The sequence below is a fragment of the Pogoniulus pusillus genome, chromosome 4 (assembly GCF_015220805.1).
Source record: "Pogoniulus pusillus isolate bPogPus1 chromosome 4, bPogPus1.pri, whole genome shotgun sequence".
In the NCBI taxonomy this organism is placed as follows: domain Eukaryota; kingdom Metazoa; phylum Chordata; class Aves; order Piciformes; family Lybiidae; genus Pogoniulus; species Pogoniulus pusillus.
In genome coordinates this window covers 1,571,611-1,815,403 of record NC_087267.1, presented here as the reverse complement: position 1 = coordinate 1,815,403, position 243,793 = coordinate 1,571,611, and the positions used below count along the sequence as shown (strand labels likewise).

The following is a 243,793-nucleotide window of genomic DNA, read 5'->3' as shown; positions in this document are numbered from 1 at the left end:
GGGCTCTGGCCACCCTCCCCTCACATTCGACTTACTGTGCCCGTTTTGGTTTAAAGGCTTTTTTGCACTGCCCTGCTCTTTTACATTCTGACCACTCTTTTGTCCCTTTCTACTTCCCCTGCACCCCATAGCTACTGCTCTCTGTTGTGCTAAAGAAGCAAAAACCAGTATCAGTACACAGGAGGACTTCTTAAATAATAGTATTTACCACAGGTTCAGCCCAGCCTAGCTACTATTCCCATGCCAACATATCAAGCAAACAGCATTGTCTTTTTCCCTCCCAAGTCAAATATCATCCCATACAAATATACTCCTTGCAGGTGTACTTATCAGTGCTTCAGTCCCTAGCTGCTATCCAGCCTGACCTTTGCTCCTGCTCCTGTCTCTCACTGACACACCTCAAATTCTCACTGTGACACACAAACAAAAAATGCCGCAGCAGACCTGGCTCAGGAGCAGTGTGGGCAGCAGGACAAGGGAGGTTATTCTGCCCCTGTGCTCAGCACTACCCAGGCCACACCTTGAGTGCTGTGTCCAGTTCTGGGCCACTCGATTCCAGAGAGATGTTGAGGTGCTGGAGCATGTCCAAAGAAGGGCAATGAAGCTGGTGAGGGGCCTGGAGGTGTTTAAGAGGAGGCTGGATGAGGCACTTAGTGCTGAGGTTTAATTAATTAGAAGGGTTAGGTAATAGGTTGGACTCAATGATCATAGAATCACAGAATCATAGAATCAACCAGATTGGAAGAGACCTCCAAGATCATCCAGCCCAACCTAGCACCCAGCCCTACCCAGTCAACCAGACCATGGCACTAAGTGCCTCAGCCAGGCTTTGCTTGAACACCTCCAGGTATGGTGACTCCACCACCTCCCTGGGCAGCCCATTCCAATGCCAATCACTCTCTCTGCCAGCAACTTCCTCCTAACATCCAGCCTAGACTTCCCCTGGCACAGCTTGAGACTGTGTCCCCTTGTTCTGTTGCTGGTTGCCTGGCAGAAGAGCCCAACCCCACCTGGCTACAGCCTCCCTTCAGGTGGTTGTAGACAGCAATGAGCTCTGCCCTGAGCCTCCTCTGCTGCAGGCTAAATCTAGATCCTAGTGCTCTTTTCCAATCTGCTTAAGTCTGTGATTCTGTGAAAAATCTCCTCAGTGCCAACTCCTAGCAAACTGCATCCTGTGGCTCGGTGCTGACCAAGGCAGCTGACAAATTAACAGGTGACCTGCATTAAAACTTCCCTGAGTCTCAGGACACACTTCTATTTGCAAAAAAAGGACTGAAAACTTCCTAGGAGGAACGTGCCAAGCTGCCCACTTGCAAATGACTGGAAGCTGATTCATCCTGCCCAGAGGGTTCTCCTATCAGCACTCTGCTACTGCTGCTGAAATACGTCGGTTCAGCTGTCTGGCCGCAGCAGCTTAGTGGCCAGCACAGCTATCTAATGCGTGCTTGAGAGAGGAAAAAGCCAGCCAGCTAGTGCTAACCTACAGCTCCTGCCCCCCACCCAGCTACTCCACTTGTTTACGTGCTGCAGTCGCTTGGCTCCGACTGCAGCACAAGGCCAGAGACGGCTGCAAGGAGACTGGCGTACTGAGTATCGCAGAGCTGACACAGGCACTTCCTGAACCCTTCCCTTGAGTGTTTTGATGGTTATTTTTTTTGTTTGTTTTTCCACCATGGCATTAAAAAAATGAGTAAAATACACAGAACACTCCAATGGCAAAGGTAAACAGCAACCCGCAGAGATAACCTTCTTTAGATTCAGAATGTAAACTGAACAACATTTCAGCTCAAGCACTCAAACTCTCAAGAGGTACCAACAAAGAAAAAGATAACAGAACGAAAGGAAACCAAACAAAGGATGATTGCATTCATCTACTGTCGAATCTTCAAGTAGCCAAATGAGATTGGCCTTCAAAACACCATAAAAGCTAATTCAATGCTCTTGAAGAACAAAATGATGGCAAAGTGAGACCTGAAAAGCTTAAGTATTGATAGATCAGACAGAAGGGACAAAGCCAAACACCTGATGAGACCACATCTTCACTTACCTATGGAATAGAAAAGCTTAAGTATTGATAGATCAGACAGAAGGGACAAAGCCAAACACCTGATGAGACCACATCTTCACTTACCTATGGAATAGAAAAGCTTATGTATTGATAGATTAGACAGAAGGGACAAAGCCAAACACCTGATGAGACCACATCTTCACTTACCTATGGAATAGAAAAGCTTAAGTATTGATAGATCGGACAGAAAGGCCAAAGCCAAACACCTGATGAGACCACATCTTCACTTACCTATGGAATAGAAAAGCTTATGTATTGATAGATTAGATAGAAGGGACAAAGCCAAACACCTGATGAGTCCACATCTTCACTTACCCACAGGATAGAAAGGCTTGAGTATTGATACAGATCATCAGAAGAAGCCAGGAGACAAGGTCAGAGATTGTCTGCATCCTTTCCCCAGAAGCTGGGAAGATTCAAGCCTCAACGTCCAACAAGACAGAGTCCCCTGAAAGCATTTGGGCACTGTCTGGACTGTGGCTAGTCCCTGTGAGAGTAATACTAATAATCTGTGAGTAAATGCTTCAATGCCTCTTTGTAAATCTCTATTCCCTTCTGCCATAGAGCAGAAAGAGCTTGGGCCCAGCTACTGAGCAAACAGCATATTTGCTGCCAGCAGCATTTGAGCACAGGAATAGTCTCTTCCAGTTCAATTAATGTTTATCTATTTTGCTGGTTATAGTAGATGTAGATATTATCCATAGAACATTTCCATGACTGTGTAAGAACCAAAATACTATTAAAATTAGTGGTTGGGGGTGGGGAGAGTTCTGAGTAACAACATTAATAAACAATAGTAACTGTGGAAAATATCATCTAGCATCAATTAATTTCCCCTCCCCAACAAAAAGCCATCCAAATCTTCCAAGCTGCCAGCAGAAGTGTTAGGCTTCAAGATACAGCTGATGGGCATTTTCAAGTCCACAAAGAGCTTTATGTTCACAATAATAATGCTCCTCAGGTACTTTTACCTGCCAGTTCCAAAAAGCTGCTTTGCTCAGTTTCTGCCAAAAGCATTATTGGTTTCAAATCTTTGGAAACTTCCCTTGCCAGTACCTCTTCAAGGCAGGGTTATCAGAAGTACTTCAGACAAACATTGCTGGCAGTTGGGTGTCCAAGGCATATACAAAAATATAACAACGTTTCTAATTTGGGTGTGGCTGCTGCTAAGCTTTAGTCGATACATACATGCCAACGAGGTAACTGTGCTAGTGTGAGCCTAGCTGGGATATTTTGGTGAGAAGAATTAGATGCTAGGCTGTGAAAAGGAAACAGTGGTGATGGCTGCTGCACTCAGAGGCTTGCTGAGATGCAGAAGAACAAGAACACAAACAGAGATAACAGAGTCTGTCTCTGAGCTTTTTGGGCTGCACTTCTCTCTCTCTAACCTGCCTGACTAATCCATCTGCTTCCTAACTCCCCTGGCTGACCCTCCAAACTATCTTGAGCATAGGGCAAAATCTGGGGCAAGGTAGAGGGGTAGGGAGAAGGTGGAAGGGTGGTTGGGAGCCCCTCCTGAGTACTCAGGTTTCTGAGAGGGCTGTTGAGTTTCTGTACTACTTTTAAACTTGTCTGTTTCTGTCTGTATTGTAAATACCTGCTTGTCTATTGGGCTAAGCTGTAAATATAAAGCTTCATTCAATTTCCAGATCAACTGAGCTTAGCCTGGGCCATTTTGATAAGTGTGGGGAGGTGGCTAACACCCAGACCAGCACAGTAACATGAAGACACATAGTTCTGGTTTATGTTCTTTGGTTTCATATGTATGTGAAAAGTTTATGAAGTGTCTCACTTACAACTCAGTATTAGCAGCTGTGTGCTCTGCATTAACTCTCAAACAATGCTGACTGCCGTCCCGCGCGGTAAATCACTGCGTGTATATGTCTCACCTAGCACACAGAGAAGGAAATCAAGATGTTCTTCCAGACAGTTTCATATTTATTCAGAAGGCATACATCTCAAGTGGTATTTTTATTAAACTGTTAATGAAACTGATAAAATAAGGGACTTCTTACTGCTTGAACAGTATTAAAAGCAACGTTGGTGATTGGTGTATATTGCAGTCCAGAGGGGCCCCCCTACCATTTAAATCCCATGGTGAAAGTTTCAAATGGTGTCCCCTAAGATCTCATCCACTGTGAAGGAAAACATTGAGGCATCCTGGAGTGTGTCTTGAAAAATACTTTAAAACTTTGAAAAGTTCCTCCTCATTAGAATACACAAATGCAAACCAACCTATCCTACACCCAAAACAATCCAAGGTGTAACAAGCAACACCTGGATGTGAAACTCAGGAAACTCTCAGAGTCATCCAATACACATGATGAAAACCACTGGCAAATCTCAATAGGTGACCATTACTGTAGATTTAGGTTGTCTTTAAGTCTTAAGGTAACAAGAACTACATGCATGCAAATCTTCTTATACCAAACTTCAAAACTGTCAAGAAAAAAAGCCTGGACTCTTTGAACTGTTTTGATTTCTGGTGTCCTGGCTCAAATGACACACCCTTTTCTTCTGATCAGGAATGAAAAAGGTACAGATGAAATGACACACATCAAATGTCATCCAAACAACAACTATGAGAGAATTGTTAACTGAGCTCTGGGGTTAATGTCAAAGGAAGATTCTGTCTACCATCATGTTGAAGAAGACCCAGCAGGAAGACTTCAGTGGATTTTAACACCCAAAGAGCCATTGTTTGAGCCATTGTTTAGACACATTGCTAGTTTAAAACAAAGGATAAAAGGTTCTTTTATTAAACCATTTGATGTTTCAAAAGGGCAGGAATTGCTTTTCTCTGCTTTATGTACAAACATTTCCATCCAACTTCATAAAATGACACATCAAAAAACTTCTATTGGTTATGATCACTACAAATTAAAAGAACAGCATTAAGAAGAGCATTGCAAAAGTGTCTTTGCTAAAAAGAAAGTTTCAGGCTTCGTTTGAATTCTCAACACAGCAAACAAACTTACTGGTAGCAAAGGTGGATAATTTCCTTGCCAGAGCAGAAGCTTTAAAGCAAAACTGCAGTGTGCAACTTCGGTATGATTCTAGAGACTCATTACTGCTGATGCCGCAGGTGGTTTACTGGGGTTTTGGTGGGTTGCTTGTTGGGGTTTTTGTAACAAAACCTCCCCTTTCTGTCAGAATGCTGTTATATGCTTGAATTCTCAACACAGCAAATGAACTTACTGGTAGCAAACGTGGATAATTTCCTTGCCAGAGCAGAAGCTTTAAAGCAAAACTGCAGTGTGCAACTTCAGTACGATTCTAGCGACTCATTAATGCTGATGCTGCAGGTGATTTACTGGGTTTTGGTGGGTTGGTTTGTTGGGATTTTTGTAACAAAACCTCCCCTTTCTGCCAGAACACTGTTGTATGTTTGAATTCTCAACAAGCAAACAAACTTACTGGTAGCAAACGTGGATAATTTCCTTGCCAGAGCAGAAGCTTTACAGCAAAACTGCAGTGTGCAACTTCAGTACGATTCTAGCGACTCACTACTGCCGATGCCGCAGGTGGTTTACTGGGGTTTTGGTGGGTTGGTTTGTTGGGGGTTTTGTAATAAAACCTCTCCTATCTGCCAAAACCCTGTTAGACAGAAGAAAACAGTTGCTACTCTATACTATTGCAAATCTTTCAAGTATAGTAAAAAGCCTCAAGATACAAAAGTTTCAGATCCAATCTGTAAATTGCCGTAAGTAAGTAATAAGGCATCCACTTTACAGCTGTTTAAACAAAAAGAAGGCAACGTTTTCCAAAATACCTATTTTGGATCAGTGTAAACAAAGCTTGCATGTATTGCTCCCACTCATTTGAAAAATGTACACCCACTCTCTCTCCTGTGGATTTGAAATTACTGCCATTGATCCAGATGGAATCTGAAGGTTATAAAACAAGAAGATCCAAGTAGCTTTGAACTTTGTATTTCAAAATACATTTAAACTTTTTCTTTTTATTATTATCCATAGGTGAAAGCTAAAAATATACTCCAAATTTGATGCCATTTCATCAAATTAAGCAGAAACTACTATGAAAATAAACATTCCTCTGGTTTCCTAACAATAAATATAAAGACAGTTATTATAACATACTGCAACACAGGAAATATTACTATATTGACCTTAACGTTCAATCAGTAGTTTTTAAACTCCTTCCTCATTGAGGCTTCAATCTTCTACCTTGTCAGCTGTCCAACAACTTTTAAGAGGGTTTTGTTTTCTTGCTTCAACTGCTCATTTTCATCTTCTATATCATCTAGGTCCTGTGAAGAAAACAAAACCAAAGAGGAAGAAACTGTCAAGTGTTGCAGCTAACACCAGTGGCTCAGCAGCATTCCCTTCCCTCTGCCTGGAATATTTGTATTTTACCCTGGGATCATCCTTGTGAGTTTGAAAGTGTTTAGTCCTGTCCCCTGGTAGCCTAAAAAGTCCCTTCCCAGCTTTTTTGTGTCCCACTTCAGATCCTGAAAGGCCACAATAAGGTCACTTGGGAGCCTCCCCTTCTCCAGACTGAACAGCCCCAGCTCTTGCAGTCTGTCCTCATAGGAGAATTGCTCCAGCCCTCTGAGCATCCTTGTGGAAAAGAGGAAAATGAAAGGCAGAGAAATAAAGAATCAGGATTCTCATGCCTTTTGGCTCAAGTCTGCAAAACTCTACTGTTGCCATGCTGGGTTAAACATAGCATCATAGAATCAACCAGGTTGGAAGAGACTTCCAAGATCATCCAGTCCAACCTAGCACCCAGCCCTGGCCAGTCAACCAGACCATGGCACTGAGTGCCTCATCCAGACTTTGCTTGAACACCCCCAGGGACAGCACCTCCACCACCTCCCAGGGCAGCCCATTCCAATGGGAAATCACATAAAGCATTAGTAAAGATCTTCTCTTTTGTTTGGTTTTTGTTTCAGTGTAGTGGTGTTTGCTATAAGGAGGCTCTCTTTCTATTTCTTTCCAGTGGGGTCATTCCAGCAGTGCATGCTAGAGATACTGTATTGAATTGGTATCATGATTGAGTGAAGTCCAAGTGCACAGCACAATCCCTTTACAAATTTGGAGTTGCAATGCAGGATCAAGAAATTCCAAGCAGAAATTCTTGTCTCTAGAAGTAGTGCTGCTTGAATGACTTCCAGGAAAAGCATTTCACCACTCTGACATAAGTACTGGTGACTTAACATCTAAACATGAAAAGTCCTGATGGATAGTGACTATAAATACAGCTTTATATGTAACTACAGGAAAAACACTTTGGTTTTCTCTCTTGTGCAGTTTGGGCCAATAACTGGCTGGAAAGGATAACACTTGTTCACAGAATCATACAATTGGCTGGAATGGACCTCAAGGATCATCCAGTTCCAACCCCCCTGCCATGGGCACAGACACCTCACACCAGATCAGGTTGCTCAGAGCCACATCCAGCCTGGCCTTAAAAACCTCCAGGGCTGGTACTTCTACCACCTCCCTGGGCTACCTGTTCCAGTGTCTCACCACCCTCATGCTGAAGAACTTCTTTCTATCATCCAGTCTGACTCTCACCACGTTTAGTTTTGCTCCATTCCCCCCCATCCTATCACTACCTGATACTCTAAAAAGTCCCTCCCCAGCTTTCTTGTAGTCCCCTTCAGATACTGGAAGGCCACAATGAGATCTCCTTAAAGCCTTCTCCTCTCCAGACTGAACAGCCCCAACTCTCTCAGCTTGTCTCCACAGCAGAGGAGCTCCAATGCTCTGATCATCCTTGTGGCCCTTCTCTGGACACACTTCAGCACCTCCAGAGCTTGAAATGTCACAGGGGCTCCAGAACTGAGCACAGCACTCCAGGTGGGGTCTCACCAGAGTTGAACAGAGCAGGAGAATCATCTCCCTTGCCCTGCTGGCCACACTTCTCCTGCTGCAGCCCAGGCTCTGCTTGGCCCTTTGTGCTGCAAGTGCACACTGGTGGCTCGTGCTGAACTTGTCACCAAACAGCACTGCCAAGTACCCCTCGTCAGGGCTGCTCTCCAGCCACTCACTGCCCAGCCTGTATCAGTGCTTGGGATTGCCCCAACCCAGATGCAGGACCTTGGCCTTGTTGAACTTCATGAGGTTGGCTTGGGCCCAGCTCTGCAGCCTGTCCAGGTAACTCTGGATGGATCCTTCCCTCCAGTGGTCAGCTGCACCACACAGCTTAGTGTCAGCAAACTTGCTGAGGGTGCACTCAATGCCACTGTGCCACGGCACCAGCGAAGAATTTGAACAAGACTGGTCCCAGGACTGATCCCTGAGGGAGTCCATTTGGACATGGACCCACTGACAACCACTCTTTGGGTGCAGCTGGCAAGTTACCAGCAAAGAGGTATTTTTTTAGTTCAGTATACAGAACAACAAAGTTTGAACTTGCTAACCTAGCCAGCACAGATGCCTTAAAGCTTACCTAAACACCTTCTCTTTAAAATATTTGCAATTTAACTTGAAATAAAATATCAAATGATCCTTGTGGTCCCTTGTGGTTCCTTGCAACCCCAACTGATTCTATGATTCTATGATCTAAATATTCCAGATAGTCTCAAACTAGCACACCAAAGGAGCCTTGGGCTTCAAGAAAGGTCTAGGCTGGATGATAGAAGGAAGTTTTTGCCAGAGAGAATGATTGGCATTGGAATGGGCTGCCCAGGGAGGTGTTGCCATCCCTGAAGGTGTTCAAGAAAAGCCTGTCTGGGGCACTTAGTGTCTGGTTGATTGGATAAGGCTGGGTGCTAGGTTGGACTGGATGAGCTTGGAGGTCTCTTCCAAGCTGGTTGATTCTATGATTCTATTCTAAATGCTTGTGAGATGCACATGTCACAAAAAGAACATTTCAAAGATTGCTACTAGTACGAATTATTGAACATGAGTGTGGTGGCTTGAGTGTTAGCTGCCCCCACCCCTACTTTGCAAATCACTCAGACTAGACTCAGCCAGCTCTGGAAACTGAATGAAGCTTTGTATTTACAGCTTAGCACAATACACAAGCAGGTATTTACATTATATACAGCTATAGACAGAAATAGACAAGGTAAAAGGTAATACACAAACACAACAGCCCTCCCAGAAACCTGAGTCCCCAGGAGGGGCTCCCAACCTTCTCCCACCTCCTTCCACCTTCTCCCTACCCCTCTACCTTACCCCAGACATTGCCTTGTGCCCCAAGGAAGAATGGAGGTCGGCCAGGGGGGTTAGGAAGGAGGTGGATTAATCAGAGAGACGGAAGGTGAGGCTAGAAAGAAAAATGCAGCCCAGAGCTCAGGCAGTGCCCGAATTCCCTTATCTATGTTTATACTCTTGTTCTTATCCATCTCAGCAAGCCTATGAGTGCAGCAGACATCACCACTGTTTCTCTTTCACAGCCTGTGATCTAATCCTTCTCACCAAAACATTCCAGCTAGCTTCCAACTAGCACAATGAGGCAGGAATATGCTGGCATTTTTTTTGGTACTCTGAAACTTAAAACTCAGTTCAAAATTCAAAATCATAACAGCAGCTCATGCTTTGGTAAAAAGGATGCAAGAGCAGAAAAGCTCAGACTTGGTGTGCCCAAGGATCCAATAAATGCTACCAGAATGGAGGTCCTCACTGACAGCTCTCTCCAAACACCCATTTAACTTCAGTGGAATCTTAGTGTGCTCACAGATGATCAAAATGTGAACCAGTCAATAGCTAAACTTAGCCTACAAATATTTAAATGTCTTGACATGCCTTTGCCTTCAGAGATTTGAGGGGTTTAGGAAGCAATTACCCCTTTCTTACAAAATCTGAGTGTGCTGGTTTGAGCCTAGCTAGAATGTTTTGGTGAGAAGAACTAGATTATAGGCTGTGGAAGGAAAACAAGGCTGATGTCTACCTCACTCATAGGCTTGCTGAGGTGTATAAGAACATGAATCCAAACACAGATAAGGCTCAACTTCTGCTGGGGAACTGGCTGAGCTGCATTCCCTCTCTGTCTAGCCTCTCTGCCATTTCTTTGGCTGATCCACTTTGCTTCCTAACCCCCTGGCCAAACCTCCATTCTTCCTTGGGACTGGGGTAAGGTAGAGGGGTGGGAGAAGGTGGAAGGGCAGTTGGGAGCCCCTCCTGGGGACTCAGGTTTCTGGGAGGGCTGTTGTGTTTCTATATTACCTTTTACCTTGTCTATAACTGTATATACTGTAACTATCTGCTTGTACATTGTGCTAAGCTCTAAATATAAGCTTCATTCAATTTCCAGAGCTGGCTGAATCTAGTCTGGGTGATCTCCAAAGTTTGGGGGGGGGGGGGCAGGGAACACCCAAACCATCAGAGTGACAAGCAGAAGTTACTCAGCAAAAAGAACTTCCTGACCTGCCCCCTGAACAGTTACACAAATACAAAACAAACACACCTCCCTGCTGGTCATGCCTAATGGATGAGAATGCCTGAAACACAGTACAGAGAATGCAGAGACTTTGATCCCCTCTTTATACAGCAACATATAAGAAAGTAACTACTTACTCTGTTCAATAAATCAATTTCTTCCTTCAGCTTTCCAATTAATTCCTCTTTGTCCTCTGCCACCTTCACTAATCTTGCATTTTCCTGTCTCTCCTTTACAAGTTCCTAAAACCAGAACACAAAGTCTGAAACGTAATTTTTGTTTTTAATACACAGTTTTAAGATACTACCACTTAAAAGGAGGAAAAAATAAACACACACACACTTACCAATAATTCCTTTTCTACAAGTCCAATCTGTACCTTCAAGACCTTACATTTCAAGGTGGTAAAGAAGCACATCTAAAAGAGTATTTTTACCTGCAGCAAACCTGTGTAATACCTCTGATCTCAGAGGTAATGTTTTAATAAATAAATCCAAAATTGGATAGGGATCCAAAACAGAAGTAAATAAATGTAAAGCAGCAGCTTCCAAGTTGGTCGTATTGGGAAAGTCATTGCTTTTTCTGTTTGTTTGGTTTTGGAGGAGGGAAGTGTGGGCTGTGACACCAAATTAAGCAGCAGTGTCAATCTGCTGGAGGGTAGGAAGGCTCTGCGGAGGGAATTGGACAGGATGGAGCCATGGGCTGAGGCCAGTGGCACAAGGTTTAACAAGGCCAAGTGCCAGGTTGTGCACTTTGGCCACAATGACCCCCAGCAGCCCTACAGGCTGGGGGAGGAGCAGTTGCAGAGCTGCAAGGAGGAAAAGGACCTGGGGGTGCTGGTGGCCAACTGGCTGAACATGAGCCAGCAGTGTGCCCAGGTGGCCAAGGAGGCCAACAGCATCCTGGCCTGGATCAGCAATGCTGTGAGCAGCAGGAGTAGGGAGGTGACCATGCCCCTGCACTCAGCACTGGTGAGACCACAGCTCCAGTACTGTGCCCAGGTTTGGTCACCACAGTATAGGAAGGACATTGAGGTGCTGGAGCAGGTGCAGAGAAGGGCAACGAGGCTGGGGAGAGGTCTGGCAAACATGACCTGTGAGGAGCAGCTGAGGGAGCTGGGGGTGTTTAGTCTGGAGAAGAGGAGGCTGAGAAGGGACCTTATTGCCCTCTACAGCTACCTAAAAGGAGGTTAGAGTGAGGCTGGAGCTGATCTCTTTTCCCTAATGATAGGACAAGAGGAAATGGCCTCAAGTTGCATCAGGGAAGGTTTAGGTTGGCTGTTGGGAGGAAGTTCTTTCCTGAGCAGGTGGTCAGGCACTGGCACAGGCTGCCCAGGGAGGTGGTGGAGTCACCACCCCTGGAGGTGTTTAAAAGGAGAGTGGATGTGGTGCTTGAGGCTACGGTCTGGTGATGAAGGCTGCTGGGATGAAAGTTGGACTGGATGATCCTGGTGCTCCTTTCCAGCCATATCAATTCATATTGATGAGATGTTGTGCTGAGGGCTTTGGTTTGGTCAAGGACTTGTCAGTGTGAAACTAATGCTTGGACTCCATGAGCTTGAAGGGCTTTTCCAATCTGAGAAATTCTGTGACTGTGATTCTGTGTATTTGCTTTGGGGTGTAGGGGACTTAGTGGGGAAGCTGGGAGGTGTCCAAACTACTATTAACAAAGAATGAAGACAGACTGTTAGAATTGGGGGCTGAATGTGAGGAAAGATGAAAATGCCTATTAGGAATTCAGTAATTCAGGGTTCAGGATATTGAATGAAAGTCCTTTAAGTCTTCCTCTATTTTCTGTGTTAACATCAGTTAAATTACTTCAGAAGGAAGCTAATTTGGAAGAGGGAATTATCATAGAATCACAGAATCAGACAGGGTTGGAAGGGACCACAAGTTGCAGCCAGTTCCAACCCTCCTGCCATGCCCAGGGACACCCTACCCTAGAGCAGGCTGGCCAGAGCCCCAGCCAGCCTGGCCTTAAACACCTGCATTAAGCTCTACTTTGTTCAAATCAGGCTTCCTCACTCCTGGAAACAACAAAGGTAATTTCAGTAAAACAATCTTTACTTTTATCCTCTCCAAAAAAAGATCTGTTGTGTTTATGTAGCAATTTTTTCCACATGAACTCAGGAATACTTGGCAAGTCACTCACAAAAACCTGCTTCAGGGGAAGACAGCAAAGCCACTAACAGATTCTACAGAGGACACTACTTAGCAAGGATTTTAGGTGCTCTAAGTGAATATCTCAGCTTGAACATGAATCTATTTTCCCAAAACTCTTTGGATGAAGGGTACATGAAAGAGAATTCTGTTTCCAATATGTATTTTATATGCTTAAAACCTTAGCAAAAACAACTGGGTAGCAATGAAGCTTTCTCATAGAATCATAGAATCAAGCAGGTTGGAAGAGACTTCCAAGATCATCCAGGCCAACCTAGCACCCAGCCCTAGCCAATCAACCAGACCATGGCACTAAGTGCCCCAGCCAGGCTTTGCTTGAACACCTCCAGGGACAGCAACTCCACCACCTCCCTGGGCAGCCCATTCCAATGCCAATCACTCTCTCTGGCAACAACTTCCTCCCAACATCCAGCCTAGACCTCCCCCAGCACAGCTTGAGACTGTGTCCCCTTTTCTGTTGCTGGTTGCCTGGCAGAAGAGACCAACCCACACCTGCCTACCACCTCCCTTCAGGTAGTTGTAGACAGCAATGAGGTCTGCCCTGAGCCTCCTCTTCTGCAGGCTGCACACCCCCAGCTCCCTCAGCCTCTCCTCATAGGGTTTGTGCTCCAGGCCCCTCACCAGCTTTGTTGCCCTTCTATGACAAGTGCAGTATCCTGCAGCAGAAGAATAACAACAGGTCTAGCCTTGGGCTCTGTGGTAAAGGGTTGGACTTGATGATCTGTGAGGTCTCTTCCAACCTTGGTGATACTGTGTGATAATAGACACCAGTACAGGTTGGGGTTGCCCTGATGGAGAGCAGCTCTGTAGAGAAGACCTTGGAGTGCTGGTGGGCAGCCAGTTCTGCAAGGGCCAGTAATGTGCCCTTGTGGGCAAGAGAGCCAATGGCATCCTAGGGTGCATCAGGAGAAGTGTGTCCAGCAGGGCTAGGGAAGTTCTTCTCCCCCTCTACTCTACCCTGCTGAGCCCACACCTGCAATACTGTGTCCAGTTTTGGGCTCCCCCGTTCAGGAGAGATGGGGACCTGCTGGAGAGAGTCCAGTGGAGAACCACAAGCATGAGTGGGGGATTTGAGCATTTCCCCCCATGGAGAGAGACTGAGAGCCCTGGGGCTGTTCAGTCTGGAGGAGAAGGCTGAGAGGGGATCTGATCAATGTGGACAAATATCTGAGGGGTGGATGTCAAGTGGAGGGGCCCACGCTCTTTTTGGTGGTCCACAGCAATAAGAAGCAACAGCTACAAACTGGAACAGAGAAGGCTTTACCTCAATATGAGGAGAAGGTTCTTTACAGTGAGGGTGACAGATCCCTGGAGCAGGCTGCCCAGAGAGGTTGTGGAGTCTCCTTCTCTGGAGATTTGGAATACCTGCCTGTATGCATTCCTGTGCAGACTACCCTGGGTGATATTACTTTGGCAGGGGGGTTGGACTGGATGGAGGTCTCTTCCAATCTCTGGTATTCTATGATTCCATGACTCCCCATGGAGTTTCAGAGGTACTTTATTTCAGATGTTTGCCATGCAGTTGTTAGCACTTACCCTTTCAAGTTCTTCAATCCTCTTTTCCAAAGTGTTACTTGGTATGGAACTGCCAGAAGAATTTGCATCCCTGCTGTACCTGCTGTAAGCTGGCCTGTCTGTTCTGGAGTATCTGTTTGGAGCATCATCTTCCGGGGCATTAGCTGTGCTACAAAGGCAAAGAACAAAGCAGACACCTATTTACATACTTAACTTTATAGAAGTCACAAGAAGAGCTTTCAAAAGCACTCAAAAGGTCAGACTAATATACCACAGAGAACTCATTTCACAGCTCTGCTGCTGCTGCTGAGAACTCACTAAATTCACTGCCTCAGGGAGCTGAGTACTTGCATCATGCAGCTCTCGTCACAGAGGTAATCAATTTTAAAGACACACTTCCAGTTTGAGAAAGTTCTATGGACTGTGCACATTAAACCCCAAGATAAACAACTCCCTATTAAAAAGCAAAGCTCCACAATGGAGTTCCAATCAAGCATCTTTTTAAGTACATGAAAACATAAGCCAAGAAAAGCAAAGGAGGGCAAAAGTGAGGACTGGGAGAAGGAAGATGTGCCCACTGTAACTGAAGATCATGTTTGGGAGCACCTAAGGAATCTGAACCTGCACAAGTCCCTGGGGCCTGACAAGATCCACCCACAGGTCCTGAGGGAACTGGAAGATGAAGTTGCTAAACCACTGCCCACCGTGTTTGAAAGGTCCTGGCAGACTGGTGAAGTTCCTGCTGACTGGAAAAGGGCAAACATCAATCTCAGCTTCAAGAAGGGACAAAAGGATGACCCCAGGACATACAGAGCACTCAGTCTCACCTCTGTGCTTGGCAGGATCATGGAGCAGATCCCTCCTGAAGGCTCTGCTAAGGCAGGTGGAAAGCAAAGCAGAGGTGATTGGTGGTAACCAGCAAAGGCTTCACCAAGGGCAGACCATGCCTGACAAATTTAGTGGCTTTTTATGATGAAGCCACAGCAACAGTGGACAAGGGAAGAGCAACTGACATCATCTACCTGGACCTGAGTAAGGCATTTGACTCTGTCCCACATGACATCTTGCTCACCAAACTAGAAGAACACAGACTGGATGTGTGGAGCACTGCTGGGTAAGGAATTGGCTGGATGGTGGCACACAGGGAGAGAGGTGATCAAGGGCACAATGTCCACCTGCAGACCAGTGCCAAGCGGCTCCCTCAGGGGTCAGTGCTGGCACAGTGCTGTTGAACATCTTTGTCAGTGACACAGACAGAGGAATCGGTGCACTCCCAGCAAGTCTGCAGATGGCACCAAGCTGTGTGGCACAGTTGACTTGCTAGAGGGCAGGGATCCATCCAGAGGGACCTGGACAGGCTGCAGAGGTGTGCCCAGGCCAACCTCATGACATTCAATAAGGTCAAGTGTAAGGTCCTGCACCTGGATCAGTGCAACCCCAAGCACAACTCCAGGCTGAGTAACGATTGGCTAAGAGAAGCCTAAGAAAAAGGCCCTGGGGGTCTGGGCTGATGAAAAGCACAACAGGAGCCTGCAGTGTGAGTGCAGCCCAGACACAACCCTGTGCTGGGCTACAGCAAGAGCAGTGTGGGCACAGGGCAAGGGAGAGGATTCTGCCCCTTGGCTCTGCTCTCCTCAGACCCCACCTGCAGTCCTGGGGGCAGTTCTGGAGCCCGCAACATAAAAAGGACATGGAACTGTTGGAGACAGCCCAGAGGAGGGCCACGAAGATGCTCAGAGGGCTGCAGCAGCTCTGCTGTGAGGACAGGCTGAGAGAGTTGGGGCTATTCAGCTTGGAGAAGAGAAGGCTTTGAGGTGACCTTATAGTAACCTTCCAGTATCCTAAGGGGCCTACAGGAAGGCTGGGGAGGGACTACTGACAAGGTCATGTAATGACAGGATGAGGAGGAATGGATTTAAACTGGCAGAGGGGAGATTCAAACTAGATGTTAGGAAAGGGCTGTTTGCAGTGAGGGTGGTGAAACACTGGCCCAGGTTGCCCAGGGAGGTTGTGGCTGCTCCCTCACTGGAGGTGTTGAGATGCTCCCTCATTGGAAGTGTTGAAGGCCAGGTTGGATGAGGCTTTGAGTGGCCTGTTCTAGTGGGAGGTGTCCCTGCCTATGACTGGGGGTTGGAACTGGGTGACCTTTGAGGTCCCTTCCCACCTAAGCCATTCCATGATTCTAAGCACAGATCCAAAGCATGAGAAGCTTCCAGCCACCAACCACCTTTTCAGGAGTGGTAGATGAGGCTTGTAAGGAGCTAGAAAGCAAACCGAAGTAAGAAAGTGCTACAGCCTAACTTGCTAATTGTATGCCATTTGCAGACCTTTTACTCCAAAACCTGGGGCACTGCAGTGTGTCCCAGCTCAGTCAGCAGGCACTCACAGCCACTCAGTGGTGGCACAGTTTTAGTTTCAGATGACAAGCCTATTCCTTCCACACCCCTGCCATGGAATTTTCATGTAAGCATTGCAAACACAGATAAGCTACTCAAAACAAACAAGCAAACAACTTGCTGGCTCTCCACTATGATTTCTATGTACCACACCAGTGCCCACGATAAAATAGATCTAAGAAATCAAGCATTTTCTAACTCACAAATTAAGCAGCATGTTTCCTACAGCTATATTCCTTCTAACAGCATTATTATTCCCTTCAATGTAGGGCATAATGAATGAAAGGCTTTACTGTGGCCTTCCAGCATCTGAAGGGAGACGATGAAAGAGCTGGGAAGGGACATTTCAGGAATCAGAGTGACAGGATTAGGGGGAATGGAGCAAAGCTGGAGATGGGTAGGTTCAGAGTGCACATGAGGAGGAAGTTGTTGAGCATGAGAGTGGTGAGAGGCTGGAATGGGTTGCCCAGGGAGGTGGTTGAGGCCCCATGGCTGGAGGTGTTTAAGGCCAGGCTGGATGGGGCTCTGGGCAGCCTGCTCTAGGGTAGGGTGTCCCTGCCCATGGCAGGAGGGATTGGAACTGGCTGCTCCTTGTGGTGCCTTCCAAACCTGATTGACTCTATGACTAAGAGCAGCAGAGCAGAGTGCCCTGGGATGAGGCACACAGATCCAGACAAATCCAGGAATGCTGGATTTTAAAGCCACTTTTTAGGCTTTAAAAACACACAGCTAAATCACAGAAAAGCTTAGGTTGCAAGGGACATTACAGATCATCTACTCCAATATCCCTGCCTTGGGCAGGGACACCTCTTGACCAGACTTATCTGCTGAAGGCCTAGAATCATAGAATCAGCCAGGTTGGAAGCGACCTCCAAGATCACCCAGCCCAACCTAGCACCCAGCCCTACACAATCAACCAGACCATGGCACTAAGTGCCTCATGCAATTTTTTCTTGAACACCTCCAGGGATGGTGCCTCCACCACCTCCCTGGGCAGCCCATTCCAATGCCAATCACTCTCTCTGCCAACAACTTCCTCCTAACATCCAGCCTAGACCTCCCCTGGCCCAACTTGAGACTGTGTCCCCTTGTTCTGTTGCTGGTTGCCTGTCAGAAGAGACCAACCCCACCTGGCTACAGCCTCTCTCATCCAATCTGTCCTTGAACATCCCCTAGGAAGGAGGCATCCACAGCCTTCCCAGGTAGCCTGTTCCAGAGTCTTACCACCCTTGTACCAAAGAACTTCTTCCTAAGATTCAGTCTAAATCTACTCTCCTTCAGCTTAAAACCATTTCCCCTTGTCCTGTTGCTAGACACTCTTATGGAAAGTCCCTTTCCAGACTTCCTGTAGGCTCCCTTTAGGTACAGCGAGGCAGCTATCAGGTCCCTCCAGAATCTTCTCCTCTCTAGGCTGAACAACCCCAGATCCCTTAGTGTATCCTCACAGCAGAGATGTTCCAGCCCTTGGATCATCTTTGCAGCCCTCCTCTGGACTCTCTCCAGCAGCTCTGTGTCCTTCTTATGATGGGGACACCAGAACTGAGGACAGTATTTGATCTGGAGTCTCACAAGAATAAAGTGAAGGGGAACAATCACCTCCAAAGACAAAAAAAAACCCAACACAATCCCAAGCCCTCGTTTAGCCTACATCAGAACTCAAAAGCTATCTAGACATGGTCTTAGGAAACCAGTTTTAGATAACCCTGCTTGAGGAGGGTGGGGAGGGCAAGAAACCTGCCAGAGCTTCTTTCCAACCTCAACCAGTCTATGATAGCACACAACTGAAATATGCATAAATGGTTTTCTAGAGCACTTAGGAAAAGGATGAAAACCACCATGAGCATCCTTACAACATCTCCTTTAAACTGCAGAAGATGAGGTGATGATTAATGGATTCATTTAACAGCTTTGCATTTCATAACTCTACAGAACCCCTGCTGACAACATGCAAAACTAGATGGATGCAGTGCAAATCAAAAGCAGGAGTTCTCTGGCAAAAGGATGCCTTCTTGTGGCTACAAATACTGTTTTGGTCCAGCATGTGTGAAGTTTCCAAGGCACACTGACACAATTGCAAGGAATTTCATGCCTTAATGTTATTACCATATTTAGCACTGTTTATTCTCCATCTAGAAGGGCTTTAAAAAAAAACAAGCCCAAACATTTCTAGGACCAGATATGCCTGTTGCAATACAACTTAAGGGAAATAGTTTCACTTAACTCTATCAATTCTGAATTATTCAGCTTTCTGAAAGAGGTATTGCTTCATGTTAATGTCTGAAGGATAGACCACCCAAAACAGCCTCAGTTTCTCATCACTGAAAAATGAAACCCTTGCTAATAAGCTGGAGTGGCATCAGCAGATGCTCCTGCCAGAAAATGAGAAGGAAAACTGCATTCACAGTATTAAGACACCTTCTGTATTTTCCCTGAAACTCAAACATTTCCTCACCTATTCCAGTGAGAAGCAGATCCTGCTGAACACTTTCCTTTTCAGTATCAGCAAATACAAAGACTCATAGAATGGCTTAGGTTGGAAGGGACCTCAAGGATCATCCAGCTCCAGCCCCCCACCATAGGCAGGGACACCTCCCACTAGAACAGGTTGCTCAAGGCCTCATCCAGCCTGGCCTTAAAGACCTCCAGGGAGGGAGCAGCCACAACCTCCCTGGGCAACCTGTGCCAGTGTCTCACCACCCTCACTGGAAAGAACTTCTTCCTAACATCCAGTCTAAATCTCCCCTCTGCCAGTTTAAACCCATTACCCCTCAGCCTGTCATTACCAGACCTTGTCAACAGTCCCTCCCCAGCCTTCCTGTAAGTCCCCTTCAGACACTGAAAGGTTACTATAAGGTCTCCTCAAAGCCTTCTCTTCTCCAGGCTGCAGTCCCAACTCTTTCAGCCTGTCCTCATAGCAGAGCTGCTGCAGCCCTCTGAGTATCTTTGTGGCTTCCTCTGGACTCACTCCAACAGTTCCATGTCCCTCTTGTGTTGGAGGCTCCAGAATTGTACACAGTATTCCAGCTGGGGTCTCGTGAGAGCAGAGGAAAGGGGAAGAATCCCTTCCCTTAGAGATCATCTACTCCAACTCCCCTGCCATGAGCAATGATGTCTCTCAACAACTTTCCACACACAGCTGTCTCTTTTGCCCTCCAGCAGCATGGGAAAAGGAGAACATTCAGAGAACTTAACAACTGAAAATACAGGCAGCTGGCTGAGAAGCAAGGAGCAAGACAGTAAGACCTACCTCCCCAGTGCAGAGGCTGAGCTCCCCAGACCTCCTGCCTGGGCACAGCACCATGCTGGCAGACGGATGGCAGCATCACACTGCCTGCTCCGTGTGCACCTCATGAAGACTTCTAGAAAATGTGATTTCCAAATAGTATTTAAGATCATCCAGTCCAACCTAGCACCCAGCCCTAGCCAGTCAACCAGACCATGGCACTAAGTGCCCCAGCCAGGCTTGGCTTCAACACCTCCAGGGATGGTGACTCCACCACCTCCCTGGGCAGCCCATTCCAATGCCAATCACTCTCTCTGACAACAACTTCCTCCTATCAGTCAGTATCTTCTCCCTAGTGTCAGGTGATAGAATGAAAGGGAATGGTCTGAAATGGTGCTCAGAAAGTTTGGATTGGAGATCATGAAAAGTTTCTTTCCTGAAAGAGTGGTCAGGGACTGGAACATGTAAAAGTCATGTAGCAAAATCAACCCCCGTCTCAGTTTGACAAAAGGTTTGTCCTGGAATGATGCTGTAGCAATTTCCTCTGACATAAAATCAAATCAGTTATTCACACAGGGACAGGCTTAACAGCAAAATTACAGCAGGGTGGAAGAAATGTTGCTCCTTCTCATTGTTTTTTCCTGCAGCACTGTCCAAACTGCAATTTCATCCAATTAAAACCACCTAGTTGAAACCAGATTTTGTTGATTTCAGCTTCAACACATTTATTCTTACTCCCATGTAATTATACTTGATTTGGAAACTCCCAGTTAGTGATGTCACTGAAATTCTGCCACTTGCCAACAGCTTCTTTGGAAGAGCAAGCAAAAGACAGCATTTCTAAACATGCCACTGATGGGGTTTAGAAGTAGAAATACTTTTGCAGTCGTGTAACTCTACAGATCTGCTTACCTAAAACTAAGGAAGGACAAGCAGTGAAACATCTGCCCACCCGGAGGCAGCGAGATAAGAAACAACGACTCTGACAAAGACAAGAAGATAAGGAAGCAAAGATGCCTAGGGAGTGCCTGAAACTGGCCAGAACCGACCTAGCAGTGTGGGCTCAGGGCTAAGCTGTACGGCTCAGCACATTCTGCAGCCAAGAGGGCAGCACAAGGAAAGCTGTCGCCTCCATCCCTAAGACTCCAGAGAACACCACCAGGGCAGCACCTGCCTGCATCAGAGATAATGACCGTGGGTGGGCAGACGTAAAACACCTCTCAGAAGTACTTTGTAGCTGCATGAACTTACCCTTGTTCTCTCATGAATGTGCAATAAGTAACAGCATATAAACTGCAAGGTTGGGACCCAGGTGCAGGTTCTTTGGTGAAGACATCTCCCATGCACCAGCATGCTTAACAAACATACCTGCCTCAGAACCTTTTGGGTTAGAAGGGTTTTGTCACCCCCTCGAGTTACTGGGACTTTGGGCTGCTTAAGCAGAGTCTGTGGTGCTCAGAGCTAAAGGGAGGCAGCCTTGTCTTCTCTACAGCTGCATCCTCCTAGCCTCCTCCACTCTTCCCAGCTCTGGCCTTCAGGCGATTGAGTAGGAAACCGTTCATGGAGCTGATGGAGCAATACAGCAGCCTGGCACAGGAAGTCATTGACTTTCAGCCACACTGGTGCCCTGGAGAATCAGCCTGTCCAGTGCTGGCACAAGGGACCGGGGGGGAAGTGCAGCTGTCCCCAACTTAGACCATCAAAGACTTCTGCACCAAGTCCCCCACTTCTTACCTCTAACAGCAGCATTGGCTGAAAAGGGGATTCAGAAGACCAGAAGAACATCCTGACTGATCCTTGTCTAGTTTAAGTGTTGGTATTTGCACAGTAGTTGTCCTGATGCTAAGAAGCCATACAGAACAATGCTTGAACCACCAGCTCTCACTACAAGAATCCCAAACACAGGCAAGCAGGTGAGTCCGGGCATAGAGTTAGGAAACAGTACTTTGTAGCTGTATTTTTCTCTTAGTTAGTATGAAGGAATGTAAACTATTATAGTGTAAGCTTTGCAGCAATCAAAGAACAAGAAAAGATTTTCAGCAGTGCTCTACCAGTTCCTTCAGAGCATCTCTAATGAGTGCTCTGAAGCACAACCTGCTCCTTGTGAGCCTTTCTCCTGCACTGATTTTTTGACTGTTCCATGAACACAAAACTCGAGTACAAGGTAAGCTTTTAGGACAAGGGAGGTTATTCTTCTCCTGTACTCAGCACTGGGCAGGCCACACCTTGAGTACTGGGTCCAGTTCTGGGCTCCTCGGAGAGATGTTGAAGTACAGGAATGTGTCCAGAGAAGGATAACAAAGCTGTGAGGGGCCTGGAACACAAACCCTATGAGGACAAGCTGAGGGAGCTGGGGGTGTACAGCCTGCAGAAGAGGAGGCTCAGGGCAGAGCTCATTGCTGGCTACAACTCCCTGAAGGGAGGCTGTAGCCAGGTGGGGTTGGGCTCTTCTGCCATGCAAGCAGCAACAGAAGAAGGGGACACAGTCTCAAGTTGTGTCAGGGGAGGTCTAGGCTGGATGTTGGGAGGAAGTTGTTGTCAGAGAGAGTGACTGGCATTGGAATGGGCTGCCCAGGGAGGTGGTGGAGTCACCATTCCTGGTGGTGTTCAAGAAGAGCCTGGGTGAGGCACTTAGTGCCATGGTCTGGTTGACTGGCCAGGGCTGGGTGCTACGTTGGCCTGGATGATCTTGGAGGTCTCTTCCAATCTGGTTGATTCTATGATTATGATTCTGTGATTAACCAGTGGGCAAGGCTCTCCACCTGGTCCATGTTAGTGAGCTGTTCTGTCCTAAAAGGCAGGGAGGAAAGCTCTAGGACTCCTGTCTGGAAGCCATAAACCCAAACCACATTGTATTCATTTCCACTAATAAACAACTTACAAGGAGAACACACCCCTGAATCACCAAGAGGCTTTATTCTAACTCTTTCTGTAAACTGATCCAGTCTAATCTGTCTGATCCATGAACCTTGCAAAAATCTTCTGAGCAATTTTAAATCCTGATTTGCAAAGTTAGGACATTTCTTAAAAAAAAAACAAAGAAGAAAAAAAAACCAATCTAAATTGACACAAAAGCTGGTAGACAGTCTGAAAAACAAGCTGCTAAAACAAATTCCCCGTGCTTACAAAAACACTCCTATCTCCACAAACATAGCTTGCTTTACTGTTACTTGCAAGTCAACTTTTTCGTTCAGCAACATGAGAGAAAGATAATTCATAGAATCATAGAACAGTCTGGGCTGGAAGGGACCCCCAAAGGTCATCCAGTCCAACCTCCTCTGCAGGGACATCCTCAACTGGAGCAGGTTGCCCAGAGCCCTGTTCAGTCTCACCTTGAATATCCCCAAGGATGGGGCCTCAACCATCTCCCTGGGCAACCTGTTCCAGTGTTCCACCACCCTCATAGTAAAGAGCCTGTTCCCAACATTCAATCTAAACCTGCTCTGCTCTAGTTTGAAGCCACTGCACCCAGCCTGTGTTTGGGCTGAGAAGTTCTTGACAGAGAGAGTGTGTCCAGTTCTGGGCTCCTCAATTCAAGAGCAATACTGAGATGCTGGAAAGTGTCCAGAGAAGGGCAATGAAGCTGGTGTGGGGCCTGGAGCACAGTCCTGTGAGGAGAGGCTGAGGAAGCTGGGGGTGTGCAGCCTGCAGAAGAGGAGGCTCAGGGCAGACCTCATTGCTCTCTGCAACTACCTGGAGGGAGGCTGTAGCCAGGTGGGGGATGGTCTCTTCTGACAGGCAACCAGCAACAGAACAAGGGGACACAGTCTCAACTTGTGTCAGGGGAGGTCTAGGCTGGATGTCAGGAGGAAGTTGTTGGCAGAGAGAGTGATTGGCATTGGAATGGGCTGCCCAGGGAGGTGGTGGAGTCACCATCCCTGGTGGAGGTGCTGAAGCAAAGCCTGGCTGAGGCACTTAGTGCCATGGTCTGGTTGACTGGCCAGGGCTGAGTGCTCAGTTGGAGTGGATGATCTTGGAGGTCTCTTCCAACCTGGTTGATTCTATGATTCCATTCTATGAATTAAATTCCCTGTGAGCTGGGCTTGGTTCTGAGAGGACTATCTGCAAGTCAGAAGGGCTCTATGAATCTCTGGGCTTCCCAGGGAGGTGGTGCAGTTGCTGTCCCTGGAGGTGATCAAAAAAACACTGGATGAAGCACTTAGTGCCATGGTCTAGGGCTGGGTGCTAGGTTGGACTGGATGAGCTTGGAGGTCTCTTCCAACCTGGCTGATTCTGTGCTTCTATGAAACTGAGTTTTGGCCAATGAGTGAGCACACACAGCATGTGAATGGAGAGGAAAGGTCAGGCTTATGAAACACGGCTACAGCTCACACTACTAAGTGTTTGGCAGATATAGACAGCAAGGAAATTCCATGCAAGGACTGAAGCAAAAATGACAACTGAACTAAGATTAATTAATAAGAAAGTAATCAATCATTAAATTATATAGTTATTAAGGTGGTGACAATAAGCCCACCCATTCTGCAATGCCTAAGTCATTAAAACAACGCCACAGGGATAAAAGCATCACTCAAACCGTCAATCATTTACGAAAAGCCAGGAATACAGACACAAAGGACAGCAACATACTAAGAAATCTACAGCACAACAGGATAGGTTATTATTTTTTCACAATGAGGGTTGTGAGACACTGAAAAAGGTTGCCCAGAGAAGCTGTGAACTCCCCATCACTGAAATGTTCAACATCATGTTGGATGGGACTTTGATTAACCTGCTCTAGTGGAAGGTGTCTCTGCCCATGGCAACCCAAAACATTCTATGATTCTATAGGTGAACAAGATTGAGGGGTGGGAAATACACCAGTGAAAACTGGAAGGGACCACCAAAGGACATCTAGACCAACCCTCTCAGCAGTAAGCAGAGGCATCCTCAACTAGATCAGGTTTCCCAGAGCCCTATTGAGCCTCACCTTGGGTATCCCCAGGGATGGAGCCCAAACTACCTCCCTGGGCAACCTGTTGCAGTGTTCCATCACCTTTGCTGGTCAGGTGCATCAAAACCCTCCTAAATATTCCTCTGATTCAAGATCCTGAGTAATGACCAGGGTAATACTTGGCTCAAAGACAAGTAGCAAGCACATGCTGGCAGCATTCTCTGCAACTGAACCAGTAATGTGACAAAAGCACTGAAATTTCTTTTAACACTACTGTGGAGAGCAACAAAATTATCTCCCTGCATTAAGCTTCAGAAGACAGTGGTTTACAAACTAACTGTGAAACTACCAGCACCTAGGCAACATGTAGTCAAGTTAGACATTCACTTAAGAAACTCTTCTGCACTATGAAAACACAGCAAAATACTCAGTTAATTTAAATTCAAATACTAATATAGAGGAGCTTGCTGCATCTCTCAGGGCCTTAATCCAAACCCAGACTTTGTACCTACATTAGCATGACAGCCTCTACTACAAACACCCCTTTAACCAGATTTATCTCTGTCAGAATTATACATGTAAAGAAATGTGCTGTGTACAAAGATCTCATACCTTTTATACCTGCTTGGAACCATCCTTGAGGAGTCCTAAAAGAAATAAAAGGGAAAAGCTAATTAATTTTTTTTCTCGTATAATTTACCACTCCATAGAAATTGAAACCTGCACTTAAGAGCAAGACACTCATGACTCAAATAGTATCATAGAATAACCAGGTTGGAAGAGACCTCCAAGCTCATCCAGTCCAACCTAGCACCCAGCCCCAGCCAGTCAACCAGACCATGGCACTAAGTGCCTCATCCAGGCTTTTCTTGAACACCTCCAGGCACGGCGACTCCACCACCTCCCTGGGCAGCCCATTCCAATGGGGCCTCCACCACCTGCTCTGCCCTGCTCTGCTGAGACCCCACCTGGAGTACTGCATCCAGTTCTGGAGCCCCCATTACAAGAAGGATGTGGAGATGCTGGAGAGTGTCCAGAGCAGGGCCAGGAGGATGCTCAGAGGCTGCAGCAGCTCTGCTGTGAGGACAGACTGAAAGAGTTGGGGCTGTGCAGGCTGCAGAAGAGGAGGCTCCCAGGTGACCTTCTTGTGGCCTTTCAGTATCTGAAGGGAAATACAGAAAAGCTGGGGAGGGACTTTTTAGCCTCTCAGGGAGTGCCAGGACTGGGGGGAATGGAGTAAAGCTGGAGGTGGGGAGGTTCAGACTGGCTGTGAGGTGGAAGTTGTTGAGCATGAGAGTGGTGAGAGGCTGGAATGGGTTGCCCAGGGAGGTGGTTGAGGCTCCATCCCTGGAGGTGTTTAAGGCCAGGCTGGCTGAGGCTGTGGGCAGCCTGCTCTAGGGTAGGGTGTCCCTGCCCATGGCAGGATGTTGGAACTGGCTGATCCTTGTGGTCCCTTCCAGCCCTGACTGATTCTATGATTGTATTACCTTTTAGCACTATCTACTGCTAATAAGTGACATAATAGTCTTGTTCTTTCTCCATCTCAAGCAGGAGCAGAACACTGCAGTCCGACATGTGTCAGCATTGCTCCAAAAGCTGTTCGGGCTCTCTTTTCATCACATCAGCAAAAGTGTTTGTGCAGACATGTCTGAATGCACACGAGGGTGTGATCTAAGTGACAGCAGCTAAGGTGAAGATTTGTCTCACTCCACAGGAGCTCCTTTGTCCGATTCATCACACAGTCTAACACACACACACCTGCTGCACAGGAGGAAGAACGTCTAAGAGCAGAAGAGACAGCCAAAAGCATTTGCATTAATAAAACCATTTACTGTCAATTAGATTTCTGTCAAACTAGGATGCAAGCAACTTTTTGCTACCTCTCACCACTGCTTCTGACTCATCTTGGTATTTCATCTGGCCAGCAGAGGGATTATACAAACAAGCTGGTCATCAGGCTTCAAATAAATAGAATTGTCTGTGTTTATAATTGTCTGACAAAAGATATCCAAATGTTAAACCAAGCCTAGCATTACAAATCTGCTGGCTCTTTGAAAAGCACCAACAAACATTGTTTTCAAACATGGACAAATTCTGGAGCTATGAAAACCATTCACTGGAATCCCTTAAAAGACTACTTATAAGTTTGACAAATGATTAAGGCAAACTGCCTGGATTAAATCAAACTGCTCAAGCACACAGCTCTGTGCACTGGCATACAAGCTGACTACACACTAGTGTAAACTGTGACTATGTGATGGTTTTCCTTAGCATACAAGGTTAAAACCTGACTGGAATTAGGCCAGAGCAATTTATTCTTTCATATGCAATCAAAGTACAGGCTTGCTGCCAAGTTTCCTGTATGTTCTCCATGATGTGTGCCCAGGTAGCCAAGAGAGCCAATGGCATCCTGGCCTGGCTCAGGAGCAGTGTGGGCAGCAGGACAAGGGAGGTTACTCTTCCCCTGTGCTCAGCACTGCTCAGGCCACACTTTGAGTACTGTGTCCAGTTCTGGGCTCCTCAATTCAAGAGAGATGTTGAGGTGCTGGAATGTGCCCAGAGAAGGGCAACAAAGCTGGTGAGGGGCCTGGAGCAGAGCCCTGTGAGGAGAGGCTGAGGGGGCTGGGGGTGTGCAGCCTGCAGAAGAGGAGGCTCAGGGCAGAGCTCATTGCTGTCTGCAGCTGTCTGAAGGGAGGCTGTAGCCAGGTGGGGTTGGGCTCTGCTGCCAGGCAAGCAGCAACAGAAACAAGGGGACACAGTTCCAAGTTGTGCTGGGGGAGGTCTAGGCTGGATGTTAGGAGGAAGTTGTTGTCAGAGAGAGTGATTGGCATTGGAATGGGCTGCCCAGGGAGGTGATGGAGTTGCCATCCCTAGAGGCGTTCAAGCAAAGCCTGGCTGAGGCACTTAGTGCCATGGTCTGGTTGACTGGACAGGGCTGGGTGCTAGGTTTACTGGATGATCTTGGAGGTCTCTTCCAACCTGGTTGATTCTATGATTCTATACATCACATTTGGGTACAAGCTGGAACACTAGAAGCATTCCCTCAACATGAGGAGAAACTTCTTTACAGTGAGGGTGATGGAGCACAGGAATGGCCTGTGCAGAGAGGCTGTGGAGTCTGCTTCTCTGGAAGCTGTTAAAACGTGTCTGGACGTGTTCCTGTGTGGCCTGCCCCAGGCAATCCTGCTTTGGCAGGGCTGTTGGACTGGACAATCACTAGGAATCACTTCCAACCTCTAGCATTCTACGATTTGCCAAGGTCCAGTCAGCTAGAACCTCCCTGATTAACCAGGACTGCTGATAAATGAGGGAGTGGCTTGGTTAGCACTGCCATCAGCTCCCTCAGTAACCCTGGGTGTATGCCATCTGGCCCCATCGATTTGTGTGTGTCTCAGTAGTGCAGCAGGGCACTAACCAACTCATCTTGGAGTATGGGGGCTTCCTGCCGCTCTCCATCCTCATCTTTCAGCTCGGGGCTTGGGTATCCTGTGAACAATCTGTGTCACCACTACAGAAGACTGAGGCAAAGGTGGCATTGAGGACCTCAGTGTTTTCCTCACCCTTCACCGCTGTGTTTCCCGCTCCATCCAAAGGGTAGAGACACTATATTTATATTACATGTAAGTAATCCTCTGCTGTTAGGTTGTAGCACGTTGCTTTCATGCTAACTGACATAAACCAAATTATTAATGATAGATGAACATTTGCTCAGAAAAAGGAGGCACCAACACTAGAGAAAAATGAAAGGGATGGTGAGAATCTCCACCTAGCACTGAGCCTGCGACCTGAGCTAAACTCCACTGCGGTGCAGGCAAAGACTGTACCACACAGACAGGCAAACCTCTTGCTGGGATGTTCATCCTACATGGAAGGACACAGTTCCTGGCACATTGTTCCTTAAACAGCCCCTGAGTATGATACAGGAAAGCACTAGGTGGCATGAACCAGAAGACTGCCAGAAAACCTTGCTGATAACTAAGATAGGCTCTCTCGGCAGCAGCCCAGCTGAGCTCACACCCAGCTGAACTTGCTCATTTCAGCTGTGGAAACTTACTCAGGCTGCCTCTGCAAAGCACTGTGAATTCCAGATTCCCCCTCCCCTGAGCCGCCGTACTAGTTACACTGGAGCCAGAGATGCAGAGAAGCAGGCTTTCCCCCCCGGCCCCACACCACTCTGGAGCTGGAGCATGCAGCTTCTAAACGCACATCAGAGTAACTACCACTATGGCACTCCTCACGTGGTAGGAGTAACGCGAATGGATCATCCACATGACAAAAAAGTCCTACAGCTACTGCTATGTTTCCTTCTGCAGAGCTGTGCACATTCCTGTTCACCTCCCTGAGCAGGCTGTCTCCTCTCTCTGCCTTGCACAAAGACATTCAGCAGGGATCCCCCTGTCTCTGTAGATTACTACAGGAGGAAATCCTACCCACTCTGCACACACCCTACGAGTACTCACAACTGCATTATCCAGGCTTCAGATTTCTTGCTGGCCTGAGAGCAGCATTAATTAACATTATCCATATAGAACAGAAGTGCAGAAAAATGCAGTCATCAAGAGTATTACCATGCCTTACAGAAGCTTTTGATGTCAGGCTGTGTCATGTACTTGGAGGAGCAGATAGGACAGGAAATCCTTTTTCAGTAAGTCAGTATTTATCCAAGGACTGTTCTTCCCACAGAAATTCCATGCAAACTCCTTCCACTCCCAAGAAATTTTAAGAGGAGACTGAGAAAAGATACCCACTGAGGCATCACCATTTTGGACAGCTGAACAGAATTTCCATGTCATCTATTTCCAGAGGTAAAACAATCCCTTAGGAGCAGCAGAGTTAAAAAGTGATGCCAGTTCAAAAGAGAAATGATAAGGGAAAGAAAACTAACTCCTTCACCTGAGCCTCCTGCTAACTGCTCAAAACATTATTAGCTAGAAATCTGAAAATGTGCCTTCTATTCCTTACGGCTGTCTGAAGGCTCCAAATCCACGTAAGACCACCTGACTCACCAGTTCATGCAGCTCTCAAGCATAACCTCATCAACTCGGAGAGGAACAGTGCAAAACGAAGCAAACATCTGCTCGTGCAGGCTGAGCAGTTAGTAGCAACATCTGTAAGAGCAGAAAAGTAAACAAAGCCCCCAAAAGGAAAACCTTCAGTAGAAGGATCACAACTGAACTTGAGAACAATCACAAGGAAGAAATCATAACTTACTTTGCTTCCCATTTGTCCTACACCTGCACTTAGAAAACGCCAGAAGAGCAGGCTGTGTTGAAACCCCTGAGGTTCCTAGGCACAGCCACAGTCAGAAAGCAGGAGTAAGAAGCCTCCCTCCACACCACCTTGCTTTCACACAGGCTGTTCCTAGGCACAGCCACAGTCAGAAAGCAGGAGTAAGAAGCCTCCCTCCACACCACCTTGCTTTCACACAGGCTGTTCCTAGGCACAGGCACAGACAGAAAGCAGGAGTAAGAAGCCTCCCTCCACACCACCTTGCTTTCACACAGGCTGTTCCTAGGCACAGGCACAAACAGAAAGCAGGAGTAAGAAGCCTCCCTCCACACCACCTTGCTTTCACACAGGCTGTTCCTAGGCACAGGCACAAACAGAAAGCAGGAGTAAGAAAGTAAGAAGCCTCTCTCCACACCACCTTGCTTTCACACAGGCTGTTCCTAGGCACAGGCACAAACATAAAGCAGGAGTAAGAAGCCTCTCTCCACACCACCTTGCTTTCACAGACACAGACTGGATTCAGTTTCAGTTCTCATGCAGGTCCTGTGCTTGTACACAAAATTGAGTGTATTCATGAGAGACTTTACTGGTGTATTTATCTACTGAGAGTGAATTGCATTCCTGAGACAAAATTCTAAGCTTAAACCGCTGAACTTCACTGAACACAGATGTTGAAAACGTTCATCATTTTGTATTTCTTCCTCAAAAGAGCACAGTTTGCTTGTCAAAGGCAATGAAATCGACAGTGTCTAATTGCTGCCAGTAAACACAAATGATGCTTTTCACAAACAGGAAGATTTCTCCTTTTGATCATTGTTATGAAGACAAATGTTGATATCTGTGTACTACTCTTTCCCTAGATGAACTGAGGTCAGAGAACTCAAAGTAAGGATGCTCACTTTGCATCCTCAAGGCTACTCATCACCAGCTTCAGCTAGCTCACAGCTAGCTCACAGCCCGTGTACCATCACCCACGTTCCCTTTAGTAACTGCTAGCTCTCAGCTTCCCTATCTCTCAGGTGCAAAGGGGACCAGGGTTTCCCTTGCAAGCACTTTCTGACTGCCCGTGCAGTACAGCTGCATCAGATCTGCTGAGCAAGTGTAGATCTTTTGGGAACGTAAACCCCCTGAACACACATGGATCAGCAGCGCTACACACAGGCACTAAATTTGCTCACATGGGAGGAGGAGGATTTTGGCAGAGAAACCTGTGCTGCTACAACAATGCATATTCCATGGTCCATTCAGCTGAGAAATCCAGACTCTGCTGTTTCAAAACTCCATTTCTACTAAAACACACACACATTTTAACCACAAGCTAGCAACCACACTTTTGCAAAGCAATCCATTCTTACAGCCTCTAGCCCTATCAGACAAGACCACCATGCAACATTACTACTCCTTAAGTCAGTGTCCCAGGTTAGGGTGGGTCCCTCCCCTGACAGAATAAACTCACCACACCAGAGAGATTTTTTTTTTTAAAGTCAGGGAAAAAAATGAAATTGTATTTCTTATAGTTTAAATATAACAGCAGAAGGAGAAATAAACTACTAGAAAAATACAATAACCTTAACGAGGATGGGGAAGGGGTCAAGTGGAGGCAAAGCAGCAAAAGCAGCAGCAGCCAAACCAGCAGCAGGGGAAGATAGCAGCAGGCACAGATGAAGCAGCAGAAGCAGCCAGGGGAAGGTTCAAGCTGTGCTTCTAGACATAGAGCTCCTGATGCTCCAATGAAATAACTTACCCACTGTTGCCATTATATGGCCACACCTTGAGTACTGTGGCCAGTTCTGGGCCCCTCAGTTCAAGAGAGATGTTGAGGCGCTGGAAGGTGTCCAGAGAAGGGCAACGAAGCTGGTGAGGGGCCTGGAACACAGCCCTGTGAGGAGAGGCTGAGGGAGCTGGGGGTGTGCAGCCTGCAGAAGAGTAGGCTCAGGGCAGAGCTCACTGCTGTCTACAACTGCCTGCAGGGAGGCTGTAGCCAGGTGGGGTTGGTCTCTTGTGCCAGGCAACCAACAACAGAACAAGGGGACACAGTCTCAAGTTGTGCCAGGGGAGGTCTAGGCTGGATGTTAGGAGGAAGTTGTTGTCAGAGAGAGTGATTGGCATTGGAATGTGCTGCCCAGGGAGGTGGTGGAGTCACCGTCCCTGGAGGTGTTCAAGCAAAGCCTGGACGAGGCACTTAGTGCCATGGTCTGGTTGATTGGACAGGGTGCTAGGTTTACTGGATGAGCTTGGAGGTCTCTTCCAACCTGGTTGGCTCTATGACTCTGTCAGCTCTGTTTTCTAACAGAGATGTACATAACACCTCAGTCCCTTGCAGTCTCCATGGTTTGCCACACAGCTAACAAGTCACTCAGAGACTTTGACTCCCTAACTTCATTTAACTTGTGCTTTCAGCTTGCAAGATGCCTCTATGGAGCCTTTGTAACACTGAAATATATCACTACTGAAGAAAGTTTCAGAGTGCTGGGTCAGATTTAAAGCAAAGGATGGTATTTAAGCAATTAGAACAACAACAGAACACTTCAGTGGGAGTCACTTTGGACTGTGTTCCTTTCAGAAACGGTCTGCAATGTTCTGCAACGTTAAGCTCTTTTAGAACAAAAGGTTAAAAAAAGATCAGATGTGGTTTTCCTTCCATCTTCATAGGCTCTTGGATGACTTTCAACTAAATGGTCATGCTAATAAATCAGGTTGAGATTACTCCACTGGCCAGTCACCACTGAAATGAACTACCACAAACGCCATCTCCTGTGGCATGACTTTATAACTATACCATCAGGTGAGTGCTGGTTATGTAGATATTGCATCCTACCCTCACTTAAAATTGACAAGAAGGATTCCTTCAAAGCTAGTGGGTAATTTCTACACTAAACAGAATGATTATCCAGCTAACCTCTTGCAGAGAACAAAAACCTGCACTGCTGCTCCAGAGAAGAGTGAGAGTGATGCAAGATACGGCAGTAAGACTGTGTGCCAGTCAGAGTTATGGGTTCAAAAAATGGCAGCAACTTCCTCTGTTGTTGTCTCAGATTAACAGCTCCAAAGGAATTCAGTACTGCAGTCAAGCTTTAGCCCAGTAACACAAATAATTTGGATTTCTTTCAAGGACACAACACAACATCTTGCATAAAGACAAAGTTTGTTGCAACAAATGAAGTGAGGCTTCTTGCCTGGCACATCTCTTTAATGCTGCTGTGACTCAGTGTGGACTTTAAGGAGCAATGGTTTTAAACTATGGAAGGGTAGATTTAGAGCAGGCATTAGGAAGTGCTTTATTGTAAGGGTGGTGGAACACTGGAATAGGTTTCTTAGGCAGGTGGTGGAGACCACAACTGTGGTGACATTCAAAATCAGGCTTGAAGAGGCTCTAAAGAACCTGATCTTACTGTGATGTCCCTGCTTACTGCAGGGTGGTTGGACCTCTAGAGGTCCATTTCAACCCAGCACATTATACAAGTCTATGGATGCTTAACTGTCTCAAATCTTACAAAGCCTTACCTTCCATAAAATAATTAGGCAACATCCAACTTCTTAATATGTTGTTACTGCACATTCCAAGATCAATACAAAGACTCCAAGAAATTATGATTACAACTGCATACTTAAAACAAATTAATGGTTGGAATGAGATGATCAAAACTTCTAACTAGAGTTCAAGGATCTCAAATGAGGTCCTGAGCTTTGTAGCAGTATGTCAAACACATCTAGGTACACCAAAACAGTTGGTGTGGCTTAAAAAGAGTAAGTCAAGTCTTCCACTGGAATCCCTGACTTCAGAATGCACAAGGAGCAAAATCTCCCTTCTAGTTTCGTGCTAGCAATAGCAATTCAAAAGCAGGTTTCTAGCAGATGACTGTAGAGATAACTATCCTCATTACCTTTTGTGTCTGGACAAAGCTATGAGCTGCAGTTTCATAACTTGGAACTAAGAAGTACTGTGACACTAACAAACATCAACATCATCTTTTTACAGCAGGATACTCAAAATAATCCTAATTTTTATAAACTGCTATTTTTCACTTGAAAGATTCTGAGTATTTATTTCACTTCATTGTCTTAGTGACTCAGAGCTTCCCCTTTTTATGCTTACAGGCACAGAAGTCAGCATCTCATACTTCAATTTATCCCTATATCCAAGTTATATTAGAAGCAAAAAGCATTCTGACTTCACTGGTCCAAGCCTGACAGGCAGAGGAAAGGATGCAGCCCGTCCCTGCTTTTACATGCCTACATTTGATCTAGTAAAAGCTCTTTCACCATCACACATCTACAACACAGCGTTCCCTATCAATGTCAAAAGTAACTCTGAAGATCCCAAATACCTCCCTCCTGGATGCTTTTGCCAACAAGTATTTCATGAACTATTCCCACCTCTTACACTTCCATGTCAAGCTGTTTACAGCAGATGAAATATTTCTTGAGGCACCACACAGCACAACAATTGCTGAGCAGGGACCTGCTGAGTCACTCCGATCCTCACAAGTCCATGGGACCGGATGGGATCCATCCTAGGGTGCTGAGAAAGCTGGCAGATAAGTTGGCCAAGCCACTCTCCATCATTTATCAACAGTCCTGGCTCACTGGAGAGGTCCCAAAGAGCAGAAGCTGCCAGTGTGATGGCAGAGGGAGGAACTGGAAAACTACAGAGCTGTCAGCCTGTCCTCAGTGCCAGGTAAGGGCATGGAACAGGTCATCCTGAGTGCCATCACACAGCATCTACAGGATGGCCAAGGGATCAGGCCCAGGCAGCATGGCTTTAGGAAGGGCACATCCTGCCTGACCAACCTGATCTCCTTTTATGAACAGGTTCCTGCCTGGTGAATGTGGGGCAGGCTGTGGATGGAGTCTACCTGGACTGCAGCAAAGCCTTTGACACTGTCTGCCACAAGCAGCTCCTGGCCAAGTTGGCAGCTCGTGGCTTGGACAGATTCAATCTGTGCTGGGTCAAGAACTGGCTGGAGGGCTGGGCCCAGAGGGTGGTGGTGAATGGTGCCACATCCAGTTGGCAGCTGTCACTAGTGCTGTGCCCCAGGGATCAGTGCTGGGTACAGTCCTGTTCAATATCTTTATTGATGTTCTGGACGAGGGAATTGAGTCCTGCATCAGTGAGTTTGCAGATGACACCAAGCTAGAAGCAGGTGTGGAGTTGCTGGAGGGCAGGAGAGCCCTGCAGAGGGACCTAGAGAGGTTGGATGGGTGGGCAGAGGCCAATGGGATGAGATTTAACAAGGCCAAGGGCAGGGTTCTACACTTTGGCCACAAGAGCCCAGGCACAAGAAGGACATGGACCTGTTAAAGAGTATGTTCAGAGAAGGGCCATAAAGATTACCAGAGGGCTGAAGCATCTTGCCAGTGAACACAAACAGGAAGGTTGTTCAGTCTGGAGAAGTGAAGGCTCTGGGGAGAGACTCCAACACTTGAAGGGGGCTAGAGGATAGCTGGAGAGGGATTCTAACAAAGGCATGTAATGACAGGATGAAGGGTAATGGCTTCAAGCTGGAAGGAGCTAGATTTAGATTAGACATCAGGAAAAAATTCTTCACCATGAGGGTGATGAGGCACTGGAACAGGCTGCCCTGACCAGTTGTGGAAGCTGCAACCCTGCAAGTGTTCAAATTCAGGCTGGGCTAGGGCCTGGAGCAACGTGGTCCAGTAGGAGGTGTCGCTGTCCATGGCAGAAGAGTTGAAACTGGATCATCTCTTCCAAACCAGACCATTCTGTGACTTCTGTCCAACTGCAAAATAGACACTGCTATCAAGCAGCTTTGTCCTGTTTTCAACTGTACCATCTCTGTTCAGCAAGAACCAGATTCATGGCATTGCCAGACTCTGCTGATTCCTACTTTAAGTAGTTACTTTAGTAACTTAGAAAATGCTTGTCCTCAGGGTTACACAGTTTTATCTAATTCATAACAGTTTAAACCTTCAGAAAATTGGGAGGGGATCCTGCCACTTTGCCCTGGTGAGACCTCACCTGGAGAGCTGCATCCAGCTCTGGAGCCCTCAATATAGGAAGGACAAGGACCTGATGGATCAGGTCTAGAAGAGGGCCACAAAAACGATCAGGGATTTGGAGCAGCTCTGCTATGAGGACAGGCTGAGGGAGCTGGGGGTGTTCAGCCCAGAGAAGAGGAGGCTCCAGGGAGACCTAAGAACAGCCTGTCAGTACTTGAAGGGGGCTGCAAGAAGGCTGCAGAAAGACTGTTTGCAAAGGCCTGCAGGGACAGAACAAGGGCAATGGCTTTGAAATACAGCAGAGCAGATTTAGACTGGATGTTAGGAACAGGTTCTTTACTATGAGGGTAGTGGAACAGGTTGCCCAGGGAGGTGGTTGTGACCACATCCTTGGACACATTCAAGGTGAGGCTGGACAGGGCTCTGGGCAACCTGCTCTAGTTGAAGATGTTTCTGCTGACTGCAGGGGAGATTGAACTGGATGACCTTTGGAGGTCCCTTCCAACCCAGACCATTCTAAAATTCTATGGTTCCACACATAACTTTCCACTCTCAGCTGGCATCCCAGTACACAGTAATGAGTAGTCCACAGCACTGACTGAAGCTGAGAACTGAATTGCAGCATCAAAATCAGAAGAAAAATCAAGCACAGATGTCAGAGCTTGACCCAACACTTGTTTTTTGGAGGGGATTTAGTGTTCACTCACCTAGTGAGGTGTGGCATTCCACACTAGCTTTTGCTTAAGTAACAAGTCTGACTGCAATTGATAAACAATGTTTGTAATGTTTATATTTAGACAATCATCTTCCTTATTCCCAGTATAAACTGAGAAGCTTATTTCAGCCAAATAGTTCTGCTTCAGGCAAAATACTCTCAGGTCTGGCATAGTTCTGTATCTATTCTTAAGCAAATCTCTTATCTCTGTGCTTTGGATCAAGAACTTCAAATGTGGCCAGTTTTCAAAAACTGTGCATTTTGCCCCTGAGAACAGCAACTCCTAGAACTGGAAAGAAAACATTACTGAATTCTCATAAGTGAAGTCCCTCAGGGTGAGAGCCCTCCAATGGGTTGCCCAGGGAGGTGATTGAGGCCTCATCCCTGAAGCTGTTTAAGGCCAGGCTGGATGGGAGTCTGGCCAGCCTGCTCTAGGGTAGGGTGTCCCAGCCCATGGCAGGGGGTTGGAACTGGCTGATCCTTGTGGTCCCTTCCAACCCTGCCTGATTCTATGATTCTAAATATTAGCCAGTGGCAGCTAGAACTGACTGAATTCTAAAACTCTACTTTTAAGAACAGAATTGGAGTACAATCAAAAGGAAACCAAGTCATCAAAGCTGAAACAAGACTGCTGTTAGATTGTGTACAGATTGGGCCAGCTCTAAGTCTCCTAATAAAAAACAAGTGGACAGAGTCAGTAATAAACTGATTAAGTGCTAACAACTACAACTTTCTAAGGTTCCATCTGTTCTGTACATGTGCCACCCTGGGTCCTTGCCAGATGCACAGCCTGACACTGTTTTCTGCACAGTCAATGAGAGGACATCCCTGCTGTGCTCTGTCAACAAAGAAGTAGTGCTTGTTGGAATACAGAAGTGACAAACTTGGAGCTGAGTTAGGATACAATTAATTCAGAGAGCCTGGTAAAAGGAAACTGAGATTACTGGTCAAGAAGCATAGAAAATATGGATTAAATAAATGGGGCATGGGAATACAGCCAAAGCATTACATAACAACACCAGTAAGTGAAACCAAAACTGACAACTTTGGAATATTTGCTTAAGAAATTAAAATTTGAGTCAACACAATAAGGAAGAGTCTAATAAACAGCTTGGAAAAAAACAAAAACAAAGCAAAAGCATTTCAGAGTAAGGAATTCTGGCAAAGAATCTGTAAAGGCAATAGATCAAGTTCTAAGAGGCATACTCAGAGGAGAGCTTCTCCGCAGAAACATTTTTGTTAGTGATGGAAAAGCACAGTGATAGTCTCACATCACAGAGCTGCATGGAAGAGTGTTTCAAACAGAACCACTGATGGAACTGAAAAGAAAAGAAAACAAAAAGTAGCTAATTACCAGAATTTGAAGGTATTTACTCCCTGAGCTCTGAAGAAACTACTGATGTTACTGAAAAATTCAATAGCTAACCTATGCAGGATCATACATAATCTCTCACTCAAAACTGCCCAAGTACCAGTGCTTAAGGTAATCAGCACCTGCAAGAACATTCTAAAGCAGCCCAGAAAACTACAGGCCAGTAAGCCTGGTATTTATACTGAATAAAGTGGTACTGGGGAGTTGAAAACAATTAGAATCATAGAACAGAATCACACAATCAAGGAGGTTGGAAGAGACCTCCAAGATTATTCAGTCCAACCTAGCACCCTAGCCATATGCAGTCAACCAGACCATGGCACTAAGTGCCTCAGCCAGGCTTTGCTTGAACACCTCCAGGGATGGCAACTCCACCACCTCCCTGGGCAGCCCATTCCAATGCCAATCACTCTCTCTGACAACAACTTCCTCCTAACATCCAGCCTAGATCTCCCCTGGCACAACTTGGAACTGTGTCCCCTTGTTCTGTTGCTGGGTGCCTGGCGGCAGAGCCCAACTCCACCTGGCTACAGCCTCCCTTCAGGTAGCTGCAGACAGCAATGAGCTCTGCCCTGAGCCTCCTCTGCTGCAGGCTGCACACCCCCAGCTCCCTCAGCCTCTCCTCACAGAGCTCTGCTCCAGGCCCCTCACAGCTTTGTCGCCCTCCTGTGGACACCTTCCAGTACTGCAACATCTCTCTTGAGGAGCCCAGAACTGGACACAGCACTCAAGGTGTGGCCTGACCAGTCCTGAGTACAGGGGCAGAATAACCTCCCTTGTCCTGCTGGCCACACTGCTCCTGAGCCAGGCCAGGATGCCACTGGGCATCAGTCAAACTGAAAAAAAAAAACCCAAAACATTACTGACTGCCTCCTGGAAAAAGAACAAATATATAAAACAGAATTCTTCAGCCTAGAGAAGAGGCAGCTGGGAGTGGCTGTGGCCCCTCAGCAGCACTCAAAGAGGAAACCGTTCTTGCTCATCTCTTCTACTTTTGACACCTCAGCAAAATCACATGGTAGTAGAGGGCAAATGATAAATTCAACTTAAAAGGAGATGGTTCTTCATTTTCCAGGTAATTAAGCTACTGACTTCTTTTGCTGCAGGCACTTGCTGCAGGCACTTACTGAATGGTAAACACATCTGGAATGTTAAACACATTCAGAAGCACAAAACTGGGCAAAATTTTAGAAGGAAAGTGCATCCAGACCCAAGAAATTCAGTGATGCTCTCTCTATGCATAGCCTGAAAACCATCACTATTTGCTTGCTGTATTCATACATTCTTTTTCTCTCCTTTACATATGCTACTGCCTTTGTTAAAGTCACCAGGCAGAGCTGGATGGTCTCAGTGTGTACACCTGGGTTTGCACCTGCTGTCATGTAACAGAGGAGGATGGCCAAGAGAACTGGCCAAAGTGATTAAGGACACAAAAGGAAAGGGACAGAACATGGGTCACAGGTAGCACAGCGTGCAGGAGGATTGCACCTGGTAGAACTGGCAACGATCTGATGGAAGGGGGAGACAGTGACAAGGGGATTGGAGAATAGAGAAGAGGTTTTACAGACACAAGAGGTCTTTTCCTCTTTGTTTCTATCCCACAAACAGTAAGCAGAAGTCTGTTAATTGATACTCCACTGAAGTAGAAAATTTGGGCCTGATTTGAAAGATTTACTTCCAATTGTCTGAATACTCTAAAGCTGGGAATATTTTTCACTTGACACTCCACCTTTCCCTTGCTCTCATTAAATACTTAAGTTCCATGGTGAACATCAACGTTGCTAACTTCAAAGGCCCTGCAGACACAAAGGATTCTGTTGTCAGAATTGGGCCTCAGCAGTGCTGAGCTTGTGGAATGGAGCCTCGTGATCTCTTCTGCATAATGCAACAACTTCTGAACTTCAGGTTTCCATAAGGGGATAATCTACTGGTAAGCAGGACTACAAATGAGTTATAAAGCTGAGTCAAACATTGAAGTGTTAAGATCTCACCTGTAACAAGTATGAGCCAGAGGTATCTGCACAAGAACTCTCATTTTGTATTGTATTCTGTTGGGTGATAGCATCCTCCTTCTTCCGCTCCTTCTGCCCTGCTTCATCATCTTCATACTCATCAAGGCTCTAAAATCAGAAGTGCTCTGTTACAAAACAGTCTTTGTACATTGACATAGTTCAAAAAATTCATGCAGCAATGACTGTTTCAAAGATACATTTAATATTTCAGACAAGTTTTAATTGCTTCATTTTTTTCCTTTCCATGGCTATTGATATATCAAACAAGAATAAAGTCTGACAACTACTTTTTCTTAGTCACAAAAGTAAGAAATAATCAAAAATCCAACTTGACAAAGCTTTAGGCAATGTTAGAATCATAGAATCAACCAGGTTGGAAGAGACCTCCAGGATCATCCAGCCCAACCTAGCACCCAGCCCTAGCCAGTCAACCAGACCATGGCACTAAGTGCCTCAGCCAGGCTTTGCTTGAACACCTCTAGCGATGGAAACTCCACCACCTCCCTGGGCAGCCCATTCCAATGCCAATCACTCTCTCTAGCAAGAACTTCCTCCTAATGTTGTCCTTGTTCAGTACTAATCCTGTTGTGCAGAGATGTCCTGGTTAGGGCCGCCACACTAAGAGCTTGGACTGTACCTGTAGTCCATTGCATCTGAATGATTCTACAACTCTATTCATTACAAGCAATGGTTTTACCTCTACAAAAAGCTTCTGAGGAGGCAGAGAAAAGGGAAAAAAAAGAGTTAATTCTACTGTTCACTCAAGAGGTGACCTTTCCTGACACACAGACATCTGCTGAGATTGATATGCCAGTCTCAAACAACTATCTTAATTTTGCTCTCCTTGGTTTCGTCTCAGAAATTTTACCATTGTAAAATAGTAACTTTCAAATTAGTTGGAGAGTTGTTCATTAATTAACACACAGATATTGGTCTGTTTGGGTGCTGGTTGTTTTGTTTGTTTGTTTTTCTGAAAACATGTCTAAACTGTTAAACTATCTCATGGTCAGAAGACCAACTATAAGCAGACATGAACTCAAAAAAAATCTGAAGCTGGTGAGATGCCTGGAACACAAACCCTATGAGGAGAGGCTGGGGGAGCTGGGGGTGTGCAGCCTGCAGCAGAGGAGGCTCAGGGCAGAGCTCACTGCTGTCTGCAGCTGCCTGCAGGGAGGCTGTAGCCAGGTGGGGTTGGGCTCTTTCCCAGGCAACCAGCAACAGATAAAGAGGACACAGTCTCAAGTTGTGCTGGGGGAAGTATAGGTGATAGGAGGAAGTTGTTGGCAGAGAGAGTGATTGGCATTGGAATGGGCTGCCCAGGGAGGTGGTGGAGTCACCGTCCCTGGAGGTGTTGAAGCCAAGCCTGGATGAGGCACTTAGTGCCATGGTCTGGTTGACTGGTCAGGGCTGGGTGCTAGGTTGGACTGGATGATTTTGGAGGTCTCTTCCAACCTGGCTGATTCTATGATTCTTAAGCTGCTCACATGAGAGAGTGGAGATCCCACATAAACCCAAAGGGAAGAGATAGTTTGCTGTGAGCTTGGAAGAACAGCTTAATACAAGTGAAGACAGCAGACACCGGTGACCTTCACAGACCTTAACACAGCTTCTCATTGCAAGGAACAAGGTTCTTTAAAGAGAAGAGGAAAGCTCATAGTAAAACAGTATAGATTCAAACAAACAAACAAAAATCTTTGTAGCAATTAAGCAGTGCTCCCTTCTTCACAAATTCTCCCCTTCAGATGCATGCCTTGCCTAAGCTTCCCAGAGACCATCAGCACTCCACAGAAATGTTTTTCTCTGAGTACAGTTACATCTGTGAGGAAGAATGTTCTTGTAGCTTTCAGCATAAAATCACCTGCTACTAACTATTCTTCTAGAGGTTTTGGACAGGAGCAAAAAACATCAGCATCCAACAGGAAATTTCCAGCCACAACATTTTAACTTAAGCATTTTCCGTCAGGATTTGCCAGTGATGTCACAGAATCACAGAACCAGTCAGGCTTGGAAGGGACCACAGGGATCAGCCTGTTCCAACCTCCCTGCCATGGCCAGGGACACCCTACCCTAGAGCAGGCTGCACACAGCCTCAGCCAGCCTGGCCTGAAACACCTCCAGCCATGGGGCCTCAACCACCTCCCTGGGCAACCCATTCCAGCCTCTCACCACTCTCATGCTCAACAACTTCCTCCTCACATCCAGGCTGACTCTCCCCACCTCCAGCTTTGCTTCATTCCCCCCAGTCCTGGCACTCCCTGACAGCTCAAAAAGTCCCTCCCCAGCTTTTTTGTAGCCCCCTTCCTGAAACGCCACAGGAAGGTCACCTGGGAGCCTCCTCTGCTGCAGACTGAGCAGCCCCAACTCTTTCAGTCCGTGCTCGCAGCAGAGCTACTGCAGCCCTCTCATCAACCCAGTGGCCCTTCTCTGGACACACTCCAGCATATCCACATCCTTCTTGTGATGGGGGCTCCAGAACTGGATGCAGTACTGCAGGTGAGGTCTCAGCAGAGCACAGCAGAGGGGGAGGATCACCTCCCTGGCCCTGCTGGCCACACTTCTCCTGCTGCAGCCCAGGCTCTGCTTGGCCCGATGTCCATTCCAACCCTTTCACTTCTTCTCAGGAAGGTTCAGGACCATGAGAGACTGCTGATCAATACCACCAGAAAGCATTCAAACCCCTCGATTCAGTATCTCCAAGTTAAAGGCTTTCTTCCCAAGCACAGAACACTTAAACAGTTTACGTCAGTCTAACTCGAAGCAGATAACCTCTGCATTATAAGAGGCTACCAGGGCTTGCTGCCACTCCAGTTCCCTTCACTGGGTCAGGACTTTAGCCAGTCAGGGCCAAGACAACTGTGAGTGGTGAAAACAAAGGCAGGCTACTATTGGTTGCTATAGATGAGGTGTAAGATTCACAGATTGGCTGCATATGGTGAGGATGAACCTATGTGGCACATCTGGCTAGGGCTGCCGATGCCCTCCTGTCCTAACGCAGCTTACTAGTCACGGCCAGGGACCTTCCATGGTTTCCCAAACACAAAGGTTACACTCCCCTTCCAAATACACAGACATGCACATACCTCTACACACACTAATTTAAACAATGTCCATGAAGTGCCTGCTGAGCACAAATCCAATAGCTATGGAATCTGAACAGTTCACTGCTTTTTAAAGAAGCTACTCAGTTTTGTTCCAGTCACCACTATCAGCCCTAAGAAGGAAACCCACTTGCTGTGGCTTCTGATGAAGCAGGCTTTCCTATGCAAAATAGCACTTGATGCACACTGCTTACAGCTTCTCCATCAACTTCAGTTAGATTACTGAACTGAATGCTAACCATATTCTAAGCTAACTTTAAGAGTAATAAAATTCCATAAAAGCCAAGTTTCAGCTGATATATTAATGATTGTGAAATTAAACACTTGCTGCTACACACTTTCAAACCCACTCTTTGTTCAAAATGCCCTGCAGCTGGGACTGCCTAGCCCATAGGACTTTTTAATCAGAGGGATTACAGTGCTGCTCACATTGCAGGCTTCTCTCAAATACTACATTTTGCTTTACAAACTAGTTCCACACTGCTGAAAGACATAAATGAAGTAACTACTTTCTCTGTCAGCAAAGCAAACAAACGGATTTGTAACCACCAAGATATAATTCTGACCCATTACATACATTTTCTGTCCTTTCCTCCTGCTCTAGTTTGCTGCAAGGCACATGCCATTTTGGATTCTTACTTTCCATTAAAATCATCTGAGTTTTGTAGAGCAGATATTCAATGTGACATTCCTACATCTGATCTTAATAGAAGGAATCCACAGAAATTCTTTAGGTTTTCTAGCATTTCAGTAGATGTTTGAGGCTGTAATATAAACATTTTTCTGTAAACCTCTGGCATGGAAAACCCAAGCAGAATAAGATGTTTGCAAAAGAATCAGACTGATGAAGGAAACAGCCACAAAGCTATCCCTGCATTCCAGAGCACCACCAGCCTCCAGTTTAAGACAGCGTACAAAGAGTATGTCTAATGAGTCCAAGGTTGGCTTCTTATAAACATGTGTGCATTGCTAAGAACAAACAAAAACTGAGGAGGCAGTGTCTTTCCATGATATGTGGTGTTCCTACATGCAAAACATCAGTCTGAGCAGCTGCAAACTGCTCCTGCCTCGAGAAATGGTCCTGCATTGAAGCTTTGCTGTCCCCATCCCTGCTCCCCCACCAACTTGCTTTGACTTTGCAGTTGAGACCTTCCCAGTTCATTTCGTGAAAGGTCAGTCAGTAGTTTCACAGTTTTAATTAGCCTGATTGATTTTGGCTGAAGCAGCCAGAAGCCCACTTAAAGTCTCAAATGGAACTCCAGGAAGGGTTGCACTGCACCAACCTTTCGTACATTAATGAGCACTTCAGGTAATACATTTGTAACTGGGAGTGCAAGCAGAGAAATGTGAAACCATGTTCAGCTTCACACTGGGCAATGAACAGAGTCTCTACAGCACAAGTAGCATCAACTAGCTTGACTTCTTGTAGTTTCCTCACCAAGGTATCAACACAGGAGAGGGAACAAATGTGGGCTTCTTCCTGTTTCCCCAGATTAATTTTGAACAACTAAAACTTGTTTTTCTACCATGCTTGGTATGCTATGTTCATAGCATACTAGCACAACTTCCTTTCAACTGCAAAGGTCTCTGTTTAGTGTAAACAGTTCCCAAAAGCTTTTGCATGCAGAAATACAAGATAGAGAAAAATGGATTTTGACATTGGAAAAAGAAGATAAAAAGTAACTGTGCAATTAACTACAACAAAATAGAATCACAGAATCAACCAGGTTGGAAGAGATCTCCAAGATCATCCACTCCAACCTAGCACCCAGCCCTAGCCAGTCAACCAGACCATGGCACTAAGTGCCCCAGCCAGGCTTTGCTTGAACACCTCCAGGGACGGTGACTCCACCACCTCCCTGGGCAGCCCATTCCAATGCCAGTCACTCTCTCTAGCAAGAACTTCATCCTAACATCCAGCCTAGACCTCTCCTGCCACAACTTGAGACTGTGTCCTCTTATTCTCTTGCTGGTTGCCTGGGAGAAGAGACCAACCCCCACCTGGCTACAGCCTCCCTTCAGGTAGCTGTAGACAACTCCTATATACAATGTCTACAATGTCTATCATAACAATTCTGACTTTTGAACATTGCATAGTCTTCTGCTCATCATTAAACCAGCAATTCAAAGGGAGTACCTAAGCCCACATTAAACAACTACTCAATTTACCTGACAAGCAGGGGAGATAAAAGAAGCAGCATTAAAACATCCAAGAGACTTTAAAAGCATGTTCTCTTCTTTATCTGGCACTTAATTTGTTGTCACATTAGGAAGGGAGGCTGCAGCCAAACAGAAGCCTAGATTATGAAACTCTGCTATGAGGCAGGACTGTTGAAAGGTTCCTGAAAAAAAACATACTAATCAACATTTTTCCTCTCAGCTAATGATCTTGGAGGTCTCTTCCAAACATTGATTCTATGACTCAACAAAGCCTGGAGAAGTGAACTGCAACTCAAAGATGACTAAAAGACGACTACTTTATACATCATTTCTTTACAGTCATTCTTCTTACTGCAGCAGTGAAACCCAAATACTTCCTCATTTCATCATGCACTGCTCCAAAATCTGTTAAACAGCATCTCCCTACCTCTTTCCACGGTATTAAACCTTTCTATCATCACCTCCCAGCACAGCAAAACCAAGCTAAATTTCCAAACTAAAATGATTTGAAATTACATTAATTCTCCCTTTCAGAAACATGATTTGAAGGCAAACCTTTATTAATATCTAGACAGCACCCAAAATATTAAAGTCAAAAGGGTTTACAATAAGACCTCTTATTAAAACAACACTATAATTAGGAAGTTTACACCTCTTTCTCTACAAGCTTTCGTCAGGTTCAGCTTGCCTGTTTTTCAAGTTGAAAAATATCCTTATGGAGGCAAAAAGAGCTAATTTTTCTCATAGGAACTATTTAAAACCTACTAACAGTTTTATGGATACAGATTACCCTGTAAAAGATTATTTTCTTAAGAATACTTGACCTGAATTATCACTTTAATAGAGCCCAAAAAAGAACTGAACTTGAACATGTTACTGGAATGCTCCTTGTGCACTTCTAAAAGTCTACATACCCAAATGGAGCACTCCAGTATCAACAATCAGTATGATCACAAGCATGGCTTTTTAACCCAGAAAAAGAGTAAAGGCAGGAATCTTTGGTATCTGAGATCAAAAGAGACCCAAATGCAGCAGTGGGTCAGTAAGCAGCAGGTGGGCCAGAGCACAGCTGACTAAAGTCTCATCCTTGACCACACTGCCAACAAAGCAATCAAAAAAGACAAGCATCACTTAGAGACTAGATCTTGCTCCACAAAACTCATAGCATTTGTGATTGCAAGTCATGTTCTGATCCCATCCTTTTCTCACTCATCATGAGAATTTACAAGTGCCTATTTTGCATGCCCAATAGTCTTAAAATCCACTTATTAATGTTTCTGGGGGAAAAAATGCAACATATTTGTCTGTATTAGAGCAAACCAACCAAGTCCTTTCAATTCTTTTAAAGCCTTAAGTAAAGCACCAAAGACATCAACACCAGAATGTCAATTACTGCTCATTAAAATAACAAAAAGCAGCTATTTAAGGAATGTTGTGAAAACAGATCAAACTGGTTCATTAGTGCAGTGAGTCTGTAGCTGTCCCAGCCTCGCAGATATTCAAGCTGTAGAAATTTCTGTTGTCCATATATCAAGTTGCCTTTAAAACGTCTGGAATAACAAATGCAGTGTATTGCTTTCTGAAGTTCCTGCTCTCTTGCTCAATGAGCTCCTTGCCGGTTTTCTCCTTCTGCCCAAGTGACTGCCGGGCAGTGTTTACACACAGCGCCCGTGGGACTGGTCCAGCTAAGCACAAGGCAAGGGGCTGCAGACAACCAAGCAAGCACGGCCCCGGCACGGCAATAGATACGCAACCAAGTCCGAGGGCAAAGCAAAACCCCAGCACTAAGCTGCTTGAGACGTGCACTGCATTTTTTCACTGCATCTTGCCAGTCCATAGAAAAACTGATAAAAACACCTGACACGGGATAGCACAGGGTAAAGACTCCTGAATTTAACTTTGGAGGCAGCGAGCAAGCACTTCTGAAGCCTCCAGTACGGATGTCAGGAACAGACAAAACTGATCTAAGCCACAGAAAGCACAGCTGTAGTACTGAAGCCTGCCAGGACGGCAGGACCCAGATAAGATTCAAACGGTTGGAAGCTGCTGCTGTCAATACTGTAACTATTTCTGGGGAGAAATACCTTATATCTACAATTTAACCCTAGTGACAGCGCTGTGAAGCTGTTTCCCAACGCAGACTGCCGAGATCAGTTTTCAGCTTTGCATTTAGAGCCTTCTTCCTCAGGGGCTCTGCCAACCCATTTTGTAATAAATCTGTGTCCAAGGCTCCTGGTGGAAATTCACTCCAGGTTCTTAGAGAGCAACCCCATGAAAACTTTCTGTCACTAGCATCTGAACCTCTGCTTCTTAGGGAAACGCTACTCAAACCACAGCTCTTTTGTCCCCATGTTTTCGCAGTCATTAGTGCTGGGTGAGGGGATGTAGCAGCGGTGTGCATTCCAGGCAGTCATAAATAAGTTTTAGTAATAGATGGGTATCATTAAGATATGAACGTTGCACAAGTGTATTTGGTTGGGGTTTGGGTTTGGTTTTTTTATTTCAAGTTTGCTAGAAGTAAAAAATGCAGATTAGCTGGCTAAGTGATTCAAGGGGCTAGACAAAGCAGGCAGCTACCCTTCCACCTGAGCGGTCAGTGCTGTATAGAACCCTCAACCAGCTCAGCAGGTGTTTGACTTACCATTCAAAGGCTCTGTGAGGGACTGAGGGAACTATAGTGTTGACTTAAGAGCCAGGAGGAGAAAGCGTGGGAGACAGGAAGAGCTGTGGGAAAGGATCACAGAATGAACATGCAGCTGAAGCCTGGTGAGAAGGAGCTACTCGAGTAAACTGAGATTACAGCAGCAAAAATAAGCAAGCGAAGAGCACATCTCACATCTCTTCCGATCAATCTGAGAAGCAAAAGCATTGTACTGTTTCCTGGTGTTCGTTACTATCAGTGTGCCAAGTTTCCCCTGCAACACTCACTCAGTGTCTTCTCATTGTGATTACAGGTTTAAGACAGAGCTGGACATACTCTGCTCTCAGAAAGGTAAAGGGAAATAGGCCTTCAGGATGGAAGCATGCAGACAGAGCTTTGCCGCACTTCATAGACACACTTTAAGTCCTCAAAACAGTACCAGCAGCTTCAAGTCCCTTAGTACAAAAGCAGCATTTGAATATGATGACCTCAGAACAGACAACATGCACAGACACAAAACCAAATCAACCTAGGCATGAGGATATGTAGTACAGGATCATAATGGGAGGAATGGGTCACACCGCACAGTGGTTGAACAACACTGCACTCACTGGAGCCTTACACTACTGCAATGCCCTGCATAGAATCATAGAATCATAGAATCAACCAGGTTGGAAGAGACCTCCAAGCTCATCCAGTCCAACCTAGCACCCAGCCCTAACCAATCAACCAGACCATGGCACTAAGTGCCTCATCCAGGCTTTTCGTGAAGACCCCCAGGGACGGTGCCTCCACCACCTCCCTGGGCAGCCCATTCCAATGGGAAATCACTCTCTCTGTGAAGAACTTCTTCCTAATATCCAGCCTATACCTACCCTGGCACAACTTGAGACTGTGTCCCCTTGTTCTGTTGCTGGTTACCTGGGAGAAGAGGCCACCCCCCACCTGGCTACAATGCCCTTTCAGGTAGTTGTAGACAGTAATAAGATCACCCCTGAGCCTGCATAAGGCAGCAAGGTGTTTCTACAGCAAATCGAACCAGAGTTAAGGAGGAATAAATAAAGCAGAGAAAAGTGCTGGATAAGTTAAATCTCCTATTTGCAAATGGAGATAAAGATGGTACAAAAAAAGGGCAATTTTCTATTAGTGACTTTTTTCTTTTAAATTATAATGGCACAGTTTCCACAGGTTTTTAGCTGTATAGGTACTGGCATACAATATAGCATAAGTTTTGGGCAGGTCTTCAGCAACCAAAATGTTCTCTGCACATCAACATATCTGTCTTTTCAGGCCAGACAGCTCAAGGAAATAACAAAGATTTCAGCCTCTAACGCATTTGTTATCCTGATTCACAACATCAACCATAACACACATTTCTAAGCTGTAAAACGGGGGGAAAGGGTGGGTAAAGTCATCTTTCCTGAAGGCAGAAGTCTGCTCAGTACAGACACTCGGGAAACTTTGTTACACGCCGATAGATTTGCTCTGTGCTCCAGCCCTCAAGCACTGGCAAGGGTCTCCCTCACTGAGGCACAGAATAAAAGGGCCACGGCACCCCTCCCCCCATTTTCTGTTGAGTGCAGAGATCTCGAGGTTAAGGTTAAGACAGACACATAAATTAACATGCATCGTCTTCTCCATGGCAACTGCTCCCATGCCTGCGTTTCTGTAGACTGAACAGTGACAAACCAGAAGGTAACCCAAACTTTACCATCCCCCAGTGAGAGGAAGATAAACAGCTTCACATATCCTGTAGGTACCACAGGGTGAGCACACTCACACTGTTACCATGGAGCAGCCCGGAGCCATTCATGTGTCCCACCCGACACAGGCAGCCTTTCACTCTAGCCAGAGGACGAGGAGAGGAATTACCATGAGCTGGCAATACTGGAGATGGGAATCAGAGCTCAATTCATCCACAAGCTATCAGGGTCATGTAATACATTAAAAAAGAGCAACACTTGGTTTTAAGAATCTGAATGATGACAACAAAAAAACCCAACAAATGGGAATCAGAGCTCAATTCATCCACAAGCTATCAGGGTCATATAATACATTAAAAAAGAGCAACACTTGGTTTTAAGAATCTGAATGATGACAACAAAAAAACCCAACAAATGGGAATCAGAGCTCAATTCATCCATAAGCTATCAGGGTCATATAATACATTAAAAAAGAGTAACACTTAGTTTTAAGAATCTGAATGATGACAACAAAAAAACCCAACAAATGGGAATCAGAGCTCAATTCATCCACAAGCTATCAGGGTCATATAATACATTAAAAAAGAGCAACACTTGGTTTTAAGAATCTGAATGATGACAACAAAAAAACCCAACAAATGGGAATCAGAGCTCAATTCATCCATAACTTATCAGGGTCATATAATACATTAAAAAAAGAGTAACACTTAGTTTTAAGAATCTTAATGATGACAACAAAAAAACCCAGACAAAAATACCCCAAAAAAACACCCCCTCCACACACACACCACCACCACAACAAACAAACAAAAAACTCATTCCAAAATAAAATGATGCTCCAGTAGATAGCTTCATGTTGTAAACACAGTGGAGGGGAAAAAAATCCACCAAACCAAAGCCTCACTACCACCAGGGAAATAAGTCCCCCAGCAACTGCCACACTTGCACTCCATTCAAGTCAGGGGAATGCAAGTGAGCAAGTACTCCAAGAGGATTCAGGACTGAAGATTCTGCTCTTCATGATACTCAAACACAACTTTAATTTCTCAGACTATAGTCTAAAGCCTGTAATAATGTCACTTGGAAAACAGAAGGCTGAGTGAGCATCTGAGGGTGAAAAGGAATGTTTTCACAGGCGCAGTTAGTAAATACCACTGGCTCCTGCAGACATTCTTCCTTAAATGGAAATTAACATTGCTTTAGGTTAGGGAAAAAATAATCTCTTGCCACAAAAGAAGTGATAGGCTGGCTATTAACCTTTTAGCACCTGCAATACAAGACACACACGCACACAAAAAAGCATCAGAAGGCTTTAGATTTATTATTTTCTGCTCAGCTCTGCTGCCACATGATTCTTGCCTGTATAGGATAAGAAAAGAAGGCTCTCAAACGCTGCTACAGCACTGTGGAAATAATCCCTCTGCAAATCTCTGACTAACTGTATGAGGGCCCTAGACAATTTAAAGAAAGGAAACTGCTCCAGATAGAATCAGAACTGAACCTTCACCCTAATGCTGAGCCAAAGTATTTGGACACTGAAATAACTCTGCATGGCTTTGATTTTATTTTTATTTCCTAGTTTTTATTTTCACATGCCCCCCACCCCTGCAGTGGCTTTCTCCAGCCAAGAAAAGAGGACTTGACCCTCCCCCAAGATTCCTAACAAATTTAACAACATTAGGAACAAGGGCTCAGGCTCTACAACAGCTTCAACTGGCCTGTATCCATTTAGCCATGCTCTGACTCTTCTCCCCACTCCTGCCCACGGGCATCTGCATCTACCAGTCCTTCATCTTACCCGCCCCTGTCCCGACACTGGCAAGCCACATCAGGTAATTTAAGAGCAGAAATCTACCCCTGTAAGAAGCGAATATTGTCTTTTGTATATCATGGTCTAGCTAACTACAGGATCACGTGAGTGCCAGGGTCAGGCAAGCCAGCTAAAAGGAGACTGAAAAGGTTTTTAAAGTCTTATCAATTTAAAGCCTCAGCAAATCAAGCCAGGGAAATAATGAAAGGTTCATCTAGAAGCATGCATTAATGTGAAACACCATTAATTACCTGGGCATCCAATGTCCCCAACAGTAGTAAACAGCATCTGTTTTTTAAGGGGAAATGGGACATTGATTCAAACTTCCAAGCTCTGGCACATGGCCAAAATGACTTCTTTAAGCTGCAGGTTCAATGGGCGATGGAACACTTTTCTCCTCATAACCTGCACAGCTGGCATTGCTCTATGGACCTTCTGTTGGAAGGTAGGAGAGCCCTGCAGAGGGACCTAGACAGGGTGGATGGGTGGGCAGAGGCCAATGGGATGAGAGTGAACAAGGCCAAGTGCAGGGTTCTGCACTTTGGCCACAACAACCCCAAGAAGCACTACAGGCTGGGGACAGAGTGGCTGAGAGCAGCCAGGCAGAGAGGGAGATGGGGGTGATGGTAGAGAGGAGCTGAACATTAGCCAGCAATGTACCCACGTGCCCAAGAGAGTCAGTGGCATCCTGGCCTGGCTCAGGAGCAGTGTGGGCAGCAGGACAATGGAGGTTCTTCTGCCCCTGTACCCAGCACTGCTCAGGCCACCCCTTAAGTGCTGTGTCCAGTTCTGGGCTCCTCAATTCAAGAGAGATGTTGCAGTGCTGGAAGGTGTCCACAGGAGGGCAAAAAAGCTGGTGAGGGGCCTGGAGCAGAGCCCTGTGAGGAGAGGCTGAGGGAGCTGGGGGTGTGCAGCCTGCAGCAGAGGAGGCTCAGGGCAGAGCTCATTGCTGTCTGCAACTACCTGAAGGGAGGCTGTAGCCAGGTGGGGTTGGGCTCTTCTGCCAGGCAACCAGCAGCAGAAGAAGGGGACACAGTCTGAAGTTGTGCTGGGGGAGGTCTAGGCTGGATGTTAGGAGGAAGTTGTTGGCAGAGAGAGTGATTGGCATTGGAATGGGCTGCCCAGGGAGGTGGTGGAGTCACCGTCCCTGGAGGTGTTGAAGCAAAGCCTGGCTGAGGCACTTAGTGCCATGGTCTGGTTGATTGGCTAGGGCTGGGTGCTAGGTTGGATTGGGTGATCTTGGAGGTCTCTTCCAACCTGGTTGATTCTGATTCCCACTCCTCCTGACACTTGTATTGCATTACTCCTGGTCTTCCCACAGGTATTAACAATGTAATTTAAATCTTGTATACTTAGCATTCCTCACCTCAGTAATCTCTCCTGCTAACACATGCACCTAGTTTTAGAAAGAAATACCCACTGAAATCAAGGCCACATAGCTATTACAGCATACCCTATGTACTAGGGGTTTAGTATCCTCTTACTACGGCTTTAAGAGAAAATTTCCACATCTTTCAAATGGAACTCATTTTTCTTGAAACCATTAAAGCTCCACTCATGTTTCCATTAATAACCTCCCTTATCCTCCTGGCCACACTGTTCCTGATCCAGGCCAGGATGCCATTGGCCCTCCTGCCCACCTGGGCACACTGCTGGCTCATCTTCAGCTACTATCTACCAGCACCCCCAGCTCCCTCTCTGCCTGGCTGCTCTCAGCCACTCTGTCCCCAGCCTGTAGTGCTGCTTGGGGTTGTTGTGGCCAAAGTGTAGAACCCTGCACTTGGCCTTGTTCAATCTCATCCCATTGGCCTCTGCCCACCCATCCAGCCTGGCCAGGTCCCTCTGCAGAGCTCTCCTACCCTCCAGCAGCTCCACACCTGCTCCTAGCTTGCTGTTATCTGCAAACTTACTGATGCTGAACTCAATCAATTTTAATCAGTTCAGTGGGTTTCTTTTATTTATTACACACCTCCAGTACTTTAATTTGGGTTTCTTCAAACGTCTCCCTCCTCTGAGCTGAGCTACTGGCAAAGCTAACCATGTGGAGTTTTTACCTCAGTCAACAGCACAGACTAAACATTTACCTCTATTTGCCACAAAGCACAGGACTATTATAGCCTATTCTTAAAGACAAAATTTTAATTGAGGAATTTGTAAAGAATGTCTATTTCGAAACAGAGCTTTCAATTGCTCTGTGGAAGCCTTTGGCAAGGATACTGTGCATTCCTAGGAGGATTTAAATGAGTTTGCTACAGAACAAAACCTGGGGTAGGGATAGTAACTTGGATACAGTCATACCAGCACAGAGAAAAAAGAGAACATTCTCCCTCCTCCTGATCCTTTCCCTTGAAGAAAGACAACCATCAACATGCAAAGTGCATTTTTAATTAAGATAATGAGAAGGTTTGGGGTTTTCTACCCTTAGAGAAAAATATTTATTTCAAATTTGTTTCTAATTTAAACTTCATTGTACTTCGCAAAACTCTTCGAGAGCCTAACTTCATCAAATCCTCTGCTATCTGAATGTCGAAGCTGCTAGTGTTAAAGTAACATATCATAGAATCATAGAATCAACCAGGTTGGAAGAGATCTCTAGGATCAGCCAGTCCAACCTAGCACCCAGCCCTAGCCAGTCAACCAGACCATGGCACTAAGTGCCTCAGCCAGGCTTTGATTGAACACCTCCAGGGATGGTGCCTCCACCACCTCCCTGGGCAGCCCATTCCAATGCCAATCACTCTCTCTGACAACAACTTCCTCCTAACATCCAGCCTAGACCTGCCCCAACACAACTTGAGACTGTGTCTCCTTATTCTGTTGCTGGTTGCCTAGGAGAAAAGACCAACCCCACCTGGCTACAACCTCCCTTCAGGTAGTTGTAGACAGTAATGAGCTCTGCCCTGAGCCTCCTCTGCTGCAGGCTGCACACCCCCAGCTCCCTCAGCCTGTCCTCATAGGCTTTGTGTTCCAGGCCTTTCATAGAATCAGCCAGGTTGGAAGAGACCTCCAAGATCATCCAGGCCAACCTAGCACCCAGCCCGAGCCAATCAACTAGACCACGGCACTAAGTGCCCCTTTCACCAGCTCTGTTGCCCTTCTCTGGACACCTTCCAGCACCTCAACATCTCCCTTCAATTGAGGAGCCCAGAACTGGACACAGCACTCAAGGTGTGGCCTGAGCAGTGCTGAGTACAGTACACGAAGAGATAGCTTTACACGAAGAGACACATCCATTAAAGACTGGATTTGTAGATCCCCATTTCAAATCCAATGTCTGATTTATTTATTTTTGTAATACAATTTGAGGCATACTGATCTTAAAAGATTTTTTGCCCTCAGGGCATCAGAATAAAAACAGGCTTTAACATAAGAAAGAAACTTAAACCAGCCTCCTTCAGATCCAATCCTCCCAGCATTCAGCTCCCATCTTCTTGGAAATCTTCATATACATGATAATTAGTTTCCTAAAAGGCTGAGGCTGAAATGTCATTTCTTTGTGTTGCAAATTCTAATTATTCAGAGTAAATAAATTAGCAAAACTCTTTTGTTGCTTAAAGCAATGCAGAGGCTTGAAGTAATCAGACAACTGGCAAAAATTAGGACTTCCCAAAAAAGGAAGTAAAACTTCATTCTTCACATTCCAGTAGACTTAAAAAGGGCTCCATTAACACTAACGGGGATAGGGCCAGTGACCTAGAACTTTCCTCATGGTCCAATACTATTAATGAAGTCTGCAGAATAAAGAGTGACAGGTATTCAAAACCCAGCAGCAGAATGAATAAACTGTGCTCTAATTTACTCTGACATGCAGCACATCAGGGATGCAAAAGCAGTGTGTTAGAACAAACCATCTTTCAGGAGTCACACTCTTGGGAAATGGCTGATTCCTGGAGATTCTTACACGACTTTTGGTTTAACAGCAGATTAATGTGATGGTTTGGGTGTTCCCTGCCCCCCCCCCACTTTGGAAATCACACAGACTAGACTCAGCCAGCTCTGGAAATTGAATGAAGCTTTGTATTTACAGCTTAGCTCAATGTACAAGCAGATAGTTACATTATATACAGCTATAGACAGAAATAGACAAGGGAAAAGGTAATACAGAAACACAACAGCCCTCCCAGAAACCTGAGTCATAGAATCAACCAGGTTGGAAAAGACCTCAAAGATCATCCAGTCCAACCTATCCCCCAGCCCTAGCCAGTCAACCAGACCATGGCACTAAGTGCCTCAGCCAGGCTTTGATTGAACACCTCCAGGGATGGCGACTCCACCACCTCCCTGGGCCCATTCCAATGGACCCCCCCCAGGAGGGGCTCTCAACCACCCTTCCACCTTCTCCCACTCCTCTACCTTACCCCAGACTTTGCCTTACATTAAAGGTGAGTTTGGAAGGTCGGCCATGGGGTTAGGAAGCAGATGGATTAGTCACACAGACAAGAAGTTAATTTAGAGAGAAGTGCAGCCCCAAAGGCAGAGAGCAAACAACTGCCTTATGTATGTTTATGTTCTTCTTATCCATCTCAGCAAGCCTATGAGTGCAGCAGCCATCACCACAGTCTCCTTTTCACAACCTAGCATCTAATTCTTCTCAACAAAATATCCCAGCTAGGCTCAAACGAGCACACTGAAGAACAGACATATTGTGTGTGCAGCCTATTCAACCAAGATGATGAGCCTTAGATGGCTGCTGCAAGCAGAGGGAGAACTCTTAAAATACTAGAATTATGTAAATACATATCCAGCCAAATAAAGGGTGACTATTTTTGGTGCTAGAAATTCTTTTGGTTCTGTTAGCAATTAAAATGCTTCAGTTTAAGGAATGAGGAACAACCTAAAATTTAAAAAAAAAAACATTTCCTACTTAGAATTAGGGTATTGGACATATCCCTTCTGGATCCATCTTGATTCCATCCTTGAAAGAACAGCTGAATTAACTAAGCTCCCTAGGCCCTTGAAACATCTGGAAAGAAAAGGAGCTGAGAATAATGTACACTTTAACTACTTTTGAGCAAGATTCTCAACACAATTCTCTTTTTTTTCCCTAAAAAACAAAACTGACACACTCCAAACCCACAAAGAACAGGAAAAACAAACAAACAACAAAAAACCCCAACAAAACCAAGCAACACAAAAAAGCTCAAACAAGCAAAATGTAAAAAAACCCAAAACTCTTCCCCCAAAAAAAGAAACCCAAACACTCCACAAACCCTAAACCTCTATGCTCCTGGTAAGCAGTAACTCCAACTAGGAGAAACAAAAAAGAACTGTCCCAGATATGCTTCTGTGCACCACCACCAAGAGCAAGGAATACTAACAAAACCAGTAATGCTTTATGCTTGTCTTAGTGCCATTAAAACATGACTAAAATCACAAAATGGGAGTTCATTTCTGAAATGAGGGAAATAAATAACAGGAAGAAAATATACTAGAGGGACTGTAGCACAAGAGCACATGGAGAAGGGCTTCTTAAGTCATAGAATCATAGAACTGACCAGGTTGGAAGAGACTTCCAAGATCATCCAATCCAACCTAGCACCCAGCCCTAGCCAGTCAACCAGACCATGGCACTAAGTGCCTCAGCCAGGCTTTGCTTCAACACCTCCAGGGACAGCAACTCCACCACCTCCCTGGGCAGCCCATTCCAATGCCAATCACTCTCTCTGCCAACAACTTCCTCCTAACATCCAGCCTAGACTTCCCCTGGCACAACTTGAGACCGCGTCCCCTTGTTCTGTTGCTGCTTGCCTGGGAGAAGAGGCCAACCCCCACCTGGCTACAATGTCCCTTCAGGTAGTTGTAGACAGCAAGTCTACAACCTTATATATTTCTGTCTATATTGGAAATATCTGCTTGTCTATTGTGTTAGCTGTAAGTATAAGCTTCATTCAATTTCCAGAGCCAGCTGAGTCTAGTGTGGGTTATTTCCAAAGTGGGGGGGGGGGAGCAGGGAACACCCAAACCATCACACAGTTCCATCTTCTGAAGAGGACTGGTCTTGAAAGAAAAAAGCACTCATCTATAAACTCACTACAATTACAAGCAGCAAATGCACTTAGGCAGAAAACAAGTGCATTCTTGAGAAGGTTCCCTATTAAAGAAAAACCAAAACCCTCACCAAAACCATGCTAAACATCCATGATTACACTTCCACCTATTTATAATGTGGGCTTTTAAAGGTGTTAAAACATTTCAGCAACAACAATAGCAACAAAACCCTCAGACAACAGCAACTGTTTTGTTCAAAGCCAGAACATTTTGCAAGTAATAAACTGATTCTTAATTGAGAAGTACACACACACTGCTTGGCCTGTTCTGAGCGAAATGTGCTTGAATTCTCCACAATATCCCCCTCCCTCTTACTGCATTCCTTTCTCCCCCTCCTCACGCTTTCAGCTAATACTTTTGACATTGCTGGCCTCACTAAACTCAATCCTGCAAATTCCTGACATTCATGTCCTCTTAATCTGAAACGTAACTTGAGGAGATGGTTAACATTTGACCTCTGCTCTACCTCAGACATACCTGGAGACAAAAAAAAGAAGTCCAAAGCATGCACTATGCATTCACAATCTGAAAGGGTGTTTTATTTCAGAGTTCCCAGTCTTTAAAAAGGAGGAAAAAAAAATAATGCCAACTTTGGAAGGTAATTGAACAAAAATTCCCCTCCAAGCACAGTTTTGCATCAACACTACAAACTTGTACTAAGAAAGAAGATCCAAATAAGAAATAAATCTCTGGAAATACATACCCATGGGTCATGGTGAATTGAAGAATTAAACAGCTGCCAGGCTAATGAAAACACTCTCATTTAATTGAATTGTATGCTATGGCAGAGAATGAACAGCAATAAATCATACAATTCCTGCAGGCTCTTAACAGATTTTAGTCAGAAACAAACTACTGAGATAAATGGAGAATTAGGGAAGCAGAAAAACCCAGAAATTAAAAAAACAAATCACTTCTGCAAAAGCCAAAATTCATCTGCTTGCTTAAGCCAAGCAAAGATTCAAATGCAGTTCCCTTTGCCCCTTTTTCCCTTGTAAGAAATGGTTGAAACAGAATCTTAAAGATTATTCTAGTTGCTTATCCACTCTCCTACCTTCCCTCATCACACACATGCAAAAAGAAAGGCTCCAGGAGCTTGCTGGCTGCACTTCCAATGGGTCACTGTCTTTACTCCCGTTCAGTAGATGGGGTTTTTTATTGAGTTTTGTTGCTTTGATTTTTGAGTTTGTTTCATTGCTTTTTTTTTTTCCCCTCATTTTCTGTTTGTTTTTGGAGGATTATTTTGTTGTGGGTTTTTCGGTTGCTGTGGGGGTTTTTTGGTGGTTTATTTTTGGTCCTTTGTGTTTTGGTTTTGGGTTTTTTTTCCTGCTATTTCAGGAAAAAGATTTACTATGAATTAAAACCTTTCGACATTCAAGGAGAAATGTTGTACTGATATGATAAATTGTTACCTCGAATGAACTTGTTGGGGTACATAGGCTTCACATCTTTTCTTCTCTTAATTACCAGTGCCTACTACTGCCAGCATTTGACAGTGCCAGAATTTTGAGAGAAGAAAGAAATGAAAGGGTTGGAATACCAGGGATGAACACGATTGTTTAATCAGCCAGTGTCTCTTTGCTAGGAGATAGTCCCCAGTTGCTGTTATCTCTATCGGCTCCAGGCATTTAGTTTGTCATACAGTTAAGGCATGACTGAACATGCCAGTGAGATTGTTCCTGTTGAATCAAACCTGCAGCTACAACAGATTTAGGCAAAGGCACCTTACAGCCATGATGCATGACTCCTAAAATTTTAATCAAGTGCTTAAAAGTAAAAAGTGGAAAATAAAGTGAGTCATTTTGTTTTCAAGAACTCTTCAGTGTTACTTGCACTTGAACATATCAAAGCAGCCTCGACTGGCAGCTGCTAACTCCTGAAAACATTGGCTAGAAAATTCAGCATTTTCTCAGACCCAATTATTTTAGGGTACAGATTTCCATAACTGCAAGCCAAGTAAACTGCAAAAACGTTGTTTTCAAACAAGCTTCCTCTATGTGCAAAACAAAGGAGCAGATAGAGCATACTATTTAAAATCTTCTCTGGAGGCTGCCTGTCAGACAGAAAAAATGCCCCTCCTTGCACCCAGAGCTGATTGAAAGCTCAAGACCTCCAAGTCAAATCAACTACACTTGATTCAAGCCAATTTCAGACTCAGGTGGCTATCTCCATGCATGAACATCTGTGACCTACCGCTGAATTCCTCATGCTTCTTTGGACAGCCTGCTGCTTCCCACCTCATCCAGGCTGCTCTTGCACCTCCTCTTCAGCATACTTGGTACCCCACACCAGTACCATTCCCTCTAAGCTAACTTCTTAGACTTCTCTATGAAGCTCATAACAGCATGCTGACTTACAAGTAGTTCATACATGTGAAGGGAGCTAGGAAATTATGGTGCAGGCTAAATTCCAGTCATAAGGCACCATCTGTTACAAAGAGCCTTGACAGCAACATCTTTACAATGGTACACAAGCTCCCAGACGACCAGCAATAGAACAAGGGGACACAGTCTCAAGTTGTGCCAGGGGGAGGTATGAGCTGGATGTTAGGAGAAAGTTGTTGGCAGAGAGAGTGATTGGCATTGGAATGGGCTGCCCAGGGAGGTGGTGGAGTCTCTGTCCCTGGAGGTATTCAAGAAAAGCCTGGCTGAGGCACTCAGTGCCATGGTCTGGTTGACTGGCTAGGGCTGGGTGCTAGGTTGGACAATACAAGAAGCTCAACAGGAGCCAGCAGTGTGCACTTGCAGCCCAGAAAGCCAACCAGAGCAGGAGAAGTGTGGCCAGCAGGGCCAGGGAGGTGATTCTCCCCCTCTACTCCACTCTGATGAGACCCCACCTGCAGTACTGCATCCAGTTCTGGAGCCCCCATTACAAGAAGGATGTGGAGATGCTGGAGTGTGTCCAGAGAAGGGCCACTGGGATGCTCAGAGGGCTGCAGCAGCTCTGCTGTAAGCACAGACTGAAAGAGTTGGGGCTGTGCGGGCTGGAGCAGAGGAGGCTCCGAAGTGACCTCCTTGTGGCCTTTCAGTACCTGAAGGGGACCTACAAAAAACCTGGGGAGGGATTTTTCAGGCTCTTAGGGAGTGACAGGACTGGGGGGAATGGAGCAAAGCTGGAGATGGGTAGGATCAGACTGGACATGAGGAGGAAGTTGTTGAGCAGGAGAGTGGTGAGAGGCTGGAATGGGTTGCTCAGGGAGGTGGTTGAGGCTCCATCCCTGGAGGTGGTTAAGGCCAGGCTGGCTGAGGCTGTGTGCAGCCTGCTCTAGGGTAGGGTGTCCCTGGGCATGGCAGGGGGGTTGGAACTGGCTGATCCCTGTGGTCCCTTCCAACCCTGACTGATTCTATGAATGCAAACACGCAACTACCCTCTACATCTTTCTAACTACACAGAACACAACAAAAGTTATGAAGACCAAAACCAGGAAGCAGAAGAGCATCATAAACACAGTAATACTTTACATTTCTGGATTTGATTCTCCAACATTCTAGCATCTTATAAAAAATGTAACATGCTCTGAGAAGTGGCTTCTAGAGTTAAGCTGCTTAGCAACACCTGCATTCAAACAGCCTCCAGGCAAGTTTGACAAACACTGATCTGACATCCGACCAGTTCAATTATTACTTTTTTTTCAACTTGAAAGGAAGAAGTGAAGCCACAAAATGGGATTATATTGAAACACCCAGTTAAGTTTCAGACTGAAGATGATTGTTCAAATACTAAGATGCTCCTCAGGTTGTGCCTCAGGCTGAAAATAACTAAAAATAAAAGTCGACTGCCTGAGGTGCCCATTTCATACAAGATGGTTACAAGGCAGGTAATCTTCAGCAGGATAGAAATACTTTTATGAGCACTCATGGTACAAGTTTTTCTAATGTTTAGTTTAGTTCCCATTTCACCAAATTTGCCCTTAGGGTTTCTCTTTCTTTCTGGCTAAAGGAGTTCATAGAATCATAGAATCAGTCAAGGTTAGAAGGGACCACAAGGGTCATTTAGTTCCAACTCCCCTGCCACAGGCAGGGACACCCTACCCTAGATCAGGTTGGCCAGAGCCACATCCAGTCTGGCCTTAAACACCTGCAGGGATGGGGTGTTCATGAAGTTCACACAGTCATGGAACAGTGTTCAAGCAAAGCCTGGATGAGGCACTTAGTGCCATGGTCTAGTTGACTGGATAGGGCTGGGTGCTAGGTTGGACTGGATGATCTTGGAGGTCTCTTCCAACCTGGCTGATTCTATGACCTTAAAGATCATCCAGCTCCAACCCCCCACTATAGGCAGGGACACCTCCACTAGAGCAGGTTGCTCAAGGCCTCATCCAACCTGGCCTTAAACACATCCAGGAGGAAGCAGCCACAACCTCCCTGGGCAACTCATTCCAGTGTCTCACCACCCTTGCTGTAAAGAACTTCCTCCTAACATCCAGTCTGAATCTCCCCTATGCCAGTTTAAACCCCTTGCCCCTCATCCTGTCATTACAAGACCTTGCTCACAAAGCATTATTCAGGACTTTACCAATTTGTTCGATTAGTCACAAATAAAAAGCACAGAGACATAGGCTGGACAGGAAATTCTTTCACAGCGGTGTTAGGACCAGCTAAACTCTAGCTATGCCATTTTTCAGAAGCACCCCTATGCAGGCCTCTAAATACCTGATTGTTAAGGGCAGGCCCCTAATTTAATTGAGTATGCTCAAAATGCCCAATTCCAGTGTAGTTGACTGGAATGCTTTATTAGAGTGGTTAGTACACTGCAAGTCGGTCTCTTCTGTCAGGAAACCACCAACAGAAGAAGGGGACACAGTCTCAAGTTGTGTCAGGGGAGGTCTAGGCTGGATGTTAGGAGGAAGTTGTTGGCAGAGAGAGTGATTGGCATTGGAATGGGCTGCCCAGGGAGGTGGTGGAGTCACTGTCCCTGGAGGTGTTGAAGCAAAGCCTGGCTGAGGCACTTAGTGCCATGGTCTGGTTGACTGGATAGGGCTGGGTGCTAGGTTGGACTGGATGAGCTTGGAGGTCTCTTCCAACCTGCCTTGAGCAACCACATTGGACTAGAGAGCTTCTGTGTTCTTTTCTGATCATAAGTGCATTTAAATTCAGTGTCTGCAACAAGCAATGCACCCAGTGCTGCCACAGATTGTGCTTCTGCAGGTCTCTTGCCTCGTCTCAGGCTTCAAGGTTCAAAGTGATTGTTGATAATGTACAATGTACCATACTGTGTGCAGCCTGTGCTTAGTACACATTTCTGTTTGAGGATGGGTGAGAGTTAAGAATTTGCATCTAAATTTGCATCTAACACTTAATTTGTTTCTCTGAGGGTTTTTTGTTTGTTTGGTATGCTTTGGTGTGGTTTGCAAGCTTAGCTCCAACCAGGATGATGTTCTCCTATTAGGCACCATATCTAAGAGGCCACGTCTAAGGTGATGCAATTTGCAGGGGATAGGTTGGACTGGATGATCTTGGAGGTCTCTTCCAACCTGGTTGATTCTATGAATAGCAGACCTAAATGTTGCCATTTTTCCTAGCAGCATGCATGCAGATCAAATATAAACCCAGGTAGCAGTATAGGTTGGGCACTGATCTGTTGAAGGCAGCAAAGGGGAAAAGGATCTGGGAGCTCTAGTTGATGGGAGGTTGACCATGAGCCAGCAGTGTGGTCTCATGGCCAGAAGGGCCAATGCCATTCTGGGGTGGATTAAAAGGGCTGCGGTTAGTAGGTCAAGAGAGGTTCTCCTGCATCTCTACTCTGCCCTGGTGAGGCAGTATCTGGAATACTGTGTCCAGTTCTGGGTTTCCCATTTCAAGAGGGACATAGAACTGCTTGAGAGAGTCCAGCACAGAGACTCAAAGATGATTAAGGCACTGGAACATCTCTGTTACAAGGAGAGCCCGAGGGAGCTGGGGCTGTGCTGTTTGGAAAAAGAGAAGCCTGAGGGCTGATCTCATTCATGTTTATAAATATGTAAAGGCTGAGTGCCAGGAGGCTGGAGCCAGGCTCTGCTGGGTGATGCCCAATGACAGGACAAGGGGTAATGCGTGGGAGTTGAGGCACAGGAAGTTTCATGGAAATGAGGAGGATTTTTTTCCCTGTGAGGGTGACAGAACGCTGGAACAGGCTGCCCTCCCTGGAGATACTCAAGACCTGCCTGGATGTGTTCCTGTGTGATCTGGTATAGGTGATTGGGCTCTGGGGGGAGCTTGGACTGGATGAGCTTTGGAGGTTCCTCTGACATTCTGTGATAGGCAGTAAAATCCAGAAGTAAAACATCAGGGTTGTGGGGTTTATTTTCATTTCTTATGCCCTTGTGAAGCATGGGAAACAAAAGTCATCCACCTATGGTCTTCCAACTGGAAAGTCTTTAAATACACTACTCCAAAAAAGCATAGAACAAAAAGAATGAGAGAAAAATGTATACAAGTTTGCACATATGCAATAAACATAAATCAGATAAAGGCAGGCATAAGAAATCAGTAAAAACTTCTGTGGAGCTGAACACATCACAGCAATCTTTGCAACAGTCCTCTGTATACTTCAAGCTACAAGAGGACTTAGAAAACAACTAAGGATGCAACAAAGTAAGAAGTATGAGACATTTGTGCCAATATATATTGTAAATATCAATTCATATTATCATATCCAAGTTGGGGTGGGATTTGTTTTAATCTTTCCTTGGGAAAAAAAAAGAATCTGTTTCCCACCAGCTCTTGCTGGGATATAGAGAAACTACATTTACACAGGAACCCACTTATTTATTTTACAAGTTGCACAGAAAGGTCTGTCCAAATCCAGTTGCCATCAGAGATGTACAAATACCCAAGCCCATGGAACGGTTTAGGTAGGAAGGGACCTTAAAGATCATCTAGTTCCAACCTCCCCCCATGTCCAGGGGACACCTTCCACTATCCCAGGTTGCTCAAGGCATCATCCAGCCTGGCCTTGAAACACCCCAAAGGAAGGGACATCCACACCTTCCCTGGGTAACCTGTTCCAGGGTCTCACAATGAAGACATTCTTCGACTAGATCTAGTTCCTCAAGGCATAGAATCAACCAGGTTGGAGAGACCTCCAAGATCAGCCAGTACAACCTAGCACCTAGCCCTAGCCAACCAGACCATGGCACTAAGTGCCTCATCCAGGATTTGCCTGAACTCCTCCAGGCACGTTGACTCCACCACCCCCCTGGGCAGCCCATTCCAATGCCAATCACTCTCTCTGACAACAACTTCCTCCTAACATCCAGCCTAACCTCCCCTGGCACAACTTGAGACTCTGTCCCCTTGTTCTGTTGCTAGTTGCCTGGCACAAGAGATCAACCCCACCTGGCTACAGTTGCCCATTTCAACTTCAAGAGAAGTGACAGGACTTCCACACATCTTTTCCACTGGAAAACTACTGCACTGCCCAGTCTTATTCCAAAACACTATTACCTAGAGCACAGAGATCTTGGTTTTGTGAAGTGCACATGCAGTGATTTAGCTGTTAGAAGTCTGGGAAGTTTTCAATTCCAGAATTCTAAGTCAATTCTAAGCCTAAGAGTCCAGTTTTGGTCACCACAGTATAGGAGGGACACTGAGGTGCTGGAGTGGGTGCAGAGAAGGGCAACAAGGCTGGGGAGAGGTCTGGCAAACATGACCTATGAGGAGCGGCTGAGGGAGCTGGGGGTGTATAGTCTGGAGAAGAGGAGGCTGAGAGGGGACCTTATTGCCCTCTACAACTACCTAAAAGGAGGTTGGGGTGAGGCTGGAGCTGGTCTCTTCTCCCCAGTTACTAAAGATAGGACAAGAGGAAATGGCCTCAAGTTGCATCAGGGGAGGTTTAGGTTGGGTGTTGGGAGGAAGTTCTTTCCTGAGCAGGTGGTCAGGCACTGGCACAGGCTGCCCAGGGAGGTGGTGGAGTCACCACCCCTGGAGGTGTTTAAAAGGAGAGTGGATGTGGTGCTTGAGGCTGTGCTCTGGTGATGAAGGCTGCTGGGATGAAGGTTGGACTGGATGATGCTGGTGCTCCTTTCCAACCATAGTGATTCACAGTGATGAGCTGTTGTGCTGAGGGATTTGGTTTGGTCAAGGACTTGTCAGTGTGAATCATAGAATCAACCAGGTTGGAAGAGACCTCCAAGATCATCCACTCCAAGCTATCACCCAGCCCTATCCAGCCAACTAGACCATGGCACTAAGTGCCTGGTGCAGGCTTTTTTTTAAGGATTGGACTCGATGAGCTTGAAGGTCTTTTCCAATCTAAGAAATTCTGTGAAAGGTTTGACCAAAGAGCTTCCCTTACCTAACTGTCAGGATATTAAAGCATATTCTAAAAAAAACAAAACCAAAAAAACCACAAACCCAACCACCACCACCAAAAGTAGGTAAGTTTATCATGTGCTGAAAAAAAAGATGGAAAGAAAATACAAAAAAGCATGGCCTTTGAACAGGTACTGCACTGAGGCTTGGTCAAAATCAGAAGTCACAAAGGCATCAACAGCAAAGCAATCTCAATGCAATTCTTCTTTCAAAATCTGAAAAGACTTTTTCCTTCTTTCCCCATCATGTTTGAAGGAACAGTGATAAATGGAATCCTAAGATGAATGTGCTTACAAAGCCTACCACATCATGAATAGGCATTCACATCAAATATACCTATTTCAGACTTCAGACATAATATCAATACCTCTGCAAGGATGGTGATGATCAGGAGGTAGAAATAGGAGGCTTTATCCAGTACTGTGAAAAGCACTAAGGCCTTTTTTCCCCTAGTATATGCAAAAAGCAGCAACTTATTTTGCAAGAAAATGCTCAGAGATATACAATGCAAGGCACAACCTCATTAATACGAGGAGAGGGACGGAACTGCTTTCATTTAACTTATGTGCTGGTTTGAGCCTAGCTGGGATATTTTGGTGAGAAGAATTAGATGCTAGGCTGTGAAAAGGAAACAGTGGTGATGGCTGCTGCACTCATAGGCTTGCTGAGATGGATAACAACAAGAATACAGATAACAGAGTCACTCTCTCTCTGGGGCTGAACCTCTCTCTCTAACCTAACCTAACCTGCCATCTGTGTGACTAATTCATCTGCTTCCTAACCCCCCTGGCTGACCCTCCAAGCTACCTTGAGCATAAGGCAAAGTCTTGGGTAAGGTAGAGGGTTGGGAGGAAGGTGGAAGGGTAGTTGAGAGCTCTTCCTGGGGACTCAGGTTCTGGGAGGGCTGCTGTGTTTCTGTATTACCTTTTACCTTGCATATTTCTGTATATATATTCTCAATATCTGCTTGTATATTGTGCTAAACTGTCAATGCAAAGCTTCATTCAATTTCCAGAGTGGCTGAGTCTAGTCTGGGTGATTTTCCAAAGTGGGGGGGGGGGGGGGGGGGGGGTGGGTGGTGGTGGCTAATACCCAAACCATCACAACTAAATCCTAGGTGAGCAATCACTAAGAAAGATGAAGTCCAACTTCTGACCCAGAAGCAATACCACAGGATTCCACTCCTCTATATAGTTTCAAGCCATTCTGAGAAGGGTTTCAATTCCTTTGCAATGTACCCACTAACTACTATGCTTGACACATTTGGCTTTTACCTTTTCCTGAAGTTTTTGCAGCTGGAACACAGCTACTTTCTATCACTTTACACAACTCAGCACCCCCTCTTGCCACACAGAAAGAGCTCATTACTCTCCATTTACTTAAACGCTGTTTGAAACCTGCCAAACACCACCTTCTAAAAGAGGCAGGCAGTCTTGGTGGCAAGCCAACAGCACGGTTTCAAGAAGTCATACTCACATTGCCATTCACAAAAAGACCAGAGATTAGCATAAACTGTCTAAATATCCCATACAGATCCCATATTTGCATCACTTCTACCTGTTCCTCTATTAGTATCTTCAGTATTTCCCTCAAGCAGGTCAGGAGACTGCTGTGTCTTGAATTTGGCAGCTTCATGTGCAAAATACACAGATCAAAGCTTTCACACCTTTTAAAATCATTCATCACTTCATCACTCTTATTAACAGAGGAGCACTTCTAAATTTAGATGACTTCCATCTGGTTATGTGAAAATGTAAGCTTTGTATATAACCACACTTTAAATAAAATCCAGCTAACTGTCCTTAGATGGACCAAGGTTTTGATTATATACATACACCTTTCAAAAAAGGTAACCACAAAAATAGCTGTTACTCCAGCTGGGCTTCAGAAGAAAAATGTACCCACAGAGCTACGCCAGCAGAACCCTCCAGTGCAAACAGTTGCAAAAGCAAAGCTGCACTTTCACCAGAGCAGCTTGTTTTGCTTGCAGTAGGACAGAACTGCTGTAATACAAAACATAACTCTCACCCTAGATGTGGATCCTCTCAATGTGCTGTCAGTGTAGTGTAATGGGAACTACAGATGACTTGCACAGCTGTAATGATGCTACAAGTAAACTAAACACCTGCATCAAGTGACCGAGTACAAACTGAGAAATGCATCTCACATTGCTAAAAATGGATACAAAAGCTTCATTTTTAAGAAGGAAGCCTAGGTAGTAAAGATAACTACATACAATTTAGCTACCTTCTGCAAACTGGAAAACTGTTAGGAGGCAGCAAAACCCAAATCCCACAGCACTTAATACTTAGAGTGAAATCAATTTAAGATTCAACAAACTATCAAAAAACTACTTTACAACTGAAAAAATAAACTTGCAGGTACTTCAGAAGTCATTTTCCAAAGCCAATATTACTTAGATGAGCACTGCTGAGAAGATAAAAATCAGCCTTTACTTCTAGCACAACAGTTTCTCTGTATCTATCATCACCACTACCCCCAACCTGTCATCATCTGGTTTCACAGCTTTCCCTACACTCTGGTTTCTGCCCTCCACTGACTTCAATACAAAATACATGCAGGACACAGAACTGTTTGAGCTCTCACTCTTTCACATTCCTATCGAACAGAAATCAATCATTAACAAATAACGATCTGCTAACAGTCATGTCCATTTCAAGATAACTGAGACAACACAAACCTACTTTCCTTATTCCACCACCTTCCATTCCATTAAGTTCTCCAGCTGCACTGCAAGTGAAGTAAGACTCTACTTCTTTGGGGTAAAACCAGGTTTTCTATTCTACTTTGGGTATAGAAGCTTCTAGACACTATGTCTCCTGTAAGTGCATTTTGTTCACAGTTACCCACTCACTTTAGTTTCAGAGTATAAGAATCTCCCTTTAGCATCACTTTCCACCACAGCAGCATGCTGATAACAGAGAGAGGTTCAGCACAAAACAGCAACTCTGGTGTAAAGACTATTTCCTTGAATAAAATACAATAAAGCACAGAATCACAGAAACATCCAGGTTGGAAAAGACCCTCGGGATCACCAAGTCCAACTGATTACCCTACACTACAAGGTTCACTCTAAACCATATCCCCAAGCACCACACCCAAACAATCTTCAAACACATCCAGGGTTGGTGACTCTACCACCTCCCTGGGCTGCCCATTCCAATGCCTGACCACTCATGCTGGGAAAAAAGTATTCCTGATGTCCATTCTAAACCTACCCAGTCACACCTTGAGGCCATTGCCTCTTGTTCTATCACTAATTACCTGTGAGAAGAGACCAGCACCGACCTCTCCACAACCTTTCAGGTAGCTGTAGACAGCAATGAGATCTCCCCTCAGCCACCTCTTTTTTCCAGCTAAACATCCCCAGCTCTTAAGATTTAATCTCTAGGCCATTCACCAGGTTTGATAAAGCTCTAAATGAGCACACCTCCTGAAAAGTAATTTTCAAATACACTCCACACAGAGCTACAAGTACTAAGTGATTAAATTCAGCACATACTACAAGCAAGTCACCACTTACAGCATGATAAAACTACATACACCTAGCATCTAATGAGAAGTTATTAGGCCCCTAGAAATGAACAAAAGGGGCAGAACTTCCTTTTCGGTGCCTTAATATGTTAACCTTCATAAATCAACCACCCTTAAAGCATCAGAAATGAAAGTAGCAAATTCACACATAATTGTGTGAGACATTCTAATGGCTGCTGAGCAAGCAACATGTTCCCCTGGAAGGCAAAGTGTATTTTGAGCAATCTTTAAACAAAACAAACAAAAACCCCAACCACCACCACCAAACCTATGGAACAAGCAAACCCCAAACCACATCACTTAAAAAAAATACCAAAGGAACACTGGGTCAGAAAACTAATTCAAAGAACTAACACACTAGTCTCAAAAAGCAGAAAAAAAACAGCAGAACACCACAAAACCAAAACACCAAAAAGAACCAACCAAACAAAAAGCACCCAAAGATGAGGTACACTGAATCTTCCAACTCCAACTGCCCTGCCATAGGCAGGGACACCTCACACTACATCAGGTTGCTCACAGCCACATGCAAGCCTAGCCTTAAAAACCTCCAGGGATGAGGCTTCCACCACCTCCCTGGGCAACCTGTTCCAGGGTCTCGCCACTCTCATGGTGAAGAACTTCTTCCTAACATCCAGTCTGAACCTATCCACATCTAGTTTTGCTTCATTCCCCCAGTCCTATCACTACCTGATACTGTAAAAAGTCCCTCCCCAGCTTTCATGTAGGTCCCCTTGAGATAGTGAAAGGCGACAATAAGGTCTCCTCAGAGCCTTCTCCTCTCCAGACTGAACAGCCCCAACTCTCTCAGCTTGGAGCTGGGGTTGTTTAGCCTGCAGAAGAGGAGGCTCAGGGCAGAGCTCACTGCTGCCGGCAACTACCTGAAGGGAGGCTGTAGCCAGGTGGGGTTGGGCTCTGCTGCCAGGCAAGCAGCAACAGAAGAAGGGGACACAGTCTCAAGTTGTGCCAGGGGAGGTCTAGGCTGGATGTTAGGAGGAAGTTGTTGTCAGAGAGAGTGATTGGCATTGGAATGGGCTGCCCAGGGAGGTGGTGGAGTTGCTGTCCCTGGAGGTGTTGAAGCAAAGCCTGGATGAGGCACTCAGTGCCATGGTCTAGTTGACTGGCTAGGGCTGGGTGCTAGGTTGGACTGGCTGAGCTTGGAGGTCTCTTCCAATCTGGTTGATTCTATGATTCCATGATTCTGTCCTCATAGCAGAGCCACTCCAGCCCTCTGATCGTCCTTGTGGCCCTTGTCTGGACATGGTCCAGCAACATCAGATCTTTGCAGCAAGGACTGCACAACGATGTACAATTCTTGCTGCAAAGTGCAATCCCATTATTAACTGAGCCAGAGCTGGTGTAGTTCTGACAGCAAAGACATACCATTTTAAGAGTTGCCACAGAAGCACGGAGGGCAGGTGTTTTGAGAGCTTTCTACAAAACGAACAAACCACAGGCCAGGAAGCTTGCATACTCTGAGGCCAGACAATTAAAGAACTCATTTGTATTCCTCATTTTCTAAAGCAAGAACATTAAAGATCTATGCCAAAACACATCTCCTCAAACAAAACATTATGCAAGTAATTATTCTCAAAAAAGACACCGTTGAAATGTTTCCACTTTCCTAAAACTGACTTCTCACCTTCCAACACCTCCTTGTCTGCTATGAAAGCACACAGAATCATAGAATCATGCAGGTTGGAAGAGACCTCCAAGCTCATCCAGTCCAACCTAGCACCCAGCCCTACACAATCAACCAGACCATGGCACTAAGTGCCTCAGCCAGGCTTTGCTTCAACACCTCCAGGGATGGTGACTCCACCACCTCCCTGGGCAGTCTATTCCAATGCCAATCACTCTCCCTAGCAAAAACTTCATCCTAACATCCAGCCTAGACCTCACCTAGCACAACTTGAGACTGTGTCCCCTTGTTCTGTTGCTGGTTGCCTGGCAGAAGAGCCCAACCCCACCTGGCCACAACCTCCCTTCAGATAGTCACAAAAAAAGGTCACGTATGGAGAACACACTTTCATCTGCGGCTGCTGCTGCTGCAGGAACAAAGATCTTACTTTTCTAGCGTTATTTTAGCAATCTATCTATGCTGCTAAAACTACAAGCTCTTCCTGCAGTGATGGTGGCCATCGGTATTGCTGCAAAACTGTAGACAAAACCCCAGCTTTGTTCAAAGTTTCCTGAGCCTTTTTTATTAAGTAAAAAAAAAAAAAGGCTGAAGACTTAGTTATCATTCCTCTAAATCCCTCCAGCAGCATTATAAATCAATGCCAGACGTTTATACTACTAGCAAACCACAAAGGACAGTGGCGTTGGCTGATAAAAACATCTTCTTCTGCCTTTGAAAAAAACGTGGTTTTTTAAACCACTACATTTTTTCCAGTGCATGAAACTCTTGGGTTCTAAACGGAATAATATTTACACCTGAACACGCATTCAGAGGTGATAAATCAGTTTTCTTGCATTACTGTTGTTTTGACCATACTTTTCCCAGGCACGTGTCTGCCGAAAACCCTGGAATTTACCCTTTCCCACCGAGAAGACATGAAACGGAGACACGGGTCAGGGCAGGTCTCATTTACACGAAGGAACGGCACCTTGCCTGTTCGGACACGGCGCAGCAAGCCCCCTGCACTGCCTGCAAGTCTTTGCGCTCCTCCACACACACGGCGCACGGAGAAAGCTTCCCCCACGCCGCCAGCCCCCGCGGAGCGCTCGGCAGCACAGCGCCGGTGCGCACGGCCGCGCCCCCGCGGGCTGAGCCCCCCACCCGCACAGGGCACTCGCCAGCGACTCAGGTGCGGCGGCAGCTGCCACTTCCCCCCTTCTCCCCCCCGCCAGCAGGCTTACCTCGGCAGCCGGGATGTTCACCACACCTGTGGACCTCCTTTTCTCCCTCAGCTTCCTCTTCTCGATCTGCCCTTTCCCCTTCCTGGCACTGGGACCCGAGTTTTTTCCTTTGGCGGTCAGCTTCTCTTCACCCTCGGGCGAACCAGGCGCCGCGGCAGGAGGGGGCTTGGCGGCAGGCTCTGCCCCCCGACCTCCGCCCAGGGCCGACTGTGGCTCCTTGGCGGGGGCGGCCCGGCCCAAGGCGGCGCTGGAGAGGCTGACGCAGTTGACGGCCCCGCCGCCGGGGGGCGCCGCACGGTCGGACGGGGCAGCGGGGCCGCCGGGGGGTAGGTTGTTGTTCAGCTCGGCTGAGGAGGAGCCCCCCGCCGGCCTGGGCTCTCCTGCAGCGGCCACCCCCGCAGGGGCTGCCGGCGCCTGCTTCGCCCGCATCTTCTCCCGCTTGGCTTTCCACTCTTCCAGAAAGTCCGTGGTGCTGCCACCGGCGCTGCGGTAGCCGCCGGTCGCCATGTTCCCGGAGGGCTGAACGGTTAAGAATGTCCCACCAGCACCTCTGCCGCCACCCGCCCCGAGGCAACTGTGCTGCCGCCCGAAGAGGAGAGGTCCTGGCGGGGCGGGCAGGAGACACGGAGGCGGAGAGAGAGAGTCAGAGAAGCACAAACACCCTGCAGAGAAACAAAAGGGGAGATGTGAATCGTCCCGCAGGACTGCCCGTCCTCCTCCCGCCGCAACTCTCCGGCTCCCGGGAACGAGCCTTCATCACCGAGCCACCCTCTCACGCCAGCCTTCCGCGGCTGGGACCATGTGCCCAGCCTCTGTGGTGCACTCCGCGCCCGCCGAGGCTCCCCTCACCGTCGGCGCGGGCCCCCCTGGGCGTGCTCGCCACCCCCGATCGCCAAAGCCTGCCCGCGGTCACGACGCCCATGAAGCGCTGTCCCTCGCCCCCGAGGCTGGAGCGTGTACCATCCCCCAGCCGCCCGCTTGCCTGCCGGGGGACCGCGTTCCCGCTCGGGGCGGGGCGGAGGCGTCAGGAGCTTACCTCCCGCCCGGCGGGGCCGCAGCTCAGGCGCTCCCCAGTGCCAGCGGCACCAGGTGAGCGGCACCGCCTCCCGCCGTCCCGGAAGAAGCGGCGCGGCCCCGAAGCTTCCCGAGATCCCCCTCCCTCCCCTTTCCCCATCGCGGCGCGGCCAGAGCCGAAGCCAGGGCGGAAACTGTCTAGATGGCCTCAACAATGGGGTTGAGGGCGGAGAGGCCCCGCCCGGCCCGGTGCGGTGCGGCGCGGTGCGGTGCGCGCCGAGACTCGCCCGCGCCGGGTGCCGGCCGGGTGCCGGCCTGCTGCGAGCCCCTGTCACCTGCCCTGCCACCTGCCCTGCCACCTGCGCCGCGCGGGAGGGAGCGCGCGCCCCGCGCTCGCGGCCAGTGCAGCGCGGCCGCGGGAGCTCTCCCCTCAGCGGGCGGCGGGCGGGCGCTGCGAGCCCAGCCGCGAGGGGCCGGGGAGGCGGTCTGGTGTCACCCCCCCCCGCTGCGCCAAACCCACCTCGCACCTGCTGGGCAGTCTCCGCCGAAGGGAGCTAAGGAATCTGCCGGCGCGTCCGGCTTGGGGCCACCTAACCGTGGGGCAGGTACCCGGGGGATCGGCCCTCGGGCGGTCCCCGGTACCGTCGGCAGCTGTCACCACAAGGAAGGCAAGAAGCCGCATGTAAAGCCCGCCTTGGCCAAGCATCGGCTGTCATTAGCTGGACGCCGCGTCCGAGGCGCAGCGCCTGCTTGGCCTGAGAACGCGGTGGCTGCAGCTGCCCTCGCTCCGCCGTTTAATGGGGTCGGTGCACAGTGGCAAGAGCCTGAAGTTAAGTTGATCTCGCAGCGTAGTGACTTCGTCTCGTCCGCTCCTCCGCTGCGCAGACTCAAGTTATTTCGTGGAGTTTGCTCCCGCAGGCGGAAGGTGGGGAAAGAGCCTGTGTTTTCATGATGTGAGAAACAAGAATTCAGGGGGCTTCCACCAATCGAGCAAAGGCTCCAAAGATGTCTTGTTTATAAATGACACAGCCTTGAGCGAGGAAACTCAGCTGGGTTACTAGAAAACACCGAACACACAGGCATGATCCATTGTATAGGTTGTGTAGGTGATCAAGTGGCTAAACCTGCTGAGAACACTGCTTTTTTGGTTTGGCTGGATTCACTGTGTCTGGTAGCAGCCTGAATTTTTGGGGTACTTTAGAAAGTTGCTATTTCAGTAGATTTACAGCTTGCTTAATCTTGCTGTATAAGGGGTATGAGGAGGGGAGCAAAGGAGTGTCTCAGTGCTACCTTTCCAGCAGGTTCAGTACAGGATACAAGCTGATGTCAGAGGCAGAGGGAACTCGGAGTCTGGGCTTGCATGGCTGTGAGCACCTTCTCGCCTTTTCATCACTTCTTCCTCATTCAGTTCTGAATTTGTGTGCCTGGTTAATACCATTAATTAGGACTTCAGAATATAAACTTTGCAGGTTTTTGTTTTGTCTTTTCAGAAAGCAATGACATAGATTATTTAAAAGGAAGAAAGTGATAACCTAGATTACATAGATCTACAGATAGATTAAAACTATTAGCAGTGTGGGGCCTCAAGTATCAGGCTCTCTGCACCCTGCAGTACAAATAACAGGCGTAATCCAAGCAAGTTCTCTTCCACAGCAGTGTGCACTATCTCACCCTACCAACCTTCTCTGCTCTTCATTTACTTGGACTTTTCACTTAACTCATATCTGATTTCTGCTCTGGTTTGATCTTAGGGTTTGGGGTTTTTTTTTGGTGCAGCAGTTAGTTTTGAAGGAGTGTTTAAATGCTTGTGTACATGGAAGTTACAGTATCAGGATCCACAGTGCAGATGTAACCTCTTACCTTTTCAAGCTAAGGCAAAATCCCCAACCAGATTAGTTGTTCTCTGTTGTGCTGGAATGGGCAGAAAAGTAGATGGTGGGAAGATATTCCTGTATTAACTACATTCTTTAATATTCAGGAGTACAAAATTAGTAAAGCAGGCACTTGGCAAAAGCTGACCTAACAAAAGTTTTGACTATGCACTCCCCTGAAAAAAAACACACTTACCTGCACTCTTATCTGTAGGTAAAATAGAGAACTACTCTATTACATTTCCTTTTAGAAAACACAATGTTAAAAAAGGGCTCCTTCATGTGAATTCTTGTCTGTCTTTCCTTTTATACAATGAAGAGCCTTCCTTGAGAGAATCATTTCTCTGTGACAGTACCATTATCTTGCCCTTCGCTGTTACATTCCTTGAGCAGCAGAGCTGACTGAAGATGACTAAAGAGAATCAGATTAGAAAGTCATTATTTACAGCACGTTGCTTACAAGGAGATACACTGCACTGTGTTCTAGCTCCTAGGATACCCTCAGTTCTCGGTCAGCCCAGGTGTCCCCAGCTGCTGCCTGGATCCCTGTCTCTGTGACAGCCCTTAGCAGCTAGCAATGCTTCGATGTGCTTACCGCACTTCACATCTTATCTGTCCACCTTTCCTATGTGTAGGGGGTGTTCTTGGCAGGCTTTAGCTGCATCTACTGTTGCTGTTGGATTTTTATCTTGTTTCTCTAACTGTCTATAAAAAATATTGTGTTTTTTTTCCTGTTGTTTGGTTGGTTTTGTTGTTTTGATTTTTTTTTTTGATTGTTGCTTTGGGTTTGTTTGTTTTGTTTTGTTTTTTGAGGGGGTGATGTTTATGGGTTGGTTTTTTTTTTTGGGGGGGGGTTTCAGTGCCAAAAAGTCTGTATTCCCTGCAGCCTGTTATATATTAACAGAAGTTATGTTGTAGTGAGTGAGGTTGGGCTTAAGTGCCCAATAGGAAAATGCTGACTGTCAGATGTTTGCATCTCAATAAGGTTTTCCGATGAAGAGTTTTCAGGGATAAAGTCCCAAACAGTTTAAATACAGTGCTGAATGTTTTCCTCTGTCACAGAAGAGGACAGCTGAACAGCTTGCACACAGATTTAGAACAGCAGTTTTCTCTCATTATGAAAAAAATCTTCAGGATAGTCTTAAGGCTTAGAAATACAATTCATTTTAGTGGTGCCATGGTCTGGTTGATTGGCTAGGGCTGGGTGCTAGGTTGGACTGAATGATCTTGGAGGTCTCTTCCAGCCTGGCTGATTCTATGATGTAGGACCAGATGCATATGTGAACAATTGGAACAAACTCTACGTGCCTGTGCTGTAATGATTTTATATAACAAACATGGACAATGCTTAAAAATTAGTTTTGTACCGCTTCCAGGTGAAAACTGCCAAGGTATCCAGGATGGTAAGCTTTAAATTCATACTGAAAAGATGTTTTAAATCACACATTCAGTTAAAATGCATACTGAAAAGAAGCTGTATACTTCATCGTGCCCACCGGCACATGCACAGCCAATGTTCACTTTACAGTATTCACCTCCAAATTAGGCACTATGTCCCAAGAGGCATCCTCTTACTCATTATTATCTCCCCTTATTATATTTCTTGTTGGACACTCAAAAAGTGATGAAGAAATTGTAGTGCAGACATCTCAAAGGGGCTGAAAATAAGGGCTTTCATGGCTTTCACCTGGAACCATTTAGAGGTGATTGTTTCTGAGGAGCAGCTGGATGAAGTGGGAACAGGTGACCTTAGTTTATGGTAAAACCACCCCCATGGCTTAGAAAGAAGTGAGAGCAGGTGGGAACTAAAATGCCTGGGTAGAGACATTCCTGCCGAGTGAAGATTAGACAAAAAAATATCCAGTGGTCAGGGAAAGATTAATGGGGTCTTTGGAATCATTAAGGATGTGTGCTTCTGAGGAGATCAGGGTAAGGCAGGGTGAGAGCAGCCCCTGAGCAACAGAGATGGAGGGAGAGCATGCTGCATTGAGGCTGTTGGAGCTGTGGAGAGAGCAACTGTGGACAGTAATCAGTGGAAGACACAGCTGTGGAGCAGTTCGTGCAGGAATAAATGACTCGTGGTTAGGGCTGAAAGAGGCACGAAATAGGAATCAACCAGTGAACAGACAATGCAAGATGCAAGCAGAAGGGTGGGAGTTGTTCTAAAGGAGCAGAAAGACTGAATAAGGAGTGCTAGGAACTGAAAACCCAAGGAGGGTCTTGGTGGTCTGGGTGGCACACAGGAGCAAGTGATAAGACTGACAGGTGGGATGAGCAGAGAGCCTGTTTTCTGCAGCAGCTGTGGCCCATCGGCCAGCTTGTAGTGACTTGTTAGTAAAACACCGAGTTCCTGCAGTCGGTGTCTGCGTGTCGCAATTCTGGGGCCACTCCCCCGCACCTGGGGAAACTCGGAGTGCTCGGAGGCCCGGGGGAAGCCGCTCCTGGGGCCTTTTGTTTGTTGTGGCCATCGCCAGGAACAACAGGACATGTAATTAGACCTCAAAGCCCTCTCTTGCACGGAAAATAATTGTATATGGTGGCTTGGAAATAGGGCAGGACCCTATCCATGCACGGCTGAGGAGGCTGGAGAAGGAAAGATGCGAGTGCCCGAGGCGTGCGGTACGAGTTGGCGAGGCAATGCCCAGGGCGCAGGGGCAGAGGAGGGCCAAGGCAAGGCTGCAGGGCGGTGCGCAGTGCTCTGGTTGCAAGGCGAGGCAGCAGGCTTACACAGCGACCGCAGCGGCACGGGGCTGAGCTGGAGCACTTAACCAGCGCCTCGGCATCTCGGCCAGGTGCTGTGCTGCTATGAGCTGCTGGCTTAGCGGCTTTTGATATGGTGACTTTCCTTCTGTCCCTCTCTCTCGGCTGCAGCAGAGCTGTCTGCGGCGCTTGGTGAGTGTCTACCTTAGTCTGCAAGACTCTCCACAGCGTATGGGAAGGGTACTTGCTTGTGCTCACTGCGGGATCCGTTCCCCCAGACCCGGGGCAGTCCTCCTTGGGTTGCAGTTTCTGCCTCATGAGGAGATGGATTTCAGCTCACCAGAGCTCTCTGTGCCGTTCCCAGGGTGTTAAGACGTGCAGATCCTTATTGAAGGCACTGGGTACGAGACGTCTAAAAGCAGTTCCTGCCGTATTGAGACTCACTGAGCGCATCCCTCACGTCCAATATTAATTAGAGGTTGCTCTTCTCAGCCAGGCTGAATTCATCTGCCGCACCGGTGCTGGCTCAGCTTACAGCTGAGCCGCTGTCGCCTGTGCCACTCCTGCCTACTGCTGGAAGAGGATAGGTGACAGGGGGTGGGGGAGGGAAAGCAGCTGTAGAAACCAGGCTGCCCTCCCCGACAAATCCCGGCTGGGTGGCAGGGCCAGGGCCTCGCTGCCCGCCGCGGCGCGGAGAAGCGAAGCTGTCTGGTGCCACCTCCCGGCCCAGCCTCCCGGCCGCGGCTCCTCCGCGCTCTGAAAACCCAGCTCGTCGTCTCTGCGCCTAGGCGGGAAGTGGTAAAGTAATACTAGCACTTCGGTACCGAAGGAGCAGTGCTTCCTTGTCTCTCTACCCTCCCCTTACAATCGGAGATCTATTTACTCCTTTTCTTAAATGCAGGGGAGTAAGCCCGTGTAACGCAAGCAGCACGCAGCAAAAGCTGTTTGCCTACAGCGCCGGCCTTAGGCACAAGGGGAGCCGAGCACGAGTCGCTAGGAAATTGATCTTAAGATAACGCAGCAGCTGTAGCCAGAGAGTAAGTGGGTGGGAAGAACTGAATTTGCTGGTTTTTAGACAGCTGGGGACAGTCAGAGAATCGTGGCCAAGGTGTCAGCTGCAGGTGTAAATGTGGATTTTTATGTGTAAATAAACTCACCTTCTCTCTTTTCTCTTTTCCTTTTTTTTTTTCTCTTCTTTTTCATCTCTTTTCTCTTTTTTTCTGGCCAGTGACCACACTGTGCAGCTGGGTATTCTGTACTGCCCATGCAATGAGGAAGCCATTCTCTTCTCTGTGGGAAGCTTGGGATGCAGGTCTCAGACTTTATTTTAGCTGTAATGTAGCAGCAACTCCCTCGTTTCAGGTCTGTTCTTTTCTGAGGTAGCAGCGTATCATTAAAACAAGGGTTTAGAATGGAGGTGTAAACGAGAGCAACCGAGCTATTTTCTCTTTTCTTTGGGGAAAAAGGGGGCAAGGTTAGAGACACAGCAACCAGCTGTGTCAGGAATCCCCCTGGAGGTGCTGCAGGCAGGCAGGATGCAGACAGGGCAGGATGCAGCAGCTTCTCCCTGCACTCGTTTGCTGAAAGAGGAATTCAGCCCGCTGAATCTCTGCTCAAAGAACGGTAGTGAAATAGGTGGAAGGCAGAAAGACAGTCCCAAGAAAATAACAGGTTCTTCTCATCCCTCAGCTCACCTTTCCCCTCCCCCCTCCTCTTTAACAAATAGAGGGGAAAGACCACACTGGGAGATGAATTGTGCTGTCTTGACTAACTACTTCTGCTAAGCTTTAATGGGTTTGGAAAACAGACATTTAGAACCCAAGTAAGAAGGGTGAAATAATTAGAGTTGGAATGTGGGGCTTTTGTCCTTGCTGTAATTATCCCTAGGCCAGATCAGAAACATTAGACATCCAACAGGTGATGTTTTTAGAGGAAAGGACTGAACAGTTCCTCCTTTCTCTAAAGGCTACATACTTTTCCTATCTAATCAGTAATACAAAATGGGGAGGTGCTGACACAAGCAAGAATAGCTGATGACTTCATCAGTGTGGCAGCAGCTCTCCCTTTAAAGTGTGAGCAGTTCATTGTGGCTTTGGGTGGTTTTTGGTTGTTTGGTTTTTTTAAATGCTGTCTTCTATGCAGTCACCTTCAGGACTGTTCTAGTCTTGTTTCAGTCTATGCCGAGGCAGAGCACAAAGCTGTTATTACTAACTGCTGCTCTTGCAATCAAGACAAATGCAAAGCAAGTTAGCTCCAGTCAGCAGCAGTTTTTACTCTTTTTAGTGGCTCTGAGCTAAGAACTTGAGGAAGATGAGTCACCATGGCTGGATGTGTGGGTTGTGTACATAACCATGAATAGCAAGAACTGGACAACTGAAGCAAGTAATTCCTTCTGTCCCCCCAGTCAGAGTGGCTGTTCCCGCATGGGGAAATCACAGAGATGACCAGCAAAGCTGCAGCAGAACTGCTGCAAGATTTAAAGCAGGTGGGAAAGTAACTCTTGTACGATGGAGTTAAAATTGTTTTGCAACCCTCTTTAAAAACAGGCCTCACCAAAAGAACTGTTAAGCAAACAGATGCACAGACTATGAATTAGAGCTGCTCCTCTTGCCATTTATAAAGGAAGCAGCAAAAGCTGTAGGTAGGAAGAACTAGGGAGCTCCAGGGGGAATTGCTGTCGGTGAGGGAGATGAGATGGGCAAGAAAATGAAGCTGCAGCTCCTGAGTTTTCTCTTCTAGGTAACTGCTACTGTGGAGCCAGTAAGGTCAGATAGTCCTTACACAGCCACACTGCCTCTACGCCCTCCCCGCACTCTGACGTCCAGGCTGCCTTCCCATCTGCGGCAACTCCCCCTCCCCAGGTTATGGCTTCCTAAATGGCTGGGGGTATTCTGGGCATGCTCTTTGCCTCTCAGTTCTCCATCACCAGCTACTTTCCATGCTTCCACTTGTGTATGATGTTAACGCTGGCAGTGGGTTGGTTGCAAAGTTGCCACTGAAGTCATTAATCACTTGAGGAAAGTTGCCAGGGTCAGAAGCAAACAATGAACTTCCCCTCCACTACCTGGATTCTCTGGGGGTGCCTTTGATCCGCAGCACAAGGCTGTCAAGAGAGGTTCAGCACCAGCCCCGTGAGAGTCGGCTAACGTCGCATAAAAAAGGGCTCTCAGGTTCTGCACACAGACAGGTTTATGTAAAATATATAAACATTTGTCCAAGTTGTTACAGATTGCATAAATATGGCATCTTTACAGATCTGCAGGTACAAGGATGTGCAAAGGATCACAGCTGGATTACAACCTCTGAAAAGGGACTTGGACCTTGCAGCCAAGGAACGCCATGAAGGAAAGAAATGCCCACCGAAGGAACTTAAACAAGCAAACGTAAGACATGGTTTGAATTCATAACAAACTCCAATCTCTTCTCAGGAAAGCTTTCACACATTTAAAATAGTTTGTATTTGTTTTATTTGTATATGTCAAAATACAACTTTTTTTTTTTCCTTTTTCCAAAATAGTGGGTTTTGCAACTAGTTTCATGCAGATACAAGGTCTGCTCAGTACTACCAATAAAATCCATATAGCACAGTAGCCATTCATTTTTTTTTTTAAGATATAAAGAATAAATAACCTAAATATAAAACACTAAAGTATTAGAAACATGTATTTAATCATTCACAGGCACCCAAACGTTACCAAATAGAATCCAGAATATGCCTAACTGTCTTGTAACAGAACTCAACACGCTGCAGCCATTCGATTCTTTACGTTGGGGTCAGACAGTGGAAGTCCCTATGGGTCAGACCCACCTCTCATGCAGACCAGTTACAATAAAGAGATCTCCAGCTATCTGTGTACCTTTAGAACAAGAATCCTGAGCTTGGTAGTAAGAGCATAACCTCACATCTTCAAAAAACCAATCAACAGAGAGAGGACATCAGGTCTGCTTTACCAAAACGTATCCCACCCCCGTAAAACTACCCCACCCCCCCCCCACCCCCAGAGTAGGCAGTAGAACACAATGACCTTTTTAAATGAAGGGGTACAAATTCACATTGAATATTGTATACAATAGAATCAATAATACAACAGCTACTACAAGCTTTACAATGTACAATCGGTTTTTAATGGCTGATCCGTTCAGTGGTTTTAGGCAATAAACTCTGTGCCAATAGGATGTTGTGTTTGGAATGGGTCAGTGAAAATATAAAAGCTGTTTCTAACAAAAGCCATCTTCACTTAAGTACTTGGGTTTAGTTTGTTTTTAAAGGCCACTGAAATGTATCAAATGGGCTGACAGGATGGTGGTATCAAATTGGATGCCTTCTCACATGGCAGCAACAGTGCATATAAACATTAACGTGAGTGTCATGGGTTATGGTTTGCAGATGATTTAGTATATTACTTTGGCTAGCACAACAGGTTTGGACAGCACTCAGATAAATACAGGTATGTGAAATGTAGTGAAGCAGTTATAGTTATGCAATTTTTTTTCTTTAATTATGGTGAACACTATCAAATAAAATAAAATAAAAACAACCAGGGGAGGAAAAGATAATAAAAGTATTTGATAGAGTTTAGACCTTTTGTAAAGAGAGAGGGCTCCATACAATGTACAATGCCTAAATTCTTTATACCATAAGAATTAATGAACTTCTGTTAAACACACTATTCTGGAGTAGCCTAATCTGCATTAACAGACATTTGCAAGAGGGAAATATATCCAAGCATGCCACGTGGTGGTCTGAAACAAAATCAAACCAGTACACATTTATATATACAGCATCACTCAGTACCTGCTCAAATGAACGTGACTAGTACAGGATCTAACATCTCTCACTACAAACTTTTTTTTTTGTTGTTTTCTTTCTTTCTTTGTTTTTCAAGTGACCAATAAAGGCAGAAAACAGGACTCTTAAAATAGTTCTAGTTCCAACTGACTTTTTAAAGCATTTTGTATAGGAAATATATGCGTATTGCACAAAGAGTGAAAGCAAAAATGTTCCACCAGACAGCTCTGGTTCCAGGTGGTTGGACAATACAGTTCTAGGTAGCTACACAAAGATGTAAATTTAAAAGGGTGTGGTGGTCTCTGCAAATGGTAAAGCTGTGCAAACACTGTACAACAAAACCTGGTACAGGAATAATTAGAAGGGGGAGAAAAAAAAGAAAAGAAAATCCAAACTTAAGATTTAAAGAAAAACTGAGTACAGAAAAAACAACCTGGGAGTTGTGGCACAACAAAAACGTTATTGAGTAACTGTCTTCTGTGAGAGCTGAAAGCTTTTGTTGATGTCAAAGTGTTTATGTACAACTAAGGCTTACTGGTTAAATATCTGAGGCGTCTCTGGCCTTGAACACTTCCTTATTACGCTGTCGCTGTAAACAAGATTTCTCAGTCATTTCATCTTCTCAGCAGCTGCATTTTAACAGAAACAATGATCTTGATACAAAACAACACACAGGTAAGAGGGTGTTTGGCAGGATATCTGAAAATGACAGCCTCCAAGGGATCTTCCCACGCTGCCAGCGACTGCCATGGGATGCTCCACTGGAGTTCCTCGCGATGTGCAATACCGTTAGTTGCTGCTGCAGTAAACCCTTTATTTGGAAAGTTTGCTGATCACTCTGATCAAGGCCCCGTTCTCATCTTTTAGCCTCTGGTTGTCTGCCTTCAGGTCTGGTAGCATCTATGAAAAGTGAAGCATCATCGTTACTTACTGTTATACCACAAGTAACAGCAGCGAGGCTGGCCATGAAAAAAGTCTCGATTCACTGGGAGCACCTTAGCAGCTCTCCCCCTTCAGACTGCCCATGCAGCACAACCTCACCTTTCGGCAGGGTGTGGCTAGGAGTTACAGATTAGGAGGCTCCCTTTGCTTGGCCTAGATGGACTGAAACTTGGTGCTGCAGACAACAGGCCTCTCAGCAAAAGCATTCACAGCAGCACGAGAAAAGTAATTAAATGCTTCAAATGTCAGTGAAAAAAAGGAGAAGCTAATTGCTGCCAACGTGAAGAGGCTTTTATCTATACCGCACCTGCCCACTTTCACACCAACCTGCTGCGGCCAAGCTTCTCTACCACTGTGCTCTGGGATGACTTCATCCTTATCAGACAGTGTGATTCAGCTCTTAGCTCACAGCATTCTTCCAGCCACTTCCAAACTCGTGTGGAAGCACAGAGCTTCTCATCTGAGATCATAGCCCCAAACAGTGAAGGTCACACAAGGTCAGAGCACTGCAAGAGCAGCTGCACACTCGGGCACACGAGTTAGGAGATGCCGAGTTAAGGTTGCCACACAAGAAGAGTGACACAAGCACAAAAAGCTGGGAGGCAGGAGCCAAGTGAGGTGAGAGTCAGACAGGATTAGACAGGAAAGGAGGACAAGTCAGTGCACAGAGGTTTGTACTGGGGCAGCAGCAGAGAAAGCAGAAGTAATCTCAGCAGTTCTTGACATCTGTATTCACACCCTGAAAATAAACCACCTAGACGACTCGTGGCTACATTACGTGCATGGTTTCTGGCAGCAGGTTTACACAGGAGGTAACAGTCTATTCCTGCACAGCAGTTACTCAGTAACCTCAGGTGCAAGTGCATGCAAGAGGTCTAAGTCCAGCTGCTGACCTATGGAACAACTGCTACAGGAGTTTCCACCCTGAAATCTTGTCACCAAGTTTGGTTTGATTTTCTTCAAGCAAAAGTGTTAACTCCAATATGGTCACAACTTAACCTTGGACAGAAAGAACTGACAATGTTTCAAATGCAGTGCCTTACACTGGAGGCTTCATTTAGGCATCTCCTCTAATGGACTCCTGTCCATGTTCCTCCAGTCATGGACAAGCAGAGCCTCCCACAGGGTGACACACGATGCTGCACTCCAAGCGCTGGCACAGACGCATGGTACCTGTGCCTGTGGTTACAGACCTCCAGTTACTTACCTGCAAATATCTGAGCATGGGAAAGGAAGATGACAGGAGATCATAAGAGGAAAACAAGGTAGTCTGCACAGAGTAAGCCAAAATCGTTCTGCTAAGTGGACTCTAACTCTGCCTCATGGTGGAGCTTAGGGCAAGCCACCTAACCCCAGCTCTTCAGAGTGAGAGATCTGCTCTGAACACGACCTGCTACAAAATGCTAACTGCTTCCAAAAACCACTTCAAGGTGTTTGAAACTGGACACCACAAGGAACTATTCAGCAATTTTCCAGCATTATCTGTGTTCACTTTTCCAAGCTGTAAAGTACAGCTGCTGCCTGAGATACACGTGGCAGGGGCGATACCCAGCTAACAGGCACATGTACTCCATACAAGCACCTGGAGTGCTAGCATCAGCCCAGGGCTGTGCTGCAAACAGTCTTTTTCTAAGCAAAGCAACTAACACTTTTCCTTCCTCCCGTTTGGTTTTTCAAATGGACTTCACACCAAAGATCCTGGATGAAAGCTCAACAGCCTCCATATAGCCATGGACAGGGAAGCAAGAGAGTCCAATTTGACCTTTTCTGTTCTGTATCTCAACAAATATTGTCACATCTGCCTTCCAGTGAGACCCCAAAGGAACTCCAAGAACATCACAGTGCCCTTTCAAGTCACTGACTAGAGAGCTGCAGCCTACAACTCTTAATTCTGTGCAAGCAGCCCCACAGAGTGGTGTATTTTCTGATGAGCTATTCCAACCAAAAAAAGCTGCTGTCTGAATGTAGAGCTTTATCACAACCCAGTCTGCAAATCTCTGAAGAGAAGTTTTAATCCTGATGAATAGGTAGAAGAGGCAGTAAGAGAAGATTTTAGAATCATAAAATCACAGAATTGTCAGGGCTGGAAGGGACCCCAAGGATCATGCAGCTCCAAACCCTCTGCCATGGGCAGGGGCATGTCACACTACATCAGGTTGCTCACAGCCACATCCAAGCCTAGCCTTAAAAACCTCCAGGAATGAGGCTTCCACCACCTCCCCAGGCAACCTGTTCCTTGGTCTCACCACGCTCATGCTGAAGAACTTCTTCCTAACATCCAATCTGAATCTCCCCACTTCGCGGTTTGCTCCATTCCCCCCAGTCCTTCCACTCCCTGACACCCTAAAAAGTCCCTCCCCAGCTTTCTTGTGGCTCCCTTCAGACACTGGAAGGCCACAATAAGGTCTCCTCAGAGCCTCCTCCAGACTGAACAGCCCCAACTCTCTCAGCCTCTCAAATTTATCTTTTTTTTGAGCCTTTTAAAGAACAGGAGGAGGCTGTAGGTGATTAAACCACTTATGAGTAATAGGAGACTGATCAGGAAGGATAAGCAAAATGCTTATGCTGCTCATCCATACTAACCTTAACACACTATCCTAAGAAATGTGCACCATTTTCTTGGAGCACTGCATTCCTATGGCAGTCAAACAATCACAACAACCTCAAGCAGCACTACAGGCTGGGGACAGAGTGGCTGGAGATCAGCCAGGAAAAAAGGGACCTGGGGGTGCCGGTAGAGAGTAGCTGAAGATGAGCCAGCAGTGTGCTCAGGTGGGCAGCAGAGCCAATGGCATCCTGGCCTGCATCAGAAAGAGTGTGGCCAGCAGGACAAGGGAGGTTTTTTCTTCCCCTCTGCTCAGCAGTGGTCAGGCCACACCTTGAGTGCTGTGTCCACTTCTGGGCTCCTCAATTCAAGAGAGATGTTGAGGTACTGGAAGGTGTCCAGAGAAGGGCAGCAAGGCTGGTGAGGGGCCTGGAGCACAGCCCTGTGAGGAGAGGCTGAGGGAGCTGGGGGTGTGCAGCCTGCAGAAGAGGAGGCTCAGGGCAGAGCTCATTGCTGGCTACAACTACCTGCAGGGAGGCTGTAGCCAGGTGGGGTTGGTCTCATACAACCAGCAACAGAACAAGGGGACAGAGCCTGAAGCTGTGCCAGGGGAGGTCTAGGCTGGATGTTAGGAGGAAGTTGTTGCCAGAGAGAGTGATTGGCATTGGAATGGGCTGCCCAGGGAGGTGGTGGAGTCACCATCCCTGGAGGTGTTGAAGCCAAGCCTGGCTGAGGCACTTAGTGCCATGGTCTGGTTGACTGACCAGGGCTGGGTGCTAGGTTGGACTGGATGAGCTTGGAGGTCTCTTCCAACTTGGCTGATTCTATGATTCAAACTTCTCATGAGGTAACACCACACACCTTTAATGTTCAGAGTTAGAAAAAGAGCTTTGCAGTGAAGTCAGTGAAATCACAGTTCTGTGCTGTACTTCAGGCTTTGCATTCCAATTTACCTCTCACAGAGTGAGGAAAGGATCTTCCTTCAATGAGATACTTGAGCAAGACTACTGGTGCAATGTTCTGCTACTTTGTGTTACAGGACCAGCAGCAACTCTGCACTGCTGTCACTCAGCAGGTTAGTCAGTAATCACCTGACACAGGTGGAGTGAAGCCACAGATCTGTAAAGTGATGGTAATGGCTGTGTTTGCTGAGGACTGCAGTTTTGATGTACAAACCACCTTTGCAAAGGAAGACTACCAAAAACTCGCCAGCTATTAAGGTCCTGCTGGGAGTCATCAGGCACACTATGGTTAAGCTATCTCCAGAACTGCAGAGCTCAGCTCTGTTGGTTGCTGGTCTCTTCTCACAGGTAAACAGCGACAGAACAAGAGGGAATGGTCTCAAGCTGCCACTGGGTAGGTTTAGACTGGACATTAGGAAATAATTTTTCATGGAAAAAGTGGTCAGGCATTGGAATGGGCTGCCCAGGGAGGTGGTTAAGTTGCTGCCCCTGGATACGTTTGAAGGGTGTTTGGATGTGGTGCTTGGTGATATGGTTTAGGGTGAACTCTGTTGAGTAGGGGTATTGGTTGGACTTGGTGATCCCAAGGGTCTTTTCCAACTGGAATGTTTCTGTGATAACATCAAATCTCCTCGCTCTGTTTCCATTTCTTTTGCTAGCTTGGCTCCTCAAGCTCCACAATGGTGTGCCACTGAAAACTGCCCCTACAAAACCAACTGAGTAGTTCTCTGTGCTTTAACACCCTGGACTAGCTTACCACAGGTAAAGCAAAAGAAAAAGACAGCATGGAGGTGTGGCTGTGGGTAGCAGCCGTGAGATGAGCTCAGCTGTGCTGAACACCCACACTGTCAGCCTAAGCTGCTGTAAGCTGAGGCTGCCCCAGAGGGACAGCTCTGCCTCTTCACGGAGCAGTGTGCTCCTGCTGCCTTCTGTGTGTTAGCCGTGGGCCACGCAGCAGCGCTGGGGCCAGAGGGATCACTGTAACGCATCAAACAAAGGCATGTGTTTGCTGCCAGGTCAGGATGATGACTGGGCTCAGTCAGCAAGGGTTAACACAAGGAACACTGAGGAATGCAGGGCCTGGACCAGGAACAATCTCTTTATCCACGTCCTATTGTTAAGCAAACTCCAGGAAGACATTGAGCCAAAGGATAAATCCTCTCTCTTTCCTGCCTCTAACTGGGGAAAACCTGAGGTTGGACTCTGAGCAGCATGAAAAAACGGACACTTATCACCTTGCTTGCAAGTGGAAAGGGGAGTAGGAAAGGGGAGTAGGCAATGGGAAGCAGTTTAGTGAGTCTGTTTGTTTTTCACCTACACATCTAGAGAGCTCACTGAAACCTCCATCCTGTACAGCTGTTATAGAAGAGGAGAAAGAAAGGCTCACAGATTGGGCTGTGGAATGAAAACAGAGCTTGTTGCTCATGTAAGTTTTGAAGCCTTCAGAGGGTTCCTGACAGCCCTGCAGCAGCACTAAGGACAAGCAGCTGCCAGTTCTTTTCCAAGATGGAACTGAAGGCACTTTGTACGTTCACAGAACGGGACTAAACCAGATGACCCAGCAAGTATGAACCAATCTCACACAGGAGCCATCTTTTGTGTGTCTGTGCTTGTACAGCCCATGCATCGTAAGGATTCTGCTCCAGGACTAGAATGCTAACATATAGATAGCAACAGAAATCAACCACCTTAACTCAGTGCTAAAACCTGTCTGGATAGAAGTAAAGTTAGCCAGAAGCACGCAGTAAGTTCATCTGTAAAAATATTCATTAACTTGACACACCAATATGTTTCTGAAAGAGAAGACTTTGCTCCCTTCTGAACATTACAATACACAAATGTAAGGAAATTCCTAATACAACTGTTCAAGAAGGCACAGCACTGAAACCATTTCTCAAGCACTCATTAGTTGAGACTAGATCTGTCTCCATTCTTTGCACTTCAGTTAGGCAGTAAGAAGGCTTAATCCTTGATTTCAATTCCTTAGAAAACGAGAGGCAAATCCATCTGAGCATTTACTCAAACAAGGCAGTGATTCCAGTGTATCCCAGTGCAAACTCAAACCCTTTCAGTTGTTGCTAGGGTTTGAACATGTCAGAGGCCTCCTGGATCATTGCCAATTTGTCTTCAAGTAAGCAAAGAGAAGCTTCTGTGCTAATACGGACACCAGAACACCATAGCAACACTCCTGCCCCACCTGGAGTTGGCACACCAGCCAGCATGCTTTAGCCACACTCCCATCGCCGAGCAGCAGCAAGTCAGTTTCTGACACAGCAGTGTTAATAGTAAAATTCTCCCCAAGCACAAACTGAATGTCAACACCTGCCTGGCTACACAAAGGAGAGGCAGAAATTTACAAGTCCAGAGAGCGCAGTTGCCTACAGGACCCTGACAGCTTGGCAATCACCCGGGTCAAGGCCCTATTCTCAGTCACCAGTCGCTCATTTATGTGTCTCAAAGAATGAATCTGCTTTATTTGTTGCAGGTTCTGCAGGAATCAAAGAAATAGAGGAGTGAAAACAAGACAAAAAAAACAACCCCACATGTATACTATGTTTAAAAGAAACAGAGATGAGCAGAACTGAAAGGAAACAGAAGAGAGAGTCCTGTTTGAAGCAGATAAGTCACTGTGAAAGGAAAGTATCAAGCAAGTGGCACATTCTTGAAAAGCAATCTAAGAACCAGCAGTGATTAGTCACAGCTTTCCAAAACAGTTCAGGATACATTAACAATGAGAGCTATTCCTGGAATTCTTTACTGAACATCCTAATGGCACAAACCAAGTCTCCTGTTCAAAAGTCTGTAAGTGATGACTCGTTTCACATATACTTGTAAACAACACTAACAGATGATGGGAAGATCAGTTTATCTTTAAAGCTTTCACATATTGCTTATTGAAAGGAGGCTTTTGATGAAAGGCATTAATTACACTTGCATTCTCTGGGTTTCTTGAGAGCTCAGCCTTCCCTAACAGGCATGTACAGGTTCGTGACAGAAGCTCACATCGTGTCTTCTACTCTCAGACACAACTATTTTCCTCTCCTGTAGGTTGCTTTCTACACGTTTCACTTCTAAAGACCCCTCAAGGCATCACTTGCATTGTGCTTTCTCTTAGAGCCAACTCTCTTGGCCTAAATCCAAGCGAGCTGGAGGCGCCGTGGTAGCCTTCTGCCTACATCTGCCTGTCAGCTTCAATTACTTCAGCAGAACTGCCTGCATGCGTTTTAGCAAGTGTGTGGAAGTCAATGCCATTTGCAAGCAGCAGAGGGAGCTCAGAAATGAGCTTCAAAGGAACCTTTTTATCGAGCAATGACAAATATAAAATGCCAAAAGAGGGGTGGTACTTTAAAATGTTGGAGAGCTGAACTTTTGTTTCACCAGGTTACACTGGTGTTCCAGCCAGGTTCTGTCACTCTGGCTAGCTCTCTTCCGTATTATAACAAAGGACAGAATAAAACAAGTCTGCCACATTTCTCACTCTTCTTAATCCTATCAAAGGACTAAACTTTGATAAACTAGGAAATGAGAAAGTCATACTGTGACTGGTTAAGAAACCCAAAAGAGCCAGGAATGTATCTCAGAAGTATTTTCCCTCGGGGAATCAATTGCTGTGTAGCTGAAGCAAGCAGAAATCAGTGCCTGTGGTAAATGTTACTTACGTGTCAGTGCCTGAAACCTATCGACTGCTTTTTGTTAACTCAAACCTGGTTATTATTCACTCTCTGCAAACAAGTGTTTCTTTTGATACTGGTGACATGCTGTCAAATGTAGAGTTCGAGGAGCAGGAGATAAAGGCTGAAGCAACACCTAAGGCTTAAATATCTATTCAATCACATGCTACCATTCAAGCTAATAAGCTATAATGTATCACATAAATAAATCACAGACTGCAAGTCCACCTTGATCAGACTGAGGTATGTTTCACTCCAACCATCTCTGAAGCATTAAGTTTCATCTCCCTGTTAGAAGTTCTATGTCTGCTGATGCTGGCCTAACAACTTCACTACAAGCTCTATGACAAAAGGGATTTTGAAATGCACTGTAACTTATTTTCTAGTGGACTTACAGAGACAGATAATACTGACAGCCTACACGTTGCACTGATACATTTAAAGGTCTTGTTAACAGCTTCACGTGCAGTAGTTTACTTACTTTCAGTTCCTCTTCCATTTCAGATATCCTTCTTTCTAGAGCTCTTTTTTCCTAAATCAAAAGCTGAGAGTTAACACTGAACAATGCCATGAGAAACACAAAGCATTACTGCTTGTCAATGCTGTGCTAGCAGTGAATACTTCGAGTTTCAAAGATCATACAACCAAAAGCATAGTGTGGACAGGAAACTTGTGATGGCAGTGATATAGAGATGTTGTCAATGTGGGATTTACTATCCGAGGAGGAAGAGCTACAGGAATTTATATCAAGTCCTACAAAAAGCTACCACTTCCTTTACCCAAATTTAAATGGATCGCAACTACCACTTAGTTGGATTAATTTCTTTTTCATGAACTAGGCTTCTGTAATAGCTTAATATACAGGAAATGCAGAAAATTACCAGAAACAAACAAGGCTACTAAAACCCCCAAGCACAAAAGCATAAGCTCTAACAGATAAGTAAGCGTAACTGACACATCAGTCCACACTATGCACTGCAACATAGTGAGGGTGCATCCAAACTTAGGTTACAGGAGTTCATCTGAGCACCAAAGAAATCCAGCTAAGTAATACCACCTGCTTCTTGAGCCAGTGTTTACTGAAGGTTTTCTGCATTTCTAGTATAGCTTTATCCTTTCCATTTTACCTGAGAAGTAGGAGAAATTATCCTTTGTAGAGAACTTCAGGTTGTTTTGTTTGCACTGATTACAATACCTGAGCCAGCTTACTGGAAGTCAGCTTAGGGTTTCTTCTATGCTGTGCTGCAGTCTGCAGTGCAGACACACTACTGTAGCTGTAAATGATGTTACTTTGTTCAAACCCAGCTTTCAACACAGATGAATAAGCTAATGCAGCAGACTTGGAGGGTTTACAGCTTGCTTGCTTGCTTGCTTTCCTGTGTCAGACAATGCAGTGTGTCTCATTTAAAAGCAGCCGCAGCTGTCAGTAGTCTACATTCAGACTTTTCCAAAGTGTGAGAGGCAAAAGCAGCAGATTATTGCAAAGTGGACACAGGCATCTGCATACAACAGTGCTATGCAAACAGCAAGCAGCATTGACTGAAGTGTGGAAAACTTGGGTTAGATCATACCGCCCAGTAGATACTGACTCTTGCCGGTCACCTTTCAGATACAAACCATTTGAATTTAGTTTCATCACAGTGCACTTACACCCCAACATTTTCCCCTTTTAGAAAACAGATTTAAAGCTTTATCAAAGAAATAGATTACTGCAGCTGTAAGTGCTTCATTCCTTCAAATTACTTTCCCATAAGGATACTGACTGGCAGTAATGGGTATACAGTAAGCACCAGAAGTTAACTGCAGTAAGCCAAGTGACTAACCAAACCCCCACACTATCTGACATCAGTTAGGATTGTATCAGTCACCTGCTAGCTTTGTAGAGCAACACATATTATCATTGTCCTTATAACAAACAGTGTTTGTCTCTCCCTGTGGTTACCAAGGGATAAAGGATCAAATACACCTCAAATTTTCACATGGTAAAGGATCAAATACACCTCAAATTTTCACATGGTTAGGTATCACTAATGTCCTTTTCATGCATTTACTTAACTAGGGCATTGAGCTGGTCTGAAAAGAAGTTTAACATTATAAAATGCAAGGAACAGCTCCTAAAAACTGTGTAAATTGTTATAGCCACACAGCATTACCACAGTATTTTTTTTTCCCTGCAAGCTTAGATATTAATGCATTTAGGAAGGGCAACCTCTTTAAAAGACATTTTGCTGTTGGACTGAATGGCTTTAGAACAACAACAACCACTAAAAACAAAGGGCAAACATTTCTGATACATCGAACTGGCTTAATGCAATGGCCTGGCTTGGGAGAAAAACAAAGCAACCATTTAAAAGTGAAATCAAATCCAGCTCTGCAGTACTGAATGCTCTGCAGAACGGAGCCCACACAGTAATGGATATAGCCAAATCTATGCAATAATTAAACATCCACTTGTGTGGCCATGACAACATCCAGGAAACCAATTAAATCTGCTGATGAAACTTTTCTACTGATGAAGTCACTGTCTACAGCAGGATGCCAGAAAAATCAAGGAGAAATAGGTGCTAAAAGGCCTCTACAGTTACTTGGAGAGATTAAGATCGTGGTCTCTGCTCAGATGAAACTCCACCTGAAGTACTGTGGCCAGCTATGGAGCCTCCACCATTAAGAGGGACATTGGAATAAGAGGGGCAATGACTTTAAGCTTGAGGAGGGCAGATTTGGACCACATGTTAGGAAGAAGTTCTTTACAGCAAGGGTTGTGAGACACTGGGACAGGTTACCCAGGGAAGGTGTGGATGTCCCTTCCCTTGGGGTGTTTCAAGGCCAGGCTGGATGAGGCCTTGAGCAACCTGGGCTAGTGGAAGGTGTCCCTGGACATGGCAGGGCTAGAACTAGATGGTCTTTAAAGGTCACTTTCAATCCAAACATTCTGTGAACCTCAGGAAGTACCTGAGAGTATGTCTACAACTGCCTGTACTCCTATGAAACCTACCAAGTTTTTGTTTATACAGCAGACAGGTTTGTAGAACTAAACATTTTTCTAGACTTCAGGAAAGCAAAGACAAAAGGGTAGCAATAAATCTCTCTATATCACATCTCTTTATTACTGTTCAAAGCCATTTAGTTTGCTTCCTGTTTACGTGTCTTGTGTCATTCCAGAATCAGAGGGGGAGAAAGGAACACGTGGCCAGTACCAGAACAAAACCAATGCAGTTTACAGTGCTCTGCAACTAAGCTTCTATAGGGATTGATTTGAAACCAGCATGGAACTACAGCCTAAAGCGATCCTGTGTCCAGCTGCTGCAATTGCTCCTGTCGTCCGTCACAGATGCTGTCGTTACAGGACTTCTTTCCCATTCCATTCAGATTTGTTTCTGGCCCTGAAGCCCCTCTTCTACCACTGCTTGCTCATTATTCCCCTCCACCCCAGTATTGCATCCCCTCTGCACAGATTTACAGTCCAAGGGAAGAGACAGATTAGGATTAATTTTGTATCATCAGCAGGTTTAAGGTCTCCTTCCAGTGAGGCAGGAACAGCTACTTCACTGCCAACACTTACTAGTAAAACAACACACGTGCTGAGGAAATTAAAGCCTTAGCACCTCGGAATTGCTTTAGAAGGTGAAGCACTCTGAGTCTGCCCTCTGGAGTGCCAACATTGATTTGGATGACACAGAACAAGCAGCAGGTTCCTGGAGGACAGTGGGGTTTAGAACCTGCAGGCAACCTGAAGGCAATTCCATTGCCCAGTTCTCACATTCATGGCCACTTTGAAACCTAAAATCCCCAAATGCAAGTTAGAAGAAAGGCTTCTGTTCCCACTAAACCAGAGCCAAGCCAGGAGTTGCAAAACAACATAAATCAGAGGCAGAACTGGAGTGCTTTGGCAGAAACTCACCCTTTTCTCCATTTCCAAGAGCGACCTGTCAGCAAATCTTTCTTGTCTCTGAAACACAGAACGAATAAGGACATTGGTACTTAGTCTTAAACAACATAAAACAGAGGAAAAACAACTCAATTGGGTAATTTAGTATTCTGCCTTAAAATCTGTTCAGGGAAGGAACACTAACTCTAAAGCAAAGAATGAAGAACGAGCTAGATTCATCACGTGTCTCCTCCATGACTACCCTTAAGTGACTGAGTCACTACAGAGCCTTTAGCAAACAGGATGATTGGCAAACACAACATTTCTAGCTAAAAGTAAACAACTTCTTAATGTACTTAACTGATATTCATAGGACATGCAGTGGAGACACTTAAGTAGAGGTAAACCACAGCAATTGTGATCTGAGAATACAAAACACGATTCCTACAGCAATTTAAGACTAATTCAACTTGTGTTTATGCCTTTGGATTCCACATCTGCAGCGCTGTTATCTGCCAGCAGTTACCTGCAGCTGGAGTGCACTACTTGCTCTTTGGTTCTAAGATTAAGCTGTCTAGCCAGCCAGGAGGAACTGTCAAGCTATGCCAACCTGCCAGCAGGTTTCTGAGTCAGTCAATCAATCCCAACTGGCAGTCTGAATGTAAGCATAACTGTTTACAAAGTCTTTATCCCTACCCTGTAAAGAAGCTCCAGATACACAGAATCATAGAATGGCCCAGGCTGGAAGATACCTCCAAAGGTCATCCAGTCCAATCCCCACCCCAGTCAGCAGGAACATCCTCAACTGGATCAGGTTGCCAGAGCCGTGTCCAGCCTCACCTTGAGTATCTCCAGGGACACGGCCCCAGCCACCTCCTTGGGCAACCTGTTCTGGTGTTCCACCACCCTCATAGTAAAGAACTTGTTCTAGCATCCAGTCTAAACCTGCTCTGCTCTAGTTTGAAGCCACTGCCCTCGTCCCATCCCTGCTGACCTCTGCAAACAGCCTTTCTCCACGCTGGCAGGAACCACTACTAAAATGGGCAGGAGGCAGTCTGACACATTTCATCTGCAGATGAAGACCAGAATCCTGTTCTCTTTTGTCTTTGTAAACAGGGAGGTGCCCTGATGCCTATTAAAGAGCTACTCAGAGCCCGAGACACTTCTAGTTTGCCCTCTGCTTTGTCACCTAAGTGCATGCTTTTTTGTTTTACACAAACCTGAGTGGTCTTCTCCAACTGTAGCTTAAGATCTGTAAGTTCCATGTTGGTATCGTGTAACTGTGCTTTCAGCTTTTCATTTTCAGCTAGAATCTGTTCATAAAGCTAAGAGAAAATATTCAGTTTTATAAAATGCTAAACCAAAATTCAGTGAGATCAGCTGAAAAATTAAATGAACATGACTGAGCTGCATGTAAAACCAGCAAAGACATGAACAGTCTAAAAAGTAAAAACCATAGAATCAGTCAGGTTGGAAGGGACCACAAGGATCAGCTTGTTCCAACCTCCCTGCCATGAGCAGGGACACCCTACCCTGGAGCAGGAATCAGTGACAGATTTTAAAAGGTGTTTAGAACTAGGGAGCACTTCAAAAAACCTCTTACCAAATGTTTCTGGAAAAAAGCAACTTTGTACAATGAGCACACAACTTACCCTACTTAAGAGTTAAAAAAACCCTGATTTCCACTTTTCTTTGCTTCAGACTTGACAGATCTGACATCACAGTAAACTTTGCAACCAACTCCTCCTCAATTTTAAAGCAAGATCTAAAGAAATGTTTACACTATAGGCATGTAAGCTAGAAAATGTCTAAAGTAAAAGGCCTTACATGTATGTAAAGCAGTAGTAATGACACAGTGAACTTAAAAAAAGCCAAAACCACCACAACATTATAGTATAGCACAAAAATGGATCTTGGCTCTTCTGGATTTCTCCTTTGCCTGGAAGAGAAATGTGAGTTCTCATTAGCTGGGTTTGGTGATTTGCATTTTCAGCCACTGTAGTGATTGCTCTGCTCCTCCAGTCAGCTCTGCTGCTTTTAGCAGATTCTGTGATGCAATGTGAGACTAACCCCAGACTATTTACGACAAAGAAGTTCTATTTGCACACCAAAACAATTGGCTCAGATACCTTCTTAAAATCAGTGCTATCCTCTTTTTCTAGTCTACTGCAGTGCGACTGCCCCTGGCCTGAATCAGAACGGTCACCTGAAGACATGCTGAGGGATCCTGTGTCGTATCTGCAGAAGAAAAGCTCTTGTTTTAATGTGTCTTTGTGTTCAAACTGACACCACTTATTTTATCCAGCCAGGTGAGTTTGCTGTTACCCATCTGAAAACAGCCAAACACAGTTACATACTTTAGCTAAGCCTCTGCCTTTCTGCCTGATCCGAATTGCATTCTTACATTCCCTCAGCACTTCAAGATTCTCAAATTGCTCAGCCAAGTAAGTATCTGCCTTGTATGCAGAGAAATTTAATACCAAATATTCAGTTAAAGCAAATATTTACAAGTCTTAAAGGACTTCATATTAAAGATGACCTCTTATAAATGTATTGCTTTAAATGAAGGTGTTTAAAAACAGCAGTCTCTAAAATATTGGCCCAGATTAATTCTCCAAGCTTCATGAAGGAAGTCTAGGAGATTTTGGCAACTCTTTGGTGTGAATTCTAGCACAGAAGCACTAATTCTAGACAGAAGCACTGATTAATTCTAAAGGTCTAACCCCAAATTAAAGCTCTTCTTTAAAATGACTCATGTTTCTGTATTCCCTTTTTCATACATCTTAGGGCGATCTGATTTTTAGAGGCTGAAGTCCTTCTCATGACATTCCCTCCAAAATGTTCAGTAGGGCCTCTCTAAAGGAGAGGCAACAAGAATCTGGTTTGCTTTGCATAAGAACTGTGCAGTGAAAGGGGCTGTATCCGCAGTGCTCTACAAAATGCCCAGCCTGCCTTCAGCATATTCCAAACACAAAGCCCAATACATTCCCCGGAATGGAGCATCCCACCCACACGTGGAAGAAAACAGTCAGCAGTGTAACTTTACTGTTTCAGACAAATGTTAAGTATCATCAGCCCCACCTAAAGCTCAACCCTCCTACTACTGGGCTTAAGCTGAATCTCTATCTGACCATAAATAACTTAAACTGAGAAGATATAAGCAAAAAGTGTAACCATTTTAATTGCACATACCTTGAAAGGCTATCACTCTGTGTTGGAGAGGGGTAAAAAGAGAGAAAAAGAACAAATGGGGTCAGTAACTGAACTAGAATCTGTAACAATTATGAATTCAGTTATGAATCAGAAAGCACTCTTAAGAATTCTACCTTTTGCACTTTTTTAACTGTATCCAACAGCAACAGAAACTTGACATGCAAAATGCATCTGTTAGAAAGTCAACAAACTCATGAGTTTTTTAAACTTACCTGAGTCTCCTTTTTATTTGTTCCTTCTTCTGAATCAGACTGATGTTCCTGTTCATTTTCATCACTCTGGTGAAAGAAGGGGCAGAGGGAAAACAATTAAACTGCTGAAAGCTCACTATGATTTTAAGGCATTCTAGACTATGATTATGAAAAGGTAAGACCAGTAAAATTCTACCTAACTGGACATATTGGCTAAGTGATGAAAATCCCCAAACAAGTACACTTGCAGTACCAGCAGAAGAGGAAACACAACTCAGCATTTGGCACATGAAGTGCACACTGAGCCTATGACCATCTGCTGCAACCCCTGGAACCTGAAAGCAGTTTTTTTAGTTGGTAAGCACATGGCTGCTCGTGAAGTGTCACATAGTGACTCTTGTTCTTATACAGCATTGGTTGTGCTAGTTTGAGCCTAGCTGGGATATTCTGGTAAGAAGAATTAGATGCTAGGCTGTGAAAAGGAAACAATGGTGATGGCTGCTGCACTCATAGGCTTGCTGAGATGGGTAAGAACAAGAACATAAACACAGATAAGGCAGTTGTTTGCTCTCTGTCTTTGGGGCTGCACTTCTCTGCTATGAGGACAGGCTGAGAGAGTTTGGGCTCTTCAGCCTGGGGAAGAGGAGGCTTCGAGGAGACCTTATAAGTAATCTTCCAGTATCTGAAGGGGGCCTACAGGAAGGCTGGGGAGGTACTACTGACAAGGACTTGTAATGACAGGATGAGGAAGAATGGTTTAAACTGGAACAGGGAAGATCCAAACTAGATGTTAGGAGGAAATTCATCCCAGTGAGGGTGGTGAGACATTGGCACAGGTTGCCCAGGGAGGCTGTGGCTGCTTCCTCCCTGGAGGTGTTCAAGGCCAGGTTGGATGAGGCATTGAGCGACCTGCTCTAGTGTGAGGTGTCCCTGCCTACGGCAGGGGGCTGGGGCTGGATGATCCTTGAGGTCTCTTCCAGCCCAGAGCATTCTATGATTCTATGATTCATTCTATTGCTAGGAGCTAAGGCTACCAAATCAGCAGCAGCAGTTGTTTACTTACATCTTGAGTCCAAAAAGAAACTCCTGTAGATCGCCGCTTTTCTCTCGGTCTCCGCCTTTCCCTTATAGACTTGGGCTGTGACTTATCCTCTTCCTTTTCTTCCTCTTTTTTGCCCCCTTCTGTGAATAACAACCTTCTTATTAATTTCAATATGACACAATCGAATTTTATGAATAAATAAATAAGTAAAAAATCTCAGTCTTTAACCTCCTTGTAATTAGTTTGGTTTTACCTGCCTGGAATAAATTTGCTGAAGTGCTTATCACAGGCAGTGTTTGCTGTAAAATACATTTCTCTAATACAGCTCTACAATGTTGTTCCAATGCTTCAACATCAACTGCAAAATGCTCATTTCATCTCAGCCAGCTAAACAAAATGTTTCCATGTTTTAGAAGTTGGAGGGAGGGGGTTTAAGTCCTCTTCAGAGTCCTCCTTTTCATCACAGTCCACTCCATTCCTGCTCTAAGGAAGACTACAGTGGGATCTTCTAGGGCAGATTAATACTTAGTACAGACTTCTCTTTTCTCAAAAAGCAAAGCCAGGATATCTCAAGGTTGTTGTTTATTCCTCTCTATGTTTACAGGTAATTTCTACCCCAAAAAAAAGCCAATTTGCCCACACCACAGTTTTTACTATGCAGCCCCACAGTATGGTGTTCTCTGGAACACATCCAGACAGGCCTTGAAAGGCTCCACAGAAGGAGACTCCACAACCTCCCTGGGCAGCCTGTGCCAGTGCTCTGTGACCCTTACAGTCAAGAAGTTCCCCCTTGTGTTGACGCAGCACCTCTTGTGCTGCAATTTACAGCTATTGCTCCTTGTCCTATCCCAGGGAGCAGTGAGCAGAGCCTGTCCCCCACTCCTGGCAGCCCTCAGATACTGATAAACATATATCAAATCTGGAGAAGACTCTTCTCCAGACTAAGCAGCCCCAGGTCCCTCAGCCTCTCCTCATCAGCCATGCCCTCCAGTCCCCTAATCATCCTCACAGCCCTCCGCTGGACCCTCTCCAGCAGATCCCTGTCTCTCTTCAACTGGGGAGCCCAAAACTGAACACAGTATTCAAGATAAGGTCTCAGAAGGGCAGAGTAGAGAGGGAAGAGAACCTCCCTTGATCTGCTGGACACACTCTTCCTAATACACCCCAGGATCCCACTGGCCTTCTTGGCCACAAAGGCACATTGCTGTGTCATGGTTAACTTGTCCATCATCATTGTAATCCTTCAGTGTGGAAGGGCTGAATCAGAACAATTAGCAATTAACAGTCAGCAAGTTAATCAAGTGAAAATCCTCCTCAATACCTACAAGTACTTAAACTCTGACCTGTGGTGTTTTACTTACAGCTATTTCACATTAGTTGTATACTAAATGTCTGCAAAACTCTGTCAAATCCAAAGAAACTCCCCGCCCCCAAATGTTTTGTAACATCTTACAGAAGATAAGAGTAAGACACATCCCCTGTGGCCTCATGCAGTGCATCCCAGTTTGAATGACCTCTGAAACATAAGCTGCCCTTTGTCATCTAAAGCAAGAACGGACAAAGCCTTCCCAAGCAGTGCTCCTACCTCTCTCACTCTCCTTTGTTCCACTCCGAGAATAGGCAGATGTTATACCTATAAGGCTGTTTGGTCTGTTCAGTTGACTTGAAGTTGAAAGAGAACTAGTAGAAGTGGAGAGCGAAGAGGTGGATGATGAAGAAGTTGAAGTTGGTCTGTAGCGATGATATGGCTATTCAGCAGAAAAGGAGCACAATTAATTCACCAAGAGTAAACAAATGTAAAGCCCACTATAAAACTTAAACACAGAAACAATGCTTCTAGTAGTGCCAAAAGTAAAATACTACATTTGGAGTTCAGCCTCATATAATTTCTCTACCTACAGAGACACATCATGAAAATACCTCTTCGACAGTTCGGGAATATCTTTGTCTATAATCATCATCTTTAGTTTCAGACTCTCTCTTTTCTTCTTGTTTTTCTTTGTCTTGCTTTTCTTTCTCTTCTTTTTCTTTCTCTTCATTTTCCTGTTCTCTGGTTCGTGTGGGACGACTTCTTCCCATAGTTTTTTCAGCTTCTTGAAGATCTGTCAGTGTTACCCCCTGCAAAGAGAGCAGTTAGCAGGCAGCTTTTCAGTGCATCACTGGTGTTAGTGCAGCTGACCACCTTACATGAACACAGACTTCTAAAGACTAAACTGAGCTTAAGAATAATTCTGTCTACTTAGGAACCAATTTTACCTATATGCTACCTTGGAATCAAACATCCCTCTTTTGACCAGTGGCAAGCATTTGCTGCAATGTAATCTACCAGAGATTCTCCAGCAGCACAACTGTGACTTGAATGAGCACATAATGATCACAGAGAATTTAGAAGTCATTTAAGGAGCCACTAGATCCTTCCAGTATCATCATAAGGGTACTAAATATTTTGGAAAGAAACAAAAGAAATGTAATAGTTATCAAATTTTCAGAATTGTTGATACTTTACAAATGACTGAGGACAGCTGCATTTTCAGTCAACATTAAAACAACATTGCATCATTTTATCATAGAATCAACCAGGTTGGAAGAGACCTCCAAGCTCATCCAGTCCAACCTAGCACCCAGCCCTGGCCAGTCAACCAGACCATGGCACTAAGTGCCCCATCCAGGCTTTGCTTGAACACCTCCAGGGATGGTGACTCCACCACCTCCCTGGGCAGCCCATTCCAATGGCAATCACTCTCTCTGAGAAGAGATATATGTATTTCCTTGTTATTCTAAGGCTAAAAGGTAGTTATGAAACAAGCTCAGAAAGCAAATAATCTTCTGAAGACTGCAGGTTTGTAGCTTACTGAAGTAGTGCTCCAAGCACCTCATAACCTATTCTTCAAAAGCCAACTTTGTGGCTTATCAATTATTCATTTGGGGCTTTATTTGTACTGAAGCTGTTGCCAGAGAGAGTAATTGGCATTGGAATGGGCTGCCCAGGGAGGTGGTGGAGTTGCTGTCCCTGGAGGTGTTCAAGAAAAGCCTGGATGAGGCACTTAAGTGCCATGGTCTGGTTGACTGGCTAGGGCTGGGTGCTAGGTTGGACTGGATGAGCTTGGAGGTGTCTTCCATCTGGTTGATTCTATGATAAGGTTTTAATGCAACAATTCCTGGTAGCTTCTTTTCTGTACCTACTCCATAGTTGGCCTGTGGTTTGACCATCTCTTAGGGCTCTGCAATATCATCAAGAGAACCCCAGTGAGATAAATGAAGCAGAAATACCTGAGAGACTTGAAACCACTAAGATTTTAAAGTAACATTAATAGACAATAGAGATAAAGACTCTGTCTTAAAGTAGATGAAGATGATTGCTAGAGTACTTGTGCTGTTCTGTCCAGGGACTACTTGGTAATTATTACAGCAGACACAAGACGACATAGACAGACACACTGCAGAGGAGAGTGATTGGTAATTGCTCCACACCCAAAGAGGGTTCAAGTGCTGGTTAGAGCTAATCTGTTTTGCTACCATCACAACCATGCTAGGATTGCCCTGGCTGTGATTCAGCATGAGGTAGCTCTGGGAGAAAATGGGAAAAACCAGCAAACACTTCAGTATCTAAACTGAGAGTAAAGCTGAGACATGCAGCTAGATTCTAGATTAACAGCAAGTAACAAAAGTCTCCTCTTTAGTACTTTTAGTACTCCACAGTGCTCACAGAAAGAGGCTGAATGTACTTCTGTTTCGTGCTGTGGATCTTACCAGCTACCCCTATGTTGGTTAGCTCTATCATGCTATCTTCAGCAGTCCAGCCAGAGAAAGAAGAGACTCAGGTTATGCCTACTCCCCAAATACTCCATTTTCAGCCAGAAAATCAGAGCTATGAGGTCTTGAAGAATTCTAAGTCGCAGATGTAAACATCTACACAACTTCAGATACAACCAAGTAAATCATTTTACCATGATGAAAGTGAACCCTTCCTTTCAGTGGAGGTGTCTGTGCTTTCAAATTTGCATTAAGTCACTTTTTAGTGATTGTAAAAAGCAGCTTTCAGTAGACAATGAAGGATTCTAAGGCTTTTAGGGAAGAAAAGGAAAAGAAAGAAGCTCTGTTGCATCTGGTACAGGTTCTTTTATAACATGACAACCCATTGCTTTGTGAAGAGTTTAGTGGGAAATAAAAACATCACTGTGCTCAGAGAGCTCCATGGGCACGATTCCATAAATGCAAGAGTTAATAAGTGAATAAAACTGTACCTGTGTAGATCTTCTAGACTGTCTTGCTTGCCTAGATCTAGCTTTTCTTTGGGACTCTGACTCTTCATCCCGTACTGGAGTGAGGTATGATCTAAGGAGTTAATTACAAACAAAAATGTCAAGCAGCATTTTGGTACAAATGGATTAAATGGTTAGAAAACCTCCCCACAACATGACATGACTGTAAAACCAAAACAGTCAGAAGAAAAGGTTTAACTATGGAAGATGGATTATTGTTTTGTACTTACTTCATCCCTATCACAGTGATCTGTGTGTCAAGCTTAGCACCCTCACAACTCAAACAAAATACACAGCCTTTTGCTACTTAGAGTTTATGTAACAGTCTTCCCTAGCTGTAACCTCAGGTTGCTTTGGTATTTCACTGGGCTGCTACCAGAGGGCAAGATGATTTCAGAGATTTGGCCAAATGCATATTTATACATACAATAGGTCTGCTTATTAAGTTTTAGCTTGCAGAATGCAGTGAAAGCTAAATGTACTGTGCTAATGCAGGATACCTAATTACACCATCCACTGCACCAAAGACTAAAAACCCTTGAGGAGGTGGTTACCCTGCTTTCACCTTGAGTAACCCAACTCCCTTTGAGAAAGCTCTGCTTAGAAATAGAGACTCATGAAACCTGAGAAAATCCTGCAGAGTATGCAGGTAATTGTAGGCAAGTGGCAATTATTAGATAGACACACAGGGTCTGCACGCTTCAAAGAAATTCTCTGCCCAGACAGACAGAGATGCATCAATGTAGGTGTTTTTATGTATATGACATCTGTGTGTGTATCTATGTATATGTATGTAAGTAAATCTATCATTGAAGAACTTAGGTGGCTGTAATGCTGTGATGGATTGAGCCTAGCTGGGATAGTTTGGTGAGAATTAGATGCTAGGCTGTGAACAGGAAACAATGGTGATGGCTGCTGCACTCATAGGCTTGCTGAGATGGATAAGAACATAAACATAGATAAGGCAGTTGTTTGCTCTCTGTCTTTGGGGCTGTACTTCTCTCTAAATTAACTTCTTGTCTGTGTGACTAATCCATCTGCTTCCTAACCCCTCTGGCCAACCCTCCAAACTCACCTAGAACGGAAGGCAAAGTTTGGGATAAGGTGGAGGTGTGGTTGGGAGCCCCTGCTGGGCACTCAGGTTTCTGGGAGGGCTGCTGTGTTTCTGTATTCCTTTTTCACTTGTCTGTTTCTGTCTATAGCTGCAGATATTGTAACTACCTGCTTGTATCTTGTGCTAAGCTGTAAGCATAAAGCTTAAGTTTCCAAATCAACTGAGTCTAGTCTGGGTGATTTTTTTTAGTGGAGGGGGGTGGGGAACACCCAAACTATCACAAATGCATTTGTTGATTTTCCTATTACAGACTATTCTGGGAATGCTGCAAACATTTACAAAACCCCTTGGATCAGCTAAAACCCAGAACATTTTGAAAAAGCTAAATTAAAAGGTTGTTGAGAGGCTGCTCAAAAGACAAAGTGTCTGTCTGAATGTCTTTGGGTCATAACATGAGCTCCACTGAGAACAGAAGAATCAGATGCTGCAATACTTCCTGACTGTATATTTAAATGTCATTTAAGATCTGCTGACCAGTGATTACATTTCAACAGCCATCATCTATTAACACTTAGATGACTTATCTACAGAAAGAGGAGCTCTTTGGTCAGTTAACTGTGTAGTTGCTAGCCTTGGCACACTGTAAAAACAGTTCTAAACCAATTCTAAGCTTTTAAAACACAAAATCTATGAAGAGAGGCTGAGGGAGCTGGGGGTGTGCAGCCTGCAGAAGAGGAGGCTCAGGGCAGAGCTCGTTGCTGCCTGCAACTACCTGAAGGGAGGCTGTAGCCAGGTGGGGTTGGGCTCTGCTGCCAGGCAACCAGCAACAGAAGAAGGGGACACAGTCTCAAGTTGTGCCAGGGGAGGTCTAGGCTGGATGTTAGGAGGAATTTGTTGGTAGATAGAGTGATTGGCATTGGAATGGGCTGCCCAGGGAGGTGGTGGAGTCACCGTCCCTGGAGGTGTTGAAGCAAAGCCTGGATGAAGCACTTAGTGCCATGGTCTGGTTGATTGGCTAGGGCTGGGCAATATGTTGGACTGGATGAGTCTGGAGGTGTCTTCCAGTCTGGTTGATTCTGTTATTCTATAAAATAAGCTTCACTTACACAGAGCTATGGATTGCTCTGTGTCTTCTAGCTCTGCTAACAAACCACCCATAAACCACAGGAAAATATTTGCAATTAGCTGCTACACTTACAAGTGTAGAAATAGCTCCTATCCCATGGCATCTTCAACAACTTTACACACAGGCTCACAGGATGGTAGGGGTTGGAAGGGACCCAAGGAGATCGTTGAGTCCAACCCCCCCACCAGAGCAGGGCAATCCTATCTAACAGAGATCACACAGGAACACATCCAGACAGGCCTTGAAAGGCTCCACAGAAGGAGACTCCACAGCCTCTCTGGGCAGCCTGTGCCAGTGCTCTGGGACCCTTACAGGAAAGAAGTTCCCCCTTGTGTTGAGGCAGAACCTCCTGTGCTGCAACTTAAACCCATTGCTCCTTGTCCTATCCCAGGGAGCAGTGAGCAGAGCCTGTCCCCCCTTCCTGCTCAGCCCTCAGCTACTTAAAAACATTTCTCAAATCCCCTCTAAGTCTTCTCTTCTCCAGACTAAGCAGCCCCAGGTCTCTCAGCCTCTCTTCATCAGGCAGTGCCCTCCAGTCCCCTAAGCATCCTCATAGCCCTCCACTGGACCCTCTCCAGCAGATCCCACACACAGTATTGAAGATGAGGTCTCACCAAGGCAGAGTAGAGGGGGAAGAGAACTGTCATTTCTTAAGAAAAGATTTCTGGACTACTTCATAGACAGACAAGTTTTTGGTGTGCATATAAACACAGACAGATACACACAGGCACATACATCTCTATCTGTATCTGTATCTATACAGATAGATAACACTTGTGTGGATCTCTAGTTATTACCTTCTCACATGTACGTGGTCATTAACTCAGGTTTGCTAATTTGTTAAGATTTCATAGATATTTTAATATGCAATCAAAACTGCATCTGCCACAGGACATTGTACAGCTGGCCCAGAGTCAGAGAAAACAAGGAACTTCAGGCCAGCTGCAGACTCCTAAACCATGTTGTGTATGCGCATTAGTATACACACACTAGCAAGAGCAAACGAGACAGCAAAAGCCTTAGTTCTAAATTCCTTTGCTTTTCTAGCTCATAGGACACTGAAATGGTATTTGCACTTTAAAACAGGAACTTTTTTTTTAGGAAGAAGATGCATTTGATTTGGTTTGCTTTTGCTTCACTATAGAAGATGCTGGGTCCACTATGGACATGTGTGGGCAGCCTCCCGGCATCATAGTGGGGAAGAAAAGAAATGATCTCCACTTCCTAGAAGTTATTTCCTCTCAGTTTTGGGCATAAAAGAAGAACTTTTGAAAACAGACTATTAGAAGTCAGCCTAGAGCTATGAGGAATCTTTCAATGTTGCTGCTGCCTTAAGAGAACCAAATGAGTGCAGGTTTCTTCTGTAACTATGAGGAGGTTCATTAACTCCGTGAAAATACAGAGATACATCTGGCACTGACAGGTGTTACATCTCAGAACCACTACAGGAACTTGTGTTTCAGTGGAAAGGTTAAAGGATGAATGCTTGTAAATACCCAGAAGAAGAATCATCCAGGGAAAGCTAACAGGAATTGACAACCTTGTGAAATCTCATGTTTGCTTCCATAAGACTCTTTATGGAAATGAAAACATGCCATCAATCTTAACTCAACCTCCATGCAATTTTAACCACCATAAAATAAGATTGACATTGACTGCTTACTCATTTCTCCTACTAAATAGCTCTTAAACCATTGCATTTACAACTATATATGGTGTTTCAAGTAGCAGAGACCTTGCAAGACGCAATGAAATAAACAGAATGTGTTGGGTTCAGTGGTATTTTCTCAGTAGTGACTGGCACACAAAATGACTGGGACAGTGCTACCTTGTAACTTAGTAGTGCACATGGCACAGCAGCTCAACCAGCAATGTACCTGTAATAAATAACGATTGAGTTTCTCATTTTTAATTCAGTGTTTTCACACAGTTCCATGTTTAAGACAACTCATTTGATCTATTAACAGAAAGAGAGATATGAAAATACCACATACCAAATGATAACCTAAGGCCAGTCAGAAAAATACAGAGTATCAAAGTTCAGCAATGGTCTGCACCAGTACTAAGCTCTTAGACAAATTGAGTCGCTATCCAAATTTGTGGTCACCAACACATTCCTTTAAGTAGGAGAAAAAACCCAACCCCAAAAACCTTTTAAAGAAGAGTAATGTTACTCTTAGGACCTTTACACACCTCCGTCTCTCCCTGACCTCTGATGTTGAGGACACAGTGCCAGAAGTAGCTGTAGTCATGGCTGTGGTAGTGGCTGCAGCATTTACAACAGATGGTGCAACAGGAACGGTCACTGCCGTAGAAACACTGTCCTTCTCTTTCTCAGTACTATCCTCAGCCCACAAACGATTTGAGGTACTACAGCATAACAAGCAGCAACACAAAAAAAGAGAAAAGGAAACAGCTAAACAATGAAAGCACTTTACTAAACACCTAATAACAGGTACATTGAGGGATGGATTTTTCATTGTGGGAAATGTCTCTACTGTGAAAGCTCAACTCGAGCTCTTGAGTAGATGAAGAACGGAGCGGTTCGCGATGGAACTTCTCTTCTTCACACTCTTCTGGCATTGCATTTACTGTTTGAAACCAGAATGGCTTTCACCCTGCAGTGGAAAAGCCATTCAACAATTTTTAAGCCAAATTGTCTAAAATCAAAATGAATTCAAGAGGGAAGTGAGAAAATCCAGAGCCCCACATTCTCCTAAACAAGAACGCATGCACGTACATAAGCACACAGGAGACCTGACAAGAAACCAAAGCAAACAAGAAGTGGGCTGAAGCCAGTACCTGCTTTGTACACCTGCTGAAGTAGAACCCGTTGTACTCTTTGTAGTGGTGTTGGTGCTGGCAGGCAGTGTTTTCTGAAGGCCAGCAGAAGAGGTAACTGTTGATGCAGTACTTGGAACATTAGAACTAATCAAATCTTCTTGCCTTCTACCAAAGGAGCCACTAAAGAAGAGACAAGCACAAGGCATGCGTTTGTACTACCTATCTCTGCTCCTTAAAATAGCACAAAAGCTATGAATGATCCTTTAAAGTCCTGTTCTTGGATTCTGTAGCTCTTCTACTCTTAGAAAATTTTGGGTCAAAAGACCTGTGCTAGTTTGAGCACAGTTTTGGTGAGAAGAACTAGCTTACAGGCTGCGAAAGGAAAACAAGGCTGATGTCTGCCTCACTCATAGGCTTGCTGGGATGTTTAAAAGTAAGAATCAAAACATAGATTCACTCAGCACTGCTGCTGGGGAAATGCCTGAGTTGCATCTCTAACCTCACCCCTCTCTGCCGTCTCCTTGACTAATCCACTTTTGCTTCCTCACCCCCTGGCCAAACCTCCGTTCTTCCTTGGGACTGGGCTAAGGTTGAGAGAGGTAGGGGGAAGGTGAAGGGGCAGTTGGAAGCCCCTCCTGGGGACTCAGGTGTCTGGGAGGGCTGTTGTGTTTCTGTATTATCTTTTACCTTGTCTATGTCTGTCTATAGCTGTATATACTGTAACTATCTGCTTGTATATTGAGCTAAGCTGTAAATATAAGCTTCACTCAATTTTCTAGAGCAGGCTGAGTCTAGTCTGGGTGATTTCCAAAGTGTGTGGGGAGGGGTGGGGAACACCCAAACCACCACAAAAACCCCAAAACATTTTCTTCACCATATCCCTCTCTAGAACGTTTAATTTACAGCTCTGAAGGGCAGCAGAAGGGTTCCTTAGTCCTGATCATTTGACACAGTGGGGTTGGTCTCTTCTGTCAGGCAACCAGCAACAGAACAAGGAGACACAGCCTCAAGTTGTGCTGAGGGAGGTCTAGGCTGGATGTTAGAAGGAAGATCTTCACAGAGAGAGTGATTGGCATTGGAGTGGGCTGCCCAGGGAGGTGGTGGAGTCATCGTCCCTGGAGGTGTTGAAGCAAAGCCTGGATGAATGAAGCACTTAGTGCCATGGTCTGGTTGACTTTCTAGGGCTGGGTGCTAGGTTGGGCTGGATGATCTTGGAGGTCTCTTCCAACCTGCTTGATTCTATGATTCTATGAGTCCTAAGAGCAGCCTTCCAGTAGCTGAAGGCAACTTACAAGGCTAGAAAGGGACTGTTTACAAAGGACTACAGGGACAGGATGAGGGCAATGGCTTGAAATTAGAAAAGAGCAGATTGAGACTGCATGTTAGGAAGAAGTTCTTTACTATGAGGGTCCTGGAACACTGGAACAGGATGCCCAGGGAAGTGGCTGAGGCCCCATCCCTGGAAATACACAAGATAAGGCTTGACAGGGCTCTGGGCAACCTGATCCCCTCACTGTAAGGGGGTTGGGCTAGATAATCTGTGGAGGCCCCTTCCAATCCAGACCATTCTATGACTCTCTGTGTAAAGCTGTACGAAGCAGCCTGACTACACACCATTGCTAACACTGCTATCAAGCCTCAAAAGTTAGGTACCCATCACCACATACAACAGCAACACACATTGGTGTGCATCTTAGCTACCTGAATTGGTTTTTCTTTTTGATCTACTAATTTCATATATTTACTGCTCCAGTAACTCCAGTGCAGGACTTTGCTCAAATAGCTATGCTGGAAGGACACAGTGGAGTTAATCACACATATATCTGCAGGGAAGGATTCCTTCTGAGAAAATCCTGCTAGGTAAGAACATAACTTTCAGATGTATGCTTCCTATTAATCATCACTTACTCTTCCTTCCAGTTAGTTTTATATATGCATTCTATGCTGCTGACAATCAAGGCAGGTATGGCTATAATGTACCACTACAGAGAACAGTCCAAGAGCTCTGGACTGCAAAAACTAAAATTCAACAAACAAAACATTTTTTCCCCTCCTCAGACACTAAGCAGAATTACATCCAACATTTTAAAAGATCTTCGACTACTGAACCAATCTGGAAGCAGATAAATGAACCTCAAACTGAAACAATAAGGGGAAAAAGAACCATGATTATATAGCTGTTACTTCAACACAATTAAGCCAGTAAAAAAAGCTGTCATTTTAAAACCACCACAAGTATATGTCACCAACATCATTATTATGAACATATCAGTATGATTCCATTCAATTTTAAACTGTCCTCAGAAAGTGACCCAGTTCACAATTTGTTTCTTGATTTCATAGCTTATTAAAATAAAAGGTAAGAGAAAATCCCACACCTTCTTTGATAACTTGTGTTTAAAGATGTAGGACCCTCATTCAAACTGTTTTTCTTGGCATCATCCTCCCATTTTCTCCTGGTGTAGGAACTGCCACTACGTATTGAGCTAGCAGATAAGTCCCTGCAAAGAAAACATTCTGTTCAGCAAACTCATCTTAAAGGAAGTTGGTTTTGATTAAGCAGCCTGAAATGGAGCTTCCAGTCAAAGATTCAAATCCTGGATAACACATTTAAATACAACTGCATGGCACAAGAATAACACGACCTTTATGGACAATTATTGTCAAGCAACACTACATTCATACTATCACCATCAGATACACAACAGAAAAGCAGCATCAAAAGAAAAAAAACCTGATAAATGGAATTTTATAGTTAATGAAGATTTAATAATCAGCATGAAATGAATCAACAGCTCTCATCTGTGACCATGGTTGGCTTTGTTTTTTCTCCAAGAAAAGAAGAAGAAACTTTTCTGTTTGCTCCTGAGGGTATCTGATGCAATAAAGGGAAAACAACTCAGGTGGTTTAAAAATTGATTTCACAGGCTTTTTATTCTTGGAGAAGTAGTTCCAAAGCTGACCAGCCTTTTGAACTCATGATACTGTAGACTAGCATAAACAGGCCTGCAGTAGCCATTCCTGAATGGCCTGACACATATCACTAGCTGACATTACCCATAAGGAATTTCCAGCTCGCTGTTGCAGTGTAGGGCAGCAAGAAATAACCTTGCAAAAAGATCACTTGGAAAAGCTACTCTGAGAACAGATACTGAGATGCAAAACACTCTGCTCTTCTAAGAGCACTATCAGCTCAAGATCTGAAGTCAAATTCTGATTGGATAGGGCTGGGTTGGATTGGAACGGGCTGGGTGGTAAGTTGGACTGGATGATCTTGGAGGTCTCTTCCAACCTGGTTGATTCTCTTATTCTATGATAGAAGGAAGAAAAAAAAGGTCTTTCATAAAACTATGCCTAAAATGCAAGCAGGTGTGGAAGAGAAAATAAACCAAAGTTTTGTGAAGATGTATTTTATGTTCAAGTACACTTGGCCTTCAGAAGATACCCATTTTTTGCACAAAAACATATGCTGTGGTTGCAAATAACTTTAGGAAAGGATCAACCACAAGCTAGTGCAGTGTTCTTTCTTCCCACCAAAGAGAAACACAAATTCTCAGATACCCACTACAGAGTAGATGGTTACATTCTACATGTAAAGAAGGTCAGATTAAATGTCAAGAGTCTCTCACAGCTTTAAGTAAGCAAGTTGGGCTGTCTGCCACATCATGCACCAGGATCACAGGCTCACAGGATGTTAGGGGTTGGAAGGGACCCAAGGAGATCATCCAGCCCAACCCCCCTGCCAGAGCAGGACAATCCTATCTAACAGAGATCACACAGGAACACATCCAGACAGGCCTTGAAAGGCTGCACAGAAGGAGCCTCCACAACCTCTCTGGGCAGCCTGTGCCAATGCTCTGGGACCCTTACAGTAAAGAAGTTCCCCCTTGTGTTGAGGTGGAACTTCTTTTGCTTCAGGCAAAGTGCTGATGCCTAAACAGGCTGGCCTAAAAGCAGGCTTCAACTCTGGCACACTGAGGAATACAGAAAGTTCTCAGGTCAGTTGTTCAGTCAGCACTGGGACTAACAAAACTGATTACTCCAGTTCACCCAGTGCACATGGAGGAAAAATATGCTATTGCTGAGAGCTGCTTTTTGGAACTGCATCTGTGAACAAGCCATGATGATTAAAGCTGGCACGTGAAGGATATAACCCTCTACACTGAAGCAAAATTGAATCCCTCTCTTACAAGCCATTAAAGAAAAACTGCAATGGAATATCAATTGCCATCTTCAGGTATCACTTAGTTAAGACACTTTTGGAGAATTAAGAGTTTGTAAGAAATCTCTCAAAAAGAATAAAAGCATTGAAATAATCTCACGTAGAAACAAATCAAATCAAGTAAAAATCACATTTAGAAACAAACCAAACCAAGTAAACTTCAGTTCAAAGATTATGGCAGTCCAGAGAATGACAAACAAACTCCAAACTGTCCTGTTATAGAAATATAGATTAAAAAAAACAGGACAAAGAGCATGAGAGAGATACAAACAAGCTAAGGTGAACTTTAGGGGAGCTCCAGAGTTGGAATATGCTTATATCTAGAAAGAAATTGCTACACAGCATTTTGTTATTATCAGAAGTACAAAAGGAACAGCACTCCACGGCTCTAGACAAAGCAGTAAAATGCTTTTAGCAGTTTAAACTTTACGACTTCCCATTCTGCATTTTATTTTCTACCCCAAGAAGACTGCATTCACTGCATAGTCCTGCTCTTGTCATAGAATAGGTAAGGTTGCATAAAGGGTCATTATAAGTCATGAGGTCAAAAATCTTCAGGAACTGGGTTATTATATGGATTAAAATAATCTACAGAGGAAGATAATGCTGTTACAGTTTGAGGCTGGGTGCCTTTAAGAACCACAAAGTTGAGGGCCTGCAGAGGCTAGACAGGTCCAGGAGGTGGACCAGAAGGTTTTATTGTTATTTCATTGCCATAAGTCCTGCATCCCTACCAAACTGGCTGCAGAGGCAGTCTCTTCCTTTTCCCTCCCTCCCTGCTGCTGGGAGGACCACAGGCTGCTATCTCTTTGCCAGGCAGTGAGGCCTGCTTTGGCCTTGGCAATGATGTCAGTTGGGGCTTGGAATGGCCCCGCTGAATTTTAGCTGCATCACACTGGTTTGATGTGGGGGGTAGAGAGGCATAGGTGGCATCTGAGGCCTGAGTTTATGGCCTGGTTTGAGGAAGGTGGTGTGAACCTTCAGCCTAAGTTTGAGAACTGTGCCTGAGGTGGACTATGGATTTAGTGCATTTTCTGTGGTTCTGTACTGTTGCATGTAGTCATGAACAGCACTTCACTAGAATCACACATTCCAATTCTATCCAGTCCTCTGTGTGAGCATTTCCTTTACTCCTCCTGGAAGGCGTAAGGAGCATCTGTCTTGCTCCCTAAACTAAGACATGTGACAAAACATCCCTGCTTTAAAAACTGTCTGTTTCTTAGCCTTCTTAAGGTCAAGTGAGTTCATATTTAACAGAAGCTGTAACTTCAGAGTCACCTGTTTTCTTTTTCATCAATGTCAGAGGTACTGGCCAGTCGTCTCGGTATTGTAGGTGCAACATATGCTAGTCGAGTTCCTTTTCCATCCTTCTCCTGAAAGACAGGCACTCATTATTCACTGTTACTGCTGCTGCCTAGGAAATCACCATTCTGACAGCTTCACCTGCAGTTAGTGTTACCTGATGATATCAACATGATAAAGCTTAAAACTCAAGGGCTAAAATAGGAAAAGGCAACTGTTTGTTTTCATTCTTGCAGTGCAAATTACTTTGCTTCTGTTTGGCTGCTGTACAACTGCTTACTGAAAGCAACTGTATTAGTATTTGTTACAGCATCTTCTCATATAGTGCAGTATTCTCCATCTTATTAACATTTATCATTTCATACAATCATAGAATGATTTAAGTTGGAAGGGATCTCAAGGATCATCCAGCTCCAACCCCCCACTATAGGCAGGGACCCCTCCCACTAGAACAGGTTGCTCAAGGCCTCATCCAACCTGGCCTTCAACACCTCCAGGGAGAGAGCAGCCACAACCTCCCTGGGCAACCTGCTCCAGTGTCTCACCACCCTCACTGGAAAGAACCCTTTCCTATCATCCAGTTTAAATCTCCCCTCTGCCAGTTTAAACCCATTACCTCTTGTCCTGTCATTACAAGGCCTTTTAAATAGTCCCTCCCCAGCCTTCCTGTAGCCCCCTTCAGATACTGCAAGGCTACTCCAAGGTCTCCTCTGAAGCCTTCTCTTCTCCAGGCTGCACAGCCCCAACTCTCTCAGCCTGTCCTCACAGCAGAGCTGCTGCAGCCCTCTCAGCATCTTTGTGGCCCTCTGGGCTGTCTCCAACAGTTCCACGTCCTTCTTATGCTGGGGGCTCCAGAACTGCACACAGGACTGCAGGTGGGGTCTGAGGAGAGCAGAGCCAAGGAGCAGAATCCCCTCCCTTGCCCTGTGCCCACACTGCTCTTGCTGCAGTCCAGCACAGGGTTGTGTCTGGGCTGCACTCACACTGCAGGCTCCTGTTGAGCTTTTCAGCCCAGAGCCTGAAGGGCCTTTTCCTCAGGGCTGCACTTAGCCACCCATCACCCACCTTGGAGTTGTGCTTGGGGTTGCACCAACCCAGCTGCAGGACCTTACACTTGGCCTTGTTGAATGTCATGAGTTGGCCTGGGCACACCTCTGCAGCCTGTCCAGGTCCCTCTGGATGGATCCCTGCCCTCTAGCAAGTCAACTGCCACACACCTTGGTGCAGCCAAGGCTATCCTTCAGCTTCACTTCACTCACCAGCCCCTCCTTGTTGGTAAGGACTAGGTCCAGCATAGCATCTTATCTTGTGGGTTCCTCTGCCACTTGGAGGAGGAAGTTATCATCAGTGCATTCCAGGAACCTCTTAGACTGCTGGTGCTCTGCTGTGTTGTGCTTCCAACAGATGTCAGGGTGGTTGAAGTCCCCCATGAGGACCAGGGCCTGTGAGTGTGAAGCTTCTCCCATTTGTTTGTAGAGGGCCTCATCTGCTTTGCCTTCCTGATCAGGAGGCCTGTAGCAGACTCCTACTACGATGTCACTTTCCCCTGCCTTCCCTTTAACCGTTACCCATAAGCTCTCTGTTTTTCTGTTGCACATCCCCAGGTGGAGCTCCATGGACTCCAGTTTATGATTGATGGAGAGGGCCTGTCCCTCCTGAAGAGTCTATAACCATCTATCCCCAAGGTCCAATTGTGAGCTCCATACCACCATGTCTCAGTGATGCCAATGACATCATAACTCTGTAGACTTGCACAGGTTTGCAACTCTTCCTGTTTGTTCCCCATGCTCCTTGTGTTAGTGCAGAGGCATTTCAGCTGTGCCTTTATTGGAGCTGTCTTGCTGACTGATTCTCCCTTACCCTGATCTTTGGGAACTCCTCTCTCAGTCTGTATTCCAATCCTAGGGTCAGATCCCACCTGTCCATGCTCAGGCACCTCTGTAGCTATCAACCTATCTCTACCCCTCATGTCATCACTACCATGGGATGTTTTCCTGATGGCACCCAAAGGGGATCTGGCTCATCTCTGCAAGGTTGTGACTGCATTATTTTGTCCCCAGCATGCTTCTGGGCAGCAGGCTGAGAGCTCTTACCAGTCCCCCATGACACTGGTGTGTCCTCCCACACCTTGCTACATGGAAGCCTGATGACTTTATCCCCCTCCCGCTTCACATCCCGTTTAGAGCCCTGTCAGCTCCTCCTCAAAGAGCCTCTTCCCCCTTTGAGAGGTGTCTCCTGTTTGGTGGCAACACCCCCAGTGCTGCACAGATCACGCCACGGTCAAACACCCCACATTTATGGTGCTGACACCATCCTCGGAGCCATGTATTAAAAGACTGTAGGTGGCTGCTTAATCCAATGGCTCTGCCACTGGTTGGGATAAAAGAAGAGGATTTGTGCCCCTGAGTCTTGTACCACTCATCCCAGGTCTCAGAAGTCTTTGTTGATTGTTCTGGGACTAACGGTCATAATTTCTTCTCCTCCTACATAGAAGATCAGTAAGGGGTAGTAGTCTGTAGAGTGCACCAGGCTAGGAATTTTCCTAGCAACAACCCTAACCTGGGCTCCAGGTAGGCAGCACTGCTCCCTGTGAGAGAGGCCTGCCTGACATGTCAGTCCCTCTGTTCCTCTCAGAAGTGAATCCCCTACAACTATCACTCTCCTTTTTGTCTTTGTTGCACTACCCTAATTCTTGGGGCTGGATGGCACACACTGGGCAACTGATCAGGTGGACTTCCCCCTCCATCCTCCTCTGCCCGACCCTCACTATCTAGTGCCCCATATCTGTTGTGCAAGGGCAGCTGATAAGGCTGAGAAGACCGGGAGAGGGCTCTCCTGCCTCCATTCCCTCTCATCTCCTGGGTCTCCTCCTTTACCCATTGTGTCTGGGTAGGAAGAGGAAACAGAACTGTCTACTACTTGTGCAGCCCTCACCTGCTGCCCCTCCCTTGGGGACGGTATTTATACTTGAAACAGAGCCAGAAATTCTGTTCAGTTCAGTTACCTGTTCCAAATTTGTCCTTTGATTGCTTCAGTGTATTCAAGTTTCATTACAGAAGGCAACTCTTGTTAAGTGAAACATGACAACAGAATACAAGAAGAGACTTCATTTTTGTTGAGATTCTTTCACCATCACTCTCCAAGTGATGCTGAAACTATCCAATCTCTGGTCTCCCTTAACTGTAAAAACTCCTGCTAGCACTGCAAGTCTCACAGAAGGGAAGAGCCTCAGCCCTATGTACCAGGTCACCAGACAATAAAGGTGCATACTGCACTTTGAGGAGGCCACACATAAACTGTGGAATTTAACCTCTTGAAATTTTGGCACATAATAGATGTTAGCAGAGTCCACAGAGAGTGCCTTACTTCTGTAACACATCACAAACACCTATACTAAGCAAGGTAGATCAGTCCCTCAAAATACTGTTTGACAATGTAAATGATTACCTTTTCTTTGTTGTCCAGCGAAGAAGAAAGTCTAGGACTTGAAGCAGAACGGATCACCCCCGCAGAGTCCTTTTCTTTCTGAGCTTCTTTGGAAGCAGTAATTTCTGCAAGTGCTCCATAGCTACCAGTTTTTCTAAGACCTGACCTCCACGTAGCAGGAGATTCATCTTTCCTCTCTTCTTCTTTGGGAGAAACCTTGGTTGTAGATGTTGGGAACTAGAAAACACAGGTAAATGAATTGACGCTATTAATTATGCATTCTCCCTGGCAATCCACGCTGCTTGTGGAGATCTGAGAACTAAACTGCTTTTAATAACCATGGAAACGTTGAACTTGTAGGGCAGTTGAGGTGAGAGACAACCTACACACTCTTCCCTTCAATTAGTTAATGAGATAAGAAACGTAAGACTGGTCAAGGAATGCTACTCCTCTAAAAGTTAGCTTAGAAAAAAGCCAGGCTTTGTAAAACACACCGTGAGCACGAGACGCAGAGGTAGAAACATGCAAACCCAGTTGTCAATGTCTTGATTAAAGGTGTTATTTTGCAATCTGTACACAAAACTGTGCACACCAGAACCTCACCAGAGCTTTTTCACCTTTACTGGGCACAAGAACAATGCCAGTTTTGCGCAAGCCCTGCCTCCACGACGCAGGATCTACCGAATCCACGACAGGCATGATAGGAGAAATGAAATCATACTAAAGCCAATTAAGACAAGACAAAGATGAAGGTTGAAAGAATAGGAAACAGAAAGAATGAGTTGGTTTTTTTGAACCACACAGTTTGTGCCCACATTTATGTTATGTAGTTCATTACAGTACAAAATACCAAAAAGCAGTAAGAGATTTAAAACTTCAGCAAAAGGTTCTTATTGAAGACAACACAGCACACTTAGCTGCTTCAGAAACAGGATTACAGTTTGCCCTGAGAGGGACAGCAAAGCCTCAATCCTCCTATGTTTGAGAATGCTGAAAGATTTGTATTAACATAAATCTCATTCTTATCATATTTAATGCATATTCCTTAATTGCATCCTGTGCTAGCTTAGCTATCAGACTCAGACCTTTATTCCCTTACTTTGGTACTCTGTGGTCGTTTAGAACTAGCCTAGAGTGTTAAACTACCACACTGACACAAAGCAGCATCACTGAATGCCACATAGGCAGAAGAATACCCAAATTCAAGCCCAGTCCAATGTATGTGAACCACTTGGTTTGGCCATCTGTGGTGTAAAAGCAGAACAGTGGCTGCAGTAGTGCAGATGGTGCAAACCCAAAAAGGCAGGTGCAAGATCACCCACACAGTGTTGTTTTACCACCATTAGTAAAAGCCATTTAAAGCCTCTATGTCCACTGTGACTGCTTCTCTAGAACACAGGCACATGCTGCATTACAAGACAGTCTTCATATAAACACAGGTCTATTTTGTAGCTACAGATAACTGAAGATTACTTTTGACCTGCACCTTTTACCTTTTAGACCAAAAGATAATCCACTAAGAAGTTTTGCCTCCATACATCATCATTTAATCCTGTATACCAAAAAAAAGTATCTCTTGATCATTCAGTTCAGGAGTTTCAAGTGACACTGCAGCTAGTAACAATTTGGTCACACCCTGCTGCTGAAGGTCCTCTAGCCTAGAAGACTTTTGCATCACAGGCTCACAGGATGTTAGGGGTTGGAAGGGACCCGAGGGAATTGAGTCCAACCCCCTGCCAGAGCAGGACTACACAATCTAGCACAGATCACAGAGGAATGCATCCAGACAGGCCTTGAAAGACTCCACAGAAGGAGACCCCACAACCTCTCTGGGCAGCCTGTGCCAGTACTCTGGGACCCTTACAGGAAAGAGGTTCCCCCTTGTATTGAGGCAGAACCTCCTGTGCTGTAACTTACACCCATTGCTCCTTGTCCTATCCGAGGGAGCAGTGAGCAGAGCCTGTCCCCCCACTCCTGGCAGCCCTCAGATACTGATAAACATTTATCAATCCCCTCCGTGTCTTCTCTTCTCCAGACGAAGCAGTCCCAGGTCCCTCAGCCTCTCCTCATCAGCCATGCCCTCCTGTCCCCTCATCATCCTCATAGCCCTCTGCTGGACCCTCTCCAGCAGATCCCTGTCCCTCTTCAATTGGGGAGCCCAAAACTGAACCCAGTATTCAAGATGAGGTCTCAGCAGGGCAGAGTAGAGGGGGAGGAGAACCTCCCTTGATCTGCTGGACACACTCTTCCTAATGCACCCCAGGATCCCATTGGCCTTCTTGGCCACAAGGGCACTTCGCTGTGCCATGGTTAGATTGTTATCCATGTATACTTCAGACAAAGTAAAGTTCAGGAAAATGAAGTGTTTAAAGTGTTAGAGATCTTTGAAATCTCCTGTGTGCAAAAATGATGAAGTACAGGGGAAAAAAAACGAGTGCAGAGCACGTGAGTGAAACTGCCCAAGTATCACAAATGCTTGTGTTACTCAAGTGATTTCAAAACATAAACCAAGCCTACTGCCTTGCATTGACATTCACACCAGATCTGAGTTCACTTCAGTTGGCTACAGGTAGCCAATCAGCAATCACTCACAATGCCTTCCCTCCTTCATGCATTTGCTGTGTTGTGTGTGGAGAATCTGTGGGCCTTGAGTTCTGCATAGCTCCTGAGCTAGGCAAAGACATTTCCCATGACAAAGAACAGTAATTCCTTACTGAGCCAAGAGGAGCTCTTTAGATTAATGTCACAAGATCACCCTGCAATCCAAAAGCCTGCCTCACCACAAAGCTCAGCATGGGAAAACTAGTCAGGGCCACAACTCCTCTTTTGCTCTGATGGGTTGTGGAGAGAAGTCTTGCAGTCATCTGTGGGAATGCAACGTGAGAAGGAATAATAACAAGCAGACTGAGCATTTCGACCTTGGTTCCCACAGCTTCAGGATGCCTCCCGTGGGGAAGAAAAGAGATAGTGGACATCTGGTTAATGAAGAAAAACAAGGCGTGATGTATGTAAAAGACTGGGTGCCCAGTCTTGTAGGTGGAGACTATAGGGTTAAACCTTCTAGGGGGAGACTATAGGGTTAAAAATCTTCTGGGGACTAGAAGACTGTTATTCAATCCCATAATTCTGCTATCTCCTTATAAACTCACAACAAGGTCAGTTCATTCTTTCCTCCTCCTCTTGCCCTGTGTTCATGGCAGGAGCCACTTTATCGGGCTTGTTTAGGCCTCATTGGATGGCAGAGGCATTAGCAGGGGAGGTGGGAAGGATAGGAGCACTGGGGAGTATTAGTTTTTGTGATGGGGAAAAAATTCAACTTCAGAAAAGCAAGAGCTTCACTCTGCAAGAGATCCTTGCCTTTTAGAAAAGAATCTTAATGCCCAGCTATTTTACAGTTCTGCATTTCAGATCTCTGTTTAGAATTTCACAGAATCACAGAACTGTTAGGGCAGGAAGGGACTTCAAGGATGATTCAGCTCCAACCCCCTTGCCATGGGCAAGGACATCTCACACTACATCAGGTTGTTCACGGCCTCATTCAGCCTAGCCTTAAAAACTTCCAGCAATGAGGCTTCCACCACCTCCCTGGGCAACCTGTTCCTTGGTCTCACCACCCTCATGTTGAAGAACTTCTTCCTAACATCCAATTTGAATCTACTCACTTCTACTTTTGCTCCGTTCCCCCCAGCCCTACCACTACCTGACAGCCTAAGAAGTCCCTCCCCAGCTTTCTTGTAGCCCACTTCAGATACTGGAAGGCCACAATAAGGTCTGCTTGGAGCCTTCTCTTCTCCAGACTGAACAACCCCAATCTCAGTGTTTCTCCATAGGAGAAGTGCTCCAGCTCTCTGAGTGTCCTCATGGCCCTTCTCTCACCCTCGTGGCCCAGCTCAGGTTTTAAAGCATTTAAAAGAAATCAACGCAGATTCCACAGAAAATATTTGAGGACTCTCTGCATCTTTTCATCAGTTATGTGGATAATCCAATCTGCTTTTTATAGGCAAATCAAGCAGTGCATGCTTTTACAGAAGAAGAGGAGTTTAAAAGACACAAGAAAGGCATCTTACCTTCTTGACAGGCGATGGAGGTGCTCCTTGCCCAACAGCTACTGAAGGCGCTGTCACCGCTACTGATGCCGACTGTGTGCTTGTGGTGTTTGAGTTATTAGTTACAGCTGCCAAGCCTTTGGTCTTATCTGCAAAAACATTTGCAAGACTTCAATTTCCATTTTTCATTCACAATTTCTCTGCCTTTACAACACTGCTGAATTTCTTTTGGAAAACACCTGACAGTCAATTCTCCCAAGAGCATTTTATTGTTTACTCCTCAGTGTTTTGCTCTTCAACTCCCTCTCTGTACCATAGTTAGGTTCACTATTTGCCCTCAGTGCTCATACATGTAGCTTATGTTTGTGTTTGTTATTCATTGTTAAACACCCTGAGAAGAAGAGAATCATGAGTTTGAAAGTGACCTTGAGAGGTCACCCCATTCAATCTCTCCTATGAAGACAGGCTGAAAGACTGGGGGCTGCTCAGTCTGCAGAAGAGCAGGCTCCCAGGTGACCTTCTCGTGGCCTTTCAGTATCTGAAGGGGGCCTGCAAAAAAGCTGGGGAGGGACTTTTCAGAATACATGGGAGTGACAGGACTAGGGGGAATGGAGCAAAGCTGGAGATGGGTAGGTTCAGGCCGGAGGTCAGGAGGAAGTTGTTGAGCAGGAGAATGGTGAGAAGCTGAAATGGGTTGCTCAGGGAGGCAGTTGAGGCCCCATGGCTGGAGGTGTTTAAGGCCAGGCTGGATGAGGTTCAAGGCCAGCCTGATCAAGGGTAGGGTGTCCCTGCCCATGGCAGGGGGGTTGGAACTAGATGATCCTTGTGGTCCTTTCCAACCCTGACTGAGTGATTCTAAGCTCCTGCTCAAAGAAGGGTTAATACTGCACACAGACCAGGAAGAGACCTCCAAGATCATCCACTCCAACCTAGCACCCAGCCCTAGCCAGTCAACCAGACCATGGCACTAAGTGCCTCATCCAGCCTTTGCTTGAACACCTCCAGGGACGGCAACTCCACCACCTCCCTGGGCAGCCCATTCCAGTGCCAATCACTCTCTCTGCCAACAACTTCCTCCTGACATGCAGCCTAGACCTCCCCTGGCACAACTTGAGACTGTGTCCCCTTCTTCTGTTACTGGTTGCCTGGCAGAAGAGACCAACCCCACCTGGCTACAACCTTCCTTCAGGTAGTTGTAGACAGCAATGAGGTCACCCCTGAGCCTTCTCTTGTCCAGACCTAACACCCCCAGCTCCCTCAGCCTCTCCTCATAGGGTTTGTGTTCCAGGCCCCTCACCAGCCGTGTACCCCTTCACTGGACACATTCCAGTATCTCAACATCTCTCTTGAATTGAGGAGCCCAGAATTGGATACAGGATTCAAGGTGAGGCCTGATCAGTGCTGAGTACAGGGGAAGAATAAACTCTCTTGTCCTGCTGGCCACACTGCTCCTGATCCAGGCCAGGATGCCATTGGCTTTCTCGGCTACCTGGGAACACTGCTGGCTCATCTTCAGCTACTCTCTACCAGCACCCCCACGAATAATGGGGAAAAAAAGAGAAAGAAGAAGCCTGGAATGCAGAGATCCAGCTCTAAGGAAAGGAGCTTAAAGTCTAGCTTGCCAAATAAAGTATGACAAAGCTTTGTTGATATTAATACCCCTAAAGTTTATATAAATTAATTCTTGTGTCACAGTCACATTTTCCTGGCACAAACTATCAGTAATGAAGAGAAGACAGTTACCAGAATGAGAAGGCTCTGGAGATATTATAGCTAGCTCAGTGAATGAGAAATGACTACATGTTATATATGTTTTAGTTCATCAAAGCTCAGTCTGTGTAAATAAGGGATATAAGTACACTAATGTGAAAGACTTAATTACAGAGCTTGATGGATTTCTTTCCAGCTTAACACTGAAATAATAATCTTTAATAAAAATTAAGCCATAATCAGATAGTTTAGTTTTGCAACTTATTTTTACTTCTGCCTTCCTTAAGAATTTATCACATATATATATATAGGTTAGCTCTAAAATCCCTTTCTAATCTTATCTTTTTCCAAGTGAAGAAATTAGAAGGTTTTAAAGTGAGAACTCATCCAAAAGTTGAAAAGTGTACATGGCATTCCGGGGTGCATCACGTATAGAGGTTCTTCTCCACCTCTACTCTGCCCTTGTTAGACCACACTTGGAATACTGTGTCCAGTTTTGGGCTCCCCAGTTCAGGAGGGACATGGACCTGCTGGAGAGAGTCCAGTGGAGAGCCACAAGGATGAGTGGGGGACTTGAACATCTGCCCTATGAAGAGAGACTGAGAGCCCTGAGGCTGTTTAGTCTGGAGAAGACTGAGAGGTGATCTGATCAATGTGCACAAATACCTGAGGAGTGGGTGTCAATCGGCTGGGGCCAATCTCCTTTTGCTGGTCAGCAGCAACAGGATGAAGAGCAACAGCTACAAATTGGAACACAGAAGGTTTCACCTCAGCATGAGAAGAAACCTCTTTACAGTGAGGGTGACAGAGCCCTGGAGCAGGCTGCCCAGAGAGGTTGTGGAGTCTCCTCTGGATGCTTGGATGCATTACTGTGTGAACTACCCTGGGTGATCCTGCCTTCGCAGGGCAGGTTGGACACGATGATCTCTGGAGGTCCCTTCCAACCTTTAAAGTTCTGTGATTATAAATACATATATATTATATAAAATAGCACCAAGATGTTTCTAATGACATCTGTGTGCTGTATTGCTGCATTGCAGTTGTACAAATCTTTATTAAGGTTGAATATATATCTTTAAACACCAGTGCTCTGGCATTAGTTTTCTGATGTGAAAGGCAAAGATGCCCTGCTGTTCTTCCATCACTATTTGCTTTAAGGGCCTGATCAGTGCTCCAGAACAAACCCACACAAACTCCACTGCAGAGTGACGTGGTGTGCTAGTTCAAGCCTAGCTGGAATATTTTGGTGACAAGAATTAGATGACAGGCTGTAAAAAGGAAACAATGGTGATGGCTGCTGCACTCATAGGCTTGCTGAGATGGGTAAGAACAAGAACACAGAGATAACAGAGTCTTTATCTGGGCTCTTTGGGCTGCAAACACTTCTCTAACCTGCCTGACAAATCCTTCTGCTTCCTAATCCCCATGGGTGACCTTCCAAACTCACCTTGAACGTAAGGCAAAGTCTGGGGTAAGGCAGAGGAGTGGGAAGAAGGTAGAAGGGTGGTTGGGAGCCCCTCCTGGGGACTCAGGTTTCTGGAGGGCTGTTGTGTTTCTGTATTACTTTTTGTCTATTTCTGTATCTGTTGTAAATATCTGCTTGTCTATTGTGCTAAAGGGTCAGTATAAAGCTTCATTCAATTTCCACATTGACTGAGCCTAGTCTGGGTGATTTTAATTAAGTGTGGGGGGACATGGAACACCCAAATCAGCACATGTCGTTCTTTGCTTGCACTTTCAAACTCTTCAAAGTTCACTTCTCTTGAAATGAAGCCATATATGAGGTAACTGTTCACATTAAAACAGCATCTTTAGAAGTTTCAGTACACGTTGAAAATAAATAGACCACTGCTTTAGGAACACCTGAGCCAAGACTGCCATATTAATTGGTAACCAGTTCAAGATGGCAAGAACAAATTAGAACAATCCCTGTACCAGTTCCACAAGCAAACACTGGCACGAAGCCTTCATTTCTGATTTGAACTTCCAACTTTTGGAATGTCTTCTGACATGCTATTGAAGGTTTATATTATTCCCACTATTTCATTAAAGTTATTTGTTTGGCTACTCAACAGTTGAGCAGCTTAACAGCTTCAACCTACATAACAACCAGTAAAGATAACCTCTAATGCTTTGACTTCAGACACATATAAACTTGCTTTAAAATGGTGTGAAGATTAGTGACATGCAGAAGAATAAGGAACATTTTAGATACTAAATATCACAGGATACAGATTGAAGTTATTTATGAAGCAAAATCTGAGAGACAATGCTCCACATAACTTACCTGTCTCTGCTTCAGACTCTGAGTCATCATCCTCTTCCTCTTCACTAGAACAACTGGATTCATCCTTCTTTCCCTCTTCCTCCTCATCTGCTTTTTCTTGCTCCAGGGACTCTGTACTAGATGTGATCTTCTCTTGCTCCATAATCAATGTCTCCTTACTGAGTTTGAAAAAAAAAAATACTTACTAAGTCCTGAAAGATTTGCTAATTCCTGTCAAGTACAACTTTGCAACGCTTTGTCAAGTTACCTTTTTTTTTTTCATTAAAACCTTGTAGTTTTTTCCTAGTTTACTTACTTTTTGAACGTCTTCTGTGTCTGATTATTATCCATATTGGCTGTGGATTCAATTAGGGGAGACTTCTTTTCTCGTTTTTCACTGTGAAGCTTCAAAACAGAATAGAATCAAGAAGTTACACTGATAGAATTGTACCAGTGTGGTATAACTGCAGATGGAGGGTGACCTGTAACTACTATAAACCCTAAAAGGAGTACAAGCTTTCAGAGTGTTACAGTCCAAGAACCCAAAATTTTTGAAGCTGTTATTCCCACTAAGTTACTCATTGTTGATTTTTCAGATCCTAAAATGCCCACTGGACAAGGCAAGCAGAAGACCACCTGATTTCCTCTTAGGCTTTTTGGTCAACAGAACCAACCAAGTAAGGGCATAAATAATCTTTTGAGATGACTGTGGCATCATCTCAACTGGAGGCCAAAACCAAACCTTTGTTTCTAACTCCTGCGCTGTATACCATAACCACACAGGCACACAGGGTGTTAGGGGTTGGAAGGGAACCAAAAAGGTCATCCAGTCCAGCCCCCCTGCCAGAGCAGGACAATCCTATCTAACACAGGTCACACAGGAACACATCCAGACAGGCCTTGAAAGGCTCCACAGAAGGAGACTCCACAGCCTCTCTGGGAAGCCTGTTCCAGTGTCCTGAGACCCTTACAGGAAAGAAGTTTCCCCTTGTTTTGAGGCAGAACCTCCTGAGCTGCAGCTTACACCCATTGCTCCTTGTCCTATCCCAGGGAGCAGTGAGCAGAGCCTGTCCCCCACTCCTGGCAGCCCTCAGATACTGATAAACATTTATCAAATCCCCTCTCAGTCTTCTCTTCTCCAGACTAAGCAGCCCCAGGTCCCTCAGCCTCTCCTCATCAGCCGTGCCCTCCAGTCCCCTCATCATCCTCATAGCCCTCTGCTGGACCCTCTCCAGCAGATCCCTGTCCCTCCTCAACTGGGGAGCCCAAAACTGAACACAATATTCAAGATGAGGTCTCAGCAAGGCAGAGCAGAGGGGGAGGAGAACCTCCCTTGATCTGCTGGACACACTCCTCCTAATACACCCCAGGACCCCATTGGCCTTCTTGGCCACAAGGGCACATTGCTGTGCCATGGATGTTCTCCACCAGCACCCCCAGGCCCCTCTCCACAGGGCTGCTCTGCAGCAGATCACCTCCCAGCCTGGTGGAGTTTATTCTTCCTCCCCAGATGCAGGACTCTGCACTAGTCCTTGTTGAACCTCATCTGGTTCCTCTGTGCCCGGCTCTCAGTCTACTTAAAATGTTTCTTTATATACAAGAGGCCTACCAGATTTTGCTTCTTTTGTAATTCTTCTAAATATCCTAGAATATCTTCATCTGCCACATCAAATGCTGTCTGCCCCTGCAGAGGGGGAAAAAGCAGAACACCAGAATCGTACAGCAGAAGTTAAACAGAACAGATTTTGATGCCTTAGCACATGATGATGCGGGTAAGGAGCCCATTCAGAGAGAGAAATTAGGAAGTGTAAGCCAAGCTCTATTACAAACTGTTAGTCTGTCAGCAGTTGAAACCAATTTTTGCACTATTACTTTTTTGGAAACATCTAGACCTGATCAGAAAACAATCATTTTAGGAGATAAAATTATGCAAAATATTTCTGTCCTTTGAAGGAAAAAAATGAAGTAAATTGAAAGAATCTGATAGCTCTCCCAGTTCCAAACAACCATTACAGTGAGTTGGATGTATGGATCACAGGATGTTAGGGGTTGAAAGGGAGCTGAGGAGATCATCCAGTCCAACCCCCCTGCCAGAGCAGGACAATCCTATCTAACACAGATCACAGAGGAACACATCCAGACAGGCCTGGAAAGGCTCCACAGAAGGAGACTCCACAACCTCTCTGGGCAGCCTGTGCCAGTGCTCTGGGACCCTTACAAGAAAGAAGTTCCCCCTTGTGTTGAGGCAGAACCTCTTGTGCTGCAATTTACACCCATTGCTCCTTGCCCTGGCCCAGGCAGCAGTGGGCAGAGCCTGTCCCCTCCCTCCTGGCTCTATTCACCTTGGACTGTTGGATACAGCTCAGCTTGTTTCGAGTTTCAATTACTTAAGCAAGCTATACCAAATTTAATTAGTCATGCTTTCACCTTTTTACAGTGAAACTCTATTTGACATTTTCTATGTTCTTCAGAGGAGATCTGCTACAACCATTTGCTCTTATTCCTCCCTGCTTAGTGTATGATTTCCACGGGACGTGTGCTTGAATGAACATATCATGTAATTGATAAACACCAAGTGATGCTGTCAGCTTGTCAGAACTGCAGTCACTGCAATTCTCAACTAGACCCCACGCCCCCAAGATGGGAGGTTCAAGTTTTGAGGCCTGAACTGGTAACATGTCAAAAAAAAAAATCCCTTTCTTCATCTCTATTTGAAGATGAGGAGGGCTGAAGCTCATCTAGTTTCACAAAAAGAGTCTAACTTATTTGGCTACTTGCAGTGCAACATTCTGTATTTGGAAGTTTGCATTCCAGTACAGGCAGGATGGAATCCAGTCAAAGCCCTACAAATGCAGCTGCATTCACATGCTGGGTGGACACACTAAAATGTTGGGGGGACTGCGACAAGATGAGTCCAGTAAGTGCTTCTGTACAGAAATCATAAGTAAAGGGAGAGCTGCCCTTTAAAAATGGTCACAGCAGCTTATTATAAAGATGATTAAAGGATTCATATTTGTCTGTTTACTTCAGTAGCTGAAATGTTAACTCTGAGGGAAACGCTCCTGATTACACTGTGAAGGCTACCATAGCTGGTTAGAAAGGATGGACCTTCACATGACTGATTTTCACATCCATAAAACTTCTGACCATAAAGCAGAAGCACATGCACCTTTCAACAAGCATTACCCAAAACAGCTTGAGGTCCTCTGACATTTGAAATATTCCATTTAGTATAACACAGCACTAACCTGGAAACTAAACAACAGAATTATCTCATCTTTATATTCGCATTATGACTACAGTTTTTAATCTGGCCTTCTATTTTTAGGTAGTTAAGTGGGTTTAAGAGAAACAAACAACTCTGTTAGACCTACCTTGACCATAAAAAAAGAATAAAATTGCATAAAAGAATCTTTTTTAATTGGAAGGTTATAGCTATGGCCAATTCATAGAAGTTAATACTTGAAGGCAACAGATGCACCCACAACTGAAATCAAACCTGGAGTTTTCAGTCTTCCTATCTCCAAAATTAAAATGCCTACTGGCATTTACAACAGGTAGGACTCTCCCAGCTTGCACAGACCAGCCCACGTATCAAATAGAACAGCTTCTATTTCTCTGTCCCTTTCTCATTCTTATTCTTACACCAGCTGAGATGAACATGCTCTCTTGAACACTACCCTTCACATTTCCACAACTCCAGGTAGAACGTGTAACAGCTAAGCCCATAAACTGGGTTCAATTCCTTACACCAGCTTTTGACTGCCTGATGCAAAATACAAGGCATATAATTGATATTTAAGGTTTCTATATGCACTCTACAGAAACAGAATCAAAGCTCTCTGAAATTTAATTCCAGGTTTCATTTATTTTGTTGTAAGCCACTTCAGATTCTAGGAAAGAAAAAGTCTATGTCTAGGCATTTTAAGCAGCCATAGTTTTGCCCTCAGAGTAAATCCTTGCTAATTCACGAACTCTATTTCCCATTTTTTTCTTTAAAAGTGTATGAAAAACTTCAGTGCAGGATCTGTGGTAGATGTTGGGCAGGTACTTTACATACACAGTATTGACAGAAACTGGAAGCAGATCAGAATCTACTGCAAAACATAAAGCAAAGAGACAAAAGAGCACTTGCAGCGGAATGAAACATTTGGAGTTCTTGTGCTGCCTGTGTGTGAATCATCAACACATCTGTATGAGTCAGGAGCAAGGTCTTGCAAAGCCAACAAGCTACATGTGTCTTTGCTTAAAAGTAAGGAAATATAGCTTAGGAAGCATTCAAGTTGTGTCTAGGGAGCCCAGAGATGCCTACGTTTCCTCCAGCAGGCCCAAACCAGCACACGGTGATATCCCTTTAGTACGGCAACACAAGCTGACTGCAAAAGTTAAAGCACTACCTAAAGGCATTGTCTTCAATGATCATTTCACTGCTCAAATGCAATCCATCCAGTTATTAATTTTGCACCTCTGAAAGGTCACCAAACCCATTCTATTTGAATCTCCATGTCAAGGATGCCATGGATAGTTATAAGTAAGCACAAAGTGGGTCTCAATATTAATTTAGGCAGAGGCTTTAGTTTTGAACACAACCATGCTGGTTTGACATAACATGCATTAAAGAATCCATGTACAGTAAACAGCAGTTTATCATCACTTTTCTTACCCTGGCTTCTAAAGTCACTTTAGAGACCAGAACTTTGTATCTTGACAAGGATTACATAAAAATCCTACCACTTTGTTGACAGCCTCCATATCACAGAGGTTTTCCACTAAAATGCGACATGCTTCTTCTTTACCCCAGTGAGCAGCAGCATGAAGTGGTGTCCAGCCATCATAATCTTTAATATTTACATCGTAGTGAGCCTGAATTAAAAGCCTGAAGAAATGAAAGGGATTAGAACTCGACACTGTCAGCAGGAGAAAGAAGCTGTTGTGAAGTCATCAAATTATTCTACAATAACATTCTTCTCCTTTTTCACCATACGTGGTTTAGTTTGGATACTGAAAACTGATGCACTATTTCCTCATAGAAGTATCTGCCTTTCCAGGACTCAGCAGGGGGAGATGTATGACACACACATACACATGTATATATAGGTGGCTTTTTTTAAAGGAAATACTCAAGAAAACTAGCCTTTCCCATTTTCTTATCTGCACTGTCTTCATTCAAAGTCTGTTTACAGAATCAAAGAATACATCTGGCTGGAAGAGACCTTGAAGATCATCCAGTTCAGTGTTGCTTCTATATAGTTCTAAGGTCCTGAATCTGGGTTGAGGCAATGCCAAGCACAAATCCAGGCTGAGCAGTGAGTGGTTGGAGAGCAGCCCTGAGGAGAAGGACTTGGGGGTGCTGCTGGACGAGAAGCTCAACAGGAGCCAGCAGAGTGCATTTGCAGCACAAAGGGCCAAGCAGAGCCTGGGCTGCAGCAGGAGAAGTGTGGCCAGCAGGGCCAGGGAGGTGATTCTCCTGCTCTGTTCCACTCTGATGAGACCCCACCTGGAGTACTGCATCCAGTTCTGGAGCCCCCATTACAAGAAGGATGTGGATGTGCTGGAGTGTGTCCAGAGAAGGACCACGAGGATGCTCAGAGGGCTGCAGCAGCTCTGCTGTGAGCACAGACCGAAAGAGTTGGAGCTGTGCAGGCTGCAGAAGAGGAGGCTCCCAGGTGACCTTCTTGTGGCCTTCCAGGATCTGAAGGGGGCTTACAAAAAAGCTGGGGAGGGACTTTTCAGGCTCTCAGGGAGTGCCAGGACTGGGGGGAATGGAGCAAAGCTGGAGATGGGTAGGTTCAGGCTGGACATGAGGAGGAAGTTGTTGAGCATGAGAGTGGTGAGAGGCTGGAATGGGTTGCCCAGGGAGGTGGTTGAGGCCCCATGGCTGGAGGTGTTTAAGGCCAGGCTGGCTGGGGCTGTGTGCAGCCTGCTCTAGGGTAGGGTGTCCCTGGGCATGACAGAGGGGTTGTAACTGGCTGATCCTTGTGATGCCTTCCAGCCCTGACTGCTTCTACGATGCTAGTTAGCTACTTACATGTACTATAACAGAGAAAAGCCCTTTCTAAGGAAAGGAGAGCTGTAAAATGCCCAGATTTGTAAGTTAGAGCATTCTTATCCAATAAGTTATTAAAATCTCCTCCTATTCTAATACTGCTTGCATCTTTTACTCTCATTAACACTTGATGACATAACAATCCAGTATTTACACGCCTCAATTGCTCTCTGACAGGGAGCAGAGCTCCTGAGAGGATCTGCTTTTCAGCCTTCATTCAGCATGGCTGTGATGTGACTTGTCAAAGTGACAACTGAGTCTTTTTTGGTGTGTTTTTTTGTGTTTGCAAAGGAATATCAGCTTTATTAAACACTGTTCATAATTATTAAAACTCAATGAACTGAGAAGAAGCATTCCCAAAAAACTCTCTCAGTTTCTTCAGCCAATACCCTCCAATGAGTCAACTTCAACACGTGCTCAGCTGCACAGTCTTACAGTCTTGCATCCTGCGTTGAATGCTCCTTTTTGGTAATTTAAAGGCATTCTAGGAAAATACATGGACTGGACTACAAAAATACACTAGTTATAGCTAGAACTGCTTACACACACATGCTGTTCTGTGCTAGTTTGAGCCTAGTTAGGATATTTTGGTGAGAAGAATTAGATGCTAGGCTGTGAAAAGGAAACAATGGTGATGGCTGCTGCACTCATAGGCTTGCTGAGGTGCAGAAGAACAAGAACACAAACACTGGTAAGGCAGTTAGAGTCCCTCTCTGGGCTTTTTGAGCTGCACTTCTCTCTCTAACCTGCCTGACTAATCCATCTGCTTCCTAACCCCCCTGGCCAACTCTCCAAACTGCCTTGAGCGTAAGGCAAAGGCTTGAGTTAGATAGAGGGGTGGGGAGAAGGTGGAAGGGTGATTGAGGGCTGCTCCTGGGGACTCAGGTTTCTGGGAGGGCTGCTGTGCTTCTGTATTCCTTTTTAACTTGTGCTAAGCTGTAAGCATAAAGCTTCATTCAGTGCCCACCTGGCTGAGTCTAGCCTGGGTGATTTTCCTAAGTGAAAGGGGGCAGGGAACACCCAAACCATCACATCCTTATTTTGGCCTCATGCTGGGGGGCCAAAATTTGCTTTTTCAGCAGGATAACTTCTCTTCATCATGATGAAGCAGAACTGCCAGGGAATTGTATGTAATGATTATAATGATTTAAAAAGCTCTGTCACTCAGCTTCTGCTGACAAAACATTACAAAGCTCTGCAGACTTTAAAGGTAGCAATACTTAGACAGTCAGGGTGTGAGCTCAGTTACATTCACAGTGCAATACATACAATTATTCATAGTATAGCTAAGACAGTCAAATACATTGCTTTACTGTGATTGTAAGTGTATTATTAAGCATGCTTAATTCATTAAGGCAGAGCTCTGACAAAAGCAAATTAAACCTCTGGGGCAGCATATTAATGAAAAGCTGCCTGTGCATTACAGGACACCAAAAGCCTAATGCTTTCCAGGAAACAATATCCAAAAAACCCCAAAATTCAATTCTCTGGTCTTTAGATCTAAGAAAACACTACGTCTGGAGAGAAAATTCTGCTTTATGCATGCAAATAAGCAGAGTGTCTTGAAAATATTCATCGACCCAAATGCTAACAGGCATTTCTAAGAAGGAATTCAGCTTGTTTACACAGTGAACTTTAAAAACAAAGCAACTTTCTTCTTTGAAGTAAGTATTCAGGCACAATATGGACTCTGTTTTCTTATCTTTAATGACTCAACATAGCAAGCTAACAGCATCATGGTCGATGAGTACTTGAAAACATCAAATTAACCTTTGAGGAGAGTACTAGAGTGTTATTTCCCAATGTTAGTTCTTCTCCCCAAGTTCTAAGGGTCCAATTTCATCAGTTCCAAGCAGCATTACAACAGTAAGACAATAAACACGAAAAAATGTCCACTGAAAGCACACTTACTTTAAGACTTCTGTATAGCCCTTAGCAGCAGCTACATGAAGTGCTGTACCACCAGATTTTGCATGCCTGATGTCATTTATATGACCACTGTTGAGCCACTGTCTTGCATCTCTTAGCATTATTCGTTCTTCTTCTTTTCGAGCTGCCTCTATATCAACCCCTAATTCAGGTAATGAGGGGGAGATGGGAAGAGAAGACAAAAAAGTTTAGTTTAAATAATCACAGAATCATAGACTCAAACAGATTAGAAGAGACCTCCAAGCTCATCCAGTCCAACCTAGCACCCAGCCCTGGCCAATCAACCAGACCATGGCACTAAGTGCCCCAGCCAGGCTTTGCTTCAACACCTCCAGGGATGGCAACTCCACCATCTCCCTGGGCAGCCCATTCCAATGCCAATCACTCTCTCTGGCAAGAAATTTCTTCTAACATCCAGCCTAGACCTCCAATGCCACAACTTGAGACTGTGTCCCCTTCTTCTGTTGCTGGTTGCCTGGCAGAAGAGCCCAACCCCACCTGGCTACAGCCTCCCTTCAGGTAGTTGTAGACAGCAATGAGCTCTGCCCTGAGCCTCCTCTGCTGCAGGCTGCACACCCCCAGCTCCCTCAGCCTCTCCTCACAGGGCTCTGCTCCAGGCCCCTCCCCAGCCTTGCTGCCCTTCTCTGGACACCTTCCAACACCTCAACATCTCTCTTGAATTGAGGAGCCCAGAACTGGACACAGCACTCAAGGTGTGACCTGAGCAGTGCTGAGTACAAGGGCAGAATAACCTCCCTTGTCCTACTGGCCACACTCTTCCTGAGCCAGGCCAGGATGCCATTGGCTCTCCTGCCCACCATCTGCATTACAAGGCATTGTTCTACTGTGAAAACTTGATGAAACAGATTACAATAAATCAGACTCAGGAAGCTTTTATCAATCCACTGACAAAACCAGAGCAAGAGACTTGTAAACTGAGAGCAAATGTATTGGCACAGCAGAAATAAATATCCTTAGGCAGTGGATAATAGAGTCATAGATCTATTACACTACATATGAATCAGTATGCCTCACATGCTGCAATTCTGAAATTATAGAGCAAGAAAGCCTGTGAAAATGAACAGCCCAAATCAAAATCTCTTGAACTGCAGAAAGAAGGGAGGCAATTATTGTGTCCAGAGAAGGGCCAGGAGGATGCTCAGAGGGCTGGAGCAGCTCTTCTATGAGGAAAGATTAAAGGAGTTGGGGCTGTTCAGTCTGGAGAAGAAGAGGTTCCCAGGTGACCTTGTGGCCTTTCAGTATCTGAAGTGGGCCTAAAAAAACCTGGGGAGGGACTTTTCAGGATATCAGGAAGTGCCAGGACTAGGGGGAATGGAGCTAAGCTGGAGGTGGGGAAGTTCAGCCTGGAAGTGAAGAGAAAGTTGTTGAGCATGAGAGTGGTGAGAGGCTGGAATGGGTTGCCCAGGGAGGTGGTTGAGGCCCCATGGCTGGAGGTGTTTCAGGCCAGGCTGGCTGAGGCTGTGTGCAGGGGTTGGGTGTCCCTGTCCATGGCAGAAGGGCTGCAACTAGATGATCCTTGTGGTCCCTTCCAACCCTGACTGATTCTATGATTCTAGTACCTTTTAGCACTATTTAATGCTAATAAATGATTCTGTGGCATGCTTTTGGAAAGGTAACATCATTTGTTTGGTTTGCAGTACCATACAACCATTCTGCAACAGACTTTGCTGCTTTTATACTATTCCTTGGGCAATTCACGCCCTAAGAGATATTCCCTCTCTAGAAATATGTTAAGCAAAATAAAAGAGAGAAAAAAATAATTAAAGCAAAAACAAAACACAAAGATGAGCTGGAGGAAAGATTCCATTTGTTGAGTAAATGTGATAAAACCTCATGCTAGGAACAGATGAAAAGATAAAACTTAGTTACTAAATATCAGAAAATAACTGAGGTAGGTTATACATTAAGTGCTATAAGCAGCTGACCAAACACCTACACTCACCCACAGCTACAACAGTTTGGTCTTGGCTGTTTGATAGCAGCTAATACAATGGTGAAAAGGCCTAGTCTGGAGGATAAATCTGCAAGATACAGGAAGATACAAAAGATCACTGAAGCACTAAGGAGAATGAAAAAGTAAAAGGTTCGACTTTGAAAGAAGGTGTGGTAAGAATTAAATATAAGTTTCTAAAGCACTCTGTCTCAAGGCAATCCAGGATTAAATCAGAGAATCACAGAATGGTTTAGGTTGGAAGGGACCTCAAGGATCATCCAGATCCACCACCACGCCATAGGCAGGGACACCTCCCACTACAGCAGGTCACTCCAGGCCTCATCCAACCTGGCCTTCAACACCTCCAGGGAGAGAGCAGCCACAATCTCCCTGGGCAACCTGTGCCAGTGTCTCACCACCCTCACTGCAAACAACTTCCTCCTAACATCCAGTCTAAACCTCCCCTCTGCCAGGTTAAACCCATTCCTCCTCATCTTGTCATTACAAGACCTTGTAAATAGTCCCTTCTCAGCCTTCATGTAGGTCCCCTTCAGATACTGGAAGGCCACTACAAGGTCTCCTTGAATCCTTCTCTTCTTCAGACTGAAGAGCTCCAACTCTCTCAGCCTGTCCTCATAGCAGAGGTGCTCCAGCCCTCTGAGCATCTTCTCAATAGATTAAATTTTACCCAGCTGATGACCTCTGTAAGTCTGACACACATGAAAAACAGGAACTTTGACTCAGTAATGTGCTGATAATCACATATTCCTGTTCCTCTAGAAGGCTTCTGCATACTGATCTATCAGCTGCTGCAAACTGTAACTTCCTTGGGCCCTCACACCTGCTTGCCTTTAAGGATGGCACAGATTATTCTGATCTGCAGAGCAGCAGATCCTGGGGAAGTAATTCTCTCAAGTATAATCATTTACTCCTCAGTTTTGTCTGCAAAACACTCTATTTGTGTGGTAATCTGCTAATCATGTTTATATCCATTCCCTTTTTGCATGCCCAAGGTCTAAGTGTGAAACCTTACCAATACTGAGTAACTTTCTGCACTTGAAGAATCTGGCATAAATTCCTACCAGTGTACAACTGCTGGTGTGTGCAGCTGGTCTTTTTGACACACGTTTGTATAAAGCAAGAACAGAGAGTAAGTTCCTCCCAAAGCCTGCTGCTGAACTTCCAATGGCTGATGTCTAAGCAGACTTCCTAAGTATACCCAAAGACCCAGAAAATGACAACAGCACAGTAATGCTTTTGCAGAAAGCATAACTGAACACAGACTTCTACCATCACCATAACCAACTGTCTTTCTAAAGCCCAAACAAGATAGAACTGCTGCAGAGGACTAATGGCTGCATTGATTTCTGATCATACTTCAACAGAAGGAAGCATGAGAATGTTGCCAATCTAAGTAAAACATCCTGCAGTAACAACTGGCACGAAAATGGGAATTAAACTTTGTGTCATAGGGAAAAAAACAGCTGCTCTGAGATGTCAAATACAATGCCCACTATTAACTGCAGAAGGTGCTGGAACGTGTTCAGAGAAGGGCAACAAAGCTGGTGAAAGGCCTGGAGCACAAAGCCTATGAGGAGAGGCTGAGGGAGCTGGGGGTGTGCAGCCTGCAGAAGAGGAGGCTCAGGGCAGAGCTCATTGCTGTCTACAACTCCCTGAAGGGAGGCTGTAGCCAGGTGGGGTTGGTCTCTTCTGCCAGACAACCAGCAACAGAACAAGGGGACACAGTCTCAAGTTGTGCCAGGGCAGGTCTCTAGGCTGGGTATTAGGAGGAAGTTGTTGGCAGAGAGAGTGATTGGCATTGGAATGGGCTGCCCAGGGAGGTGGTGGAGTCACCGTGCCTGGAGGTGTTCAGGCAAAGCCTGGATGAGGCATTTAGATGACTGGCTAGGGCTGGGTGCTAGGTTGGAGTGGATGATCTTAGAGGTCTCTTCCAACCTGGTTGATTCTGTGAATACAATCAGGTCCCTGTAGGGACCTTTCTCCTCGCTTTTGTTTTCCAGACTCTGTCAAGATAGCAGAGCAAAGGCAAACGCTCCTCACCCGTCTCAAACCCTTCCTCCATCCGGCCCATAGATGGCAATGCGCTGCCTCCCGGCTCAGCTTCAGCGGCAGCCTTTGCTCACGCCACCAGCCGCACACTTAACCTCTCCCTGGCAGAATGACGACTTCTTAACCCATCAGTAATTTATTGCCGAATGCTTTCATTTGTGTCTGATCAACAGGAGTGATCCAAGAGTTCCCGAGCATAGGGCGTGCGCGGAGCCAGTGGCTCCTGCAGCCGCGGGCAGGCGCAGCGCTGAGTCACCGGCCCGGGGCTCCTCGGCCATATAAAGGCATGTTTCATAGGCTGCAGGCACGACCGACCCACTTGCTACTCGCCGCTCTCGGTGTTTATACACAAACCTAACAGCTCACATTCTAGCTGCAGAAACAAGACTGATTTAGGCAATACCTCCGACAGAGTCTCGTTACGTTTACCTACAGTTAAGAAGGAGGAAGATTTGCTTCTCCGTGGAGAAGAAGCCATGTGGCAGGCACTGAAGAGCTGCCACGCTGCAGCAACTCCTGATTCACCTCGCATCACCTATGCCCACTACCTCACCTCCGAAGAATGTTTCCTACACTGCAAAAGAACCGCTTAGGCAGAAAGAAGTCACTTTCAGAGGTCACCTGGTGATAAACAGCTAAAAAAATGGCTTCTAGCCATTATACTCAACCCAACTTGAGACCTGAGGAGACGTTTAAAATGGGCCAGGACTGGCTGAGACCAAAGTTGCACCTTCAAATCTGGCAGTTTTCATCAGTGCAGATGAAAACTCTGCTGCTGGCAAAACACAACTTCCACAAGTAGGATAGGCTGAACCACCGCAGAGCAGAAACAGAGGGGACCATTCTTAGAAATCACTAATACTTTGAATCAAGACTAAGACTGCAGTTGCAGCTATATACATGACACTGGCCCACGATAAAGATACCAGCCATGAGGAAAAAAAACCCAAAACAGGTCCTAAGTGAAAGGTTTTGTGTAACACAAAGCAGTTAAAACACGTGGCAGGCAAAAAGAAGATCTTCAACACCACTCTGAAATTATAGATCACAGAATCATAGAATCAGTCAGGGTTGGAAGGGACCACAAGGATCATCTAGTTCTAACCTCCCTGCTATGCCCAGGGACACCCTACCCTAGAGCAGGCTGCTCACAGCCTCATCCAGCCTGACCTCAAACACCTCCAGCCACGGGGCCTCAACCACCTCCCTGGGCAACCCATTCCAGCCTCTCAGCACTCTCATGCTCAACAACTTCCTCCTCACTTCAATCTATCTGAAAACACAATGAACCTCACCAATCCTGCCACTCAATCTTTTGCCACCCAACAACTTTAACTGTTGATGTCAAAGTAGGAAGCCATACTCACAGTATTAACTATGCAACACAAGGATGAAACTGTAATTAATGGAGAAATAAATACAAATGAAAATGTTGCAAGGCAATACACTACAGAAAATGTCTATTTCCTTTTTATGTTGTATGTTTCACCTACAGAGAGGGAACATTTCTGAGGAACCAGGCTGATCTTCCATGACTCGTAACACTGAGACAGGACAGATCATTCCCCAGATGCTGCAGCTAACCTGAGTTATCTAAACTTGCAGCCCACAGGGCCAAGCAGAGCCTGGGCTGCAGCAGAAGTGCGGCCAGCAGGGCCAGGGAGGTGATTCTCCTCCTCCGTTCCACTCTGGTAAGACCCCACCTGGAGTACTGCATCCAGGTCTGGAGCTCCCATTACAAGAAGAAGGATGTAGAGATGCTGGAGAGTGTCCAGAGCAGGGCCAGGAGGATGCTCAGAGGCTGCAGCAGCTCTGCTGTGAGCACAGACTGAAAGAGTTGGGGCTGTGCAGGCTGCAGAAGAGGAGGCTCCCAGGTGACCTTCTTGTGGCCTTCCAGAATCTGAAGGGGGACTACAAAAAAGCTGGGGAGGGACTTTTTAGGATATCAGGGAGTGCCAGGACTGGGGGGAATGGAGCAAAGATGGAAAGGGGTAGGTTTCAGCTGGAGGTGAGTAGGAAGCTGTTGAGCATGAGAGTGGTGAGAGGCTGGAATGGGTTGCCCAGGGAGGTGTTTAAGGCCAGGCTGGATGAGCCTGCTCTAGTGTAGGGTGTCCCTGCCTATGGCAGGTGGGCTGGAACTGGATGATCCTTGTGGTGCCTTCCAACCCTGACTGATTCTATGATTCTTGAAGTTAAGGAGATGCAGTCCCCTAGCATGCCCCCTCCAAAGGCTCCATTCTCTCTGAATGTCATCTTCCTTCAATATAAAATGTAACTCAAACCACATCACCCCACTTCCTGCACTGGGAGTTGTGGTAGAGCAGTGCATTTCTATTGGATTCAAGATGGTCAGTCAACGATGACTGAACATTCTTTCCTCTGTGGAATGGAAACTTTCAGAGACCTTTCAGTGGAAAACCCATCTGAGGACTGGAACACAGAAAACAGCAGTGTAAGGAAGGGGGAAAAGGCAGGGAAAGTTAAATCAGTGTGCCTTTTTTTTCACATGCTAGTTTCTCTTGTGAATACAGCACTACCAGTAGCACTGGCTTTCTATCAGCACAGTGCAGAAACCCAAGGGAGAGACTTTGAAGCATACTGTCAAAACTTGATGCCTACCCACTAACTGTTACATGAATGCTCATCTACGTAGTGCTCTCAAAAGAGTACACAAAACAAGGAGAAGCTTCAAAGTTCATGTTAAGTTTGCTGGCCTGAAACGAGTGCCAGGGGAAGTATAGGCTGGAGGTTAGGAGGGAGTTCTTCACAGAGAGAGTGATTGGCATTGGAATGGGCTGCCCAGGGAGGTGGTGGAGTCAGCGTGCCTGAAGGTGTTCGAGCAAAGCCTGGATGAGGCACTTAGTGCCATGGTCTAGATGACTGGATAGGGCTGGGTGCTAGGTTGGACTGGATGAGCTTGGAGGTCTCTTCCAACCTGGTTGATTCTATGATTCAGTGTAAGACTCCTTATCCCACACAGTGAATGTCAGAATCCAATCAGCACCTGGGTTGAATGTTTCTGATCTTTGTCTATGAGAGGCTGGGCCAAGTAAAAACACCTATAAGACAGCTTGAGCATCGTAAACTGTATTGACAACTGCCTTTAGAAAACAAGAGGAGCAACAACAAATCTCAATAGAGCATAAACTGGTGTCCAACACACAAACCCACCGTTCCGTGTTCAGAATTACCTTGTCTATTTACTTCATTCTGAAGCAGCTCTTCCATTGCTTCCTCTTCAGCAATGTGTAATGGAGTGTCTCCTTCACTATTTACAGCCCCTACGTGTGCTCCTTGACTAATTAAATACCTGCCCATAGAAAAAGAAGAAAAACAAACCATAAGCAACACAGTAAAGCTAACACCAAACAACCTCAACAACCAGCAGCAACCACTGGGACATTCTATGCAAGGGTTATACACATGCACACATACAATTAATAGAGACAACTCTTTATTAAGGGTAAATAAAGCTCTCCTGACTGTCTGCAATTCCTGAACACACATATGGCTTTGCATCATAATACTCATTAACACAAGCAGCTCTTCACTTTGCCACAAAGGCTCCTGACATTTTAATACGTACTTGCAAGAGCTGAGAAAAGAAAGTGGTCAGATGATGAACAAAAGCACATACAAGGTCACTAGGGGTTGCACCACCAATTCCCATGAGCTCCCTCAGCTACCCTTCCTAGAGCTTCCAAATTCAGTAGCACATTGTGTTTCTATACTTTGCCAGAATTGTGACTCCTGGTCTCTGAGGGCAGCTTCACCAAGCTAAAGGCAGAATCATCTCTGCTCCCAAGAATTCGTCAGATCTGCCTTAACAGGGGAAAGAGGTGAGGGGAAGAAAGTAGTACTTCACACTCTTGTAATCCCACTAAATGTCTTCTTCAAGTACTACTGTTTAAGAAGGCAACAATCCAGACTCAGAGGAATTTGGTCTCCAAGCTGGTGACACATGGGTTTGATGGGTGGACCACGAGATGGATAAAGGAACTGGCTTGATGGCTGCACCCAAAGAGTGGCTGTCAACAGGTCCATGTCCGTGTTGAGGCCAGTGACAAGCAGAGTCCCTCAGAGATTAGTCCTGGGACCAGTCTTGTTCAACATCTTTGTGGGTGCCATGGACAGAGGCACTGAGTGCAGCCTCAGCAAGTTTGCTGCCCACACCAAGCTGTGTGGTGCAGCAGCCAGGCTGGAGGGCAGGATCCATCCAAAGGCACCTAGGCAGGCTGCAGAGGTGGGCACAAGCCAAGCTCAGGAGCTTCAAGAAGACCAGGTGCAAGGTCCTGCATCAGGGTCGGGCAACGCCAAGCAAAAATGCAGTCTGGGCAGTGAGTGGCTGGAGAGCAGCCCTGAGGAGAGGGACTTGGGGGTGCTGCTGGATGAGAAGCTCGACAGGAGCCAGCAGTGTGCACTTGCAGCGCAAAGGGCCAAGCAGAGCCTGGGCTGCAGCAGGAGAAGTGTGGCCAGCAGGGCCAGGGAGGTGATTCTGCTCCTCTGTTCCACTCTGGTAAGACCCCACCTGGAGTACTGCATCCAGCTCTGGAGCCCCCATTACAAGAGGGCTGTGGAGATGCTGGAGTGTGTCCAGAGAAGGGCCAGGAGGATGCTGAGAGGGCTGCAGCAGCTCTGCTGTGAGCACAGACTGAAAGAGTTGGGGCTGTGCAGGCTGCAGCAGAGGAGGCTCCCAGGTGACCTTCTTGTGGCCTTCCAGAATCTGAAGGGGGACTACACAAAAGCTGGGGAGGGACTTTTTAGGCTATCAGGGAGTGACAGGACTGGGGGGAATGGAGCAAAATTGGAGATGGGGAGGTTTCAGCTGGAGGTGAGTAGGAAGTTGTTCATCATGAGAGTGGTGAGAGGCTGGAATGGGTTGCCCAGGGAGGTGGTTGAGGCCCCATGGCTGGAGCTGTTTAAGGCCAGGCTGCCGTAGGGTGTCCCTGGGCATGTCAGGGGGGTTGGAACTGGCTGATCCTTGTGATCCCTTCCAACCCTGACTGATTCTATGATTCTAGGAGGAGAGAAAGAGGGTTGAAGCTGTGCGGGGGAGGTTTAGATTGCAGATCAGGAAAAACTTCTTTATTGAGAGAGTGATGAGGCATTGGAACAGGATGCCCAGGGAGGTGGTGGAGTCACTGCCTCTGGAGGTGTTCAAGAAGCTGTAGATGTGGTACTGAGGATATGGCAGAGTGGTCATGATAGCTGGGTTATGGTTGGACTCCATCTTTTCCAGTCTTAATGATTCTAGTGAGTTCTGGGTTTTAATGTTCAGTTTAAGTAGTGCTTGTTATTAAACCGTTGTAGTTATGTAAGTACAAGAACTGAGAGATCAGAAAATGGGAATGAATTCTCCAGTGTGTAACCATAGCTCCTGGGATATGCATTGTCAGTTACCATCACTAACACTTTGCCGCTGCTGGGGGTTGGGGTTGGTTCTATACTGCTCCTCTAAAAAGCATTCCATTGTGCCTCTCATCTCTCTTGCAGATAAAACATTTAACCTCTGTTGGGAAGAAAAATGAATACAGCATTTCTCAACAATAGCAGCTGTACTGTTTTGACAGTGACCCAGTGTGCCAGATAAGGTAATAGCTATGCTGGGTGTCTGCTGAACAGGCAAAACCAGCAGAGGGCAAATGAACTTTCTCACAAAGTAAAATGTTGATTTACAACCACAGTCAACCACTGATGAAAACATCCACATTTGTCTTCTTTCCACATGCTTTTTTATTGATACAGGAAAAAAAAGTGATACTTAAAAAGCACATTTTTTACCTGTTTTCACAGAGAGAAAACTGAACTTTTGTGAGGAAAAGACATGTACCTAATTCAAGTGGTTGCATTAGGTCAGCTGGAGCAGTAACTTACAGACATGATAAAAAGGGCACTGTGTAAGAAAGCTTTAAGAGGTGCACAAAAGGCTATGGGAGCATTTCAGAAGGGTATTACTGAGGGTTGGGAAGTTGTTCATAGGGTCCTTCAAAACAGACCCCCAGAATGAAGCTACTTACAGACCAAAATCAGATCAGCAGAGTTTCCCTTTGCATGTACTTGCAGGGCCTTGGTTTCCCTAGGTCAGCAAAGGATGGATGGGTGAACCTGCTCTAAGTTCACAGGCTCTAAAGGGATGGAAGTAACAGAAGAAAGGAGAAAGGCAGCACTCTTCTCACGAGGAAAGTGAGAATGATCCTTTCCCAACCTTCCTTCAGCCTCCTCTCTGTTATTCTCACCAAAAAATTAGTAGTGAGTCCCTAAAGCAAACTAATACTGAAAAAGCAATACTCAGTAGAAACCAAAATATTTTCAATCCAACTACTATAAAGATACTTCGAAAGCCCAGTAATAAAACTATGTTTGTTCTGGTTTTCACATGTTTCAGTCAAAAGAAGTCAAAAGATCAAAAGGAGTTTAATATTAGCTCATCTTCATTTGCAGTAAAAATAGTTACATCAAAACAATGACAGGGTTCAGGTGGTGCATGAATCATAGAATCAACGAGGCTGGAAGAGAACTCCAAGCTCATCCAGCCCAACCTAGCACCCAGCCCTAGCCAGTCAAGCAGACCATGGCACTAAGTGCCTCAGCCAGGCTTTGCTTGAACACCTCCACCAGGGATGGGGACTCCAGCACATCCCTGGGCAGCCCATTCCAATGCCAATCACTCTCTCTGGCAAGAAATTTCTTCTGACATCCAGCCTAGACCTGCCCTGACACAACTTGAGACTGTGTCCCCTTGTTCTATTGCTGGTTGCCCAGCACAAGAGCCCAACCCCACCTGGCTACAGCCTCCCTTCAGGTAGTTGTAGACAGCAATGAGCTCTGCCCTGAGCCTCCTCTTCTGCAGGCTGCACACCCCCAGCTCCCTCAGCCTCTTCTCACAGGGCTCTGCTCCAGGCCCCTCACCAGCTTCGTTGCCCTTCTCTGGACACCTTCCAGCACCTCAACATCTCTCTTGAATTGAGGAGCCCAGAACTGGACACAGCACTCAAGATGTGGCCTGAGCAGTGCTGAGTACAGGGGCAGAAGAACCTCCCTTGTCCTGCTGCCCACACTGCTCCTGAGCCAGCCCAGGATGCCATTGGCTCTCTTGGCCACCTGGGCACACTGCTGCCTCAGCTTCAGCTCCTCTCTCCCAGTACCCCCAGCTCCCTTTCTGCCTGGCTGCTCTCAGCCACTCTGTCCCCAGCCTGAGGTGCTGCTTGGGGTTGTTGTGGCCCAAGTGCAGAACCCTGCATAGAATAATCCTAATAAAATAGGATTGGTTGTTTTGTTTCCCCTTGTTAAGTTTGCTTTCCAAACAAAGTGTACTTCAACCTAAGTATTCATTGAAATATAAGGTATGACTTCAATGTAAGGTATGACTTCAAATAGGAGTGTATGAAACACCTCAGTTCTTCTGGTCCCACATGAAACAGCACATTGTATGCAAGTATGGATGGATATTTTTTAAGGTACTCATTTTCTGGGGGAAAAAAATCTGTAAATAATTGCATTTCTTTTATCTTTAATTAGGTAGCTGTGATCTTCATCTTGAAATTTCATCTTTTTACAGTAAATATAATAGAACTTTCTTTTCCTCAGGTGATATTTAATTGATACAACTACCTATACATAGTGAAAAAGAATCTGGAGCCATGTAATAAAGAGTCCAGAAAAATGCTCTTCATTACCATGTCCAGAAAAAGTTGTGGTTTTGCAAAGCTGGATACAGTGGAAAAATGACTCCCATTGGGATGATCTGGGTGTTCCCTGCCCCCCTGTGCTTAGGAAAATCACCCAGACTAGACTCAGAGGTTCTGGAAATTGAATGAAGCTTAGCACAAGATACAAGCAGATAGTTACAACAGATACAGAAACAGGCAAGTTAAAAGTAATACAGAAACACAACATCCCTGCCAGAAACCTGAGTCCCCAGGAGGGGCTCTCAACTGTCCTTCCACCTTCCTTCCACTCCTCTACCTTACCCCAGACTTTGCCTCATGCTCAGAGTAGCCTGGAGGGTTGGCCAGGGAGGGTTAGGAAGCAGGTGGATTAGTCACACAGACAGCAGGTTAGGTTAGAGAAGTTCAGCTTAAAGCCCAGACAATGACTGTGTTATCTATGTTTGTGTTCTTGTTCTTATCCATCTCAGCAAGCCTATGAGTGCAGCAGCCATCACCACAGTTTCCCTTCCACAGCCTGTAATCTAACTCCTCTCACCAAAACATTCCAGCTAGCTTCAAACTACACTGTCACCTACTTAAAGAGTCTTTTGGTATAGCAGCTGCATATTTGATTCCATTGTTGCAAAACAGCCATGTTTAGCAGACTGCTACAGAAAGCTGGCTCAGAAAATCCAATGAGAATTTGCATACTGTTCTGGTAGGTGCTCACTCAAAATGTAAATACGAAGGAAACAGGAGCTTGATTCATCTTATGTTTATTTTTTGAGTTCAGTCTTTCAAGTGTTGATGCTGAAGCTGAAAGTTAAGTTGCTAACATGACAAAACGACTACGAAAGACAGGCACAGGAGAATGAAAGCATCACTCATGACACTTCTGCCCTGGTGTTTCCATGACAAGCATCGCACAGTGTGACCAGTGCTGGGCACAGTCCTGTTCAATATCTTTATTGATGATCTGGACCAGGGGATCGAGTCCAGCATCAGTGAGTTTGCAGATGACACCAAGCTAGGAGCAGCTGTGGAGCTTTTGGAAGGTAGGAGAGCCCTGCAGAGGGACCTGGCCAGGAGGGATGGGTGGGCAGAGGCCAATGGGATGAGATTGAACAAGGCCAAGGGCAGGGTTCTGCACTTTGGCCACAACAACCTCAAGCAGCACTACAGGCTGGGGATAGAGTGGCTGAGAGCAGCCAGAAAGGGACCTGGGGGTGCTGGTGGATAGTAGCTGAAGATGAGGCAGCAGTGTGCTCAGGTGGCCAAGAGAGCCAATGGCATCCTGGGCTGGCTCAGGAGCAGTGTGGCCAGTAGGACAAGGGAGGTTATTCTGCCCCTGTACTCAGCACTGCTCAGGCCACACCTTGAGTGCTGTGCCCAGTTCTGGGCTCCTCAATTCAAGAGAGATGTTGAGGTGCTGGAAGGTGTCCAGAGAAGGGCGACAAAGCTGTGAGGGGCCTGGAGCAGAGCCCTGTGAGGAGAGGCTGAGGGAGCTGGGGGTGTGCAGCCTGCAGAAGAGGAGGCTCAGGGCAGAGCTCATTGCTGTCTACAACTACCTGAAGGGAGGCTGTAGCCAGGTGGGGTTGGGCTCTTCTGCCAGGCACCCAGCAACAGAACAAGGGGACACAGTCTCAGCTTGCACTGGGGGAGGTTCTTGAGGAGGAGGTTCTTGCCAGAGAGAGTGATTGGCATTGGAATGGGCTGCCCAGGGAGGTGGTGGAGTTGCTGTCCCTGGAGGTGTTCAAGCAAAGCCTGGATGAGGCACTTAGTGCCATGGTCTGGTTGACTGGCTAGGGCTGGGTGCTAGGTTGGACTGGATGAGCTTGGAGGTCTCTTCCAACCTGCTTGATTCTATGATTTTATCACCAGCCAGCAGCTACATATCACACTGTTAAATAAGGACAATAAGGTGCATTTGGCAAAATCAGATAATTATTTCTTCTGAAATTTGTAAGTCATGATTTAAAGACAGCTGATATCTATCAGAGATTCAAAGGAAGTTTATGTTTTCCTCTTATGGAGCACAAGAGATGCAAATTTCCAAGAGCCAGAGGTGTTTTTTAATCTCTATTTCAAAAGAAAACAAATGGCCAAATGCTTTTAAGCAAGTGGGAAGGGATATTTCCCTTTTCACCAGGCTCATCCACAGGTTTTGTCTAAGCTATGGACTTTCCCCTATCTCCCAATATGCAAGAGGTCCTCCAGACAGCTGCAAATCCAGCCCAAATCTCCCTTGGCAAACAGCATCTTGACAGACACTTATCTTTGCTTCACAAACTGTCAAATGATCCCTGAACTATCAAAGTAGGATACTACAGAAGAGAAAAGAAACTCCCCAACACAAACACCACTTTCTATGTATTCTAAACACTATCTATATGAGAACTGTGTTTGTTTGTGTTTATCAGGCCAAGACTGCACAAGCTGCCAGCACACCACTGAGCTCTGTACATAGCTGGGTATCCCCAGCCTCACTGCAGCCTGCATGTCCAGGGAAGAACAGTAACAAGAATCACAGCTGTTTTCCTTCTTGGAATCACAGAATGACACAACGTCAGGGGTTGGAAGGGATCTCCAAAGCTCATCCAGTCCAACCCCCCCTACCAGAGCAGGGTCATTTGTACCAGATTACACAGGAATGTGTCCAGGCAGGTCCTGAATATCTATTTCCAGAGGAGGAGACTCCACAACCCCCAGGGCAGCCTGTTCCAGTGCTTCCCTTACAGGGAAAACATTTCTCCTCATGTTTCCATGGAATCTTCTATGCCTCATCTTCCACTCATTGTCCCTTGTTCTGTCCTCAAACATCACCCAGCAGAGCCTGGCTCTCACTGTACATATTCATAACCATTGATGAGGTCACCTCTCAGTCTCCTCCTCTCCCAGCAGCACAGCCCCAGCTCCCTCAGGCTCTCCTTATAACAGAGATGTTCCATTCCCTTCAGCATCTTTGTGGCTCTGCACTGGACACTCTCAAGCAGTTCTATGTCCCTCTTGAACTGGGGAGCCCAGAACTGGACACAGTACTCCAGAGGAGGCCTCACCAGGGGAGAGTAGATGAGCAGGAGAACCTCCCTCGACCTGTTAGCCACAGCCTTTCTAATACACTCCAGAGTGGCACTGGCCCTTGTGGCCACCAGAGCACATTGCTGGCTCATGGTCAACCTCCCATCAACTAGGACTTCCAAATCCTTTTCCCCTTTGCTGCCTTCCAACAGATCAGTTCCCAGCCTATGTTGATCCCTGGGGTTGCTCTTTTGCAGGTGCAAGACTCTCCACTTGTCCTTGTTGAATTTCATTCCTTTTCTCCCTGCCCAAGCCTCAGCCTGTGTAAGCCTGGCTGAATGGCAGCACAGCCTTCTGGTGTGGCAGCCACTCCACCCAGCTTGATGTCATCACCAAACTTGCTGACAGTGCACTCTGTGCCTTCATCCAGTCCCATGCAGAAACACAGAAGAAATACTGTTATCTACACTAACTGGTTAGTCTTAGTTCTCCCTGGGATCCAAGAAACCTCTGAAAAAAGCCAGCAATAAGCTCTAGAAATATTTGTATGTAGACATCCACCTAAACATTAACAGTGCATAGATGGGACAGGAAAAATTCCTAATTGCAGCACAGGAAAAGCAAGAAAGACTTCATATTTTACCATATCCATATAGAGAGAAGGTATCTGAGAGGCTGTAGAGCAATGTTTCGGTGAAAGTGAACAGTGATAGGGCCGAGGAAAAAGGGCAGAGGCCTGATAATAATGGCAAGGTGAATACTACAAGCAAAAACTTCAGCAGGCAAGAAATGAAAGCAAACAAAAAAGCACTTCTGAAGTGCTTATCACATGTTAATCTTGCTATGCAATTTCTGAACAAGTGTTTATCTCAATTACTTTGAAGTCTGCACCCTGTAGTGCAAAAACGAAAGTTCAGTGTGAAAAACATCTTGTTCCAGCTGCAGGAGCACATTCAGTACCTAGCCCCAGCTCATGACACTGTGCTCAGGATGCTTTCCTGTAGCAAATCTTCAAGCATTTGTGCTAAGTTTGAGAAATCATCGAGATAAATGCTTAAGACTGAGTTTCACTAAAAAGAGTAAGTTGCAACAGCATGGAGGCAGAAAAGGAGGAGGAAGAAGGAAAACCAGGCTGCTGCCCACCTCCTTCATCTAATTCTTGATCAACAAGAGGCAATCACACCATTGGCTCCCCACCCCTCCTACCCTGTACCCAGAGCAGCATTGCTGTATTTGGCTACAGCAGCACCACAGATTCTGACTTTTAACTGCTGCTTTCCATTTCAATGGAAGGTTTCATAGAGGAAATATCATAGGATCAACCAAGTTGGAAGAGACCTCCAAGATCATCCAGTCCAACCTAGCACCCAGTCCTAGACAATTAAAGAGACCATGGCACCAAGTGCCTCATCCTGGCTTTGCTTAAACATCTCCAGGGATGGTGACTCCACCACCTCCCTGGGCAGCCCACTCCAATGCCAATCACTCTCTTTGCCAACAACTTCCTCCTAACATTCAGCCTAGACCTGCCCTAGCACAACTTGAGACTGTGCCCTTGCTTTGTTGCTGGCTGCCTGGCAGAAGTTGTATGGACCTAACTTACCAAGCTTATTGTACTTCACTAGCCAAGTTGTTGGCACTTCGAAAGCTTGAAGCAAGATCAATTATTTTGCTGCACTTAAATATATATTAGCATAGATACAATCACAACATCACAGAACTTATCTTGTTTGTAATTACATTACACAATGCTAATGTGACTAAATGTTCCCTTCAAAGTAACACTACTACAACAGTGCAAGTTTTAGCATCACTCAGAAGTACTGAACTCAGTCTGACCCCTTGTTACCAATCAACAATCTGCAATTCATAGTAGTTGTTGACCTGTCCAGCCCACTTTGAGCTGCCTGGAAAACACATTCCCTATGAATAAACTATTTAGGCTTAATTCAGGTTTTCCAAGCAGTACCTCACCTGTAATCCAGATGTTTCAAAGCACTCCTTTTTTACACCTTTCCTTGTCAAGCCTGCTGTTTATAACCCTACTTTTTGTGTGTCTTAGTATTTGAACTGCACCCAGCTCACTCGCTCTCATCAATGCACAGCAGTCTCAAGTCTCTGGAGATACCATGCTATATTTACATGGACTCTAGACAAACTCAAGCAGGTTTTACCCTGCCTCTGTTGGGGATAAGACTGGAGAAATGCACACAGATTAGCATCATTTGCTCAAAATGACGTAGTTTAGGATATCCAACAAAAGACACAGTTGTTAAGAAAGGATAAGTAGGTCATAAGTTGCTTTAGTGTCATTACAAAGCCTACTACGTGTGGCAGAATAGGGTCAAACTCTAGTATAATAGAGAAACACTCAAGTAAAGGCTGAAAGAGAAAGCAAGCTGCTACTTCTGTGCCTCTCAAACTACACCACAAGTTTTCTCCTAGAAAATAACACAAAGCCAACTTCATGGTTATGTTATTTTTATATGATAGCTGAACAGAATATTTCAGTTTAAATATTCAGAACACTTCAGTTTAAAATTTCAATATTTAATGGCACTACTAATTCCATGGAATCCCCAGCCTAAGAATCTATTATCATCTCTCTCTAAAACAGCAATTTTAAACTAGTTGATGAGGCCCTGACAAGTGGCAGTGCATCATACTCACCAAGCACATGTTCAACTCAAAACCTGGCTGCTCATGTACCTAGAGCTCTTTCCCATGTTCCAGGCTGTGATGGTTTGGGTGTTACCTGGCCCCCTACACACGTTGGAAATCACCCAGACTAGACTCAGCAGCTCTGGAAACTGAATGAAGCTTTATACTTACAGCTTAGCACAATAGACAAGCAGGTATTGACAACAGATACAGAAACAGACAAGTTAAAGTAATACAGAAACACAGCAGCCCTCCCAGAAACCTGAGTGCCCAGGAGGGGCTCCCAACCACCCTTCCACCTTCTTCCCACTCCTTTATCTCACCCAAGATCTTTGCCTTATGCCCAAGGTAGATTGCAGAGTTGGCCAGAGGGGTTAGGAATCAGGTGGATTAGTCACACAGACAGCAGGTTAGGTTAGAGAAAGAGTTGCCCAGACAGCAACTGTGCTATCTAAGTTTGTGTTCTTGTTCTTATCCATCCCAGCAAGCCTATGAGTGCAGCAGCCATCACCACTGTTTCCTTTTCACAGCCTAGCATCTAATTCTTCTCACCAAAACATTCCAGCTAGGCTTAAACTAGCACACAGTCATACCTAGAAATCAGGAGCTGGTCAGTGACAGCAGGCATTTATGCTGTCATCCAAGGATGACCTGATATGTCCTGTTTCCTGGGAGTCCATTCAGCTCCCAGGCTCCCATATGTATCACTCATTCAACTTCAGAATTCATAAGTTAATTATTTACTCTGCATGGATCTCAGAGCACCCATAAAAGATCAGTAAACCAGATGTCATTCTAGGACAAGTAAGAAGTATCTCAAAGCAGGGTGGTTTCTTTCAGACACGAGCTGCACTTTCAAAATCTTTTTCAGCCAAAAATGAAAGTGCTCTGATCTTTATGTTACACAACTCCCTTGACTTTTCATTAGATCAAACGAAGTGTTAAAGCAGAGCTACCTTCCACTAAGTCATTTATCCCCAAAGAAGCTATCTCTGAACTTAGACGTCTAGCAGACATACCTCTGGAAGATTTGAAGCACAACATACTCATTAACATAACATTTAAGGCTGTGAGTGGAGAGGCACAGAGCACTTCAGTCCAAAGGCAGCTGCTACAGAGCACACACTGTCTTTGTGCATCCTAGAGTGACCAGAGCTCCTACATTCATCCCCTCAGCTAAATGAAAAGCTACTAAAAGAGATAGGTCTCCTCTAACCCATCAACTGTATCTTACCATCTACTTCTTCCATCTGATCTTTATCCAAACATCAAATCACAGCTACACACTAGGAAGAGATTAAACTCTACCACATAATGGCATTATGGCAAAAAAAGGGAATTTCACTGTCAACCTCAACAACTCCCTTCCTGGCTCATTAGTCTTAAGACATTGTGCTACTTTGAGCCTAGCTAGAATGTTTTGGTGAGAAGGACTAGATTATAGGCTGTGGAAGGAAAACAAGGCTGATGTCTACCTCACTCACAGGCTTGCTGAGATGTATAAAAACATAAATCAAATCATAGATAAGAAAATTCTGCTGCTGGGAAGCTCTGAGCTGCATTCTCTATCTCTCTCTAACCTCACTCTGTTTCTCTGACTAATCCACTCTGCTTCCTAACCTCCTCATCAAACCTCCATTCTTCCTTAGGACTGGGGTAAGGGGAAAGTGAAAGGGTGGTTGGAAGCCCCTCGTGGGGACTCAGGTTTCTGGGAGGGCTGTTGTGTTTCTGTATTGCCTTTTGCCTTGTCTATTTCTGTCTATAACTGTATATACTGTAACTATCTGCTTGTACATTGTGCTAGCTGTAAATATAAGCTTCATTCAATTTCCAGAGCTGGCTGAGTCTAGTCTGGGTGATTTCTAAAGTGTGGGGGGGCAGGGAACACCCAAACCATCACAGACATGCAGCCAAACTATGTTGAGAACAGTGCACCGTAACAGCAGATCTTCAGAAAGGAAAATGCCAACTGACAGAATCATAGAATAGAATCAATCATAGAATCAACCAGGTTGGAAGAGACCTCCAAGATCATCCAGTCCAACCTAGCACCCAGCCCTGGCCAGTCAACCAGACCATGGCACTAAGTGCCTCATCCAGGCTTTGCTTCAACACCTCCAGGGACAGCAACTCCACCACCTCCCTGGGCAGCCCATTCCAATGCCAATCACTCTCTCTGACAACAACTTCCTCCTAACATCCAGCCTAGACCTCTCCTGGCACAGCTTGAGACTGTGTCCCCTTGTTCTGGTGCTGGCTGCCTGGCAGCAGAGCCCAACCCCACCTGGCTACAGCCTCCCTGCAGGCAGCTGCAGACAGCAATGAGCTCTGCCCTGAGCCTCCTCTGCTGCAGGCTGCACACCCCCAGCTCCCTCAGCCTCTCCTCACAGGGCTCTGCTCCAGGCCCCTCACAGCTTTGTCGCCCTCCTGTGGACACCGTCCAGCATCTCAACCTCTCTCTTGAATTGAGGGGCCCAGAACTGGACATGGTACTGCAGGTGTGGCCTGACATACCTTGATACTACCTCACTGACCTCCTCCAAGTTTCTCCATTATTTTCTCTAATGGAATTTTGCTTTACTCTTCCAGGTAACTAATAAGAGTTTGGAGGAGGACGAACTTTTATGTTACTAATGGAGAACGAGCATGACCCTCTGACTGGGAAGTGGAAGAGACTACCATACCAGCCTGTTTCCACTTCCATCAATGTTTTCCCCCAGTCTTTTCTTCCAGGAAGAAACAAGGCAGGAAATGAACTAATTAACTGCAGGGAGCTTTTGCAAGAGCTCAGGGAAAAAAGAAGTGCCAACTTTGGAAAAAGGGGCAGGTGAGCCAGGAAGCATTTAAGGACATTTTAAGGTCATGCAGAATGAGAATTAGAGATGCAAAAGCTCAACTTGAATTGAATCTGACAGCCCGCTGGGTATGAGCTAGCAGTGTGCTCAACTGGCACAGAAGGCCAAAGGCATCTTGGCACGTATCAGGAACAGTGTGGCCACCAGCACCAGGGTTGTCATTCTGCCCTGCACTGGGAAGGCCTCACCTCGAGCACTCTGTGCAGCTCTGGCTCCTCTCTGCAAGAGAGATATTGAGGGGCTGCAGAGGATCCAAAGGAGAGTGATGAGACTGGGGAAGGGACTGGATGGAAAGGCTGATGGGGAGAGGCTGAGAGAGCTGAGAGTGTTCAGACTGGAGAAGAGGAGGCTTAGAGAGGACCTTATCACTCTCTATAACTACCTAAAAGGAAGTTGTACTCAGGGGGAGTCAGACTTTTCTCCCAGGCAACTTGTGACAGGACAAGAGGGCATGGCCTGAAGCTGTGCCAGGGGAGGGTTAGGTTGGATGTTAGGAAGCATTTCCTCATGGAAAGGTGATTAGGCACTGGAGTGGCCTGCCCAGGGAGGTGGTGGAGGCACCATTCTTGGAGGTCTCTAAGAAAAGATTAGATGTGGCACTTGGTGGCTTGGTTTAGCTGATGTTGGGTCATAGGCTGAACTTGATGACCTCAGGTCTTTTCCAGCCTCAGTGATTCTGTGATTCTATGACAAAAGCATTCATTACCTTGTAAGCACTTCCCATAAGACCAAATCCTAAACCAGTTTGCATGAGACCACCAAGTTCATCTTGTCATTCACAAATCCAAACTTCTGGTTATCCTCCAACAATCCATTCTGGAATGTAACACTAACAACATCACTTCATACTGTTACATAAAACAAGAACTGAGAAGAAAGCTAAAGCAGATGGGAGCCACCCCTGACATTTTTATCCATCTGGTTATCCTGTGTCTTGGATTACATTATATGGGTTACAGCAAAGGATTTCAGATGAAATACACTAAGTGATGGCTCCAGATGATCAAGATACTAAAACCAAGAGAGAAATGGATTAGAAATGGCTACTTTGAAATGTATTTTGGACACCACCACCACCATCAGATATCATGGAAGAATATTCAACAGCACCAGCTGGTCCAGACTCATGAAATGGGAGATGGAGAGGACTCCATCTCAGCACAAGCAGCTCTCTACAGTCAGGCTTCTGAAAAAGCATACCAGACCTTTTTTTCCTCATAGCCATGTATTTATGCCATCTGCTGCCAGTAATTTAGATCAGCTCACTGATCCAAAAGAGAATAAACTCTCTGAAGCCCCTGAAGGCCACAGCTCACTAACAGTTCCCACACTGTTGTGTGATCATTAGAAAATGCAAGAGAAAGGGAAAATGCCCACAGAGGATGGAAGGCCAAGGAGAAGGGAACAACTGTTTCTGGAGTAGTCCCACGTTGGAGCACATTAAGTATATTGTGAAATGGCACTGAACTCCCTTTACTGGCTGCTGCCAAATGAGCACTGGTCTCACCCTTGTGCCACAGGCAGGAATCATTACCACCCAGTACCTGCAGCAGTCCCCACAAGGTAATTAGAGCAGCAAGTAAGCCACTCATCACTGCACATCTATGTACCTGACTACAGGTTTGCAGGACTGCCTCTGTCAGATACCAGACTATAATCACTCATTTAATCATAATGGACTGTTACTGAACTAGAGAGCTCCTGAGACAATGGCTTGCTGAGGGTTCAAGCAAACTAGTTTAACTGGGTTCACTTTCAAGTGTCTGGAGTCTGGAAAAGCAGACAGGCATCAGTAGCAAGACAGTGGTTATACACCTGCCTTTTATAGTCTCCCTTAAACATCAGGGGAAGGAAGGGATACAACAAAGGAAACTTTGGGCAGGAAGGGAAGCATGTGAGCTAAGTTTTAGAGCAGCAGGTTCTCTTCCTAAGTGATCCAAGTGAGGTGGCTCTGACCTCAAAAACTTATTTTTTAACTATTCCATGCTTCAGCCTTCAAAACCTGTAAAATAAGGTGTATGCTGAAGTGATGCCAAGTCCTAGAGCCTGTGCAACTGCATGTGTCAAATGTGCCTCCCAAACAAAAGCAACCATTTGCAGGCATCCATTTACCATCTAACCTGTCTCTGAAAATGAGCACATTTTCAAGAAGAATTGAACCACAAAATCATAGAATCAGTCAGGGTTGGAAGGGACCACAAGGATCAGCCAGTTCCAACCCCCTGCCTTGAGCAGGGACACCCTACCCTAGAGCAGGCTGCACACAGCCTCAGCCAGCCTGACCTTAAAACACCTCCAAAGAAGGGGCTTCAACCACCTCTCTGGGCAGCCCATTTCAGGCTCTCAGCGCTCTCATGATGAAGAATTTCCTCCTCACCTCCAGTCTGGATCTCCCCACCTCCAGCTTTGCTCCATTCCCCCCAGTCCTGTCACTCCCTGAGAGCCTAGGGCACCCTATCCTAGATCAGGTGCAACTACATACTACTTTTCCTGTAATACCTTTGTAGCCTCCAACTACTTGAATGGCTTTTCTGAACCAGATCCCATTTGCATGCTGCATGTGTATTTTCTTGTTCATGTGGATTACTCATCCCTGGAGCCCACACAAAACGTTAGTATCTACAGCAGCATTGGGCAAACTGTTACACACTCTCAGTATCCACTGCATAGAATCAAGCAGGTTGGAAGAGACCTCCAAGCTCATCCAGTCCAACCTAGCACCCAGCCCTAGCCAGTCAACCAGACCATGGCACTAAGTGCCTCAGCCAGGCTTGGCTTCAACACCTCCAGAGATGGTGACTCCACCACCTCCCTGGGCAGCCCATTCCAATGCCAATCACTCTCTCTGACAACAGCTTCCTCCTAACATACAGCCTAGACCTCCCCTGGCACAACTTGAGACTCTGTCCCCTTGTTCATGGGTGCACTCACTCAGAAGTACCTGAGCAGCAGCAGCTGCTACTAAAACATGGGTAAAGTGTGCACTACAGAGTGAGAGAATCAGGTGTTCAGCAAGAGCACAAGATGGGAAGTTTCCTTAATGAATCAAATAAGCAGGCAGCACTCTGCATGAACCTAGAGTGAGACCTGGTCATTGCCATTTACTATCCATAACAGGAAAACAAACAGAACACACAGAAAGAAAACCTGCAGTGTGAGGCTGTTGGGGCACTGACTCCCCTATAAAAGCAATCTGCAGAGAATACAAACCCTTCTCACTCTGTAAGAAAGTACACTACCCACCTTCAAGTTCTACACAAGTCAGATGAGCAACAAGAGGATAAAAACAATGACAGAAGATAAGTACCCTAGCAGTCTGTAATGATTAAACTGCTTTGCTTTTCTCCCCTTTGTTTTCCAAGCAGATCCAAGGTATCATATGCCATCAACAGGTCTGTGAGCTTGAATGCACTCCAACCCAGCACCATGCCATGGACTGTAATCCTGGTGGTGAATCATGCAAGACTTAGCATGCAACCTTAACAGAACTTCCACATCCCCACTGAAGCAGATGCCGGATGCAGTATGCACTACACCTCAAACAGAAGTCAAATGTCAAAGCTCTGATAATTTATTGTATGGTCCTCTCACCTTCCTCCACTTCTGCCTGTGCTAGTTTGAAGCTAGCTAACATGTTTTGGTGAGAAGAATTAGATTACAAACTGTGAGATGGAAACAGTGGTGATGTCTACTGCACTCACAGGCTTGCTGAGATGCATGAGAACACGAACAGAAATATAGGTAGCAGAGTTGCTCTCTGGGCTTTGTGGGCTGCACTTCTCTAACCTAACCTGCTGTCTGTGTGACTAATCCATCTGCTTCCTAACCCCCCTGGCTGACCCTCCGATCTTCCTTGGGCGTAAAGCAACATCTTGGGTAAGGTAGAGGGGTGGGAGAAGGTGGAAGGGTGGTTGGGAGCCCCTCCTGGGAATTCAGGTTTCTGGGAGGACTGTTGTGTTTCTGTATTACCTTTTGACTTCTATATTTCTGTATGCAGCTGTATAGACTGTAAATATCTGCTTGTCTACTGTGCTAAGCTGTAAATACAAAGCTTCATTCAGTTTCCAGAGCTGCTGAGCCTAGTCTGGGTGATTTCTGAAGTGGGGGAGGGCAGGGAACACCCAAACCATCACAGACTGCCTCACCTGCAAATTCTGCTAACAGTTTTGTACATTATTTGCTCCTGGACAAGCAGTTTGAAGAAGATCTAAACTCTGTGGGCCTCATCAGATATAAATATTGCTCCACTCGGCTCAGACGATGCTTCTCAGCTCCACGTGGAAGTTTGTTCTAACAGCTTATTTTCCAAACACCTTAAAACATTGTTCTTCCAATAGCTTGATGTCCCATATCCCACAGGACTATACTCCAATAATCTGCTTTATTTATAAGCTATCTGTTGAGAATGTGCAGACAAAAAGAACAGGGACAAGTCATCAGTATCAAAAAAGTAGAATATCGCTAAGTCGACAGTGAAAAACTGTCTGGTGGACAGGGGATCTCAATCTTCCTTCTCTGAACACCTACCTACATTAGGCTGCAAAATCAAACCAAAAACATTTACGTCACTTTTTCCTATTGTGGAAAAAAAAAATCATAGAATGGGTTAGGTTTGAAGGGAACTCAGGGATCACCCAGCTCCAATCCCCTGCCATAGGCAGGGACACCTCCCATAAAAACAGGTTGCTCAAGGCCTCATCCAACCTGGACTTAAACACCTCCAGGGAGGGAGCATCCACAACCTCCCTGGGTAACCTGCTCCAGTGTCTCATCACCATCCCTGGGAACAACCCTTCCCTACATATTTTCCCAAAGCAATCATTATTTCAGATCAGAACAGACAACCTCTGGAAAAAATGGATTTGAACATATCTTCAGTGGCCCTCAACAGGCTTCAAGAATAACAAAAGCACTACTGGAATTTAGTACTGGGTAACCTTGAACTACTGCCATAAGAGGCAGCTACACTCAACTCTTAAGATTTCAGAGAAGGGCAACAAAGCTGGTGTAAGGCCTGGAACACAAACTCTATGAGGAGAGGCTGAGGGAGCTGCGGGTGTGCAGCCTGCAGAAGAGGAGGCTCAGGGCAGAGCTCATTGCTGTCTACAACTACCTGAAGGGAGGTTGTAGCCAGGTAGGGGTTGGTCTCTTCTGCCAGACAAGCAGCAACAGAACAAGAGGACACAGTCTCAAGTTGTGCCAGGGGAAGTATAGGCTGGATGTTAGGAGGAAGTTGTTGGCAGAGAGAGTGATTGGCATTGGAATGGGCTGCCCAGGGAGGTGGTGGAGGCACCATCCCTGGAGGTGTTCAAGAAAAGCCTGGCTGAGGCACTTAGTGCCATGTTCTGGTTGACTGGCTAGAGCTGGGTGCTAGGTTGGACTGGCTGATCTTGGAGATCTCTTTCAACCTGCTTGATTCTATGATTTTGCTCCACAGTGAAAGTCACTGCTTTTTACCACACCTGAAAACCAGAAGTTGCAAGACTACAAATAAAATTGCAAAACTTAATTTCCTACACACAAACTTACCCCATTGTTTCAGTGTTAAAAAAATGCAAATTTCATTTCTCTGTGCACCACTCCCTACAGAAGAAGATGATCTTTAAAAAAAAAAATCATTTGACAGTCATGAACAATCTTAAATGTTTCCATTACAGCTACCTAAGGTACAATGTAAAAAAAACAGGAAGAGAAAATGCAATGCAGCAACAGTTACGCACACAGCACTTTCCGCAACCACTACACAACAAAGCATTCTCTCTTACAGCATGCTCAGAGGCAACTAAAAATCACAACTTAGCAATGTCCTCTGATTCTGAAGCCCCTCTACCAACGTATTAGCAAAAGACATGTGTTCTGAAAATAGAGGAAAAAGTCTTACTCTGCTATATCAAGATATCCACAGGAAGCAGCTGCATGTAGAGGTATCCAGCCTTCATTATCTGGTTGATTAATATTTGCTCCATTTTCCACCAGAAATTTCACCATATCTACGTTATCATCTATACAAGCCTATAAAGAAAGAGAGATTTAAGAAATAAGTTCACATTAAAGCTTACTACAATACTTCAGGTAACACCTAAAGGTCTGATGAGGGCAAAGGTTTTGTTGGAGTTTGACCGCAGGACATGAAAAAAATTGAGAGAAAAGTAGCAGCTGTAACAGATCAGCAAAAAGTGCTTAAAAAACCAGATCCAAACAGAGTTTAGCAAAATCAACAAGTATGATTTCCTCAGGTAAATTGGTTCAAGCCTTTAACAGCCCCCACCACAACCCTGTTCTCCAGTATCCAGTGGTTCCCTTTATAAAGCCCCCAGGCCCTCAGCTCCATCCCAGGACAACGACCACTGGATATCACAATTAAATGAACAGCCACACCACCAAGTAGAACTGCCATGACCAAGAGATAGAGAGCAGTCTGGAAAAGAATACTATAATATGATTTTATTTAGCATGTGAGGGAGACTGAGGAATATGGAAGGGGGTGCTACATCACATTTCAACACCCTCCTGCTGCTTTCTGCTTCAGCATACTCCGTATCACCACGCACCTTTTAAGAGTCTATTCATCACTGCTGATTATAAACTGAGTTATCAGTTTGACACATGGCAAAAATACCACAATCTGTGCACATCTCTTAACTAGCAACCAAACAGCAGTGCCCAGATTTAGAACTCCTGCAGATCTCCAGCTCTCCATCTTGTCTGGCTCCTATTTTGCTTTTCTTCCCTGCGTTTGAGTATTTTTCTCACAGGGTGCTCAGCGAGGTTTCTTGCCAACTTCCATACTGCTGCCCTTAAAAGGACAGAGCAACAGAGAGAAAAGTCCCTCTGCCTTTCAGGACAGCAAGGACTCCAAACAGCTAGATCCCATAAGACTAGTATTAAGTTTTTGGCTTAATAAATCAACAATGCTGCAGAACCTGAAGGCTGAAATAAAAACTTTTACTGCTTGGGTCCTAAATCCTTCCAGAACATTATGCCTGCAACTAAGGTATGCATTTTCCTTTTCAGAATACATCTACAGCAATAAAGAGTGAAAATTATATACTGCTTTATTATGGAAAAAGAAAAACCTCTAAGATTCCCTGGTTTAAGCAACTGTGCCTTCAAAAAGGCATTCCAAAACTTTCCTCTACTGAGGCAATAGCTACATTGTTGAGGGAGCTGTGTCCCTGCTCCCTTTAACCAGCCAAACAAAAATAGCAACAAATTATCACTCCCTGACCCCATCTGCTTTACTTAGGTACAAACTTAAGGCTTTGTTTAGCATGCAACAGGGAACTCTTTTAACGACGACTCTCATCTGGATTTGTTCATCTCCAAACTTGCAGCAGGGCTGCAGTGCGACTGCAGCACACTGTTAGCATTGGTTTTCAGTGGTTTAGTTCTTAAGGCTTCCTACCTTACCAGAGTCTCTTCATAATTATATTCCCTACAGATTTCTTTTTTAATTACCTATCTAGAATCACAAAATCAACCAGATTGAAAGAGACCTCCAAGATCATCCAGCCCAACCCATCTCCCAGCCGCACACAATCAACCTCATTTAATCACATCCTTCCCTAAAATCAGCAATTCTTTGAACAGTTTATGACCCTCCTCTAACAATAAAGACTAGAGATTCCTCCAGCGTATTGTCTTCAATTTGTTTCACTTAGCAGTGTGCAATGCTTATATGGTGGCAACAAGCTGTGAAAGAAAAGAATGGCCTCCCGTTGCAAGGCATTCTCTTAAATAAAAAGGAACTACACCTTTTAGCACCTACAGTCCTGCTCAATATCAAGAGAGATGTTGAGATATTGGAATGTGTCCAGAGTAGGGCAATGGAGCTGGCATCCTGGCCTGGCTCAGTGTGGCCAGCAAGACAAGGGAGGTTATTCTGCCCCTGTGCTCAGCACTGCTCAGGCCACACCTTGAGTGCTGTGTCCAGTTCTGGGCTTCTCAATTCAAGAGAGATGTTCAGATGCTAGAACATCTCCAGAGCAGGGCGACAAAGCTGGTAAGGGGCCTAGAGCACAGCCCTGTGAGGAGAGGCTGAGGGAGCTGGGAGTGTGCAGCCTGCAGAAGAGGAGGCTCAGGGCAGAGCTCATGGCTGTCTACAACTACCTGAAGGGAGGCTGTAGCCAGGTGGGGTTGGTCTCTTCTCCCAGGCAACCAGCAACAGAACAAGGGGACACAATCTCAAGTTGTGCCAGGGGAGGTCTAGGCTGGATGTTAGGAGGAAGTTGTTGTCAGAGAGAGTGATTGGCATTGGAATGGGCTGCCCAGGGAGGTGGTGGAGTCACCATCCCTGGAGGTGTTCAAGCAAGGACTGGATGAGGCACTTAGTGCCACGGTCTGGTTGATTGGATAGGGCTGGGTGCTCGGTTGGAGTGGATGATGTTGGAGGTCTCTTCCAACCTGCTTGATTCTATGATGCATACAAAACATCACAACTCACTTCAGAATGAAAACAAATCCAAGAAACACAGATGTTGACATTTTGCAGTAGCATTAACCTAGCCTTGCTTTGCACATGGCATGAGGCCAGGCTTTCAGGAAGTTCAGTTTGCCTGAACTGATATCCTGTGTGTATCATAAGACACACCAGGGTCATTATAAAAGAAAATTAATTTATTATCAGTAAACTTTGAAACTGCCTAAGCATTTTTAAGTACACACCTTTCCATATTTCATTTCAATATGTGGCAGATGTGAGTATCTTAAAATCATCTATAAATTCATAATAGGTGAAATAAAGTTACCTTCAGGTTGATCAGCACTAGTAAAATAAAAAGAGCAGACCATTTGGTTGTGACAGCTTCATACAGAACAATTCTTGCCCATTTTTCATGTATACATAAGAAAAACTAGCAAGACATACTCATAAAAACACTGTTGCTAAGTGAATCAAAGGCTTACATATGCAGCACATTAAAAGACATATAACTAAGTGCCTAAAAATATTTGACCAAACTTGGGCAGCTTATTGTGCCATACATGGCAAGGACCAGGAGAGCTCAAATGCACTTTTCAAGTATTATCAGAGACTGCATATTCATGGCAAAAAAAGATAAACAATCTGTGGGTCTATTTATATCTATTAGGAGGACAGAAGAATTAAGATAATAAAAAGAATTTATTTGCATATGCACACAGTGGAGTTCTGGCATTAATGGTGATTACATTTGAATCATAGAATCAGTCAGAGTTGGAAGGGATCACAAGGATCAGCTAGTACCAACCCCCCTGCCACAGGTACGGACATCCTACCCTAGAGCAGGCTACCCACAGCCTCAGCCAGCCTCGCCTGAAACACCTCCAGCCATGGGGCCTCAACCACCTCCCTGGGCAACCCATTCCAGCCTCTCCCCACTCTCATGCTCAACAACTTCCTCCTCACCTCCAGCCTGAACCTACCCACCTCCAGCTTTGCTCCATTCCCCCCAGTCCTGGCACTCCCTGACAGACTTAAAAAGTCCCTCCCCAGGTTTTTTGTAGCCCCCTTCAGATACTGAAAGGCCACAAGAAGGTCACCTGGGAGCCTCCTCTTCTCCAGACTCAACAGCCCCAACTCTTTCAGTCTGTGCTCACAGCAGAGCTGCTGCAGCCCTCTGAGCATCCTCCTGGCCCTGCTCTGGACACACTCCAGCATCTCCGCATCTTGTAATGGGAGCTCCAGAGCTGGATGCAGTACTGCAGGTGGGGTCTCAGCAGAGTGCAGCAGAGGAGGAGAATCACCTCCCTGGCCCTGCTGGCCACACTTCTGCTGCTGCAGCCCAGGCTCTGGTTGGCTTTCTGGGCCGCAAGTGCTCACTGCTGGCTCCTGTTGAGCTTCTTGGCCAGCAGCACCCCCAAGATCCTCTCCTCAGGGCTGCTTGTGAGATTTAAATAATGCTCCTCACAAGTGATTCTGCACAGGGGCTCTACCAAGTGTGTTATGGAACAACAGAAGCCACAGAAGTTGATAAAACAGGAGACAGCTGTATCATTTAAAAAACATCACATTTGAGCTTCTTTGCACAGCAATTACTTTAAAATGAGCCTTGTACCCAAAATGTTTTATAGTAAATTCACTGTGTCTTCCAAGGTTATTAACTGTCTTAAGGTGAAGAACAGTAAATACAATTGACCCTGCTGCTAAAGAACATGTATAAAAGACATCCTATGACTTCTTGACTCTTCCTTCCCCTCAACAGCCCTGAAGAAAGATTTCAGACATCCCCTATCACTCTCAGCACTTTCCACATGAAAGACACCTCAGACAATCAGCAGGTACCTTAAGTCAGAAAGCCAAGATGAAAATGCTACAAAAGAAACTTTATCTGAATGTTTTTTCCATGTCTACTCTGCTTGGCATTGTGCTATCTTCGTAGTCACTTCTAAAAGCAATATTTATCAAGTGCCAGAAGTGCTTCTGTTGTTAAAGGCTGACATCTCAACCCCAAAAGGAAAGCCTGTCAGGACAGCATGATAAGCTTAAAGCAACAGCCTTTTAAAAGTCTGCCCTTCTAGACCTTAGCCTGAAAGTCATTAGCAAGGAAAAAGCAACATATGAGCATGCTGTGAGCAACAAGAGGTCCACTGATTTCACAGTGACTCGACCCCAAAGACTCCCAGCACAGCTTCTGTCCCAGTCTCTGCACAGAGAGCAGACAGCCACAGGCCTTCCTCTTCTGCGCCTGCTGCAGCACTTCTATGATTCAGCTTGGTGCTTGGCATTTATCTTCTCATCCTTGTTCTCTGCCTTCACAGTTCCAAGTCTCAGCTAGAGCTCCACTTACTATTCAGCCACACAATAGGCCACCTACAGCTCTAAGTGTTTACTAACCATCACACCTGACAGCACACACACCAGCCAGCTAGTGGGGCAAGCAGAAGAGCATGGCATCTCACAGCCAAGATTCCCTTCATCCCATGCACTGCTTCTGTCCCCCAGTCCCATTCCCAGCCTCTCCAGCTTGGTAGAAAGGCAGAAGTTCTGCATGAAGCATTTGTTACCCTGCCAAATTTGATAGGTTGTAGACAGGTAGGGGTTGGTCTGTTCTGCCAGGCAGCCAGCAATAGAACAAGGGGACACAGTCTCAAGTTTTCCCGAGGGAAGTATAGGCTAGATGATAGGAGGAAGTTCTTCACAGAGAGAGTGACTGGCATTGGAATGGGCTGCCCAGAGAGGTGGAGGAGTTGCTTTCTCTGGGGGTGTTCAAGCAAAGCCTGGATGAGGCACTTGGCGCCATGGTCTGGTTGACTGGATAGGGCTGGGTGCTAGCTTGGACTGGCCGAGCTTGGAGGTCTCTTCCAACCTGGTTGATTCTATGATTCAACAGGCCCCAAACAGAACAACAGCAGGAAACAATGCAAAATAAGGTTGATACTATAAGTCTGAATACCTTTCCCAAGAAGAACAAAGATGATACCTCAAAAGTGTAAGAAAAGCAAGCCACTGCAAAGACCAGTGAAGATCAACAGCACTCTGCTCCCATACAGACCAACACCAGGTAGGCCAAACTTGTTCTGGTAACAGCATGAACGTCACAAAGCGAAATGATATTGTGATGGTTTGGGTGTTCCCCAACCCCCACCCCCCCCCACTTTGGAAAATCACCCAGACTAGACTCAGCCAAATCTGGAATTTGAATGAAGCTTTGTATTTACAGCTTAGCAGGTATTCACAATATAGACAGAAATAGACAAGTTAAAAAGTAATGCAGAAACACAGCAGCCCTCCCAGAAACCTGAGTCCCCAGGAGGGGCTCCCAACCGCCCCTCCACCATCTTCCCACTCCTCTATCTTACCCCAGACTTTGCCTTATGTTCAAGGTGAGTTTTGGAGGGTCAGCCAGGGGGGTTAGGAAGCAGATGGATTAGTCACACAGACAGCAGGTTAGGTTAGAGAGAAGTGCAGCCCCAAAGACAGAGCAAACAACTGCCTTATCTATGTTCATATTCTTGTTCTTATCCATCTCAGTAAGGCTATGAGTGCAGCAGCCATCACCATTGTTTCCTTTTCACAGCCTAGCATCTAATTCTTCTCACCAAAATATCCCAGCTATGCTTAAACTAGCACAGACATTTTCATGCTTCTCCCAGGAAGGCCTTCTGATGACTTGGAAGGGGCTAAGGAGCTGCCTGCAGAACACGCTAGATTTTAAGTGCAGTCACTGTGACTTTGGATCTCCGTGCAAGTAGCATGTGGGCTGGCTGGCTTAGCTTACTGTCAGGTGTCATGTACAAAGTTAGCAAGCAACCTCAAAAATAGATCTCTTTAAAAGAGATTTGTAGAGTCTTTCAGTGAGTAACCACCCAAAGAATTCAGCAGACAGTACTCCTCCCCAGAGACAAGAAAAACAAGTCTCTGTTTATTTACCTGTTGGAAGAGTCAGAAATGCTGTCAGAAAAGAGGCCAACTACATAAAGCAAGGCTCTGCAGTATGCACCTTTACACCAGAATACATCTTTTACTGGTTTTCATCAAGGATGAGAACAAATGAGGTAATACCATCCATGCAGGTTTAGAAGTTCCACCTTGTATCTGTGTGTTCTAGAGAGATGAAAACTTACCTTCTACTGTTAACCAATATGCTGATCTAGTCCTTCAAGTAAGCTCTTTTGCCTCTAACAGCAGAAAATAAACACTGTATGTATTTAATATGCTACCAGATTTCATTTTTCCTTATTTACTCTTAGTGCAGGAAGGAGTCAAATATATGAACACAGACTAAAGCAAGATTTAATGGGACAAACCAAGTCAAACAACTGGTTTTAACTCCTGTGGGAAAGCTGGAACAGGAGAAAGACTTCATGCAGTAGCCTAGAATAGTTTTATCTCCCCCTTCCATTTATCTTGTGAACCAAATCCAGTGAGTCCAATGGAACTAAGCAGGACACTGGAAATTCTGGAATGCTGGAAACAGAAGAAAGATCTTATGCAGTAGCCTAGAATAGTTTATCTCTCCCTTTCATTTATCTTGTGAACCAAATCCAGTCAGTCCAATGGAACTAAGCAGGACACCTCCTTTAATGTAGAGAATTAAATTAAGAGAGGGCATCCACACCCAGCAGAGAGCAAGTTAAAAGTGATTCCTGTTTTATTCACCCTGGATTGCTTGGACTGCTTGCTCTCTCTGCATTCAAAAACCCCACCCTTTGCATCTACACTGACATACTTTGCTGAACTGGAGCTGAAGGGGCTGAAGCAGTTGGAATTTAAAATGAAATAACTTTTTATCAAGTTAAAGCAAAATGATTCACTTTCACAAATCAGATTATTAGGGACTGGAAGGAACACTCAGAGATTGAGTCCAACCCCCCTTGCCAAAGCAGGATCACCCAGGGCAGGCCACACAGGAACACATTCAGGCAGCTTTTGAAAGTCTCTGAAGAAGGAGACTCCACAATCTCTCCGGGCAGCCTGCTCCAGAGCTCCAGCCCCTTCACTGTAAAGAGGTGGAAGCTCCTGTGTTCCAGCTTGTACCTGTTGTTTGTTATCCTATCACTGGGCACCACCAAGGAGAGACTAGACCTTCATCTTGACACCTACCACATAGATATTTAAAGACATTAATCCTCTCTCAGCCTTCTCAAGACTAAACAGCCCCAGTTCTCTCAGTCTTTCTTCATGAAAGAGATGTTAAGTCCCCACATCATCCCCATGGCTCTCCACTGGAGTCTCTTGTGCTGGTCTGAAGCTAGTTGGAATATTTCACTGACAGAAATGAAACCCTTAGCTGTGAGATGAAATTAAAAAACCCAACAGTAGCCTGTACCACCCATTCTTCTGCTGAGAAATGCAACTAGTCAAAATATAGCTAAGACACTCACTGCTCACACACTGCTCAGCTCTTAGTTCAGCTCCTTCTGTTCCTTCTCTCTGGCAGTCTCCGTGGTTGCCTCTGCCTTAACTCTTTAATCCAACCTAATCCTCTAACCTCCTTGTCATCTTCTTGACATCTCACCCCAGATCTCTCCAGATTTATCATGTGAGATATAGGTGGATTGATCTGGTTATTTCTGAAGGGAAGGAAAAAGGGGGAAAAGGGGAGGGGGTGTGGGTTGGGAGCCTCCTGGCAATCTGTTTTGGGAAGGATACTGTGTTTCTGTATTATTTTGACTTGTAAATAACTGTAAATATTTGTGTAGATTGTGTATATATCTCCTTGTATATTGTGCTAAGCTGTAAATAAAACTTCACTCCTTAACTTCCAGCTGGCTGAGTCTAGTCAGCCAGGACTCGATGAGCTTGAAGGTCTTGTCCAATCTAAGAAATTCTGTGATTCTGAAATAGAGGGCAGTAAATGACCAACAAATCAGGTATGAAATGTCAGTGATTGACCTTCTTTGCTATTTGAAGAATCATTATAAAAGCAGGTCTTTTACATTCACTTTTTAACACTGTACACAGAGGGCAGAAAGGCTGCTGCTGCTGCTGTTCACATTCATGGTAAGAAACAGGACAGCTTTGGTGTTGTAACAACCTGAGGCAGCAATCCAGTATTACAGATGACATGTTGCTCAGTTATGAAATGAAGTTTCATCTGTCCAGTGTTCACTTGATCAACTCACAAGTCACAGCCTCTGTGCTTCAGCCACCTGGGCTAACACTGGGTATCTCTGCAGGCTGACAAAACTTAGGTTTAGGATTAGTGTCGTAGGTTTAATGAGCAGACAGACTGCTCTATGGATCCAAAAAGGGAGCCATAGATTTAATCAAAGTTTATAAATATCTGAGGGCTAGGGGTCAGCAAGACGGGGACAGGCTCTGCTCACTGCTCCCTGGGATAGCACAAGCAGCAATGGGTCTAAGTTGCAGCACAAGAGATTCCACCTCAACAAAAGGAGGAACTTCTTTCCTATAAGGGTCCCAGAGCCCTGGCACAGGCTGCCCAGAGAGGCTGTGGAGTCTCCTTCTGTGGAGTCTTTCAAGGCCTGTCTGGATGAATGCATCTAGCATATCTGAGACCTGAGCTAGATTGTGTGGTCCTGCTCTGGCAGGGCGGTTGGACTCAATGATCTCTTTGGGTCCCTTCCAACCCCTAACATCCTGTAAGCCTGTAATTAACAAATCATTTCAAGAGTATTTCATTGCTTTTGCAGGTTTCATCAGTTTCAAGTTTATTGTTTGTGTCTGTCTCACCCCAGAATAAGAGTCAACCTTGGCATAAATCTCCATGCCAAACCCTTAAATCCACTGCAGGGCAGCAGATTTTTTTCTCTGAAGAAATTTATTCTCTGGAAAATGAGACTCCTTTTAGACTCTTGCAAAAGCAGGTGGGCAAGACACTTTCTCCTAAGGAGAAAACACTACTGGAGGCTGACGCAATGTTTCATGTCCATTCTAGTATCATGGGGAAGGCATGCAGAGACTATTGAAACCAAGCACCCATTAATCATCATTACTTAGTTTGCATGCTGCAGAGCTGTCAAACATGGGCAAAAAAGGACAAATCATTCCAGAACTCAAACTTCTTTAGCTATTAATTCAATTTCACATTAACACCTTGTCATATGCACAAGTAGATCTCAACATCTTAGATCTTATTTCAGATCCAGTAGGTGGATAAAGCCAGGAGCTACATGAAATCAATAATTAGTTGTTTAGCTTAAGCATTCAGTAAGAGCATAATGCAATTTCTAGACTACAATTTTGCCTTATTTTTGCTATTGCAACAGTTTGTAATTTGTGGTTGGACCTGGAAACTTAAGGGCACAAATCAGGAAAACTAATAAAATCTCTTGCTGTTGAAACTGATAGAATTTGTGTGTTAAATAACTGATTTCATAAGGACTTCCCTACTGAAACACAAATAATTGATTGCAGTTCTTAAGAATGCAACAGAATATACATATTGGAATGGTTCTATCATGTTTCAAGTAGAGATTGAATTATTCTTGCCCTCTAACCTCCTGCCAGGATAAATTATAGAGTGGTTTGGGTTGGAAGGGACCTCCAAAGGTCATCCAGTCCAACTCCCCCTGCAGGGACATACTCAACTAGAGCTGGTTGTCCACAGCCCTGTCCAGCCTCACCTTGAATATCTCCAGGAATGGGCCTCCAACCAGCTCCCTGGGCAACCTGCTCCAGTGTTCCACCAACCTCATAGTAAAGTGCCTGTTCCTAACATCCAATCTAAATCTACTCTGCTGTAGTTTGAAGCCACTGCCCTCATCCTGTCCCTGCAGGCCCTTGCAAACAGTCTCTCTCCAGCCTTTTTGTAGTCCAATTCAGGTGCTGGGAAGCTGCCATTAGGTCTCCCTGGAGCCTCCTCTTCTCCAGGCTGAACACCCCCAGCTCCCTCAGCCTGTCTTCAGAGCAAAACTGCTCCAATCCCCGATAGTCTTCACGGCTCTCCCCTGGACCTGCTCCATCAGGTCTACATCCTTCCTACACTGAGGCCTCCAGAGCCAAATGCAGTATTCCAAGTGAGGTCTCATCAGAGCAAAGGGGCAGAATCCCCTCTCTGCATCTGCTGGCAATGCATCTTTTGATGCAGTCCAGGATGAGATCTGTCTTAAGTGCTGCAGGCTCACACTGTCTGCTCATGTCCAGCTGCTTGTCCATCAGCGCCCCTAAGCCTTGTTCAGAGAGAACTATTGAGCTGCCTTGGAAGAAAGCAAACCTGACCACATCTGTCAGTGCAGGAAACTCTTACAGACTATGCTGGTGATCTTGTCACAAACTGACAAAAGGGGCATTTTTTACCACAGTTGAACTTAATACTCCATTTCACAGAATCATGAAAACATGCAGGTTGGAACAGCCCCTCAGGATCACCAAGTCAAACCTACAACTCTACTCTACAAGATTCACCTCAAACCATACCCCCAAGAACCACACCCAAACCACCCTTAAAGACACCCAGGGTGGGTGACTCAACCACCTCCCTGGGCAGCTCATTCCAGTCCCTGACCACTCTCCATGGGAAATTTTTCCTCATGTCCAGTCTAAACCTGAGCCCCAGGTGTTCTTCAATCTTGACTCCCCCATGAGTTCTTCTCTGTTCACAAAAAGCAGATCCAGGAGGGCACCTTCCCTGGTTGGCTTTCTCACCAACTGTGTCAGGAAGTCATTGTCCACACACTCCTGATTGATGGGAGTATGCTATAGACCACCCACATTATTGCCCTGGCTGTCCTTACTCCTGATTCTCACCCAGAATGACTCAACCCTATCATCACTGTCATTAGTGTGTGGTTTCATAGGCTTCCCTAACATAGAGAGCCACTCCACCACCTCTTCCACCTTGCCTATCTCTTATGAAGAGTTGGTACCCTTTAACTGCAGCATGCCAGTTGTGGGAGTCATCCCAGCAGGCTTCTGTGATGCCATAGCTACCCTGCAGTACAATGGCCTCCAGCTCCTCCTGTTTATTGCCCACGCTGCATGCACTGGTGTATTAACATTTCAGGGATGGAGTTGAGGACATCATTTTAAACCTTGAGGGGAGAAGTCCTTCTGGTTGTCTAAGATACCAACAAACTCATCCTTGAGTGAGGGACTGCTACCCCCATGGTTCTCAGCAAGGCCAGATACATCCCCATATCCCTTTGAAACTAGTTTCCAACAGGTGAATCACATCATCAACTTGCTGTGCAAACTTTGACTGTCTGGAACAAAGAGAAAATCTGCACTCACCAAATGTGCTCACTCTGCCTCAGCAGCAATCTCAGTCCTACTTCCAACAACTGTTTTTTGACTGTATACAGACTCTTCACCAGCACAAAAAAGCAGTCATGAGTACTTCTTGCCAGATTTGTCTAACAATTTACTCCAGCCACAAATGTAAAAACATCCACTCTGTGAACTTTCTTTCTTCCAGAAGAAGATCCCAGAAGTATGTGTTTCAACATCAGATTCTCTTGCCTCTATCTAAACAGGAAATACTTTGGTACAGCTGTCCCATTAGAAACTCATAATGGTACATTAACGAAGAAATTGCAAATGATCACAAGGTCCTAGGAAACCACTAACATCCCACTAACACTGAATGGACAGAAAGACAACAGCCAACAACAGTCTAAGTTGATACAGACTCATAGGCTGGATGTTAGGAGGAAGTTGTTGGCAGAGAGAGTGATTGGCATTGGAATGGGCTGCCCAGGGAGGTGGTGGAGTCACCATCCCTGGAGGTGTTGAAGAAAAGCCTGGATGAGGCACTTAGTGCCATGGTTTGTTGACTGGCCAGGGCTGGGTGCTAGGTTGGACTGGATAATGTTGGAGGTCTCTTCTAACCTGCTTGATTCTATGACTCTATTATATACTTCCTAGTCTCCTAGTCATAAAGATGCAACTCCCCCACACATCACTGCTTAACTCAGCAGATTTAAGTAACACCAATCCCAAGTGTGCTTAGGCAGTTCTCTAGCCACTAATCAAGCACTTAAGGTAGCTTCAAGCTTGCCAATATTCATTGTCTAGACAGATCTTGAAATACCCGGGAACCAGTAGAGGATTCCTAAGACTGTACCAACAATACAAAGCAGTAGCATAGATGCCTGAATGAGTTATACTGGGTAAAATAAGTTAAAACCCACACACAAAAGAATGAGGTAAATGATGTTCATTAGGCTTATTAGCAAGTAGGCAATACTGTGCCAACACAGTTATAACCTCTGAAAAGCTGCTTGGTTTCACCAGCAGCACCACTACTTCTTTTTTTCACCACTGTGGAGCCAGCCACATCTGACCAGCACCAAAGGCTCCCCGCTGACACACACAAAACCTGGGGCATTAGCAAACACAGTTCTGAAGTAGCAAGAATCAATTTAGCTTTTTAAGCTTGTAGTCTTGCCATATGAATTTAAATTGACTCCTCACAGAGCAACTGTGCATGAAAGAACAAAAGGCGTCTTAAGTGAAGAACCTGAACAGGCTTCCTCGTTAGAGGACACCTCCCACATCAGTTAAACAGATCCTCATCACATCAAGCATCAAGGACTAAGTTCACTGCACTGGCACATGATGCACGAAAAGCCAGCAGAACTTGGGTATATCTGCGGCAGTGCTCTAGCCCCACCTGCAAGCAGAGCTGCTGCTCCTCTCCACATGCCACCACAGGGCAAAGCAAACCAGTACTCCTTAGCTCCTGCTTAGTCTGTTACCGGAGGAAACGAAAAGATGCATGGACTTTTGGTCACCATATTAAGAGAGCCAATATACTAAGAGACTGTTATACTTTTGATCAGCATATAACAAAAGCACCTTCTTTTTCTCCATTCTGCTGTGTGTGCTCCATTACCAAGGCCACCATTTTCATCACTGCCATCCAACACTTAGCAAATCTGCAGCATCTCACATGGCAGGACTTAAGGACTCTCCAAGTCATAGCTCAGGACACTGTCCATTCTGCATGGCACAGCCTGAGTTGCCTGAAGAGGTCACACCTGCCACCCCCCAGTTCTCTGTAAGCATCCTGAGCAGAGCTGACGAGAAGGGCAAGAACAGAGTTGTATTTTCCCCATCCTCTACAGAGCCTTTGCTTCACACAAACCAAGTTATCTACTTTTAAAGGTAAGCCTGTAGTTCAGTAACCTCTACAGTTTCTACCTTTTACTAACCTTCTAAAGAGCCATTTAATCCCAGCAAGCAAGGAACAGGAAAACACTGTACCTGAATGTGAGTTGTAACCCATAGCATATACATCCAAGTCAGCATAACGTTGATGTCATCTGCTCTTTTGCCAGAGCACTTTCTTACACACACTGCAGCAGTTCATCCCTAGCTTCTCAGTCTTGGGTGACAGATTTTGGAAGCCCAGACATCAGTTTCCAGGAGAAAAGACAATAAAGAATCTTGACAGACAACCAAAATATTTCTTAAAAAAGGCGAAGTATTTATGCTCAATATTTATCAACATGGGAAGCTTTCACAGGAGTCCAAGTAAGGCACTGATGTACTTCTTCTAGTTTAAAGAAGTCAGCAGAAGATAACCTTTGGTAAAAGTTCTTGTAGTTAAATGCAGATAAAACCACACTTTAAGGTATTCATCTAATTGAGCTTGTAGTATCTTCTTCCCCTGCTATGCTTGATTTTAAGCAGTTACACAAAAACAATAGCCCAACAATCAGAACCTCAGCCTGGAGATTCTGCTTTAGAGTCTCCAGCAGCCAGGAGGTGACAACGTTTCAAAGTACTCAAACACCATCCCAATTGGATAATTTATATCTTTATGTCTGAAGATTAGTTTTGAGCAATATTCTCTTCCCTGCAGGAGGTAGTGTTATAAAAGCAGCATTCCCTAACTCCTTTGAGCTAACACACACTAATCGCTCAGGGCGTGATTCTACACGAGCTCACTGTTGACAAACAGGGAGGTCCAACCTCCCTCATTCTCAGCTGCACACTCCCAAAAAGCATTTGTCAGACTCTCTGTCAGCCAATTGGACTCACCAGCAATAAATCTTTCTGCCCAGAGACCTATTGAAGTAAGTAATAATAGAAGCAGAATGGTGGGAGGAAGAAGTAGTAGCACGCCCTTTGAAGGTGGCAAAGTACAGTATCGCCTTTGCCGTACCTGCAGCTGCAGCCACTCCTGACTTTCCTTCCTGGAAAGGACTCTGGAGAAAAAGCTAAGGGCCCACATTCCTAATTATCTAGTAACTTCTTTGTGCTGACTTCTAGCTTCTGAAGAGACTGCTGACATCTTTGAATTACACCAGGATAAAATACACACTGGCCTTCTCTTTACCAGGACTATGTCAGCTTGAAAGATGTAACAAGAACATGTAAGTCTCTTTTCTCACAGACCTGACCTCAGCAGCATGAACATTACCATAAAATTAATGAAGATTCTTCAAGTATGACTTTTGTGTATCAGAATCCTAATTAAAGGTGCTTATCATTAAAAAGCACAAAAATAAAAGCCTGAATGAAACACACATTGGCTTTGTGTCAGTCGTAGCTGTGTAACTGACATCATAGACTGTATTTCCCCCACAACTAAGTGAAAACAAGTGCTCCGGTGGACAGGTGGGAGAACACGAAATATGAAATAGGTTTTATTATCTGGCAAAAAGTATATCCATTGTCCAAAGATATGGGAAGCCTTCACACTGCAGAGCTTTGGCTCATAGCCATTTAGTGACCCTGTCAGGGACAGAGCAATGGAAAGGACAAGAGTAGGGTTTGATAGGAACAAATTCACGTTTCCTTATTTCAGAAAGCAGGCAAAGGCTCACCCCCCTGTTCAATCATCCACTCTTCATGCTGCAAGCAGTAAGCTCCTGCAGTGCAAACTGCAAAGGCAATGCAAGCCAGTTTTAAAACTGATTCTCAGTTTGCATTAAAGGCTCTAGTTAGAGGCTACACTCCAAATACCTTGGAATGCAGAGTGAGAAACTGTCCCTATGTTAAAGGGAAATCCACTCCCTGACATACCAGAAGACTACCTTTGCTGCCTTGAGCTTGCTTTTCCTCCTCCACGGTGCATACCTCTACAAGAATTCCTGGAAGGGAAAGCTGTTCTGCCAGTTTCATTTACACTGTTTAACCTTTATGCTTGTCTACATTAAATATTCATTTATGCACATACTTATATGTAAGCAATAGTAATGTCACCAAAAGGCCAAACAGCCAAATATCCCACTACTAGGCAATGCATGAAATGCTGCCTAAACCAAAGCAACTGGCCACAGAGAGGATGACCAGTGCACACAATCTTACCTGATTTCTATTTCCCTGTGGCCAAAGGAGCTTGTTTCATTCAATCTGTGAAATGATTGCTGCTTTCGTGACTTGCAGCTATTACAAAAACACCACATTGTTCTCCACTGCTTAGTGCTCAGCCTGTAATACTCAACTGTCATTCCAAACAGAACTCATTTTCTCATGGACTCTTTCACCTACCAGCACTTAGCACCATTTATGTACATAAGCAGCACTTCCACCACAACAGTTATCATCTTACAGGTGGTCAGTAGCCATAAAAGTCATTGCAAGCCATGACTGCTGATTTAACCACACCATCTGAAATGTCATCAAACTCAGGGTTTGGGATATACTCCATTTTGTAAGCTTAAAGAAATGCTTCCATTCATTACACTTAAGTGTCTGATGTTTCTCCAGATTTCCCTGCCATCTCCAACCCACCCACCTTGACAAAGTAGAATTCCCCCACACAACAGCATCAGAACTATCCCAAGAGCAAATCCTCTATACATGCCCTATTACCCCAGTATGACAACATACCAGTATCAAAAGGTTAATGTGCATTAAGTCCAAACAGATTTCATAGGCAAAATTATCTGATATCCAATGCACTGACACAAGTTCCATTCAGCATTCCAGTGTCAATCTTTCTTTCCCACTTCGTTTTCCACACTACCATTTAATTCTCTTAACCCTCAGTTTCATCCTGACAGTCAGCCCACATCTGACAGCTTGCTTTTGCCTCCACTCTGACTCACTCCTACATCCCTATGCTATTTCTGCATTTTACAGCTTCCTCCTCTCGGCTAATGGAGGCAAAAAGGTCACAGCATAGATAGAGCTGGCATAACTCTACAGGAATTTTACAAGTCCATTGCAATCTGACATCTGTACTGCATCCACGTGCTCCAAATTGCCATATTCAAAATTAACTTAACTATATGACTGTGCAGTCCTGCAGTTTGATTTTAGGTCTTGGTAAAAGCACTCTTCTGGTGAATGTGAAAACATTTGGGGCAAAAGAACATGCAAAAAAGAGGAGATCTTAAAAATCCTAGCACTATGCCAGAGTAATAACAAGACACAGATTCATCCAGCAAAGCTTTCTCTTTGCTTCTCACAATCTAAGAATATATACACACACGTGTATAAATAAATCCATCTTCTTCTACAACTTGTAGCTGAAAAAAAGAGAACATATTTTGTTGGGATTCATGGTTTTTATCAAAGGTATGGCCTATTTACCAGAAAAACAATAGCTCAAAATGACTTTGATGATAATAAATAACTGAAAACCAATTAATAATATGGAGAAAGTAAAGAGGAATCAGCTGTTCACTCTTTCTGCTAACACAAGTTAAGACACTCCATGAAGCTAGGAAGAGCTGAAACCAAAGGAGATAAAGAAACAAGAGCTGCTTTTCTGAAAGCCAATTAGAATGTCCCCCTATCAGCAGAGGCAAAGATGACATACTAGTGAACCCAGCAGACTCACACATCAAGCACTGCAACTGTATGATTAACAAGAGTCCTTAGGCAGCCCAAATCTAGGAAAAAAAAACCCTCCCTTCAAGATAAGCCAAATACAGCAATTCTATTGCACGCTGCTTTCAGCACAGCAGGTAAGTGACAAAGCACTCTGCTTTTCTTTCTTCCGCAGCAGAAAACATGCTGTGGTTTTTGTCAACATGCCAGATAAAGGTGCTAAGGTTTTTGCATTCTCTATTTATCACATTTTCTAAACCAGGATTCTGTCTGTTTGAATGGGAGGTATGACTAAATTTAACAGCCTAGCCTCTCTCTCAATAGGGTTTTTTCAGGAAGGGGTATACAAGTTTCCAAAGGATGAATAATAAATAGCAAAGCTTGTGTGTATCATAATACTTGAGAGTAAATAGGCTTTCACTGCAGACACAGTTGCTTCCAATGACTGGTGCTATCATATTCAGATGCTCTTTCCAGAGGAACCTGTACCAGATCTCTGAAGCAATCCATTAATATGCAAGCCTCAACGGGCACTTAAACTGTTAGTACCTACTCAAGCAGTTAACCAACAGGCCAAACACCATACTGAATTCTGGAGACTAAACTTTGTTTATAAAAACTACAGGGATTATCATCAGTTTACAGCAAGTCTGGGTGAAGGCACAACAGCTTATTTAATGGCAACAAGTTCCTTTATGCAGCAAAGCTGTGTTATCAACATGCTACTGTTAAATTAGCATTACATCCTTAGGATGGAGTCACTGCAACAAAAGGAATTTTTTTCCACTAGCTACATAGGCTCTTGCCACATGCTTAGTTTTAATAATTAGCCACTGTGCTACTGAAGGAGGCCAAGAAAGAGAGTATTATAGACAAAGTTAAAGCCAGCTGGGCTGGGTTTTGTGGGTTTTTTTTTCCCTCTGTTGGACAGCTGCCTTCATTTCACTGCACCACTACAAAGCAAGTTGACCATATAAGGCACTGGGATTCCCATGGAAAATGCTTACCCAAATCAGACCCATGAAGTGTTTTTAGTTTATACATTACATTTAATATGAATCTTCGGAGTACATTTTTAGAAGACACTTCAGAATTGAATCTTACAGATGGAGCATTTACTTTTGGCTTAACTGAGTTCATGTAAATAGCCCTTCAGAAGGATCTGCAATTTAACATTCAACAGAATACATTTCTTTATTAGACCAGATCAATTTCAAAAGTGCAGGCAGCATTCATAAACACAATGCCCTTGATTTTGGTGCAGATGAAGCCTAATTCACAATTCAGGGGTCTTACAGCAAACTAATCTCCCTGCCAGTTGCTGTCTGCAGCCTGCATTTATCAGAGGCAGCAACTTACTGCATGGAAAGATTATTTGTAGCCTAGATTCCAACAAGAATAACTCTAACAAGCAAGGGCTTATAAGGAGATGGTAATACACAGTCTACAAAGGAAGGAGAGGGAGAACTGGAGAAAGAACCATTCTTGAACAGGAGGGGGTGCAAAACAAAGACGACTACAGGGCTCCACTTCAAAAGGGCAGGGGAGCTTCCAGACTATGGCAGGAAAACACTGACAGTCTTGAGAAGTAAGAGAAAAAACCATGCAGAGTTTAGGGTTAAACACAGTAATACAAAAAGCCTTGGTGAGAGGTATGTGCCAGCATGACATTATCTCCCTAGCTTTAGGATTGATTTTGCAGAAGGAATCAAGCACTTAAATGCTGGGAAATAACACTACCATCACACTACCAAACTTTCCAGAGAATTCTGCTATTCATTTTCTATCCCTCCTTCCTGTTACTAAAAGGTTAATTAAATGCATGCTTTTTTGGTGGTATGAATTAGCAACACAAATCAATGCTTTATGACAGAAAGGTTTTGCCATTACTTTGTACAATTTGGTCAACAATAGGTTTTCATTCCAAGCAGATAGTCAAAGCTTAGAGCATTCTGTATACTAGGCTACCTGATCTGTTCAATTAACAAAAGCACTTGCACTTACATTAGTCAGGGCTAGAATGTAATTTTTCAACCAATAACCAGTTTATTGATTCATAAGGACAAAAAAAAAAAAAGGTATCTGCAGTTTAAAACAATCAACAGAGAGATTCCTTAGTGATTCCGGCTGGTGCCCAATCCAGCTGCCATCTTGCACCTCAGACTTAATCAAATACAGACAATTAACATCTAGACTGGGATTAAAAATAACACTTAGCCATTTTTTAAAGCATCCTTACTCCCTTGTTACTACATGCATTAATCACCAGCTGTTGGTGGCCAGCTCGCTGAATGTGAGCCAGCAGTGTGCCCAGGTGGGCAAGAAGGCCAACAGCATCCTGGCCTGGATCAGCAATGCTGTGAGCAGCAGGAGTAGGGAGGTGATCATGCCCCTGTACTCAGCACTCATGAGACCACAGCTCCAGTACTGTGTCCAGTTTTGGTCACTACAGTATAGGAGGGACAGTGAGGTGCTGGAGCAGTGCTGTGTGTCCAGCTCTGGGCTCCTCAGTACAAGAGAGATGTTGAGATACTGGAACATGTCCATAGAAGGGCAACAAAGCTGGTAAGGGCCTGGATCACAAACCCTATGAGGAGAGGCAGAGGGAGCTGGGGGTGTGCAGCCTGCAAAGAGGAGGCTCTGGGCAGACCTCATTGATGTCTACAACTACCTGAAGGGAGGCTGTAGCCAGGTGGAGGATGGTCTCTTCTGCCAGGCAAGCAGCAACAGAACAAGGGGACACAGTCTCAAGTTGTGCCAGGGGAGGTCTAAGCTGGATGTTAGGAGGAAGTTGTTGGCAGAGAGAGTGATTGGCATTGGAATGGGCTGCCCAAGGAGGTGGTGGAGTCACCGTCCCTGGAAGTCATCATCCCTGACTAAGGCACTTAGTGCCATGGTCTGGTTGACTGGCTAGGGCTGGGTGCTAGGTTGGACTGGAGGTCTCTTCCAACCTGGTTGATTCTATACCTAAATGGAGGTTGTACTGAGGCTGGAGCTGGTCTCTTCTCCCAAATTACTAAGGATAGGACAAGAGGAAATGGCCTCAAGGCAGGTTTAGGTTGGATGTTGGAAGTTCTTTCCTGAGCAGGTGGTCAGGCAGTGGCACAGGCTGCCCAGGGAGGTGCTGGAGTCACCATTCCTCGAGGTGTTTATAAAAGGAGAGCGGATGTGGTGCTTGAGGCTATGGTCTGGTGATGAAGGATGCTGGGATGAAGGTTGGACTGGCTGATCCTGGTGGTCCTTTCCAACCACAGCAATTCATAGTGATTAGATGTGCTAAGGGATTTGGTTTGGTCAAGGACTTGTCAGTGTGAACTAATGATTGGATTCAACGAGCTTGAAGGCCTTTCCCAACCTATGAAATTCTGTGATTCTGTGCTAGTATGTTCCAGGCTCCTGTGGCTCGATGCTGGAAACACAGAACTCTCCATGTAAAAATTTCCACCTCCTAAGGGAAATTTTAGATTGTTGCTCTCCTGTTTATCATGGGAGCAAGATATATTCAGTGACACAGTATGTAGTAATAACAAATAGCAGTTAGTATCAGCCATCAACAATTCTCTCCCCTAAATGCTCACATTTAATGCTTCCTCTATTGCATATACCTTATGCTGTTCAGCTTTAACAGCTCTGTTGGGATTCCCTCTGCCACAACCCAGCTGCTTACAAACTGAACAATGTCACCAATCTATTAGCTACTATTCCAATCACTTACATCAAAGTATTTCCAACATGACAGGTAGTGAGATTTACTTCATAACCTCCCCATTAAAAACACAGCAGGTTCCAATTCATGTAACCATTTTGTATTGTCTACAAAAGCACTCTCCAAAACTATGTTGACATTTGTACCACCCCTTCTAACACCCAGCCAGTATCACATCAGTACTGCACCCCTGCAAATAACCATTTCTGTCACCAAAAGTCAGCTTCCAAGATTTTTTTATATCCCTTAAGTTTGCTCTATTTTTAATTAACATCCTGAGAAAGATGACTGCATTCCACTTGCTTCAATGTTCAAGTTTTATGCCATTGTTAATGAGCATTTTTAGCTGAGATGACAATAAAAAACTCATACAGTGGTTTGGGTGTTGGAAGGGACCTCCAAGGGTCATCTAGTCAAATCCTCCTGAAGTCAGCAGGGACATCCTCAACTAGATCAGGTTGCTCAGAGCCTTTTCCAGTCTCACCTTAAGTATCTCCAGGGACAGGACCTCCACTACCTCCTTGGGCAACCTGTTTCAGTGTTCCACCACTCTCATAGTAAAGAACCTGTTCCTAACATTCAACCTCAATCTGCTCTGCTCTAGTTTGAAGCTATTGCCCTCATCCTGTCCCTGTAGGCCTGTGCAAACAGTCTCTCTCCAGCCTTTTTGTACCCCCCTTCAGGAGCTGGCAAGCTGAAAACCCCCAGCTCCCTCAGCCTGTTCTTGTGGCAGAGCTGCTCCAATCTCTCAGTCATTTTCATGGCCATGCTCTGGACCTACTCCATCAGATCCATGTATTTCCTGTGTCTAGGGCTCCAGAGTTGGACACCATACTCCAGGTGAGATAATTTGGGAAAGCAAAAACCCTTAAAGAAGGGTGAACCTTCTACATATTTGTATCCAGAACCAGAAAATACAACAGCTGTAACTGATAAACAACCCTCATTAAGGGCTTAAATCACACTCCCAAGTACCAAAAGAGCACATAGGGCTTTTTCCTCAATGCAAGTAAGCAGGTTCAGAATGGATTGAGCTGACAACACGTTATGGAGAGACAGTCTTTGAGGTTCAGGACAGAACATAAAAGTGACAAGATGCAGAAATCTGTCTTTTTTCTGGGAAAAAGGCTGGTGTGGGCATCCAAAGAACAGACTCTTGTAGCTCTACACCTACAAGGCAGCTAGGATACACACCTCTGACCAAGTAAGATTTCAGCTATAGATGTAGTCGTTATGGATTGCAATGTGGTCTTCTAAACACTAAGCTCTAGAAAGGATTAATAAATCCACTGTTTTCTCTTCCCATAAGATATTTATTTAACACATCCTAACAAGAGGGATCTTTTCACAGTCATTTAATATAAAATGCTGGCTACTACTTTAAGTGTGAAGTTTAAGATAGTCTTACATCTCATAGTCATACAGCTTTGCATGATGAACAGTTTAAGCAACTACAGCAGTTGTAAAGAACAAAAACAAACCAACCAAAACCAGAGTAGTCAAAAAGCAGCAGGGTGTAGCCAAAAAGGTCACAAAAAATCGGTTTTAACAGAGAAAGTAAATACCACAAGCATGCTGAAGGCTGTTACAGAGTACAAGAGGGAAATGAGATGACAGGTGAGATTTGGTCTTTCCTAGTTACATCTGGGCTAGAAATTACTTTCCTCCCATGAAAATAACTAATGTATGAGACAGAACAGGTTGCTAAAGCAGTTAATTACTTCACAATTATACATCCAAAGATACAGTGTATAGGAAATGGGGTCCTAAATGGACAACAGATGATGCTGCACTATCACTCGGGACCTCCTTATCCAGTCACTAGCCCCAAACGTTTAGCACCAGTCGGTATCTTGTTCTATCCTCATTCCTCTCCTGCCGCCTAGGAGCTGTGAGAGAAGATGGTAACTGCCAACAAAATTTAGCCCAGAAGCTTTTATGATCACTTAGGAAGAGAAATAAAGTCAGGACAAAACAGAAGCATACACTCCTCTTAGTTTAATGAGTGACAATTTAGAAGTCTTAAGCCTTGTGAAGTCATAAAGAATAACAAGCACTCCTTTCAAAACAGCTGACCTTGATCACATGCTGGGGCAGTGCTCAGCCTCATTCTTACCACAAAGGTGCATCTCACAACTGTGGACAACAGTTGTAACAGAAGATGATGTTGCAGAGTGCAACCATGGCTTTCTGAAGTCCAAGTGAAGATAAACGCAAACACAACTCATAGAATCAACCAGGTTGGAAGAGACCTCCAAGATCATCCACTCCAATCTAGCACCCAGCCCTGTTTAATTAACCAGACCATGGCACTAAGTGCCTCAGCCAGGCTTTGCTTCAACACCTCCAGGGACGGTGACTCCTCCACCTCCCTGGGCAGCCCATTCCAATGCCAATCACTCTCTCTATCAAAAACTTCCTCCTAACATCCAGCTTATACCTCCCCTGGCACAACTTGAGACTGTGTCCCCTTCTTCTGTTGATGCTTGCCTGGCAGAAGGGACTGACCCCCACCTGGCCACAGGCTCCTAGTTCTCTGCAAAAGCAATTCTATCTCTTTTCTGCTGTATCTTCAAGATTGTTCTGGAAAAGGCCCATAGAGATGTGCCTTACCTGTTCATCACTGTAAGACTGCACTGTGCTCCCAATTAAACTTCTCTTTTATAAAACTTGTAGCAGTAGTTTCAGTGTCTCTCCCACCCCTCTTCCAATGAGCAACTCAGACCCTTTCTGGCGAAGAAAGCTGCAGAAACTTTGCAGTTTTCCTCTGTACCTTCACACAACACCATATTTTGACACACTCACCAATAAAGCAGCCTGTGCATCTACTGGCATTAAAATCACCAATGCTGAGTTTCAGAAGAAAAAGCTTTAAGACCATTATGAGAATCAATTCTCTCAGCCCCAGTGAAATGCAACATAACACCAGGGATACCAGAAGCAGTGCACTGATGAATAAGGTTATGATCCAAGCAGCAGAAACAGCTGAACTGTGTCAAACTATCAAAGTTCCTCCACATGAATATTGCAAGCAAAAACACTGGTGAGACAGAAGATGCAACACCTTGCTTCTTTAAAGGTTTGTGTTTAACCACACTGCCCCAAAAGCAGAGCATATAATTATTCAGTAGACCAGAAAAAAGTACTTTGATACTGTCTGAAGTAAAACAGGTTTAGGTTATTACCATAAATGGTTCCTTCTGCTATGCAATTTCTTTAGGTAAAACAGATGTAAACTGTGTGCTTAGATAAGAAGCAATGTCTTTACAAATTGGAGAGTTGCATTATAGTTTGGGAAAATCTAGAACTTACGACTTGAAAGCATGAGCATTGGAAAAGGATATTCCAAGTATACCAAGAAAGGACTGCAGAAGCTGGCCCCAGCTGGAAGAGCTTTATGGATAATGCCAGTAAAGCTGTGGCTTTTACAGTTTGAATGCTTTCATGTGTAGTAGAAAGATCCCACTCCTGAGTCTATGCTCACAACTGTCTACAGCACTATCCTGTGAAGACATCCTGGTCACCAAACTGGAAAAACATGGACTTGATGGGTGGAGCACTGCTGGATAAGGAATTGGCTGGATGGTGGCACACAGAGTGGTGATCAAGGGCACAATGTCCACCTGGAGACCAGCGCCAAGCGGCTCCCTCAGGGGTCAATGCTGGCACCAGTGCTGTTGAACACCTTTGTCAGTGATATGGACAGTGCACTATCAGCAAGTTTGCAGATGACACCAACTTGCTAGAGGGCAGGGATCCATCCAGAAGGACCTGGACAGGCTGCAGAGGTGGGCCCAGGCCAACCACATGACATTCAACAAGGCCAAGTGTAAGGTCCTGCACCTGGGTCGGCACAATCCCAGGCACAGCTCCAGACTGGGTGGGGAATGGCTGAGAGCAGCCCCGAGGAAAAGGCCCTTCAGGCTCTGGGCTGATGCAAAGCTCAACAGGAGCCTGCAGTGTGAGTGCAGCCCAGAGAGCAATCCTGTGCTAGGCTGCAGGAGTAGCGTGGCCAGCAGGGTAAGGGAGAAGATTCTGCCCCTTTGCTCTGCTCTCCTCAGACTCCACCTGGAGTCCTGTGTGCAGTTCTGCAGGCCCCAACACAAGAAGGACATGGAACTGTTTGAGCCAGCCCAGAAGAAGCCATGAAGATGCTGAGAGGGCTGCAGCAGCTCTGCTATGAGGACAGGCTACGAGAGTTGGGGCTCTTCATCCTGGAGAAGGCTTTGAGGACAGCCTCTAGGAGCCTTCCAGTATCTGAAGGGGGCCTACAGGAAGGCTGAGGGACGACTATTTACAAGGTCTTGTAATGACAGGACAAGGGGTAATGGATTTAAAGTGTCAGAGGGGAGGTTTAAACTGGATGTTAGCAAGAAGTTCTTTCCAGTGAGGGTAGTGAAACACCAGCACAGATTGCCCAGGGAGGTTGTGGATGTGTTCAAGGCCAGGCAGGATGAGGCCCTCAGGGACCTGTTTAAGTGGGAGGGGGTTGGAACTGGAAGATCTTTGAGGGCCATTCCAACCTAAACCATCTGATGATTCTATGACTTGTAACCCCATTAATCATTGTTTCTTAGACAAGCAGTGATAATTAAGATTTGAATGAATAGTGTTCTTACAAGAACTAGTAACAACTTACAGAGTGCAATCTGAATACACAATCACAGAAAGAACAACAAAAAAAAATGAATTGCACTTATTTTCATGGTGGTTTAAATCACTGCATCCAGGTGATTGTGGAGTCTAACAACAAGACTAGAAAGTGTTCATGGACTCAAATACAGAATGGGCTGCCCAGGGAGGTGGTGGAGTCACCATCCCTGGAGGTGTTCAGGCAAAGACTGGCTGAGGCACTTTGTGCCATGGTCTGGTTGATTGGATAGGGCTGGGTGCTAGGTTGGACTGGATGAGCTTGGAGGTCTCTTCCAACCTGGCTGATTCTATGATATGCCTACAAAGGTAACCCAAAGCCCTGCTTCAGAACTTCCTCATTCTTATCTGGAAATCTAATGCTGTCTAGGGAAGTAGTCTGTGCATGCTGGTGCCTTAAGCCACGTACATAACACACATCATTTGTTCAGGAGCCAACACCATCAGGGACTGGATGTGGGAAGGTAAAAAGTGTCAAAGTGAGAATTACCACCTTCGAAAAAGCAATACAGAAGTGCAAGAGCAAGTTGTTTAATTTGCATTTCCTCTTGGGAAATCAGGCAACAAAGCCAGTTCTCTGTAATTTGGAGCTCATTTGGAAGTCATAAAACAGCAGCTCCTCCTATGTTATAAGCATATTTAGGGAACATTGAGGTAATAAATTAAGTGTCTATAAATGTCTACACAACTGCAACACATATTACAACACAAACACCAAGCACAGCTTTGCTGGGTAGCTGTTACATGTCCAGCAACACAGAATACCATGATGTGGAACATGACTATGTAGTTGAAGCAGAGTATTCCAGTCCTCAGTCTGGGAAAAGGTGCAGTTAGAACAGCCTGAATTAGACCGGAATCTAAGGAAAGAAGCACTTTGTTAAGTTGATGAATACCAGCCTTTGAGACATCTATGAACTAGCCTCACTCATAACGATGAGGTAATGAGTCTAATTACAGCAATCTTCCCTATTAATGCTTAATATTTAAAATTAGCCTATACTTAAGGTTGTGAATGGAAGAGATGAGATCTAAATGAAGGTTAAATGAGGTGTTCAAGAAAAGACTGGATGAGGCACTTAGTGCCTATGGTCTGGTTGACTGGCTAGGGCTGGGTGCTAGGTTGGACTGGATGAGCTTGGAGGTCTCTTCCAATCTGGTTGATTCTATGATTCTACATTTTGTCTTGCTCATAAGGAAATGGCTTCTTTCATTTAGGATTTATTTGATCTAAACCTCAGAATTCTGGCATGTAGACAGAACTGGAGAAGCTGAATGTCTGCATGTTACCAGCAACCTCCTCAAAACTCCAAAGTAGTATGAACTTCCTAGCAGAACCAGAAGACAAGAACTGGCACCACCCTTAATTCTTCAGGTTTGGACATTCTAAAGTGAGTTTTGCCCGAGAAACTGTGCCTTAATCTCAGATGACTGCATCTGCATTGGTTTATGATGCTTGAAATCAAGTAATAATTGACCAACTCTAAAATATCCAAGTGTGAAGTGGGGAAAACCTGGGATATCTTAGTTAAAATGATCCATGAATATCATGACTGAAGTGCCTGCATAAGTGGAAACCCAGCAGACTCATCCTCAACCCATCTTATCACAGTATCACAGTATCACCAAGGTTGGAAGAGACTATGAGGTACTTCGCTTCTGTTTTAAGGATTACTGTCTGCATTTTAGCTAATTTGTGTTGTCAGCTTGTATTGAATCATCTTTTCCATGACTTCAAGCTACATTGTTTTTATTGGACACCTTCTGTCTATGTGTGTTCAAAACGTCCCAACTTCAGAACTATGGCTGAAGCAAGATAAAGTTTGCTGAAATTAATAATTAAAATGAGCCTGAAGTAAGAGTTATGTCTAAGCTACTTACACAACATTCTTAACAATGCTTCAACAGCAAAATAAAAACTTTAACCCTTCCTTCTTTTCCATCAAGTAACTCACAGTAACAACTTTCTCACCTTTTGGATGGATTTCAGGAACCCAATGTCTAGATTCTTTTTTTTAACTGGTTGGAGAGCAGCCCTGAGGGGAGGGACTTGGGAGTGCTGCTGGACGAGAAGCTCAACAGGAGCCAGCAGTGTGCACTTGCAAGCTAAAGGGTCTGCCCTCATAGCAGAGCTGCTGCAGCCCTCTGAGCATCCTCGTGACCCTTCTCTGGACATGCTCCAGCACATCCATATCCTTCTTGTAATAGGGACTCCAGAAGGGGATGCACTAATAAAGATAAGCTGTGTATTAGGTAAAGTATCACTCACCCAGCACTGAAGTTAAGAACTGCATTTTACATTTTTGCCTTGTGGAACGAAAAATAATTTTCATCTTCTCACATTGAACCTCTTCTCTTTGATATGCTGTTGTCATCACACCTCTCCACTAGTTTCTCTGCTTTACAGTATCTAAGACCACTTAAGATGATCACAACTCCTGTCCAGACTAACTTCACAGTAGGTGGGAAGATTGAGTGAAGACATTAACACTTCTCAGCGGGCTGAAACCTGCATTCAGACTGGAAAAAACAAAGACAAGCTTTTTGCTTGGAGTGACTGAAACTGGGAAGATTGTGTCACAAGCTACTGGGGTCAACAGAGCACTAAAAGGCATGCTAAATATGCCTGCTAAGTGTACAAAGTTAAAAGACCACCTTAGTCCTTCCTTGAAGGGAGAGGAAAAATAATAGTAAATACAGTTCCATCCAGAACTTCCAAATTTAAACCAAGGATGGAATAGCAAGCCTTCCATCTAGGCAGACATTTACACTGAGACAAAGAGGAGCACAGATTCATAGAAGTGTCATTTATAAGCATGTAGCTTCTGAACCCTGCTTTTAGTAGCTCTTTTAGTTCCAAGACTGCAGGTAATCAGTCTCTGCTGTTTATATAGGAAAAGGTGCACAGAACCTTGTCAAAGTATCTTTTTGTCCTGCCATTCAGTCTTGAAGAACTGATTAAATGCAAATTAATAATAGCAACTCCCTAAAACGATGAGAGCTTGTTGTTTGAGGGAAGGGAAGGAAGCTGGGCAAAGTGAGGACTATGAAGAAAAGACTTCAAAAGAAAATACAGCAGTGTCACAATCTTTGACCCACACATTGACAGCAAGGAGCAAATACTGGAATCCACTGTCAGTTAGATGATGAACAGAAGAACAAAGTTAGGAATCTGCCTGAGTATTTGTCTCTTGGAATTCACAGCTGCTTGGCTCCCGTTTCCATCTGCAAAATGAGTTATTTCCATTTTAGGAGATCAACTTGCAGGAGATCAGACTCCCCTTGATTATACATCACAGTTGGTTACATGCTGAAGGACCTGCTTGTGTCAATACCTGCACAAAACATCCAAAGCAAGTGTACTAGAACTTCAGTAGCTGAAGCAGAAGTTGCACTAAACATTCCAAATGATATCCAACTAGTACTGAAGAACTCCGCGCCTCTTCCTAGCAGTTTTAGCTTAAGCACTGGATGATGACACACATTCTGTAATCCTGTATGACAGTAATGGGAGGTGGCATTTAGGCTTCATGCATTCAGAAACTTCTGTACCTTCAATCCAAGGGCATCTGCAATCCAGCACATCTGATTATTAGCAAGTGCAGAATCACAGAATGGTCTGGGTTGAAAGGGACCTCCAAAAGTCATCTAGTCCAAACCCCACTGCAATCAGCAGTGACATCCTCAACTAGAGCAGGTTGCCAGAGCCCTGCCCAGCCTCACCTTGAATATCTCCAGGCCTCAACCAGCTCCCTGGGCAACCTATTCCAGTGTTCCACCAAACTCATAGTAAAGAACCTGTTCTTAATATCCAATCTAAATCTGCTCTGCTCTAGTCTGAACCCACTGCCCTCATCCTGTCCCTGCAGGCCCTTGCAAACAGTCTCTCTCCAGTCTTTTTGTAGTCCAATTCAGGTGCTGGGAAGATGCTATTAGGTCTCCCTGGAGCCTCCTCTTCTCCAGGCTGAACACCCCCAGCTCCCTCAGCCTGTCCTCAGAGCAAAACTGCTCCAATCCCCGATCGTCTTCACGGCTCTCCCCCGGACTTGCTCTATCAGGTCTACATCCTTCCTATGCTGAGGCCTCCAGAGCCAAATGCAGTACTCCAAGTGAGGTCTCATCAGAGCAAAGGGGCAGAATCTCCTCTCTGCATCTGCTGGCAATGTATCTTTTGATGCAGTCCAGGATGTCATCTGCCTTCAGTGCTGCAGGCTCACACTGTCTGCTCATGTCCAGCTTCTTGTCCATCAGCACCCCTAAGCCTTTTTCCACAGGGCTGCTTTTTATCACCTCATGCCCCAGGCTGTATTGATAGCGAGGACTGTTCTCCCATCCTCCTTTGCAGTCTTTTGAATGAACTCAGGAAGACAAATAAATAAAATATTGGCTTAGAACACTTAGTGGTAATACACAGTGTTGTAATGACTGGCATAAACCAGGACAGTATTGCAACAGTACAGAAAATTCACAAACCTTGCATTGCATGCAGCATATATATTGAATACACAGGTTAAATCCAACATAAACAAACTAGAGAGGGCAAAGTTGAAGCCCGATAGTTTGAACACTCTTCTTAATGCTGACTTAATCACTTGAATTCTCAAGCTCAAAAAGAATGCTGTACAAGTTTATTGCAGCAAGGGTTCAGTGAAATGATTCAAGGCACAATTTTAACTCTTTGTTGCATGGCTGAAGAGCACCATCAGCCAGCTAAGTACCTGGACTGTTTGTTAGTCTAGGCTGCCAAAAACTAGTAAAACCAGTTTGAAGACCTAATGACAACATGGAGATATTACAGGTTACTCATATCACTACTATACAACTGAAGGATCTAGAGCACACCTCCCAATTCAACCCTGAACTCAAGGGATGCTATCAGAGTCACAGGAAATGCTTTCTAATAGTTGCAAAGAAAAGTCACTCAACGTTAAGAATCACCAACCATGACTGTAATTTTTACTGGGATTGGAGAGGGAGAAAAACACATACACTCCATACACTCACATCACAACTATTACAGCACCTTGTTCTAAAAATAAACTATAACTCTTTGGGCCAGAAACTGAAAGTTCCTTAGTAGAAAAGATCAGAAAGACGCCTCCAGATACTGTGAAAAGTAGACAAAAATCATCAAAACACTTAGTTTGCTCTTGCCTACAACTTCTTGGTACTTCCTGATGAAGGATATCTATTTCCGTTGCAAAAATTAACTTCTATTCTCCACATCTGCTTATCACTACAGCATTTTCTTGCTCTCCCACCAGCTTTACTTCCTACATTTTGCACTCTCCTTCAGCAAGATGCAGCTCTTCCCTTTCATTCTTGCGTCTGGAGCCATTAGATGTGTGAGAGCCAAAGGGATAATCTTGATGACAAGTCAAAAGCTTCAGGTTAAGCAGGCCTCAGAATACATTTTCTAATACATGAAAGCAAAGGAGTCAGACCCAACTGCAGGCTCAACTGCAGAAACACATACCTTGCTGGCCAGAGGATTCTCTTAGCAAGACTGATCAGTCTATCTGGCCAGTAACTCACTGCCTAGTGGTACTTTCCAGTTTAGACACTCTGTCAACCTGAAGTTATGATTGTATTAAGTGCTGCTCTCATTCCCTCCAACCTGACAAAGCAAGTGGGACAAGCAAATAATCTTTCTCTAGTCATTCCAGCAGGCCACCAGTCAACTACCCACCCTTCATCTATGAGCATAATCTTGTAAGCAGCAACTTCCCTTCACTCAGCATCCTCCCCTGAACTGGCAGCAGTATTCTTGATGTATGACATAAGTGTTTCAGATAAGGAAGAAGTCATGTTTTCCTCCAAGAGGCTGACAACATTTATAAGCCACTCTAGTGAATACTGCAAAGCTTTCTCTAAGAATTGTGTTAGCATGGAGTGAAGTTCCACTGACAAAATTCAGTCACTGAAGTATCTGGACTTTCTATTCAGAAGCCAAGAAAACCACACACCACACTGTCTAAAGCAGGGGAATTATCTGCATCTTAAAACAAGAATTTAAGTAAGATTCTTAGGGGCAACTTCTAAGGCTAGAGTATTACTGAAATTGGACTTTACCTAGAAATATTTTTGAGTAAGGAAGCAAATGGCCTAATGGAGGCATTAATATTCCCTGTGAATCAGGCTCACTGGAAGTGCCAAAAGCATTTCACCATTTTCACGCAAACCAACAAAAGCAAGTGTTCACAGAAATCTTTGGTTCATGTAACAGGCTTCACAGGAACAACTCCTTACCTTCTGCTATTCCTTGCTTTAAGCAGAGCTAAAGCATTTCAGAGAGAGAAATTTATAGCACAGTCATGGATTTGGGAGGATGAATGTGGAGTCATCTTAGGCATTCTCACATTATTTGCATTGCTACTCCTCTTGATTTGGTGTCTCGATGGTTGCTGATACTACCAAAGAAACAAGCCTATGACAGATGTGCTAGTTTGAAGCTAGCTAGAATGTTTTGGTGAGAAGAACTAGATTACAGGCTGTGGAAGGAAAACAAGAGTGATGTCTGCTGCACTCATAGGCTTGCCGAGATGTATAGGAACAAGAAATAAAAACATAGATAACCACTCTCACTGGGGCTGCTGGCTGAGCTGAATCTCTCTAACCTCACCCTCCAGTTTGGACTAATCCACTTTGCTTCCTAACCCCCTGGCCAAAACTCCATTCTCCCTTGGGACTGGGCTAAGGTTGAGAGGGGTAGGGAGAAGGTGGAAGGGCGGTTGGGAGCCCCTCCTGGGGACTCAGGTTTCTGGGAAGGCTGTTGTGCTTCTGTATTACCTTTTACCTTGTCTATTTCTGTCTATTTCTGTATATACTGTAACTATCTGTTTGTCTATTGTGCTAGCTGTAAATATAAGCTTCATTCATATTTCCAGAGCCTGCTGAGTCTAGTCTGGGTGATTTCTAAAGTGTCAGGGGCAGGGAACACCCAAACCATCACAGAGCAGCAGGGTTGGACGTCCAGCCAACTTGCCTGCATCAAAGCAATAATACTGAACTGATGCAGTGTGCCCTCTTTATTTCAAGTTGTCCCTCTGTTGCAGTGAAAATTGAGATGAGCATTGTCTCAGTTACTTTACCACTCCTGCCTTGGTGACAGGATAGACAACTCTGCTAGAGTCAAGAGAAAACTCCAGGCAAATGGTTGCAGTAGGCATACCTCAGCTGCATTTGGAAATCTTTAACCCTAGGCAGAAACTGGGAGGTTCTGAAAAGAAATCCTCTCCCTCTATTCTGCCCTGGTGAGGCCTTATCTGGAATACTGCATCCAATTCTGGGCTCCCTGGTTCAAGAAGGACAAGGAACTACTGGAAAGAGTCCAGCAAAGAACTACTAAGATTACTAGGGAACTGGAACATCTACCTTAGGAGGAAAGTGTACAGGGTTAACTCTCCAGAGCAGTGACCTTGAACCCGACCCTAGGTGGTCTTCACCCCATCCCCAGGGGTGAGTCTGAACACTACCAGGTGATGGTGGTTAACCCACTCCCCCTTCCTGTCTAAAGGGCTATAAAAGCAGGGGGACTGTTTGTTCTCTCTCTGCGCTCCCTGCCTCCCTGCTTACCAGCATCACCATCCTGTTCCTGGTTCTTAACCACGTGGCCATCACCCATGAGGCAGACAAAGTCATTACCATCAAATCTGGGTTTTATTCACACATTTTGTATTTGTTTTTTTCCTTTCCTATACCTTTGTAACTTCCCCACCTCAGACAGCTTTTAAATTTATCGTTAAACTACTTTTCTTTTTGACTTCCAGATCAGAGGGAGATTGTTTATTTGGGTGTGCTTACCTTTTCCTCTCTCTACATCTAATTCCTTTCTTTTGGGAAAGAAAGGGGAATAGAGAAGGGCACTCTATAAAATTGTTATTGGTTCTATCAACTATATATTTGAGTCTCTGGGAATTTAAATTAGAACCGAGACAATTAATTTGGCACCCAACGTGGGGCAAAAGAGAACAGGCAGTCCCCCTGCTTTTATAGACCTTTAGACAGGAAGGAGGAGTGGGCTAACCATCACCTGGTAGTGTTCAGACTCACCCCTGGGGAGGGGTCAAGACCACCTAGGGTCAGGATCAAGGTCACTCCCCCGGAGGGTTAACCCTGTACAGAAAGCCTGAGAAAGCTGAGTCTGTTTAGTCAACGTGTAATGTGCAAGAGGACAGAGCCAGATTCTTCTCAGTAGTGTTCAGGACATGGGGCAACAGACACAAGCTGCTCCACGTAAAGATCAGGAGAAAAAAAAACATCTTCACTTTAAAGGTATGGGCTGCTCAAAGAGGTTCTGCAATCTCCATCCCTGGAGGCATTCCAAACCCACCTGGATGCATTCCTGTGTGATTTACACTAGGTGATCCCCTGCTCCTGCAGGGGACCTGCAGTAGGTGATCTTCAGAAGCCCTTTCCAACTCCTACCATCGTGTGAAATGGCATTTTGCATCAGGAACCTGCAGTTCCTATAGCATTCTGGTCAGCACACAAACTGGGGACAAATCATGTTCGTGTGTATCAATTTCAATAGTTAGATACAAAACAGTACTTGAAGTACTTTAACTAGTTAATCAGTTATAGGACTCAAAAATCACCTTAACAAATATAACCAGGTACTGAAAGGTGTGGCTGCTACAGAAGTTTACCTTTCAAGACCATACACTGAAAATGCCAGGTAAGACAATAAATAACAATTCCAAGAGTCACAGAATCAGAGAATGTTAGGCCCTGGAAGGAACCTTGAAAGATCATTTAGTCCAACCTCCCTGCCAAAGCAGGATCACCTAGAGCAGGTCAGTTTACTGCAAAACTGCATGCAACTATGCTCATAACCATATTTAGTATTTGCTCTAGGTCCTTAATAATGCTTGTTCAGGGTAGCAGATTTTCTTGAAAGCAGAAGGGAAATTACACTTCTGAGTATGGAGTTCTTGTTAAAAACAATATTGATAGTCAAATACTGTGGGGAAATCTCTGGTATTAAGACCAAAATGAACAAACTAGAATCACAGAATTCATAGAATCAGTCAGGGCTGGAAGGGACCACAAGGATCACCTAGTTCCAACCCCCTGCCATGGGGGTTGGAATACTAGCTAACCTGTAACTAGCAAGCAGATAAATCAAACAGGCTTTCTCAGGTGTGCTAAGACAATACCACAGACCCACCTAGGACTTCTGTTTCTTGAAATTGGTGTAAGCATAGCACAGATTATGGAAACTCTATCAATACAGTATACTTTTGGGTTTTGAGGGACTGTGGGGAAAAGGAACATCTATGAATTTAGATACACTGAATTGACTTTAGCAATTAAGTTTGGGTTTGTTGTTTTTTTGGTTTTTTGGGTTTTTTTTATATTAGAAGCAGTATCTCAAGGTGCCAGACAAGAACTGCATTGTAAAAAAGGCAAAGGGGACAGACAAATGGAAATAGGAAGTGGAAACAGGTTTTTGCTTCTGGCAGCATAAATATCTTCTCCCTTCATGAGAATGGTAAGTTAGACCTGATGCACTGGTACTGCCAAAGAGGCATCAGTAAACTATACCACCTTCACAAACCGAGTATCTGACACCAAGCACATCTTCTCCAACTGACAATACTTAGCTAGCTACAATTATCACTACTCAGTTTCCTCTATGGGAAGAAAAGGGGTAAAGTGTCCAATCTGCATTCAGCATTTTGAAAGTAACCTCGTGGAACAACAGCAGTCTGTAACACTACTTTGTAACAGCACTTGGAACTCGACTGTCCTATGTAACTAGATTATCATTGCTATTCATCAGTGCAAAGCTAGGCCATTAGCAAGAAATTAGTCAGGAATTACTAGTTTTAAGTGAAGGATAAGGACATACAGAGGTCAGCGCTAGGATAATCAAATTCAAGAGCAACTCCTTAGAGGAAATGAAGGAAAGGATAAAATCCCCCACACCTTGCACACTACTTTGAGAAAAGCAAGTAATAAACTCTTTCAAAGAAGAGTTCCTATCTACAAGCAGCTAGAGATTGCCTGTATTTCCACACTTCACATGAGCATCTGCAGCTGCATCCAGCACCACCAAGACAGCCTGCCTCTGGATCCTTGCTGCAGCTCCTCCAACTTAGATCTTTCTTTACACAGACTATTACAATCTAATTAATTTACATCCCTCACTAGCCTTACATTCACACTGTTTCTACCTACAGTTATAGTACACCAAAACGAAGAGCAGCAAGTGCAACATTTCTAGGAGCATTTAACTGCAGCAGGCAATCTGTTAACAAGCAGCATTCTAAAAATTCAAAACCCCACTTAAAGTTGCAAATGTTGAGCTATGATTACCATCCACACTTTTTTTTACTACATTACAGAATACAGCATCCTCTTTGATTGCTGAGAACACACAGCTGGAAAAGTATTTGGGTAGGTTGTCTGTAAGCAAGTAGAAAATCAGTGACCAGAAAGCCATGCCCAGAGAGATTCACAAACAAAACCCCACTGACAGCCAGAGTGTTAATACAACTCACTCTCTCTGCTCAGAAGCCAAGAAACTGACATTACAGCTTCTTTCAGAATTGAAGCATTAAACTTTTATTTTCTGCTGAGTAGAAGAAAAAGCACAAAGTCACAGGCTCACAGGATATTAGGGGCTGGAAGGGGCCCATGGAGATCGAGTCCAACCCCCCTGCCAGAGCAGGACAATCCTAACAGATCACAGAGGAAAACATCCAGACAGGCCTTGAAAGGCTCCACAGAAGAAGGTTCCACAACCTCCCTGGGGAGCCTGTTCCAGTGCTCTGTGACTCTCACAGTGAAGAAGTCCCCCCTTGTGTTGAGGCAGAACCTCTTTTGCTGCAACTTAACACCCATTGCTCCTTGTCCTATCCCAAGGAGCAAGTGAGAAGAGGCTGTGCCCTCCCCATCCTGGCCAGCTCTCAGATACTTATAAACAGTTATCAAATCCCCTCTCAGTCTTCTTTTCTCCAGACTAAAAAACCCTAGGACCCTCAGTGTGAAAAATTCTTTAGCATTAGGATCTAAAATAAGCTGCAGCAGCTGAACAAAATAAAAGTGGTAGAAAATTGTGAAGTTTGGAAAACATTCCAAAAATATTGTTTTATATGGCTTGATAGAAATGAGATTATTAAAAGCAAGAACCGCAATTTGGGCCACAGGCACAATGCTGTCACCCCAATCTTCACTTTTCACTTGGATGAAAAACTAAGGCAATTCCTTTCTGCTCAAGTTCACAGCAAGCTCAGCACCTGAAGTACCAGGTTAGACTGATTTGAAAATATTAAGTTCTTCACTATGAGAGTGGTGAGAACCTGGAATGGGTTGCCCAGGGAGGTGGTTGAGGCTCCATCCCTGAAGGTGTTTAAGGCCAGGCTGGATGAGGCTCTGGCCAGCCTGCTCCAGGGTAGGGTGTCCCTGGGCATGTCAGGGGGGTTGGAACTGGCTGATCCTTGTGGTCCTTTCCAACCCTGACTGATTCTAGGATTCCGTGATTTCCAAATAATAAGTTAGCAGAACAAAGTTCAAGAGTAGTGGGGTTTTTTTGTTATTACATTTAAAACCAACAATGCTTCAACAATAGACATTGTTATGTCTATTTTATAGACTACAGGAAAGGTAGTAAAAATTCAGACTGATCAAGGAGATAATTCCAACAGCTTTGGGCTGTTTCATCTCTGGGATTGGGGAGGAGGACACTTTTGGAAAACTCTTACTGATTTCATTAACATTATTCACTTAAGCCTCATTCAAGTAGAACTGCAAACATTTCTGAACATACTACAATCAAAAAGGCTTTTGTTAAGACTTGGGACAACATGCTTTGTAGCTTTAAAATAAGGTTTTTTCCACTTTGGAAAGAGAAGCATAGGTTTTCCATCAAGAATGCTAAAAGCAAATTTTAGGACACCAGTAGGTTAAAACTTTCAAAGCTAGAAGATTCACAGGGTTTTAAAAGGAGCCCACAAGCATCCTGGATTTGACAGAAGGCGGCAGCTTCTTAGTGAAAGCTTCACCCAAGTTAAGCATTTCAGAAAGTAGCAGTGACCATGTACACACTTGTCAGCTGTGTTCACCTTTGTTACCAGATGATTTTTTTTATTTTACCTTAGACAACTACTCAGTTCAGCTGTGAAATTAAGAAACATACTGTTAGGGAAGTCCATCCTGTAAGCTTGAAGCAGAACTGTTAACAAACGGGTTTCACGTTGCTAACTATTCACCTTAGGCATTCTGCAACAAACAGGAAAATTAAAACTGACATGAAAAATGGCATAGACATATGTGGCATTCTTCATCTCAATACATACATATACACCCACACCCCTATTTTAGATCTACAACACAAGGTCAAGGCTGTCATGTAATCCCCTGATCTACAAGAAACCTCAAATACTTGGGTATGTATACAGAAGACACTTTGGTTACTCCTCTAGCTTCACTAGGACGGTAAAACAGCAACAAAAACTAAATAAATAATTACCCTAGAAGTAAGACTTGTGTTGTAATCATCATTAACTGGCTAACTGCATCAAAGAAAGCTGTGATAGCCTGAACTGAAGAGACTAAATCACAATCATAGCATGGGGGGAAGAAAATTATGTTTCAGACCAACTTAAAAATAAAGAAATCAGTGATCCTTAGCTCCTGACAGAATGGTTTAGAGCTGGAATCACTTATGACAACCATACATCACAGATACTTTAGTATCAAAACAGAGGGCTATGTGTAAGTTATAGACCAAATATATTCAGAAGTTACAGTAGTATAGGAATTATTTTCTTGCAGCCCTGAAGAGAAACCTACTTCTTTTGTAAGCCCAAAGTGAGGCTGCACTTGCTGGGCAAGTTTTTTTCAGGGGTTTCATCCTCTTCTCGAAGCCATCTCCACTATTTAATGTACCTCTACAAGCCATTAGTCTCTGAAATATATTGTTAATGAGGTAAGTGCTAACATCACTCAGGCATAGAGAAAACTTGTTCAAAGACTTCATATTGCTCTAATTTTCGTCTTAGGAGTTGCCAAAGATTCCGTTTTTCCAGGATAAGCAGTGTGCCTGATTTGGTGTTCTCCAAAAACAACTGAAACAGAACAGCTGTCTACATCATGTCTTGTCAAAACAAAGCATCTATAAAATAAATCCAGAACTATTTCCCCCCTACCCACAAGCACCCTGATCTTCTGCTTTCTTGTTCTATCCTACAGTCTTGAAATTACTAGAAAGGAAGCAGCTGAGGAATGCTGCCACTCTTATGCCATGCTCTCCATTGACTGTCATTTCAGGAATGCATATAGCAAAGTAAAGCAGCTTGGAATGTCTCCACCCATCCAGCAGCATGTGAAGCTGCCCAGATTACTGACAGTTCCACGGCCTTGCAGCTGCATTCCAACCGTTGCCCAGATCAATGAAGAAAGACATATTGTTAAGCAATGATGTGACCTCAGTTACATGTTCACAAATACTGCAACACTGCAGTACCAGGACAGAGTATATGCAGATAGGACATCCAGTAACAAGGCATAATTTACTGTTTCTTAATTGCAAGAGCCCCAGAAGGGCATACTCATGCTATACTTGCTCAAAACTACATTTATTTCAAAGTATGCTAGTTTCTCTAAGTCTAAGCTGTCTGAATATAGTCTTACATAAACATCAAGTACTTGCAACAACACATTCATGTTCCTCAATTCCACATCCCACTGGCTCAGCCTCTGGAGTCACAATTGCACAGAAAGAGGCAAACTATTTGGTGGGCTCTCAATTTCTGAGAACAGTGCAGTAAGTGCCTTACCAAGCCAAATAATTTTGAGAAAGAAAGCAAGTGGGAGCATAAGCAGTGGGATAAACAAGTAAAGCAGCAGCCAAGACCCTGTCAGCTGTTTCAACTAAAATTCAGTATATACCCAGAAGAGTGAAATACAGAACCTCAGTTAGAAGACCTAAGTTATATCTCTACTAATGACTTATTAACTGCTTCCGTCTCCTAGCCACAGATTTAGCCTACAAACTGAAATTTGGTAATTTGGTTAAGAGTAACATGGCCTGTACTACAACGCTGAGATCAAACCAGTGTCAAAACAGGCATGTTTACATTAGTTTTATTCATGCACACAAGAGTGCATCTCATCTACTCTTACAAGGCATTTTGGATGATTTACCATGAAAATAAAATGTGCTTACAAGTACCAAGAATACACCAGAAAACAACAGATACAGCTTTCCTGTAGTTCTAAGAAGCATTAATGCTTCAGTGAGATTCATAGTTATAGACAGCATAAATTGTCCCAGAAGATGAGCTTCTGCAAACCCTATGAGCTGAATTCATTCTTACACTGAATATAAACTCTACCTCCACAAGTATGCAAGTTCAAGAAATGTCAGGCTAACATAGAAATTTGCTTGAAACACTTAAAATCATTACTGCTGGATATTTGAGTAAGGAATATTCCCAGAAATGAAAACTGCTATGCAACCAGACATAGAAATCCTGGGTTCAAACTTGGCCAGACCACAAAGAGGCCAAGAGACACTTGGAGATAGCAAACTTCAGAAAGTGAACAGATTGCTACTTGTTTCTGATACAAAACACCAAGCAGAACAGAATTCTTTTGAAGGCAGCACTATCAGAGCATGTTATGATGAATCACCTCTATTTCAGAGGGCTAAAAACAAAAATCCCACCAAACCTAACAACTTGGATAACAAGATCAGAAGCAAGTTAACACGTACTTACTGCAGAATCTGAACCTAGCTACTGTAACTACGGAGAAATCTACAGCCCACACAAGAAACAACTCCTATTACAAAGAGGATTTTAAACAAGCATGTCTCTGTAGTCTAATCGCCAAGTGAATTCCACATTACACTTACTGCAGGACTAATTTTTATGTGCTTTGTTATAGTTGGGGAAATAAAAATATATAGTAATAATTAAATGTAGAGTAAAAATTTAAAAAAGCCAAGCCACCACACCAAAAAAACCCTAAAACATAAGGCAAGCTGAAAAATTACTCAAACTGTCAGTTGTGTATCATCTACAATGACAGCATGAAGGGGTTGGGCAGCTCAGAAGTTCTCCCCTCTAAACAGTGTGATTTGGGAATCAGGTTTGTAACCAAGTACAAACCCTTCTGCATGAAAGGATGTTCTCCTACTTGACAGTTTTGAAACATTAACAGATGTACCATAAATAACAGCATTTGCACTCTCCAGAAGAACCAGTGCAGAAGTGATAGCTAGCGGGTTAAGACAGCATTGAGCTACCACCCTTCCCACCCTCACTTGTTGGGTGCTGCTATGATGCAAACACCCTAATGATTTAAGACTGTAGCAATCTGTTCTTTGCTCTCATGTCTTCATAAGCTCCACGTGCTGTGGTCCAAGCTCCCATACACGACCTATGTTACCATTCATCAAAAAAGATCCCAACAATGCAGCCTGAATGCCCTTTATGAAGTTCTAAAGCAAATGAATCCATTGCTGGTAGATTTTATGTCCCTTTTGCACCACATCTCACTGTTTGAAAGGATGTCATAACAAGGACAACAGCCCACGCCAAATGTAACAGTATCCTTTACCAAATCGGGTACTGCGGGCATGCCACCAGGAGTCCTGACAGAACTACTGCAGAAACTCCCACAGAGGAAGGTACTTTTTTAATCCAATAAATAAATCCTGTACAGTCCACAGGGAAATATTAAACCAGCAATAACTGTCCTTAATCAGTTGGAGTTAAGTGTTCAGGAACACACACTTGTGAAGGGTTTCTCAGCATCTTAATTACTACGGAGGGATCAACAGAGTCCTACAGCAGTGGCATCAAATGAAAATTTGGTTAATGCCACATACTGCTATGCTTGCAATTTGAGGAAATGCATTGGAACAGGTTGCTCAGGGAAGTGGAGTCACCGTCCCTGGCAGTGTTCAAAAACATTTAGACATGGCACTTGGGTCGTGGCTTAACAGTCATGCTGGTGTTGACAGTTGGACTCATTGATCTTAGAGGTCTTTTCCAACTGAAATAATTCTGTGATTCTGTAACATCTAACCATAACATCATTAAAACAGTTTCACCTTTGTATGCAATTTAGTCCTTGAAAGAGTTGCAGAATATTATTCATATTAGATAGCCTTTGGGGATCTTTGCTTAATTCAGCTGTGTGTGTCCTGGATTAAAAAACAAAACACACACATGAATCCTTCATTAAGAATTAGGAGCTTCTGTTGCTCTTCAGCCTCCATCAATGACAACATCTACAGTATTCAATGAACTCTACGTGCAAAGAACCAAGAGAATTTCCCTTACCTCCAAAGCACCACCCTCCCCAGGTAGAAGCAAGACCAAGACACCAGGACATGTTACTTTCATACTATGTGATGGAATTAGGCTGCAGCACCCAACCTTCCTCACCCAGAGAGAATGAGGCCAAAAACCAGGTTACCACCTTCCAAGTCTGAACAGCCTCAAAGTAAAAGGTCAGACAAAACCAGGCTGTCATATCTAACTGAAGTCTAATTTCAGCTGCCTTCTTTATCAGGAGCTTGCAGGTATTCCACAGTGCACACCCTGTGTTCCCAGGAGAGAAGTATGCACGGGAAATCCAAGCTTCCAGGAAACTGGTCACATCATGGGCTTCTCCACCACATGCAGCATTCCCATGGTGCTGCCCAGAAAGGGTGGGCTCCTCTTTCCTGTACAAAGCTCTACGTGAATTTTAGACAAACAACATTCAGTCACTTAAGCAATAAATTCCAGTTAGAGTTAACAAGCCAAGTTCTCTTTCACAGAAGGCAAGGAAAAAGAGGGAGTCCAAAGTTTGAGGAAGAACAGGTGCTAAGCTTTCAGGATAAGAGAACTGAATCCCACTCCAAATCAGTATGTCTGCACTAGAAGGGACCAGGTCTACTGGAAATATTATATAGTCTCTTCTTCATTTTAGGACAGGCCACTACCTTCCTGCCTCTGCAGAAACTCCTGACCTGTGAAGTCACAGCTCAGCTTTGGACTTCTTTCTCCCAAATTCCCCTTATGCTCAATTGTTAAGGCAAATTAGAAAAGCTACACTATCTGTAGATTTTACCCTGTATTACAACTGTCTTAGAACGTAATATTTTAAAACCATTTTGACCTCCACTAAGCTAACTGACATTTGATTTTAAACTTCAGATCTCACTTAGAAGTTAAAGAGATAAACACAGAGTATGTTTACAATGCAGGATATTGCAGCAGAATATATACTACCCTTCTGCAGTATTATGCATTGCATCTATATCCCATAGGTATAAGAAAAACATATTTAGTTTCTTCCTTTGTGCTGAAGGCCTAACTTCAACTTATGCTAAAATAAGTTCTCAACAACAATGACATTTGAACCCAACATTACATACAGAAATAACAACGTAATGACAATTTTTTTCCACTTCTCCATGATCTTAAACTCAAAGAAACTTAACTGATTTCAAATTTATTTTGTGCACATCTAAATATAAAATAAAATCATTCAATGGCACTTGCAAAAGATGAAGAAAGTATCTGAGTATATAGTTGCCCTCTTCCTGCTCTGAGCTACCAAGCCCCTTTTAACTTCCCAAACACATTAAGAGAAACAGTTCTCCATAAAACTTTCTGATGGAGATGGTATTCTGCTTCGCTGATAGGCGAAGTTTAGCCAATGGCTTCAGTAATAAAAGTTCTGATCCATTAAAGACCAGATCTGAAGTTCACCAGAATTTGAGGATTTACTGTACTCTCCCCTCAGCACTACCATCTACCTGGGCTGCAGAAAAAGAAAATACAGCTTAAGTCTTCTCCTGTAACTGTCATATCTAGAGGAAAAACAAAGGCTGAATAGAATAGTAAACATTTCTGTTTCAGACACGTGCATTTGTTCTCAGTATCCCCAAAGAAGGTCAGATGCAAGACCAGCACGACTCAATGCAAAAAAAAAGGCAGTCACTATCTTCGCAGAGATAAATTTATTCCTGTGAAGCAGTACAGCCTACATGAGATATCAGACACCACACAAGAAACCCCCCCCAATCAACCAAGAAAGCACAAAACAGCAGCAGACCATGGTAGTCAAATAGGACAATGTGGACTTGCACACAACTGAGAACAGTCAGTCAGAATTCTGTCAAGAACAAGTATTTGACAACTTGCATTTAGGAACAGACACAGCTTTGTTCCACACCACTGATAAACTCAACTAAATTCATTCCTGTTAGAGACTGCACCATGTATAACTGGCACCTTTCATATGGCATATTAGAGGAAAATTAGATTTACTGACAATAATGAAGTGAAACTATGCAGAGTTGAGGGATTTTTTTAATAACAGGCAACATTTACTGGTATGCCTCAAGAAGACTAACTTCAAAATTGATCTTATATGCTTTAAATATCACAAAACCAGAAAAGACTGTTTGGTATCACTGGGGAGGGGTGTATAGCAGTAGTGTGTGTGGTGGAAGAGGGAGGGGGGCAAAGGAGGAGAGAAAACAAGAATTTCAGCAGTGATGTAAGTCTTCACCTCTGCTCCCTTAAACTTTGCCCTTCCAAACTGCAGGCTGACTAGAGGTAAAAAGGAGAGAACAAGCTCAAAACGATCATGATTAAAGTTTTGTTGTACCTACTATAACAGACACTGAGAAGGCCATGTGGACTTAGGAAGCGTTCATCTCTTCCTCTAACAGTAGAGTTAAACCAAACGTCATCCCTCTCTACCAATCACTGGAGGACAGTAACTTGCAGACTGAGCGATCTAACCAGTTAAGGTATAACTTCTAACACAGCTCCCTGGAAGCATGAAGCAATCCTAACTCGATTAAAGAAGGAAAAAGCAGAGAAAAGCTCTCTATGAAGTGACAGGCTAGCCTGAAGTCAGGTAACTGTGCTGCAGTAACATGCTGACAGGCTTAACCACAACACACACTCATTCTTTCACTTCAGTTCACAACTGAAAGTAAACCAATACCCCTTAACAGGAGAGGGAGTGATAACTTCTATACAACAAGAAGAGCAAAGAGTAGTTAACTTTCGTAGTTTCTGTAGAGGAGGAGATTCTATCCAGCACTATTGGATAACTTATGTATTGGCAGAGCCTCTCATCCTTGAACAGTCTCAACGGGAAGGCTAAAATGGGTTTTAAGAGACGAGGTGGTGAATTTAAGAAACACACTGTGCAACAACGTCCTGCTTACCTTACCTAACCATTTTGGGAGGATTTCTACCTGACCAAGCTACATCTCACACGCATTAAGATTTTTAACTCAGTTTCCCCCCACACACACACATCTGAACGATTTCTGTACTTAAGAAGCCGGCCCGTTAGAGATACTTTTCTTTTACTTTTTGGAGTAGAAGTGAGGCTGATATTGTGTGGAAGCTTTTGGCCTTCTAGAGAAGAAAAATCTATTCAGGCAAACCCGCATTATCTCCGGATTGCCACAGCCTTTCCTTATTTGGCTAACGTTTTGAGATTCCAATCAGACTGCTATGAAGTTCCACATGCACAAAGCATCCATTTTGAGGAAACTTCACAGGCAGTTTTCCTCTCATTGCTCCCCTATCCCAAGTGAAAGTTATCTCCTTCTGCACTAACTGCCCTCCCACATATCCACACCAGAACAAAGCAATATAGATTCGGTTTTTTGCTGCTTTCCAACACACGGAAGCAAAATGCAACAGCCCTGCTTTCCCTCGAAGTTCAGCTTCCCACACTGCGGCAGAAGGCACCAGCACAGAAAGCAAGCAACCTTTTTATTGATATGTGTTTCGATATTAGCAACAAAATACTGGTTCCCCTCAGGAGGCGGAAAGAAATAGATGATCCATCTCTCCACACGGCCGCCCGCACACTCGAGCGAGGTTTAATCGGCTTAACTGCTGCGAGAACGGAGAGACGAGGGGCGCAGGAAACTGCTGCTGGGATTCCGGGCAAGAGACTGCCGGACCAAAAGACCCTGGAAGCGAGTTGGCCTCCCTCACCTGCCGGCGGCCACCCCTCCGCCGGAGGGCACTTGTCCCCGTCCCCGCAGCTGCATTCCCGACAACACGGGGCAGAGCCCGCTGCCCCCGACCCTCCCGAGGGAGGCGCTGCCAACAGAGGAAGAGAGGCGACCGGGAAAAGCGAAAGAGGGTCACCGACACCTCCTTCCCTGTCGAACGAGAAGCCCAACCGCCCCCTTCCGACAACCGGCCTGCGGTGAGGGAGCGCAGCCTCTCGCCCCTCCAGCCCAGCCGGCCCAGGCCGCTCCCCCGAGACTCCCTCCCGCCGGCCGCCCCCGAGCCTGACCTCGGTCGCCACCGCCTCCCGGCCCCTCCCCGCCCCGACACCCCCCAGTGGAGGGGAGAGCAGCCGCCTCCGGCCCCTTCCTCCTCTACCTCCTCCCGGGGCGGGGGGGGCACTCCGCCGGCCGGCCTCACTGCCCTTCCCCGCCTGCCCAACGCCCCCTAGCTCGGCCAGGCCACTCCCGTAGGAAACGGCTCCGAACCAACCTGGTGGAGTGCGGTGAGCCCGTCCACATTGGCGTAGTTGATATCGGCGCCCCGCTCCAGCAGCCGCAGCACCTCCTCGGTGTCCCCGCTAGAGCAGGCGGCCAGGAAGACGGCGCCGTCGTCGAACTTCACCTTGGTCTTTTTGCGCTTGACCACAGGCGGCTCCCGGTCAGTCTCGGAGCCGATCCAGCGCTTGAGCTGCTCGTTCCGCTTCTGCTTGGCGTCCGCCATCTTCATACCCCGCCGCTGCCTGCCCCCTTAGCTCGCAGCGCCCCAGAGGATAGACTTTATACCGCCGGTATCCCACCGCGCACCGCGGCCGCACGCACCGCGCTCGCTCACCCACCCAAACGCAGGGCGCAGGGCGGGAGGGAGCCTGAGGGCGGGGCGTCGGCGGCTCATTAGCATAATCCCGCGAGACTGCCAGAGCGGAGGCCGCCGCTGTGCGAGGGCGGGCAGGGGCGCGCGGTGGGCGGGGCCGGCAGGGCGCGGGCGGAGCGCAGCAGCGCAGCGCGGAGCGGAGCGGAGCGGAGCTTGCGTGGTGCTGCGGCCGCCTGTGTTGTGGCTCGGGCGAGGCTGCCTTGGGTTGCCTCATCTCGGGCCCGTGAGTTCAAGTGTTTAGCTGAAGGGTCACCGACTTCCGTTGCCCCGCCGGGGCGGAAAATCCCGCGGCCGCAAGGAGAGAGCCCGGCCTAGAGGCGTGCAGCGACGCGGTCTCGCCCGCCGCCCGCTGCCCGCTGCCCGCCGCCCGCTGCCTGCCCGGAGCTCTCCTCGGTAGGCGGTTAGGCTGCCGGCCTTCTGCGGCCTGGGCCTGATCGCAAGGCCGAGAAAAAGGCCCTCAAAAAGCGCTGGAGGCTTTGACGGTTGAGCGGCCGTCGTGGAAGGGTAGAGGCGTTCTTCTTCAGGAAGAAGCGTGTGGGGAGAGTAGGGTTTATTGGGGCACCTGGTGTAGGCCTTGAGCCCCAAGACCTAAGCCAGGCTTCAGGCGTGCGGCTCGCAGAGCCTTCTGCAGCCGGAAGCTCGGTGCCCTGCCACTGCTACCGAGCAGCTCTGCTAGAGGGGCTTGCTGCCTGGCACTGCCAGTCGGCTCTGTGTCACATGTAACACCGGCGTCACTGCCTCCGCTGGCAACCGGGCAGGTGCAGCAGCTTGGAAGGAAAGAGGGAAAGAAACAGGGCGACGTAGTGAGGGTCCTTTGTTTTGAGAGGCTAGATGTGTACGTTAGGGCAGCTTGCTGTACAAAAACATCATCTCACAGTTGCTCTGGTGCTGCTGCTTGGCAGTGAAGAAAGCTCTGTGCTTAATGTCTGTTTTACTTCAAATTCACTTTCATTATCTGAAACCCTAACATAGTACATCCATCTTTTCTGTTCACTTGCATGATCTGGAAACCTAGCATGGTACATCCATCTTTCCTGCTGGGAGAAAACAAGTAGTTACAAAACATACAGTGTTTGAGGATGCAAAGACTGCTCACATTTGTTCACACTTGAAACTTTGGAGAACCACTCCATTACACCCAGTGAGTTTATTTCCTGTGTGCACTACATTAGGTAAAAGCAGTATGTATTGTGTTTTAAATGGAATCACATCAGGACATAAAACGGGGAAAAAATGTTTTTCAACTAGTTACAGAAACAAAGTACAGTTTGGAGAGGATAGCCAAACTATGCACTTCAAGTTTTGCATGGTTTGTGCTTTTCTTATCATAGTGTCTCCTTAGAATAGTCAGACTCACAACCTAGTTAGGCTTCTTTCTTCCATTTTTATTGATTAAAAACATCAGATGCAAGTTCCAACACTTGCAAAGTACCTGGAGATACTTGCATAGTGTCCATCAGATTTATTCATAGAGCAGTGTATGAGATAAAACACACTGACAGTTTGCAGGTGCAGTGTGATTGTGAGCAAGAGACAACATCTTGTAGTCAAGATGGAAGATTTCCTGAGGAAGGTTTTGCAGACTTAGTAGATGGATGAGCAATTACCTGGCACCTGATTTATAGTTTCCTATTGACAGCCTCTGTGACTATCCAGAGATACAATTCAGGCTTCTAGGCTTGCAAGTGTGGCTGTCTCTGCATAACAGACTTCAGAAACAGTCTTTGTAGTGTTTATTACTCACACAGGTGATTGAGTTGTTCTTTGGCTCAGCACTGGTACCACCAACTTTTATGGGCAGTTGTCAGCTGGTGAGCTTAGCTGCATAGGCTCATTCACATCTGAGGAGCAGATCTTTGCAGGCTCCAGCTGCCTGTTGTGGTGTTGTCTTCTTTGTCGGTAGATTCTCAATCTGTTGCAATTTTGTAAGGAACTCAAACCTGTAATCCCAAAATGGTAAGATGGTGAAAACCGAGTCCTCCTTCCCCAGATGTCTCTCATGTTTTACCTGTACTCTCCACAACCTGCTACTTTTCTTTTTCTCTCAGTTGGCTGGCTGAAAATTTGTCTCAAAGAAACCAACTAGATGAAGAATGTAATGCACTGATTTTATCAGGCAATGCTTAAGTCCAGTGCTTTATTAGCAGCAGAGTAGTTCTAGGCAAGTTGATAGGCACTTACTCGAAACACAGTCGTGAATTTCACTGTCATGAAGCAAGCTTTTAGATTTTCATCAGAGTTTCAGTCCCTTCTCCTTCACTTCATTAGTCCAGATCAGCTTTTTCTTTCTTGATGTGGATCCCACTTTAACCCATTCAGATCAATCTCTTGGGCTTGGTACAAAATGGAGAGGCTCTGCAGCTTAGAAACCACCCTTTCTGTATCATACAGTCTGGTTTTAAAGATCAGGTCTAACACTTTCCTTTTTTTCTTTTCTCCAGGGCATTTTTGACCCAGCTCCAGCTTTTCAGAGACCTTCAGCAAATATCTTTCCTAGCACACCTCCTATTTGTATATTCTGCATTCTGGCCTTTGTTTTTCCTTGACTTTCATGGGGGTTTTTGGGTTGCATCTCATGTAAGAGTTATGTTTGAGGCTTTCTACAGACTCCACAGGCAATGTATAATTGATTTGTACAGCCAGCTGAAATTCAGGAATTCCATTCCTGAACATGAGCCAGCAGTCTGCCCAGGTGGCAAAGAGAGCCAGTGGCATCTTGGCCCGGATGAGGAACGGTGTGGCCAGCAGGACAAGGGAAGTTATTCTGGTCCTGTGCTCAGCACTGCTCAGGCCACATCTTGAGTCCTGTGTCCAGTTCTGGGCTTCTCAATTCAAGAGAGATGTAGAGTTACTGGAACGTGTCCAGAGAAGGGCGACAAAGCTGGTGAGGGGCCTGGAACACAAACCTTATGAGGAGAGGCTGAGGGAGCTGGGAGTGTGCAGCCTGCAGAAGAGGAGGCTCAGGGCAGAGCTCATTGCTGTCTACAACTACCTGAAGGGAGGCTGTAGCCAGGTGGGGTTGGGCTCTTCTGCCAGGCAAGCAGCAACAGAACAAGGGGACACAGTCTGAAGCTGTGCCAGGGCAGGTCTAGGCTGGATGTTAGGAGGAAGTTGTTGGCAGAGAGAGTGATTGGCATTGGAATGGTCTACCATCCCTGGAGGTGTTGAAGCAAAGCCTGGATGAGGCACTTAGTGCCATGGTCTGATTGATTGGCCAGGGCTGGGTGCTAGGTTGGACTGGATGATCTTGGAGGTCTCTTCCAACCTGCTTGATTCTATGATTCTGTATGAAGGATATATGCCTGTTTCAGATAGCTGTGTGCTCTGCAGTAAATTATCTGTGGTCCTTGAATATGATCTAGCAACGCATATACTCCTCCTTAAGCAAGAAGTAGAGCTGTTGTTCATGTAAGCTGGTTAGTCTCTGCAGTTGTCCATATTTTCTGTATTCAGAAGGGAATAATGATTAATAATTAGAAAAACCTCTTTTTAAAAAATTGTCTGTGTTTTTCCTACTTTGGATCTCACATAAGAATTTATAACTTCAGTACAAAGGCAATACTGAGCCATGGTCTTTAGCCCATCCTACCACCTTAATGTCACTTGATTTCACTGTAAAATCAGCATAGCTGAGAGGTGTTGAGACTGTCTACAACTTCTGGCTCAGAATTAATTGAGATGAACGTACCCAACTATCACTAATATCTGATATTCTTTTCCAGTTATCTACTTCAGCATGGAGGCTGAAATTCATCAGTTTGGAGAGTGAGACCACAGTTTGAAGACCATCTTGAAAGTGAGTATAAGATTTGTCCTAAACCAGTTATTACTGCAAGACAATATCAAAATACCAAATTAGATAACTGCATAAATGTGCATGTATGTTTACAGTAACAGCAGTGTGCCAGTGACAGACACTTAGCATTTTAGGTCTCTGATGTGTGCAACTTAAGGACACACTATGTCACAGAATCACAGAATGGTCTTCATTGGAAGAGACCTTCAAAGGTCATCCAGTCCAACGCCTTGTTTCCTTTTCACAGCCTATCATCTAATTCTTCTCACCAGAACATTCCAGCTAACTTCAAACTGGCACACCTCCTAAGGATAATCGTTGTCTTTTGTCTTGAAGAGCAGACACAGTGTGGCTTCTCAAAATTTGGTGCTAACATATTTCTCTCCCCAGTGAAGAAAACTAATATCCCAAAGTTTCAACTCCAGCTCTGGGAAGAAAATGATAATTTAAAATATACAATAATGTTTGTGCTATTTTGAGTCTAGCTGGGATGTTTTGGTGAGAGGAATTAGATGCTAGGCTGTGAAAAGGAAACAATGGTGATGGCTGCTGCACTCACAGGCTTGCTGAGATGTATGAGAATAAGAACATAAACATAGACAAGGCAGTCAGAATCACTCTCTGGGCTTTTTTGGCTGCACTTCTCTAACCTGCCTGACTAATCCATCTGCTTCCTCACCTCCCTGGCTGACCCTGTAACTCACTTTAAGCATAAGGCAAAGTCTGGGGTAAGGTAGAGGGATGGGAAGAAGGTGGAAGGGTGGTTGGGAGCCCCTCCTGGGGACTCAGGTTTCTGGGAGGGCTGTTGTGTTTCTCTATTACTTTTTAACTTGTCTGGTTCTGTCTATAGCTGTAGATATTGTAACTGCTTGTATCTTGTGCTAAGCTATAAATATGAAGCTTCATTCTTTAATATCCAGAGCCTCTGAGTCAAGTCTGGGTGATTTTCCAAAGAGTAGGGGGGCAGAGAGCACCCAAACCATCACAGATGTAAAACACTAATTTTGCCAGGATCAGCCATTTGGCTCCAGGTTGCACTAAACATTCCTTGATTTCTCTTTTTATTTATGTGCATTTTGTTGCTCTGTTGCTTTAATGGAACTGGCTCAAGAAAGTAAATGCTCGTCCTAGCAAGACCATTTTCTTAAGTGTGGGGGTGCAGGGAACACCCAAACCAGCACAGTTTTAAATAGAAATATACAAATACTGTATATATTGACCACAATCTTCCTAATAAATCTTCCAGATTTGTATCAAGTAGCACAGATTGTAAAAGGAGAGATGTAAAAGAAGAGATTTTTTGAAATGGAAAGGCCTTGACAGAGATGCTTACCATAAGAATAAGGCATTTCTTTCACTTTATTTGTTAGTCATAGTCCTTTCTATTTTAAAAATCTGGTGTATTCTCTACTCTGATTATGTGACAAACCCACACAAGTAAAAGTGAAAACTCTGGTACATTCCAGAAAAGAGAGATAAAAAGATTATCCCCCAAGTGCTATCAGAATTTTAAGTGACATTATGTAAGAAACAGACTTCTCACTCCTTGGCTTTGTCCATTCTGAGTAAGATTCCTGCACAGAAAACCCTCACATTTCAAGGTGGGTTAGCTTTTTGGTGCTGCATAAACCTGAGTCACCAAAAGCCACCTCAAACTACCATAGCAACCGGGGTACATATTCCGAACTCTGCAGCTCTGAATCAGCTTTGCAGTGCTGTGTTCTCCCGGCACCTTTCGTGAGCTATACACAGATTTCTGTCTCCATGTTCTTGGATGGCAGCTCAAGCTAGCATTTAAAGTTGATTCCCATAGAGATGCTTTCACATGCTTCTGCACATACCCATCTGTTAAAGCAGCATTTGGTCTACTGACAGTTTCAACAGTGCATGGGTTAAGCTAAAAATAGTTGTCTTGGTGAGCGAAAAATAACACTCTGTCCTTCAACATTAGGGAAATACACTTACTTAGAAAACTGACTTTATAAAGTCATTCTTACTTTCAATTAAAGTTTTTCCTAGTCACTTCATGAAGAAACAGAGCTGAGCCTGACTTGGTGTAACAGAAATATAGGTGCTTTGTTCCTAGTTAGTCTCTGCGGACCTGGGCGTGCTGCATGTATATATATGGATGTAGGCACAGTGTTAGACACTCTGCCATGACAGTTGCCATTCTGGCCTCTTGAAAACAAGTCTCTTTGCTTTATTCTGGTGGCCAAAGGGCCACGTAATCTTCTAAGTAGCTTTTAGGAACCTCTGCTCAACATTCCTGCAGGTAAAGTGTTTCACTGTTGTCTGTGGCTAGAGTCAAGGAGTGTAGTGTTGAAGCATGCAATTTAAATGCTGAGGGGGAAGGGAATGACCTGTCTCTCTGAAATGTATGCAAGATGTTCCCTCTGAGCTGCATTCTGAACATATCACAGCTGAGAAACATATTTGCAGGGCTGCAGGAGGACAGTTTGGACAAAGAGAATTGAAAGAAATCCTGTTCTAGCTTCTCACAATGCAAATATTGACAACCATGACACTGTGATTTCTGCCTTTCTGCTACTTTCTTGGTATATGGCTCTTCTCTAACCTGAGATTTGCAAATACTAAGATCCCTGTGACTGAACAGTAGATGTATGCCTGGCTGCCCATGGTGCATACAGGCTCTGTGTGAGCCAGCAAAGTGTATGACCTAACTGCACGCTCACATCACGTTGAATCTTAGCAATGTAGTAACATAAATACCCTACTTATATCATTCATGACAATAATGTCCTCCTTTAGCCCACTCAGCCAACCATTAAGAGGAAAACAAAGTGGTGTGGGTTTTGGTTTGATTTTCTTAAAAAGAGAACTGCTTGTTTGCAAGAGCATCCATAGACACCTGCTTCCCTGATTACAACAACTGAAATAAGCAACTGAATGCAATTTCCTGGCTTAGAAATCACTTTCCCTAGTAGTTCAGTATCCTATGAAGTGTTTCCACCACTGCTTTTCTCTTCCCTCTGTTTAGTATGGAAAGTTTCTTCTGTAAGGAACTCCTCAGGCTACAGCTTCAGTCTGAAGAGGAGAAGACTCCAAGGAGACCTTCTTGTGGCCTTCCAGTATCTGAAGGGGGCTACAAGAAAGCTGGAGAGGGATTTTGTTAGAGTGTCAGGTAGTGATAAGACTGGGGGGGGATGGAGCAAAACTAGAAGTGGGTAAATTCAGACTGGATGTTAGGAAGAAGTTCTTCAGCGTAAGGGTGGTGAGAAGCTGGAACAGGTTGCCCAGGAAGGTGCTAGAAGTACCTGGAGGTTTTTAAAGGCAGGCTGGATGGGGCTGTGAGCAACCTGATATAGTGTGAGGTGTCCCTGTCCATGGCAGGAGGGCTGAAACTGGCTGATCATAGAAGCATAGAATCAACGAGGTTGGAAGAGACCTCCAAGCTCATCCAGGCCAACCTAGCACCCAGCCCTGGCCAATCAACCAGACCATGGCACTAAGTGCCTCATCCAGGCTTCTCTTGAACACCTCCAGAGATGGTGACTCCAGCACCTCCCTGGGCAGCCCATTCCAATGCCAATCACTCTCTCTGCCAACAACTTCCTCTTAACATCCAGCCTAGACGTCCTTTGACACAACTTAAGACTGTGTCCCCTTGTTCTGTTGCTGGTTGCCTGGCAGAAGAGACCAACCCCCACCTGGCTACAGCCTCTCTTCAAGTAGTTGTAGAAAGCATTCTACATTCTTGAGAAAATGACTATCTTGAGAGGACAAACTGAGCACATGCCCAGTCCTGGGAGAACAGCAGCAGCAGCAAGTCAGGACTCCAACCAAAACTCACCCTTCATCCACAACCAGGCAATGATGATTTTCATCCACCTGCCCCTTCCTGCCAGACATGCTTGGGGCATGGTCACTCTCTTGGGTGCAACTCTGCTGTAGCTACTTCTTTATGATTATGAAAGAGTCCCAACATGCATTTACTTCAAGCACCAGCTGAGATCTTGTGCTAGTTTGAGCCTAGCTGGGATATTTTGGTGAGAACAATTAGATGACAGGCTGTGAAAAGGATACAATGGTGATGTCTGCTGCACTCATAGGCTTGCTGAGATAGAGAAGAACAAGAACACAAACATAGATAACACAGAGTTGCTCTCTGGCCTTTTGGGCTGCACTTCTCTCTCCCTCTAACCTGCTGTCTGTGTGACCAATACATCTGCTTCCTAACCTCCCTGGCCGATCCTCCAAACTCACCTTTAAGTTAAGGCAAAGTCTGGAGTAAGGTAGAGGGATGGGAAGAAGTTGGAAGGGTGGTTGGGAGCCCCTCCTGGGGACTCAGGTTTCTGGGAGGGCTGCTGTGTTTCTCTATTACTTTTTAACTTGTCTGTTTCTGTCTATAGCTGTAGATATTGTAACTATCTGCTTGTATCTTGTGCTAAGCTATAAATATGAAGCTTCATTCTTTAATATCCAGAGCCTCTGAGTCAAGTCTGGGTGATTTTCCAAAGAGTAGGGGGGCAGAGAGCACCCAAACCATCACAGATGTAAAACACTAATTTTGCCAGGATCAGCCATTTGGCTCCAGGTTGCACTAAACATTCCTTGATTTCTCTTTTTATTTATGTGCATTTTGTTGCTCTGTTGCTTTAATGGAACTGGCTTAAGAAAGTAAATGCTCGTCCTAGCAAGACCATTTAGAGATAAATGAGTGCATAAATAGGTGTGAAATGACATTATTGCAACTAAATTAATAACAGTGAAATTAAGTTTAGAATCCCAGAATTTCTTAGATTGGAAAAGACCTTCAAGATCCTTGAGTCCAATCATTAGTTTCACACTGACAAGTCCTTGACTAAACCAAATCCCTCACCACAACATGTAATCACTATGAATATACTCATTACTATTTATATACTCATGTAAATAAATATAGTTTAAAGACACAGTTAACAAATGTAATTATTTTGACTGCTCACTTAGGACTGTGTTAAACACAAATAGAAAGTTGGATCTTTTCCAGCTTTGCATCTGAATCCTGATTCTGTATATGATCAGTAACTGTTAAGTTCTTCATTTTTGCCTTTCTGAACTCAGTTTGTTTTTAAACCTCAAGACTGAGTAAAGAATTCTGAGCACATTAACTAGAAATTTTCCAACCCCACTGTCCACAATTTAAGATTCAAAAGGCTTAAACTAATGCCTTAATGAAAACATACAAGTCAGCTGAGGATAAAGCACTCAATGCTGTGGCCTCCCTTGCAGTGGGAGTTTTGACTGGGCAAAGACTGCTCTGTGAAAACACAAACATTCTTGTGTGTCAGAAAACAGTAAAGCACAATTTCTGGGCTAAAATATCTGCTTTACATTGCTGGATGTCCTAGATTTAAAACATGTGGGGTTTTATCATTCTGAAATTTAGTGTGATATGAAATCTTATGGTCTTAGATGAGGCTGGAGAAGAGACCTAACTACTATGGGAACAGAAACATTGTGAAAGATTAATAACTTAAAGTACCATTCTGATGCTTGGTTTTTTTTCTGCAATAAGTAGATAAACCCATACTTAAAATTCAAAATCCACATTGCTGCTCTTCTGTGTTGTGTATCTCAGAAGATCCTTAGAGACACAAGCCAGTTCCTCCCACAAAACTGGAGAATCCTGCAACCATATCCTTCATGCAATCGCTGTCATGGAACACTCCATGCCTCTGCTGCAGCAGAGGTGCAAAGGGAAATGCATTTCATAATATTTTACACCCAAAATATAGATGCAATAGTTTTAATGACAGTTTCTGCTAGAAGTGTGTGTAAGTCATAGAATCACAGAATCAACCAGGTTGGAAGAGACCTCCAAGATTATCCAGTCCAACCTAGCACCCAGCCCTAGCCACTCAACCAGACCATGGCACAAGTGCCTCATCCAGGCTTTTTTGAACACCTCCAGGGACAGCGACTCCACCACCTCCCTGGGCAGCCCATTCCAATGCCAATCACTCTCTGCCAACAACTTCCTCCTAACATCCAGCCTAGACCTCCCCCAGCACAACTTCAGACTGTGTCCCCTTCTTCTGCTGCTGGTTTTCTGGGGGAAGAGCCCAACCCCACCTAGCTACATCCTCCCTTCAGGTAGTTGTAGGCAGCAATGAGCTCCGCCCTGAGCCTCCTCTGCTGCAGGCTGCACACCCCCAGCTCCCGCAGCCTCTCCTCACAGGGCTCTGCTCCAGGCCCCTCCCCAGCTTTGTTACCCTTCTCTGGGCACCTTCCAGCACTCAACATCTCTCTTGTTTTGAGGAGCCCAGAACTGGACACAGCACTCAAGGTGTGGCCTGAGCAATGCTGAGCACAGGGGCAGAAGAACCTCCCTTGTCCTGCTGGCCACACTGCTCCTGAGCCAGCCCAGGATGCCATTGGCTCTGCTGCCCACCTGGGCACACTGCTGGCTCATCTTCAGCTACTCTCTACCAGCACCCCCAGGTCCTTTTCTTCCTGCCTGCTCTCAGCCACTCTGTCTCCAGCCTGTAGTGCTGCTTGGGGTTGTTGTGGCCACAGTGCAGAACCCTGCAAGTGTTTTTAATATGATTGAAAACTAGAGTTTTTCAGTAAAATTCTAAAAAGTGCTAGGTCACATTAGATACTTGCTCTATCGAGACAATGACCAGATGCCTTTATTTATGTTTATCTGAAACAGTCAAGGCTCCATTTGGGTGCTTGTAATTGGTTTATTGAGTTTACATTAGAATCATAGAATCAACCAGGTTGGAAGGGACCTCCAAGATCATCCAGTCCAACCTAGCACCCAGCCCTAGCCAGTAATACCAGTGGAGGTCCTTATGCAAATAAATATCTAGTACAAGTTCCAAAATCTGAGATTTAATTACATGTTAACTTATGATTGGGTTATACAAGATACAGACAGTTTCCAGCCCAAATTTTTATTCAAGTTAAGCATATTAGAGCAAGTCTGGAATCACATTCCCCTGTTATGTAGTGTTCCCATAGGTTACATTATTGCGTGTTGGGCATAGTAGTATTAAATGTAGTGATTCTGTAGAAATGTTGGAGTGGTACAGCTGTTGGAAACTGAAATAGTGGAACATAAGCCATGGACAGGCAAGAGTGCATGAGCTCTGTAAGTGCTGAGTTGAGATAGAATGGAAGGTTGGAATGCCCTAAGAGAATGGTGTAACAAATATCAACAAATGTAAGGCTGGAGCCTGTGGTTTTTTGCCCATCTCTGCTGGCTTAGATTGCTTAGACACAATGCAGGTGTTGCTGAGAGAATATGATGGATGTCAACATCAGCCTTCTGATGTGTGATGCTTTGGGTGTTCCCTGCCCCCCCCTCCACTTTAGAAATCACCCAGACTAGACTCAGGTATAAAAACACATGTTTGGAATGCAATAAACTGATTGGATTAGCTTGTGTCAGGCCTTCTCCCTGTCTCTTCTGATGCCTACGGCACTGAAGCCCGTGGCACTTGTGGAGGCAGAGAATTAATGTGGCCAAGGCAGGGATATATATAAAAATAGAATGATTTTATTTCCCTGAAACCCTGCCCCCAAAACTGCATACAGAAATTAATTTAGTTTGATTAGCAGACTCAGTTTGATTGAGAAGATCTTACAAGGATACTGTAGATAAATCTGACTATTTTAGAAGTCAGGAAATAGAAAAGGCTAAGCTCTAAACTACATACAGAAATTAGTTTAGTTTAATTAGCAGACTCAGTTTGATTGAGAAGATCATACAAAGGATGCTATAGATAAATTTGGCTATTGTAGAAGTCAGGAAATGGAAAAGGCCAAGCTCTAAACTACATAGAGAAATTAGTTTAGTTTAATTAGCAGACTCAGTTTGATTGAGAAGATCTTACAAAGGATGCTATAGATAAATTTGGCTGGTTTAGAAGTCAGGAACTGGAAAAGGCTAACTATAAACACAGCTTTGCCAGTATCAGTCAGGCTGAGCAGAAAGTTCACTACTCACAGGTGAGTTAGGCTGGCTGAGAGAAAAGGTGCTCCAGATGCTTGGCAGCTGCCTCTCTTCCAAAGGACATCTGAGGCTCCTTAGGCCTATTAAGCTTGCACAAAGGAGTGCTTATGGTGGGAGCTGTCCTAAGGAGGGCCAGTCCTGTCCCCCAGGAGCTTGTCCTTGGCAGCGCCAGGGGGCTCTCTGCAGGAGCTATCCAGGCAAGGGAGAACTCTAAGGCGGGCACCCCAAGGCAGGAAGTACCCTGTTGCTAAACACCCTGATTCCAGCTCAGGTGTTGCAGACCCTGATTAACTTGCTGCAGGAAACATGGTCAAGGCCCTCACAGACCAATGTGATCAAAGGCAAAGCCACATGAGCTCCAGACAATGCAATGTGAATTATGCCAGAGATGGTTATTGGTCATTCAGCTCTCAATACATACCCTTAGGACCACAAGGCACACGCCCACACATTAGCATAATTAGTCAAGGACAACCCACTCCATCAGCAGAAACCATGCCTTGTTTTTGTAGTTATTGAGGTGTCTGTTATCTCTCCTTTCAGAGATAAGGTAGCCAGCAGCTGGTGGGAACCAAGGTCAGCATCCACCTGGTATTATCCTTCTTCACTTTGCATTCTCACAGTACCCCAATATTTATACCTTTCCTAGACAAAGAGTCGAGTTACCACTTCTAGGTGCGAAGCACACAGCCAATCCCCAGCCCGATTCCAGCGCGGGCATCTGCACGGGGCACCCCTCCTGCCAGAAGGGCCCTTTGTTCCCCCTCCCTCCCACACCCCCTCCCCGCTTCAAGCCTGCAGGGCAGGGGAACAGGTTTTTCGTGCCTTTCCTCTCCCATTCAAACCACAGAGGGAGAGGAATTTTGGGGTACCCAGGACTCCAAGACACACACTTTAGCTGTAGTAAAGAGATGAGAATCAGGCCTCAAAGAAGCAATCACCTCACCCAGTCCTCAGATGTAGAGAAATAATGCCAAATATCATTGCCAAGCTTGCCCTTTGCCCATAACATGTTAAATGGACTCCATACCATGATCAAAACATAGTCAAACAAAACCCAGGCAGTTACCTAGAAACACAAGGACAGAAGACTCTGTCTCTGTCACATGGCTGAAAGCATTTAGGGTCAGATCCTGCCACAGCTGCTCACACTGTACAGTACTTAGCAGCAGTCCCGTTAGAAACCCTGTGGGTTTCTAAGGCCCATTCTAGGTGTGAGGAACAGTTTGAAAGTTAGTAAAGGGCTTCATTTGCTTTTAAAACAGCCACAAAATAGATAGCATTTAGATGCAGTGTTTGCAGTAGTGATCCCAGCATACACTGCCTTCGTTAGTGTGATGGTTTGGGTGTTACCTGCCCCCCCACACTTTGTAAATCGCCCAAACTAGACTCAGCCAGTTGGAAATTGAATGATGCTTTATACTTACAGCTTAGCACCATACACAAGCAGGTAGTTACAGTAGATACAGAAATAGACAAGTTAAAAAGCTGATACAGAAAGACAACAGCCTTGCCAGAAAGCTGAGTCCCCAGGAGGGGCTCCCAACCACCCTTGCACCTTCTCCCTACCCTTCTACCTTACCCCAGACTTTGCCTTATGCTCAAGGTAGTTTGGAGGGTCAGCCAGGGGAGTTAGCAAGCAGATGGATTAGTCAGGCAGGTTAGAGAGAGAATTTTATGCAGCCCCAGAGCCAGAGAGTGACTCCCTTATCTGTATCTATGTTCTTGTTCTCATACATCTCAGCAAGCCTATGAGTGCAGCAGCCATCACCATTGTTTCCTTTTCACAGCCTAGCATCTAATTCTTCTCACCAAAATAGCCCAGCTAGGCTCAAACTAGCACAGTTAGGTTTGTGTTACCTGGCTTGCAGAAAGCTCTGGTAATGTAAATTAAATCCAGCCTGCCTTTGTGCTTGAGCTTTATGCAGTACAGCATGATCAGTAGCCAAGCTAGCTAGTTTTAAGGTAGCACAAACCCATCCTTCTGATGTCTTTTATATCTGTTGACGTTTCTTCTGCTGGTGTGGAAGTTAGTCAGGATCAAATCATCAGCTGGTATAAACTCATTGTAACTACACTGGATAAAGTTCTAGACTCTAAACTGTAGTACCTTATGCATGAGATAGTTACACCTACCTACACCTACAACTACGTGAAGGGAGGTTGTAGCCAGGTAGGGTTGGTCTCTTCTCCCACACAACCAGCAACAGAACAAGGGGACACAGTCTCAAGTCATGCTGGGGGAAGTATAAGCCTGTGAAATGACTGCCAGGAGGTCAGTTACAGTATTTATGTTAATCTAGCCAAAGACACACAATAACAATTATGTCTGCAGCAGCCATTGCTCTAGAGCTGTGCAGCAGAACTGGGTACGGGGGGTTTCCCTTGGTGTGTCTGCTGCTAGCTGGAGAGCTGTGAAGCTTACACTACCTGAAGCTATAATTACTTGAAGGGAGGCTGTAGCCAGGTGGGGTTGGTCTCTTCTCCCAGACAACCAGCAGCAGAACAAGGGGACACAGTCTCGAGTTGTGGTAGGGGAGGTCTAGGCTGGATGTTAGGAGGAAGTTGTTGGCAGAGAGAGTGATTGGCATTGGAATGGGCTGCCCAGGGAGGTGGTGGAGTTGCCATCCCTGGAGGTATTCAAGACAAGCCTGGCTGAGGCACTTAGTGCCATGGTCTGGTTGACTGGCTAGGGCTGGGTTCTAGGTTGGACTGGCTGATCTTGGAGGTCTCTTCCAACCTTCTTGATTCTGTGATTCTGTGTAGATGAGAAGCTGGTCTTCTGCCAACCTGCTGTTCGACACTGTGCCAGTTTTTAGCCCTTTGAAAACAAAAAGCTTTTGGCCTTTGTCACTTAGGCAGTGCACCACTTCGTCCCCAGCTTGCCTTTAGACTGATGAGCTGGTAGTGAGGCAAATTGCTGTCAGCAGTGAGATAGGTTTTTAGGATGGATTGTTCTTACTTAACTATAAATGTATCTGGGATAGCCTAAGTAAAAGGAACCAACCTTGAGCTGAATTATCCGCATTTGTTTGTTACTGTCAGATACCCTCCTCAGGATTTTCTTCTTCCAGTGAAATACTTAAGACTATAAAATACCCTGATAGCAACTTACCTTCTGGGTTTGTTGAGAGTGATCTCTCTTCATCCCAGGGGGAACAAAAAAGAGCAACAATTTTAAATGATCTTCATATTTCTTCCACATTAAGTAAGGGAACGAGAAAGGTAAAGTCATGTCTTACTGTGATGGCTTAGGTGTTCCCCATCCCCCTACACTTAAGAAAATCACCCAGACTAGACTCAGCCGCTCTGGAAATTGAATGAAGCTTTGTATTTGCAGCATAGCACAGTATACAAGCAGATAGTTACAGTATCTACAGTCATATACAGAAATGTGCAAGTTAAAAAGTAACACAGAAACACAGCAGCACTGCCAGAAACCTGAGTCCCCAGGAGGTGCTCACAACCACCCTTGCACCTTCCTCCCACTCCTCTACCTTACCCCAGATCTTGCCTTAGGTTTAAAGTAGGTTTGAGGGTCAGCCAGGGGGATAGGAAGCAGGTGGATTAGTTAGGCAGGTTAGAGGACACCCTATGCTAGAGCAGACTGCCCACAGCCTCAGCCAGCCTGGCCTTAAACACCTCCAGCCATGGGGCCTCAACCACCTCCCTGGGCAAACCATTCCAGCCTCTCACCACTCTCATGCTCAACAACTTCCTCCTCATGTCCAGTCTGACTCTCCCCACCTGCAGCTTTGCTCCATTCCCCCCAGTCCTGTCACTCTATGATAGCCTAAAAAGTCCCTCCCCAGCTTTTTTGTAGCCCCTTTCAGATCCTGGAAGGCCACAAGAAGGTCACCTGGGAGCCTCCTCTTCTCCAGGCTGAACAGCCCCAACTCTTTCAGTCTGTGCTCACAGCAGAGCTGCTGCAGCCCTCTGAGCATCCTCCTGGCCCTGCTCTGGACACACTCCAGCATCTCCACATCCCTCTTGTAATGGGGGCTCCAGAACTGGATGTAGTACTCCAGGTGGGGTCTCAGCAGAGCAGAGTAGATGAGGACAATCCTGTGATGTTCATTTGTGTACAGTGGATATAAACCATCAATTCTGAGTCTTACACACAGGAAGATTTCACTTCTTTCCTCCCAAAGAACTGCAGGCAGATGCTGGTTTTCATTTTTCAGAAGCAAATATTACAGAGTTTACTGTGAATTAGTGAATGATAATAAAACAAAACCTTCTATTTCTTTAAATATGGTCCTAATAAATCACCCTTGGTTTTCCTGCACTTGTGGTGTTTCAGAACAATTTGCTGCTGCCCCAAGGCATGAACTCTTCAATCTGACAATGAGAGCATCTAATCTCCAGGTCACTTTGAATGGATTCCTTCAGCTTAGAACAGAGACATCTGGCAACAAAACTGCATGTTAATGCCTTAGTGATGAATGTTTTAAAAGAGGTTAACTGGGCTACTAATACAAGTTATTTCCCTGTAACTTTAAACATTTAATGTAAATAATAAAAACATCTGGTCCTTATGTATCATAGAATCAGGCAGGGTTGGAAGGTACCACAAGGATCACCCAGTTCCAACTCCCTTGCCATTGGCAGAGACACCCTACCCTAGAGCAGGCTGCACACAGCCTCAGCCAGCCTGGCCTCAAACACCTCCAGCCATGGGGCCTCAACCACCTCCCTGGGCAACCCATTCCAGCCTCTCACCACTCTCATGCTCAACAATTTCCTCCTCATGTCCAGCCTGAATATCCCCACCTCCAGCTTTGCTCCATTCCTCCCCAGTCCTGTCAATCCCTGATATCCTGAAAAATCCCTCCCCAAGGGATTTTATTCCCCAACATCCCCCAGGGGATGTTATTCCCCAACCCCAGGAATAACAATGAAGCTCTGGCAGAATTAGCACTCTGAAATATCCCACAGCACAGGCTCTTGATCTGTTTCAGTTTATTCCACTGACCCTCTGGCACCCTGACAAGACAAATAGCAGTCAGAATCACAAGTATAGGCAGTTATCTCATCACTGTTGACATCCAGCAGTCATGTCCTTAGACTGGGATTTGCTGAACTGCTCTAAATGAGTCATCTAAAGCAAATTAAATACTTCTAAGAATATCCTTATGGAAAACTTGGAAGAGTTTTCTCATCTAAGGTTCTCTCCTTGCTCATCAGATACTTCTCAGTGACTTTCCTGTGCTGCAATTGAAAGGAAAGTATAGAAACCTAACCCACAGAAAGAAGAAAGAGAAAAAAGGAGGAACATGTGGGAGCTAAGAAGTGAAGGGAGTGCATTTCCAGGAGAGGGCAGAAGAACCAGAAGGTAGTTCAAAAAGAACACAAGATGTTTGCAGCCCTTCAAATACCAAAAGACTGTATGACAAAGAATTGGATGCTGAAAAACCTAACATTTGCTTGCCAGGAGCTACTGTAGTGTACAGATGGTTTGGTGCTCTAGGTTACAGCTATTTCCTGCAACACAATGACATACTATGGCCAAACTCTGCTCTGCTCTGCTGAGACCCCACCTGGAGTACTGCAGCCAGTTCTGGAGCCCTCATTAGGAGAGGGATGTGGAGATGCTGGAGCATGTCCAGAGAAGGGCCACGAGGATGCTCAGAGGGCTGCAGCAGCTCGGCTGTGAGCACAGACTGAAAGAGTTGGGGCTGTGCAGGCTGCAGAAGAGGAGGCTCCCAGGTGACCTTCTTGTGGCCTTCCAGTATCTGAAGGGGGCTACAAAAAAGCTGGGGAGGGACTTTTTAGGCTATCAGGGAGTGACAGGAGTGGGGGGAATGGAGCAAAGCTGGAGATGGGTAGGTTCAGGCTGGACATGAGGAGGAAGTTGTTGAGCATGAGAGTGGTGAGAGGCTGGAATGGGTTGCCCAGGGAGGTGGTTGAGGCCCCATGGCTGGAGGTGTTTAAGGCCAGGCTGGCTGAGGCTGTGGGCAGCCTGCTCTAGGGTAGGGTGTCCCTGACAATGGCAAGGGAGTTGGAACTGGCTGATCCTTGTGGTCCCTTCCAACCCTGCCTGATTCTATGATTCTGTAAACCAGATCTTTTCCCTTGACCACAGTGTACATTAAAAGGAATGATGCTCTAATTTGTGAATCGCTTAAGAATGGTCAGTACCTTGAATCTTATTTGTTCGTGGCTTAAATTGTCACAGAAACATGTCTTTGCTATGATTTCTCATGTAGACAATGATTTCCTTTGGCTTTCAAAATGAATATATTCATTTAAACTCAGCAGTTCATTTGAAGTTTATATGTGAGTCAGCTACATTGACACAAGCAAGGCCAAGTGTCAGGTCCTGCACCTGGGTCAGCACAATCCCAGGCACAGATCCAGGCTGTGTGGGTAATGGCTAAGAGCAGCCCTGAGGAAAAGGCCTTGGGGGTCTGGGGTGATGAAAAGCTCAACATGAGCCTGCAGTGTGAGTGCAGGGCTGCAGCAAGAGCAGTGTGGGCACAGGGCAAGGGAGGGGGACTCTGCCCCTTGGCTCTGCTCTCCTCACACCCCACCTGCAGTCCTGGGGGCAGTTCTGCAGCCCCCAAAACAAGAAGGACATGGAACTGTTGGAGCCAGCCCAGAGGAGGCCACCAAGATACTCAGAGGGCTGCAGCAGCTCTGCTGTGAGGACAGGCTGAGAGAGTTGGGGCTCTGCAGCCTGGAGAAGAGAAGGATTCGAGGAGACCTTATAGTGGCCTTCCAGTGTCTGAAGGGGGCTGCAGGAAGGCTGAGGAGGGACTATTGATAAGGTCTGGTAATGACAGGACGAGGGGGAATGTGTTTGAACTGGCAGAGGGGAGATTTAGACTGGATGTTAGGAGGAAGTTCTTACCAGTGAGGGTGGTGAGACACTGGCACAGGTTGCCCAGGGAGGTTGTGGAGCACAGAAGCACAGAATGTGATCAAAGATCAAAGCACATTCTGTGCTTCTGTGCTCCACAACCCCCCTGAAGATGTTGAAGGCCAGGTTGGATGAGGCCTTGAGCAACCTGCTCTAGTGGGAGGTGTCCCTGCCTACAGCAAGAGGTTGGAGCTGGATGATCCTTGAGATCCCTTCCAACGTAAACCATTCTGTGATTCTATGAATCAGCACAAAGCAGATATCTCTCTTATTCTGACATGCCACCAAAACATGCCCTTTAAGGCCTCCTTCAGGTGCACCTCTCCCCAGTCTGCTCTGCTAATTGCCTTTGTGCCTGGCAGTTCAAAATCAGCAGAGGCATTTCTGTCCTTTTCCAGTCGTGTTTTCATTCTCGCTTTACGAGCACCCTGTAAAACACAGCATTAAAATATCACAACAATTATAAGGCATTAAGACTAATTATAAGGTGCTTCCAGCATCAGCCTGCAAATACACATTAAACAGTCATTTTGCATGGCAATGAGAAACGTTCAAGCTGTGCTCACATCCACCTTTGCATCCCGGTGGCTCCATCATTAATAGGAAAAATAGGTGGCTCCTTAGGAAGTTAGTCTGGCAACGATGCCAATGGGAATGTGTCAGCTCAGGAAGAGGTCTCCCCTTACAACATGCAAAAAGCTTATTTAAGCTCCATTAGCATGGATCTCTCCAGCCAGTTGTGTGATGTAATGAGAAGTCCCCAGTTATCCAATAACATTTTCACAACCCTGGGAAATTAGCTCTCTTTCCTCCATGGGGAAAGTAGAGAGGATGCTGTCAGTGGTGAAGTTGATACTAAAACAGAGTTTGGGAGGCAAAATGCATCATGTTCTTCAGATACTTTCCCTGTATTGCCAAGCATAGAATCAACCAGGTTGGAAGAGACCTCCAAGACCATCCAGCCCAATCTATCACCCAGCCCTGGCCAGTCAACCAGACCTTGGCACTAAGTGCCTCATCCAGGCTTTGCTTCAACACCTCCAGGGACAGTGACTCCACCACCTCCCTGGGCAGCCCATTCCAATGCCAATCACTCTCTCTGCCAACAGCTTCCTCCTAACATCCAGCCTAGACCTCCCCCAGCACAACTTGAGACTGTGTCCCCTTGTTCTGTTGCTGGGTGCCTGGCAGAAGAGCCCAACCCCACCTGGCTACAGCCTCCCTTCAGGGAGTTGTAGACAACAGTGAGGTCTGCCCTGAGCCTCCTCTTCTGCAGGCTGCACACCCCCAGCTCCCTCAGCCTCTCCTCACAGGGCTCTGCTCCAGGCCCCTCACCAGCTTTGTTGCCTTTCTCTGGACACCTTCCAGCACCTCAACATCTCTCTTGAATTGAGGAGCCCAGAACTGGACACAGCACTCAAGGTGTGGTCTGAGCAGTGCTGAGCACAGGGGCACAAGAACCTCCCTTGTCCTGCTGCCCACACTGCTTCTGAGCCAGGCCAGGATGCCACTGGCTCTGCTGCCCACCTGGGCACTGCTGCCTCATCTTCAGCTCCTCTCTCCCAGCACCCCCAGGTCCCTCTCTGCCTGGCTGCTCTCAGCCACTCTGTCCCCAGCCTGTAGTGCTGCTTGGGGTTGTTGTGGCCAAACTGTAGAACCCTGCACTTGGCCTTGTTCAATCTCATCCCACTGGCCTCTGCCCACCCATGCAGCCTGTCCAGGTCCCTCTGCAGGGCTCTCCTACCCTCCATCAGATCCACAGCTGCTCCTAACTTGGTGTCATCTGCAAACTTACTGATGCTGGACTCAGTCCAGTGGTCCAGATCATCAATGAAAATATTGGAACAGGACTGGGCCCAGGACTGACATGGATGCTCAGAGGAAATGCAGAACAAAAGGCAGAAGAAGATTATAGAAAGCACAGACTGTATGTCAGAAGGTTTCCCTGTGATTCCCATCACAAACCTAAAAAAGGGATTTTGGGCAGCACTAAGCTGCTCCTTGGGGCAGCATCACGGCGAGCAGTGGGGCGAGGGACGCTGGGGCACATCACCCTGCAGGCTTCCCAGGGGCAGGTCACCACAGCAAAGCATTGACTGTTCGACTAGGCTGCAAACGCTGGTGCTGGCAGCCGTGTGGCAGAAGTGCCCCTGGTGGTTAAAGGTCCCGGTGCTGACAAGCCCCCGGCTGTTTGAAAAGCAGCCAGCTGCATGCTCACCGTGTCTGCAAGCTGAGCTCTGCCCTCACACACCAAAGGTGTTCTAGCAAGCACTTTACTACCTTCTTCATATGGCTTCTGCCCAGAGTGCATCTGCAACTGCAGCTTGCTGGCACAAGCGGCGGCCTCAGAGGCCTCAGGGTGCATTGCACAAGTGGAAGTATTTCACCTCTCTACTACCACATTCTACAAGTGAGAGTTTCTGCCACTTTGATGAATAATTTCCTACTTAATTTAATTTAATTCCTGGAAGGAGAAGGCTGGTAGGTAACTCAGGGAGTGTTCTTTTCCTCAGCCAGGAGCTATACAGCTGCTCTTAACTGCCCCAAATGGATACCCTAGCCATAGAATCCTAGAATCAGTCATGGTTGGAAAGGACCACAAGGATCAGCCAGTTCCAACTCCCCTGCCATGCCCAGGGACACCCTACCCTAGAGCAGGCTGCACACAGCCTCAGCCAGACTGGCCTGAAACACCTCCAGCCATGGGGCCTCAACCACCTCCCTGGGCAACCCATTCCAGCCTCTCACCACTCTCATGCTCAACAACTTCCTCCTCACCTCCAGCCTGAACCTGCCCATCTCCAGCTTTGCTCCATTCCCCCCAGTCCTGTCACTCCCTGAGAGCCTAAGAAGTCCCTCCCCAGCTTTTTTTAGGCCCCCTTCAGATTACCAGATCAGCAGTGCTGAGTTTGAAGAGAGTAAGTTCAGGCAGACTCTTGCCTTGAAGAGGAATGGAAATCTTCTGAAAGTATTTAGATTACATCTATTTCAAATCAGCAGCAAAAACATATTTGTAAGACTTCAGGAAACAGAAACAAATAGAAAACTTCTTTTATTGGTGGTTAAAAAGAAGTTGTCTTTCATATTATAGAATGGCCCTAAGTAAGTTTGGAATAACATATACCTGTTGCTTACAACTGAACACTAGCCCTGTCTTAGCCATCTCTAAAGCCAGCTTGTCCACCTGTGTGGATAACTTCTTTTCATGTTGATATGAGCAGAAAATGAAATGATTCTTCAATCTACATATGAAAGGGAAAATGTGGTACAGACAGGTAAATATGGATGGATGGATGGATGGATGGATGGATGGATGGATAGATGGATGTGTCAGTAGGCCTTAGCATACACTTAGTATATGCTTGTGATGGTTTGGATGTTCAGTGCCTCCACACACTTTGGAAATCACCCATACTAGACTCAGCCATCTCTGGAAATTGGATGAAGCTAATATTTACAGCTAGCACAATATACAAGCAGATATTTACAGTATATACAGTTATAGCCAGAAATAGACAAGGGAAAAGGTAATACAGAAACACAACAGCCCTGCCAGAAACCTGAGTCCCCAGGAGGGGCTCCCAACTGCCCCTTCACCTTCCCCCTACCCCTCTCAACCTTACCCCAGTCCCAAGGAAGAATGGAGGTTCAGCCAGAGGGTTAGGAAGCAAAGTGGATTAGTCAAAGATGCTAGAGAGAGATGCAGCTCAGAGCTCCCCAGCAGGAGAAATGCCTTATCTATGTTTTGATTCTTCTTGTAGCTCTCAGTAAGCCTATGAGTGAAGTAGACATCCTTGTGTTTCCCTTTCACAGCCTGTAATCTATTCCTTCTCACCAAAACATTCTAACTAGCTTCAAACTAGCACAATGCTTTGACAGATTAAAACAAAACTAGAATTTTAAGTCACAACATTTATGATAGAAAATCCCTTTAAAACTGTTAGGTTTGCATGTAGGGGCAAAAGTTTTCCCTGGGGCAAAATCTCGACAAAGAGGAGATGTGCAGGTGTCAAGGTGGGGCTACAATAGTGATTCCCCAAGGGCCACTTCATGTCTATTCCACAAATATTATGTTTTTATTAGGATTAGAGCTGGTTTAAAAGCTCCCATCAAGATAAATTCTCTCAAGAAGAAAATGCCCTCCTGATAAAAGGACTTAGAGTAGAATCATAGAATCAGTCAGTGTTGGAAGGGACCACAAGGATCACCTAGTTTCAAGCCCCTGCCATGGGCAGAGACACCCTACCCTTCTGTGAGAAAGATCCTCCTCTATTTTTTTCCCAATAAGGTTTCAAAGATAGTTTCAGCTAAAAACCATTTCCTGCCCATCTTGACTCAGGAATTCACATCACTGCAGGCTGCCTCTGTAAGGCAGAGTGACCTTTAGAGCAGCATAGTCCCAGGCTGAGTTGTTTCCCACTGCCTTCTGCTACACAAAAGCCCTGGCTGAGGTAGTGAGAGTGCAGGTTTGGTTTAGCTCTGCTGGGCACTTCAGATCTGTGGAAAATGCCACTGAACTTGAGCTATTGTGCAGAGCTAGACTCCAGGTCTAGCTGGATTTGTAGCTGATTTTCTTGTTGGTTTAAGCTATCAGTTAAGTGAGCTCAGCTGTTACAAACCACCTCTTCCTCCCTGTATTAGTGAAAAGAGCAGAACTTACCTTTGCAATGATCACCTAATACTGTTACAGTCATGGGCTTGCTTTCCAGGGAAATTAATTTTAGGAAAGTGCCTGTTGTATTTACATGCATCTTCTAGAAGAATTTTGACATGGGAACGAGGAGGAGCCAGCATCCTATAACCAGTCCCTTGCTTACAGAAATGAAATCACTACAAAAATGAAAACTACTGCTTAATATGGCACTGAATGGAGTCCTACTGACCCTCCCCCTCTGGAGTATAAACTTCTGTTGGAAGCTCACAGCAATTCTTTCTCTTCACTGGTACAGAAGTTTCCTCCTGCTGGAGATTTCCTCCTGGCTGTAACCTGACCACACCAAGCTGTGTGGTGCAGCAGACAGGCTGGAGGACAGGGGTGCCATACAGAGGGACCTGGACAGGCTGGAGAAGTGGGCACAAGTCAAACTCAGGAGGTTCAGCAAGACCCAGTGCAAGGTCCTAAAGCTGGGTCTGGACAATCCCAAGCACAACTACAGACTGGGCAGTGAGTGGCTGGAGGGCAGCCCTGAGGAGAAGGACTTTGGGGTGCTGGTGGATAAGAAGCTCAACAGGAGCCAGCAGTGTGCACTTGCAGCCCAGAAAGCCAAGCAGAGCCTGGGCTGCAGCAGGAGAAGTGTGGCCAGCAGGGCCAGGGAGGTGATTCTCCTCCTCTACTCCACTCTGCTGAGACCCCACCTGGAGTCCTGCATCCAGTTCTGGAGCTCCTGTTACAAGAAGGATGTGGAGATGCTGGAGTGTGTCCAGAGCAGGGCCATGAGGATGCTCAGAGGCTGCAGCAGCTCTGCTGTGAGCACAGACTGAAGGAGTTGGGGCTGTGCAGGCTGCAGAGGAGGAGGCTCCCAGGGGACCTATTTGTGGTCTTTCAGTATCTGAAGGGAGATACAAAAAAGCTGGGGAGGGACTTTTTAGGCTCTCAGGGAGTGACAGGACTAGGGGGAATAGAGCAAAGCTGGAGGTGGGGAGAGTCAGACTGGAGGTGAGGAGGAAGTTGTTGAGCATGAGAGTGGTGAGAGGCTGGAATGGGTTGCCCAGGGAGGTGGTTGAGGCCCCATGGCTGGAGGTGTTTGAGGCCAGGCTGGCTGAGGCTGTGTGCAGCCTGCTCTAGGGTAGGGTGTCCCTGGCCATGGCAGGGGAGTTGGAACTGACTGATCCTTGTGGTCCCTTCCAACCCTGACTGATTCTATGATTCTATAACCCACCCTCCTTGAAGGACATCCAAGTAAACCTTCTAACATAAAATTTACCTGAATGGTAGATGAAGGGAGAGGAACTCTGCTGAAAGAAGCTTCGGAGTTGTTCTGCAAGGTAATGCAAGTAGTAGTAGAAATACTAGGAGGAAAGCTAAGGAACTGCCATTAGGGAACCATACTCACATTTTCCTCTAGCACTACTGAGATCAATGGATTTGCTTCAGGTTATGCTTATATAAAAGCAGATACATTTCACTTTGAAAATGAGAAGTGTATCCCTGGTAAGAATATATAAACAAAGATGTTTCATAATGCCTTTGTGTGAGAGCAGAGATCTCAGCTGAAGATGCAGAGGAATGCACCAAGTTAGATGTCTTGCTTGCAGTGTTACAGGCTGCCCTAGAGCAAGGTCAGACTCACAGTTATGCATTAGTATGATTTGTTATGAAAAGTGGCATTTAAATATTTAAATGTACCAGGTCCTATGTGTTTAATTTCATTGTTTAATCGTTGCATAGTTTCCCAACTAAGTAGTGGCTGGCACAGAGCAGTGGGCTGCTCTTTATGCTCTGCTGCAGCTCTCCAGAGCCTTTCAGAACTGGTGAGGCATTTCAGCTATACATTATGCCTTTTTGGCTTTTGAAGCTGTATATCAGGATGTGCAGGCCATCAGCACTTTTTACTTCCCTGGAACATGATAGGAAATAAAAAGTATAGCTCAGTGTATATTCACAGGCTCACAGGATGTTAGGGGTTGGAAGGGACCCAAGGAGATCATCCAGTCCAACCCCCCTGCCAGAGCAGGACAATCCTATCTAACACAGAGCACAGAGGAACACATCCAGACAGTCCTTGAAAGTCTCCAGGGAAGGAGACCCCACAATCTCTGTGGGCAGCCTGTGCCAGTGCTCTGGGACCCTGACAGGAAAGAAGTTCCCCCTTGTGTTGAGGCGGAACCTCTTTTGCTGCAGCTTACACCCATTGCTGCTTGTCCTATCCCAGGTAGCAGTGAGCAGAGCCTGTCCCCTCCTCCTGGCAGCCCTCAGATACTTATAAACATTTATCAAAGCCCCTCTCAGTCTTCTCTTCTCCAGACTAAGCAGCCCCAGGTTCCTCAGCCTCTCCTCATCAGCCATGCCCTCCAGTCCCCTCATCATCTTCATAGCCCTCCAGTGGACCCTCTGCAGCAGATCCCTGTCCCTCTTAAACAGCACCTGCATATAAATCCTTGGTCTTTTAGAATGCAGTTATAAATCCACAGTTAATGTATCATGCCAAGAGTGAAGCATGCAGCAGATATATATCCTACTGATAAGTATAAATGTCTTGCACCATGCTACAGATGCACTTTGAGGCACTTAAACAAGAGTCATCAGGTTGCAGCTACCATCTAAGATAATCAGCTGCAACAAAACCCATAGATGGCATCCAAGCTGCCTCGTTGTTGTGCACACTAACAAACCTTTCTAGTGTCACATGTTTTATACAAAATAGGCATCCTCAGTGGAGGGACAGGATTGCCTGCTAAGGATTGCAACCACACTGATGTCACATTTAAACACCCAGCAGGTTAAACAGTTGAGATCAAACCGTAAGACCAGAACTACTTAGATTAATATGGCTGAGTGCTAAGAGCAGAATAACACACAGTCATAGGTGCTCCCACATTTCAATTTAGTATGGGGCTTAGGAAAAACAACCTCCAAGCCTGGACCAAATAAATAGAGGCAGAAGGGAAAGGCAGAATGTGATTCAAGGCAGGGGCAAGGAAAGAGAATCAAACATCATAATGCAAACTTATAACAAGCATTTGGGATGCTACTTGACAAAAACATCAGTGCTAAGCAGTGAGGTTTGGAATAGTTTTTTAATTATTTATGTCTTTCCTGCTTTGCATACACTCTCAGTAGAAGGCTGTTCAACAGGTCATCTTCTGCTGGAGCTGGACATAATGGTTCTGAGGCAAAGCAGGGTATACATCAGCCTGCCTTTGCAGCTGTAGCTTTGTGTGTGCATTCTGCTTGCCCTTGAAAAAGCTCCTAAGCAAGCTCTGTTTTTGTTCCCAAGAGGGTTACTTTAGCATTCAAGAGGAGAACCTGAAAAAAACAACACAGCCCCAACCAACCTACTCTGAAATGTACCCCTGCTCGTGCTTTGTGTTTTGGATAACTGTTTATTAGCATAGTGGCACATGGCAAATTGACTCTTGCAGTATGGACATTTGTTTAGCTTAGGACTGTTGAATGCATTTGCCTGATAAAAGGGATAGTTAAAAAACATCAGTGCATGAATAGTTTGAAATGTGCACCTAAAACTTACATAAATTTATGCTGTAACTCTGTCTCAGTTTATGTCACCACAAAAGCTACCACGAGGAATTAAAGGCATCTCATGCCTAGTTCACATAAGGGCAAGCTCTTTTCTTCCCTCCCAGTGAATCCTTGATTGCACTGAAATTAATGCAGCCTGCTGCATAGTTTTCTATAAACTGTCTGCAGAGGCACAAGACTTGGGTAGAGACAGGGCTTGTTTTCCCACAGAAGTCATGAGCTTGTTGCTTGGTAAATGCCAGATTAAAGTACAGGTTAGACTGTGCACAGATACGTCAATTAAACATCCATCTTGAGTACAAGTTGGTGTTAAACCAGGACATGGCTGAGCTAGCTCCAGCTCTGGGCTCATGAGAGAGTGTTTATGTAGGGGAGAGCTCATTGCAGAGCCCTGCACACAGGCTTGCCCATCCATATTCGAGGCATATACAAACACAGAAGGAATCACATTTATTTTTGTCTAGGAAGATGGAGCTGCCCTGGGAGTGCAGAGCAGCACAGTTCCAACTGCATCAGGCACACGTGGATCGAGGCAATGCCAAGCACAGGTCCAGGCTGGGCAGTGAGTGGCTGGAGAGCAGCCCTGAGGAGACCGATCTGGGGGTGCTGGTGGATGAGAAGCTCAACAGGCGTCAGCAGTGTGCACTTGCAGCACCAAGGGCCAAGCAGATCCTGGGCTGCATCAGAAGTGTGGGCAGCAGGTCAAGGGAAGTGATTCTCCCCCTCTACTCCACACTGCTGAGACCTCACCTGGACTACTGCATCCGATTCTGGAGCCCTCATTACAAGAAGGATGTGGATGTGCTGAAGCATGTCCAGAGAAGGGCCACTGGGTTGATCAGAGGGCTGCAGCAGCTCTGCTGTGAGCACAGACTGAAAGAGTTGGGGCTGTGCAGTCTAGAGAAGAGGAGGCTCCCAGGTGACCTTCTTGTGGCTTCCCAGGATCTGAAGAGGGCCTACAAAAAAGCTGGGGAGGGAATTTTTTGGCTGTGAGGGAGTGCCAGGACTGGGGGGAATGGAGCAAAGCTGGAGGTGGGGAGGTTCAGGCTGGAGGTGAGGAGGAAGTTGTTGAGCATGAGAGTGGTGAGAGCCTGGAACACGTTGTCCAGGGTGGTAGTTGAGGCCTCATTCCTGGAGATATTCAAGGTGAGGCTGGACAGGGCTCTGGACAGCTGATCTAGTGGAGGATGTCCCTGCTGACTGCAGGGGGGTTGGACTGGATCACCTTCAGCAGTCCCTTTCAACCCAGACCTTTCTATGATCATAGAATCAACCAGGTTGGAAGTGACCTCCAAGCTCATCCAGTCCAACCTATCAGCCAGCCCTATCCAATCAGCCAGGCCATAGCACTACGTGCTCCATTCAGGCTTATCTTGAACACCTCCAGGGATGGTGACTCCACCACCTCCCTGGGCAGCCCATTCCAATGGCAAATTCTGTGTCCTCTTCAAAACCAGAATTTGAAGTACTCACAAACCCCAAGCTCTGCAGCTTTTGGGCACCTAGCAAGTCCCTTTATCCTGCAAAGATCATCTCCAGAAATGTCCTTTCAAAGCCAGAGTTCTGCTTTAGATTAGAAAGCCTATTCCTGGAGCTCACAACAGCCCTACTGAAAACAATTAAGTAATTTATGCTTAGAAGCAACTGTGACCTTATCCAGACAAATACTTTCCCATTATTAGGACAAAAGAGACAGAACGTTGGTTTACTTTCTCTCATATTATCTGTTATAGTGGTGGTTTTTTTTCATGAGAAATCAGCTGAAATATAATATGTTGTCTAGCAACAAAGAAAACAGGCACCAACTAAAGAGCAACTGAGCCACAATTCTGCTCTCAATATTGTGTATTTCTATTTTCAGGTAAACTCAGAAAAACTCCAACAACAAACAAGTTAAAAGGCACTAGCAAATCAACCCCCAAACACGGAATTACTCTCAGAGCTCTGGGGCAGTCCAAATGTTGGGGATTTTAGTTTTTCAATTTCATAACCATCTGAGCTCCTTTATGTTTTTAAGGATATTTATAATTCAGTCTTTTGTACTCAACCATTAACTTAGGGAACAAACCTCCAGTATTTTCCCCTTAGCCTCTTCTTGCTCTTGAGTGAAAAGCCTACAACTTTGCAATTTACTTGAAACAGCACAGTGGAAAATGGTCAGTTCAGAACTGGGGCTATGCTGATGAGTTATGTCCCTCTTGTAACAGTGGCTCCAGACTGGATGCAGTACTCCAGGTGGGGTCTCACCAGAGCAGAGGAGAGGGGGAGAACCACCTTCCTCAGCCTGCTGCCCACACTTCTCTTGATGCAGCCCAGGACCCAGTTGGCTCTTTTGGCTGCCAGTGCACACTGCTGGCTCATCCTAAGCATCTCATCCATCAGCACCCCTCACCCTGTGAGGAGAGGCTGAGGGAGCTGGGGGTGTTTCACCTGGAGAAGAGGAGGCTCAGGAGTGACCTCATTGCTGTCTACAGCTACCCAAAGGGAGGTTGTAGCCAAGTGGGGTTGGTCTCTTGTGCCAGGCAATCAGCAACAGAACAAGGGGACACAGTCTCAAGTTGTGCCAGGGCAGGTCTAGGCTGGATGTTAGGAGGAAGTTGTTGTCAGAGAGAGTGATTGCATTGGAATGGGCTGCCCAGGGACGTGCTGGAGCCACTGTCCCTGGAGGTGTTGAAGCAAAGCCTGGATGAGGCACTTAGTGCCATGGTCTGGTTGATTGGCTAGGGCTGGGTGCTAGGTTGGACTGGCTGAGCTTGGAGGTCTCTTCCAACCTGGTTGGTTCTGTTCACCTATTCTGCCACTGCCAGGACAATTGCTGAAAGCAATATAGAGCTGGATATTAGGAAATACTTCATTCAAAAGGGTTCTGAAACATTGGAATGGTCTGCCCAGGGCAATGGTGGAGTCACCATCTCTGGGTGTGTTCAAGTGCTGGACCTGGTGTTTAGAGACACGGTTTCGTGTTGTCCCTTCTATGCTGGGTTGAAGGTTGGACTGGATGATCTTTGAGTTCTCTTCCAACCAGATAGACCTTTTGGAGTGCAGTAACTGAGCTGTGAACTGGAGATCAAGGATAGATGAAAAGCCACAGCAGCATCTCTAAGCAAATGACTCCTGCTCTGGCCGAGGCTGAGCCCATTAGCAATGGTGGTAGTGCCTCTAAGATAATGTACTTAAGGAGGTGGGAAAACACCCTGACTTACTACTTCAGCCACTGTCATACTGACTTTGTTTGCTGAATCTTTGCTCTTCAGGCTAGGATAAGCCAATAGAGATCGGACCTATAGCCGCATACATACCATATTGTGGAACTCAGCAGCAGCAACACTGTCTAGGGTCATTACAAGCTTGCATGAATTCAAGAATAAACCTGGGAAATAAGCCACAGAGATTGTTTAGTTCCCCCCCCCCCAAAAAAAAAATAGAATGAGTGCATTGTGCACAGGCAGTCCAAGGGAGAAATATTCCCAGTAAGGTTATTCCAACGCATTTTGAAGCAGACTGAAATGGAAATGCAGCAGGCTGAATATGCCTAAAGTTCCTTGAGAAGGGTTAACCCCTCCATGCACTTCTGAGTCTTAGGACTGTGCCAGAAGAAAATGGGATTTCTTGGCATCTGTGATCATTGTTTTAGGAGTGGAAATTGCATGAGTAGAACACGCAGAAATACTTGTTACAAATTGCTGCAGGGAACATACGCTAAAAAGCCAAGCCACACTCGGTGCTTTGCTGGAGAATGCTCCTGGCACACTGTCTTGGTTCTAAGTTAAGTTTCCCAGAGACTCCAATGTAGTTAATAGAACCAATAACAATTTTTAGCATGCTCTTCCCTCTTCCCCCTTCTTTCCCAAAAGAAAAGGAGTTAGATGGAGAGAGAGGCAAGGCAAAGCAGACCCAAATAAATCATCTCACTGCAATTTGGCAGTTAAAAGAAGAGAAGTTTAACAGTAAATAAAAGGTATCTGAGGTAGGGAAGTTACAAAGGTATAGGGAAGGGAAAACAAGACACAAACTGTGTAAATATACTACCAGATTTTGATGGCAATGGGTCTTGGCATCTCGTGGGTGATGAACACATGGTAAAGACCAAGAGCAGTAGGACACAGGAACAGTGATTTCTCAAAAGCAGGAGAGAAAGCAACAACTATGAAGTCCCCCTGCTTTTATGGATCTTAGACAGGAAGGGGGAGTGGGCTAACCACCATCACCTGGTAGTGTTCAGACCCACCCCTGGGGAGGGGTCAAGACCACCTGGGGTCAGGTTCAAGACCACTCCCCCAGGTGGGTTAACCCTGTACACACAGGGAAACTCCTATTATCACAGCACATTCTTTATCACTCTATACTGAATGAGAAAATTAAAGTCTTAACTTTCTCTCTTGAGCCATATCCTCCTAGAAACAATATAGGTTTTGAAGCTGGTCCCATTCTCTCCTTCCTGACAGATGGCACTTGTGGAGAGCCTTTAGATTTCACTGCCAGTTCAGAGCCACTGCTGCCCCTGCCCAGATTGACGAGAGGACTGCAAATGGACTCAGCAGTGCAAAGATCCTGGGAAGTTGTATCTCTGTTTCAGTTCCCCCCTAAGGGCAATTTGTTCTAATTAGTGCCTCAGCTAGCAATTATTGCTGCACAGTGCTCTGCCTTATTTCTGGCTGAACCAGCTGACTCGAAATCAGACAATCTGACCTGTGATGTAATACACACCCTGGCCTAGTGCCCTTGGCATAAAGAGGATCCACTAATGGCAGTGCTCTCTGGAAAAGGTCTTTCGTCATCACTAGACTTGGTTCTTCTATGGAGGTACAGAATCATAGAACCATAGAATCAGTCAGGGTTGGAAGGGACCACAAGGATCAGCCTGTTCCAACCTCCCTGACATGGGCAGGGACACCCTACCCTAGAGCAGGCTGCCCACAGCCTCAGCCAGCCTGGCCTCAAACACCTCCAGCCATGGGGCCTCAACCACCTCCCTGGGCAACCCATTCCAGCCTCTCACCACTCTCATGCTCAACAACTTCCTCCTCACCTCCAGCTTTGCTCCATTCCCCCCAGTCCTGTCACTCCCTGAGAGCCTAAAAAGTCCCACTCCAGCTTTTTTGTAGCCCACTTCAGATCCTGGAAGGCCACAAGAAGGTCACCTGGGAGCCTCCTCTGCTGCAGCCTGCACAGCCCCAACTCTTTCAGTCTGTGCTCACAGCAGAGCTGCTGCAGCCCTCTGAGCATCCTCCTGGCCCTTCTCTGGACACACTCCAGCATCTCCACATTCTTCTTGATGCTCCAATGAAATTATTTTAACTTATCCACTGTTGCCATTTCGTGGCCTATCCCTACAGTGTTCACCTCTCCACTCAGAGCTTCCACTTCTAAGTTTCTTTGTTCCAATGCCTTTTAGTGTCTGAGCTGGAAATCTATCTCAAACTGCCACACATATATTCACACAACCTCCTGGGCTCATGTGTCTATGTATTTTGGTAGGTTTGGTTTATGGCCATGCAGCAAAAACACTAAATAAAAAGCAACTTGTGTAGCCAATTCTATACAACATTAAAATCAGACAAATCTATAGAAAAAAGAGAGTGTAAACATATATAATCATCTTTACCTAACACAGCAAATAACAGGAGATAAAGTCCAGGCTGCAATTATCCAGCACAGTTAAATCATAGAATCATTTCAGTTGGAAAAGACCTTTAAGATCATTGAGTCCAACCATTACCTGACTCTACCAAGTCTAGTCTTAAACCATGTTCCTTAGCACCACGTTTCTACATCTTCTAAACACCTCTAGGGATGGGTATCCAACCACCTCCCTTGGCAGCCTGTTTCTGTGTTTGAGAACCCTTTCAGAGAAAAATTGTCTTCTGATAGCTAACCTAAACCTCTCCTGATGTAACTTGAGGCCATTTCCTCTCATTCTATCACTTGTAAGCCTGGACAAAGAGTTTTTCCTGCCTTCGCTTGCTCTGTTTGCAAGGAAAGCTCCCAGAGAAAACCCACCCCTGGTACTTCACAATCCCATAGATTTGCCAGCAGTGCCTAATTCCTGATTTGACTTTTCAGCTCCATTCGTTTGGAACATTTTCATTTTCCTCCCAACCCAAGCTCTGCCCTACATTTTCATACCTTCAAGCATGGGAGTTTCCAGATATCACAGTGCAGGCAGGGTAGCACTTCCAGCTGATAATATATATTATGGAATATATTAGACCAGCTTAAACTTTCTTTAATTACAGAGGTGATGATATATAATATGCCTCTGCTGCTGCTGTCATTGAAGATTGCTCTTGCAGTAATACCCTTCTTGCTTTCTTTCCTCTCTTTCATTTTATAGATGTGAAGAAGGGCAGGAGTAAATAATTGTGCTAAGAAATACAGAGTCTGTTGGGAAAGATTGGGTTCACTGTCTGGTGACATCAGAACACAGTAACAAGTAAGTGCTGCTATGCAGAGTCTGTGGAAAAAGACTGGGGCTGTCTGATGTCATCAGAACACAGTAACAAGTAGATGTTGTTATGCAAAGTCTGTTTAATACCCAAATGCTTCCCTTGGAGAACCACATTCTGCTTAAACAACAGACATATCACCAATGCTCTTTCCTCTGTAACGTATGCAATAGCGTGAAAGGGTTTGGCTCAGTAATGTGGTGCCAAGGCACAGGTACTTGATAAAGAAGTGAAAACTGACCCGAGAATACTGTTGAATATCTAAATAGAGTGCATTTTAGAGCTCTGGATCCCTGAGACAGTGGGCACTCTACCTTAGTTTAGTGCTGGGGATAGCACATCAGTCCCATTTGTATGCCTATGAACATTACTGGAATTGCCTTAATTTGTATGGCACTAAGATAGTTTGTCAAGACTGCCACAACTACATCAACCTAACCACATTAGTTTGCCTAGCTACAAATGTAAAACTCTTGTGAACTGTGTTCAGAAGGCAGAAGCCACACAAACACCAGTTATGCTAGTATCAGTGCATTAGCACATTAAGCTAAACTCAATCTTGAGTTGGATGAACTGTGTTCAGAAGGCAGAAGCCACACAAACACCAGTTATGCTAGTATCAATGCACTAGCACATTAAGCTAAACTCAGTCTTGAGTTGGATGTACTATCAGTTCCACTCCAGCAAAAGACAAAGTAAGACAAAGTAAGAAAAACCTGGCCCACCTTCACTGAACAAGTGATCCCTAACTGCAGGTGTGTTCACAGAACCAGAGAAGACATCTAGCTGTAAAAGACCTCAAAGCTCATCCAGTCCAACCCAACCTTTGACCCAGAACTGATCAGTCAACACTAAAACATGTCCCTAAGCGCCAGCTCTAGAGGCTGCTTAATTGCTTAAACACCTCTGGGGATGGTGACTCCAGCACTCTCCTTGGGCAGACCATTCCAATGCTTGAGAAACCTCTCTGGGAAGAAAAATTTCCTAGCATCCAGACTGAACCTCCCCTGGGGCAGCTTGCAACCATTTCCTCTGGTCCTGCTGCTTGCCACCAAAGAGGAGGAGAATTAAGTTCCTCTTCTCCTTGTACAGAGGAAATCACTGATTATTTGTACTGCATCCAGGTCTGGACCCCCTGTTACAAGAAGGATGTGGAGATGCTGGAGCATGTCCAGAGCAGGGCCAGGAGGATGCTCAGAGGCTGCAGCAGCTCTGCTGTGAGCACAGACTGAAAGAGTTGGGGCTGTGCAGGCTGCAGAAGAGGAGGCTCCCAGGTGACCTTCTTGTGGCCTTCCAGTGTCTGAAGGGGGCCTCCAAAAAAGCTGGGGAGGGACTTTTTAGGGTGTCAGGGAGTGACAGGACTGGGGGGAATGGAGCAAAGCTGGAGATGGGGAGGTTCAGGCTGGACATGAGGAGGAAGTTGTTGAGCATGAGAGTGGTAAGAGGCTGGACTGGGTTGCCCAGGGAGGTGGTTGAGGCCCCATGGCTGGAGGTGTTTGAGGCCAGGCTGGCTGAGGCTGTGGGCAGCCTGCTCTAGGGTAGGGTGTCCCTGGCCATGGCAGGGGGGTTGGAACTGGCTGCTCCTTGTGGTCCCTTCCAACCCTGACTGATTCTATGACTGATTCTATGAAATGCATTTTGCTTTGCATGAGAGCAGATCAAGAAGCCGTGGGCTCAACTCTTCTCCATGTGGACATGGCTCAAATAGCTAAAATCCTCTGAAGACGTGGAAGGGGAGGATGGATGGGGTGGGGGGGAATTACAGAGTTCTTACTGGGATATGAAGTTTCCAAAAGGCAAGGCTGCCCACGTATGCTGTCAGTGTTCATCCCCACTGTGCCATCTCATTTACTCTCCTGAGCAATGACCATTCCATGAAGTGGGACACTGAATCTCACTTCTCGTTATGCAAGCTGTTGACAGTTGAGAGGAAATCCAGATGCATTTGCACGGAGTAAACTTCTGTAAACATCTTCTGCACTCCAGCAAGGAAATAAATGTCAAGGTAAGCTTGGCAAGAGACTAAAAGGGATGAGTCATATTTCTCCAGTTTCATTCCAAAGATGCTATCTTTCCCCTACCTCGGTACTGTAGTCACAAGACTGACAATGTTTCAGCTCCTTTATGGGAAGCAGTACTCAAACACTGTGGGTAAATGATTTAGTGGAGCCCTGCAGTCATTTTTCACACAATGTTTTTGTTATCGAAATCTGCCATGAAAGATGTTCCACGTGCAATCAGTGAGCAATTGCCTGGCTCCCATGTTCTGTAAGTCACTCTGCAGCCCTGCTTTTAGCTGGTATATTTGTATTAAGGGCATAGCATGAAGTAAATTGGTCAATGGCTTCTTGATAAACAATTAATGCAAATGTTTATAGTTCTGGAGCCCCCAGCACAAGAAGGACATGGAACTGTTGGAGCCAGTCCAGAGGAGGCCACCAAGATACTCAGAGGGGTGCAGCAGCTCTGCTGTGAGGACAGGCTGTGAGAGTTGGGGCTGTGCAGCCTGGGGGAGAGAAGGCTTGGAGGAGATCTTGGAGGAAGTTCTTCAGCATGAGAGTGGTGAGAGGCTGGAATGGGTTGCCCAGGGAGGTGGTTGAGGCCCCATGGCTGGAGGTGTTTAAGGCCAGGCTGGATGAGGCCACAGCCAGCCTGCTCTAGGGTAGGGTGTCCATGGACATAACAGGTGGTTTGGAACTGGATGATCCTTGTGGTCTCTTCCAACCCTGATTGATTCTATGATTCTAGGTCCCTTCAGGTAGCTGTAGACAGGAATGAGGTCTCCCCTCAGCCTCCTCTCTTTCAAGCTAACCAGCCCCAGCTGCTTCAGTCACTCCTCACAGGACTTTTTGTCCAGGCCCTTCCCCAGCTTTGTTGCCTTCCTCTGAATATTTCCATGCCTAATATCCCAGAAGTGTGGCTTTTTTGGTACTCTCCAGGTAGGCTATTTAGATAAAGAGACTCCAGATTGCCATTTGTTAACGATTACCTTTCTTCTTGGCCCTCTTCTCCTGCCATCACTCATGCAAACCCTAACCCTTGAAAATGCAGTGGAAATGTTCCAGTGACACGGTGTTATTCTGCCTGATTAGCACAGCAGAATACAGTCTGAGGTTTGTTTGCTATCTGGTAAATTTATGCCTAGTCCAGATGATATAATCCAGATTCTCTCTGGATTACAAAAGTATTTGTGGCCTGTTGAATTCACCAACAGTCTGCAGATTTTAAAGGCTGTTTATTTAAGACAATGTAAGTATAAATACAGGTCATCATTTACAAGGGAGATGGAAGCTGTGCTTTAATGCATTCTTGATGGCTGGTTACATAGAGCAATTCGCATGCTGATGCACAGAAAAGACATTTATTTCTGTGCCCATCAACACTGTCAGACCTGCTTTGAAAAAGCAAAGTCACTGCCTTTTCACTCTGCCTATTGTCCTAGCAAAGCACAAGAAGTATCCTGAAAATCCATTTGGAGACAGAATCAATTAATTCTGTGCAAGCAGCCCCACAGAGTGGTGTATTTTCTGGTGAGCTGTGGTTTGAATGCAGAGCTTTATCACAACCCAGTCTGCAAATCTGCAGAGAAGATTTAATCCTGATTAAATTCATAGGTAGAACAGGTAGTAAGAGAAGATTTTAGAATCATAGAATCACAGAATTTCAGGGCTGGAAGGGACCTCAAGGATCATCCAGTTCCAGTCCTCCTGCCATAGGCAGGGACATCTCACACTAGATCAGGTTGCTCACAGCCCCATTCAGCCTGGCCCTAAACCTGCAGGGATGAGGCTTCCAGCACCTCCCTGGGCAGCCTGTTCCAGTGTCTCACCACCCTCACGCTGAAGAACTTCTTCCTGATGTCTAATCTAAGTCTGTCTAATCTCTAGCTTACATCCATTCTCCCTAGCCCTATCACTACTCAACACCCTAAAAAGTCCCTTCCCAGCTTTCTTGTAGCCCACTTCAAATACCTAAAGGCCACAATAAAGTCTCCTAGGAACCTTCTCCTCTCCAGACTGAACAGCTCCAACTCTCTCAGGCTGTCCTCAGAGGAGAGTAGCTCCAGCCCTCTGATTATCCCACTGTATGGTAAACATCTCCAAGCTGGTGAGATAGGCATTCCTGAGGCAGAATGTTGATATTACTACTTTATAAATCTCAAAAAAAACAGGCTTCTGTATTTGGGAGTGATATTTTATTCCACTTAGGTATGAAGGTTCTTACAGTGCTGCCCATGGGAGCTTCAGTTTTAGAGTTCTCAAGATCCATAAGTAAAGAGAGATGTGTAAAAGAGAAAGGTAAAAGCAAGAGTTGCACTTCTGGTTCTGATTTTATCTGTGTGATTACTTCAGCTTTGTTGTAACCACACTTAGCAAGGTAATTCCCCCCAGTGCATATCCATTGGTGTGACCAGGGTGACAAGATCCCAGAAAAATATCAGCCCCTCTGTGTTAACAGACATATAAGATCTTCCCCTATGCCTTCAGTCCCTCATCACCTTCTCTCTCAGCTTACCTCTGACATATCTCTCCCTTCACATGTCTGTACGTCAGCTGCCATCAGTTCCCTGCTTCCTGCCTCTCTCTTAGAGCATCTTTATCTTTGGTTTTTAAATGTTGGAAGAAAAAGTTCACTGAATGAAACTTATCAAATCCCTACACACTCTCTAGTTATGCCCTTTTGTGATGGTTTGGGTGTTACCCACCCCCCCTTTAGAAAATCACCCAGGCTAGACTGAGCCACTGGCAATTGGATGAATGAAGCTTTGTATTTGCAGCTTAGCACAAGATACAAGCAGGTGGTTACAATATCTACAGCTATAGACAGAAATAGACAAGCTAAATACAGAACCACAACAGCCCTCCCAGAAACCAGAGTCCCCAGGAGGGGCTCCCAACCACCCTTCCTCCTTCTCCC

At 45.3% G+C, this 243,793-nt stretch overlaps 2 protein-coding genes and 2 long non-coding RNA genes across 8 annotated transcripts; 1 reads left to right on the top strand and 3 right to left on the bottom strand.

Annotated features, from left to right (window-relative positions):
• Positions 1–3,985: 3,985 nt before the first annotated feature.
• Positions 3,986–73,221, bottom strand: PAWR (pro-apoptotic WT1 regulator). Of its 3 annotated transcripts, XR_010302038.1 has the most exons (8): positions 72,935–73,069; positions 72,086–72,747; positions 39,897–40,025; positions 25,241–25,275; positions 14,137–14,284; positions 10,558–10,662; positions 6,198–6,338; positions 3,986–5,665 (listed from the first exon to the last, which is right to left on the bottom strand). XR_010302038.1 is itself a non-coding variant. In XM_064141969.1 (7 exons), exons 2-7 carry the CDS (start codon positions 72,590–72,592, stop codon positions 6,252–6,254), a joined length of 1,011 nt encoding a protein of 336 aa, XP_063998039.1. In that variant the 5' UTR covers positions 72,593–72,747; positions 73,122–73,221; the 3' UTR covers positions 3,986–6,251. The 3 variants fall into 3 exon arrangements, 2 of the variants coding, with proteins under 2 accessions (XP_063998039.1, XP_063998038.1); XM_064141969.1 differs by lacking the exon at positions 72,935–73,069 and adding an exon at positions 73,122–73,221 and having other exon boundaries at positions 3,986–6,338; XM_064141968.1 differs by having other exon boundaries at positions 3,986–6,338.
• A 5,620-nt stretch (positions 73,222–78,841) lies between these two features.
• LOC135174633 (uncharacterized) lies at positions 78,842–80,985 on the top strand. The gene is made up of 3 exons (XR_010302039.1): positions 78,842–79,032; positions 80,075–80,155; positions 80,925–80,985. It is a non-coding gene; the product is annotated as an uncharacterized LOC135174633 (long non-coding RNA).
• Positions 80,986–81,120: 135 nt separating this feature from the next.
• On the bottom strand, positions 81,121–205,579 carry PPP1R12A (protein phosphatase 1 regulatory subunit 12A). Of its 3 annotated transcripts, none has more exons than XM_064141965.1 (25): positions 205,229–205,577; positions 159,155–159,285; positions 140,282–140,400; positions 133,049–133,208; positions 129,823–129,967; positions 126,701–126,775; positions 125,408–125,496; positions 125,113–125,270; positions 121,137–121,264; positions 117,091–117,306; positions 113,620–113,714; positions 110,498–110,620; positions 108,138–108,299; positions 107,529–107,705; positions 103,138–103,228; positions 100,814–101,011; positions 100,479–100,641; positions 98,915–99,033; positions 97,873–97,938; positions 97,640–97,656; positions 96,577–96,685; positions 95,668–95,772; positions 94,481–94,528; positions 91,061–91,111; positions 81,121–83,359 (listed from the first exon to the last, which is right to left on the bottom strand). In XM_064141965.1, exons 1-25 carry the CDS (start codon positions 205,463–205,465, stop codon positions 83,273–83,275), a joined length of 3,069 nt encoding a protein of 1,022 aa, XP_063998035.1. In that variant the 5' UTR covers positions 205,466–205,577; the 3' UTR covers positions 81,121–83,272. The 3 variants fall into 3 exon arrangements, with proteins under 3 accessions (XP_063998035.1, XP_063998036.1, XP_063998037.1); XM_064141967.1 differs by lacking the exon at positions 81,121–83,359 and adding an exon at positions 86,718–89,396 and having other exon boundaries at positions 205,229–205,579; XM_064141966.1 differs by lacking the exon at positions 107,529–107,705 and having other exon boundaries at positions 205,229–205,578.
• A 25,004-nt stretch (positions 205,580–230,583) lies between these two features.
• Positions 230,584–236,548, bottom strand: LOC135175056 (uncharacterized). Its single transcript, XR_010302194.1, has 3 exons — positions 236,460–236,548; positions 235,730–235,800; positions 230,584–230,787 (listed from the first exon to the last, which is right to left on the bottom strand). It is a non-coding gene; the product is annotated as an uncharacterized LOC135175056 (long non-coding RNA).
• Between the last annotated feature and the right edge of the window lie 7,245 nt (positions 236,549–243,793).

Bases quoted from the DNA above. Each gene is read 5' to 3' on its own strand.
- PAWR (XM_064141968.1), bottom strand. From the start codon at position 73,007: ATGGGCGTCGTGACCGCGGGCAGGCTTTGGCGATCGGGGGTGGCGAGC. The intron at 72,748-72,934 runs GTGAGGGGAGCC...GTTTCTCTGCAG, and splicing joins CAGGGGGGCCCGCGCCGACG to GGTGTTTGTGCTTCTCTGAC. The intron at 14,285-25,240 runs GTATGAGATCTT...TTGCCTTTGTAG, and splicing joins GTTCCAAGCAGGTATAAAAG to CACAGCTAATGCCCCGGAAG.
- PPP1R12A (XM_064141967.1), bottom strand. From the start codon at position 205,465: ATGAAGATGGCGGACGCCAAGCAGAAGCGGAACGAGCAGCTCAAGCGC. The intron at 125,497-126,700 runs GTAGGCCTCTTG...TCTGTTTTGAAG, and splicing joins TACAAAAGAAGCAAAATCTG to CTTCACAGTGAAAAACGAGA. The intron at 89,397-91,060 runs GTAAGTAAACTA...TGATTCCTGCAG, and splicing joins AAATGGAAGAGGAACTGAAA to AACCTGCAACAAATAAAGCA.